General features: G+C 39.7%; 1 protein-coding gene across 8 annotated transcripts; it reads left to right on the plus strand.

Moving 5' to 3' along the window:
* The first annotated feature begins 5,141 nt into the window (after positions 1-5,141).
* Positions 5,142-146,139, plus strand: LOC127452922 (adhesion G protein-coupled receptor B1-like). 8 transcript variants are annotated; one of them, XM_051718802.1, is made up of 32 exons: positions 5,142-5,667; positions 39,644-40,579; positions 65,671-65,829; positions 69,007-69,081; positions 69,549-69,653; positions 74,825-74,992; positions 77,677-77,856; positions 79,408-79,737; positions 80,746-80,847; positions 81,380-81,486; positions 81,594-81,788; positions 81,875-81,943; positions 85,535-85,643; positions 95,427-95,570; positions 98,368-98,443; positions 103,376-103,478; positions 103,700-103,743; positions 108,731-108,857; positions 118,686-118,789; positions 124,984-125,086; positions 125,205-125,355; positions 125,724-125,793; positions 126,039-126,105; positions 128,024-128,109; positions 134,231-134,329; positions 137,737-137,908; positions 138,008-138,103; positions 138,700-138,739; positions 140,064-140,713; positions 143,612-143,647; positions 143,719-143,877; positions 144,300-146,139. In XM_051718802.1, exons 2-32 carry the CDS (start codon positions 39,862-39,864, stop codon positions 144,492-144,494), a joined length of 4,839 nt encoding a protein of 1,612 aa, XP_051574762.1. In that variant the 5' UTR covers positions 5,142-5,667; positions 39,644-39,861; the 3' UTR covers positions 144,495-146,139. The 8 variants fall into 8 exon arrangements, with proteins under 8 accessions (XP_051574762.1, XP_051574763.1, XP_051574766.1 ...); XM_051718803.1 differs by having other exon boundaries at positions 77,692-77,856; XM_051718806.1 differs by lacking the exon at positions 134,231-134,329.
* Positions 146,140-288,358: the final 142,219 nt, after the last annotated feature.

A 288,358-nucleotide genomic window follows, 5' to 3' on the forward strand; every position in this document is an offset into this window, starting at 1 on the left:
GAAAGAAGGCAGTCTATAGTGGAGATCTAAGCAATAGTGCCTGACAACATCAGTCTGTTCTAAAGCACGTGAATTCACATGGCCCGTGCACAATATATATATATATATATATATATATATATATATATATATATATATATATATATATATATATATATATATATTTTTTTTTTTTTTTTATTTTTTTTTTTTTTTATTGGTTCTCATCGTAAATGTGCGTGATCACACAGGAAATATACATGTTGCTTATGAAAGTTCATGTACCCTGAAATCAACCACATTGACAAGGGCAACTCCCCCATTTTTAATAAATTAAATTGTGAATACATTTCCCTCTAGCGCTACTAATAGCATGTTGAGCAAGCAACCTCCGAGACACAGGTTCTGGCCCCATTAGAACCAGGAAGTAATTACATTCACATAAACAATGGTGAGCATGATTCAGAGGTTGCATTTTCACTCTAAAATGTTTTTGTTTTTTTACACCACTCACGATTAGGGTTGGTGTTTAGGGGTGTAGTTAGTAAATATGCATTTCCGTTGGCTGTATTTCATCATTTACAACAAAAAATACGACTCACTTTTAGCGACACTCTGTGGACATTTCAACCAGATACTGGAGCTCACATACCGTTTTTCTACCAAAAATGCCACTGGATCTCGTGATGGAGCCTGTGTTCAGCTTGTTCTTTATTCAGGGGAATCTGGAGCCTATCGCAAAACGGCCCGCTTTTCCAATGACTTGAGAACAGTGACGTAACGTGTTTCGTGGCTACGTGGTTGTTTTACGTGATTTTTGCCATAGCGTATAATATTATGTTTACATCTTGATTGAGAATTTGACTGGTTTACTTAACAAATAGCCGTGATCTTCCCAGTAAAGTAGCTGGAAAAGTAGTGAGTAGCTGGAAAAAATAAAAATAATAATATATATATATATATATATATATATATATATATATATATATATATATATATATATATATATACACACACACACATAACATTAACAAACAAAAGCAATGCACAAAATAAGATGAGAAGAGTGTAAGGAAATAAAAAACTTGGCAATTGAAATAACTTACCGAGCTGTAGAGGATGTTGATGATTTGGTGTTTGTCTCAAGCGTGACTGTTGCTTAATTCAGTGCATTTCTTGCCATACTGTAGCTCCTCGTAGACTCTTTTTTTTTTTTTTTTGTCCTTTGCAAACTCTCTAATTAATCTAAGATCTCAGTAGAAGACCATATCGCAAGTAGAATGCTTGTTTCCTTTGTGGACCACTGCTAAATGCTTCAAAATTTTTGTGTTTTTGTTGTTGTTGTTACAGAGTGAAGAAGTACTCCTTGCTGCAGAAGCTAACTAGCCAGACTGTTGTTGTTTGAAAAACTTTACCTGGTGACAAATATTATAACACTCTTCGCCCCTGACACAATCGGTTACTGTTTAAAGACCAGCAAGCTTTTGGGGCTGATGTGGAACCAGTTTTTTTTTGTCCCAGAACAGCCTTTTCTGCTGTGGAAATGCACAATTTGAAAATCTGCACCAGCCCAGGACCCAGCCCTGGAACCACATTGGTAAAAGGTTTAAGACATGCCCTGACATTTAACTTCACTTTCAGCTTTGGCCACTGGGGGTAGTAATTCGAATTTCGGCAAGCACAGACTGATTTCAGCTGCAAAACTGTTGACCTACTGTTGCCGAATTCACAGTGTGATCTGTCTGCAATGTAATACAATAAATTATAGGTGTGCTTAGTAATATTTGAGTTTATGTTCACTGACACCTAGATGTGTATATGCAGCATCATGCTAAACAGATGTTCTCAGTAACCAATGTCACTGTAAAAACACGCTTTTCACAGTCAGCCATGATTCATGGACTCCATAAGTGAAAGTGTCAAATTACAGGCGATTACTGAGATAAAGCGAGTAAGGTGAGACAACGTTTAGCTATTATGCCACCCACAGCTGGAACCAGCTTCCAGAAAAGGTCAGATGTGCTCCAACAGTAGCCACATTCAAGTCCAGACTGAAAACACATCTGTTCATCTGTGTATTTCTTCACTGAGCACTGAGCTGCACTCACTGATTGCAATGTATCATTTTATTTCTGTATTATTTTTCTGTTTTCTTCATTATTAATAATTTTTACTTTTTAAAATGTATTTTATATCTTTTTATGCTTATTTTTTGTTCTTAACTAAATTTAAATGTGATTTTTTTTTTTAGATATATCTTGTATTTTCTTTATCCTTTTTATGTAAATCATTTTGAATTGCCATTGTGTATGAAATGTGCTATATAAATAAACTTGTCTTGCCTTGCCTTGCTTTGCCTAATATTGGGCTCTTCATATGATCACTCGTGAATGTGCTCCCAGCAACATATGTACAATAAAGCAGCTCATGTGAGTGTACATAATTTTAAATTATTATTATTTATTTTTTTCAAACATATGATTCCACTATTACTATTTATTTCTGTTTAAAAGTTTAGCAATTAGAAAAAATAAAAAAAAAAGTGCACCTTGAAATACCCACCCTATAGCTGTTTATATGTGTCACTACATTTGCTCTATAATAGAAGCATATCACTTGACGTCTGTATTTTATGTGGATACATGAGAAAGAAACAGGCAACCTTTACTGATGTTCCTGCAAGCCCCTTTTACACATCTCCGTCAAGTTCACATCAAAGGGTTTTTCAACTGTGATGTCTGAGCCAAGGGCAAAACTCAAATAAATAAAAAGAGTTATTTGAACATAAAGGCAGCACATATGTGCCTGACATCTGAATGTGCACTGGAAAAGAAGACAACAATGGTGTAAATCTAAACCTATTTATTCAAGATGTTTATGGTTCTTCTTTGTTCCTTTGGATACCTTTGTTGTCATGGAGGATGCACAGCTGCATCCATAAACCTGCAAACTGATACATTTCTGCAGTGGTTGACATACACACATCACACATCATTTGAATGAATATTGGGAAATTCTGATGTTATGCACATGATTTTGCCATTTTCAGAGTTCTATGCTTACCTACCCGAACAGGTTGCATGGTACCAGCTGATCCATTTGCTAGCTTTGCGCACATGAAAGCGGCGTCTGGCGACATGACGACATTTGATGGGCTTTTGCATAATTTTGCTCTGCTTGCTTCTGTTAGATCCCGATCGTTTCCATGAGCAGCAGCTTTAACATCAGAAGCCACCCACTCCCCACCCTTGAGCTGAAGATCCCAGAGTCATTGTGTACGGTGAGCAGGTGGCCGCCCGCGAGCCAAACGCTGGAGGAACTGCAGGAAACTGAAGCACATTTTCCAGGCGCACCACTGATAGATTGGTGCCAAATATCATTGTGCAAAATGTACACTGACATTGACGTTGCATGTTGCTGTGTATCACGTTTCCCATCTCCCATCTGACAATATCTGATGCTGTTTTGTAATTTGGCAACAAAATTGTGTGTCTCAGAAATTAAGTGTCTGATAAACCTGTAGACCTAATTTCATTTTTGATGGGAATGGAAATGAGGCTGTGAGGAAGAGACTTAACAGTTTTTTCAGTTAGCTGTATTGTTCTTCAAACTGTTGTTGATCATTCAGCTGCTGAAACATTGAAAAGACACTTAAAAAAATCAGTCCATAAAAAACTCTAGAAAGTACGAGTTGTGAAAATAAGATGTGATCTTTGACCTTTATACAGCTTTATAGTGCATCCAATTGAAAAGACTGTTGCTGCGCCTGAATATCCATACTTCCCTAATATACAGGATACCAAAAACAGTATGCCAATGGAGTAGTATGTCAAAAGCATCAGTATTCATAAAACAGTAAACGAGAAATACCTGGATGACTTGCTGTTTCCGGCAAGATTCTGTAGTGCGGATCGAATGGACACTTTACGATCATACAATACCTCTGGAGGTGAGGAGATGCCATGTTCAAAACGGCGGTGAACCACGATTCAGACTGCTCATTTCAACAATAAGTGATATACATATACATAAAAATAAAAAATAAAAAAGTTATTCCTTGTGCTTAAATGGTGCTTGTTTAACAAAACCAGAGTAGATTACTTTTGCGGTTGTTATTCTTACGTCATATATTCAGGTCACGGGTCAATTACCCATGTCAATGGATGAAGTATGTCTGGAATCAGGGCTGCATTAAAGTTGCAGGAGGGCCACCTTCTTCTCCTCTGTCGGCGTTCGTGCATGTAAACGCGATCAGCGGAAGATGGTGATATATGATGCTTCTCATTTATTAAATTGTGCATCCTCCTTTCCTTGCTTCCTTTCCTTGCTTCCTAGCTCTTCCCTTTTAGGAAAAGAGGAAAGGATCCATGGACAGGAAACGAGGACAGAGGAATCAAAGTAAGACGGATTCGTGAAATGAAATGTCATGCTCACTCAGGCGGCACTTCAGAGCGCCTTCTTTGCGCAGATGTATTATATCAGAGCGCTTGACGATATGTTGTTGAAGCAGCTTCATTTATTGATATTTTCATAATAAAACCTAATAATTCAAAATGCACAGTTAAAGTATGTGACAATTATGGTTAATGTCAAATGCAAAGGTGAAACATGAATTAAAACTGTTGTGTCAGATGTGAAGGGGGAGGAAAATGTAAGGGTGCGTCAGGTGCTTCCACCAAAAAGTCTTCCACATAGGATGCTCCTGTGCTTCCTCGCTCAAGCATCCTCTGTAAACTTCCTCCGTCCTCGCCTCCTCCCTCACCGTGTATTTAGAACTATTTTTTGTACGGACTACTATTGTTGGCTAAAGATACAAATATCACCACCAAAAAATAAATAAATACATAAAATAATGTCAACTTTTTGAAATCATCAGATTCCTAAAAACCCTTTCAATGAGGAAAAAATTTCATAAATCATCTATGTCAAATTGTCAATGCTTAGTTCTCTGAGGGTTAAAAAAAAAAAAAAAAACAAGTATCCGTGCTCTCTCTCTCTCTCTCTCTCTCTCTCTCTCTCTCTCTCTCTCTCTCTCTCTCTCTCTCTTTTCGTTTTCACTTTCCCATCGTTGTGTCTCCCTCGTTGTTTTGTGACTCACACAATGCTGTTGCTCCACCAGGGGGGGCTGCTGGATATATGCTTTTAGTGCCCAACTCCCCGCCTTCATACACTGAATCCCGTTTGTGTGGACAGAGCGGACGAGGACAGCCCCTGAACCGACAGGACGACTTTCACTGCCCCGATACACAGAGACAAAACAACCCGAGCTTGAGCCACCTCCCTGGTGCTTTCACGCCACTTGAGGACTTTCTTTCTTTCTTTTTTTCCTTCTTTTTTCTTTTTTTTTTTTTTTTTTTTTTTTTTTTTTTGTGGAAAACGGGAGGACCATAACGACTTGTTGGTTTAAGATTGGGAAACAGACTAACAGAAGTGACAGAACAGAAATACACGTTAACAGGATAAGCTGTGAATTTATGGATGCTTGTTGCTTTTTTCCGGACGTGTGAACACCTGTCTTCCAGTGGAGCAAACAGACCTCCTTTTGTGTCATTGTTCGAGCAGATATTGCCTGTTGAAAGAATGAACGCACCGAACTTATTCTAAACAAGTTGGAGGAATAGTCGTGGAGTCATTTTGCAAAGGCTTTATGTGCTGACAAAACAGATGAGACATGCCAACTTTTTGGAGGTAAACCCTCAATATGATTATTTAAATGGCTAGATTTGATTAGAGCATCTAATTTGCATTTGCAATTGCAGCACCATTCGTCATGCTAATTTAGTTAAACGTATTTGCCTACACAACACAAAATAAATACAGTTAGAATAGTCAGTGGTAGTACTAATCCTTGATAAGAATAATGAAGTGAAGTGATATCTCTCGTTTTAAGGTGGTGTTGAGTGGAGCCTAAATTGATTATTCTCCATAAGTGTTGCCAGGCGTTTGTCTTTTGTCTACACGTTGTAAGTGTTGCATCAAATATAGAAATTAATTAAATTTATTTCTAAAGAGCTCTCCAGCCTGCATGTATCTGTTATGGGTCTCCTCATGAAGCTTTCGCTGTCCATGGTACCTAACTGCGGAGCTGCAATCCCGAGTGGACAAGGCAGTTTTAGATATATCATTATTGTCTCCTTATTAAATAATTTAGTCATTTTTTATCGTCTTTTTGTTTGTTTTAAGGCAATTTAAAGCATTTGTTGTCATTGGTTTTACATTGTGCGCAATAGTTGCTGGTCATATCTTCCTTGTGCAGAACGTAAATTAGCAAATTTAACGTGAGTGATTTCACACAATAATTTTCAATTACTTAAACCTGGAACAAAGTTTTCCTCTTACCAGAAGTTTATGTTGTATTCTCGCAACTTTGGACTATTACGCAACATGTTAGTTTTTATTATTATTCTTATTGTTGTTGTTGCTACTGGTGTCGCGTATCGTAAATCGGACGTTTTATTTGTAATTGCAGTATTTATTTTGAAAGAACAGCTCATACTTTTTATTTTTTATTTTTTTTATTTATTTATTTATTTTTTTTTAGTTAGTTGCTTATTTGTCTGTATCTTTGATAAAGAGATGGGATCTTTCTCGTAGCGTATTATTTTGGTTTGCGTTTGGGACATTTTTAGGCATTTATGCCATTTTTATGCTTAAGTTCACATTAGCGGGAGCCTACTTTGAATCATTATTACAAAACCAGTATGTTCCTTTATGATTTATATAGCAGCAGTATCGTTAAAAACACTTCTATGATGAAGAGTCAAGTGCGTTATAACGCGTTTAACGGCATATTGAAAGAAAAGGCTGAGAGCTCCCGTGTTGGGTCCGGTTCAGTGATGATGTCTCTCTTTAACAATGAGAATAAAAGGCAATCTCTCTCGCTCTCTCTCTATTCCTCTCGATTGGGATATGTGTTTAACTGGTTTATTATATGCTGCTTGTAAAGTCTAAAGCTATACATACAATGAACACTTCTCGATTGGTAGTAATATATGTGGTTGTTTGCTGGTACTTGGCTGAGAGTTTGCTATGGTGAGGGAGTAGAAGTTCCGTCTTTGTACAGTAGGGGGGACTCTGCCAGCGCCCAATTCCCTCCGCGGGAATAAGGGAATAAACGGGGATCACTGAGCGGGAGATGCCTCACTGCGCACTATGAGCTTCTGCAGCACAGCAAAGGACCCGTCTGAGGCACAGTCTGTGAACAGCCCCCCCCCCCCCCCACACGTTATGATGATGCTCAACCTAAACCTAATGTACTTTGTTCTCAGTTAATTTTATGTACTCACACATTTCACTGAAAAATAAAATAAATACATAATACAAAATAAAATAAATGTAATTTTATCAGCATCACCAAAATAGCAGTAATAGTAGTAATAATTAAAATACAAATATATTTTTGCACTTTGATTTTCACTGAAAATAAATCATGATTCTGAATTATTTTGCTGACACATCCATGTCACAGTCTATGCATTATCTAAATGGCACTGCCATATCAGTGCTGCCCGACTGCCTCTTTTAAATACATTCTGCTCTGAGTCTCCGGGGAGTTTCGAGCTGAAGAGGCAAACATAGAACGAAGCACTTGCCCTGTGGCCACAGATATTCGGACGGCTGTGTTTTCTTCTTTATCTGAGGAAAGGAAAAGGGATGATACATTGAGAATAAAAATAGATCATGCCGGAGCAGGCTGACAGCATAGGTTTGAATGTGCATCCTTATCCCACTGTTTATTTCCTCTCCCTTGCTCATGCAGCTTTCGTTGCTGAGCATATATCGATTGCATGAATCAGAAGAGATGGCAAATATTTTCATTAAGATGTACACATATGTAAACGCATACACTCTTCGTCATATTCACTAGTCCATTCGTGACAGGTACCTGCTCCCACCCCATACCTGCAAAGACCCTCACAAGCCTTTTCCCTTTGTTCACAAGACACCTCTGGAAATAGCGCACACTGCTTTCACTGTCGAGGAACTTGGAAGGAAAATCACTTCGCAGTTTGATAACAGTCAATACATGATGAAGAAATGTGGTCATCTCTGTCTGGATCTTTCTTTAATACTAGACCAGATATGTAGTGGAGAGAGCGACAGGAAATTATTGGGTAAAATGACAAGGAATGGAATCTGACTACATTGCAGGCCAGACTCAAACCTGCATCAGCCATATTAGCACCTTGGCTCAATCTGGCTGAAGTATGTGTGCAAACTGTTGCACCCCAGCTCCGACAGTTTGTCGATGGCTGAGACTGTGTATCCAAGCAACATGTGGATCAGGCCAGACTTGAACCTGTGTCTCCCATGTGGGCACTCATATGGCTCAATGTGGCTGAAGCACATGTGCTTACCACTGACATCACTTGCTATCTTTGTGTGATACCTTAAACTGCATGTATGATTTGTCCTCCACATATGACTCCAATTAAAGCTGATGTTGTATAGATAGCTTAAAGTAGGGTGCCGACTGTTTTGACTTCCTGTGATGGAGTGGGTACAGAGAGGGAGGCAGGTGTTTTGAGAATGGAGTCGGTATGTTTGCAAGGTGTTAACCGATTAGTGGTGTGATTGTGCAGAGGGTGCTTGTGGCCCCTGGCCATCCTCACTGAACACAATGATCAGGGTTGGAACACACCACATTTGGACATTCCTGCTCTAATTAGGGTCTAAATCAGAGCCTGTGCTTCAGACTAATAAAGCTTAGTCAGAGAGCTTAGAGACAGGACAAGGTAGCTTGGAACAAAGTGGAAAGTAGGATACAGATAATTACATTTTGCCATTCCACCTTTGGTCCTGAATTCCATGTTGCCAAAAAAGTGAGTTAATGGTTGGCTCTTTGCTTTCTGCAAAAGCGCAGATGGCTTTTGTATCTTTGTGTGTGTCGCATGATGCAACTCTGGTCGCTTTATAGTAAACTTGTATGCATCACTTCTAAAATCAAAATTCACCCATGGCATCCCCCTGATATCCAACACATTATCCTCTCTTGTTATTTTGAGCAATCTGCTCAAACCACCACAAGGATGTACAACTCTTGATTCCACATGCTTGTTAACTCATTCACTGGCAGTTGCCCCTCACAGAGGAAAAGAATATGGAAAATTGATGAGGACTTCGCCGGAACTGTATGGCACCTTTGTCAGCTAATTATAGACGACAGAGTACGACTAGTGAGTGACGACAGAAAAGCAGTGTTCTTTGCTTATTCATAGTTTTGAATGTCAAATGCATGTGTGTGGAGGAGTTTCATTGTTTCTCTGGCATCTGTGTGGATGTCACAGGCAAATCACCCCCACAAAACGTACATTTTGTTTCTTCTCTCTTCTCCATTGAATAAGGCAAATGCCGATACCACACTCTCTGTTCTTACAGTATGTGACGATAACATAAAATGTTCCTCTTCTCCACATGCTAAGCCGATAAGCTGTGATAGCTTTCTCTTGCTATTTATGAGGTGAAAATGGTAGACATTTGCAAGATTGCACTTTGAGGTTTTATTGTTGATCAGATACACAGTTAAAATTAAGCAACTTAAATATTTGGGAGTATTTCTTTTAAGTATTTATTTAATGATAAATGAGCATGTAATGTTCAATTCAAATATGGTTTTGTTCTTTCGCTGATAACAATCAGTCCTGCTTAACCCTCTATAAAGAGTTTATAGGCCTGTTTTATATAGGTGATAAGGGTGGATCTTTCAAAACCAAGAAACTGTCCATGTCACATTTCGCCCCAGACATCAAAAGAAAGAAATACGAAATTAAAATGGAGCCTGTTTTAAAGACCATTAAAATTTTTACATTGTACCTTGATTTTAATGACAGTTAAGCACCTACACCTTCTATGCTAATTTTTGTAAAAAAAAAAAAAAAAAAAAAATCATTCTCATTACTGTAATGCAAAAGATAATGATATGCTGTATTATTTAAATATTTGGGAGTATTTCTTTTAAGTATTTATCTGTCATGGTTTTAGTATTTGTTGATTGTTATTTTAAATTTTTGCTGATTTAAATAAAATTATAAATCACTTTATTAAAGTATTATTATTTTTTTTATTTATGATTATTTTTATTTTTTTTATGTAATAATGAGAATTCTGAAGAAAAAAAAATGTCCATACTGCAAGCATTATAGTAATGAGAATTGGGGGAGGGTGGGTTCTTAATTTTCAATGGGACAGTACAAACATATTTATGATCCTTCATTTTGTTCACATATAATATAATTTTTATAATAGTTTTGTCTTTTGATTTTGGGGTGAAATGTAATCTAGACATGTTTTTGTGAGATTCAACCATATATTGAACAATAAACAATACAGATCTGGAGTAGACACATCAGTGCATTATATGGAGATTTATAATGCATTAAGATTGTCAATGCACTTACAACTGACTACAGCCTATAAACAGATATAAGACCAAAACAATGAGTCAGTAAAAGACAAGCAAAGAGAAAGAAAACTAGCAAGAATCAAGAACATTTGGAATAAGACAACAGAAGACTAAGCGACTCGCTTTTATCTATCTATATATATATTTCCCATTTAAGTCATTTGTCATTTGTTTTCTGAAAAGAAAGACTGTTATTCATGCTAAAACTGTTTACACAAAGGGAGACCCTGTCTACAGCAATGTGTGTGGGGCTGAATAGCTCCAAATCATTACATCCTGAATTGCCTACTCAATTTTGTACAAGAAATCTCTTTCAAAGACTTTTACAAAGCGTTGCCGGCTTTCTGCCTTGTCAGTTTAAGGCCGTTTTGTGTACAAACTTCAATCAAAGAGGTCTGTAACAGGGAATGAATGAATGTAGTCCCTCTTTTTCCACCTGTCTATGTTCCCTTGTGAGAACAAAGCTGTCTTTGATGTGAAGTGCATGTATAATCCTCACTATCTGACATCGCATCTCTGGCACATCTCGGTGCAAACCCCTCTCAAATATCAGAAGGCCTCTGTCTCCAGAGCCGTTTCGTTAACTCCCCTATTGTGCCGGTGTGTCACTCTTGGCACCGGTGTACAGCTTGAATGGCTGTCAACACTGCATGTTAGCTATTATGATATACTCGACTCCATCACTGTAACTGTTTGTTACCTGAAGACATATTTGTGACTTTATGTCACACTTTCTCAATGTTCTGAGGGTGCAATGTTCATATTTTTCTTGTGTTCTGTCACTTTTTGTTTTCAATTTTCAGTTTATAGTGGCTTTGCGGCAGCCGTTGTCTCTCTTGTTGCTTTTTTATGTCTGCGTGCCCTTAGACGAACAGATGAATCCCAGTGTTGCTCATCTGTAAGATTGTATAAGATGGTATAACCGAATCAGTCTTTTGAACAAAATTCATCTGCGAGTAATTAGACTTGCATTTCTCTCCCTGTTTATCATAAATGTGTTTTGTAATTGTTTCCCCTTCAATAAACAACTAGAGATGTTAGAAAAAGCAGAACAAAAGTGAAAACATCTGCTCTCGGAAGTACAGACTGTCCAATCTGGCCATATCAGCCTTTTTGGAGACTGTGAAGTGGAGCGTTTATCTGTTGCAATGCAACCTCTCTCTTTCCATCCCATTAATTTACAAACTCTGCACAAAAAGTCCTCGGGGCAAACTGCAGCTGTATTACTGTTTACAGTATATGATGCAGTGCATGTGTATACATGTGTGAAGAGTGGCTTTCTGCTAAAGGACTCATTCCCCACTTCACTCTGCAAATGTCAATCTGCCCTCATTGCACATAAAGATTCTTATAATGGTACTATATACCTCTTCTAATGAGAGAGAGAGAGAGAGAGAGAGAGAGAAAGTCATCTCATTCTATTTCCCACTCAGGTCGGGACAGTTTGATGGATGGAGCGGGTCATCTTTCAGGTGCTGACAGTGATAGCCTATGTCAACCCACAGATAGTGACATGGCTCAATTCTTTGATATATATACCATGGTACTGAGTTATTAAAATATTCATATATATGTTCATACACTGCCTAAAGAGGTTTGCTAGTCTTAATTTAGCTGACCACCATGCTGGTTTTCACTGGGCAGGCTGGTCTGGTGTGATGATTTTGGAAACGTTTGGGCACTTTTCAGCTGGTCAGTCTTGGGGATCAGCTGAATACCAGCTTGGTCAGGCTGGGAAACCAGCTAGAGCCGATGAGGACCAGCTTGGTCACCAGCTGGGAGACCAGATATACAAGCATAAACTAGCTATGACCATCAAATAACTTTAGACTGGTTTACATTGTTTTGTTGTTATTGTGTTGTTGTTGTTTTCAGTGAAGATATCTTAGTATTTACTCCAACTCCATTATATTACCACGATCAAAAAAAAAACAAAAAAACTTGGTATACATTTACCATTGTACATGTCCAAAATACCATGTTAATACCGTGGTACTTTTTTATGAGTTGGATTAAAGATGCACGAATATTCCTCCGGGTTCCATATAAACGTATGGATGTTCAGTGCCTTCAGAGACCCTGCTGCAAAGTGCCTGAATGGAGAGCTAATTGTTGACACTGGGTAATTGTGCCCTGAAGGTCTGTCGCATTTTATTTAATTTTGTGATGAGCAACCACGGCAGCCCTCGCAGTTTGTGTGAGGCAGAATGGAAACATATAGCAAAAGGGAGCACGAGAAAGACAAAGAAGGGGGCAATATTTACATTTTTATTGCTTTGATGGCATCGTGATCAACTGAGTGTAACTAGTCCTGCTCGACCCGCTCAGAATGAGATTTAAACCGGTGTCTCCAGTGTGGGGGGTGGGCAGCACGCTAACAAGGAGGCTAAAGGCTACAGCCCCTAACGTACCTCTTGAGGCCAGTGACTGAGGTTTACACACACTGCAAAGCACGTACCAGCTGGCTACCGTTACATTCACCCCCCTAAATCTCACTCCCACCCTGGTCACGGCACCACTGTAACCGGTCTTTTGAACCGGAGTCTCCGGTGTGGGAGGCGGGCATGCTAACAAGGAGGCTAAAGGCTACAGCCCCTAGCATCAGTCGCTTGTGTGCCTCTTGAGGCCAGGGGAGTGAGGTTTACACACACTGCACAGCACGTACCAGCTTGCTACCATTACATGAGCAAGCGATTAATGTAATTAGCAGTGAGCGTAATGCTAACACACTGATCAACTTATCTCAACTGATCAGTTGTTTGTAAAAAATCTGTGTGCCAGTGCCACTGACCACTGCAAGAGAGCTCAGTCTCCATATCCCATGTGATCTTATTTGTATTTGTAGGTATTTAAAGTATTTAAGTATAAGTTTGTAAATTGTCAGAGTTCCCATGGTCATGGAAAACCTGGAAATATTGTATCAGATAATTCTACAAAAGAGATTTCCAGGCCTGGAAAAGTAATGGAAATGAATTACTGTAAATGTAAGTCATGGAAAAGTCATAGAAATTTCTATAAATTTATTTATTTATTTATTTATTTTGTAGTTATGCTCTGCTCTAAATTATTTAATTGCAGAGAAATTGCTCTTCGTGAGTACAATCTCTATAAAATTATTAAAAAAAATCTTTATCCAGTAATCCATATGACTGGAAAAATCATGGTGATGTCATGGAAATAAATTGGTCAAAAAGTACAAATGTACAATATTAATGTATTTTTAATGACAGCATCTAAAACGTAAATCCTTCTACTTATGAACAACTTAAGAGACATACAAATCTTTATAAATTATTTAGGGTTCATAGAATTTTGAATGCACTAACCTACTTTCATGAGAGCTCTAATTCTAAAAGCAAAGCGCAAGTAGCCTTGGGTGGAAGTGTTTGCACTATCTGTGGGTGTATGCATGCAAACTATGGGTGTGCTATTGTAACCGGTGTAGTCTGCGTTGTGTTTTCTTTTTTGGAATGATCAGACAGACATCAGACCAACATTGCATTCAGAAATTTAAAGGGGAAGGTGCACACACAGAGACAGGCATATCAGGTACACGTTTGAACATTTTCTTTGTGTAATTCTACATATATGAACATAATACTTTCTATACCTGTTACATTCACCCCCCTAGAATTACACAAAATTATGAGAACATAGAAAAACTCTGTACACGGGTCATAAGAATTACATGGTCCACACTCTAAACAATCAGTGAAGACAGTCAGCATTAAAAGCTACCCAATAAAAGGATAAGAATGTTTTGAAATTGGCCAAATTTCATTACATTCTATAAACACACAAAGTGCCCATTACACTTTGAATAACTTAGACCTTTCATTTAAACAGAACACGAGAGAATACAGGAAATAACACTTAGTATCATCAAAGACAGTGCAGTACAATACGCAAACCTAAACATGAATAACAGGAGACCCAGCCTCCATACCAAGTAAGGTCTCAAGTTGAACCATTGACTCAATTAGTCTACGTACAGGTCTAATTACTCTACCAAACCTGGTAGTGTAGTGACTGCTGGAGCCATCATGAACCACAGAATCATGTGAATTGTTAGAAACAGGAACAGTAGATGAAGAGGCACTGGCTACAGTGTCAAAATCAACAACAGATACATCATCACGTGCCTCAGAAACAGTTTGAGAAGAATGGGATGAAACCCAAGCAGCAACAGGGTCATCATCACAAACAGCTACATGAGAAATGACAGACAGAGACCCTGCATGTGACAAATCATCAGTGACTGGCGTTGTTGATTCAGCCAGATCACATACAGACTGAGGTGTGGAAGATGGACCATTACCAACACTTTCATTGACAGCAAAATCAAACTCAGATGTGGGCAAAGGCAGAAAATTAACTGGCAACAAGAGATTCCGATGTACTACTTTCTCTCGACCAGATCTGTCACGGATCTTATAAATGTGCAAAGACGGGTTAAAAGAAACAACGGAACACATGGTGGGCTCCCATTTATCAGCAAGCTTCCGTTTACCTCTACAGCCTTTGTTAGCAACAAGAACGTGATCACCAACTGACAAAGGTAAACCCTTGACTCTCTTATTGTACTGATCAGACTGATGTTTCTGTTCTGCAGTAGAGTTCTCTTGAGCCAGCACCATAGCAGACTGCAGATCTTTGACAAGGGACTGAACGTACTCGTTGTAATCACAGATGGACTCATCACGAAGGACACTTTGAAACATAAGGTCAACAGGTAATCTCGGCACCCTCCCGAACATCAGGTAAAAGGGGGCAAACCCGGTTGTTTCATGGGCAGTGCAGTTATACACGAACGTCATTGTTTGCACTAACTGTGGCCACTTTTGTTTCGATCTAGGAGGAAGGGATCGTAGCATGTTACCCAACGTTCTGTTGAACCTTTCAGTTCCGCCATTTCCCATTGGATGGTACGGGGAAGTTCGTGACTTGTCTATGCCGGCGAGATCAAGTAGCTCTGCTATCAGCTCACTCTCAAAACTGGCTCCCTGGTCCGAATGAAGACGCTGAGGAAAGCCATAGATGCAGAAGAAGCCATCCCAAAGTTTCTTAGCAACATTCTTAGCAGATTGGTTTCGACAAGGAAAAGCATGTGCTAGCTTGGTGAAATGATCTGTGATTACCAAGACATCCACAGATTTATTGTGCTTATCCTCAGCGGCCCAGAAATCAATACAAACAAGCTCCAATGGTGCAGTAGTCTTGATGCTCTCCAAGGGTGCTCTTGCAGCTGGCTCTGGAGTTTTACTCAGGACACAACGGGTACAAGTCTTGACATAATCACGCACATCACGTTCCATCCCGGGCCAATAAAATCTCTGGCGAGCTAAGGACAAGGTACGTGGTTGACCTTGGTGACCGGCCAAATCATGAACACAAGAAAGAACTTGCTGTTTCAAGGAATCAGGCAGCACGAACTGAAACTTCTTATGCTTCGTGAGTGGATCTTTAACTGCTCTGTAGAGAATGTCATTAAGCAAAAACAGTTTGTCCCACTGCTTCAACAATCTCAAAACATGCAAATCCTCATTCGTCCGCTCACGCCTAGAAGGTCTGTGCTTTCTACTGACATAAAAGGCTACCCTCGAAATAACTGAATCATTGTGTTGTTGACTCTGCAATTCAGACAATGAAAAGGCATGGGTTACATCTTGACAGTTGGGAATCAACGAACTCAAGTGGTCAGCCAGGGATGTCGCTCTGGATACAGCTCCTGAATCCCAATCATCACAAGATGACAAGATAGACGACACATCCTCAGCAGTCATGGAAATATCCCTCTCAGAGCTTTGGTTGATTTCAGTGTCAAGTGTCTGTGGCTGGCATGTAAGACGGAAAGTTTTCTGCACAGAATCATCTTCCATACTGTGTACGTGCTTCAGCAGTTCAGAGTAAGGTTCGGACAGAAGACGTTGACTCACTGGCTTGACGAATGGGTCACGACTGAGCGCATCCGCCACAACATTCAACCTTCCTGGGACGTACTTGATTTTAAAATTGTACGGGGCAAGCTTTGAAACCCAGCGCTGCTCACATGCATCTAACTTAGGTTTGGTCATGATATATGTGAGTGGGTTGTTATCAGTCCATACAGTGAACTCATGGCCCTTAAGCCAGTGACTGAACTTGTCACATATGGACCACTTAAGAGCCAAGAACTCCAGTCTGTGTGCAGGGTAATTGGCTTGGCTGCGGCTCAAAGACTTACTGGCAAAGGCTATAGGACGTGCTTTATCCTCGCCAGTGGGTACTTGAGAAAGAACTGCACCTAGGCCATCCAACGACGCATCAGTGCAGAGAATAAAGGGGCGCTCAAAGTCAGGGTGAGCGAGCACGACACTCTGGACAAGGGCTCCTTTTAACGCCTCAAAGGCAACATCACAGGCAGGAGTCCAATCTTGGGGAGACAACTCCCGGAAAGTGCCAGCTCTCTTACGACTGCTTGTGCCTCTCGCCAAATGTTTTTGTCCAGCCGTCAAATTAAACAGTGGCTTTGCGATTCATGAACATTCAGGGATGAAGCTTTGGTAGTACAGAACCATGCCCAGAAACGATCTTATTTTCTTTGGCGAAGGTGTGAAACCATCCTCTTTCATGAGATCTTTCTTCTTAAAGGCAGAAATGAGTGCTACCTTGTCTTCATTCACAGAAACTCCAGAACTGCTGATCACATGGCCCAGAAACTTGATGGAGCGCCTGAGAAAGTGACATTTTTTTGGAGCCAACTTCAGATTGCTACTTCTCAACCTAGAAAACACCACTTCCAAGCGTCTCAAGGCCTCCTGTTCAGAACGGGCAAAAACCAACAAATCATCAAGATAACAAAGGAGGCTGGAAAAGTTGAGATCTCCAAAAATGCTGAGCATCATGCGCATAAAGGATGCCGGACTGTTACACAGGCCCTGGGGAAGGCGGTTATATTCATACAATCCCATGGGTGTTGTGAACGCTGTGTAATGCCGATCAGACACATGGAGTGGGACGTTGTAAAATCCTGATGTTAAGTCCATAGAGCTGAAAAGAAGATTGCCACCAAGAGCAGCCAGGCAATCTGCCTGATGTGGCAAAGGATGAGCATCCTTGATAGTCTTCGCATTAAGCCAGCGAAAGTCAGTACAGACTCTCAGAGATCCATCCTTCTTCCAAACCATTACCAAAGGAGATGCATATTCACTAATGGATTTACTAATAATGCCTTTCTCTTCCATTTCAGAAAGAACCTCTCTCAACTTTTGGTAATGGGCAGGAGGGATTCGGCGATAGGGCAGGCGGAACGGGCGCTCATCACATAGATGAATTCTGTGTACGAAGTCTTTTGCCTCACCACAATCAAGCCTGCCTCTGGAGAAAACATCGTGATAAGACACTATAAGTCTCGCCAACTCCTCCTTCCATGACTTGGAGACTTCACACCCATCGATTTCAATGTCCTCCAAACCATACTCGTGTAGCAGCCGCACAGGGTCAACAGACAGAATGGGCTTGGGGAGAGCAGAATCAGTGACATCAAGAGGTTTGCACACACTTTGCATGAGAGAAACATCTTCCACCGCCAAACAAGAGGATGCATCTGCCAGCTTGGTGTTACGTTGAAGAGTTATCGGAGACTGGGTAGGATTTAGAATCTTCATCGGTACCCATCGATCACCCCACATAGGAGACACCACACGTCCAACAAGAACATGACGTGGTGCTGAACGTGAAGTAGTGGGTTCAACAATGACGGTGCTACCTGGGGAAATATGAGTGTTAGCAGTAATTTTCCCCACACAAGGTGCTCACTCCTGGGAAGTAAAGTGACTGCTTGACAGAGCTTTACTGAGCCAAGTTTATCAGGTTGAAGGGAACCAGACCAACGAGAAACACAGCTCAAAAGCTCAAGAAACTCTTCACATTCTGGGTTGCTGTTTTGACAAGAAATGAGCTCCCAGTACTTCTTTTCAGTTTTCATCTTCTGAAGTACACATTTGATGACGTTACTACCGATAATGAACTCGTCCTTCTGTCCAGATACTAGTAAAGTAGGTACGATGAACTTAAATCCATAGACTTCGACTTCTAGGTCATATGTGCACTTAGGCTGAATAGTAAGACCACCACAGCCAACGAGGACCACGTTACCAGCAATCACTGAGGGTTGAGGGAGAACTCCATTGGCACGCAACTTGGATTCACCTTCTGTACTCAGGGTGCAAGCCATACTGCCAGAATCAAGCAAACCATTCAGTACGGACTGGCCACCAACAGTCACAGGGGCATAGAACAGATCACTAGCTCCATCAATCTTCTGAGACCCCACATACAACACTGTTTTGTCAGGTGGCAACAACTTGCAACTATTTATAAAAAATTCTTGTGGGTCTGACTCATCAATTAGGGGAAGTCCACCACTGCCCATGCTTACCCCCTCCACACATGGGCTTTTTAGTTTAACTGGGTGGTAGGAGAAAGCGGTTCGAGGCCTGCTGCCTCAGGGCAATTACTCTTAAAGTGTCCAGGTTGGAGGCAGTTACGACAAAGCCTATGGCGCATGCAGTGAGAATACGTGGTGTGCTCTGTAGACCGACACACTCTACATGTTGAACTCACACTGGACTTGGGATCTGAAGTCTTGACGGTTCTACCAGGATGAGACGAGGACAATGAGGCAGTGCATAGCGATAAAACTTTATCCATCATGCCAACCAACTGCTGCATACTAGCATTCGGAGTAAAAGGAGACGCGTTGGGGTTGAGCTGACCATTTGAACATGGTGACTGACCTGATGAGAATTCGGGCTGTTTGGGTGAATTGGGTACAGGATCGACACTGACCGTCACAGCGTTCTGATGGCAAATGGACACAGGTAAGTAGCGTGGAGTTCTAGCAGAAGCTCTTTTCAGGTTCCTGCAGTGACAATCCAGGCGCTCTTGAACCTCAGCAGCACTCCACTCTTCAGCAGGCTTGAACTGAAAGGATAAAGCAAGGCCAGGATCTGGACAGTGAGAGACAAACATCATAACAGCTTCAGCTGCAGGGTCCTCAACGCACTTATTGCGTCTGCGCAAACACTCATCAGCCACATCAACTGCCTTATTCAATCGTATCCAATAGTCCATTGGGCTCTCATCCATCTTAGGGAAAGTGTTGTAAAAGTCAGACATAGGCATGTTCGAATACGTCAACTCGCTGAAATTTCGTTTTAGAATGTCAAACACTGTGCTAGGGAGCACTGTAGCGGTCGGCCCTGGGAAACTGCGCAAAGACACTTTGACTACATCCCTTGCTTTTCCCGCTAATCTGCTCAAAATGATATCAGAGGCTTCAGTGTCATCGGTGCATTTCTTACTGTTCAAATAACTGTACATCATATCTCCCCATTCATGCACGGTAAATGAATCACTTTGATCACCTCTAAAGAAAGGTGGAGGTGTAACATCATGTTGGACAATGACTTTCAAATTAGAAGCATCAACACATTCACTTGAATGCTGCACAATTGACTTAGACTGCATTTGGCTGGGCTGTTGTGCTAAATTCAGACTGGCTGAAATGCTTTGACCAATTTTCTGTGCCAAATCAGAAATAATACCCCCTAAAGACTCAGCAGTAATAACATGATCAGCATTTGCATGTGTAAAAGGGGTAGAATAAGCAGCTGGGCTCTCTGAAGCACCAATAGCTGAATCAGACATGTGTACATGGTCAATTTCTGCATTAAAGAATGCCCTCCCTCTCCCAAAACATTGAGGTGAAACATCAGACCTTTTGTCAGTGTGCTGTATTCTAGCCCCACCACCCCTGCCTACTGGGAACATAGCACTGGGCCGTTGCACAGGACTAAGATTTTCCTGACTAACAGTGTCCTCAAACATGACTCAGCTTAAATAGTAAACACAGAAAAACGTAATAACTGCCTCAGAAAATGGAAATAAAAACACAAAATCACAAACTAGAATGCATATAATATATGCACGTTGAATAAACACACTTAATAAGACTCTTTCAAAACAGTTCAGAGTTCAGCATTAAGGATACGATGCTAGACGATCACTGAAACGTCCTGCGGTCCTTATCACAAAGTCTCTTCCGACTAACATGCTTTAACGATGAACTAAAGTCTTCCGGAGAGAGAGAGAGAGAGAGAGAGAGAGAGAGAGAGAAAAGTCGATCAGGAAGTCAGTGAACCTTTTTACCGTTCCTTTAAAAAAACAACAGTCTGTCCCGCGAAGTCAAGCACTGTTTGTGTCACACGCGCCCTCCTAGTGCGCGAGCACGGAGCTGCCACGAGCGATGGCGGTGAGGAAGACCGGGAGAGGAGATCGGCGAAGCCGGCAAGCCGTCACGCAACCACGGCGATCTGCGAAGCGCTGATCTGATGATCCGAAAGGGTCACGGGCACCACGTGTAACCGGTGTAGTCTGCGTTGTGTTTTCTTTTTTGGAATGATCAGACAGACATCAGACCAACATTGCATTCAGAAATTTAAAGGGGAAGGTGCACACACAGAGACAGGCATATCAGGTACACGTTTGAACATTTTCTTTGTGTAATTCTACATATATGAACATAATACTTTCTATACCTGTTACACTATATGTCAATGAAGTGGCGCAAAGTGCAATTTGCTATTTTCCTGAGAAAAAGGTAATTGGTAAAAAAAAAAAGGTAAATACGTGTCAGCAGCACCTCTATTCTCAGTGCAAAAGTCTAAATTGTTTGGTTGCTAGGGAGGGTAGAGTCACATGGGGTAACTTCCTCATGGTCGCTATAATGTGTGGTTCTTGCTCTCGGTGGGGCACGTGGTGAGTTGTGCATGGATGCCACGGAGAATAGCGTGAAGCCTCCACATGCGCTACATCTCCACGGTAATGCACTCAACAAGCCACGTGATAAGATGCGCGGATTGACAGTCTCAGACGTGGAGGCAACTGAGATTCGTCCTCCACCACCCGGATTGAGGCGAGTCACTATGCCACCACGAGGACTTAGAGCGCATTGGGAATTGGGCATTCCAAATTGGGGAGAAAAAATAAATAAAAAAATGTTTTTAAAAATGTCACACCATTACATTTATGGCATTTTACTTATATTTCAAACTTATTTAGATTTGAAGATACAAACATACAAAAGTGTACATGTTAATATTACATAAAAAAGTACTAGATAGACCCTGCCATATCTGCTGTTCTTTCCTCGATATCCATCTGCCTTATTTATGTATTCATTTATTCATGCGCGTGTAGTGAGATGTTAGGCGCCATTAGCCCGCAGGTAATGCTCGTAAATTTCCTGCCATTGATTTGTAGTTGAAATGGATTTTCTCTCTCTCTCTAAAGCGGTGGGGTGAAATAAGCTTTGTTTGGTGGGCCGGCCCTGTGTAAATCTGCCTGTGACATTTTGATAGCTGTAGATGTACTAGAGAAAAGCAAATATCATTAGAGGGGGGCCGGATTAAAAACTGTCACTCAAACTCTCGATTATCAACCAAACAAGTGTGCCACGCTCGGAATGGCTGTGGGACGAGTAGCTGAGTTATCCATTAAGATAAAGAGACACACAATGAGAAGGAGAAAGTGTGTGGAGGAGGAGAGAAAGCGAGGGATGAACTCGATGGCTTGTCAGTGCGAGAGTCTTTCAGTAAACAGCGAGTCGTAAATATTTCAGCCGTCACAGCAAAGTGTTGACAGCTGTTCCATCTGCATGTTAATGAAGGCAGAGGCGAGGGACCCGAGCTCAATAGGTCCCTTCAGTTCCCACAGTCTCTGTCACATGCACACACACTCCCACATTCCCACACCCAAGCTCTTTCTCTGTCTCTGTCTCTGTCTCTCGGGGTCTGCCACGGCTCTCCATCACTGGATGAGTATTGTACTGCTCGTGCACCCTTAGCTCCACACATCCATAAACACACTTGTGTACTTGTCTCTCTAGAGCAGCTGTGAGGTCAGTAAGCTATAGAAAACCCCTACTTTCTTAGACAGAGAGAGACCCAAAGCTACAGTATGAGATGGATGACAGGTGTAGTCAAGTGAGGTCAAGTGAAGGTGAGTTTATGATATACTTTCCTTGTTTTATATATATGAAAGTTTGTTTGTGTGTATGTTTGATATGTAGAGTTCTGATACATGTACTTAAAAGCCAGGGGAAAAAAGTTTAGAAGTAGAAATTCCAGATTTAATTAAGCAAAAGGTACAAAGGACCGTGCTGTACTTTGTCCTCTATAAATTGTCCCTAACAACACTCTTTAGCCATGACTACTTTATATTCACAGTATAGCACAAACTTGTGCCTGATTGTGCCTGATTGCTTAAAAAAAGGTAACTACTGTATACAATAAAAATATTTTGGACAAAATGTTTAATTTAAAGCATTATTTTATTAAGCAAATTCATTTAGTGTGTTCCTTCTGCTAAAATATATCCCTGGCTAGCAAACGAGAACGTTGCAGTGCATCGAAAATTACAATTAGCCTATGAGTGCAGTGCATTGTATGCACAGTTAGCAAGGTAAACAGTTGTTTTACAGCATAGCTATTGCTATATTGTGGAGTTTAGATTGACGTGTCAGCATGCAGAACTGAAAATATTCAGAAGCTTTGTGTCCCAGCTTTGTATCATGCCAAAAACACACCTTAAGTCATGGTCACACTACACTTCACATCTATTCATACACATCTGAACACAGAAGAAATTTTGCATTCCGCTGCACACGTAAGTTAAAGTTTTTTGAACTATGAACTGCGAATTCATATGATGAGATGTGTGGGCAACAGAAGATCAAAACTTAACACAATAACCTCTTGGCCCAATACAAAAAAAATAGGCCAGCGTATTTCAAAGCTGCATGTTTCACTTGTGGCAGGAAAGTGAGAAGATTGGATATTTTAACATTTTGAAAATAATGTTATTTGTGATATAGTATCTATTAAAACTATAAGCCGTCAAGCATGACATCCTACAGTATGTCTGAAATTAGTCTAGTGTGACACGGGCTTTAATCATGGTAAAGATTTGCACCCCAGTGTAAATAGCATCTGCCACACAGGGCAGCTATTTGCACTGCAATAGTCTGGTGGAACCACAGAAATATATGACAAACTAACCAATAGATGTTGCTGCAGTGGCGTGGGGTGTAAAGATGGTGTGTGAATGAATTCTGTTGTCCTAACGACTGCGGGTCTCACTCTTTTTCCCATTCGATTTCCTGTTTCCACTCTTAATGTTTCCCTTAATACTATTTAAAATAATAGATAAAAATTAATATAAATGTTGATTTCACCACAGTGATTTGGTCACTGGGAAGGTCGAAGAGTACAGAGAAGGGTTTGATCCGGAGGCGGGGTCTGTCGATCGCACTATTTCCTGCGTGAAACCATGGTTACGGTAGTAAAACCAAGGTTATTTTTTCTAATGTAAGGTTAAGGTTTGGTTTAGGGGTAGAGGTTGATGTCATGTAACTGTCGGGTTTCTAAATAAACACAATTAACACACTGCAGTAATGTTAGTATTTAAATATTGGTGCAAATAATATCTGCCTCTATTTGCACTGGGGTGTAAATAGCATATACCATTATTTGAACCAGGGTGCAAATAGCATCTACTTATATATATATATATATATATATATAACCCCCCAACCCGAAAAAAAAAAAAAACCTAATCAAAAGTGATCAAAATGTACAATATTAACAGCATTTTCTTTCATCTTCATTCACGTAAAAAAGTTTTATTTAAAAATACTATGAGAACCGAATGAAAAGTTACACTTCACTGAAATAGAATCTGAATGAATGAACATTTGTCACAATGCCAACATTGTTCTGATATTTTGTTTATACTTTCTGTATTACAAAAATATATGAAACAGTTTAATTATGCTTATACATTTTCAAACCATACAAAAACAGAAGGAAAAATAAATAAATAAAAAAAGTGATACTGCTGCACAAAAGCGAGTAGGACACTTCGAATGCAGCCTTAGAATGTGACCTTCTTTCACGGAAATTCAGAGGATGCATGAGGTGTATCCTTCGTGGGCACTCATAACCCAAAATACTTTGCTTCAACGGAAATGTCTAAAAAAAACAATTACGGCAATTTGCCCGGAAATATGATGTTCAAACTCAAGGATTGTTAAATCCCAAGTTGAAGTACCTCAGTAGATGGGTGCAGAGTATATAATATGTATAATTATATTAATATATAATTAAATAAAGTATTAGACTAAAAGTACACCTGTAAAATCTATTTTCTTTTCTCTTTACATCATTATAACTCTCCTAAAATGTACCTCATACATTCCCTTCTAAAGGGACTTTGTTCCCTTCTCACTCAAAGCGCTCCCGCTTGTTAAAGAGTGGCGTGCTGTCATAGCAACCATGTTACGTTCCGTTTCCGTTTGTCCTACGAAGGCCGTCTCGTTTAAATAAGGCTTGTTTAAAGGAGGACACTCGGTATACTGCAGCCTTCAAAGGACACGTCCTACCTAGCATACAGCCTTCCAAACGAGACACAGCCTATTACATGCTTTGTGAAGTTCGCGCTGCGCTGCCTGCCGAAATTTTAAACAAAGCATGAGAAAAAGCAGAGGTAAAGAAATTGCGCACATTGGCTCTTGCATATATTGTCACTATTTTTGCTGAATGTGTGAAAGTGATTTGAAAATGGTCAGTCGTCAGCACCCCCCTTAGAATATCTTCGCACCCTACGGGGTGCGTCCCACACTTTGAGAACCACTGCTCTACAGTATTATTCCTATGGTCATCCTTAGCCAAAAAAAATGTATAATCCTTCTTTTGTCTCCCGCCGAATGTGTATCCTTTAGTCATTGTGTAAGAACTGACGCATGTTTACAGAGTGGGATTGTTAGTGCTATTATTGAGCTCATGAGAGCCTGACAATGTCTGTGCATTTGTGTATAAGTAGAACCATGCAATATTGGCCTCAATGTCACCCCGAGGATGATGAAAGTTCATTCCTTTTCTCAGCTGCTGGGGTTCAAGTCCTTGACCTTCCATTCCTTATGTACCATTAAAGCTTTGCAAAATAACATTGACTAATTTGATGTTGGATGGATGGATGGATGGATGGAGTAGAGTTGTCTAGTTGTTAAAGATCTGGGGTGATAACCAAATTATTGCAGGTTCGAACCCTGAAAGGGCTGATCCTTGAGCACCTGAGCAATGCACTTAAATTAATAGTTCACCCAACAATTAACTTATAATATAACGCACACATGTAACGTAACACCATGCCATTCAATAGCTATGTTATGTGAGAGTCATGGAAACAAATTCCACTGGCCCTGCTCATGTTAAAATGAATAAAATAAAATAAAAAGATAGATAGATAATGAACATTAACCCATGAGATGTGGTCCCAGAAAAAAAAAAAAAAAAAAAAGTGAGTTCAACCTGGGAACACAAGGCCATTGGGTACTAATACTTTATTCCAGCTCTTAAGACCTAAAAGTTCTGTCTGGCTCATTTGCACTGGATGTGATATGGCTTGATTGGATTTGATATTCAGTACAATTCCCCCTCATATGTATCTGATTATGTTCAGGCACAAAGCACTCATTATCTGTGGGATTGATTCTGATGGAGAGAAAAGAGGACAGTCTCCATGCCATCTGCAACAGCCCCACTGTGAGATGTGTGAATTACGAGCGATTAGCCATTTTATCTCCTGAACTCTTCCAAACACTCTGCACACTGAAATGTGCACACACACTCACAAACACACAGAACCCTGTGTTTTACCCAGCCATGCTTGATTCATTTTGTCCCCCTGCTTCCGGAATTAAAGGGCCCCTTTTAAGCTAACTGGGCCTCTGATTGTAAATGTTTGTGATGAATCACTAAGGCAATGAATCTGTTTATCATTAACAGCCCATAAAAGTGTTTGTAAAGCAATTTCTGTAATTTTTGTTGTTTGGCACCACTATAATCTGAGTTACAGATGTCGTAAATTCTGCCGGCATGAAACCCAATTAAGGTAGTGTTCACGTTGTATCCTTTCCAAACCCCTGCTCATGTTGTATACAGGAGATAGTTGCTTTCTTTCATGTGAGGGGATGATGCCACTGGGCATCTTCTGGATGGATGGATAAAGCAGACCCAGATGTGGAAGCAGGATAAGGGGAGAAATATTGTTGGGATGGTAATGAAGGGTCTGGGTCATCAAATCTGCTCATGTTAGCCAGCTTTGAAAAAAGCTTTAAATAGATTCATTATAGAAGTGTTGGCAAGTTCCTGACTAAATTTAGAGATGCTTAACTACATTTTCAGTAGCGTAACAGTAGATAAGCTGTTTTCAAGACAATGTTGCTTTTCCAGTAACAAGCTACTTTTTACAGCGAGTTGCAGTGTACAAAAAGCTGTTTTTCTGCCCCATTCTATTTTGTACACAGCTATACGGCCGAGCGAGCTGAGGACATAATCAAACACACTCTCAAGTCTCGTATGTAATGCTGGGAAGTCCCGATTCATCATAATTGGGTAATTTGGTTTGGATTCATTTGAGTCCCTGCGCTATGTTTTTAACCAAGTATAATTTAGAGTGTTTTCTAGTATTATTACTTACATTTTGTGTTCATTTATCTGTTCAAGCTTAATGTTTTCAACATTTATGTTTGTGTGCCAAATAAATTCTGATCTGATTGCAAATAATAATAATAATAATAATAATAATAATAAAATAAATAAATCTCTATATCTGATACTGAAAATTTATTTAATAGGTTTTTCTAATAAAATAATATATATTTTAGTATTTTTTAAGATATTGGATGCCTAGAAAGAAAGAAAGAAAGAAAGACAGGAAGGAACAAAGAAAGAAAGAAAGAAAGAAAGAAAGAAAGAAAATGAGAGAGAAACAAAGAATAAAAAAGAAAGAAAGCTATATTGAATGAATGAGAGAGAGAACGAAAGAAAGATCGGACGAATGAATGAACGAGAGAGAGAGAGAGAGAGAGAGAGAGAGAAAGAGAAAGAAAGAAAGAAAGAAAGAAAGAAAGAAAGAAAGTTTGGTTGCACTTTATTGTACAGTATGTGTACTTTCAGTATACTTACAATGTATTTACCCAAGAAAGTACTGAGTAATATTAGGTAATTACATGTACTTAATATGGGTTACGGTTAGGGTTGGTGTTAGGTTTGGGGTTAGTACCTAGTAATTACTGTAGTTATTGTAATTATACAGTACGTAAATGAGGAACAGTACTGAAAAATAAAGTGCTACCGAGAATGGGTCCTCAAAAGTTTTTCTTTAGTACCCTTAACTGTTACTAAGTACTTGATGTCACTTTCCTCTAAATGGATGTGTCCATTTGTCTTAATTCTACTTTGTGTTTATGTTAACATTTTATCTGTCATATCTGTCTCTCTTGTTGTCTCTGCTGTGGCTCCTCAGTTCTATTCATTTCTTCAGACAGTTAGACGCCTAATTGAAATTAGCGTCAGGTAAGCGCTAGCCTGTGGTAGAGATGACAGAGAAAACAAACAGAGCCGGAGCAGGCGTGCCAGGGGAAAGAGAGCATGTAGACGCAGCCTGTTAGATCATCACACAAACAGATGTTCAGTTCTCTCTCTTCCCCCTTAACATTTGTCCTTTGAAAACTCTCTCTATCCCTCAAATGCCTGTCCATCTCTTCCTGTCTGCCTCTTCACATCACTCTATGATGTGTACATTCTCTCTGCCTCCCTCCTGTCTGAATATCTGTCTCTGAATGATGCCGGGACTGCTGTTTGGTGACTGTCTGTGCAATGCAGAATGTATAGGATCCATAGATTAGGTTTACGTCCAGCTGAGTTTTGCATTAGGTTAAGTTTTGGTTTAGGTGAATTGTAGAATTTTGTCTTTGTTGAGTACTTTCTCTATATCAGTGTATAGAGGCAACTATAAGTAAGCAATTCATAGGCTGATTCGCTGAAGAATGTGTATATATACTGTATATACCTGAACAAATTTTTTAATTTTAGACTTTAAGTTGATTTACATCATGCTCGGTCAATCTAACAGACAAGCTCTGATCCTATAGTTCCCAGAACTGGCTTGAGACATCAGAGATAAGTCTGCTTTGCACCGCTTTCTTTAAGAGAGACAAATTTGCTCTTATTTGTTTACCTAGCTTAGGGTTATCCCAGTAAGTTCGACACTTTGAAATTAAAGGGACACTTCATCAAAAAATTTAAATTCTGCAAAGTAATTCGAAAACGTGCTACTATAAATGAGTCATAATATTTGCATATCAGTCAAATATTTGCAGAACATATTGTATTATAAATGGCAGTCCATAAATGTGTGCCCTATAGTCCAAGTCTACTAAAGCCATACAATACCTTTGTTTGAGGAATGGAATGAAATTTAATAAGTTATTAAATAATGACTTCTCCTTGGCTGTAGCTCTCAAATCTCAGTCTATTTTCCATTTTCATTGGAAATGAGCAGCTTGGACTCAACAAATGATCTCCTTTGTGTTTATTTAAAGAACAAATCTTACAGCTTAAAATGACATGAAGGTGAGTAAATGATGACATAATTTTCATTTTTGGGTGAACTTTTAGTTACCTAGAAATGTAACTAAACCCCACCGTCTGCCTAAAGAAAAAAAACAAAGCGTATTATCTGCTATTGTCCAAAGCCCAAAGTGACTTAATAGGACTTTCTGGGAAAGAGAGCACCTCCATCTAACAAACCGTTGGCTAATGTAAAATCCATCCCCGTCCTGTACTTCACCTACATTTGTCTGGAAAATGGAGCGGTTTATAAGTTGATGAAAGAAGGCCTGGCATTTAGCATGATAAACACATTCATCACCAGAGACAGATAATTATCTCTTTAATTCCATAACCATGTGAGGCCTAGGACTTGTTGTCACAGACGCTGGAGCACAAATAGAGGAGAATGAGGCATGTCTTCAAAGAAGCAGCGATGCTTGTTGTCTTCTGTTTGTTCAAATAACCTTGCTCTCTTGGGGTGTCATTGTAGCTCTTTAATTTGGGAGGAATAAAAAAAAAATAAAAAATGGGCAGAGCTGGGGACAAGATGGCAACAAACAAGAGCTTGCATGAAAAATGACAGCTTGTCTCCCCTCCCTTCTCAATCTCTCTATCTCTCTCTTTATCCATTGTTTGCTCTCTCATGCCTGTTTGTCCTCTAACTCCTGCATTTTTCTGTCTGTCTCTCCCTATGCAAGGTTTTTATCATTGTTTTTTTTGACACAAAGCTAACAGTGATACTTTAAGCACCATTAGGGACAGTTCCAGTGACATGCAATGATTACATGCTGCCCCTGACAGATAGTGAAAAGGCTAATGAAACACCATATGGACAACTCCTTCGCTCCTAGGCACAATGCAACAGGGCAGCAGCCTGATTGTACAAAGGTGGTTCGCAATTCCAGAGAGGTGGGAGACAATACAATTATACTCAACCACATCTTGGTCTAATGAAAGTGGAAGACAGGCTCTATCATTGCCCCTCTAATCAGAATATAATCCTGCCATGAGAAATACTATTTCCATAGTCTCTCTCTTTTTTCTTTTTGCTCTTTCTTTTAGCCACACACCTTCCCACTAGAGCTGGGAAATATATAGAATATTCACAATATATTCACTGTGATTTTGCTGACAATATGAAAGTATGTACTGTACATTGCAAATTTTATGGTGATTTATTTGCACTTTATTTAGCCATTAAGCTTTCTACAGAGGGTGTCATTAAACAATTTTTGTGATCTTTTCTTATCTTGCAACGTGAAAATGTGACAGCGGTAATGCAGAGATGTTTTAATAGCAGCTTTGATTTAAACTTCAGTAGTAAAAGCAGCATTGGATTTACTAAATTCTATTCATTTATTTGACTCAGTTCAACATGATCACATGGGAACTTAACATGTCCCTTCAGAGTGTTCCAGTACCCTGACATCAATCCCACTCTGCTGAGTTACTGACAAGCGGCATTTCCCATCAGAAATTTTGGAATCAATTCAAATGTGTTTACCTTTTCCTGTGGTTGTGTCAGCAGCCTTAGAGAAAATGGCACCATTCGGAATAAATTCTAGAGCAGGGGTTGGCAACCTTTTTGACATGGAGTGCCATTTTTAATTTTCCTGGTCAATGGCTGTGCCGATGAACCCCCTTCAGTAATCATTTATTTTTCATTACATATGATGTTATCAGCATAACAGTTTGAGTGAAAAAATTGCACAAAACCGGATGATATCATGATCCTGCATGCAATTTTTCACAGAGCATCTTGTGAAAGTGCTTTAATGAAAGAAAACTTGTCCTTTTGTACAAAATGAATTAACACAGTTAATGTCACAGATTTGCTTATTTGATTACTGATCACGAAATTGTGTGAAATCTTAAATATTAATTTTATTATGCCATTGTAATCATGTAATCACTAGCGCGCAAGTAACAGCGAGAGAGGAGCAGGCTGTTTTATTTATATTATGTTTTTGCACCTGCATTCCAATCTTCACTTTGATGTAATCCTTCCTCGTGATCTCGCAGCATGTTTTCATCAGCTGAATGGGAGTGTGACGAGACTCGTGCTGCGCATGCAAGCCATTTGCACATCACAAGCCGATCAGCTATTTAGCCCTTTTCGGTGAATCGCACCTCCAGAATCCTAAAACTTTATTTCCAGGTTTCATTTATATTTTGAATAGAGTTTTTTTTTAACCGCACAATGTGGGTTTATGTTTTCTCTTTTAATCGTTTAATGTAATTTTGAGTGTGACCATGTTTTAAGGAGGGTGTACCTGTATGCTGGGTTGGAAACCTCAAGGATTAAAAGTGGTGTTTTCCTTATTACATCATGTGTTATTCTAAAAGCAAAAAAACAAAACAAATGAAACACGGAATGTAGGCTGTCATCCGTGCAAACTGACCGAAACAACCGGCACGTTGACTTGCATGATTAACCAAAATTGAAGCGCGAATGGTTTGCATGCTCTGCGCAAGTCTGTTGGGTATTCTGCAGTCTCCTCACATTTGAGCTTTTTGTTTAGCCTCCCATTCAGCTCATGAAAACACGCTGCATGATCATGAGGAAGAATTACATCAAGATGTAGATTGGCATACAGGGTGGAATTTATATAAATAAAATAGTTCACTCATCTCTCGTAATTGCTGGCGTGCCACTGATTACTCTCCGCATGCCAGTGCTGGCACGTGTGCCATAGGTTGACGACCCCTGTTCTAGAGACTGTTGTGTGTGAAAATCCCAGGAGATCAGCAGTTACAGAAATACTCAAACCAGCCCGTCTGACAACAACAATCATCCATGCGATTATCTAATCAGCCAATTGTGTGGCAGCAGTGCAGTGCATAAAATCATGCAGATATGGGTCAAGAGCTTCAGTTAATGTTCACATCAACCATCAGAATGGGGAAAAATGTGATCTCAGTGATTTGGACCATGGCATGATTGTTGGTGCCAGGAGGGCTGGTTTGAGTATTTCTATAAATGCTGATCTCCTGGGATTTTCATGCACAACAGTCTCTAGAATTTACTCCAAAAGGTGTAAACATCCAGTGAGCGGCAGTTCTGTGGACAGAAATGCCTTGTTGATGAGAGAGGTCAACAGAGAATGGCCAGACTGGTTTGAACTGACAAAGTCTACGGTAACTCAGATAACCGCTCTGTACAATTGTGGTTTGAGTCTCACTCCAACCCGAGAAAAGAGATGCTCTGTACCGGGGAGAGCTTGCTCCTTTCCCATTTGATGTGAAGCCCCAACCGGCTGAGGTGCCTGAGCACCAGGTCCCTGTGCACACACAACAAGTCTCGAGAGTGAGCTAGAATCAGCCAGTCATCGAGATAGTTGAGGATGCGGATGCCCACTTCCCTTAGTGGGGCAAGGGCTGCCTCTGCGACTTTCGTGAAGACACGAGGCGACAGGGACAGACCGAAGGGGAGGGCCTTGCACTGGTACGCCCGGCCCTCGAAGGTGAACCACAGAAAGGGCCTGTGCTGAGCTAAAACCGAGACGTGGAAGTACGCGTCCTTCAGGTCTACCGCCGTGAAACAATCTTGATGCCGGACACTTGCTAGAATGCGTTACTGTGTCAGCATCTTGAACAGGAGTCTGTGCAAGGCCCGGTTCAGTACTTGCAGGTCCAAAATTGTCTGCAACCCACCACCTTTCTTGGGCATGATGAAGTAGGGGTTGTAGAAACCCTTCTTAATCTCGGCTGGAGGGACAGGCTGTATCTCGTCCTTCCGCAGAAGGGTCGTGATCTCCGCATGCAGGGCAGCGGCATTCTCGCCCTTCACTGAGGTAAAACGGACACCACTGATCCCAGGTGGGCGCCTGGTGAACTGAACCGCATTGCCGAGTCGGACAGTCCTGGTCAGCCATCGTGACGGGTTGGGGAGTGAAAACCACGCCTCCAAGCTCCGGGTGAGGGGGACCAACGGAACAATTGCGTCAGACGTACCGGTGGGTGGGGACTCGCAGCGGGGCGTGTAGGGTGGAGGCGGCCTGTCCAGCAGCACTGTAAGACTTAATCGACGTAAGACTCAGTGACGACTTAAACCTACAGGCCCTGGACAGGAGTCTCGGACGGTTCTGCCAGGTGGCGGCATTTTGCGGGCACAGGTGCACCGCAACCACCTTATCCACCTGGGGAATCGCCGAGTACCCCCTGGCAGCCCCACCATCGAGGGTAGTGGGTAGTCCGGGCAGTGAAAGGTGCCCACCATGACCTCTTGAGCTCTTCATGCACCTCCAGAAAGAAAGGGACCGGGGCGGGGCGTGGCCGTGAGCGGCGCTCCGAGCCCATGAAGCAATCATCAAGCCACGAGGGTTCAGGGCGGGGCAGAGGGTTCCACTCCAGCCCGATGCTTGCAGCCGCCTGGGAAAGCATGGCCGCCAGCTCCGCATCAGCCTGCAACTGGGCGACTGCACCCAAAGGTGGGAGCCCAGTCAAGTCTTCGGCATCAGACTGGACCAGCCCGCTCATCCTCTTCGAACTCGCCCTGAGACGAGCAGGCGGTCTCATCCCAGAACTCGACCAGGGCGAACGAGCGTTCTGAGGAATGGGAGGTCTGTGTGGGGTTACCCGGCAGAGCGGCTCCCATTGGGGTCCCCAAATTGCCCCCAGTTCTAACCGATGCGGCCTCATACCCGTAGGTAGATGGACCGAGGCGGGGAGCCACTGGGGTGCACGAGGGGGAGAAACCGCTGTAATGCGCCATAAATACAACAGCTTCCTTAGAGATGAATGGATCGGCAGAGGAATTCAGCTCACTGAACACAACCACTCGGCTCCGAAGAAAAAATCTGAATGAATGGTTCCTGCCAGCTTTTATACCCGTATGTCCGGGGGAGTAGCATGCAAATTCCACTCGCCAACTCCCAATGGCCTTTTCTCAAAGATCGGAGGTGTTTGGGGCTCCCAAGGGTGACCCCTAGTGTCATTACATCGACACAACGTCGAGTAGGTGACAAATAGGGAACAGCCCGTGCTTTCATAATGTCATGACAGCATAAAACCAATCTCGTCACACTCTTCACGCACATGTGAGACTGACAGATTAGGAAATCGACTGAAAGATTTGAAACACCTTTGTATCTAACGGCATTTGATGATGAGTGCCAATGACTTAAAGCAAAAATCAATTAAACTATGCTGTGATTTTTGTTCAGATTGCAAGCACATTATTTTTTGCCCAGGATCTATTTTTTAGACCCTATTCTCTTCCAGAATGACAAAGTGCATAGAAGCGAGGGCTAAATTAACTGAATAGAAGTTTTGTGTACCACAGCTGAATAACTGCTGATCAATAAACACAACATGTCTATAATGAGCTGGCCTCTGAACAACATTCAGTGTATTCATTGGGGCAGAGGAGAATGGATGAGTGGAGGGCAAAAAGAGCTTTCCTTTGAGTTCCAGTCATCATCTCGGAATCTGTTGAGGTGTTTGATAGTGAGGATTTTATGGTTCAGCCTTAAGAATGTCTTTGTTTATGTTTCTTGTTGCCTTTGTAACTTTAAAGGTAAAGCGTGTAATTTTTTGGATGTTAAAATACTTTGTAGTCAACATGCTGGTGACCAACATCTAAAACACTACATATACTATGAGGCAACTTTCATACAGACATTTAGCACCCCCACCCAGTGCATGGGATAACAAATTTCATGGGGTCCCTTGTATTACAGTCATCGTCCCTGTATCAGTGAAGGTTTTGAGCAAGGGTTTTGAGATTTGGTTAACAAATTAAGACTTGAGCCAAAGGATTAGATGAATACACCCTCTGGCATCATTACTAAAACTGCAGTCATGAAAAGCAGTTTATTTTGTTTGAAACACCTACTCTTTCATTTATAGACTTCTGCTCTTAGCATCCTGAACACAACTTATCTGGGACCAAGCAGATATGTACCATTATGTGTAAGGCAATGTTTGAGTTCACGCTGAGATCAGTTGTAGTTTTTTTTTTTCATATTATCTGCTTTAATAGTGCTTTCAGGGAACATGAGTTCTACAAAAATAAACTACAGATAGTCTGTGCAGTCAGCCACCTCCACATTTTCTGGCCTGCTTTTCACCCCAAGTTGTGCCACTGGGATCGGTCTGGGCCTGGAACAGGCTCATGCATGACTTGGCTCAAAGCTGTATGATTCTGAGCCAATTTGATAATTCAGGGTAAACCATATACTAACCACAAACCTTTTCTTTTGGGTTTAGTTTAGTGGATATGCTAAAAGTGCTTAAGAGTTCACCCAAAAAATGAAAATTCTAGTAGGTGAATGGTCAATGTGGCTACAATTCTGCCTAATATCTTTTGTGTTCCATGGAAGAAAGAACGTTCTTTGGGTTTGGAACAACATGAAGTGAGTAAATCACAACAGAAGTCTCATTTTAGGGTGAAATCACAACAATAGCGCTATTCGGACAGCAATTATTTTACATGGGGATGTGAGGTAATTCCAGCATTTACAGGGGGTAGTCAGTGATTATATTGCCGTCCGTATCTGAAATGTCAGTGTTTTTCTCCCACCTTTCCCGAGAAAATTCCCAGCCAAATTACCTATTGTTTTTTGACAAACACCAAGGTCGTGTGGTAATTTAATTACCTTTCCAAATCCACATCTCTGAGGGGCTGTTTACACGACAACGTTTTCAACTAAAAACGGAACACTTTTTATGCGTTTTGGCTGTTCGTTCACACGACAACGGCATTTTGGGGCCTGAAAACGCAAACTTTTGTAAACGGGTTTCAAAGTGCAAGTTTTTGAAAATGATGCCGTTATCGTCTCATACAAAAACGATGATGTCATGTGCACACGTATTACGTGTTATATAAAGAATGATGGATTGATAGGCATCAATTTGAGATGTATAATCATCAATATGAATACTGGTGTCTGTGCAAATAACAATAATCAACAATTTATTCATTTGGAGTGTTTTGTATGGAGTGTGAACATTGTACAGTAGGCAGAACCTGCAATTTGAAAATCTTGAAATTAATGTATGGATTCAGATGGGAAAATTTATTTGTATTTTAAATGTTATTTATTTATTTACTTAATTGTATTTGATGTACCTTTACCCTGCAATTCATTCACCCACTGCTTATGTATATAGCCTATAGACAGAGATGTGATGCTATGTACAGTATTCAATGATATGCTTATAATATGAAAACATGAGGCAGTGAAAATGCATGTTAGATCCAATGTACACAAGACCTCTCTTTCCGTCAGAAGATATCCATATATCAGAGTTCTGTCTGATATCCAAAACCAGTCAACATCAACAGCTTATGTTAACTTACTCTCCTACCAGCCCAAGAGTCAGCAGTGGGAATACAGAAGGCAGGAGATGAAGTGATGGTAAAAATGAGCAGAGTTTATTGAATAATCTTGAGAGTTCAGTCTATAGGCATGCGCGCGAGTACTTCAAAACAACGCGCGAGACATTCAAAACTACAATGGCGGACAACAGGACTGTGTTTGTGCTGCTCAAGATTTTGAGTTTATTGACGCTTCTCCAGCAAAGTGTAGATTTACTGCATCACTACTACGACCAGCAATCGCCATCTTCATTGTTTGTATTCACTGCTCTGTGGAAGAATGCTTATGTGCGCAGGTGCGTAATGTTTCTTTACAAAGTGACATCGCCAACTACTGGCCTGGCGTGCATAATACAGCATTTTTGGTTGTTTTCGTGGATCCTTGTGCACGGGGATCGTTTTTGACAACGTTGTCGTCTGTACATGAAACTTTTCAAAAACGCAAAGGAAAAATGTTTCCGTTTTTAGTACGCCGTTTTGGAAATCAAATCAATCAAATCAAATCACTTTTATTGTCACACAACCATATACACAAGTGCAATAGTGTGTGAAATTCTTGGGTGCAGTTCCGAGCAACATAGCAGTTGTGAAAGTGATGAGACATATACCAATTTACAGTAAACATCAGATTAACACAACACAATTAAGTCTAATATACACATAATTACACATAACACAATATACAAATAACATACACTGTACAGTATACAATACACACAATACAATAAAAAAGTATATATAGTATATATAGAATGTTCAATAGGTTGTATTGTACTGTATTGATATTCAGGCTGTCGGTTGATAGTAAGAGTTAAGAGAGAATATAATATAATAATATAATTTATGACAGTCCGGTGTGAGATATAAGAGTAAAAGTAATAAAGTGCAGTGCTGATGTATTTTGATCGTGGGAGATCAAGAGTTCAAAAGTCTGACTGCTTGGGGGAAGAAGCTATCATGAAGTCGGCTGGTGCGGGTCCTGATGCTGTGATACCGCCTGCCTGATGGTAGCAGTGAGAACAGCCCATGGCTCGGGTGGCTGGAGTCTCTGATGATCCTCTGAGCTTTTTTCACACACTGCCTGGTATATATGTCCTGGAGGGAGGGAAGCTCACCTCCGATGATGTGTCTGGCAGTTCGCACCACCCTTTGCAGTGCTTTGCGGTTGTGGGTGGTGCTATTGCCGTACCAGGCGGAGATGCAGCCAGTCAGGATGCTCTCTACAGTGCAGGTGTAGAACCGTGTGAGGATGTGGCAGTTCATTCCAAACTTCCTCAGCCGTCTCAGGAAGAAGAGGCGCTGATGAGCCTTCTTCACAACAGCTTCAGTGTGGATGGACCATGTGAGTTCCTCAGTGATGTGGACACCCAGGAACTTGAAGCTGCTGACTCTCCCCACTGGTGCTCCATTGATGGTGATGGGACTGTGTTCTCTGTCTTTTCTTCTGAAGTCCACCACAAGCTCCTTTGTCTTACTGACGTTGAGGGAGAGGTTGTAAACCAGTGTGTCAGAGTGTGCACCTCCTCTCTGTAGGCTGTTTCATCATTGTCAGTGATCAGACCTACCACTGTTGTGTCATCAGCAAACTTAATGATGGCACTGGAGCTATGTGTTGCCACACAGTCATGTGTGTACAGAGAATACAAGAGTGGGCTGAGAACACAGCCCTGCGGGGCTCCAGTGTTGAGGGTCAGTGATGAGGAGATGTTGCTGCCTATTCTAACCACCTGGCGTCTGCTTGACAAGAAGTCCAGGATCCAGCTGCACAGTGAGCTGTTTAAGCCCAGAGCCCGGAGTTTCTCATCAAGCTTGGAGGGCACTATGGTGTTGAATGCTGAGCTGTAGTCTACAAACAGCATTCTCACATAAGTGTTCTTTTTTCCAGGTGGGAGAGAGCAGTGTGTATTGTAGATGCAATGGCATCATCAGTGGAGCTGTTGTTGCAGTAAGCAAACTGCAATGGGTCAAGTGAGAGAGGCAGCACAGAGCAGATGTAATCTCTGATTAGTCTCAAAGCATTTGCTGATGATGGGGGTCAGAGCAAAAATCCTTTTTGACCACTGTTAAGTGCCGTAAGTTTGCGCTGCGTGTGGTAACAGCTCTGGTGGTAATGAACAGTTGTGAAAGTTGGAGGATTGTGTAACAGAAATTTTGAAATAATTCACAATAATAAAATTACGTCGCCGCTCCACCGCAGTGAGTGGGAACTTTTAAGTAGAAGGGAAAGAAAAACAAGAGCCAGATCACATAAACTTTGGAAATGGTTCATTATTATGGCAGCAATGTAATAAAATTGTAATATATCAAATTTTAATGTAGAAACATTTTGTAAATACATTTATACATAAATATGCTTGCATGACTATTCGTTTATAACGGTCGAGTTGTCCCAGCAAAGTTGCCTGGTTAATGTCTATCTTATTTTAAAGGCTTAATTTCCACCTCCACTTTTTAAACACTGACAGATAATTCCAAATGATGTCTGTCATTTTGAAAACATAAGAAAACTATTTTTACCAACCATGTACCATATTGCAAGGAGGAAACATACTAAGTTTGATGAGAATATCCATTACCTGATTTTAAAAAGGAATGGTTGTAATATGATTGTGATTGTTATAAATAAGTGATTGTCATAAATATCGCATCACTTTAAGTGAAGTGTCTAATTTTTTAAGTGACTTTTTTGTATTTAAAACCATATGACTCAGTGCTCCCATTCTCCCCTGTCTGGATTATTTTTAGCATGTTAAATGTGGGGGAAAATCTAATGCTTTTCGACAAGAGTGATTAACCCCGAATAAAATCAGCATGGTGTCTTCCTGTATGGAATCAGGCTCTCAGGGTGCCCGGGTGCTCACTTTTTAGAGTGACTGATGGCACATGGAAATGTTGCAATGACATCAGAATGGTCTCCAAGATGTCTGTCTTCTTCTCTTCACTGTGACCTCACATATTTCTCATCATTAAGTGTTGTAAAAGTACACAAAATATTGAATTGTCATGGAAAAAAATGCCGCTCCTGTTTGAGCGATGATCCATCCACTTTTAGCCTAATGATTCGATAAGGACCCAGGCTATTGATCATTTTGGCATGAAGCAAATGCACTAGAAATAATGAATGACAGCAGGTGTTCATATTTGTGTAATTGATTGCCCCATAATTGGACCAATTATTGAGCTCACTGATGAAATACAGGATTGAGGGTGACGTTTTGCGTAAAGTAACTGCTTCACAGAGAACAAAAAAATGATTTTTGAATGTGAATCACAGGTGGAGCGCTTTTCAATCAATATGGCCCAGCATGGTAATTTTGTGTGCCAGAGTCAGTCATGTGTCTGCATTTTTGAAGTTATTATGTTCACACTTATCTGGTCAATGGATAATTGCTGTTGTTTTCCATCTGGCTCATGCAGCCTATTCTGTCTTCTCCGTTACTACAGATTTCTCTGATGCTGTGTGGCATTATGGACAACAAACTGGACCAGTGAGCCAATGTTCTCTCACACCCTGAGCTGTCAGTCTCAACAGTTCTGCAAACAACTGAGAATATCAACAGATCAACAATAAGAGGCTGTTGATCAACACAAGAAAAGGTGCAAATAGGAGAAATAAAGTTCAGCCTCTCCCTGTTCTGCACATACTTCTGTCATTTACAGCCATGATATCAAAATACTTACGGAACTGTTCGTCATTGGTCCTGCTGTTTACTCATCTCCAATTACTGCAGTTGGAAATGTTCAATGCTGCCCCCTCTGGCCCAGAGTCTGACACTTGCTCCACCCTGGTCCAGAGTCGTTTCTTTGGTTTCTTTCTCTCATCCTCTGTATTTGCCAGCACACCTTGCACCTGGACCCTGCAGAACCCTGACCCACGGCGCTACACCATCTTCATCAAGGTCACAAAGCCAACCAGAGACTGCGTTCCCCGACAGCACCGGACCTTCCAGTTTGACTCCTTCCTGGAGACAACACGAACCTTCCTTGGAATGGAGAGCTTTGATGAGGTAGTGAAGCTGTGTGATGCTTCCACACATGTTGCCTTCCTGGAGGCAGGGAAACAATTCCTGCAGATCCGGAAAGGGCTGCCCCGAGCAGGCACCAGGCCCAGGAATGGGGAAGGGGAGTTTAAGATGGAGTATCTTGTGGTTGGGAAGCGTAATCCAAGCATGGCTGCCTGTCAAATGTTGTGCCAGTGGTTAGAGGACTGCCTTACCTACAGTAACTCCAACCGACCCTGTGGAATCATGCAGACACCATGCCAATGCTGGGACCAGCCTCCACCTGACAAAGAGACTAATGGATGCTACAGAGAAGGAGTCTACTTGGACAACTGCATCCCTGTTGTTAAAGAGGGAATGACGGATATAGACACAAGTGGTGAGCTAACAGTTTTTGTCTTGTTATACCTCAGAATCTTGTTCTACCACTGTAAGTTAGGTAGATTGTAATATTAGAAGCAAAGCAATAGAGCGCATCAGTGCCCGCCCACTTTTTCATCCATCTTTGTTCCAAGTATTATTCCCATTAATTTTGTCCATAGGGTTAGGGTTAGGGTTAGGTTTGAGGTAAGGGTTAGGGTTAAACTTATGGCTTCAGCAGAAGCATATGCTATTGATTAACAACCTCCAGAGCTGACTAATCTGACTGACTAATCAACCAGAGATTCCAGTCTGTATTTTAAGATATTGTTAAAATTTAAATTTGTCTATGAATGGGATTTTTACTTCGGAGCCAGACTGTTGCGCTCTATAGAGCAAGATCAAAGATAAGAACAAGAGTTCAGAGAGAACTAATGGAGGTTAATAAAATAGAAAGAGAGGTGAGTTAAATTTCAGCTGATGTGTCCTAGCTGGCTGACCTTGGATTCTTGGCACAGTGTGTGATCCTGTGAGGGTTCAGAAAGGGATATCAGATCAGCCTGTGGGAGACTTAATGCGGCAGACATGCTCAGGGAGTGACACAGGATAACAATGATGTTGTGCTCAGAGATTGATTATTAGGAAGGGAAGGGGGCCGGTTACTGAGTTCAGAGGTATGAAATGATCTCTTATCAAAGAGTGGATGTGGTGCAGAAACTCAACCCCTAGGAGAGACTGAAGCCATGGGAGTGGAAGATCGCTCATCTCCTCACACTGTGACCTTCTACTCCTTCACCTTGTCAATGTCTGTTTTTTTCAGTGTCAGAAACTAAAGCCATTAAATGCCTCTAAAAAGGCATTTACAGGCTCACAGTGGAGAATATGTGTGGTGGTTATACAGTAGAACCAGGAGATAAAGAGTTTGACAGGCAAGGCAGATGGATAGATGAACAGAGGGCATGATAAAGAGAAAATATTTTATACAGTAGATTGATCATGATCACAGGAAGCGAGCCAGGAAGGTATGGCTGGGCGATCGGATGGAGCCCAGCCGGAATGGCAAATGAAAAATGACTTTTGAAAGACAAGTCGTGTATTATTACGATGTTTGGATGTCCCCATCACAGTATTAATAGCAGGCTGTCCGGTTTACGTGCGACCCATTTGGAGATGTGCCTCCTCCCAAACCCCTCTAGGAATAACCCCCTGCCTCCTTCCTGTTTCATAGGAGGGAAAGTAGTGTGTGAAAAAGATGAGATAGTGGGACACATGAGGGGGTGGGTGTGTGTTCCATCTTAAAATGCTAAAGGCATGTCTATTGTGTCAATGTGACCCATTGCTCAGAGGCAAGGCATCATGTGAGATGAGTAGATTCATCTCTTGTTGTGCTGAACAGAGAAAGATCACAGACTGGATTTGAGAGACAAAGTGGAAGAAGAGTGGAAGAAAGAATGAGACATAGGCTGTGTCTGAAACCTAAAAAGAACTGCCTTTTCAGGCAGTATATGGAGGCATGTTTGAACCCAGCATCACATCCTGTCTACTAAGATGCCTTATTTTTAAAATATAATTTTCTTTATCAGTATTCTTGTCTTGTTTTCCAGTAAAAATATCTACACATTCTTAAAGATAAATTACATAAGATATTAAGTCTTTTTTTCAGAGAATCTAACAAGCTGTGTCCCAAATGATGCACTATACATTATGCACTTCCACTATACACTATGCACTTGGCCATCTAGTGCATGAATTTTTAAAATATGGTACTGTGTTTATTGTTAAAAAAAAAAAAAAAAAAAATAAAAAAATACTGCACAGAAATATTCTCCCTTTTTCAGCTGAAGGAAGTGATGTTTCAATTGCATGCAATGTGTTTTAGCTAGCTTTAGCATGCTAGCCAACCTCAGTCCAACAAATATCTCAAATAATGTACATATTCACACGGCATAAGTGATGGTAAAGCATTCAACTCACATTTGCGAGGCGCTGTTTTCACAGAAGTTTTGCTAGTTTTCATATTCACCATTAATTACAATTGTTTTGTCAGGTCAGTATCAAGGCCAGGTAATTCCACCCCTTCCGCAACATAGGGCAAGTGACACCTGCTGATTGAATGAAGTGTCCAACATTCCACAAGAAGTACATCATCTGGGTAATCGTAGTACTCTTCTTTTCGTTGTGTTTGCAGTGTGAACACACTGCTCACATTACTTACACTTTGCTGTAGAATGCGAAGTATGCAATTTGGGGCACAGCTAATATTTTTAAAGGTTTATGATTAAAACAAGACAAAACTATTTTCCAGTGGGTTGTGACAAATAAACTTGTTTCTCCTTTTAATTACATTTATATTTTTTACCCCTTTGGCTAATTGTTTTAATTTTTTAGGCATAAACATCACTGAACTTTGTTATATTTCTCTGAAAACAAGACTTTACATCTTATACTGTAAGTATATGTAATTATGTTTTGAAGGATGTTTATTAAAAGTCAATTTTTAAATGGATTTATGACTGTATTTCTATTGATAAATAAGCATTTTAGTCATGAAATATTTCCATTGTTATGTTTAAAGCTCACTTGAATTTGTTGTAGATCATTAGACATGACATTATGGTGCCTAAAAAATAAAACAGTTGACTGTTAAGTCATGGAGTGACTGGGTAGCAAGGCAGCTGACTTCGGTTTCAGACAGAGACAGATAGAGAGGGACATTTAAAAGAGAAATGGAGGGAGGGGGGAGCGGGAAGAAATTTCCAGATGTCAAGTGATGATGAGAGTGGAGAGAAGAAAATATTGTCCTCAAGACTTGCACTTCTTCCCTATTCTGTCATGATGTGTCTCAGAGAGCTTTGGTTAAGTAAGATGAAAGTGTGTTCTTGTTATTTCTCAGCAAGGTGCTTTGAATTTCGAGTGGGCTGATAATAGCTGAGCTGTGATGTTTGCTAAGCGAATTGACCGCCCTCATAGTTCACAGTACTACGTCTTAAGGCACAATAATAAGCTTTAACTTATCACTCTTTCATCGTCTTTAACAGTTGCGCATGCACGCAAACTTGCGTTTGTGAGCCGTTTCATGCCGAGCAGTTTTGTTGTAGATGGTTGTGCTGGCAGCTCTCAGTCTGTGTGGGGGTGTGTGTTATGTGCATGTTTGCCCACCAGGGACACACTCAGTTTTAGCATGCAACTTAGAAAACGGCTTCCACTGCTCAAATAAGCACAGTCCTTATCTCTACTGGACGGATGGTCTCTCTTGCTCTCTCTCTCTTTCTCTCTATCTTTTTTGCTCAGTCTTTGTCTCCTGACGTTGCCAATTCAAGCTCATGGCCCTTCCACAGCACTTCAAAGCTTATAAAAAATGCATGTTTTAATTAAGCAGTTTTACTGCCTCTGTGCTTGATAATAAAAAAAAAAATCCCTCAGGTTGGTTGTGTGTTAGGGTGTTTATATGTGTTTTCAATATGTATGTTAGCCATGAGACTGTGACTAGTCCATGGTAAGCACTCACAGAAGAAGAGAGAAAAAAATACATTTGACAGACATCTGTCTTGCTGTAGGGGTTCAGTCTTATTTTGAGCACACTTTCATCAGTGGATTTGTTAGGGTATTTGTCCAAGACGATGTTACATCCTGTCAACAGGAGAATATAAGTATTTAATTGTTCATTTTATGACTGATGCTGTCTCATCCTATCTCTCTCATCAATAACTAAAACGACACTGCCTCGGGTTTGTCAATGTAATATGTATGGCTAATTGCTCATAGCTGGAAGAAAACTTCAAGGGTGAATCTTGTAAAACAAAGAATGTGTCTGGGTTACCGTTCACCCTGAAATTAAATTAAATTAAATTAAATTAATTAGAAAATTAAGTCTATTTTTAGGACCATTATGATTTTAATGGTTGAATTGTGATATTATTTTAAAGACGATTAATCACCACCCTCCCCCTTTATCATTCAATCAAACTCATTGTTATAACTATAATGCAAAAAAGATATTTTATTTAATTTGTTTTGTATTTATACATAAAGTTATTTGTTTCTCTGCCTTTAATGTATGCAGATTTAAATTTAAAATATTATTGAATTACAGTTATTTTTTAATAAATAATTACAGGAATAATAATAAAAAATAAAATAAATAAATAAAAACAACTCAAAAGTTACAGTAATGAGTAATGCATTACAGTAATGAGAATTTGGACAACAAATTTGGTTAAGTGTCATGAAAATAATGTCTCGATCCAAACAATCCTAATGGGTCTAAAAATAAACTTCTTTTTTTTAATTTTTTTATGCTAAAAATTTTTGTTTTCTTTAGATTTTGAGGTGACCTGTACGTGTTTTCGTGAGATTCATCCACAGTGTACAGTCATAAACGCACATCCTCAGAGTGGTTTCTGGAACCAATTGTGCTTTTAAAAGCCCTGGGGAGCTGCTTATTAGCGAATACATGCTCCTGTAGACTGACCTGTTGTGTTTGTGCGTGGGTGTGTGTGTGTGTGTTTTCTGTCTATGGAGGGAGAGAGACACCAGTGCCATATGAAATCGTATGATTACATCGTGTAACAAATGTTTTCTTTATTTTTTGTTTCCTGGGTAGTGTGTTATTTCCTAATTGCTTATGCCTCAAAAGTATAGAAAAATATTCCCCACAAACTTTGCTTTTGTGACCAGGATAGTGATATTTTGAAATTTACCTATTTTCCAGAACATTCCAGATAGATTCAGTGCTGAGTAAACTTGGAGTAACTTCTAGAACTTTCTAGAACTTTCCAGTAATATAAATAGTAGTATAAATATAGGGGCCTTAAGCCCACCAGTTCAGTTTATTTCCAGCTGCCTAAGTGGATACATATCTGCATTTTTCTGAGATGGCATCAAGAGGCTGCAAGCATCCGGCAGACTCCTTTTGATATGTCTACGGCCAATTTATCAAGATAAGACCGAAAAAGTACTCCGTGGAAGCATCTGCAAAGATGTGTGAGACCTACAAGGCATATTTCGGCATGACTGTCGGGGATAAAGACAAACCCTGGGCACCTCATTTCACCTGCGAGCACTGCAAAAAAAAAAAATTTCTGGAAGGTAAGATGGACAATTATTGCTCAGAATTTTATGTTATAAAATTTTGTAATTTTTAAAATTGTAAAAGTTTTTAATTTTAAAATGTATAACAATTTTCAATGTTACTGAAAAAATATATCATATATGAAAAATGTTGTGAGAATCTCTTCACATTAGTCATGGGTGATGGTACAGAGGGGAAAAGAGAGCCACGGGAACACACTGATCACTCAAGCAACTGTTACTTCTGCATGGTGGACCATTTCAAACGTCAGACTGGCAAGAATGCACCTGCTATCATGTATCCGGACCTTCCTTCATCCATCGCCCTGGTGCCACACTGCCATGAGCTCCCTGTACCACTCCTCCGGAGAGAGAGCAGCCATCTTTAGAAGAGAGCAGCAAGTCAGAGAGCGAGGAAGACGTTGTAGATCCAGATGACAATTTCAGACGTGGAGCTGAGGAGAGAAACCCATACTACCCCAACCAAAAAGACCTCAACGACTTGAGATCTTGGTCTCACCAAGTCCAATGCCGAGCTTTTGACATCTAGTCTCATGCAGTGGAACTTGTTGGATGAAAGTGTGCAAGTCGCAGATCAGAGGAAGCGTCACCAACCTTTTTCCAGCTTCTTCACCCATCAAGATGGGCTCTGCTTCTGCCACAATGTGACCAGTCTGTTTGAGACAATCGGAATCGCCTGTAACCAGAATGAGTGGCGCCTCTTCACTGACAGCTCATCCAGGAGCCTCAAAGCCGTGCTGCTCCATAATGGTAACAAGTACCCGTCTTTTCCCTTGGCTCACTCGGTGCACCTCAAAGAGGATTACAACAGCATCAAGACCTTGCTGGACACCTTGAATTATGATGAGTACATTTGGGGGCTGATTTGTGAAAGTGATTTACAGTATAATCGTAAATCTCACAAAACTACTCACTTCTAAATCTTTTGAAGTCATTTTTGTATTACTTTAGTTTAAATTCATATGTTGTTTTTTTCTGACTTTATGTGAACAAAAAGACACAAATGCGTTTTCTCATTGGATATAGGTACATTTCAAAATATCACTGTCCTGGTCACAAAAGCAAAGTTTGTGGGGAATAATAGCCATTTTCTATACTTTTGAGGCATAAGCAATTAGGAAATAACACTTACAATCCAGGAACAAAAATTGTGTTACATAGTGTTACCCTTCTCTCTAAGTCACATCTAACCCATAGTCCATTTAAAACAGAATCTATCTAAAATGGAAAATTTCTTCTAACATACTGAGATTGACCTAGTGCAAGCGAGTGAGAATGAGAGCGAGAGATGAATGGTTTGATTAGGGGGATTAGGGGTTATTTGTCTGATAAAGCCTCACACTCTTGAGAGATTACACAGATGGGCATGTAGGAATGCCTAATGCACCTAGGCCATGGAACATACATGTGGCGCCTAAGTGGTTACCATAGGAACATTAACTCAGGATGAGCCACTCAGGATGTACACTATCAAGTCACCAATCTACAGGCTGTTTTAATTAGGTGTACTACCATAAGGGGCGAAAGCACATTCTTTTATTATCTCTTGCTTTCTCTCTCTCTCTTGACCTCTCTAATGAGTTACAGAGTAACTCTTTGATGCAGTAAAAAGGCTAGTTTACAAGACATGTGGCCAGTGAAATTCACCAAGTGAAGCATTCGCAAGTAGCTGCAGGTGCAATGCTCAGTTTATCACAGTCTGCCGATGTTGCGTCATGTCAGAGACGGTCTACTCTGCACATCACCTCAAAATTTTTACTAACCATGAACCAATCAGCTGTAACTTGTGGATCAACTTCAGCCACAGTAACATGGGGTGGGTTGGAAACCGAAAACCTGTTGCAATTTTTATAAATACTAGAACCGAAAGATTTTCATGACTTTCGGTTCCATTAATGATTCTTCTGCTGTTACGGACGCAACACCGTGCTGAAAAACTCACAGTGCTGGGAAGATTACTTCAGAATTGCAATAAGGTACAGATTACAAATTACATGACTAATATTGCAATCAGTAATGGAATCTCTAAGATTATATTTTTAGGAAATCTAATCTGATTATTTTTGGATTACTTTTGGATTACCTCAAAACTCTTGTTTAATTGATATCACATGCATTTACATTGGAAAATCAAAAAAAAAAAAAAAAAAAATGTGTATAATGTTGCTTAAAGACAATTAAGAAAACTTAATTTATTAATCAAATTGTGAGAATTTATATGATTTTTATGTGTTTTAGGCTACGTCTACATTAATCCGGATACATTTGAAAACAGCATTTTTGTTTTCGAAACGCTCTCCATCCACACTGCCATTTTCAAGCATTTTCTAAAAGTTGCTCGTCCACACTGATACGTATGAAAACGCTTAAATCCCCTTACGACACATGCGAAAAATCGCCGTTGCATGTACGGTCTGAAACGCAACTGTCCACATGTTCTGTCGCCAAACAGCAATTCCGAGTAAACTTCCTGTCGCCTTTAAAGGAATGCAATGTGAATGTTGTACAAATTACAATTTTTCTTTAACAATGCTATCAAAGTGAATATCAGGCACAACAGCGCCGCTATAACACAGACCGCCATCTTAATTGTTTTGGTTGAATGGATCACAGGACTGCATCACATGACAACAAATACAGCATCGTTTTCAGATATATACGTTTTCCCAGTCCACACTACAATGTGAAGATGGCATTTTAAAATGTATCCACTTGGGAGAGCATTTTCAAAAAAGCTCAGTTTTCACTGACAAAAACACTGTCTCAGTGTGGACAGAAGGCCAAAACGTAGAGAAAAAGATATGATTTGGCCAAGAAGGCTGAAAAAGACGGTGTGAATTGTTCTTATTTATTTATTATTTTTTAATCTGATTATGCATTCCAGATTACATGTAATCTGTTTCTACCCAGCACTGAATAGCCTACTCACTAGTATTTTCTATGCTATACCATTCAGAAGCACTGCAACACCGCTAATCAGCACATTACTATTAGATATGCATTATGTGGTTTGTCTCATTTGTGGTATTTTATTAAAATTAAAGAATTATGAAAATATCTTAATTAAAAATTCTGTGTAAACACCATTTGCAAAAATCAATTAAAATATGAAATGAACTCATACAATAAGAATTGTATTTTGAATTTCCAAACATTTCTTACTCAAAAGTACTAAAAGGATCATTAATGGAACCGTTAAGGTACTGCATGAAATCATAAACCCCAAAATAAACCCAGACATGGGGATAGGTCTTGTATAACTCTGAAGGGGGTTATTTTATGATAACAACCAACTGAGTGTATATCCTGCTTATTACATGGCTACTTACCAAATAAATAAACATTGGACATATTGATTTGCATTGAAATTATGTAATTCTGGTTGAAGAAAGAAAACTGATGAACAGCTGAATTCATCGCTGAGATCTGTTGGTGTTTATTTTGAAAATAATGACTGCCTGACTGCTCATTATCTAGTTTATTAAAAGACTTACCAAATAAATAAATAAATGGACATGAAACATTGATTTGAGTAGAAATTATTTTATTAGCTTACTTGTAGAGATCGCACAGTTATCTGAGAAGCAGGAAAGATGACTCGCAATACCCGGATGACCGTTTTGATACGTCTTAATCTCTGGATGTGCAATTGTTACTCTGAAATATCTGGACAACTGGATGGCGCAATTGACCAATCAGAATAGAGTTTTCCAGAGACCTGTGTAATAAATGTATATAACGAATTAATTTACAATGTTTGTAAATTAAATAATTTTATTTCAGTAAGGCAAAGGGAATAAAGTGACTTAAGTAGCAGAGCAGAACATATAAAATTTTAATTGGACATCCTTGAAGACATTTACGTCAGGTGCTTGCAGTGTAGACAGCAGGGACTAAGAACGGTTCAAAGAAAATGAACAAAATGTTTCGCAGAACGTAACCGAAAATGGGAACAAATTTATTTTCAAATGTTTCCGGAGTGAAAACTTCATGGTTACTTTTGTAACCTCCGTTCCCTGATTGAGGGAACGAGACGTTGTGTCAATGTAGTGACACTAGGGGTCACTCTTGGGATCCCCAAACACTTTTTTGAAAAAAGGCCAATGAGAATTGGCGAGTGGAATTTGCATGCCACTCCCCCGGACATACGGGTATAAAAGGAACTGGTATGCAACCACTTAAGGTTTTGTGCTGAGGAGCCGAGACCTGGTCCCGGCCATTTCAGCGGGTAGTTCAGCATTGTGGCAAGAGGGACACAACGTCTCGTTCCCTCCATCAGGGAACGGAGGTTACAAAAGTAACCATGACATTCCCTATCTGTCACTCACTCGATGTTGTGTCGATATAGTGACACTAGGGGTCCCTATACAAAATGCCACAACTATCTGAACTGTGTTACGTGAACTGGCGGTGTATGACAGGCAGACCGCTGTGTGCCTCGTAGCCAGCGCACCAATCCGTCACATAACCTCCCCCAATGATCTTATGAGCATCGAATGGTCCATCAGGAACAAGTCGACTGCCCAACTATAGGGACAGGCTAGACCAGCCGAGGCCTCTTTCCCTCTCTTTTCTCCCCCAAAAGAGTGGAATTTGTTAACTGACTGGGAGCCATAAGTATCTGCATTGGGGGGTGTCCCTCCCAAGGGGAAGACACCGTGGAGACCACACGCCACCCAAAAAGAGGGGGGGTATTTTGAGTGGAATACGTCACATGGTCTTACCGAGTCTTGTCGGAAGTATGTCATGTGGAGAGGTCCCATGGTAGGTCTTACCCGAAGGGGGAGGAGTTTCTACAGAGTATGGCGACCAGGGGTAGAGGGGCCTCTGCCCAAGGAAGACGCAGTTTGCCGACAGGGAAACGATTTTGCGGAAGATATCACATGGGGTCGCCTTCGGGAAACCAGCACATGTGGAGCACTTACCTCAGTACAGGGGCTCATTAGCGCATGTACTGGACCGGTCAGCTGCCAGAGGGCTAAGGAGGAAAGTCATCCAGGGATCACAGTCTGTGAACACGACTGGGAGTTAAGAGCGCATGTCTTTACCTCAAGAGAGGGGAAAGGCGCTATGTGCAAGTGGTACACCCGGCCAGCTCTCCCGGAACTTACCTGCTCGTGCCTGCCAATACACGGGACAAGACCAGCTCAACCCGGAGATTGTAGAACCTCGCAAAGGTGTTGGGTGTTTCCCAGCCCGCTGCTTCTAAGGCTCTGTGTGCAATCCAAATAGATGTGTAAAGCTCGCACTGGACACAGCGACGCCAAGGCTGGGTCTGCCTCTTCCTGGGGCAGCACTTGCAGGTTCACCACCTGATCCCTAAAAGGGGTCGTGGGACCTTGGGCACATAGCCTGGTTGGGGTCTCAGGATCACAAGGGAGTAACCTGGACCGAACTCCAGGCATGATTTTCTGACAGAGAACGCCTGCATTTCCCCTACCCTTTTGATGGAAGTGAGCACAGTCAGGAGGGCAGTCTTCAAAGAGAGTGCCTTAAGCTCAGCTGACTCCAAGGGCTCAAAGGAGCTCCCTGTAGACCCTGAAGGACTACAGAGAGGTCCCACGAGGGGATGAGGTGCGGTCTGGAGGGATTCAACCTCCTAGCACCTCTCAGGAACCTGATGATCAAGTCATGCTTCCCCAAGTACTTACCATCTACTGCATCGTGATGAGCCGAAATAGCAGCTACATACACCTTCAAGGTGGAGGGGGACAGCCGCCCCTCCAGCCTCTTCTGCAGGAAGGAAAACACCGATTCGACTGCACATCTCTTGGTTTACTTGCAGGAGAGCCATGGCGTGCAGGGCGGGGGCGGCTTGTCCAGCGGCACCGCAGGTCACAGTCGTCAGGGACGACATAAACCTACAGGCCCTGGACGGGAGCTTCGGGCGCCCACGCCAGGTGGCGGCACTCTGCGGACACAAGTGCACCGCGAGTGCCTTATCCACCTGGGGGATCACCGAATACCCACTGGCCGCTCCACCATCAAGGGTAGTGAGAGCGGGGGAGCTGAAAGACCGGGACCGGGACTGGGCAGTAAAAGGTGCCTCCCACGATCTTGTCAGCTCCTCGTACACTTCCGGGAAGAAAGGAACAGGGGCGGGGCGAGCCCAGGAACCAATCATCTAGCCGCGAGGGTTCAGGGGAGAGTGGAGGTTTCCACTCTAGCCTGACGCTCGTGGCCGCCCGGGAAAGCATGTCCACCATTTCCGCGTTGACGTGAGACTGGGAGACCGTTCCCGAAGGAGGAAGCCCAGCCGAAGCCTCTACGTCAGACTGGACGAGCCCACTCTCCGAAGCTGCGCTCGATAACTCATCATCTTTCCGAGCTCCGAACGAGAAGTCGAACTCACGCTGAGATGAGCTGGCGGTCTCGTGCGAGAGCCTGATCAGGGCAAGCGAGCATGTTGGGGAATATGAGGTCCGTGGGGGGATTCCCGGCAGAGGTGGTCTCATTGATGTCCCCAAATTGCTCCCAGTGCTAACTGACGTGGCCTCAAACCCGGAGGTAGAAGGACCAGTGCGGGGAGCCGCTGGGGTGGCTTGCAAGCTGTGACCGCAACATTGCCATGGTCATGTTCTCGCAATGAGGACATTACTCATCCACGAACGATGTCTCCGCGTGAGCAGTGCCCAGACACGTAAGACAGCGATCGTGGCCGTCAGAAGCGGAGAGATAATGACCGCAACCAGGAATAACACACAAACGGAAGACGTTCCATGTGTGCCGCTCTTTTTGTGAATGAAAATATACTCTTTTAGAATATACTCTCTTATTTTCGCTCTGCCGAAGCACCCAGGGGCATTGTCTGCACTTCACGGGTGCAGAGGGGGAGAAGCCGCTGAAATGCGCCATAAATCCGGCAGTTTTGAGGTGCGTCTTTGGAGGGAATTGAATTCAGTGCACTGAATACAACCGCTCGGCTCCGAAGAGAAAATCTGAATGAGTGGTTGCATACCAGCTCCTTTTATACCCGTATTTCCAGGGGAGTCGCATGCAAATTCCACTCGCCAATTCTCATTGGCATTTAAAAAAAAAGCAGAGGTGTTTGGGGCTCCCAAGAGTGACCCCTAGTGTCACTACATCGCTACAACGTTGAGTGAGTGACAGATAGGGAACATTATTATTAAATGCTGGTAATTGGTTTTTAACTGGTTAATTTCGTTCCAATATTTTTTTATTTTATTTATTTATTTTTTTAATAAAAGGCCAAAGGGTTTATCACAGTAAATTTTTGGAACTACACCACTTCATGTTGCCCAAAAAAATTAATCCTGAGGGAAACTGTGGCACCACACATTTCTTTGCCTAATTGTTTGTTGTGGATTTTTAACAACTATGTATAATTACTACATATACTGTACATGCATGGCTAATCCAGATACAAGGAAAACATTATTAGAGGTAAAAATTTCTCAGTTGTTTCCAAGTCTTCACTGAATTATTGTTAGAAATGATGCATTAATACAGATTTGACTGAAAAGCAGATATGTAATTAAAATTATACTTGAATTAACTGTATGCTTGTTACAATTTCTATGCTGATAAAGCCACCACATAGGACAAAAAAATATTGTTTATTTTCGCTTATTTTGGTGAGGAAAGTGGCTTTTTTTGGGCTTGTTTTTCCATACCAGATTGCTTGTATCTCTTCCGAGATCTGGCAAGCAATTGGTATACGATAAAACAAAATAACGATAAAACTGTTTAAATAAACTTGAAAACTGTTAAAACATGCAAGCTTATTAATTATTCAAGCTTGGTGCATTCTGGGAACACCAGTTTCAAAACGTTAAAGGGATAGTTAACCCAAAAATGAAAATTCTTTTATCATTTACTCACCCTCATGCAATCCCAGATGTGGATGGTTTTTATTTTTATTTTTCTGCTGAACACAAACAAAAAGTTTTAGAAGAATATTTCAGCTCTGTTGGTCCTCACAATGCAAGTGAATGGGTACCAACATTTTTAAGCTAAAAAAAGAACATAAAGGCAGCATAAATGTAATCCATATGACTACAGTAGTTAAATCTATATCTACAGATGCGATATGATAGGTATGGGTGAGAAACAGATCAATATTTAAGTCCTTTTTAACTATAAATTCTCCTCCATGCCCAGTAGGTGGTGAAATGCACAAAGAATGTGAATGGCCAAAAACAAAAGAAGAAGAATGTTGAAGTGAAAGTGGAGATTTATAGTAAAAAAAAAATAAATAAATAAATAAAAAAAAGGAATTAAATATTGATCTGTTTCTTCATGCTTAAACTAACGTATTCAGTGTAGAAATAACTTAATATTTTCTGCTATATTTTTTTCACCATTAAATGATTATTTATTTATTTATTTATTTTTAATGTACTAAAAAGGCTTGCTTACAAGACATCTAACCACCAAAATTCAGCTTGTGGTGAAATACAGTTTTTCACCACTGCATGATTTGTCGGAAGCATTTTAATGATTTTGGAATGGCCACATTAATGAAATACAATACAATTTTGTAATTTGTCATAATCAGTTGGAATATTTAGTTTTAATTATGGTAAATAAATACCAATGTGAAGTTACAATTGTATATGTAGCCTTTACATCAATTCAGGACAGTACTCTTTCATGCATCACATTTAACATTAGATTAACTTTTTTCTTTTTAAATGTCACAGAGTTTCAAAGAGTTAGATGTAGTTTTGGGTAGTTCAGACAAAGTGTGACAATCCATTTTGCCAGTCACTGTTCCAAGAATAAAAGTGCATGAAAGTGGGTTTGTTTTTGTGTATGTTTGTGTGTGTGATCATACGTTCACCCACATCCTGTTGCTCTTATGAGCAGATGTTTCTCTGCCCAAGATTGATGTGCAAGAGGAAAATAAGAAAAGCCTGTTATTTTTCCACTCATCTGTGAGCCTGTGAAAAGTGGGAGGCCCATCTGATCCTTTTAGTGAAGGTGTTTTTGATTCGTGCTGGATTTTTCCCCTTTTGCTCCTGCTGAGGAGAGGCATCCATCTTCGGAATTGAAATGTCGACTTCTCTGACCTGCACCTGCAACCAAAGAACATTCAACCAAACCTCTATTCATATCTCTGTCTTACTTTTGATCGGTTTATCTTGCTCATCAGTGAACCATCCGGACCCGAACCGTCCGTCTGACACTGGCCACAAATGCACTCAGCCAAGAGGTCACAGATTTTGTCAATGTGTGACAAATGAAAGAAAAGGGATTATTCTCATCACCATCACAAGATCAGATTGTTTGAGTCTATGTGAAAGAAAAAGAGTTTGTCCCACTTTATATAAGGTGTCTTTAACTACTATGTACTTAAGCATTTGATACAATGTCCTTATTATGTACATATGTGTTGTTGCATTGTACTTACATTTAAAATACAGTACCTGCATGTAATTACATTTGTAGTAACACAGTTAACCTTACCCCTAAACCTAACCCTAACCCAACCCTTACCCTAACACCTTTCTCTGACCCCAAACCCTAAACCTACTACTACTCCAAAACATACCCGCACCTCAACCTCAGTAGCAGTAAATATGCATCTTGGGAATTTTGCAGAACAACAAGTAGTTACACAGTAAATACATTATATTGTATGTATTTTAATGTTACTACATAGTAATTAAAGACACCTAACATAAAGTGTAACCAAAGAGTTTTACAACTCACTTGCTCAATTAATTGCTCACCAATGAGCCAATGAGAGAGAATGTGATTGATCACATGTCACCAGCAATGAAAAAGCAGAGTAAACTGCTTAATTGTCTAAATGGTGTCTTAATGAACCTTTTATAAATATTGTAAATAACCATAAATTGTTTAAAAAAAAAAAAAAAAAAAAAACATTAAAAGAATGTTGCACAATTAGAGACAGTTTGAATCATAAAGAAGAATAAATTGCATTATTTGTCATTTGATATATGTGCGTTTTTAACAGAATATGTGGAATGCCAGATTTAATGGTGTAATTAGATATCTGAATGACTTCTTCATTTGTATACTTTTATGTGATTTAATAAAGAGACAAATACATTGTCTGCTGCCTGGAACATCTCAGATATGCTTATCAAACAGGAGCAAAAATATGGTTGCAGGAAAAATTTACTTGGATTTCTGTGTAATTTGGTCACAAAATATGATATTTCAGATCAAATGATTGCAGTTTGTTCAGTACAGATATGGATGGATATCATTGTGTGTGTCTTATTGTGTGTTATTAGTTTAAGCAGACTGAGTTTGATTAGTGTTGTTTCAAGACAAATTTATGCAGACATCCAGGTAAATCCAACAGGTTCATATACTTTTCTTTCAACTGCATGCCTATTTCACAGTTTAAGCCAACAAATATCTCAATTCCAAATTTTGCAAATAGAACTGGGATGTTGGCTAGTTTAATGCACCTCACGGTTCAGAACGAAACCATTTATACAGAGTCTAAACAGCTTAAAAATTCTGGGTTATGTCACTGGGATTGTTTAATTGAGTGTGGGTGTGCATAGGGAGTTTTGGGGGATGCGGCGTAATAAGGGAAAGATTATGGAGCAGTAAGGAAGCAGACCTGAGTTGTGTTTCCTGCCCCTGGAGTGAGGTTAATCAATGAGATGTGTAAACACAGCTGTTCAAATATTTATTCCAAGCAGGATGAGTGCAGTAATACACACACATGCACACTGAACAGTGGATTAGACCTGTGAGCTTTAGCCATCGGAGGGAGAGATAGAGACAGACAGAGGGAAAAAAAGAGTGAAATGATGGATGGTTCATTTCCTTTTGTTCAAATACTCCCAGAAAGCAATATTTTATCTGTTTCGTTTCTACATCAATAAGAAAAGACATCTAATTTCTTTGAACCTCTTCAAAGAGTACAATCAGATAGCAAGAGTTTTTTTTCCCCCTCAACCTTTTTAAATGTTACATTTTATAATCTATCTTCATTGTTACATCATTTGACCTCTAGCCACAAACAGTTATTAGTTTTAGATATAGATTTTTATTTTTATTTTATTATTATTATTTCATGTTTATTTTATTTTTATTTTCAATTGGCCCTATTTATTTTAATTTAGTTTAGTTTTCATTTTACTTTATGAACGTTAGCTTTTTTTTTTTTTTTTTTACTTTTTTATTTCAGTGTTTTCTAGTTTTAGTTTAGTGATAGTTATGAAGTATATTTACATGTAAATATTTTAGGGCTGCACAATTTTATGTATTAACTGATATAATTTAAATACATTTAAAAGTGTTAAAATTTTCTCATTTATTTCCATCTACTGGCATTGTTTTTTTGTTTTTTTTTAATATAGCCAGTTTTAAAATGTTAGAATATACTACTATGTATCAAAAAGAAAAATCATTTCAACAAATTAAATTATGTAATTAATCAGAAATGAATTGAATCAGAAATGAGTCATTTTTATTTTATTCTAATCTTTTGGGTCATGGAAATCTATTTTAGTTTAGTCTCAGTGTTTTTATATACATATACAGTATGTATATATATATATATATATATATACATTTATTATGTCAGTTTTCAAATAGTTTTGGATTATGATCATAACGCTGGCCAGAAACACACACTCTCTCTCTGTCTCTGTCCTTTGCATTCTATGTTGTCTGCATGGATGCCAATGATTAATAGCATCCTCTGGGTGTCAGCACTTACCGTGTTTCGCTTTCCACATTCTGTCCCCTGCAGACAACAATGCTTAATACACAAAAGCAGCAAGAAAAAAAAGAGTAATATTCCAAATGTCTAAATGAACTGAAGAGCTTTGTAAATCAAGTCAAATAATTTGTATTTGTATAGTGCTTTTCACAACACACATCGTTTCAAAGCAGCTTTACAGGAAATCATGCATTAACAAAAACAAAACAAAAAATGAAACTGTAATATTTATAATGTCTTACAGTGATCATTGTGTAGCTTGATTAAATATGATTATAAAATGTGTATAGAAATTAAATAATTAAATATTAATTGTATTTAGAACCCTTGTGAGCAAGCTGAAGGCGACTGTGGCAAGGAACACAAAACTCCATAAGATGTTGGTTAATGGAGAAAAATAACCTTGGGAGAAACCAGGCTCACTGCGGGGACCTGTTCCCCTCTGGCTAAACAACATGAATATAATGCCAATATTAGTTATTTGTGTGAAGTGCAAGTCATGGATTTAAATTTGTAAATTAAGCATTAAGGTCCAGTGTTTTAAAAATAAAAATAAAATATTTTTTATGAACTTTAAGATTAATGACTAATGTCTTTGAAGTCCATCCTGGATTAACTGCAGAAGTTTACATTGCATACAAGTTTACAAGATGCATTGTCCTTTGTTAGTTGGCTTTTGTTGGCAATTAAATGATAATCTATGTATTCAATTTCAAAAGTGTAGTCCATCAATAGACAAAGGTGATGCAGGCAGAGATAAATGATGAGGTGCATCGCAGTTCAACCGCAGGTCATTTCAGTGAGGTTCGATGGGGTCCATACTAAGTCCAAGGTTCAGGCAGTGGCATATGAAGTATCTGATTTCTTACAGTTTGAGTTGGCATCAGCTCATCCTCTGATATCAAAAAACTGAAGTGATGTCTGGCTAGCACTAGCTGTCATTTTCTCTCAGCGACACATTGCAGTGGAGTGCGACACCAAGCAGGAACGGAGCTGGATCTGGCAGGCTCTGATCAACTCGGGATATGAATCCCAATGTTGAGACATGGAAACATATAGAATAATTTTAGCATAGATGCCATTCAATTTTATGCAGAATTATAGATCATGATGGATATTTCTGGTTCCGGCAGACCTAACTAAAGCAGCCTAATTGTGAGTTGAAGGATAAATTAGGTGTATGCCTGGCTAAATAGATGAATCTTTAGTCTAGACTTAAACTGAGAGAGTGTGTCTGCATCCTGAACAGTGTTAGGGACACTCTTCCATAGTTTAGGAACCATTTATGAAAAGGAGCTACCTCTTTTTGTGGATTTTGATATTTTTAGAATTATTAACAAGCCAGAATTTTGTGATCGTAATGAATGTGACAAAATATAGCGTGTCAGAAGGTCACTTAAGTACTGTGGAGCTAGACCATTCAAAGCTTTGTATGTAGTTAACAGAATTTTAAAATTAATACGAAATTTATCAGGTAACCGATGTAACGATGATAAAATTGGGATAATATGATTATATTTCTTAGTTTTAGTCAGCACTCTGGCAGCTGCATTTTGAACCAACTGAAGTTTATTTATTGAACTTGCTGGACATCCTCCCAGTAATGCATTACAATAATCTAGTCTTGAGGTCATGAACGCATTAATTAATTTTTTGGCCTCAGCAACAGAGAGCATGTGTCGTAATTTAGCAATATTTCTCAGGTGGAAGAATGCTGTTCTACAAACATTGGAAATATGATTTTCAAAGGACAGATTGGTATCAAATAGAACACCTAAGTTCTTTGCTGAAGAAGATGACGTAAAAGTACACCCAACGAGAGTCAAATTATATTTTAGCGGCTTATTTTTAGAGGTTTTTGGTCCAATCATTAGTACCTCTGTTTTGTTGTAATTTAGTAGAAGGACATTTCTGGCCAACCAATCTTTGATTTCACTGATACAATCTGCTAATTTGGAGAATTGTGAATTTACGTTGGGTATCGTCGGCATAACAGTGGAAACTTATTTCATGATTCCTGATAATATCTACCAGGGGAAGCATGTATAAGGAGAAAAGCAGAGGTCCTAAAACTGATTTAGGACTGGTTGACTGCATAGTTCCAATTTTATTTCAGATTTGTTTTCAGTTTTATCAGTAAAGAAATTCATGAAGTCATTACTATTGTGTTGCGAAGAAATATCTGGTTCAGTCGATGCTTTATTCCTAACCAATTTAGCCACAGTACTGAATAAACATCTAGGATTGTTGTGGTTATTTTCTGTGAGTTTGCTAAAATATGCTGACCTGGCAACTTTTAGTGCCTGTCTGTAGCTACAGACACAATCCTTCCATGCACTGCGAAATACATCTAAATTTGTATTCTTCCACTTGCGCTCCATTTTCCGAGCTGCTCTCTTGAGAGCTGGCGGGGGGGGGGGGGGGGGGCGGGCACACTATCAAGAGTGCTAGAGAAGACTGTATTTATATTTTCTGTTATTTCATCAAGTTCTTCTAGACTTTTGACTTACTGAGTATGTGAGACAATTCTGGAAAATTATTAGTGAAGCTATATTTAGTGGTTGAAAGAATACTTCTGCCTGAACGATAGCATGGTGTAGATTGAGTGACATTAGCTGATCGCAACAAACAAGTGACAAGGTAATGATAGAACTTCTGCGGTAGAATTTCTATAGTATCAACATCAACTCCATATGACAGAATTAAATCTAGCGAATGATAATGGCGATGAGTTGGTCCTGACTCCAAGAGATTTGAGAATATCAATAAATGCTAATCCCAATGTGTCATTTTCATTATCTTTGTGAATGTTGAAGTCACCAACAATTAAAGCTCTATCTAAATTAACTACTAAATCAGATTTTCTAAATCACCAAGGAAACAAGAGTAAGGCCCGGGTGATCTATATACTGTAGCAAGTGAAAAATATTTTTTATTTATATCTGACGGTGTCATATTAAGCATTATTAGTTCAAAAGACAAACTTATATCCTGTCCTCTGAGTAACACCAAAAACTTCTTGTTTATAACAATAACCTGGGGGAGTAGATTCATTTAAACTAATATATTCATCTGGTTTAAGCCAGGTTTCAGTCAGAGCTCATCCAAATTATGATCTGTAATAATTTCATTTACAATAAGTGCTTTGGTAGACAGAGATCTAATGTTTAGTAGCCCTACCTTTATGAGTGGTTTATCTTTTTTTTTTTTTTTTTAAGTTTGACCTTAATCAATTTTTTTCTAAATGATTTAGTGAGAGTTGTGTGTTTGGTAGTTCGGGGATCAGACACAGTCTCCATATGATATCTAGGTGATACAGTCTCTATGTGTTGAAGTTTATGTGACCTATGTGACATCTCAAGGCAGCTAGCAGAAGTTTGATTTAACCAGTTTGTCTGCTTCCTGACCTGGGCCCCAGTTAGTCAAATACTATCATTATTAAGACTATGAGCCAAATTACTAGAGAGGAGAGCGGCACCTTCCCTGGATCTCTCTTTATCTGGTCAGGTCTACCCCAAAAACTCTTCCAATTGTCTATAAATCCTATGCTATTCTCCAGACACCACTCAGATATCCAGCCACTAATCTACCATAAACCTTGTCACCACAATGAGTAGGGAGGTGGCCCAATCATATTACAGTGTCTGACATTGTTTTTGCAAGTTCACACACTTCTTTAACATTATCTCTAATGATTTCCGACTGGCGAAGCCGGACATCATTAGTGCCAACATGAATAACAATTTTAGAAAATCTACATTTAACATTAGCCAGCACTTGTAAATTTGATCTGATGTCAGACGCCCGAGCCCCCGAAATGCATTTAACAATGTTGGCTGGAGTCTCTATTTCCACGTTCCTTACAATAGAATCACCAATTATTAGGGCTTTTTCAACATGATCCTCAGTGGGTGCATAACTGAGTGGGGAGAATCGATTGGAAACCCTAACAGGAACGGGAGAGTGGTGTCGCTTTGCTGAGCGAGTATGCCGCCGAGACATCATCCAATCGCCCAGCTGTGGGGGCTCTAGAGCCGGAACCAAAGTATGTGTGTTGCTCGCTGTTCTACCCACATCCGAAACAGTATCTACCGGCTTCTCTTTCTCACTAACCTCCACTAGTGTTTGGATGCATGCCTCTAGCTCATTAACCTTCTCCGTCAGCCTGACTATTTCCTTACATTTATTACATGTGAATCCCTCACTGCTGATGGAAGAAGCTATAGTAAACATGTGGCATGCAGGAAGCAATAACATGAGCAGATGCCATGACTTACCGCAATTGTTTGTTGTTGTTGTTATGGTTGTTCTTGAGTGGCGAGGGTTTGAGATCAATGTGGTTCCTAATCAGCAGATGTTTGAGACTGATGCAATAATCCGTGTAAAACACAGTGGAGAAAATGAATGCACGCAGTTGAGACACGAAATGTAGACAAAAAGAAAAAAAAAACAGAGAAACAGGTGCGCACGATATAATACACACAGATGAAACAGTAGAAAAGCGGAAAAACCCGAAGCATGCAGTAAAATAGCAAAGGACAAAATGATGAATGTATAAGAATGATAATAAACAATGCTAAGCAGGCTAGCAAGCTACAAACACCCGTGCAGCGTGCCATCAGCAACAGGAACAGGAACAGGACGTAAGTAGTACAATAGATGCTCCATTTGCTGCTGTAGGTGGGATAATGTGAAATCTTATATTGATCATTTCTGTAACTTGTGCTGAAATGGTTCTGCCTAACTACAGAAGGTAGTGAAGGTGAATTTGAGGGCTTCATAAGGTTTTCAGCTAGGTTACACTTACAAATGGGCAAAATTATATATATCCACACACAATCATCATGCCACAGCTGCAATGCAAAGATGGGGGAAAGATAGAAAGATAGAGGGAGAGTTGATGGACAGAAAAGCAGAGGACGAATGTGAGAATTTAAAGATGTAAAAAAGGACACAAACTTATCCGTTCTGGAGTGGAACTTCAATAAATTGCCCTTAGAAGGTCTCTGCATTGTTCTGTCTTTTCTGAGCGCTGAAGTAAAGCAATTATTGTTAATTTACACTTTACAAATTGATTCTGTTATTAATTTTATCTGACTCCAATTTATATATCTGACTCCAATTTAAGTTGACCTCTAATTTAAATTAAAGCTCTAATTAACTTCTGATTATTCTTTTAATTTGATCTTTTTAAGTTTTTGATTACTCTAAATCCTCTTCTATTCATTGTCCTTTCGATCTTTGGAGTCTTACGCCGGCCGTTATTAAATTACGTAAACCTCCCGAAAAAGATAGCCAGTTCCGTTCTTAGTCAGCGGTTGTAGGGTTAACTAATATCATCTGGTTTGGCTTGTCTCATAACCAGACGATATTGCCGCTTAGTCACGTACATACAACTTGCTAAGACGGGCGGTGAGCAGTATGGCTTTCTCCTACCCGGTTGTCCAGGGTGGTTTCTCCTATATTAAAGCTCCAGTATGGTCTACCCTGGTCTAATGAAATTCAAATCCTACACGGTTGTCCTAGGTGGTTTCTCCTACCTGGTTGTCCTGGGTGGTTTCTCACAGTGATTCCAGAGAAATTCAGAATAAATCAAATAATAACAATTTATTTGCCAGGTAGGATATAAAACATTGTTAAACAAACATTCCTAAAAATAAGATATAAGTCAGAGAAACATACTTGGCAAACAGAAACTACATACAGCGACAGTATGGGAGATCTGAATACAGACTCCCCAAGATTCTTGCCAACTTTCCTTAAATACCCAGACAGAATAAACACTGCGTACCAAATGGTATAATCCTTTGAACAATGAGAATTTGGGGGTGAATGGGTTCTTGACTTCCTGGGGTTTAACCTTGTTAACATACAGGAGATAATTTAAGTTGCAGGTCAAGGAGGGGGATAGACCTCCAGAATTATGCAGTATTTGGCAAAGACCTTATAACTTTGTTACCATTAGTTTTATCAACATGGGAAAGAGACCATTATACTAGTCCCACAGAGACCTCTTGTGATTTCAAACACATACAGTTGCATTCTTTGTTTTCATGGTATTTGTTATATTTTTACATATAAATCTTGTGTCTTTGTATTGGTCCTGAGCTGTTGAAGGGGAGAGAGAAGAGGGGGCAGCAAGGTGATTTGCAATTTATCACACTGTGGTGATATTCAGGTGAAGATTTCAGCTTTGTAAAACAATGCAAAGGTGATTTTCAAATTATCACACGTGGTGATATTCAGGTGTAGATTTCAGCTTTTGTGAGAGACTTCTATGACATTGATTCTCGCAGAGTTTTTTTTACTTTTACCGGAAATGGCGCCTTTTGGGTGTAGACATCCTGGTGCCAGCCTTACAAAGATGACATAGTGTGCGCTGCAGAGGGTCTCAATGTACGCAAGCTTTCACCGAAAAAGAGAAGCACACTAAATTATTGAATAAAATGTCCTTGGGGAGAGAGAAAGAAAACACTACATTATTCTTCCCCCATTTCTCCTCCAGCCTGTGATTATTGAGCCAAAAAAAAAAAAAAAAAAGAAAGGTTGTACTCTCCCATCATTGTTCACAGAGAGAGAAAACCTTATCTCCTAATGGAGTATTATTTTTTCCTATCAGGATTTTTGTTTTATTCTCTTTCTCAAGATTCTTTTACGAATATTCTCACCCTTCTCGTTTCTACCATAGCCATTTTCACTGTCTCTTCATATTCCCATTTGTTTTAAATAAGGTTGAAGTCATTCAGCACAGAAGCTAAGAAGTTTATGTATCTTATATAGTCTGATTTCACCACTTATTTTCCCCTTGGAGCAGGGATTGGCTATGCTGTTTATGTCACTTTTGATTGGTTGATGAAGCCATCTGACTTGAAGCGTGATTGGTGGATAGGATTAATCAAGGTAGCGTGCTAAAGGTACCCCAGTTCATTTTGCATGTGATTGTCACTTGCTGTGCAAGGATGACATTTGAATGTATATTCAAGGTTGAGGCATTGAAGATTAGAATCTGTTATGTTTATTAGGTGAATATGTCTCACACACTATGCGGCTAAGCCAATCTCAGCACCCCAAGTAAACAATTTGACATTAATCCCTCATCCTGCTGAAACAAATAGATATTGATTCTGCATTTCAGCACACGTCTGCCTTATCAGCTTTGTTCTTTCTTGCCTTTGTATGGTATAATGTTTTAACTCAGGCTTTGCATGAGGGCTGCTTAAAGTTTAACCGTCTATGCTGGGTTTATTTGATATTAACTGGTCTTTATATGGTCAGTGTGGGCCCTCTACATGAATAAATGCTACAATGTACTGATTTTTCACTGATTCTATCTTTCTCTTTTTCTTTTCAGTAAAATTGATTTGTGAGTAATTAAAAATGTCTGTAGCTGGACATGGTCCAGCTTCATGTTCTATTCATGCAGATTAATAAATATTTGTCAGGGCCTCCTGGATCAGACAGGCAGCAAAGTCTGTTATTAAACATTCATGAGGGAGAAGAACACAGGGACTCATATCCAACTGGTATTTATGGGTCCATTCCTACATCTTTGTGCCATCATGATGGATTACAAAATCAGGACGTTATTGCTTAGCACCAATGGAAATTTAATTTGTGTCATAGTTATGGGAATGTATTAACAAATCAGTTTTGCTTAGGCGTGATGTTCATAGGGAATGTGTATGTTTATGTTGTATGTGTGGGTTTAAAACAGTCAATGTCAATGTCAATGTCAACTTTATTTATAGAGCACAATTTATGCAACAGCCATTGACCAATGTGCTGTACAACCAGAGCTATAAAACAAAAATACACCATAGAATAAGACAAAAGAAAACAGCAAAACATGAAACCGACATTAGGCTTGATTAAAAGCCAAGGAGAAAAAACGTTTTTAGCAAAGATTTAAAAATGATAATGTCATAGCTGTTCTTATGTGTACAGGCAAACTGTTCCAAAGCTTGGGACCAGCTATGGCAAAGTACAATCACCACTTTGCTTAAGTCTAGACCTAGGTACAACAAGCAGTCTTTGAGCCCCAATCTAATGGCTCTAGAGGGGAATACGAAGTAGGTCAGAAAGATATGAAGGCACTATTCAGTGACATATAAACAAATAAAAGGATTTTAAAATCAACTCTGAAACGGACAGGTAACCAGTGAAGAGAGGCTAAGATAGGTGTAATATGTTCACGTTTCTGTATACCCTTCAAGAGTTTTGCAGCAGCATTCTGGACCATTTGTAGATGGGCCAGAGAAGAGGAGTTAATTCCGTAAAACAGGAAATTACAGTAGTCTAAACATGATGAAATGAAAGCATGGATCACTCTTTCAAAATCTTTTCAGGTGGCTGGAGTGGGTGGGGCAACTGGGCGGAGTGTAGCAGTGAATGTGGGGGAGGGGTCCAGACACGCACACGTACTTGTCAGTCACCTCCTGAGGAGGCGTACCTGTGTGAGGGAGTTCTGGAGGAGGGCCGGCCTTGCAACGCACAGCCCTGCATCGGTAAGTTCCAATTGTGCATGTATGCATGTGAACGCTCACCTGTCCACAACCACAAACATCTTTCTACCTCACATCCTCTCTCTTGTCTTCTCTTTTTCTCTCGTTCTATCTGACACCTCATTTTTACATTTTTCACATTTCACTGTAAAATAAGATGTCTGCTTCTTGTGTGACAGAATAACAGAGCAATACACTGCAAAAATTGTTTTTTTAATCAGTGTTTTTGTCTTACCTTCACTAAAAATATCTAAACACGCTTGAAACAAGATTCATTTACTTGAGAAGCAAATTTGTGTAAGATCATTAGGCTGGTTTTGAGAGAATATATTTTGAATTAGGCACTTATTTTCTAACGTCATTGGCATTTAAAAAAAAAAAAAAATTTATTTATTTATTTTATTGGTTGAACCATAAATCTTATTAAATTTAGTGAAGTTAACACAAAAAAGGGTGGGGGGGGGGGGGACTATTTGCCACTGGGGCAATACAATAATCATAATTTACATTTACATTTAATCATTTAGCAGACACTTTTATCCAAAGCGACTTAAAAATGAGGAACATAAGCAATTTGTCATATAAAAGTCAACAATATCTGTAGTATCACACTGGCAAGTTCTCACAGTGCCTGGAGTAGTAAAGATTACCCGACTGGAAAATATATACTGTATATTTTTACATGAGAAGTTAAATTGCATTTTATATATTTATATTTATAATGTATAAAATTGTATATAAAAACTGTATGTAAATAAGATTGAAACTACCAACATATTTTTTAATATAATTATGTAATATAATAAATACAATATATAGTGTATATTATTACAATATATAATGTATATTCAGGGTTGGGAGGGTTACACTACAGATTACAGAATACATGCTGTAAAATGTAATTTGTAACGTATTCAGTAAGATTACTCAAGGTCAGTTATGTATTCTAAATACTTTGGATTACTTCTTCAGCACTGGTCGATTTTTTCACTTGTTTTGACTATAAAAACTCTGCCAGTACAGTAAAAGACAAAATAGACATGTTAAAAATACATCCTCTGAAAAATCTAAATATCTTATGCAGTGTTTTTTCTAAAACACGAAAAATCTAATTGATCTTGTTTTAAGGATTTTTAGATATTTTTACAGGAAAACAATACAAAAATTATTATCAAGAATACGATTTTTGCCCTAATATCAAAGGTCTTACTAGAAAAAAGAAATTATGATCCAATGTGAATTTTCTTGATAAAAAAATATGATCGTGCCTGGTAACAAGAAATAGCATTTTAGCTTAGTGTAAAGCTGACAATTTACACAAGGTTTATTTCTATTTCTTCTGCTCCAAACTTAGTTCAAACTTTCTTCTCTGTCTGCTCGTATGAATGTAACACATCATTTAGAAAGTGTTTCACCGCTGTTCAAATGCACTTTGGATCGCATAATTTACATGTATAAATGTTTTCCATCTAAAAGGACTAAATATTAAATGAAACAAATGACAATAAAATGTAAAGTAATCTCTTCAATAATCAAAATAATTTTTGAATGTAACTGTATTCTAATTACCAATGATTTAAATTGTAACTGTAGTGGAATACAGTTACTTGTATTTTAAATACGTAATCCCGTTACATGTATTCCGTTACTCCCCAACCCTGTGTATATTATTATATACATAATATATTAATATTGCTAATATTTATATAAACTCAAACCTATAAATAAGATATATTCTCTTTTATAAATATAAATATATAAAATGCTATTTAGCTTATAAATATATGTGCCAGTCAGGAGAGAGAAAAAAAAAAAAAAAACTTTATTTAGAATATAATATAATATTGTCACAGAATGGGGTGTTTTAAGGACAGACCCATGCACACATGGCATCAGTGAGCTTTTTTAAAATAGAAAACAAACTTAACACAAACTCTCTCGAGGGAGAAAAGAACACAAACAAACCCAACTGAAATAAATACATGAAGAACTGAACCAACAGGAAAGGAAACCAACCAACAAATGAAACAATCCAGCACAGGACAGCAAACACGAGGAACTAATAAAGGGAGAGAAATCAAACAGGTTAACAGGGGGACAGGTGAAACCAATAAACTAATAATTAGCAGAAAAGGAGGCGGGGTGTGAAGCAAGACTGAGAGACATGTGGCAATACAGAAACTAAACAAAGTCATGCGCTCTCACAGACACAACACCCGAATGACACGAGCACATACCGCCAGAGACAAAGGCAACATGCACTCATGCCAAACGACAGACAAGACAGGACGTTTGTGTGAGGGTTCGTCCACAAATAAACAGGCACCAAGACTGAAGTGGCCGAACCCCAGCACAACATGACAATGGATCGCGACCCGGACACACAGCACAAGGTCGTGAGAGACAAACACAAAACAATTAACACGAGTGCATGCCGCAATAATGACATAAGAGCAATGCATTCGTGCCAATAACCAACAAGCCGAGAATGCATGACAGCACCAAAAGGACAAGCCATGCACGCTCACATAGACTGGACAAGACACTAAACAAGAGTGTCAGGGCTCAGCCACAATTGCTTAGCACCAATGTGTAACAAAACACAATCAACATGGCTGAACTCTGACATAATATAATATAATATAATATAATATAATATAATATAATATAATATAATATAATATAATAATAAAAACAATATTAAAACAATATAAATATAATATTAATTTAATTAATATGAAACTATATAATATTAATATTAATGTCAAGCTGTAAATAAAACATATTAGTTATTATTAATTATTTCATATTAGTCTAATGTAATATTATGCAATTTTGCCTTAAGTAAATTTATCTTGTTTTAAGGATATTTAGATATTTTTACTGGGAAACAGGACAAAAGTTTCAGTGAAACATTATACATACAACTATTCTCTAAAATATATATATATATATATATATATATATATATATATATATATATATATATATTAACATTATACAATTTTGCCTCTCAAGTTAACTTATCTTGTTTTAAGGATGTTTTGATCATTTTTTAGGAAAACAAGACAAAAATACAGATTATAAAACTATTCTTTGCAATGTAACATTTTACAATTATACAATTATAGACTGATGATAGAATGTGCCATTTTTGTGTGCTTTTTATTGGACCTATAGGATACAGGCAGTATTCCTCTAAAGGCAAGGGCTTAAGTCCAGTGAAATACAATGAAGTGCAAGAGGCCATGCTTGGTAAGGGCAACACTCAGTGTTAGTGTGAATGTGACTGTAGTGAGTAGATCTCCACTTCAGTTTGGATGGAGGCCATGAGTAAATAACCCACTCCATGGTCGACGCCATCAGCTGCAGATGTCTTCACCATGATTGTCTGTGTCTCCATTCTGCATGGTCTGCTTATTTTCATCTGCCATCCACTGCTCAATCCATCTCGCCCTCTTCCTGCACACTGCCATTCCTCAGGGTTCAAAGCACACGTTTCAAAGTCACACAACCTCTTTTGATCACACATAAGTGTCAAAACTCTCACTGAATTTCAAACCAGATTCAGAAGTTCACTTTTTGATTCCTCCTCAGTTTTGTAACATGTTAAACTTTACACAAAATCCCAAGCATGGCTGATGCTGGTTTAGGTGTTCAGATCACACAGCTCTGCCCAATTAGAAGTCGACTATAGTTGCTAACCCCAACCCATCCTGCAGGCAAAGGCCGACTTGGTACTCGTAGCCAATCCCTGCGCTCTGTGGACAGCCATAAACGGGAGGACTCAGATAAGACCCACAGCGGACAGCAGTCTTCCCAAACAGGTAAGAAGACATCAGCCTCCTCTGCTGCTTGGGGTTACACACATATACACAACCAAATAAATGCACACACTTGCAAACTTTGCAACTGATTGTAGAAGTACACATAAAGGGGAGTAGACTGGATGCGTTTGTGGCTATGGCTTGTGTTTTTTTTTGTTGTTGTTGTTGTTGACGGGATTTTGTTTACGTCTCGTCATGTTTATTATGGCATGGTTCATGGTGGTACATTGAGATGTCCATGAATCATGGACACCATTGCTTAATCTGAAGCTAAAAGAGTTTTGAAATGGTCTTGACCCTTTCGCCATACTATAAAAACAAACAAGAACATGACACAGCTTACTTTGGGTTGGTTGTGTTTGGTTGCATGCTTTAACACATATTTTAGGCTACCATATGATGTTATCCCTAATTTTTGTATTTGTCTATGGTTTATGTGAATACTGCATTAATTTGTTTCTTTCATTTCTACCATGGCTACAAAAATAAGTCTGTTAAAGAAATACATTTGACATTATTCACGCTAACGCCATCTTTGATTTTTAATGGGAATGACAACAACGCTGTGAGGGATATTCTCTTCAATTGGCTTTACTGCAGATGAAAGTGTTTTTGGATCGTTCTGCAGACAAAACATTGAAAAAATATCTGTCCAAGAACATTCAGTATACAAAGAACTCCAGACAACATGAGTTGTGGAAAATCAGACATGATCTAGGAGCTTTGTACAGCTTTATACCCTTCGTGCCATTGAAAAGATGGTAAGTCTATCCCTCACAGCCTCGTTTTCATTCCCATTAAAAATCAAATAAGGTCTATTGCTCCATGTAATTCCAATGTATCAAATATATAAATTTAACAATCAATGTGAATCTATAAATGGAGAGACTTAGAGCTCTGTTGTACAAGTTGCACACACACAGAATCCTTCCGATCTCATCAGAAACAATCAATTGAAAATCTGCTGTAATCCATGGTTTTACAATCTTTTTTTATTTTACTTTTGTAAGAATATGGGATGGTACCAAAATTTTAAACAAATTGGCATATATAAAGGGAATGGTGCAAATAAGATAATGTAGGTACAGTTTTTAGAATTCTGTGTGGATGCACTTTTAGAATGGATAATACTAACCAAGATTTATGCATGTAGCTCCTGAATGTTATTAAGATTAGGTTAAATCTTACCCTCTTTTATCAGTTTCCTTTTTTGAAAGTCAGTATAATTTAATTGGAAATTCTTGAGTATTCAGTTCCCTATCTGTCACTCACTCGACGTTGTGTCGATGTAGTGACACTAGGGGTCACTCTTGGGAGCCCAAAACACCTCTGGTCTTTGATAAAAGGCCAGTGAAAATGAAAATGTCACTCCCCAGGACATATGGGTATAAAAGGAGCTGGTATGCAACCACTCATTCAGATTTTCTCTTCGGAGCCAAACGGTCGATGTTCACTGAGCTGAATTCCACGACTGATTGCGAGAACATGACCATGGCAACGTTGCGGTCAAGAAAGCAAGCCACCCCAGTGGCTCCCTGCCTCGCTCCTTCTACCTACGGGTATGAGGCCAGGGTGGCTAGCACCCCAATGGAACCACCTCCGCCGAGTATCCCTCCACGGACCTCCCATTCGCCAGCACGCTCGTCTGCCCCGATTGGGCTTCCAGATGAGTCCGCCGGCTCGTCTCACGGTGAGTTCAACCTCTTGTTCGGAGCCCGCAAAGGTGATGAGCTCTTGATCGCAGCATTGGAGAGCGGGCACGTCCAGTCATGGGAGGCACCTTTTACTGCCCGGTTCCGATCTTTCAGCTCCCCCGCCCTCACTACCCTTGATGGTGGGGCGGCCAGGGGCTATTCAGCAATTCCCCCGGTGGATAAGGCACTCACGGTGCACCTATGTCCATGGGCCTGTAGGTTTACGTCGTCCCTGATGGCCAAAGCCTACAGTGCCGCTGGACAAGCCGCCTCCACCCTGCACACCATGGCTCTCCTGCAAGTCCACCAAGCCAAGGCGCTAAAGGAACTACACGAGGGTAGTTCCGCCCCGGGATTGATGCAGGAGCTGCGCACGGTGACCGACCTCGCTCTCCAGGCGACGAAGGTCACGGCGCGGTCTCTCGGGCGGGCGATGTCCACCTTGGTGGTCCAGGAGCACCACCTTTGGCTCAAACTGGTCAAGATGGGAGAAGCCAACAAGGCACTGTTCCTTGCTGCCCCCATTTCCCAGGTTGGCCTGTTCGGCGACACCGTCGAGGACTTTGCCCAGCAGTTCTCGGCGGTGAAGCAGCAGATGGAGGCTATCCGGCACATCCTGCCCCGGCGCAGCTCAAGATCTTGCACCTCGCCTGCTCGTTGCCAAGGGCATCCCCCTGTGGTGACTGCACTGGCTCCGCCGCAGCCCGCCCCTGTGGCCCAGCCCCGGCATGGAGCCCATCACAGGAAGCAGACGCCATCCGTCTCACGGCCAGCCACCAAGAACCCGTGAAAGGCTACGAAGCGCCCCTGAGACGGGCGACCCAGGGACGACAAAACCCACTGCTTTGGAGCTGGTAAGCAGACCACTCCATCCTCCGGTGGAGGGCCGGGAGGAGAATCTTTTGTTGCCTTTTCATTTAATTTCGCCGCATGCCCAAGTGGCTGCGGTACCCAAGAGTTCAGAAAAAGAGCGGTTTCCTTGTTCCCTGGGTCACATACCCAGTGTGCATGGCCGTCATCATGACCACCGTCCACCATTCCATTTTGGAAGGTTTGGTGCTCCAGCGGCGGTCTACCTGCCCCTGTGTGCCCAGCTGTGTCACAAATCCACCCCCAATGTGACAGTCTCCATGGGTCAAGAGGACAGGCCTCTTTCTCCCCCGTCCCAGTGTTTTCCGGGGGTGGTCACAAGGAGCCAGGTAAGTTCGATGTCCCTGAACTCAGCACAGCCACGACACGGCGTGGCACCTCAGGCTCCGCCCCGCTGTGAGGCCCCACCAACCGGTATGTCCAACGAGATTGCCCCCTTGGTCCCCCTCGCCCGGAGCTTGGACGTGTGGCTTGCGCTTTCAAACCCGTCGTGATGGCTAGTCCGGACTGTCCGACTCGGCTACGCAATTCAGTTCGCCAGGCGTCCACCCAGGTTCAGCGGCCTCCACTTCACCTGGGTGAAGGGCGAGAACGCCGCTACCTTGCACGCAGAGATCGCTACCCTGTTGGTAAACTGCATCTTCCTTGGTCTTCCAGTCACCATGTTTGTAGAAACTCCTCCCCCGTAGGGATGGACCAACCATGGGACTTCTCCACATGACATACTTCCGACAAAGCTCGGCAAGACCATGTGACGTATTTCCACTCAACCCCCCCCCCTCCCTGGGTGGGGTGTGGTCTCTGTGGTGTCTTCCCCTTGGGAGGGACACCCCCCCGACATAGACCTGGTGGCCCCAGTCAGTTAATTCCTTTTTTTGGGGAGAGGAAAAAAAGAGGATAAGAGGCCACGACTGGGCTAGCCTGTCTCTATCTTTTGGGCAGTCGACTTGTCCCCAAAGGGCCGTTCGACACTCATAACAGCGTTGGGGGAGGTTACGTGTCAGCCTGGTGCGCTGGCTACAAGGCACACAGTGGTCTGCTCGTCACACACCGTCAGTTCATGTAACACGGTTCAGCCATTTGTGGCGTTTCATATAGGAACCCCTAGTGTCACTACATCGACACAATGTCGAGTGAGTGACAGATAGGGAACGTCCTGGTTACTTGCGTAACCTCCATTCCCTGATGGAGGTAATGAGATGTTGTGTCCCTCCTGACACAATTTTGAACTACCCGCTGAAATGGCCGCGACCTTGTCTCAGCTCCTCAGCACAAAACCTGAATGAGTGGTTGCATACCAGCTCTTTTTATACCCGTATGTCAGGGGGAGTGGTATGCAAATACCACTCACCAATTTTCATTGGCCTTTTATCAAAGACCAGAGGTGTTTAGGGCTCCCAAGAGTGACCCCTAGTGTCACTACATCGACACAACGTCTCGTTCCCTCCATCAGGGAACGGAGGTTACTCAAATGACCAGGGCGTTCCTTCTGCTGGATGGCAATGATTGTTTAGCTAATGCTGCTGGACAGTTGTGACAGCCCTTTTCTTCTAGTTGGACAATCATAACAGGCCAGGTCTTCCTACTGGACAGTTATGACAGCCCATATTTTCTATTCTACTGCCTAGACAGCCAAATGCTTCCTACTGAGCACAACAAGATTAGCCTCAAGAAGTAAAAATCCTATTGAATTTTCCATACGGGAATTTATTTTTAATGACAACTAATACATCTGTAAAAACAGATCAACCGGTTGTTAATTGATGGTATATGTGCCTGTTGAAGCCATCAGTCCACGTTGTTTTAACTACACTACCCATTATCCTTCAGAGCAAGAGCCACCAACCAGAGAAATTTGGCTATGTAGCAACCATCCACATCCATGATGCACTGTGAATGATGTAATCTAGTCAGTTTTTCTACACATTATTTAAATTAATAGTTTTATATTTTTCATATATTTAAGTTTATGTCATTTGCAGTGCTTCATGGGAATGTAGTTCATTCCATAATTTAAGACATTTTTACACAGTCTTGTACCTTTTGTCTTTTTGTCTGATTTTCAAATACTTTTTTGCTTCAAATCAAAGTTTGTAATGTTGTGATTCACCTCAGAGCTGGTTGCTTTAGTTCATGGCTTACAACTTTTTTTGAAGGATATTGTGAAATCCCTATTGGAAAAAAAAAATGAATGGGAAAAATCTTTCTGGAACCAAGAGTACTGTAAAAAATGTTTTAACACTATTGTGCTCTATTGGACATTGAATATTTTCCTACAGTATTCCTGTGGGATTACACCATGATTTTAGGCCACTCCGGATGGACATCTGTGTAAGCCCAGTTGACAGATATTAAAGTCTAACTGATCTATTGGACAGCCTTGTTAAACCCTCATGTAGGCTTACATATCAAAACTGAAAGCATGAACTTCAAGTGTAAATGCTCAGGAAATAGAATCAGCCACAAAATGAATTAACCCTTTCCTGTCAGAGGAAGTGTCTAATCCTGCATGCTAATTAGTTTTGGCCCTTTTCCTACCCTTTCCACCACACCCTAAACCCCACTTCCCCATCCTATCCCTGCCCCTACCTCCCCCACCCCTCTCAGTGGATCCTCCGTCGGGTGAGGAGTGGTCTGCGTGGAGTGTGTGTTCGGCCACGTGCGGTGAGGGCTGGCAGAGCCGCACGCGCTTCTGCGTCTCCATGTCATACAGCACGCAGTGCAGCGGGCCACTGCGTGAACAGAGACCCTGCAATAACACTGCTGTGTGTCCAGGTAAGCACAGCCCACCTCAGACCTCTCCTCACCCCCACCATCTTCCTTATACACCTCCTTTCACCAGTCCCACGTTCACTTAGCTTCACTAGCTTTGCCCACTCACCATCTAGTCGCTGCCCACCTGAGGCTCACCATTTCTGGGCTTCAGTGCACAGCTGCTCTCCTCTCAACCCTGGACACTGGAGAGCAGTGGTAAGGTGTCATTGGGTTTAAGTGCAGAATGAGTCCCAATAGTTCCCACTGCATGTCAGATGGTGTGCTTTTCTCTCTGTTTTTTTTTCTCTGTCTCTCTTCATCCCACCATTTCAGCATATCAGGGGGCCAGATTGGATTTTAAAGGCATAGTTCACCTAAAAATTAAAAATATGTTATAATTTTCTCACCCTCATGTTGTTCTAAACATATATGACTTTCTTTCATCTCTTGAAAACAAAATAAGATATTAGGCGGAATGTTAGTTTCAGACACCCTTTACTTAGATTGCTTGAGAGAGAGAGAAAAAAGATGCAATTAAGGTGACTGAGGCTAATCTTCTTTTGTGTTCCATGGTAGAAACAAAGTAAAATGGGTTCAGAGCCACATTTTCCCCTCATTTTATGGGTGAACTACCCCATTAAATGCTAATAATTTAATGCAAAGAATTATTTCTCTTTAAAGAACCTTTGAATTTGACTGACAAACATAGTTGTCCTTCTTTTGTTGACAGTTCCTATGGAAACAGGGTTTTTGGGCAGGATATAAAGAAGGGCTCTTTTCTTTTTGCTTTTAAATAGGCTTTTGTTAAATCACAGCCATGAACAATAATTTTTTGCTGCATGGTTGTTGGTCGCAGGTGGTATTAGGGGCAGGTGCATTCTTATTCTTTAGAGCATTGGCTTAAATAAAAATCTGTGTAGTCATACATATTTTTGACTAATTTTCCTGGAAAAGAGAGAGAGAGAGAGAAGATTTCACATTCATTTATCTGCTAAAGGCCGTGATGTAGTCCTACCAAAAAAAGTGGTTTACTATTGCCCAGTCCCTGTTCATCTGTCTTGGGGTTTCTGTTACTATGTTGTACTTTACTGTTACTGTAGACTGCGTAATCTGCGTACAGAGAGAGGCAGGACTCAACTCTGTACATATCATAAATGGGTCATTACTACAATTTGGTGACATTCCAGCTTTGGAACTTTTGAAATATAAAATATACTTTTACAAGTTTCTTCATGTTTCATCATTACAGGGACATATTAAAGATTGTATTAGTCATAGTGGTCAAGCTAAATTACAAAAAAATTCAGATGTACATCCAGTTAAATGGGCAGCATCAGGGTGAACAATAACAGGGTGGACATTCAGTGGATAAATCAGCCACTACATTGTGTACATTGTACACTGTGATTGATATCTAGGAAACATATTTGTAAACTAATATTTATTATTTTATTTCTGTTAACATAAACACATGGATATGTTATGCTTGACCACGTTTGACTAACACCACAAATTAAAGGAAAACATGAATAAAACAATAGAGTTGTAAACTTTAAATAACTCAAAGTAATTTTGCAGAAATTGTCCACCTCCAGTGAGTGTGTGATGTCATTTCCTAACATATATCTTCAATGAAAGGTCATGGTATCATGATATAACAGGGTGCACAATAAATCAAGGATTACACATTTACACATTTACCACAAATGAATACATGTTAGTGAGAGAATGTAACACTAAACTCTAAACTGTATGTGGGGGAGGGGAAGTAGAAATCCAATGATTTAGCATTTATTTTTGTCAAATATGTTTGACGTGCAGTTTTTGGGACATGAGAAATGACAGGATGTCAGGATTTCATTTATTTAAAATTTTACTTTTAAGCCCAAAGAAGTGTGTAACATTATAAAAAGTCTTTATTCTTTTTAACAAGCCTATCAAAATTGTAATCAGGTGAAATTAAACAATATAAATACCACACACACTTGGAATGGGGACTTAAATGTCAAAGAATTGTAGGAATGACCCATATATACAGACATTCCTGTGCAAGACACTGCTTTACATTGAAAAACAGCTTGGACGGACACAAAAACACATTCAGTGCGAACGTCCCCTACTAAAATAAAAATTAAAAATGCTTTAATACAATGACCAGGAAGAAGACAGAAAGGGAGAGAAAAGACTTAACATGAAAATAGTGTATTTTTCCTTGGATTAGTGTTGTTGTTTTGGCAGTAAATAGTGTTTATCATTAAGGAAATGTAAGAAAATCTCGTTAAGTGTTTTAACTAAACCTGTACTACTGTACTTTTATTTTGAATTAATGCAGTAATGCAGTTTTTCTAACATCTCTCTCCCTCTTCCAGAACGAGCTCTGACATATGCAATAAAATGTAATGGCATGCCATGAATAGGTGTGTTTACTGGTGTTTTAAAATCCCAGTGGTGGGAAACAATTAACATGCATTCGAATGCTATATGATTTTGACTAAATTATCTTGCTTCTGACAGAAAACATACGCTGATTGTCACTGATCTTTTCCCAAAGCTCCTAGATCAGATTTGATTGTAGTTCAGTTTTTTTTTTACACACAAAGAGTTCCACTTGTACTTGTGCTTAACATTCCCTCATCAAGTTTTTCTTTAGTGCATGTGTGTGTGTTTGTAGAGGTGTGTCTTACTCTCTATAAATCATACCCTAGCCGCTCTGATTACAGTGCATGGGGCGTGGGATGAGTGGTCTCCATGGAGCTTGTGTTCTTCAACGTGTGGCCGTGGCTACAGGGACCGCACGCGCTCCTGCAAGCCACCACAGTTCGGAGGAAACCCCTGCGAAGGTCCAGAGAAGCAGACCAAATTCTGCAACATCGCTGTGTGCCCAGGTGATCTTTGGGTCTTTAAATACAGACTGTCTCATACAGATTTAATGACTTCCATCAAGTGGCACAATTAAAGCCTAATGCGAGGCAGTGTGGGAGAAGGAGATTGAAAGGAACTATTGTGAAGTTCACAGAGAGATGGTGATTAAGTGAGGCTTTAAATCACTGCAGATTGGACTGCTGTTTGGCAACCCAAAGCCCCTCCTCTCTTCATCTCCCTTGCAATATATCTTTCAACAATAGCTCCTTTTAATGCTCTCTCATTTCCTTTGTCTGTCCTGCTTTCACTTTCTATCTCTCTCTCTGACTCTGGGGCTGTGTGGTGTAATAGTTTAGTCTTAGGGCAGGTAATGGGAAGATTGCTGGTTCTCTTCCCGCAAGAAGCGAGCCATGAACCATCATCGTTGTACCACTGAGCCAAGCAATACATTACTGGCGGTGTTCCATCACAACATCACATGGAAGTCCTACACAGAAATTTAAGCTGCCTTGGTCATGTGATGATAAATTAAGATTGTTTATATTTTCTTCTTTCTCGTTTCATTGTAACCTCTATCCCTCACTTGGGCTGGATGAAATATTGAATGTCCATGATATTTTTGCAAAGATTTTTCTGATGATATTAGTTTAAGCAACAATAAAAATTGCAATGATTTTATAGTAAATTTCTTAAAGAGCATGTCACATGGCTCGTGAGAGTGTTGAGATTGAAATGTTGGTAACACTTTACAATAAGGTCCTATTCATTAATTTATCCAATAGGTCTCAAGAAAAAAACAATTAACAATAGATTTACAGCATTTATTAATCTTGGTTAATGTTAATTTATCAAAATATTCTTAATTGCTGGTTCAAGTAATTTTATAGTGCGTTATTAACAGACTTTGAATGAAAAAAAAATAGTGTATGCAAAAATTAACTCTAACCAAGATTAATAAATGCTGTAAATCTATTGTTAATTGTTAGTTCATGTTAACTATTCTGTTAACTAATGTTAAGGAATACAGCCTTATTGGAAACCAAAATATTTAACCTAGGTTCTCTGATTTAAACTTCAGCAAAAAAAAAAAAATAAAAAAAATAAAAAAAATAAAAATTGTAAGATTCATTTGCGTTATCACTTGAAAATGTTCACTGTAGTCCCTGCCTGACATTTTTCATATATTAAAATGTTTTCATTAAAATATGGGTAGATGAATATTGTTGTTTATTCATATGTATTGTAATATTGGTGCATATACATGAAAATGATTAAAAAGGATTATTGCATTAAACATTTTGAATCTACTTGGCAACAATGACTGTTAAGTTGAAATGATGATTCCTCTGTGCTTTTTATTTTAAACACACTTTTTAGTCATTTTAGACCAAATGCATAAGATATATTAAGAATTTGTATATATTAGATATTAAGATAGATATGAAGACTAAATGACAAAAGGCTGAAAAATATAGATCACCCAGCTATATTGCCTAGCCCTAATCCTAAAAAATATTTTCAAATTAATTATTTTGTTTCTCTTATGTAATAAGTCCACATCTCTTCCTCTGTAGTGGATGGCGTGTGGAATGAGTGGTCCAGCTGGAGTTCCTGTTCTTCAACCTGTTCTAATGGGACAATGCAGCGCACACGGGAGTGTAACGGGCCCTCGTATGGGGGCTTAGAGTGTCAGGGCGAGTGGCGGCAGACACGGGATTGCTTCCTCAGAGAGTGTCCTGTGGATGGTCAATGGCAGCTCTGGAGCTCTTGGGCTGGTTGTACCAAAACATGTGGTGGAGGGAGCCAACAAAGGCAAAGGGTGTGCTATGGGCCCTTCTTTGGTGGGGAGCCATGTCCAGGGGACAGAGAGGAAGTTCGGCGCTGCAATGAAAAGAGATGTCCAGGTAAGACGATCATGTGGTTTTAGCCAAAACTTCATAAAATTCATAATGCAGCACATCCTCAACGGTTTATGGACTTTTTGAGGTTTCATGTTGTATTCGTGAAATGGTTATCAATTGTGGTCCTGGATGGGTATCTGCACTGCACATTTTAGATATCTCATTTTGCATGTCCTTAATTAATACACCTGTTTCAACTCATCAGCTCATTGTAGAGGCTCCAAAACATAAAACAGAGCTCTTGAATTGAGTACTTTAAGGGAATTAGGACATTACTGTCTCAAATGTGGCCGCTTGGAACATGCCGTGGAACATACTGGAACACATATGTCACTATACTTTATTTTGAATTGGTCGTTACTTAGATAACGTAGTAGCAAAATGCATGCTTACAGCTGTTAAGATTGCAGTGGCACATAAGGCCTCCAATATTGCCTCTTCATGTCTTTTAATTCAAATTTATTTCAAACCGTAGTACTGACTCATGTGACATTTGGTAAGGAACCAACATGAAAACATGTATACATGTAAGAAATACTGTCAGCTAGTAGTCCTTGGGTGTATGAACTCAACTGTAGATTTACATATTTACCTTAGGTTTTAAAATGAATCACGAGAATGCACCAGCCAGGATCACATGATCATAAACTACAAAATCACTTCCTTGAAGTGACCATCACATGTGCTCTTCCCTAACTGCCTTGTGGAAGGGCCCTTCATGAAGGGATTCATTTGCTCACTTTCGTTTGGAGCGAGGCTTTGAGTAGAGTTCCCTTACCGCAGTTAGCACAAAAATGCTGTTTGGAATTCGCCCCTAAACTGGGTGTGTCAGATCAGGGAGACATACAAAATGACCAGGATTGAGAGCCTCAGTTTTAGTGGTCATCCTTCTCAAACTCCTTCAACTGTGTTGTGTTTGTTACTTTGTTCACATTTGATGGACCTCAAGCATTTTGCAGGATTGTTGCAGGTATTTTGTGTTTTCTCTCTGACGTCTGTGGTTTAATGCAGAGCTGCATGAGATCTGTGACGAAGAGAATTTCTCCAACGTAGTGTGGAAGAGAACTCCTGCAGGGGACACAGCGGCTGTCCGCTGCCCTCCGAATGCTGTGGGTAAGACATGACTCATACAAGTACAAACAGACACACACACACAGGGATTACTTTGTAAACAGTTATCACCCAAAGCTGCACGCAGACATTTTCAGCACCATGGACAGCTCCCGACTCTTTGTTTAAAGACGTTAAAGGGATCTTTCACCCAAAAATGAAATTTTGTCATCCTTTACTCACCCTCATCAATCCAAACCTGTATGACTTTATTTCTTACATGGGGCACAAAAGGAAATGTTATGCAGAATGTTAGCCTCAGTCATCATCACTTTCAGTACATGTTTGTCCATACAATGAAAGTGAATGGTGACTTAGGCTAACATTCTGCCAAAAGTCTCCTTTTGTGTTCTACAGAAGAAATAATGTTTTTGTAACTACATAAGGGGGAACAATATATGACAGAAACTACATTTTTGCTTGAACTATCCCTTTAAACGAAACCAGCAAGACCTTCATAAACATCATACAGCACATAGTTTATGATCAATTCATGTTCAAGCTCTTGTCATTATGGCCCATTTCTGTGGTGCAGGACTAATTCTCCGGCGATGTTCATTGGACGATGAGGGCATTGCATACTGGGAGAACCCTACTTATATGAAGTGTGTCTCAAATGATTACCGCAGTATTCAAACACTGGTAAGTGCAAAACAGATTTCCAAACTCAACCCTAGCCAAAAAATGATCATAGAAGCCAAACCTAATATATTATCTGTAAACCTGAGGTTGGTCTTTTTCTACTCCAGACCAGAGATCACCTGTCCAAGGCTCAGAGGGGTCTTGTGGGAGATGGGGTTTCTGAGGTGATGACCAAGCTGAGGGTGACCTCCAGTGATGGAACAAGCTACAGCGGAGACCTTCTGGCTATCATAGATGTACTAAAGAACATGACAGAGATCTTTAGGAGATCTTACTACAGCCCCAGTAATGCAGACATGAGGGTCAGTGAAAGATATTTAGCTTCAAGTGAAGGAAACCGTGTTGAAGTGAATTGACTTTGAATGTTTATCTGCCATGTGGTTTACAGAATTTTGTGCAGTCAGTGAGTAACTTACTGATGGAGGAAAATAGGGAGAAGTGGGAGGAGGCACAACTGGTGAGCCACCCTTCACTCCCATTCATTCTAAAATGATTACCACAAATGATTCACTCACCCACCAACTTATTGATTCATTTACACACTGTTTCTTCCAATCATTCTTACACTCACTCATTCATTTCACTCATTAATTCATACACTCTTAAAAAATACTGGGTTAAAAACAACCCAAATTGGGTTGTTTTAATATGGGAGAGAACACACGTTGGGCTAAACTAACCCAGCAAGTTGGGTTGTTCATTTTAACCCAGCAAATTGGTTATTTATTCAACCCAAATGCTGGTTCATTTTTACAGGCATTTTGGGTTAATTTGATCTCATAAGTGGGTTAATAAAAACATTAAACTCCCATTGTATTACTAAAAGAATAGTTCACCCAAAAATGAAAAATCTTTCATTTACACACCCTCATCCCAGATGTGTATGGCTTTATTCTGCTTCTAAAATTATTTGTTTTTGTTCAGAATATCTCAGCTCTGTTGGTCCATTCTATGCAAGTGAATAGTGGCCAGAAATTTGAAGCTTCAAAAAGTACATAAGGGCAGCAAGAAAGTAATCAATATGACTCCAGCGGATAAATCCATGCTTTCAAAAGTGATATGATAGATGTTGGTGAAAAACAGATCAGTATTTAAGTCGTTTCTTACTCTAAATCTCCACTTTCACATCTGAAAAGTGTGACTTGTGACTTTTAGATGTGAAAGTGAAGATTTATAGTAAAAAAAAAAAAAAAAAAGGTCTTAAATATTGATCTGTTTCTCACTTTTCTCGTTTTCACAGTCATTTAACCACTGGAATCGTATGGATTACTTTCATGCTGCATTTATGTGCTGTTTGTAGCTTCAAAAGTTTGGTCACCATTCAGTTGCATTGAATGGACCAACAGAGCTGAGATATTCTTCTAAAAATCTTCATTTGAGTTCTACAGAAGAGAGAAAGTCATACACATCTGGGATGGCATGAGGGTGAGTAAATGATGAGAGCATTTTCAATTTTGGGTGAACAATACCTTTAAATGTTACTTATAGTTCAAGTGTCTATTACTAGAAAACTATTTGAATGAATAAAATCCATAAAAATAATTACATTAAAATAAGAATTCAAAATTATCTAAGTGCATGCCTGTTTTGCTGAGTGTAGGATGTAGGGGAATGAGGCATTTACATACCATTTGATCCAACCTACAAAAAGACAATAAGAAAGAAAAGCAAAAAGGTTAAAGAAAAATATCAACCCATAACGTTAGCAATCTAACTGTCATCAGAATACAGGAAGCATGGTTAATAAATAATAAAAAAAATGTTTCTGTGCAATAACAGGTCGAAGTTTGCACCACCAGTTAGTGATTTTTCACACAAGTGTTTGCCTCACTGGTGATGGTTTTAAAGTACAAAGGAAAACTCAGATCGATATTCGATGGCTCATAATCTGTTTATTCATTAATAGTTACTTTATTTTTTCCCTGACTTTTTTTCTGCTCTAAACTCAAATACATTTTCAATGTTTCTGTGCACAGCAACGCTTTTCATGTGTTGGACAAAGCTCCGTATGATGCTTAAGCCGTGACGCGAGTGTTGTGAAATGGCCTTCATATCGGGGACACACCGAGTGTCATGATATAAATAGGACACAGACGCAGGAGTAAAAATATAACAATGTTTAATGAGAGAAAAGTTCAGGTATATGATGAAAAAATATGAAGTAGCACAAACAATGGAACAGTCCAGAGACGAGGTTGAAGAAGATGAAGGTGGAGAACTCTGATGGCGGCAGCTGCAGTGGGGAGAGAGAAGAGGTAATGTATATTCCAGGGTGTGAGATGGTGACGACTGGAGCAGAGAGAAACAGAGGTGAGAAATCCTGGTGAATGGAGCTGATGGTAATGGCTGGAGCACAGGAAAACAGGCAAAAATATCCAGACTAAAAAATACAGAGAACAGCGTGAGAACACGAGTAAGAAAGCACACAACAAGAGAACGATCCGATACTGAACTCACACAAAAGAGCTGCTTATAAGGGAGAGAGAAGATAGTGTGCAGGTGCCAAGCTAATCAAGCAGCGGCTGGTAATGAGCATTGCTGAGCAATGCTGCCACGTGATTAACTCCGCACCAGCAACAACATGAGGGAGACACACAGAAACAAACCAGCAGAATGAATCCTCCGATGACACCGAGACAGGGTGATACAGGGAATGAAATAAATGAATCACATAGGTGATATATTTTTTATTAAAAACGGCATTACTAAAAATAAATCAGAAAAAGTAAATAAACCTATACAGTGTCCAATGGGCATTACAGGCTAGCAAAGCCAAAGCTCACGAAGCTAGAGTGACATCTAATAACAGTTGACAAGTTCTGATTATGGAATGGTATCTTTGCATTTTCTTGTGTACAGTAATGATATAATAGATAAAATAATGACACAACCCTTATTTCACTGAATAAATCCTCCAATTTGTCCACGCTGTGAACCTCTCACTCCTGAAGATGATCCATAAAGCCAGCCTCAGGTAACTCATCAGCTGGGCTGTTCTGACGCCACCACAGGGTTGTCACATTTGGGTGGGGGAGGGGTGTATAGTTTCAACTACCGATGAGAATGACCCAGCCATTCACCCAGTGGCTGGGTTACACAAAAACTACCCAACACTGAGGAAATAACCCAATAAAATAACCCAACAGGCCCAACCCAGTGTTTGTGTTAAAAAAATAACCCAGCATATTTAGAGTGTACTATTGTTTCTTTCTTTCATTAATTAACTAATTCATTCATTCATTGTTTCTTTCGGTCATTCTTTCACTCACTCATTAATTTCACTTATTCATTAACTTATTCATTCTCAAAAGATTTCTGCATAATGATTTGTTCATTCATTCGTTTGCTTGTTTGATTGTTAGTTCATTAATTTACTTAATGATTCTTTCACTATTTCTTTCAGTCATTGTTTCACTCATTCATTTATTAATTTACTCATTTATTTACTGACTCATCCGTGTATTCATTCTCAAATAATTACCGCAAATTATTAATTTGTGCATTTGTTCCTTAATTCCTTCACTTATTAATTCATTCACTATGTATTTCAGTCATTCTTTCACTCATTCATTTATTCACTGACTTAACACACTCACTGTATCACTCACTCACTCACTCACTCATTCATTCAGTGTTATATTCACATTGTCTCACTCTCTCATTCACTCAGTAATTGTGCTAGTTTCAGCTGGTTTTAAAGGTGATTAATTGGCTAATTTTTTCCTCTTCGCTGCACGTCTTTCTTTCTGCTTTATGTCTCTCGCTGTTTACAAAGATCATTAGTTAGGCTGGAATTTGTCTTAACACAAGCTTCAGTTTACATTCTTAAAAAAATGGATGTCATTAAGCTTGTGCAAAGGAAAACTGCTTGAGTATCATGTAATTTTTTTGAAAAACTATTATTTATTTGTTAAAACATTTATCGTTACTGTAATACACAGAACCAGAATGACATAATGATATGAGAGCTAACAGAACTTTTGAGATTAAGTTATGGATTTTCTTTTCTTTTTTTCTTTTTTTTCTTTTTTTTTTTTTTGTTTTGCAGTTGGGCCCTAATGTTAAGGAGCTGTTTTGTCTAGTGGAGGACTTTGTGGATGTCATCAGTCTCCGCATGAAGGACTTTCAAGATACCTATGAGGTCACAGACAACTTGGGTCAGTTTCTGATGACATTCAGCTATGTTTACATATTTTTTTACTCTTTTCTGATGACATTAGAGGCTAGTAGTTGTGGTAGTGAAGTGGCTGAATGTCTGGGCAGACAACCTTGTTGCAACAAACCCAGAAGGGATTTATTTGTTAATTTATAATAATGACATTATAAAGAAAGTTGCAATGAAAAGTAATTAACATCACTTTTTGATGTGCTTTTGCTGGCACTAATACACATAACAAATTGCAATCACTCCATTACTATAACTGAAAAAAAAAAAAAAAAAAAAAAAAAAGCATTTTGACCAGTTTCACATTCATTCATTCGAAGGCGGTGATACACTATGTCCCTGAGCAATGAATGAGACTGTCCCTGAGATGCTGTTCACTCAGATATCTGAAAATATGTAGCTCCGGGTGTTCAGATGCTCTTGGAATCCCACTCTGAATCGTCCATGTCTCTCCAGCTCAATAAGGGCTGTGTTTTACTCGGCAGACAGGCTAATGAAAACAGCGGGAAGATGGGCTGGCTTGCCCATGCGTTGTGGGCCACAGCTGGGAGAGTTTAAAAAGGGTGTTTGAGGGTATGAGGGGCTGCAGCACTTTCTGTTTACCTCTGAATCACAGAGCTGTCTATGAACTTATAATTTACAATAGCAAATGACCTGTCAGTCCCACACATGGCATTAAGACATGCATGCACACATGTTTTCATGTAACAGCCATTTACAAGAACTTTGTTGGTTGGATGGTTGGTTGGTTGGTTGGTTGGTTTGTTAGTTAGTTAGGCACATAGCAATGTTACATACAAACAACAAATCAATTTAATGACAATATAGAGACCATTACATTCAAAAGACACAATAGCACAAAAATAACGTATACAGTATACAATATATATATATATATATATATATATATATATATATATATATATATATATATATATACAGGTACATCTCAATAAATTAGAATGTCGTGGAAAAGTTCATTTATTTCAGTAATTCAACTCAAATTGTGAAACTCGTGTATTAAATAAACTGAATGCACACAGACTGAAGTAGTTTAAGTCTTTGGTTCTTTTAATTGTGATGATTTTGGCTCACATTTAACAAAAACCCACCAATTCACTATCTCAAAAAATTAGAATACATCATAAGACCAATAAAAAAAACATTTTTAGTGAATTGTTGGCCTTCTGGAAAGTATGTTCATTTACTGTATATGTACTCAATACTTGGTAGGGGCTCCTTTTGCTTTAATTACTGCCTCAATTTGGCGTGGCATGGAGGTGATCAGTTTGTGGCACTGCTGAGGTGGTATGGAAGCCCAGGTTTCTTTGACAGTGGCCTTCAGCTCATCTGCATTTTTTGGTCTCTTGTTTCTCATTTTCCTCTTGACAATACCCCATAGATTCTCTATGGGGTTCAGGTCTGGTGAGTTTACTGGCCAGTCAAGCACACCAACACCATGGTCATTTAACTAACTTTTGGTGCTTTTGGCAGTGTGGGCAGGTGCCAAATCCTGCTGGAAAATGAAATCAGCATCTTTAAAAAGCTGGTCAGCAGAAGGAAGCATGAAGTGCTCCAAAATTTCTTGGTAAACAGGTGCAGTGACTTTGGTTTTCAAAAAACACAATGGACCTACACCAGCAGATGACATTGCACCCCAAATCATCACAGACTGTGGAAACTTAACACTGGACTTCAAGCAACTTGGGCTATGAGCTTCTCCACCCTTCCTCCAGACTCTAGGACCTTGGTTTCCAAATGAAATACAAAACTTGCTCTCATCTGAAAAGAGGACTTTGGACCACTGGGCAACAGTCTAGTTCTTCTTCTCCTTAGCCCAGGTAAGACGCCTTTGACGTTGTCTGTGGTTCAGGAGTGGCTTAACAAGAGGAATACGACAACTGTAGCCAAATTCCTTGACATGTCTGTGTGTGGTGGCTCTTGATGCCTTGACCCCAGCCTCAGTCCATTCCTTGTGAAGTTCACCCAAATTCTTGAATCGATTTTGCTTGACAATCATAAGGCTGCGGTTCTCTTGGTTGGTTGTGCATCTTTTTCTTCCACACTTTTTCCTTCCACTCAACTTTCTGTTAACATGCTTGGATACAGCACTCTGTGAACAGCCAGCTTCTTTGGCAATGAATGTTTGTGGCTTATCCTCCTTGTGAAGGGTGTCAATGATTGTCTTCTGGACAACTGTCAGATCAGCAGTCTTCCCCATGATTGTGTAGCCTAGTGAACCAAACTGAGAGACCATTTTGAAGGCTCAGGAAACCTTTGCAGGTGTTTTGAGTTGATTAGCTGATTGGCATGTCACCATATTCTAATTTTTTGAGATAGTGAATTGGTGGGTTTTTGTTAAATGTGAGCTAAAATCATCACAATTAAAAGAACCAAAGACTTAAACTACTTCAGTCTGTGTGCATTGAATTTATTTAATACACGAATTTCACAATTTGAGTTGAATTACTGAAATAAATGAACTTTTCCACAACATTCTAATTTATTGAGATGCACCTGTATATATATATATATATATATATATATACTGGCAGCCAAAAGTTTGGAATAATGTACAGATTTTGCTGTTTTGGAAGGAAATTGGTACTTTAATTCACCAAAGCGGCATTCAACTGATCTCACAAAGTATAGTCAGGACATTACTGATGTAAAAAACAGCACCATCGCTATTTGAATAAAAGTCATTTTTGATCAAATCTAGACAGGCCCCATTTCCAGCAGCCATCACTCCAACACCTTATCCTTGAGTAATTATGCTAAATTGCTTATTTATTACTAGAAAATCACTTGCCATTATATCAAACACAGTTGAAAGCTATTTGTTTCTTTAATGAAAGTCAAACTTTAATGTTTCTGTGAAGCTTAACATTGTCTTTGTGTTTGTTTTTGAGTTGCCACAGTATGCAATAGACTGGCATGTCTTAAGGTCAATATTAGGTCAAAAATGGCAAAAAAGAAACAGCTTTCTTTAGAAACTCATCAGTCAATCATTGTTTTGAGGAATGAAGGCTATACAATGCTTGAAATTGCCAAAAAACTGAAGATTTCATACAAAGGTGTACACTACAGTCTTCAAAGACAAAGGACAACTGGCTCTAACAAGGACAGAAAGAGATGTGGAAGGCCAAATGTACAACTAAACAAGAGGATAAGTACATCAGAGTCTCTAGTTTGAGAAATAGACACCTCACATGTCCTCAGCTGACAGCTTCATTGAATTCTACCCACTCAACACCAGTTTCATGTACAACAGAAAATGTTATAAAATTCCCATAAGGCCTGACTCAGGGGTGCAGGCCTTATGGGAAGAATTACAAAGAAAAAGCCATTTTTGAAACAGAAAAACAAAAAGAAAAGATTAGAGTGGGCAAAGAAACACAGACATTGGACAACAGATAACTGGAAAAGAGTGTTATGGATCTTATTTTTTTATATTTACATTTTTATCCCCTTTTCTCCTAATTTGGAATGCCCAATTTCCACTACTTAGTAGGTCCCTGTGGTGGTGCGGTTACTTACCTCATTCTGCGTGGCAGAGGAAAAGTCTCAGTTGCCTCCGCTTCTGAGACCGTCAATCCGCGCATCTTATCATGCGGCTCATTGTGCATGACACCGCTCATTCTACTCTCCGCAATCCACGCACAACTTACCACATGCCCCATTGAGAGCGAGAACCAGTAATCGTGACCACGAGGAGGTTACCCCATGTGACTGTACCCTCCCTAGCAAACGGGCCAATTTGGTTGCTTAGGAGACCTGGCTGGAGTCACTCAGCACTCCCTGGATTTTTTTTTATTTTTTTATTGTAATAGTAATTTTTCACGGTATTAATGTCCTGACTATACATTGTGATCAGTTGAATGCCACTTTGGTGAATAAAAGTACCAATTTCTTTCCATAAGAGCAAAATCTGTACATTATTTCAAACTTTTGGCTGCCAGTGTATATATACTAGACGAATTTCTAGAGAAAGCTGTTTCTTTTTTGCCATTTTTGACCTAATATTGACCTTAAGACATGCCAGTCTATTGCAAAATGTGGCAGCTCAAAAACAAACACAATGTTAAGCTTCATTTAATGAACAAAATAGCTTTCAACTGTGTTTGACATAATGGCAAGTGAATTTCTAGTACCAAATTAGCAATTTAGCATGATTACTCAAGGGTAAGGTGTTGGAGTGATGGCTGATCGAAATGTGGCCTGTCTAGATTTGATCAAAAATGACTTTTATTCAAATAGTGATGGTGCTGTTTTTTACATCAGTAATGTCCTGACTATACTTTGTGATCAGTTGAATGCCACCTTGGTGAATTAAAGTACCAATTTCCTTCTGAAACAGCAAAATCTGTACATTATTCCAATCTTTTGGCCGCCATATATATACAGTTTGCAATAAATAAATTAAAACAAAAGCAATTGACAGAACTGTATACAATATCTCAGATATTTTAGGATAAAAAAATCCAACAGAACTGCACTCAAGATCTTTTATAAGTACTATGGATTCATTTAATGATGAAAGTGTGGTCAGTTTGACATTGTATATAGAATATTTCCAAAGCAAGCTACCAAAGACAGGATAAAAGGGTAACACTTTAGAATACTTTTCCTTCATTAATAGGTAACTATGCAGGATTAATGCAGGACAAATGAGTAGTACTACATTAACACTTAAGTCACTACTATTAACTAATATGGAAACATGATTAACGAATCAGTAAGTAATTACAAACTGATGACTATGGTAATTTACTATTAGCTAATCAATAATTACTTAATTTTATTTGCCTCATTGAGAACTAATAACTAACTATGGCTAAATTAAAATAACTACTAATTAATTACTCATCACCACATTAACTAAATTATATTTCTATTGTCAAAATGCATCTTCAGAGAAGCATGATTGTGCCACTGTTTTCTTCAGGACAGAACTGTATCAACTTTTGAATGTAACATAAAAAAATGTCTGGTTTCTGGATGGGTCAATGACAAATAAGGATATCAGAGATGTTATATAGAAACATCTTTTAAAAATCTAGTTTAAAGATTTCAAAAATATTTTTTGGAGGAAAAAATATTTTTACAATAAATTTTTGAGCCAAAGAATTTGTTTGAATATGTTTGTCATAGAGTAGGTGTATTCCAGTCATTTTTATTTTTAGCAGTTTTATGTATTATTGTTAACAAATCTAGTTGAATAGAATAATAAAAATCATAAAACTGTACGTCTATACAGTCTCTATTACAATCATCATTCATGTTACTGGATGCTGGAGCTGAAAAGGTGGGCGGGGCTGAAAAGAGGAAAAGAGCACGGTTCCCTTTTGTGGAACTCGAGCTGCGTATGATGTACATTGAAATAACCTTGGGGAAATAGCCCAAACGAGGTCTGAACACAACCCTTGAACACCCTGGCTCAAAATCCATTCACAAGGGATTGATTGACAGGGCATGCGAATCACAGACTCTCTTTTTATTATGACAATGCAACTAGCAGGGCCGTTTTAAGATACAAAAACTTTTCAATAACTTTTGTCAAGGGCTCGAACGGGGCTCCCTAGAGTGCCTCTAACACAACAGATAAGTCCCATAAAGGGACATGGACAGGACGAAAAGGTCTAAACCTGCATACCCCGCCCATAAAACAAGAGACAAAGAATGACTACCAACAGAAAGTCCAATTATATAGCGGCAACATAGATTTTAAGCGTTGCCAGGGTAACCCCAGCCCCGAAATGCTCCTGCAAAAAATTCCAGCACTGTACCAACAGGGCAGTGAACTGGATTTTCACTTTGCGCTGTACACCAAGAAGTGAAAATACACCACTTAAATGTATATATCCTCCTTGTTGATGGAGCTCTAGCATTTAGAATGGTATCAACCACAGCAGGGGATAAACCATCATTCAAAAGAGTGCCCCGTTAAGAGGAAACACCCATGACTTCCATAAATGTGCATAAATGCCCAGCAGTGCCATGGGCAAGAGAGAAAACCAGAGGGGACAGTGTGACATCTCGCTCGAAGTGAACAGGTCCACTTCCGCTCTGCTGAACTTCCTCCAGATTTGTTCCACAATCTGAGGATGTAATGTCCATTTTCCGGGTCACAGACCCTGTCTTGACGGGAGATCTGCCCCTAAATTCAACCGGCCCGGAACATGTAAAGCTTGTAAAGATGGTACATTGTTCTGTGCCCACAGAAGGAATGTGATGTGCCAGTCTCAGCATGGCACAAGCATCACCGTGAACATCTCCAGACAGTGTATGTGTCACTCCCCAGCGCAAGCTGCAGGGGGTAACTGAACTATATTCTGGTTGTCGGGCTTTCGAGGCATGTACAACGGTGAACTCATCCCGATACTGACCGAAGGACAAACAAGGGAGAAACGGATACATTTATACAGCCCAATTTTGATCACTGAATGAGAGCTCACCATTCGTTACACAGCAAGCCCGTCAGGCTTGTGTGTAGACCTATTGTTATTGTACATTGAGTTATATTACGTATGCCCTGAGACCCTTGGTCATAGAGGCAAAGGTAAAACTCAAGCTGAAAATATTCAATTCTCGTTCGCCAGCAGGGGGTGGAGGGGGGCAGACATAGCTTTGAGCATTTGAGCTTTGAGCATTCGAACTTGACTCGATAGTGAAATCCGCTTCATCAATAAATAGTTTAGCAGGTTTCGGCTAGTCAGAAGGCTGCGGTCCTCAGAACGGTGCCGATACGAAGCCCAAGCACTCGTCTGTGAGATACAATACATGTGGGTAGGGGGAGTGTTTGCTAACCTCGATTTATAGAAGGATACACAAAGACTGTTGTCTATCACCCTCGCAAGCAAAAGCATCGCCTTGACCAACTCGTTCCCCAGCGCGAGCCACGGGGGAAATCGAGGGAAAGTCCAAACAGAGCTGGTAAACTCAAAAAGGCATTCTTTAATGTGATGTGCTTGGTTGGATTGCAAAACCATTTTGTGTAGATCCAACAGTTGTCTGAAAAGAGTGTCATCCATGCCGCCATCGAAAAATCGAGCGGAGATAGCAGTGCGCATCTCTTTTTTCACCAAAACGCCTGCATAATCCACGAAACAGCGAAACAAAAAACAAATTAAAATACCTTGCATCTCCTCATAGAATCCCAAGAGAATAATGGCACCGACGAAGCACTCTGCGCGTTGGTTCGCCATCACTCAGTTGGGGAATATTCTCTTATTCCAGCTCCCTCATTCTACGGCCGGGCTCACCATTCCATGCATGATCTCCTCCGCTGCAAGCAGCACTTCGAACGGGGAGGGAAGAGAGAGAGGCCGAGGCCACTCCTCCATTGCCTTATTCATGTGCATTCTACCAGAATGACACAGAAAAAATTTCCTTACTGTCCAACGAAGAATTCTCTAATACAGAGTTTTTTAATGGCGACAGCTCACAACGCACATGGTCTCACGAACAAGTGGGTATAACACCTTGTGGTGAGAAATTGCGAGCCTCGACGATGCACTGTTGTCCTCGTCGGTCCCTTGTAATGTTTGGAAAAACCACATTGAAATTGCTCTGAAATTTATGCTGTGTCAACGACGTTCTTACGTGTTTGCCACTCAAAAGGGAGAAAAATAATCCTTGCTTCGACGTGAGCCGCTAGAAACAAACATGGGCTTAGACAACTCGTGCACTGAAGAACAGAAAATCTGACTCGATGGCGCAAAAGCGAGCGCCTTTATGGAGCGCGTGACGTAGCTCCCTAGGAGGCATTGCTTAAGTGCCATCAGCCAATAAATTGTTGTGATTGTATAAGGGCTTCATACCACAAGACACTCGGACGGTGCCCCACAGCGAACATATGCAGCGTCTCATTCCCTTCTGGGAACCAAGGTTACATACGTAACCGAGACATTTTTCTGTGTTGATCTGAGCTCACGCCGCTCCGCCCGAACACATGCTGCGATGAACACATACAAGCAGTTAAGATATGTTTAGTTCTGTTCAGATCAAAAATAGTCAAAGGACACATGGAAAATATATATTTTAGAAGAATTTTAGTTGAAGGACACAGACAGTTGGAGTCAGCCTCGGAGAAGAGTCATTATCCGGTGAGTTTTGGAGATCACCACACTTTCTGTAGACACTTTATTTTCCATTCATCTTGATTTTTTTATTTGCTTTGAAAGGTAATGCTTTGAAAGACGATTGTGAAGTTAATGTTTACACTAACTGCCATTTATTAAACTTGTGGAAGGCCTCCAGTACTCAATCACAGCACACAGCCTGTGTAGTAGGCTGCAATTGTGAGAACCTTTAAAAGCATTATATCCTGCTATAGGTTTGACAAAATAGTAAAGTGTTTATTATGCATTTTATGTTCAGTGAATTTAATGTCATAGAAAGATGTTTTGAATGTTTGTACATGTTTATGTAACTGATTTATGTATCTGATTAAATTAATACATTGTAGAACCAAATAATTCAGTATTAAATATTAATTGACAAGTAACACCTCAGTTAATTTTATTGGTTTATAAAGTGTTTTCACTTTAGAATACTGTTCAAGATCATTAGTAATTCCTACAGAAGGATGTGGTAACACTTCAGTCATTACTAGTGGGTTACCATGATCTTCATTTTAGAAAACTGTTCAAGATCATTAGTAATTCCTTTTGAAGGATGTGTTAACAATTGAGTCATTACTATCAGGTTACCATGATCTTCACTTTAGAATACTGGTCCAAATGGTCAATAACTCCTTTAGAAGGTTGTGTAACACTTTAGTCATTACTAGGGGGTTACTATGATCTTCACTTTAGAATACTATACCAAATGGCCAGTAACTTCTTTACAAGGATATAGTAACACTTGAAGCATCATTCTCATTTTTAATGGTTAAGAGAGATATCCAGAAAAACCATATATTTCTGTGAGGTAAGTTGGCTAGTAATGATATTCTACCAGGCAATGTAGTAATTTAGAGGAGTTATTTCTTTCAGTTCATTTCTGGTTAAAGAGCACAGTACTGGAATTGGTGACATCATGAAGACTTTGCCCCCACTCCCTGAAAAAAATTAAATAAAACTGAAAATAAATCACTGTAGGTTACAATTTATATGGCATTTGTGGTAATGATGGCTGATGAGTCCTTTTGGTCCAGTATTCCTCCTTAACCCTCCAGTGATTACAAGTGCTGACCTAGCCTGTGTTATCTTTTTTAAATTTACAGTATGTACAAATAATAATAATTAACAGGGCCATGCCCTGTTTATTGACAGTTAATTAATTCACAAGTTCATATAATATAATCCATGAGTGAAATGAAGGTAAACATATTTGACTTGCTGTTCATATAGACTCCAGTATGAGACTCGGCTTAAGCTTCTAGTCATTTGTCCTGCATTAGTTCTTGATTAGTTTCACATTAATTATGAAACAGTATAGTTACTTAGAAGTTCTCCAGGAGGTATGGAAAAAATTTTTTAGTTATTGATTAGCTAATAGTGATTTTATCTGTGTGCTATTACTTAGTAATTAGTTAATCGCAGTTTCTTGTTAGCTAATAGTAGTAATTAAAATGTTAATGTTGTGCTACTCATTTGTTCCTGTGTAGTTACCCATTAATGAAGGAACAGTATTCTAAAGTGTTACCAATAAAAGAATTTGAGCTGAGAGATTGTGTTGTAGAGTCTTCTTACATCTTGACACATCCTCTAGTTGAGAGGTAAGTCAGTATATTTATGTTCTCACAATTCCCTGTGGATTTTCCCTACAGTGTTAAGTATTCACAAGCGGCCTGTTGCGGGAAATGCAGATATCACTTTCCCCATGAAGGGATGGAGGGGGATGGTGGATTGGGCTCGCAACTCTGAGGACAAAGTTAGAGTGGCCAAAAACATCCTGGTCATTGGAAAACCAGGTAAGAAATAAGTACAATCACACACAACACTACACACATACACATACACATACTTTGACTTAGTAGTAAACACACTCTGGCATTAATTGCACACAAAAATGTGCTGGCTTGCCATAACTGTGGCTCAGTGGTTAGCTCATTTGATCCAGACACATTACGTCTTGGTGCTTATGTGGGAGACACAGATTCGAATTTCACCTGCATCGCATGCCAGTTCCATTGCTAAATAATTTTCTGTCTTCCCTGGTTTGTTCTGGTATTATCAGAGCCATGGCCTAATGGTTAGCACATGTGCTCTAGACACATTGAGCCTTGTTGCTCATGTGGGAAGCACAGATTCTAATCCCACCTACGTAGCATGCAGAATCTGTTCCCTAATAATTCCCTGTCTCCCCTCTACTGTCTCTCACAAAAACAGTAGCAAAAAGCCCTATATATATATATATATATATATATATGTACTAGCTCTAGACCAAACTCTGTTCATATACAAATCTTCCAGACAGATTTGTTTTCCTTTGCATTTTTTCCAGGCTAGAGGGTAGACAGCTGTAGGCTGTGTAATGTATGCTACATCCAATGTTACAGGTCATTAAGGAAGCTCCTTCCCCCTTGACTATGCTAATAGGGTAGTTGCTAGTTAATCAAGAGTTGGCAGGAGCCAATCTAGAGCAATTAGGTTTAATTCCCCCTACCAATGGGAGATCTGTTGCCATGCCACCAGTGGCGGATTGACAGGTTGTCAAGCTTAGGTCATGCTGAGACGAGCGATTACCAATGGTTTTGGATGAGGCAAATGGCCTCTGGTGAATATGAAGAAAGACTGACTCAATCCAACAGAACACACTCCCACAGATCAGACTAAACTATGTCACCCTAGTCTTGCATAGCCAGACCTTTTGCAACAAAAGTGTTGCAGCTTATCCTGAAAAAGAACCACCCACTTAGACAGCAAGAGCCGTCTGATGGACATGTAAAGTGATTTGTTACAGTTCGTATTGTCCCTTCGCGCAGTTTAGGTGGTTATCTGAGATATACAATACCATAATAATAGAACAGCAAGGAAAAATTATGCAAATAAGGCATAGAGAGTCTAAGTACAGTACAGAAAATAAGTACTAACTGTTTCACAATCATAACTGAGTAAACAAAGCATTATATACAGTTCTGCTCATGGATATCTAGTTTACTTGCTACTACACACCTCAAACAAAACTTTAAATATCTTTCAAAGATTAATGCCACTAAATTTGCAAACTTTGGCAAATCCAGTTATTGTTTCATCCTTTAAAGTGTTTGTCCAATCAACCCAGTACCTTGTAAATGTGACTTTGTTTCCAGCAAATTGATATAAACAGCCTATGTTTCCTTGCCCATGGAAGTTGTACCAAACCAGCCAATCAGATTAGCACAGCTAGATAGATAAAGGGTTTTCCAGTTTTGTGTGAAACTCCCTCATCCCCTAAATAGCATGTACATTCCTCCAGTGCACTGTGTTGCAGATAAATGCCCCCTCACGTCTCGTCTGTTCCCATTAATATGGCTGTGGCCATGGTATATTGAAAGACATGCTTGGGAAAACTGGCCAAAACTGTCACACACACGCACGCACGCACGCGCGCACGCACACACACACACACACACACACACACACACACACACACACACACACACACATGTTGGTACTCCTATCATTACGAGGACTCTCCATAGACATAATGATTTTTATACTGTACAAACTATATATTCTATCCCCTAAACCTACATCACAGAAAGCTTTTGGCATTTTTACATAAAAAAAGAAAAAAAAAAAAAAAAAAGAAAGTAAAAACACTTGTTTTGAATGTTTTTAAAGCCATTTGAATTACAGGGACACTAGGGGTGTCCTCATTAACCACATTTATAGCATAATACCCTCGTAATTACTAGTGTGTAACTTAAAAATGTCCTTGTAAACCACAAAAACCAGCTCTCTCTCACACACACACACACCTGCCCCATCGCTCTGTGTTCTTTCCCATGGGAGCTCAGCTGTAGCCCTGGAGCTGTGGCCTCTGACCACTGCCTGGCACATCCCCACCATCTCTCTCTCTTTCTCTCTCTCACCCTACAGTGTATGCCAGTCTGCCAGGCTTTAGTCCACATGTTTTTACATGAGCCTTAGCAATGTAGCTTGATGACCAGATGGACTTTATGTGTGTGTGTGTGTGTGTGTGTGTGTGTGTGTGCATTGTTTTAAGTGGTTCTGTTGCCCACTGTCCTCTGACAGTGAAGCAGTGTGAGTGTGACAAAGGCTGGACCACTGCCCTTTCCTCTCACACATACATTTTCAGCTGTTTCAGTTTCTTCATTATTGCTGGAAATATGGCCTTGTCATTGCCAACCAACAGGTGATACCAATATGTGCCACCACACGTAGTATCTGTGCATGTATGGGTGAACGTTTAATGTTCCCTGTATGGTGTGCCTGGGAAGATCCTACATCCAAGTTGGCCAGTCGTTATTACAACATGTCACAAATTCAACTTGGAGACAAAATACATAAATAGCTGAGCAACAACCTAGCAATGCCCTAGCAAACGTAGTAACCTGCAATCTCGCCTACAGTTACATTACAGGTCTCCAAATGAAGGGTTTCATTACTCGACACTGCTCTTTCACAAACATAAAATGCACACCAATCAAGTGATCTCCTTTATAGCTTTTCCTCAACCCAGTGCTTTATGGCTCATTTCTTTAAGAGGACAGTGAGGAATGTGACCTGTCTTTTTCTGTTATATGTTTGTGTGTGTTACAGATGAAGATGACGCCTCAGCTTTTGTGACTGGTATTGTACTCTACAGAAACCTGGGCAGTATTCTCTCTCCACAGAGGTGAGACTTTAAATCAGAGATGCCCAAATTAGGGCCCGCGGGACAACTTTGCCGCCTTGACATATATGACAAGAGTGGGAAATAAAAAATTAAAAAAAATGTTATTGATGCAGCTTTCATTGCATTTATTTAGCAGATTGCAAAGTAATTTTTTATTTATTTTTTGTATAATGAAATTATAAAGGAGGGAACAAAGGAAACTTTAATATTTTAATATAATACAGTTTGTAGAGCCTGAAATTTGGCTTGGAATGCAGGTATGTGCACAATTTTAATAATTCTCGCAATTTCCACAGAAGTGTAAGCGCGCGCAGTGAGAAAGTGCTTTGTCACATAGTTACTGAACTTAAGATGTTACAGATGTATAAACCTTTCTAAACCTGTTAATTCCACATGCAAATGACGTTATACCGCGTCTCCGTAAGCAAACGACGCGATAAAACTATATCGTTCCGGTTTATAATCAACAAAGCTGTTAACATTGCAAGCGCATGCACCTTTCATATCTTGGCACTCCCTCATTATTCATAATGCAGCACATTTGCAAGAAAAGCAGAAATAGCAAAAATGCTTTGTGTAATTGATAGTTAAATTATCAGAAATTAACAGAGGCTCTGGGCAAAAAAAAAATAAAAATAAATAAAAATCCCTTGCAATCTTCATTTGATTTTTCACTGAACATTATTTGTTTCGTGCCGTCCGTTGTGCAGATGTTGCAGAGTCAGTGGCGGATGCTCATGCCATAAACACGCACAGACGGTCACTACGCTAAACTGAGTTTGTTATAATGCAGTGCTCTGTTTTGGCCCATGGCCCTTAATCAAGTTAGATTTCGTAGGAAACATTTGGGCACCTCTGCTTTAAATGGAAACACCCATAGTAAAACTATGCTTTATTTAAATCAATGCTAAAGTACGACTATTCAACATAGAAAAATTTGCTGAATATTTGACAAATCTGTTTGTCCAAACAAAGGCGGATGGGGCTGTAGGACTGTTTGGGAAATTTGTTTCGAAATAATCATTATTTTTGCAGTTCCATTTGGTGCCGCTAATGGCGCAAAATTCCACACTTTTCCATTCAAATTATTAATATGCCTGTGAGATTAAGAGGCAGAGTATACCCCATCATCCTTTGCAGAATTGATGGTAGTTTTTCTTTTTGTTTATTTCTGCTCGTCACCCTTCATTTTTTGGTTTTTTTTTTTATTTTTTTTTATTTCTTGGAATGTGTTGATTTTGAAATACAGGTGCATCTCAATAAATTAGAATGTTGTGGAAAAGTTCATTTATTTCAGTAATTCAACTCAAATTGTGAAACTCGTGTATTAAATAAATTCAATGCACACAGACTGAAGTAGTTTAAGTCTTTGGTTCTTTGGCTCACATTTAACAAAAACCCACCAATTCACTATCTCAACAAATTAGAATACATCATAAGACCAATAAAAAAACATTTTTTAGTGAATTGTTGGCCTTCTAAGTATGTTCATTTACTGTATATGTACTCAATACTTGGTAGGGGCTCCTTTTGCTTCAATTACTGCCTCAATTCGGCATGGCATGGAGGTGATCAGTTTGTGGCACTGCTGAGGTGGTATGGAAGCCCAGGTTTCTTTGACAGTGGCCTTCAGCTCATCTGCATTTTTTGGTCTCTTGTTTCTCATTTTCCTCTTGACAATACCCCATAGATTCTCTATGGGGTTCAGGTCTGGTGAGTTTGCTGGCCAGTCAAGCACACCAACACAATGGTCATTTAACCAACTTTTGGTGCTTTTGGCAGTGTGGGCAGGTGCCAAATCCTGCTGGAAAATGAAATCAGCATCTTTAAAAAGCTGGTCAGCAGAAGGAAGCATGAAGTGCTCCAAAATGTATTGGTAAACGGGTGCAATGACTTTGGTTTTCAAAAAGCACAATGGACCAACACCAGCAGATGACATTGCACCCCAAATCATCACAGGCTGTGGAAACTTAACACTGGACTTCAAGCAACTTGGGCTATGAGCTTCTCCACCCTTCCTCCAGACTCTAGGACCTTGGTTTCCAAATGAAATACAAAACTTGCTCTCATCTGAAAAGAGGACTTTGGACCACTGGGCAACAGTCCAGTTCTTCTTCTCCTTAGCCCAGGTAAGACGCCTCTGACGTTGTCTGTGGTTCAGGAGTGGCTTAACAAGAGGAATACGACAACTGTAGCCAAATTCCTTGACACGTCTGTGTGGTGGCTCTTGATGCCTTGACCCCAGCCTCAGTCCATTCCTTGTGAAATTCACCCAAATTCTTGAATCGATTTTGCTTGACAATCCTCATAAGGCTGCGATTCTCTCGGTTGGTTGTGCATCTTTTTCTTCCACACTTTTTCCTTCCACTCAACTTTCTGTTAACATGCTTGGATACAGCACTCTGTGAACAGCCAGCTTCTTTGGCAATGAATGTTTGTGGCTTACCCTCCTTGTGAAGGGTGTCAATGATTGTCTTCTGGACAACTGTCAGATCAGCAGTCTTCCCCATGATTGTGTAGCCTAGTGAACCAAACTGAGAGACCATTTTGAAGGCTCAGGAAACCTTTGCAGGTGTTTTGAGTTGATTAGCTGATTGGCATGTCACCATATTCTAATTTTTTGAGATAGTGAATTGGTGGGTTTTTGTTAAATGTGAGCCAAAACCATCACAATTAAAAGAACCAAAGACTTAAACTACTTCAGTCTGTGTGCATTGAATTTATTTAATACACGAGTTTCACAATTTGAGTTGAATTACTGAAATAAATGAACTTTTCCACAACATTCTAATTTATTGAGATGCACCTGTATATGACACACTTTTCAAACACTTTTGTTGACTGTTTCTTGGAAAGGCAAATTCAATGAGTGCAGGGGCGTAGCAGTCATTTTAACAATGGGGGGACACAGAATTTACAGTGCAGTATTCATATATTACAGTATATATTAATATAGTATTATTTACTTTTAATATTTGTAGTGTTTTAAAGAGTCAAGTATTGCAAAACAATTGCATAATTTTGCAAAATTAGCTGCAAAAATAAAGTACATATTGTGAAGCACTTGCTTCTGTTTCACACATGACAATAAAAGACTGAGCACAAGCTGGTCCTGAATGAATTATTTAATCAGTTACAATAATAACAATTGTGCATGTGCACAATATAATTTTTTACTCTGTGCTTGCGCATTGTGGGATTTAAATTTATCCAAGTGGCTCGAGTGTTTTGATTACGTTCACCACATAAACAGTAAAATCTTCCTCTGAAGCGTGTATTCTATCAGCCAGTATCAAAACTTCAGTATTAGATTCACAAAGCAGGCGATCCAGTCCATTTAAACTGTCAGGAGATTTCTGATATGAATATCTGCATGAAACAGAATTTTCATTTGTCTGTGCATGCTAACAACATTATTCTGAAGGCAGGATATGTCAAGCAAAATGTGCACATTTTACAAATTCAAACAATAAAATCAATATAGCCTACAAACAGGTGAAAGTCCCGTAAATCTATCAGGAATTTTTACGATAAGACGCCATTATTTAGTTAAATTATAATAATAATAATAATGTTAAATTTATATAGCGCCTTAACAGAGGTAGCACAGTTTAATGAAGAAGAAAAAAAAATGATGGAGCATGTTTCAGTTTCTTCGTTTTACGTAAGGAGGAATATTCCTAATAGATGAATACTCTATGGAGCATTTAAACCTTTATGGAGCATTTTAACTTTTTTCAGAATAAAGTCTTAACCAGATAATTAGCTTAAACGCTGATGTGAATATAAATGTGGTCAACTTTAAGAGACAAACAGACGAGCTCCGACGTGAAATCATCACTTTAGTTCAGGACATTGCGCTCAGGTTTAGGCTATAAATAAATACATGAGAATCATGTGTGAATCATTTGATACATTAACATAGACATTTCAAGAAGTGGAAAGTGTATATGATGTCATATCTTAATGTTACACTTGATAAACTCCAGACATGCACAATTAACCAGGGACCACAAACAGAGTCGAGACCGCGCCTGTCCGATCTGAAATCACAGAATTTTTTTTTATATTATTTGGATTAATCTGTTATTCGTTTTGAAGTCATTATTCGTGCCTTTCCGAATAAGGTATTTGACTTCGGGCACATCCCTAGTATCGGCCTATTGGCCATCCTGCTCTCTGGATATCGGCAATGGGCATTAAAAAAACAATATCGGTCGATCACTAATAAGCTTCACTTACAATGTGTGCTTTAAAGAAGGATTGTCCTTTGTTTTTTGTTTTATGCAGTGCATTTCACGTAATGCTGCCAATCAAGAATGATATGCCAATAAATAACTCTCGTTTGTGTGTTCCTCATCTCTAGATTATTCATTAAGATCAACATCAATGCCAATAAAAAACATGGATAAATGAGCATTGTTGAAAGCAACTTTATAGAAATTAACGGAGCCGTGTTGATTAGACTGTCTTACTGACGGCCTTTTACATAAGGTTTGTTTTGCTCATGAAACTCACTGTGATTGGCTGGATGGTCGCTAAATCAGCCCAAAGTAACAAAACACAAAGAATACTGTATACAAATCCACCATTTGGACTCGGTATGGGTTTAGCTTGGAAAAGTGCGGGGGACAAAAATCACCATTTTAAAGGTTGCGGGGGACGTGTCCCCTACGTCCCCTGTGGCTGCTATGCCCTTGAGTGAGTGGAGAGAGAAAGGACAATGTTGTGAATTTGTAGATGGGTGAATATGCGTGTCTGACATGAATGTTTACCAAACCACAGATTGTAGAGAATGGTCTTTTGAAACACTGTGTGTTACATGGGAAATTATCTAGTTTGATTGTCAAGGTCATGACCTCATCTCTTTTTTCTTCCTGTGATTTTTGCTGGTCTCCTCATTTTCTCTCATGCTTCTCTATGATTTCAAAGAAATAGCACAGTGCTAAACTCCAAGGTGATCTCTGTGACAATCAAACCCACCCCAAGCTCCCTTTCAACTCCACTAGAAGTTGAGTTCTCCCACCTTTACAACGTAAGTAAGCCTGACATTTAAACCGACCTGAACGGGGATATGTTAACAGCTGCATTCCATTATTATTCACATCATGACTACAAAACTGTGTCACTCTGAAACATTGATGTTAATTCATAAAGACAACACCATCTGATTGTATTTTCATTTAAATATTTGCAAGGCGCCATTGCAAGTTGGTACGTCCTTCCCTGTCTCTCACCCTCTGACTCTCTCCACAGGGTACCACAAACCAAACCTGCATTTCCTGGGATGAGAATGACAGGTGAGAACCCATTTATTCGATTTTAAAAAAGTTTTCGCTGTATGCAGAGTTTTTGGGATGAATCTTGAGTCACGCAGTGACACAGCAGGGTGTATTTTCTCAGGCTTTAGGAGGAGAATGTATAATATGTTGATAAAGTGTTTGTGACAACATGCTGCAGAATGTTAAAACATTGATGGAACATCAGTGACAGAGCATGCCAGAGGATGTTGAATGCTGCAGATACTGCTGCATGGATCTTGAGTTGACCCAGCATTGACTCCACTTAGACACTAGAAGACTACTACATTATATACACATAAACCAAAAGTTGGTGTTTCTCCAACTTAGGACACTTTTATGTTCCAAACAGATTTTGTTTTCATGAAGATCTAATTAAAACTCTCTTTAATTTTTTTTTCCCATGCCTTACTCATGTATATTTGTTGCTTTCAGATGCCTCTTATATATAGATTTTTTTGCAATCTTAACATATACAAAATATGAATTATTCCATTTCAACAAGATTAAAACCATTTTAATATACAGTTTGTGAAAATTATTTATATCATTATATAATCATTGGTCACCAAGGAGAACAGTGTCAGTGAAGAAAAAGCAGATGAAAAATTAGACATGAAACAAATAAAAATTAAGGTAAATAACTTGTGAACAGAATGTTGTTATTGTGTGTCATTTCCACTCAAACTGTAATCTTGTGAGATTATGCATAGTTTAAAAAGTTTCTTAAGCACTTTCAAATTTGAAAATATTATTTAAATGTATGTATTTAGGCTATATTAAATGCTTGCTTTGAAATAAGCCTTAGCAAAACAAATTATTGTGAATTTTTATTCCAAAAAACATTCTTTCCATCTGTTTCCATCACAGAATGCTATTAAACACAGCACATCATTTCAGATGTGATGGAAATAACACATTGGCAGAAATTTTCATGATATTTAGAAACAAGGTTTCTGACAAAATAATTAAAAAAGACAGAATTCTCCTGTTATGTATTTCCACTGTTGGACATTGTTAGAACACAAATTATATAAACAACTTGTAAGAGTGTAAAATGTGTGTTTTAAGGGAGTTTTTTTCATTTATTTAAGGAAGTTTAAGTCCACAGGATCAAAAGTGACTATAGTTAGATATCGAAAATGCTCTTGCATTTAAAACAGATAAAAGAAACACAAGCATGGATTCAGGAGAAGCAATGAGGAAGAAAGTTAAAAAGAGTGACAGAAAGATGATGATGGATAGAGAGATAAGTGCATGAAAGACAGACAGAAAGTCAGACAGAGAGGCACCAGAAAAGCAAAGAATCATGCTGTACTTGTGGAAAAATCCCTGGGTCTCATGGTCATGGTTTAATATGAACCCCAATACACATCCATCTGCTTATGCACTCTGTGTGTTTTAAAACCGAGAAGAACTATACTGTGCCTACAGCACTTAATGCAGTGTGGGTGGAACATTTGCATTTAGATGGATGCATATAGATAATATGAGACATAAAAAGTTGTCTGCCTTTTTCCTGAAGAAAAAAAAAAAAAAAGAGTAAGAAGAATAAAAATAAAATCTAAAAAATAACTAGGTTTTTGACATTTTCAAAAGAAAATGGGAGTGGTGTATGCTAAACTTGCCTTGGTGCTGGGGTATGATTGTTTGCCAGGGCATTGCTATATAGTTACTAAGGTGTCCTTAGTGTTTTTTTTTTTTTTTTGCATTGCGTCTCAGTTGCTAGTGTCTTTTGGTTGGTTGCTTGAATGTTGCTACGAGGTTACTAAGGTGATCTGGGTGGTTACTAGGTTGCTTGCTGGCTGGTCCTTTCCCGATCTCATAATTTTCCTCTCTCCCTCTCCACTGTGATATCTAATAAAGGAGAAAAATGCCCAAAAAGAGACCACCCCCAAGTCTCTATATTATTCTGGTCCCCTAGAAATGGCTCAGGTCCCTCCTTCAATGCCTAAGGGATTTTTTGCACAAACTTTTCATCCGCCAGTCTAATCCGGAAGCACATATCCATAATAGTACAACTCTCTTCAATAAGCCACATGATCTGAGGTATCGTTCATGTCCATAACACAAACCAAGATTAATACTTGGGGTTAGGGGTTTGTTTAAACCCCTAAACCTTAGTGTGAGCAATAATTGATGATTGCCTTAGCAAGTAGCACTAATAACATAAGACTATAAAACGTTGATGCAGAGAAATGAGAAAAAGACAATGAGAGACAAAGAGATTGGAGACAGGGTGGAAGAAGGAATTAGACAGGAGTCAGATAAAGGGAGCGAATGAGAGAGGGTGAGAGACGGAAAGAGGACAGTGAAATTTAATCTGCCTGCATTGAGCGAAGGGGGAAACGGGATGGTGTGTGTTTGGCTCAAAATTAAAATCCATCTTGGACAGCTGCTATGATTAATGACTTCATATTTGGGAGAGAAATTGGAATGTGTGGATGTGTTTTTTACTTAACAGCTTTAAGAATTGTGGGCTTACTTTTGACTCACACCTCAATCACGAACCAGCGACACAAGCTGATATGTTGCCAGTTCATACATGATCCTTCTCATTTGTGTCTGTGCTAAAGGCACTGAGCGTGCATTAATATTTTCAAAACTGACATGGCGTGTATATTTTTTTTCATAATTGTTTACGTGATGCAGATTTGGATTGTTTTATCGCTGGCACTTTTCTCACTCATCTAGACTTGGCTTGTTCTCTGCAAACACGCACACACACATGCTATGGCTGGACTGCGAGCCCAGTGATCCAATTACACAGCCGCGCTGTGCTGTCTTTATATTTGTGTGGTTGACACAAAGTCTTAATCGTATCATGCGCAGTATCTGTGCAGTGGGTGATAATATATTGGGTTTTAAGTTTATGTGCTAATGTTACCACTGAGCCCTCCCCTGGGGCTGCAACATGCTGTTCTTTTAGCGCTAGATGCTTTGACCCTTAGCACTCTTTCTAGCCCCAGTGCATTACGGGTTGCCCAGTCTGAGGCACTGCAGAGATCTACTGCACAGTGGGTTTGGATTGGTTCTGTTTAGCCCTGGGTTTGTGTGGAAAACAGCAGAGTGTGTGTTTTTTGTGAGTATATTGACTCCATATTGCATGATTGATGGCTTGCTTTAAGGATCAGTTGAGGGTGGAGCTGGTATGTTTGCCTTTCCATATGACTTTCATATCACTTTCATTTATGTCATTATGAGGTCTTTGTTACAATTATTTGAGAGTCATATCAGACGCAGACGAATCACACTGTCAAGAGGGGTCCCCATCAAGATTATGAGATTCAAATGTGTGTAGGTGGTGGAATGGACTAATTACAGTGTGGCTCTGGGCGGCAGCAAAATGTACTCCCTAACAGTTGTCTTTAGCTGTATTTGTGATATTTATAGGCTGTTGTTTTCATCTGCTTTATTGCAAATATACTTGGAAGCAAAAAACTGAGACTACATTTTTGTTTTGGAAGATTACAAATTAATTTTGCCTTTGGGTCTGCTGCAGAGTTATGAAAGCTATAAACAGACAGCTTGAGAATAAAATGGCTAATAATGTTTTGTTTTAGTGTATATTTAGACTGTGGTTGTGCAGTCTTTACACCCACTCTTCAATTGAAGATTGTAATATTTAGTGATATAACATTGTATGTCATGTGTAACTTATGAAAATAACTGTTAAATGGGAAAAGCATTAATTTGGGGCATGAAAGGTCAGATCCCAGTCAGACAAGCCCTGATTGAAAAGGTATTCATTCCTGTCTGCATGTTATAAATAACTAGTTTATGTTCATAATATTCTACTAGATATGAGCATGGCAAACACTCCTATGACTATGTTAGGGAATTTTTCACATGCTGTGCTCCAGGTGTCAGCAGCCCAGTGTTATATCAGTTCGCTGCTCCACTGCACTTCTCCACCACACTTTATAAACTTACAAAGTTTTGACAGGTAAAAGAGACTGTGCTTTACTCCTTTTGTAAGCCTGGCTGCAGGCTAAACATCTAAAATCTAAATCCAAACTGTCCTTTGGGAACTTCCATCTGAAAGGGAAGATAATGTGTACATTTGAGATTTTTGCTTTTGGCAATGCCTCAAGCTGCATAATAATAATAATAATAATAATAATAATAATAATAATAATAATAATAATAATATAATAACAATGTGCATTCAGATAATGTATTTATATATTTTTGCTTTATTATTATAATTATTATTATCCAGCTTGTTATTTTACAAAACTGCAAAGACTCCAAAGCACACGTCTTCACTTTAAGATGGAAGTTGACAAGTTTGGTTTTAGACTTTTCACACTGTGTTTAGCCTGCAGCCAGGCTAACAAGAAGAGAAAAGCACTCTCTTATATAATAATAATAATAATAATAATAATAATAATAATAATATGAATTTAAATAATACATATTTAATTATTATTATTATTATTATTATTATTATTATATTTATTACTATAATTATTATTGTCATATGAAACAATATGAATTATATATTTTAATAATATTTAATCAGTTTATTATTATTATTATTATTATTATTATTATTATTATTATGCAGCTTTAATTATTAATATTAGCCTATCCTTATATTAAATAAATAAATAAAAAATAATACTACTAATAATAAAATATATAAAGGTGTTATTTGAAAGCATATTATTTATTTATTTATTTATTATTATTATTACAGCTACTACTATGCAACTATGTCATGATACTTACTATAACGGGAGTTTGTTATTTTATTATTTTCATCATTTTCTAACTGTTTTTTGCATCTGCCATCTCGGCCATGCAGAAAGCAGAGGTGCGCGCTGCATCACATCGGCCATTCATCTGTTTTCCACTGTCTTTTCTGGCGCTCCGGCTCTCATATACGGCGGGCTCGGTGCGCGCTGGATTAAAGTGGAAAAATTCGTTTTATCGCGCAGGGATTTGATCTCACTGAGCGCTTGTTTCTCTCTCCGCTCCGCAGCTCGTCGTTGCTGGGCTCCTGGTCTGCGCGCGGCTGTAGAGCCGTCCCCGTCGACTCCAGCACAACCAAATGCTTGTGTGACAGACTCTCCACCTTCGCCATTTTAGCACGCCTCAATCCCGATGTGGTAAGTCGAGCCATTTCTTTCGTTTTCTCGGATGCTGAAGAATGTAAAAATACGCATTTCTGTGGGATCGTGTGAATTAAGATTTTTTTTTTTTTTTTTTTTTTTTTTTTGGTTATAGGCGTCATTGTCATTATGTATCAACAGATCCCTCTCTCTCACTGCCCCCTCTCTTCCTCTCCTCTCCGAGACATGCCACAGCCATACAGAAGATTCAATGCAAACAATTTAAGACATATTTCAGTCTTTAATGTGAGACGTGTGTGTATTTGTAACATTAAATAGTGTTTAGCTATGTTTGTGTATCAGTATCACTATGTCATGTATGCTGGATTATATGTGCATTGAATTTGTATGCATTACAATCAATGCATGTTTGTACAGAAAATTGTATTTTACTAAACAATATGGGGTTTAAAATATGTTCATCAGCCTATAGACGGTTTACTACTGCCTACCGTTTTTTTTCTTTTCAATGCAGTCTAATTATGAGAAGAAAAAAAAATGCCTATACTGTATATATCATTCATTCTTTCTTTTGCATTTTATGCTATGCACACAGACACACACACACACACACACACACACACACACACACACACACACAAATACATATTCAGAGAGCCCTCTAATGTTGATAGGGTCTTTTCATAGGTGTCAATTGTATAGCTATCATAATGACACACCATTGGTTTACTTGGGCCTTACAGGGATGTCGTTGTCTATAGCTAGACAGTATGTGTATCTTTAAAGCAGGATGTTTCTTCAAAATGCTGGCTTGGTTTAATGCAGGAAAGGGCTGTGTCTTTGTGTGGAATTTCATTCAGTGTGATTAGTTATTATTAGACTGGAAACTGCCTCTGAAGCAGTTTATTCACCAGTTGCCCTGGAAACAGCATGGGCAGTGGAAGTTCTTAAAGCTGTAGAAGACGCAATAATGCTCTCTTTGTGCAGCCTGGCCCTGATATGAGCCACAGAGCCAAAAAAAAAAAAAAAAAAAAAAAACCAATTTGGAAGAGGAAGCTTTACACCCCACTGGCCAAAAACAATGGTCACATCTTCTCACATTTACTAAGCTAAGATGGTTAAAATTGGCTTTTTCAAGTAAGTCTCTGTTGTGAAACAGTTTTGATTTGGAAAGCCAAGAAAAAAGGTCATCATAACCAAAGAGATTATGACTGCTCTGTTTCAAATTGTGTTTTTAAAGTCAATATGAATTAAAACTGACCCTATTTACTTTCGTAATATGCATTCACAATTAGAATGTGTATTATTCCAGAGGAAAACATCTTTGTCTTCGTAATCTTTTATTACAGTGTAATAGTTTGCTTCACCTCTAAAACGACTTTCCTTTTTGGCTGACATCATTGAGCCCTCTTATTTTTCAACCCCACCCCTTCAACAACCTGGTTCTATGCTATGAAGGTAAATCAGTTGCAAAACTCGAGAGCTAGTAGATTTGAATTTGAGAACTTCTTTCGTAAGTTGAAATTTACACTCACAGCAACGATGTGAATACTTGAAGTTGAATGTTGCAATCTGCACTCACAGACAATAATCCAAAACCTGTGTTTCGAATTAAAAAAGTTTAAACTTAACAAAGACTGGTATCATGTTGTTGTTTAAGTGCTTGGACAGAAAGAGTTTTGATTGTTTTGAAGTGTAAAACACACAGCAACTTGAGTGTTATTCTTTCCAAAAAATTCTCCTCGTTTTCACATGAATGGGTAACTATATTAATCATGCTTGCTGACTATCTGTAGAAGTTTCAAAATCACGCCTTATTATTTCATTATTATTATTTCAGTTAGTCATTTCCCTTATACGTATTTCTACTTCAATGCTGTAATATTGCATTGTTGCAAATTAGCAAGCAAATGCTAAATCTAAATAAGCCTTACTGTTCTTGCTTAGATGAACTGTAATGGTACTGTAATTATTGTAAGAAACCCACTTGTGAAATAAAGATAATATTGTACACAGTGTGCATTCTTGTTTGAAATGATACTCTTCGTATATTTATCCATTCAAAATAAAACTAAGGTATTTTTTAAATGTCTTTTACATGACAGTAATTAATTTCTTAGTTCTAGTTAAAAGTCTGTTTAAACTGTTTTATCAGCCCATCCATGCTAATCAATCCTTAAAATCAAGCAGTAAGAAAGTACACCCTGATGCCTTAAGAATAAGATATATAATTTAGAACTTATTAAAATACGAAATTGCTTGACTGTGATGACTTGCTTTAATCATAATTATTTGAGATTACACATGCACTTTTAATTTAAATCACATATTGACATCAAAATTAGGGAAATTATCTAATCCTAAAAACACCAGAAAATGCACATTTCTATATATCTAGTTCAGATGCAGCGGGAGAATAGATTCAGCCATTAAGTAAGTACTATGATCCGTTTTGATTGGTCCAGCTCTTGTGATTGTTCACAACTTCGTTGGCCACTCCCAGCACCGGTAGTCTGCTCTCTCGTTTCGCATCTGGGTTTACAAGTGCACAAGTGAGTTTTGCTACAGGTTTATTGCAAAAGTAGTTGCAAAAGTAAGATTTTAAGTTGCAGTATCAGATTTGAGAGGTTGTAACTGCCGATTTGTGGTTGTACTGTGAAAGTGAATTAAACTACACAAGTAAATATGTATTACAAGTTTGTGTCTGTCGTTGTATTTATGTGAATGTCATTTTACACATTTGTGACTATTTGTCTACAACTTAGAATTCAAAACAGGCTTTGGATTATTGTCTGTGAGTGCAGATTGCAACATTCAGTTTAAGATTTGTATTTTACAAGTATTCATATCATTGCTGTGAGTGTAAATTTCAACTTACAAATACAAATATTTATTGTACAAGTTCTCAAATTCAAATCTACAAGCTCTTGAGTATTGCAACTGATTTACCTTCATACATTCTGGTATGTTACACCTACTTAGTACAATTCAATCAATTCCTGATTGATAAAATCAGACCCGCCCTGCATTATTTTCATTCCTTTCCTGCTTCGCACTGAAATACATTGCTTTATGGAAGTAAAATGGGTTGCAAATGCCGTTTCACATTGACTTTAAAGCTAACTTTCAACCATTTACATTTTAAGCACTTGTGTTTTAGGACAGATTGGGTTTGTGCCATCTTAAAGCAAGATGTATACGTTTATATTCTATTATATTCTCGCATAATCCAATATCTGGTTTTAGAAGGCTCCCTTGTGCATTAATGCATGAGATGTGGCTATTGGTATTTGCATTCATGGTTGCCCATGTGAATACCGCATGATCTGCATGTGTCTTTACTGTGGACCAGAGCTTTAGCGGTATGCTAATTTCTCACCTTGTGGTGGCTGCACGTCCTGCTCTACCTGGTCAGATGGAAGTGGAATCAGGCATTGTCGCAGTTAGCTCTTTACATGCCTCATGGGAAGCATATTGTGGGGATTTCATTTGTGCCATGTGCCAGCAGAAGGGAGGGCTGCTCCTCCCCTTGGCTCCTCTCCCTGTCTGTCTCTCTCTTTCTCTCCCTTGCTCCAGAGCCCCACCGCTACACCGCTAATTATTCCTGCAGCTCCACTTGCCACCTCAAAATGGCCCATCCAACAGCCCCTCCACTGGCAATTTGCATCCCACTGCTTCAGAATGACAAAGAGACAGAAAAACACTTCTCCTTCTCTCTCTTTCTCGTTCTGTCTCTTTTACCTTGTTTCCCTACTATATTTTGAGAATGATGTGTAAAATACAGCTCAGCTGCAATGCTAAGAAAGATAGTGCACTGCAGCCATTCTAACCACACTCAGGGTCTGTTCCAAAACCTAGTGAGCATCCTCCAGTATTTTAAGTCATCATAGGCGCGCTCTCGATGCGAAGGCTCAGCAGAAAAATTAATCCAAGATGGCGGACAAAACGAGAGAAATGTAGATTATAAATATACATACAATCCATTCAATACTCAAAAGTATTGATAAATAACAGCTTAATATGATACAAAACTGACTGTTTTACCGAAAATGTATGTGTGTGCTTGCTTATTTTTGCTCATTAGAGGATCGTGTTGTTTCCCTTGCGTCACCTGTATTGAAATCAGTTGCGAGTCAAGTGTCCCATGAACTGCATATGTGGAGCGCTATTTGAATGATGCGTGGTGCTGCCGCCTATGTAGAGTATTCCAAATCACTCTCATATGAGGCATAATTTCATTAAGGATGCTGCCATAGAAAACAGCTGCCTATGTAGACAGGAGACAGCGAGGCAGCTCACTAAGTTTTGGAACAGACCCTCAGTCTGTTAGCAGTTTTTCTACAGATGTTGCCAGTTTGGAGCCCCGCTCTGGTTTACATGGGTCAGCTGGTCTTACGGTTTATAAACAGTAAGATAAGAGGAAATTGCTCTCTCTTTTTTTTTTTTTTTTTTGGCAAACTAAATATTTATGAGCTTGAGCTTGTATTCACCTTATGCGCCAGAGAAACTAGCACGCAGCCATTTTGAAAATGTTGTCTCGGAACTTCCGTTCTAGCGGTTCTATATAGATATCTGTGGTGTTGATGTCAAAGTGTAATTAGCTAGTGAAGTGGATTTAGGAGATATAGAGTTGTTAAAAGCTGTCATGAGTATTTTAAAGTGTTCAGGGGGTGTCATTACAACTGGAAGTAGATCAGGGATGTTTAAACAAACAAAAAAAAGAGTACTTCATTCACAAATACTCAAGATCCTACCTTCGCGCTGTGGACGTACTGATGTGACTCTGTGCTCATTAAACTACAAGAGACAACACAAAGTCATTAAAAATATCTCGTATGACACCTCTGACCATCTTCTCATGTCATTCACCCATCGCATTATAGCTAAGGTAAGCAGACATTTACACACATACGGGTGCAACTATATTTACACACACACACACTCATACACACACACACACACACACACACACATGTTGGTGTGGCTATCCTTATGAGGACTCTCCATAGACATAATGATTTTTATACTGTACAAACTATAGATTCTATCCCCTAACCCTACCCCTAAACCTATCCCTCACCAAAAACTTTCTGTATTTTTACATTTTCAAACAAACATCATTTAGTATGTTTTTTAAGTGATTTGAATTATTGGAACACTAGAAATATCCTCATAAACAACATTTATAGCATAATATCCTTGTAATTACCAGTTTGTAACCTAAAATGTTTTCCTCATAAACCACCCAAACCCGACCACACACACACACACACACATACACAAGTGAAAGTTTTATTTTATATTCCGTCTTCAACAGTCTTAATCACATTTAAGCCTGTAAAAAATTTATGGTGACAAATAAATTTTAAAAAGTACAATTGTAATTTTCTTTAATGTTGAACTTACATTGTAATAAAATGAGCTGTCACTGTTGGAATTTTCCTATAAACTACACATTTTAACACAAATTATTAACAAGTTGATACCTAAAAATTAAGGAGAATTACACGTATAACAATTAAACACTTGTATTATGAAAAAGTGCAGTGTCATAGCTGTCCGAACGTGATCTGCCAGGTCCAATTTCCTCCGCGGGTGTGGGAAAAAACTAACATTTAGAGTGTCAGAAAAAACACCTCACTAGCATTTTCACAGTAAAGGGGTGCTGTAGACTCACACCATCAACTCTTGGTGAAAAATACTTTCTGTGCTCCCACACGTAGTCCATTTTGATCGACTATTTTTAGTAGCTTCAGGTCAAACAGGAAGGTAGATGACAAAATTCGGAAGAGCGAAGCGCAGAAAAGGGGCAGAGCTGAATAAGGTGAATAGAAATGCACAGTTATGCTGCAGTTGCCTTTGGATGAAGCACTGAATGCATCATTCCCAAATTTGGGTCAATGAAGATGGTTAGAAAAAGAAAAGAAAAAAAAACTGCAGTTGATTATGCACGTCGAGACATTTAATGTTAGTCCATTTTGTAAGTGGGGCAGTTGTCTTAAATGAAATAAAGTATAATTAGCTTTTTAGCTATCCCTTCTTTAATATTCAGTGTTGCCTTTTCAAGACTAATACTAATATTGCTCAATGTTCTTGAGAAATGTGGGTGCCTGTCTACATTTGCATGCAATTTGGCAAGTTTATATGTTAGCAAATGCCCTCTTATTGGACTCTGTGTCCTATGGCAACAGATTGTCCTAAATTATTATGCAAACTGACCAGGTTTTATGAATATGAAGTACCCACTTTGATATCACAGAAGAACTGGCTGCTGTATACCTCAAACCATTTTACAAATAGAGATGTGCAAAACTATGTATTTTTGAAATGACTAGTCAGTGGGTCGCATAAACAACCATTCGATTAATCTGTATTAAGGAATCATTGTGTACATAAATTGGAAAATAAAACAAAAATAAAATGGAACAGGATACAGGGGTCTTATGAGCTGTTTCTAAAAATGTGACTGTTTTTAACTTGACACGGCATTTTAAAAATCAAATCCATGGTTAGTGGCTGGATACTCAAAAGATTTGCAAGATGTCTTCCAGCGGTCAAAGACATCCATCAGAATGTGTTTGGTTGTAGCTGCGGTGCTTTAAAGGGATAGTTCACCCAAAAATGAAAATTCTCATGCCATCCAAGATGTGTATGACTTTCTTTCTTCAGCAGAACACACAAACATTTTTAGAAGAATATTTAAGCTTTGTAGGTCCATACAATGCAAGTGAACGGTGCTCAGACATTTGTAGCTCCAAAAATCGCATAAAGGATACATATAATAGGTGTGGGTGACAAACAGAACAATATTTAAGTCCTTTTTTACTCTAAATCTCTGCTTTCACTTTCAGATGTGAAAGTGAAACTAAAGAGGCAGCACGTGATTTTCAGATGTAAAAGTGAAAGTGGATATTTAGAGTAAAAAAAAAAAAAAAAGGTCTTAAATTGTAATCTGTTACTCACTCACATCTATTATACCGCTTCTGAAGATATGGATATAAACACTGGAGTCTTATGGATTACTTTTATTTTTCTTATATGTGATTTTTGGAGCTGCAACAGTCTGATCACCATTCACTTGCATTATATGGACTTATAGATATAAGATATTCTTCTAAAAATATTCTTTGTGTCTGCTGAAGAAAGAAAGTCATACACATCTGGGATGGCATGAGGGTGAGAAAATTAGAGAATTTTCATTTTTGGGTGAACTATCCCTCTAAAGGAAATAGATTTAAAAAATCAACATCTTTTCAAAAGAGTTTTATCATACAAATTGTCTAACAGCTAAAGCACAGAAGAACTCTGTCAGCTAGGGCTGCATCGATGCAATCAAATATCAATATATCGTGATACATTTTTCTCACACTATTGTATCAATACTTTACTATTTTTGCATTCACATCATGTCCAGCATTTCAACAAAGGAGAAGCAGGTTGTCAGTGCAGTCAGAGACACGTCTATGACGTGTGAGAGAGCCTCAAGCTGAGCCATTTCTCTCACGGACACGCTTGGACTCTCTCACGCGATTGAGTCAGAGCTCTTGGGGGGTCCCCTTATACCCACTCCTCCAAACCCCATCCGAATAATTACGTCAGACGCACGCATGACTCCCCAAGAATAACTATGTGAATCCCTACCAAACATTCACCAAATAAGTTGATATGTTGATTAAAATGAGTAATTTTGATATTTTAATAAGTTGTAAGACAAGAGTAAGATGTTAGGTTCAATAATAGACTATACTCTTTAGAATTTAAATAGTGGTCAACCTGGCTGAGATGCATAGTGTATATTGGAGTTATAAATAAGAAGAAGCTCATCAACATACAGTAATAAATGCCATTTTAAATAGTTTTCTCTGTTGTCGCTATCGTTCATGAGCATGGCTTGCATATTTAAAGATATCGAGTGAGGGTTGCTTGTCACAGGGGCAGCATAATAAATGGACAAAGATATTGTTCCTCATTGCATGAGTGTAATAACTTTACAACTGTTTGATTATGAGCTAACATGTAGTGCATGTCTACGAGCATATTAACTGCGTGCATATTAATGAACCTGTACCGACAGTTTAGTTTTAAGATAAAAGATGATTTAATGTTAGTAATTTAGGAGTACCAACAATCATATATCAAAAAAGAATTGTGTTTTACCATTATTGTGAGGTGAAAATGAGGACACACTCTGCCAGGGTCACTCAGTCACCATCTGTATGTTCCTTCAGAAAACAGCGCGTGGTGCTTTCGGGCATGTTTGACTTTTCCGATGTAAAAAATCTGGTTTAGGTTATTCATGAAAACTGGGACAGATAATGGACAATGTTGCATTCTGTCACTGCAAACATTTGAAAAAAAAAAAAAAAAAAAAAAATAATAATAATACTTTTAAGTTTCTAGTATTCTATTTTTTATGAAACACCAGGGACCCCAAAGATACATTATTTTGGTCTTATGGGGGTCCCACATAATGGTGACAGCCCTACATCTCACTAATTGACTAGACGGTTGTTGTATGACTAGTTGATCATCGTGACCCATACTTACAGTCAACTATCTTATCACTTCACCTGATGGTTCCACTCCCAACTCAGTTTTAATGCGGGTGTCGGTTTGCACTGAGGGACTAAATTATTCCCTTGGTTTGATAGAGGTTGCTATGGGAAATAGCTGTCTTCCGCAGTTTAGGCTTAGTCAAATGTTTGATTGGCTAGGAGAAGACAAACTTTTTCTCAGAGGATACATTTCTTTCTTGATTGTCAGTGGGGACCTCACTGCAGTGCAGATTAATCAGAGGGATTTAATTAACTCGGCCCTGTGCGCACATTAAACCCGAAGACAAGACTATAAGGCTATAAACTCAACCAATTATCTTTGTTTGTGCCTGTATGTCTGTGTTTTTGAGTTAAGTTGAGAAGTTCACACCTATGAGAATGCCTAGTACCAGTGGAAATTCTTACTTATGTAACATTAAGCATCAAACCATTTTAAATGTAGCTAAAATGTTAAACTAAAAGTTCACCCAAAAATGAAAACTCACCCTGATGTTGTTCCAAACTTGTATGGCTGTTTTTTTTTCCATGGAACAAAAAAAGGAGATTTGGGCACAATGACAGCCTCAGTAAGCATTCACTGTCATTTTATGGAGAAAAGATGTAATGAAAGTGAATTGTGACTGAGGTTAACATTCTGCCTAACATCTCCTTTTGTGTTCCACAGAAGAAAGAAAGTCATTTGGATTTGGAACATGAGGGAAAGTAAAAGATGACATATTCACATTTTTGGGTGAACTATCCCTTTAAGCACCATTGGCTAGTGTTTCTAGACATTGATTAGCAGTGACAACTATCATGTAGTATACTAGCTTAAACCATCTTAATCTGTCAAGCTCTTCAAGGAATGCAGATATTCACAAACAGGCAAACACTACTCACACCTATGGTATGGTTAATGCTGCGTACACCACTGCAGTGGCCGCTGTTTCTCAACCAGATCGCCATGGCAACCAAGACAGTGGTTGCGCCAGCCTGCAAATGTGTTATATTTGAAGGATTGTTTCAGAATCTCAGTATGAGTAATTCACGATTCTCTTCTGGTTTTCTGTATGTAATCAGTCATGCTCACACTGATCGGTTGCTCTAGTGAGCTTTTTAGCTGTGCCCTCTGGATCTCAAAGCCCTCTGTATTCAGCCCTTTAATGCTTGACCTTTATCTCACCTTGCTCCTGAGCTGGAGCCTCACTGACAGCAGCTCACTTTCACCTGCTCTCTTCAGCATAGAATTACAAGGAGGACAGCAGGCAGTTAGCCTGGTGCACCATTAGCATCTCAGAGAGCTAACTCAGACCATTTCTTGTGTTGACAGAACATGGATAAGACCCAGCTTCCATCAGTGACTCTGATTGTGGGCTGCGGGGTCTCGTCCCTTACCCTGCTGCTACTCATCATCATCTATGTGTCCGTTTGGAGGTAAGCTAAAGATCTTAAACTGCTGAAACATCATTTAACTGTTTACAACCAAGGGAAACTCATAGACATGGATGAGAAGCCACATGTGTTTCAGCACCATGGACAGCAATTTATATCTATATAGAGGGCTTTAGAGTGCTTTGGTGATTGTGATCACAGTATAGAACACAGTTTGGTTCCGGAAGTGAAAATCCCATTTATTTTTTCCATTGGGGAACAGATTTTTAACCATAACATATAAACCCTTTCAGACAGACCTACTGTGAGCTCCAGTATTATTAATCAATTGTATGTACTTCTGTTGAAGCCACCAGTTTGTGTTATTTTAAACTTTTTGTTATTTTTCTGTTTTGTTTTTTGTTTTTTTTAAATCATGCTGAATACCAGAATTTATAGTTACGAACTGCACTACCCATGATACAGCAGTGGAAGATCCACTTATCAGAGAATCGAGGCAAACAAAGCACACCAAAAGAGCTCTGCAGTGACAGCTTACTTCCATGTCTAGCTGTGAATGACACAATCGAGTTGGTCTCTCTTCACTCTCACACTACTCATATATTTGTACTGTATATATCTGAATATTTTGCAATAAACTTAACCCTTGTGTTTTCTTCATTTTGTGCTAACACATTTTGTGTTGCCGATCAAAAATGACCGGCCCACTAAGATTGTTTATAAATCTCTCATATTGCATATTATTTTCATAAGATATTGCATTAGATCTTTTTATTAACTTCTTTTTTAGTAATTATGACAGGTTTTGTACTCCTTTTTTGAATATATATATATATATATATATATATATATAAATAAAAAAATCTATTTATATTGATAGAAGGATTCATTGAACTGAGCTCATACCGGGCTAGTGGGGGGCACTCCCTGTGGAAAAAAAAAACCAAAAAACAAATAAATAATAATAATAATAATAATTACATTATAAATTAATAACCACTTGCTTGATCTGAACAAAATAGGTGTAATTTTAAAGCTTAGAATCTGCACTTTACAATGCATATAGCTGATCTTACCAATTCTTAAATTATGCTTTTTAATTTGCTGACAAATAAGAACTGTTTATTTCTTATCATTTGCAAATTTGTTAACACAACAATTATATTTAGAGTTGGTAAAACCATAAAAAAGATGAGATAGCCATGTGTTATATATCGTTGGAAAGGTTTCAGTTTGTAGAATGCAATGAGATAACTTGTTTCACTCAGAGGCCAAACTGCAGTGAGTTTTAGTGTATGAAATTCCCACAGACACACATAAACAGGGGCGGACTGGCCATAGGGAGAACCAGGACTTTCCCAGTGGGCCGGCCATGAAACAGGGCCAAACTCCAACCCCCTCCCTGGTTTTTATTACAAATCCATAGCCGAATTCTATTCCCAATCCACCCCCTGCACATAAATATAATAAACAGGAGTGTCTTTTTGTCAAGTTTTTCCTTAATGCTTCTTGAAACATACATATAACATACAAAATAACATATCGTAACTTACAGCAGACTATCCCAATTCAAACGAGCCCAAACACAACATAGTATGATACTTAGACCTTGAAATCAAATCAAATCAAATCCTATCACTTTTATTGTCACACAACCATATACACAAGTGCAATAGTGGGTGAAATTCTTGGGTGCAGTTCCGAGCATCATAGCAGTCATGACAGTAATGAGACATTTACCAATTTACAATAAACATCAGATTTACACAACACAATTTACATATCTAATATACACAGAATTACACACAACACAATATACAAATAATAATATACAATGTACAGTATACAATACACACAATATAAAATATACATACAGACAATATAGAATACACATTATACAATAAAAATAGTATATAAAGTATGTATAAAATATACAGTAGGTTGTATTGTACTGTATTGACATTCAGGCTGTCGGTTGATAGTCAGTTGCCAGTGTGTTGTTAAGAGAGAATATAATTTATAATTTATGACAGTCCAGTGTGAGATAATAAGATTAATAAAGTGCAGTGCTGATGTATATTGATCGTGAGAGATCAAGAGTTCAGAAGTCTGATTGGGAAGAATCTGTCATGAAGTTGGCTGGTGCGGGTCCTGATGCTGCGACACCGCCTGCCTGATGGTAGCAGTGATAGCAGTCCATGGCTCGGGTGGCTGGAGTCTCTGATGATCCTCCGAGCTTTTTTCACACACCGCCTGGTATATATGTCCTGGAGGGAGGGAAGCTCACCTCCGATGATGTGTCTGGCAGTTCGCACCACCCTTTGCAGGGCTTTGCAGTTGTGGGCGGTGCTATTGCCGTACCAGGCAGTGATGCAGCCACTCAGGATGCTCTCTACAGTGCTGGTGTAGAACTGTGTGAGGATGTGGCGGTTCATTCCAAACTTCCTCAGCCATCTCAGGAAGAAGAGGCGCTGATGAGCTTTCTTCACAACGGCCTCAGTGTGGACGGACCATGGGAGTTCCTCAGTAATGTGGACACCCAGGAACTTGAAGCTGCTGACTCTCTCCACCGGTGCTCCATTGATGGTGATGGGACTGTGTTCTCTGTCTTTTCTCCTGAAGTCCACCACAAGCTCCTTTGTCTTGCTGACATTGAGGAAGAAGTTGTGCTCCTGACACCAGTGTGTCAGAGTGTGCACCTCCTCTCTGTTTCATCATTGTCAGTGATCAGACCTACCACCGTCGTGTCATCAGCAAACTTAATGATGGCATTGGAGCTATGTGTTGCCACACAGTCATGTGTGTACAGGGAATACAGGAGTGGGATGATAACACAGTCCTGTGGGGCTCCAGTGTTGAGGGTCAGTGATGAGGAGATGTTGCTGCCTATTCTAACCACCTGGCATCTGCTTGACAGGAAGTCCAGGATCCAGCTGCACAGCGAGCTGTTTAAGCCCAGAGCCCGGAGTTTCACATCAAGCTTGGAGGGCACTGTGGTGTTGAATGCTGAGCTGTAGCCTACAAACAGCATTCTCACATATGTGTTCCTTTTTTCCAGGTGGGAGAGAGCAGTGTGTAGTGTAGATACAATGGCATCATCAGTGGAGCGGTTGTTGCGGTAAGCAAACTGCAATGGGTCCAGTGAGGGAGGCAGCACAGAGCAGATGTAATCTCTGATTAGTCTCTCAAAGCATTTGCTGATGATGGGGGTCAGAGCAACAGGATGCCAGTCATTTATGCAAGTGATTTTGGATTGCTTTGGTACAGGCACAATGGTGGACGTTTTAAAGCATGTGGGGACCACAGACAAGGAGAGGGAAAGATTGAAAATGTCTGTAAGAACACCAGCCAGTTGGTTCACGCACGCTCTGATGACATGGCCCAGAATGCCGTCTGGACCCGCGGCTTTACGGATATTCACCCGTCGGAAGGGTCGTGTTACATCCGCTACAGAGACGGAGAGTGAACTAACCTCTGTAGCTTCGGCCGCGAGAGCTCTTTCTGTGAGGGCGGTGTTATTTCCCTCAAAACGAGCATAAAAAAGTATTAAGCTCATCCGGGAGAGAGGCAGCGGTGTTCACGGCGGAGTTTTTATTCCCTTTAAAGTCCGTGATGATATTAATTCCCTGCCAAATGCTTCTAGAGTTGGTGGTGTTAAACTGTCCTTCAATCTTGTCCCTGTACTGGCGTTTGGCTGCTCTGATAGTTTTGCGGAGTGCATAACTGGCTTGTTTATGCTCCTCCGCATTCCCGGAATTAAAAGCGGAGGTCCGCGCATCAAGTGCCACGTGAACATCGCTATTTATCCATGGCTTCTGGTTGGGGTAGATCCGTATTTTTTTAGTCGGAACAACATCCTCTATGCACTTTCTGATGAAACACGTTACGCTATCAGCGTAAATCTCGATGTCGTCATCAGAGGTGGACCGGAACATCTCCCATTCCATGTGATCAAAACAGTCTTGTAGCATAGAATCTGATTGGTCCGACCAGCACTGGATCATTCTGAGGGCGGGTGCTTCCTGTTTCAGTTTCTGTCTGTAAGTGGGCGGAAGCAGAATGGAAGAGTGGTCAGATTTGGCGCCATCCCAGAAGGGAGAGTAGCAGTGGTCCAAAACCCAGTCCCCTCGTGTGTTGAAACTGATGTGTTGGTGGTATTTTGGTGTGATTGATTTGAAATTGGCTTTGTTAAAGTCCCCGGTCACAATGAACGCAGCCTCAGGGTGCACGGTTTCCTGCTCACTTATACTCCCATACAGTTCCTTGAGTGCCCGGTCTGTATCGGCTTGTGGCGGGATGTACACTGCTGTAATAATGACTGCTGTGAATTCCCTTGGTAGCCAGAATGGTCGAAACAGAAGCATGAGAAATTCCAGATCAGGAGAGCAGAAAGACTTGATAGAATGTATGTTCCTCTGATCACATCAGGATTTGTTGATCATAAACCATACACCACCACCACTGCTTTTACCTGAGAGTTCTTTTGCTCTGTACGCTTGGTGCACGGAGAACCCTGTGAGTTCTCAGCAGACATCCAAGTTTCTGTAAGGCAGATAATGCAGCAGTCCCTCATCTCTCGTTGGAAAGAGATCCACGCTTGCAGCTCGCAGAGCTTGTTGTCCAGAGACTGAACATTTGCCAGTAGAATGCTGGGTAGTGGGGGTCAATTTGCACGATGTCTTACTCTGATGAGAGTGCCAGCTCTCCTTCCCCTTTTCCTTCTGCGTTTCCACGGCCGGGCTGCCAAGACAAAGGGTTCCGCTGCCATGTTTGTAAACAGCAGGCCGGCATTGAGGAATTTAAAGTCCGGTTTACGGTGTGCAATTGCAGAACCAATGTCCAAAAGTGTTTGTCTGTCCTAGACAATAAGGCAGACAGCATCCAAGACAAAAAACATAAGAACTGTAAACAAAACAAACAAAAAACTGCAATGTTGGGTCGGAGCTCGCAACGCAGCAGCCATACTTGGCTCCATCTTGAGTCCGTATTCCTCAAAGAGTGTACATTGAAAGACAATGCACAAAAGGGCGCTCAACACACATTGTGTGTGTGTGTGTGTGTGTGTGTGTGTGTGTGCACATGTCCGAGGACTTTGTGTGTGCAAACACACATCCACATATGTGCTCATCTAAAGGATTGGGATGCTCCTGAACACTTAATATTTCTGTATTTTGTAGTCTAATCCATTCATTTCAAATGGCCTGTCATTTTTGACCAGGAACACAAGTATAACAAAGTGACATTTTTGTGTTTTCAGATACCATTTGTGAACAAAGTCATGTAATTTTATTTAATTATATAAAGTAAAAAAAGAAAAGAAAAAATAAATAAAAAATACAATAATAAAATCATAAGAAAAAAAGTTTTCCAGGTCAAAATGACCAGAACACAACATAAGGGTAAAAATGTATTTTTTTTTTCTATACAATACTCATAATTAACAACTTTTAATCAACAGCTTTATATTTTTCCTTCATTTTTTTCATTCAGTCATGTCATTACAGTGCTTCATCGAATTGTAGTTCATTCCCTCATCAAAGATGTTAAGCACACAGTCTTGTACTTTTGTCTTTTTGTCTTATTTTCTAATACTTTTCAGCTTCAAATCAAAGTTTTTAATGTTGTGATTCACCTCGGAGCTGGTTGTTTTGGTTAATGGCTTAGAATTATTTATTTGTTTTAAGGATTTTATGAAATCCCTGTAGAAGAAATGAATGGGGAAAATACCTCTGGATCCAAGATGGCTAAAAAAGTCAATCATTAAATCAGATTGTTGATGTGATGGAATTCGTAACAAGTCCTAAACATGTTCATCGTATGATGCAATTCCTATATTCATTGGGGTGCAAAAGTCTCAGACCATAGTAAAAATGCCTTGTAACCTTTTGTCTAAAGTAGTTAACATGGTCTGTCTCAAATTTGCTTATTTGATTAGTGACTTTGAAATAGTGCCCAATCTTAAATATTTCTTTTTTAATTTAATGTCAAAACGTTTCTTTGTTTAAACTTTTTCATAATTCTAAACTTTTTATTCCCAGGTTTAAATTAAATGTTGAATCCCAGATTTTCAATGTGGTCTCAGACTTTTGGACCCCACTGTAATCATGTCTGGTCAGGTTCAACTGATCCGTTGAAAGCTCGTATGAACAAGGAGAATATATAAGTGCAGTTTTTTGTGGAAGCAATTGACACCATCCAAGTGTCTTGGCTAATTGTGTCAGTGTGTTCTTCAACAGGTACATCCGCTCAGAACGCTCTGTCATCCTCATAAACTTCTGTCTGTCCATCATCTCCTCCAACGCTCTCATCCTCATCGGACAAACTCAGACACGGAACAAGGTATGTCAATATTTTAATATAACTTGATCCATAACAGAATCTGCTTCTTAACCTTTCTCATTTCTGCTTTTTACATACCATTCTTATCTTTGCTGATCTCTCTTTCTCTCTGTCTCAGGTTGTTTGTACTCTTGTGGCTGCTTTTCTGCACTTCTTCTTCCTCTCCTCTTTCTGCTGGGTTCTGACGGAGGCGTGGCAATCTTACATGGCTGTGACTGGCCGTCTTAGAAACCGCATCATACGCAAGCGTTTCCTCTGCCTTGGTTGGGGTGAGGGCTGTCTCTCTGCCTTACTGTCAGTCCTTATTGATTTCTTCATTTGCATTTTTTTTTTTTCTCCAGTTTTCCAATTCACATAACACATGCAGTTTTATGACCACATTTTAATTGAGCCACTACATGGAATATTTGTACTTTTAAAGATTCATTTTGAACACTGCAGGACCTTTTTAAAATGAACTAGTGAAAGCAAAAATTTATTAAAAGTTGTAAAAAAATATATGGTGACCAGTTACAGGACCTGTTTAATCAAAATTTTGTTTAATCAAAATAAATAAATAAATAAATATCTTGTATCAAAAAGTTCATGTTATGTCATGTCAACTACCCACCTACTAATTTCAGTTTTCCTCTTGTAGGCTTACCTGCTCTCGTTGTAGCAATTTCTGTTGGTTTCACTAAGGCAAAGGGTTATGGCACTGTTCACTAGTAAGTATAACCATGATAACATTTGATCAACCCTTCTATTTTTTGCCTATATTGATTTCATACTTCAGCACTACATTGATGTGGTTACATGACTTTTAAATCAGCAACATGACTGGGACATTTACAATCCTCGTGATTTCTTTGATCTTTTTCCTGTTTGGTCTCTTAATTCTTCTCTTTCTATCATTCTGTCTCTCTTTGTCTTATCTCTTCTTTCTGATTTATTTTCTTGTGTTTTGTGTTAGTTGCTGGCTGTCTCTGGAAGGTGGACTGTTGTACGCATTTGTTGGTCCAGCCGCTGCTGTCGTCTTGGTACGGTCTTTCTCTCTGCTTAATTTATTCATAGAAATCTGCTGTTTTTCATATCCAGATTCAGTGCTACACATTATTTGCATCCGTGCACCCAAACATTTTTTTATATTTTACCAAAAAATAAGCCACTGCTTTAACGGCAAGCACTTAGAGTGGTAGTGAATGGAGATGCTGGCAATTTTTTATTTGACCTTCATAACCCCATAACGCAATCTCCAACAAATACGTGTTTGAGCTGGTCTGTTTAAACACAGCTAATACTAAATGTGCTTAATTTGGCTCATTACACCACTGCAGATTAATTAAACCTGATCTGGTGTCAAACTCTTTTACTGTTTATTATAGCAGGAGCCATTTTGTTGAATAACAGATTTCCATTTGGCAGACGTTGATATAATGGTGGTTTTGATTTCTGTCTCACAAGGAAACGTCACTCTAGCAACATTTTCCTATGTACCGCCCAAACTTGTTTTTCCGCCCCCTTTTAATTGACAGAAAACAGAGAGGTTTTCTCATTAAGAATAAAAGAAATCACAAGAAATCCATAGTCGTCAAAAATCAAATGTCAATTAATTCTCATGACAAGTCATAATAATAGTGCAAAATGGCAAAATCGTAAGAAATCAGAGGAGTTGGCTCATACAAAAACATACAAACTTTTACTCCCATAGAGAAAAATAAACAATACAGCGAAAGATGTTCTTACAGTTTTTTTCTAAGTTTAACCTCTAACCTAAAACTAAGCATAAATTCTAATACCTTACCCAAACCTTATACCTAACCAATAGCTTTAAACTATTTGTGTACTGCACAATAAAGAAAACATCAGGGTATGAAACGAGACAATGGAAGCATATTACAGGTTATTGACATAGTCATCAGTATATTGTATTGCATAAATATGGAATTGTAACACAGTTTCCAAAACATACACAGCAGCTGCTTATGGCTCTCTCTCTCCTGAACTGCCACATCCGGCTTGGCCTTATCCCTCTCCTCGGCTGATTAGCCCGATTGGGGGCCGGCCATGCGGACTCACGGCCCAGTCCCGCCCTCCTCATCACACTCCTTTCTCCTTTGCCTCAGGCCGGGGAACCCCCGGCATGACGTACACCCCCCCCCCCAGACAAATTGCTTGCCGGTTCCCCGATACGCCGTCGCCTGGTCCTCGACCTCTCCTCCACCCTCTGGCGGGCGACAGCCGCTCCTCCGCAGGTGGACCGGAGCGAGTCCTCCGACCCCTGGTGGATGGAACGCCCCTCCGCGTTCTGGCGGCTGGTAGTGAGCCCCTCCTCCCCTCACGGATGGTGGGGTCCAGGCAGCCAGCAGTGGCGAGGACTCCACGACAGCACACCCCTCCTCCTTCCCGGGCTTCAGCACCAATGTAACAAGGTTTAAAATCAGCAAGGAGGAGGCGGGAACCAGTCAAAATAATATTTAAAGAAACAAAAAGACACAAACACACATGGCAGCTGCGAATGGCTCTCTCTCCCGAACTGCCGCATCCGGCTCGGTCTTATCCCTCTCCTTGGCTGATTAGCCCGATTGGGGGCTGGCCATGCTGACTCACGGCCCAGCCCCACCCTCCTCGTCACAGGAATCAGTAAGCAAATTTTTCCACAGATGTTTCCTCTCTTAAAATAAAGTATTGGAGAGGAGACTGGATAAAATTTGATGCCTGTATTGTATCGATTTTAAATTATGTTTGTTGATTGGTTTCTTTGTCTCCGTGGGAACAAAAATCATACCTTTTTGTCATATGATATCTTGGGATTTCGTCATTGCATGCAATTTATTATGAATTGTCATGAGACTGTTAAAAATGTCACTAGTATAACTCTAGGACTGTTCCATTGTGAGAATGGACTGAATTATGAGATGCACATTTGTGTTCACCTCTTTCCTCTCTCTTCACCAGGTTAACATGGTTATCGGGATTTTGGTTTTTAACAAACTGGTGTCCAAAGATGGCATAACTGATATGAAACTCAAGGAGAGGGCTGGGTATGCCTCAAAGCACACATTCATCTCACTCGCTGAACCCTGGGAAAAAAAGATTCAGTGGCCAGACCTTTCATAACATCTCTCCTCCCTCGAGCAAGGCACAAATTAGCACAAATTAATTAGAAAAATGACTTTATGAAAGACAAGAATTGACAAGAAGAATGACAAGAAATAATGAAGTGATGGAATATAATTTAAAAGAAGATAAATAGAGAATCAGTCATAAGCAGTAAAAAATAAAAGATTGAGGAAAAAAATCACATTAATGGCATTTTAAATGTAAAATATTTAACTTTAAAACTGAAATGTGGCCTATAATTCTGTGCCACTAGCATCAACAAATGGAATTGCAAAAATAATGTTTTGTTTTTTCAAACAGGTTTCCTGAACACACTCCCTATTTTCCATTGGTCAGAAAAACAGATTGTCCTGCTCCCAAACTCACAGCATTGGTTAAACCAGTTTTGATAGGTTGGGGCACATCAGAATACTCAAACAAACTGAGCAATGTTTTGATACAGCGCAAAAGTATTAAGAGTTTCTGGGGGAATCAAACTACAAATGGTTTACTTGTAGTTGTCTTCACATATTTAGCAGGGATTAAGTAGGGAAACATTGAATAAAATGACACACTTCAGCTCCAGGAAAGACTCCAAGAGGGCAGAAGTGAACAGCAGATCATCCAGAGAAAAACAAAGGGGGGAGAGATCATAAAGGACTGGTTATTGATCCCATCAAACGCAAGATGACACCTCTGCCCACCTCATTGCATTTCTTTTACATTTCTTTTGATGATTTGCCATGTGTTCTTAATCATCTCTCCAGCTTCTCTAGATTTCAAGGTGTTGCTGTGCATCTTGATACGAAGCTGTTTAAATCCATGTGTGTCTTGTCTTTGTGCAAATGTTTATTTGAGGGGCAGACACAAGACCCAGGAAAGGAAATCTCACATAAGACATTGGATTCATGTGTCTGATTGATAGCATTCAGGCTGAGCGAATTCTCATTTTATAACCATTGATTTTGACAAGTTTTTACTCTCGTGAGTAAAATGTCATTGGAGTAGAAGTATGAGCCGAGAATTGTTATTATAGACCTCATTATAAGGGTTCCACAATCTTATGATGTCCATCTAGGTGCTATGATTACTCAGTCGATTGTTAATCATCCAAGAATCGCATGCTTTCTACCAAATTAAAGCTCTAATCTGGCATTAGAGCAGAAATTTGGCCTGGGATTTATGACCAAAAGAAGAATATTACTCATGTTATGTCTCATGATTGACTGTCTGTGTTTCCTTTTCTGGGCTGTGCTCCTCTGCCTGCAGGCTGTCGTGTCCCCTTACTAGCATTGTTTCTGCATCCAAATGTTTTCTTACCCTTGTGCTTATCTTTCTTTTTGTTTTTGGATTCTTTTATTTGAACAACAGTGTGTTTGTCTCTGCTATGATTCTCTCTGATCGGTTGTGTTTTCTGCTGTTGTATTAGAGTTACCACAGCATCCCCTCGCTCACACTCAGGGCTCTTCTCTCTGCCCCACCCACCACCTCACTGATTGGTTGAGGTGCAGGTCTGCCCACCATGTCTCTGGTGACCACAACCTTTGCTCCTCCCATAATTCGGCAACTTTGAAACTTCAGTTAGGTTCAGTTTTAGAAGAAAGGATATCTGATTTGAAAAAGTCTATATTCAGCCTTGCAAGTCTCTGATTGTTTTGGATGGATGTACGCAGGTTAAATTAAAAGTTTTGCTTTAGATTAAGTTTTCAGATTCCTGTTCAGATGAGTAAAGTATTTCCATGAGGAAAATAGCTTAATAAACATACCTAATAATGTATTAATAAAAATTTCAAAATGCAAAAAACAAACAAAAACAGTGTCTGTGAGGGTAAGGATTAGAGGTAAGTGTAGAATATACAGGTGCATCTCAATAAATTAGAATGTCATGGAAAAGTTCATTTATTTCAGTAATTCAACTCAAATTGTGAAACTCGTGTATTAAATAAATTCAATGCACACAGACTGAAGTAGTTTAAGTCTTTGGTTCTTTTAATTGTGATGATTTTGGCTCACATTTAACAAAAACCCACCAATTCACTATCTCAAAAAATTAGAATATGGTGACATGCCAATCAGCTAATCAACTCAAAACACGTGCAAAGGTTTCCTGAGCCTTCAAAATGGTCTCTCAGTTTGGTTCACTAGGCTACACAATCATGGGGAAGACTGCTGATCTGACAGTTGTCCAGAAGACAATCATTGACACCCTTCACAAGGAGGGTAAACCACAAACATTCATTGCCAAAGAAGCTGGCTGTTCACAGAGTGCTGTATCCAAGCATGTTAACAGAAAGTTGAGTGGAAGGAAAAAGTGTGGAAGAAAAAGATGCACAACCAACCGAGAGAACCGCAGCCTTATGAGGATTGTCAAGCAAAATCGATTCAAGAATTTGGGTGAACTTCACAAGGAATGGACTGAGGCTGGGGTCAAGGCATCAAGAGCCACCACACACAGACATGTCAAGGAATTTGGCTACAGTTGTTGTATTCCTCTTGTTAAGCCACTCCTGAACCACAGACAACGTCAGAGGCGTCTTACCTGGGCTAAGGAGAAGAAGAACTGGACTGTTGCCCAGTGGTCCAAAGTCCTCTTTTCAGATGAGAGCAAGTTTTATATTTCATTTGGAAACCAAGGTCCTAGAGTCTGGAGGAAGGGTGGAGAAGCTCATAGCCCAAGTTGCTTGAAGTCCAGTGTTAAGTTTCCACAGTCTGTGATGATTTGGGGTGCAATGTCATCTGCTGGTGTTGGTCCATTGTGTTTTTTGAAAACCAAAGTCACTGCACCCGTTTACCAAGAAAGTTTGGAGCACTTCATGCTTCCTTCTGCTGACCAGCTTTTTAAAGATGCTGATTTCATTTTCCAGCAGGATTTGGCACTTGCCCACACTGCCAAAAGCACCAAAAGTTGGTTAAATGACCATGGTGTTGGTGTGCTTGACTGGCCAGCAAACTCACCAGACCTGAACCCAACAGAGAATCTATGGGGTATTGTCAAGAGGAAAATGAGAAACAAGAGACCAAAAAATGCAGATGAGCAGAAGGCCACTGTCAAAGAAACCTGGGCTTCCATACCACCTCAGCAGTGCCACAAACTGATCACCTCCATGCCACGCTGAATTGAGGCAGTAATTAAAGCAAAAGGAGCCCCTACCAAGTATTGAGTACATATACAGTAAATGAACATACTTTCCAGAAGGCTAACAATTCACTAAAAATGTTTTTTTTTATTGGTCTTATGATGTATTTTAATTTTTTGAGATAATGAATTGGTGGGTTTTTGTTAAATGTGAGCCAAAATCATCACAATTAAAAGAACCAAAGACTTAAACTACTTCAGTCTGTGTGCACTGAATTTATTTAATACACGAGTTTCACAATTTGAGTTGAATTATTGAAATAAATGAACTTTTCCACGACATTCTAATTTATTGAGATGCACCTGTATATCATTATAGAACACAGACCATTAGCTCAGTATAAAAACAACAGATGTCAATGGTAAAGTCTCTAACAAGAAAAATACAGAACAAAACAAGTATTTCTGTGTGTGTGTGTGTGTGTGTGTGTGTGTGTGTGTGTGTGTGTGTGATTGTGTGATTGTGTAATAGAATGCTTATGTTGTTATTTCAAGTTTGGAGATATCATTGTTTGGGCATTTTTGTTTTTCTGTTTGTGTAAGAATGGAAAATAGTTTTGTAATTCTAAATTTGCAAACTCTTATTAACATGTTTGCTCCAGTATTTTGCAGCAGTCGATTAATGTGCAGCACTGCATTCTCTGTGGTAACTCAAGGCTGACTGCTGTTGTTCAGGCTGTGAATTAGATTTTTTTTATTTTTATTCTTTCTTCCTCGCTCCGTTACACTCATTCATAAACACAGCATTGTTCATTAGCCTAATTAATAAGTGCTGCTGTTAATTACACACAATGCAGGAACAGCACTTTTATAGTCTCCGTACACCTGTGAATCATGGCATTTTCGTCAGTTTAAGATGTGCATTTTGACAAATTGCTGTCAGCATCTTGAAGCAAGAACTTTCGTATTTTTTACCACCTGCAGCAAGAAAAACTGAAAGATGAACTTTGTCAAAAGGGTAAAAAAAAAAAAAATAAGAAAAGTTGTTTTAATATTTGTTTGGATCCCATCAGCTCTGTCTTTGAAGTCCCTCTCACCTTCTTAAAGACTAGCAAGATAATCTTGTAATTCAAAAAATGCTGATTGTTTTTTAATATCACTGCCTCCAGTGAGGTTTTATTGGTCATATTGGCCTTTTGCTTGAAATTGAATTTCTGATATTATGTGGGTTTTAATCTACATGTCTGCCAGAAGCAGAATTGACTTCCTGTCCATTATTGCAGCCATGCCAAGCTGATGGCTTTAATTGTTTTTTTTTTTCCAGGTGGCCATTTTGTGTAAGCGAACAGTTGCATTTGATATTTTAGGACGTTAAATAATTAATTCAGCTTTTATTGCATTCAAACTGGACCGTGACATTTATACTAAAAAAGGGAAAGCATATTCTGCATATTTGTTTCTGATTTCATCAGCTATCTGCAAATATTAAAATGTTCTTGAGATCCTCAATAAAAGCATATTTAAGATGTTTTTGTCTCTTAGGTGACATTACAATAATGCATAGCTGAAAAAATGACCACAGACTGAAAAACTTTATTTCTGCTGCAAAACATCACAGGAATAACATGAAATGTAAAAACAAATATTGCATACTGTGTGATTCAAAAAATTAAAATAAATAAATAAATAAAAAAAACAGCAATAAATCTTGCAGCCACAGAGATATATGAAAAGTTCGGACATGTACACACAGAATTTTGGCAGTTATGGTTGTGAATGACTTAGGATATGTGTCCTAAAATAACTGTGATTTAGCTAGAGTTTGTGAATGCATGATCTTCGGCTGTCAACACGAATGATTGTTTGTGTGTATGTTTCTCAGACAGCTTTTTTGAGTTGCCATGTCTCTCTCCAGGGCCCAAAGACAGATGCAGAGTGGGATGGATAAACTACTCGCAGCTTAAATCAAACAAATTCCATATGGCATACTAATGCAAAAGAAGACTTTGATGTCATTGATCTTACCATGTAGTTTCACATAGGCTGTCAGTGGAAATAAATGATGATAATCCATACATACATGCATTGAATATATACCTCTTTGTCCCACATGCTCAATCAGGCCTGTTAAGAAATAAAACTAATGTGACAGCACGTTTTCCATCATTCCCACACTTTTCCCAAAGCCCTGGCAGAGATCAGCCCTGAGTAAGAGCTGGATAGGGGATTCTGTGGCAGCTAGATCTTTGTATCTACGTGTGTACAGGTGTATATAGTTGTGTTTCCATTCACAAATTTTAATGCAAATTTTGGGATATTGCATAAATAATGTTGGATGGAAACACCAAGATGCGAACACAATTTCCTAAATGCGCATAAAATGGTGTTTTAATGGGTTTTCTTTTTAATTCAATAAGAAGACGTGCATAAACTACGATGGAAACACTTTATGATTAATTTCCTATAGGTGCATCAAAAAAGTCATGTGACTGAATAATTTGCTTAAAACTGGACTAACCAGTGGACCAATATTATCGCATAGCATTGTAAATGTTGCCCTGGTCATTCTGAAATGCCAGAGCCAAAGCCTGTCATCAAAATGATTGGCTAATACAGTATTACCTCCTAGAACTGTCTAACACAACTCTGATCACTAGCAAACACGACATCCTTAAGAGTGTTTTGTCTGCAACCTCTTAACCACAGGAATTTTATAACATTTAATAAAAGAGCCAAAATGGCTTCCCCAGTGGCTACAACTTCCAATTCCATTTTGCATCAAATTCGCTTTTGTTCTTTTAAACTCATGGATTGGAAATGCTGCTTTATTTGTGAATTGTTTTAACGATATTATGTATTTTCACATAAATTAAATTCGCAACTTGAATGGAAACCTGAATACTGCCTTTGTATGTGGGTGAGAGTGTATGTGTGTATTTATATGTCAGCATAAATGTGTATCTCAGTGTGTTAATTTGACTTTGCAGTCAGATGGCAGTGCCACTGTACAATATGACGCTCAAATGTGCCAAGTGCGGAGTTATCTCGTCGGCTGACGTTTCCACCACAGCTACCAGTAACGCCATGTTAGTCCCGCTAATTATTTACCAAGTCTTTGATGCTCTGCCTTCGGTTCTGTTTTCGTTTCTTTTTGCATTTTTCTACTTCACACCTTCTTTTTCTTTTCTGGTTTCCTCTCCCCATTCATTTCCCTCACCCTGCTGTTGCTCCTGGCTGTTATGAAATGAATAACAAAGACAGAGCTTTAATGCTGACACTGTGCTAAATCACACAGATTGCAATAGGAGCTAATCCTTGGATTACTACGTACAGTATGTTTAAGTGTGCATACTGTATGTCATTGCAGTGTGCAGTTGATCAGACAGCCTTAAAAGGCCATAAAATGTACCATGGTAACTGCCAAAATACCTTTGTTTATATAGTTAAGGCCTAAAAATGCTCTACGCAAGTACTTGAACGCAGATGCCTCTAGCTATGCAAGCTTGACTGCAATTCATATCACAACGCAAGTATGAGTTGCATTCTCAATGTTGCCACAAGGGGCACTCTAGCTTGTAAATTGTCCACTTCTATGGTGAGGTTTCTAACCATTTTCAACTACTGTCATGGCAGAGCAATATTTTGAAAAGAATATTGCTGAGCAAGGAAGAGAAAGTCAATATATTTATAGCAACTTACCAGAATAATAACACATCCAGTGTAATGGCACAGACTTTTGAAGTTTGTTCCCGCCATGGTAATGCAAGAACACACGTTAAAGGAGTATTCCGTTTTCAATACAAGTTAAGCTGAATCAGCAGCAAATTACTAATTTACTAATTACCACAAAAACTAATTTCGACTCGCCCCTCCTTTTCTTTAAAAATAAAAAAAAAAAAGCTAAAATTGAGGTTACAGTGAGACACTTACAGTGGAAGTGAATGTGGTCAATTTTTGGAGGGTTTAAAGGCAGAAATGTAATGCTTATAATTTTATAAAAGCACACATTAATTATTCTGTTAAAACTAATGTTTTATTTGAGCTGTTAAGTTGTTTAAATTGACATTTTTACAGTCATTTTAGGGTTCTGGGGGTTGTTGAAATTACATCGTCATGGCAACAAAGTTGTATACTTGGCTATAACTTTACACAGAAAATGTTAGTAAGTGAAACTAAAATCATTTTAACATGCAATTTTTTTTATTTTTTTTTTATTTATTTTTTTACATTTTGTGGATATAGTTTAGAAAAACTGAGTATTTTAAAGTTCAGAAATTGGCCCCCATTCACTTCCATTGTAAGTGCCTCACTGTAACCCAGATTTTTGCTTTTTTTAAGAAAAGGAGAAATGAGACAAAATAATTTCTGTGGTAATCAACATTATGCCACAAATGTTGTCAATTGAGTTAACTTGTATTAAAACTGGAATTTCCCTTTAAGCATGTTCAGTGGCAATTTGGTGGCCAAGCGCTCACATCTGATAACGCATATTTGCGTAAAGTATGTTTCTAGCCTTATTGTTACTATTGGGAAAGTTATGATATATTAAACTGGGGTCTCCTTCAAAAAGCTTCTTTCAAGAAGCTTTCAAAATCTTTCTGTCGTTTTATTTAAGTTCATTGTTTTATGACAGTGGTGGCTAGTACCACAGTTTTCTTTTAAGACTGTATAACTATGGTATTTTGGTGGAAACTATGCTGCCATGCAGAGTTTGAGTTATAACTGAAATTAGGTCTTTTAGTCTACAATCTGTTCTGTGGCAGACAAGTTTGGCTCAGCTATGGTCAGATTCAGAGGAAAAAATTCAGTGTTTCAGAAAATTCAGAAAATGTGAAAATGCTCATTTGGCTTGACAACTGGTCTATTAAAAAGAAGCCTTTTTTGTCAGTTTCAGTGTTGCTTGGCTACCATGGCATATCTAAAGCAATCTTAAGAATTGACTGTGAGACTGAAATGAGCGACGCTGGTCTGGCCTCCATCATTATCCTGTTGCTGGTTAGTTGGTGTTCTAACCTTATTATCTGAGATGATGTAGACCAATCATTTGATAATATATGTGTGTCTGCATGTGTTTTTGTGAAGGATTAGTCCATATGCATTTGTGTGTGGCGGCAGCATAGTAACGAAGAGGGAGCGAAGTTTAATATTGTTCTTGACAAATCTTGCAATATATTCATATATATTTATTTTGCAGACAATAGGGTGTAAGGTCGAGGAGGTTTACATATACTGTATGTTATATATACAGTATATATATGTTTTGATGTCTGGGGTTGGCTACATTTGTATTTAGAATTGCTTGCAGAGTGCTACAGTATATCCCCTCTTCAGACAACAAGGTCTTTTTTGAGACTGTGTATATTAGGGATGCACAATAAATCTGCAACCATATCGGCATTGCCCGTAAATGTTTTCTTTTTTCCTTTAGTTATTAAAATCTGTCTGATTCGGTCGATATTGGAAGGATTTCGTATCATGGTTTGTGTTCCTAGTCAAACTGTACCGTAGACTCTCTATGCCAGGTTTCGAAAGTATCTACCCTGAAAGTACATGTACATCACCCAGACATCTATTTGATGTGTGTTAACATCTGGAAGACATATTTTTTTACATTGTTTGCTTATCTGCAATACGTCTATAAGACATCTGTCAATAAGCTTGTCTCGGATGTCAAGAAGACATTAAGCAGATGTCTTTGAGACGTGTATCATTTAGATTGTTTGTAAAAGTGAAGCCAATAAACAGTTAAGTGAAGCTGGTCTATAAGTATATAAGGCATTTATCGGACTGTTTGTGTCTGTATGGGAGAATATACAGTATATATGTTTTTGTGTGTTATATAGACATAAATGCAGAACACCAAATCAGATCAAGAATAAAATAAAGGGAGGAATAAAAAATAATGCTGAGCTTGCTGGCCCTTACCTCCAAATCGACAAGCAATTGAGAGTTTTTCTCTAAAGACCACTGGTGTGTCTTCATGCCTTCATCTCTCACCCTGACATTTGTCCCTCTCTTCTTCCGTCTTCCATTGCTTCTTTTTTCTTGGCTTCTTTTGGCTTTTATTTACCTGTTGCAACTGTTTTCATATGTTGTGAACTGTGATCAACCTACCTGTTTTAAGTATATTGATATCTTTCAGAGTATAATCAACAAAAAGGGCAACTTTAGCTCATGTATAGAACTGTATTGAACAAACATATTGATCTATGTAATTGTGTGGATTCAGATATTAATGCTTTTATTGAAATACCAGATTCATACCTTTGAAAAACTCATCAGACCTCCAGGAAATCAGTAATATGGATTATAGATATTAAGTGGTTCTCTAACTGAGACATTTCTAAATATCAACTAAAGTCACTTTACAGAAAGAGAAGCATTTATACTTTAGTTTTGCCCTCTTTGTCATTTTGAATGTCATTGGTGATACAGTATACTATACTGTGAGCACTAAGCACCTACTAACGATAAATCTGCTCCTATCCTGTAGGGCATCACTGTGGAGCTCCTGCGTTGTACTGCCACTGCTGGCCCTCACTTGGATGTCTGCGGTTTTGGCCATTACTGACCGCCGCTCGGCCCTGTTTCAGATCCTCTTTGCTGTTTTTGATTCCCTTGAGGGCTTCGTCATTGTGATGGTGCATTGCATTCTACGGAGAGAGGTGGGCGAACGTGTCCAAAAACCTGGTGTTACAGTTTTGAATGGTAGATTTTCCCATTTTATATGAAGATATTTAGACATGATTTTGACATCTGTTTAGGTCCAAGAGGCAGTGAAGTGCCGAGTTGTTGATCGCCAAGAAGATGGAAATGGTGACTCTGGTGGATCTTTCCAGAACGGCCACGCTCAGTTGATGGTGACTTGCTGCTACATAACAATAAACTTAAGCAGACAATACTTAAAACATTAAAGTATCAGGTTGATACTTCTTTCTTTTTTATAATCTAAAGAGAAGTGATTATAAAAAATAAAAAATAAAAAAAACTTTTAACTTGATTACATGCTTCAAATGTCATCCATACTACTGTTTGGGGTCTCAAAGAACTTGGGAATTAAATATGAATGACTTTCACATCCTAAGATTTTTTGATTGGTGCACACAGTAGCATTTTGTTCTTGCCGATTGCCGATTATGTTTTTAAGGATTTTTGCTCGGGTCAAATTGACCCCAGTCAGAAGCAAAGTTAATAAAGTTCCTGCCTATTTTTGTGATACAGTTGAGGATTAAAGTTAAAATTTTATTTGAAGGGAAAATAAGAGGTTAATTTCGAAATTACAGTGATTATTTTTACTTGTACATCATTGGGGTCTCTGGAACCCCAATCATAAACACAGGAATGTCTATCTAAACAGAACATGAAGGTTAAATTCATGTTTCTATTACACACAAATCATAATTGGCTACTTTCTGTCTTGGTACAACTCCCTGTTTTCTATCCCTGTTTTCTCCAGACTGACTTTGAAAAGGATGTGGACATAGCTTGCCGATCAGGTGAGTTTCAACATAATTTAGAGTCACTGATTGACTGAGGGGACATGGTTCTTCCAAAAGAGCTCCACTCACTTAGTGGCATCCCCTTGAGATCTCCAGCCTGCTGTTTTGACAAGAGAAGTGCCACATTACAGGGTCCATAATGCATTTTCTTCAAGGAGATACAGAATGTGATCTGCTAGCTGGCAAGCAGCAAAATGCAGATAAATAGACTTGTCTGTTCCCTTACTGTGCCTCAGATCTGCCATCCTGTCCTAATTAAGTCCCTCCCGACATTTCATTATCAGATAGCAGCTTTCTTCTCTGATATCTATCGGAAATGGGATTCTGATTATGTGTCCAAAAGACATATCAAGCCAGCATCTGGAAATAGAGACTTGGATGTGATGACAAAGTGATATTTTTGCACACTTTGAAGTGTGAAGGAATAAGGATGAAGCTTTACATCAGACTGTTTATTTAGTTACTCTAAAGGCCTATTCACAAATCTAGCATCTATGCTTCCCAATGCATTGAAATCTATGGAGCGAAGCATCAAGCTAAAGTGTTGCACTAAGATAAAAGGTTGTAACGTGACTCTTTGAGTTGAAACAATTTCAACTTTGCCTTTGTTTGCTGCTGACCTTTCAAAGTGCAGCAAATGATTACGACCAATGGACCCTTGGGTTTAAAACATTGAAGTACGTTGTAAACTATAGTGGGGTAAACTTTTATAGCGGAGAATGGAAGACCACAGTAAATATATATATATATATATATATATATATATATATATATATATATATATATATATATATATGGCATTCAGAAGAGAGAAAGAAGCTAAATTTACTGTCAGTGTCTTAGCAGCTGTATTAGGAACCCATAACAGCAGTGGTGACTGTTTTTTTTTTTTTTTTTTATTAATGCAGGGTAATATGACACAAAAACTAATGTTATAAATGTACCCTAAATAAAAAAAATAAAAATAAAAAAAAAGTGATAGCTCACCCAAAAATTTCTTTTTTTCTTCCTTAGAACATAAAAGGAGATGTTAGGCCTAATGAGAGTCTCAGTCACCATTCACCTTCATTGTATGGGCAAAAGATGAACTGAAAGTGAAGAGCTGATCATTTTTGTACATCAAAAGCATCCATTGGTCTTATTTTGTTTTGTTCTGGAATGTGTTTGAGTTTCATGATTCAGCAAAGTTTTATTAAGACAGATTATGTTGAAATTTGAGCTCATGGGGGAAGGTGAAAAGGCAATGAAATATAGCACTGCCCCTATCAATCAGCCCGCCTTCTCCTTTCACTTAATAAGGATTTATCTCTCTGATTTGCAGGCACCCTGAAACGTTCCTCCTTACAAGGTGAGGAGAAAGTAGCTTCACAGCAAATCACAGTACAGAAAGGCTCCAACTTCAATACTCTTCCGGCCAGCTTGGCAAAGGTCCACCTGCAGAACATTGCCGACTATGCCAGCCACACGCTCACCATGCGGCGTGAGAAGGGATCCATCACTGGGGTCAGCACCGAACTGCCTGGAGCCAAATCGATCTATATCTGTGACGGAGAGCTCTTCAAGCAGCTGGATGGAGCTCCAGGAGACAGTGGTGGACCCGAAGGAGCAGGATCAAGTCAGGGTTATGTCCTCTTACCCAACAACAATAACACCCTGAGACCTGCAAAGGGCAGCAAGGAGGACCAAGCCACCAAGTACAACATCAGCATTGAACAGTTACCCCAGACCAGGCTCATTCACCTGGCCAACACTGCTGGTGCAGATCCCGTATCAGGCTTTGGGCTGAAGAGCCTTCCCACAGAGCGAGTTAGCATTTCCTGCTCAGAGAGGGACTCCCCTGTGCAGACAGTGCAGAACATTTCCAGTGAGTCCCAGATGAACAACAACACATGCGAGCCAGGGGACTCTGGCAACTCGGGCATGATGTCTAAGAGTGAAACCATCTCCACACTGTCTATGAGCTCTCTGGAGGTAAGACATGATGATCAGCATGTGATCACAAACCATAAGGTACTCAGCACCACCATAATAGTACGCACCTGTTTCCACATTGTAGATAAGCTTGTTTGACTTCATGTCTTCTAAATAATGTAGACCACAGATTACTGTTTTTTATGGTAGGATTCACAGCTTAAATTAATCAAAGCCCCACTGACAGAGCTGCTTTCTAAATGACTATCCATTAACATTTGATGGCTAACAGTGCTAAGAGGGTAAGTGCATGTGGAGTGCATCTAACAGCTCCGTGGACATTGCTCAAAATTGAGGTTTCTCTCCTCTCTTTTAAATCACGATTTCTTTTTGTGCCATTCTTTCTTAAATAGTTGTCTTGCACACTCTCTTTTCTCAGCCATGATTATTCCTAATTACTGATGGTACACTTTGGTTTTTGGTCCAAGGATACATGCTGTAGACCCATCTGCCTTCAAGGCAGTGAATTCACATCAATGTTTGTTGTATTTGCCACAAGGGAGTGAGTGTCCTAATTTATGTGCAGAGGGGAAAATGCATGTTTGTGGAGAGTGGAGTGTCTGCGTAGAGTCATAACAAGCTGACATCAAGCAATACACATGCACTTAGTTTCAACAAAATCTGACACCACATCAAAACACTTAATGGCATGAAAAAATGGCATGAAAAAATAAAAGGACTTTAAATGCATTAAAAGAAGGAATGAATGAAAGTTACACAATCTATGCCTGTTTGCATTTGCAATGGAAAGGGACAGTCTCGGCAAAGGTCAGATTTTGCTCATGTTTTAAAATGGAGCAGATGACAAGCGTGGATTCCTCCTCACCTCAGGCCATGCTCCCGGAATGCATTGCAGGTCCACAGCTGCAGCCGTGCACAGCTCAGCTAGAATGTCAGAATGCCCTCAGATGCTCACAGACAGGCTAAAAGAAAGGCCATGAGGTCACAAGCTGTTTAATGCATACTCATGCCAGGGGCTCAGTCGAAACATGCAATATAGAAGCAATACAATGCATTTACATTTATGCATTTGGCAGACGCTTTTATCCAAAGCGACTTACAGTGCGCTTATTACAGGGACAATCCACCCAGAGCAACCTGGAGTTAAGTGCCTTGTTCAAGGACACAATGGTGGTGGCAGTGGGGATCGACCTTCTGCTTACCAGTTCTGTGCTTTAGCCCATTGCGCCACCACCACTCATGCCTTCTCAATGTCTGCCTTAAAGGGTTAGTTCACACAAAAATGAAAATTCTCTCATAATTTACTCACCCTCATGCCATCCCAGATGTGTTTGACTTTCTTTCATCTGCTGAACACAAAGAAAGATTTTTAGAAGAATATCTCAGCTCTGTAGGTCCATACAATGCAAATGAATGGGTGCCAACATTTTGAAGCTCCAAAATCCACATAAGGGCAACATAAAAGTACTCTAGACAACTCCAGTGTTTTAATCCATGTCTTCTGAAGCGATATGATACATTTGGGTGAGAAACAGTTCAATATTTAAGTCCTTTTTCCTTAATTTTCACTCTCTCCTTCTGTCTTTGGTGATTCACATTCTTCTTGCATATCGCCCCCTACTGGACTGGGAGGAGAATTTATGATTAAAAATGACTTAAATATTGCTCTGTTTCTCACACACACACACACACACACACACCTCACTTATCATAGCGTGATGAACACATAGATTAAACCACTGGAGTCATATGGATTACTTTTATGAGCTTCAGAATTTTGGCACCTATTCACTTGCATTGTGAGGACCTATAGAGTTGAAATATGCTTCTAAAAATCTTAACTTGTTTTCTGCAGAAGAAAGAAAGTCATACACATCTGGGATGCCAGGAGGGTAAGTAAATCATGAGATAATTTTCATTTTTGGGTGAACTATCCCTTTAAGTGTCAAAATGATATGACTTATGTCTATCTCTCTGCATGTCTGTCTGTATGCCTGTCTATCTGTCTATCCATCTTTCTATCTACCCATCCATCCATCTAGAGGTCTGCATGCAACTGTTTTTTTCCACTCCGCACCCGAACATTCCCGCTGAATTTTACTCCATGTTTACCCGCTCTCTGCCCGCAATGATTTTCTTCCCGAACGCTCCCGTTCCTGCAACCCTGCATTTGTTTTCCACATAGAGCAAAAGTTATACAAATAGAAAACAAGTGTACACAAAGAAGAAGAAAAAAATTATGTTATTAATATTATCAGATGATTATCAGATGAAATTATGCCCATCTGACTTGCCTGAGGTGGGTTTCTTAACACTAAATTGACCATTTTACAAATCCCAGTTTCACATCCTTTGATGACACATTGGCTGAGTTCTGAATTGCATATACTATTTCTGCCATAGACACATACAGTATGGTAGAAGTAGTAAGAGCAATATGGGTAGTATGCCATTCCAAACTCTGCCAGAATGTCCACGCTTTGCTCTGCTATTCTTCCAAAGCCCCGTTGACTACTTGCATAGCCTGCTCTAAATATTGAATAATTTGATGCACGTGCTACTGTATATGCACATTTTTACGTCGTATTTTCAGTTTGTTATCAAAAATAAATTTGTTGTAAAACAAAACAATTATTATTGTATTTTGCAATAAAAAAGATATCCACATCGCTATTCTCTGACCACACGCTCCCGTCAGCATCTCATGGAAGTACCGCCCGTTCCCACTTTCAACTCAAGAATTTAGTCCCACGCCACAAGAAATCTAATCGGGTCCTGCGGGACTTCCGTGGGAATGCAGACCTCCATCCATCCATCCATCCATCCAAACCCTTAATGCTGACATTCAAGCTTTGTCAAAGTTGACAGTTTTTCCTGTATCGTTACAAATTGGAAACTTTATAATAATAATCTCATTCTTCATATTTTTTCTTTTAGAGACGAAAATCACGCTATGCAGAGCTGGACTTTGAGGTGAGTGTAATCTCATATAATGGTGAAAAAAAAAGGAATTCCACTATTTTTAGTCCTGTTGTATCTTACAGAAGATCATGCATACACGGAAGCGCCATCAGGACATGTTCCAGGACTTAAACAGGAAGCTGCATCATGCAGAGAAGGACAGAGACTCTCCTCCAGTGGATGGGAAGGCTGGGAAGAGATGGAGTGTGTCCTCAGGAGGCAGTGATAAAACCAACCTTAGTGTATGATTCTCCATTTATTATTCCTCACACTTCCCTTTTTCTATTCCTGTATTTACTGTTAACTCGCAAAAAATGTTTAAAATGTAAAAAGAACCATTTCAGAATAATTCAGAAAAGCACATTTTGAAATGAAAATTCAAAATTCAAAATCTGGAAAAAAAAATAAGAAACTATATTTTACATAAAGAAAGTGAAAACTGTTTTTTTTTTACTGACAGTTGGGATGGGGGATTACCACCAGTATAATGTCATAATGCTAAAATAAAAAATACAAAACTTAATGGACCTAAAAAAGGGTCTTCAATATCCTTATGTAAAATATAATTTCTTACTTTTACTTTTGATTTGGGTAAATTATAACACAGACATTTCTTCACAGTTTGTATGAGATTCACCCTAGCATCCTCCTCTCATTAATCCAGGACAAGCAACAGACCCCCAGTAAGCGAGCATGGGAGGGCATCAGGAAGACCCACTCACCACCATCATGGGTGCGTAAGGAGCTAGAACCTCTGCAGGCCTCCCCCCTTGAGATGCAGACGGTGGAATGGGAGAAGGCCAGCGCTACTATCCCTCTGGTGGGCCAGGAGATCATGGACCTGCAGACGGAGGTCTGAGAGACCACCAGCACTACTCTGAGGAACAGACTCTACTTGCAAGGAAAAGGGATAAAGAGAAGGAATCATGTGTATGCAAAAGTGTGTGAAACAAAACAGGACAACAAATAGAAAGTATGTCTGAAAGACACTGAAAGAGTGAGAGAAACAAAGAGAAAGAGAGAGTCACAAAGAGAAAGCAACATGGAAAATGTGGCTGTGCAATTTGTTTTTTGTTTTTATCCTGAATGGCCTTTTCCTTAATGTCAAAGCAAATCATACTCTTTTGAAAAAGCAGGTCTGAGCCTGTTGCCATGGTAATAAGCTGGCATGGCCAAGAATGGCTGAACTGGGCAAGTCGAGTGGTGACCCTCTTTGGAATTCCGGGATGTTGCCGTGGGAACGTTGGGAGTGAGTGACTGAAGGGTAGGACCGAAATTCAGGCAATGAGCAGATGAGCCTTAGCGAGTGGCCTTCAATTTCTTACACCTTTGGATACACACAAACACACACATATTTTAGTTATTCTGCCATCAAAGGTTACAAAGACTACATTATGGAAAGCTTTGAAACTGCCTGGCAGGAATCAGGAGAAACATATAATTCAAATGAAAAAAAAAATCTAATAATAAATATTATTATTATTATTCTCTTTGTTGTTGTTGTTAGTGTGACACAACACATGCATACACTTAGGGTTTGTGGAGCGATGTGATCAGTGAGTTGTCCTCCACCCACAATGCAGTGCCCAAAGCCATCTGCATATGACTGTTAATCTGTATCAAATGCCCTCCCATCATGGCAAGAAGACCCCTCCAAGCCAGGATCGCCCACAGCAGTGCCACTCACGCCCACAACTTAGCCACTGTGCTGTTCCGTGCACCACACCGACCCTTGGACGCTTTAAAGACGGTAGTTAAGGTTGCCAGTTCTGTTGGTCAATGTCTCAGTGACACCAACGTGAGACTTGTCAAGTAATCTTCTTACCAGTGCATTCCTGTGCAACGAAGTTGACAGGAAGTTAACAGGACAAGAGTTGGTGGTCAGGTTTGGTGGATTTGTGCATTCGTTGTGCAAAACCAACACGATTTCATTTGCTTGAAGTTTAAGCCTTGGTGTTTTCATCAGAATCACTGGAAAGAATCGTACTGAATCATGTTTGGAAAAGAAAAAGGAAAAATTTATAAATATATAATATTATAAATAGTCTTATATGTGAAACTGCAGAGGGGTGATATTCTCTGGTCAGGTTGTGGTTGCATACACAGAAAGCACAAGACTCACTCCTCAAGAGTCCTGTTGTACAGCATTGTAATTATTTCCAAAAGAGTTCTACAAAAATGAATTTTAGCCTATAAATATCTTTCTTACTGTGCTTGGGGAATATCGTTATCATTATTCTAGATATTATTGCGATTCTGAGATCCCCAAATCTCATCGGGTTACTGGACTATATCAGTGTTCTGTAACTTCATGTAACAGTGTGTATTTTCGGTATCACTGACTGTCACTCCAGATGATACGTTCTTGCCTGAATTCTCCACCATTGCCCCTCTTTTACCCTCCCCTCCCTGCCTTTCCACACTCCCTTTTTTTAAATTCACTGGGGTTTCTTTGTTATTGTACAGTTTTCAGAGCACAAAATGAATGTGTCATATTTCTAATAAAAAATATATCTATATAATGGTAAGGTGTCGTATTTATGGCTCTTTGAAACTCAGTTAAAAGCCTAATGGCAACACAATGTCGATGGACGGATGGACGGATGGACAGATAGATAGACTCTGTGACCTGCAATTTCAACCAAGGAGCACACAATCCTCTGGTAAAAATGTATTCAGTTGTTAATGCAGGTGAAAATAAGTGTGTGCTATTATTTGATTAAGATAATACATCAGGATTGCAGTAACGGGAATTTGGTTGGAGGAATAATGTGTCCATGCTACAAATGGAGGAAATTAATTTAATGTCAGCACAGGGCAGGCCAGTGCCCCGAACCTAATTATGTCATTATTTACCCAATATATATATATATATATATATATATATATATATATATATATATATATATATATATATATATATATATATGTATATATAGATAGATATATAATTTTTTTTTTTTTTTTTTTTCCAGTAATCAGAGAGTGCAATCAAATGTTCAGTTCTTTTGGTTTGTGATCCAGTTACAAAGTCATTCTAGTTCAATGTTGTAAAAAAACTTGAGGACAAACCGCCATGTCATACAGTATAAACACACACACAGCTAAGAGGGGAAAAACAGCAGAGAAATGTCAAAGTAATAATTAAATGAACATAACCCACTGGCTTTGTTTCATTTGTATTGGTTACATTTTTATAATCAGTTCATTAATTCATGAGGACATCTATTTTCAAAGTTGTCCCTTTACAAAATGAAATGTAGTAATCATGACAAGTTCAGATTGTGAATCTTTTCAGACCAACAACCAAGCCCACATTAAAGCCTTTTATTTATTTTTTTTAAAGCAACATATATTTGAAGTTACAGCTAAATAGATATTTAAAACATCTGTGAGGATGAAAGGAAAGGCTGGTGAGATGTGCTAGGAAACATTTGGTGAATCACTGCACCACCTTGAGCTAATGAGGCATGCAAAGATGAGCAGAGACTGACTGAAAAAAATAAAAAATACTGCTGGATGTTTATCTTGAATGTGGGAAAAAAGGAATGTATGTATTATATTGGGATCATTGTGCATTTACCACAGATCGATTGATCTATCTATCTATCTGTCTGTCTGTCTGTCTGTCTGTCTTGAGATAAAGAGATTATTCAGTCACCTCCAGGCATTTACTTGCATGATTTCCATTGTTCCATAAATATCCAACAGGCCTATAGTACAAAATGTGGAACAAAATATGAGTACTTGTGGCACGTGCAGTACTAAGGAAGGTCAGATAAAAGATAACAGCTTTTCACATAAAAAAAATAAAAAAAAATCAACATACAGTAACATTACTGTAAGTCATAATGTAATGTAATGTGTGTGTTCCACAGATACGCTTTTAGTCAAAACATATGAAGCCTAATTAAAAGTAATTTGATGATGTAAATCATCCCTCACACTACTTCTACCATGCAATTTTCTCCATATGTGTTTGTTCATCAGGTAAAATTACTTGCAAAGCACTCACCCCTATCATCCTGATTAATGCTCATCTGATGCAGCCATATCAATAAATCAATGAAACCCTATTGTCACAGTCAACATGTTTCCTAGGACTCTTATTTTGAAATGGTTTTCGTCCTCTGTCTCCTGTTTTCCCTGGACTATGTTTCCCAGCATTCACTTCTCTCATCACTGCCATCTGTTCCCCATCATTGTCACCTGTTCCCGATTCTGTCATCAGCCCTCCTGTGTATAAATACCCACTAGTTTAGTCCCATTGTTGTTGGTTCTTTTTTGTTGTTAGAAGTTACATTTGTTAACCACAATGACACATGCTGTATAGTTAAAGACATCGTCTTCTGTGTATCTGCACCTTCTTGTCATTGTCAAAGTCTCATCTTTACAACACTACCTGTGACACCTATATTGCACATTTCATAGTACAAAAAAAACAAGGTAAATAATAGATTAATTGAAAGGAGTATTCCGGGATCAATACAAGTTAAGCTCAGTTGACAGCATTTGTGGCACAATGTTGATTACCACGATAATTCATTTTGACTTGCCCCTTCTTATTAGGGGCTGTTTACATGACAACGTTTTCAACTAAAAATGGAAAACTTTTTGTGTTTTGGCTGTTCGTTTACATGACAACGACATTTTGGGGCCTGAAAACGCAAACTTTTGAAAACGGGTTTCAAAGTGCAAGTTTTTGAAAACGATGCCCTTATCTCCATGTAAACATACAAAATGCAAATTTGTGAAAACGATGACGTCATGCGCACGCGTATTATGTGTTCAGTCTATAGGCATGCGCGCGAGTACTTTAAAACAACGCGCGAGACATTCAAAACTACAATGGCGGACTACAGGACTTTGTTTGTGCTGCTCAAGACTTGTAGTAATAAAGCAACCTCATCGTCCGTCCAGACAGAATTGCTCAATGCTTTCACCATTTTCATTGTTTGTATTCACTGCTCTGTGGAAAAATGCTTACGTGCGCAGGCGTGTAGCATTTCTTTACAAAGTGACATCGTCAACTACTGGCCTGGCATGCATAATACAGCATTTTTAGTTGTTGTCGCGGATCCGTGTGAACGGGGAACATTTTGACAACGTTGTCGTCTGTACGCAAAACTTTTCAAAAACGCTTTTAAGTACATCGTTGTGGTGTAAACGTACCTTTAGAACACCAACTAACCAGCAACAGCGTAATGATGGAGACCAGACCAGTGTCGCTCATTTCAATCTCACAGTTAGCCATTCTTTAGATTGCTGCTATTATGAAAGCTTTACTAAAATATACCATGGTAACCATGGTTGCCTTACAAAGGCAAAACACAATAATAAAGCAACACTGAAAATGAGAAAAAGGCTTCTTTTTTTAGCAGTCCAGTTTTCAAGCCAAATATGCATTTTCAAATTCTCTGAATTGTCTGAAACACTTAATCGTTTCCTCTGAATCTGAGCATAGATGAGCCAAACTTGTCTGCCGCACAACAGATTGTAGACTAAAAGACCTAATTTCAGTTATAACTCAACCTTTGCATGGCAGCATAGTTTCCACCGAAATACCATAGTTATACAGTCTTAAAAGAAAACTGTGGTAACTTCATATTAGCCACAACTGTCATAAAACAATGAACTTAAATAAAAATGAAAAAGATTTTGAAAGTGTCTTGAAAGAAGCTTTTTGGAGGAGACCCCATTTTAATATATCATAACTTTACAATAGTAACAATAAGGCCAGACGCATACTTTATGCAAATATGCGTTATCAGATGTGAGCGCTTGGCCACCAAATTGCCATTGAACATGCTTAAAGGAATATTCTGGGTTTGATACAAATTAAGATCAGCATTTGTGGTATAATGTTGATTACCACAAAAATGCATTTTGACTAATCCCTCCATTTCATTAAAAGCACAAATCTGGGTTACAGTAAGGCACTTACAATGGAAGTGAATGGGGCCAATCAATGCTGGGTACATTACTTCGGAATTGTAATCTGGTACTGATTATAAATTACATACTTAAAAGTGTAATTAATAATGTAATTTCTTAGATTACATTTTTAGGTAATTATTCTGATTCCTTTTGGATTACTGTTGGATTACCTCTGATATTACTTTTGTTTATTTGATGTCACATGCATTTGAGAAAGATAACCTTGTACCATTTTTACAAAATGTTGCTAAAATGCATTTAAGAAAACGTATTTATTGAAACAAAATATGAGAATTGATATCATTTTTGTTTTTTCACTCATTAATTGTCTGTTAATGTGTTAAATAAAAAGTTACTTAAAAAATTAAATTAACTCATAAATACAAAAACATATTGTAACTGATAGGAATAATTCACACCATCAACAAACATATTTAGAAGAAGATTAACGCATTTCTCATGTGAGAGTTACTAGAATTATAGACAGTTTATCCAGGACATGTTTAACAAATGTGGTCTTACTCTAGCAATTTCGGCTTTACATACACCACACCATCCGTGTGAGATAACAAATCAGACCTGTTCTATTTGTGAATCAATGTAAAAAAAAAAGAAGAAAAAAAAAAAAGAAAGTAAATTACAAATATATTTGTCTCAAAAGTTAGCGCAAAAGCACATTCATGTACAATTTTGAAGCTGAGTACAAAAACTATTTGCGAAACTAGAACTAACTTTAATCCACATTTATGTGTGGATTATATTGTGAATGCGAAATGACATGTATTTGGGCAGCTTGATAAATTTGATGTACAAACCTTTCCAAAAACACAGTGACACATGGTTCTATGACAACGGATAATTCAAATAACATTTAAAATTTGTTTGTCAGATGATGGTTAGATATGCAATGTAAAGTTGAGAAAACATGCAAGCACACCAAATGCTTTAGTAGATCTGACACAGAAGTGGACAGGATATTAACTTTTGGAAGTCAGAGATTACATTGCACAGTATTGTTTTCCCCCGTATCTCCTTAAAAGTGAAATGATTGTTGTAAATTCAGTGGTCAACTGCTGAGTGAGATGCTCCATCTTTAGTGCAATTATAGTTACCTGGTCAGTGGCTAGTATCAGGCCTGTGTGTGAAATTCATCAACACTCACCTTCTCTTCTGACGACACTCAAAGACTTTAAGAAAGTATATTAGCAGTAGGTTGATTTAGAAACATAAAAAATTAAGGGAATCAGCAAATTATAAACTACAGTATTTACTGCCATTGTCTGATTAACATGTAATCACATAATCCATACAAAAGTAACTGTAATCTGATTTGAACATTAGAATCAGAATCAGAATGAGCTTTACTGCCAAGTATGCTTACAAAAACAGGGATTTTTTCTTGGACACAGAAGCTTCTAGTGCACAAACAATACAGCAACAAGACAGAGATGATAATAATAATAATAATAAAAAATAAAAAAGCCAATAGAAAATATAAATATATATAGAAATACACAATAAGACAAAAAATGTTTATATATATATATATACATATATATATATATATATATATATACAGTTGCAATCAAAATTATTCAACCCCCCTGACCAGCATAACATTCTGGTGATGTGAATTAAAACACATCAACTAAAATCTCAGTAAACAGTCAAAGTAAGTTTTTAATACACATTTGAGTGATTTTGAGAACAAAGAGTTCAGTTTACCCAGATTTAAAAATAAAAAATAACTAATTCTCTCCAAAAATGTCATGTCAAAAATATTCAACCCCCAAAGTCAATCATTTGTGGAGCATCCTTTATCCTTAATAACAGCAAATAAATGTTTCAGGTAAGTGTTCTTAGGCTTCGGACACCTCTCTATTAGAATTTTTACACATTTCTCATGAGCAAAAGCTTCGAGCTCATTGACATTGTTTGGTTTCTGTGCTGCCACTGCTTCCTTGAAATCCCAACAAAGGTTTGCAATGGGATTTTAATGATGGACTGAAAGGGCCATTTAAGGACATTCCATGACCTATCTCTGAACCAGATTTTGGACAACTTGGATGTATCCTTGGTGTTATTGTCTTGCAGGGAAGTCCAGTGATCACCGAACTTCAATTTACATACTGAAGGCATCACATTTTTCATGCCAAAATGGCCTGATACCTAAAAGAATCCATGGTTTCAGTCACATAGTCAGGATAGTCATTTCCTGCAGCCGCAAAATACCTCCATAACAGGACTGACCCACCTCCATGCTTGACTGTGCGGATGGTGTCGTTCTTGTCATCACCTTGTCATCTTACTCCAGACATACTGCTGACCCATGGGTCTAATACTCATTTTCAGCTTAGTGTCATACGTCTATAAAACCTTCTTCCAGGACTCCACAGGTCTTTCCTACTTCTTTCCTATTACTTCTTGAATATTCAAGTCAACATTTCCCTTGGTGAAGTGTTGCTTTCTTCCACACCCCAAGAAGGTTGCTGTTGTACCATATTTAAAAAATTTATGAATGGTGCTGCCAACTTTGTCTATTGGAAATTGATGTGCCTTGGAAATGTACTTTTAGCCATGACCTTTCTTGTGTAATGAAATAATCTCCTCTATAAGCTTTTGAGACAGCTTATTTTTAATTGTATTTTTTGCATAGAAATAAATTTTTGCTTACAACGCTAAACTTAAATTGTAAAACTTAAATAAGTGCCATTGCAGATTGATGACTTAATTTTGTTTTAAAACAATTACTTGTGTAGCCTTACATATTTAAGAAACAGCTATATGCAATAGGGGTTGAATAATTATGACATGGCTGTATTTTTAAAAAATCCTGCTATTTACAAATATTAGGTTATATATTCACACTATGACTTTGAATGTGTCACTCAACTATATATATATATATAATGTACGTACAAATACAAATTTGTTATATCCAGTGCAAGGGAATGTAATGCAGAAGAGGTACGACATGTTAAATATAATTGACTAAGCTGTGTATTGCACGTAATTATTGCACAATTCTTGTGACTGACAGGTGTTCAGAGCTCTGTAGCGCCAGCCAGAAGGCAACAGTTCAAAAAGGTAGTGGGCAGGTTGAGTGGGGTCCAGAGTGATTTTTACAGCCCTTTTCATCACTCTGGAAGTGTACAGTTCTTGAAGGGAGGCACCCAATAATCCACTCAGCAGTCCGAACTGACCTTTGTATACTTCTGATGTCTGATTTTGTAGCTGAACCAAACCAGACAGTTATTGAAGTGCAGAGGACAGAGTCAATGACTGCTGAGTATAACTGGATTAGCAGCGCCTGTGGCAGGTTGAACTTCCTCAACTGACAAAAGAAGTACAAACTCTGCTGGACCTTTTTCACAATGGAGACAATGTGGGTCTCCCACTTCAGGTCCTGTGAGATGGTAGAGCCCAGAAACCTGAATGACTTCACTGCTGCCACAGTGCTGTTTAGAATGGTGAGTGGGGTCAATGTTGGGGTGTTCCTCCTAAAGCCCACAATCATCTCCACTGTTTTGAGCGTGTTGAGCTACAGGTTGTTATGACTGCACCAGTGAGCCAGTCGTTAAACCTCCCTTCTGTATGCAGACTTACCATCATCTTGGATGAGGCCGATGACAGTAGTGTCATCTGCAAACTTCAGGAGCTTGACAGAGGGGTCCTTGGCAGTGCAGTCGTTGGTATGCAGGGAGAAGAGTAGTGGGGAGAGCACACATCCCTGGGGGACACCAGTGCTGATCATACATGTGCTGGAAGTGAATTTCCCCAGTCTCACTAACTGCTGCCTACCTGTCAGAAAGCTGGTGATCCACTGACAGATAGAGTTGGGAACAGAGAGTTGGTTTAATTTAGTGCAGAGAATAGCTGGGATGATGGTGATGAAAGCCGAACTGAAGTCCACAAAAAGGATCCTTGCTTATGTCCCTGGTCTGTCCAGATGTGGCAGGAGATGTTGCAGTCTGATGTTGACTGCATCATCCACAGACCTGTTTGATCGATAAGCAAATTGAAGGGGATCTAGAAAGGGTCCAGTGATGTCCTTCAGCTATGTCAACACCAGTATCTCAAATGACTTCATGACCACAGACATCAGAATGATGGGTCTGTAGTCATTAAGTCCTGTGATTTTGTGTTTCTTTGGGACAGGGATGATGGTGGAGCGTTTGAAGCAGTAGGGAACTTCACACTGCTCTAGTTATCTGTTGAAGATCTGTGTGAAGATGGGGGCCAGCTGGTCAGCAGAGGATTTTAGTCAAGTGGATGAAACACCGTATTGTGAGAAAATACTTTCAAAAGTATAGCCACAAGTCACAAACAATATGTGTATAAACATGATTTTAGTGTAATAAAATCACTAACTAACCTTTTCTGTATAAAGCTATAGCCAATTTTACAACTTCGTTGCCATGATGATGTAATGTCAACAAACCCAAAAACCCTAAAATGTCTGTAAAAATAACAATTTAAACAACTTAACAGCTCAAATAATACATGAGTTTTAACAGTAGAATAAATGTAAGTGCTTTATAAAATTAAAAGCTTCACAATTCCTCCAAAAAATAGCCACATTTACTACCATTTAAGTGTCACTGTAACCTTGATTTGTTTTTTTTTATTTTTGTTTTTTTTTTAAAGAAAAGAAAAAAAATTATGGAAGAATGAGTCGAAATATATTTTTGTGGTAATCAACATTTTGCCACAAATGCTGTTGTTTGACCTTAACTTGTATTGAACCCTGAAATGAATAGGTGATTAAAAAAAAAAAAAAAAAATATTTGAAAATTATAAAGAACAAAAATAGAAATAGAAATAAAAGACAAATGATAATGACCTTAATAGTAAACATTTAATTTAATTCAATTTATTTTACTAAAAAAACAAAAAAAAAAAACAAAAAAAAATCTAGACATGAGTGCCAAGTTTGTGTCCTCATGACCTTTACTCTTGGTCTTTGGAACAGACAAACGGTTGGATATTTGAAGCATTTATTTATTTATTTTTAATTATGAAGGCATTTAACCCCACAAAATAGCTTTGAGGTAGGGGCTGTAATTTGGTAGATTAAGGATTTCAACTTCTGGAAATATTCTGTCTCTAGAAATTAGGGACTGAATACAAGGTCCAAACAGAATTAATATCCTTAGTGTATATGGATCAACACCATTAAAATAACTACAATGGCAAATGACACAGTAACGTCTCCAGTGAATCATTTTGAAATGCTCTGCTTAGATCTGACTTAATTGTCAATACCTTTTTTCAGAGGAACACTGCCAATTTATCACATTTAAAGCCTAATATTATGTCACTGTGTCTTCTAAGAGAAGGATTTAGGAGACGGTCGATGGTCCAGAATAGCATCCATGGGCAGTTTTGGTACTCGATGGCCATTCTTTTTTTTTTAAAATGAGCATGTCAGCCTGTCTGAGCGGTCCAACATGCCAACTTCTGGCTCAACCAATGGTGTGAGCAGTGTTGTAGTCAAGACCAGCTCATCCGAGTCCAAGTCAAGTCCAAGACCAAGTAGGTCAAGTTCAAGTCAAGACCGAGACCAGATTAGGTTAGAGTCCAAGTCAAGACTGAGACCAGAAAAGGCAGAGTCTGAGACGAGACTGTTTTATGTATTAAATGTATAGTTTAAACAACTATTGACTCTAGGCTCAAATATCAAATACACCTCATTCATTATTTGCTTAAGCTTATGTTGTTAAATAATATTACCTGTCGAGAATAAATCGAATTGGACTGAATAGCGAATCAATGCAGACCTTTTTGTTTACCCGTTTGACCAATTAGCTGAAAAGAACCAACTCAATAGAATGATTTATTCGTGAATATCTATCATCACTACATCTGATTCGACACATCTGACTGAAGTATGGGATACATGTCATAATCGCTGATATTGTTAGTCAGAGAAATATTTGTTAGATATGTCAAAGCTTTTACGGTATACAGAGGTGGGTAGAGTTGCCAAAAACTGTACTGAAGTAAAAGTACAATTACTTAAATAATAATAATAATAATAATAATCAAGTAGAAGTAAAAGTGCTAACATAATTACTTGAGTAAGAGTAAGAAAGTATACAATTGAAAGAATACTCAAGTAGTGAGTAACTCGTTACTTTCAAAAATGACATAATGGACATTAACTCCCTACATTCCATTACATAATACACATTTAACATGTATTACAGAATTATTATTATTATTATTAATGGGAATTCTGTCATCATTCACCATCATGTTGTTCCAAACCCATATGACTTTCTTTCTTCCATGCAACAGAATAAGGAGATTTTAGACACAATGTTAGCCATGGTCACCATTTACTTTCAGTGAATGTGTTTTTGTTTTCTCTATATATTATGAAAGTGATTATTATTAGAGACAAAATGTACCTCTGTGTGCTGTCTTAAGTTGGAGCTGCAATTTTAATCTTGAAATATCCGCTTGTCTTGGTGTTAAATGAAGGCATTGCATGACGAATCCCATTGTAATGAAGTAAAAAAATCATTAGAAATTTACTTGAGTTAGAGTAAAAAGTACCCACTTTTAAACCCACTCTAAAAGTTTTTTTATTTTTTTATTATTATTTGTCAAAAGTAAATGTAACAGTGTAAATGTAGCACGTTACTACCCACCTCTTATGGTATATTTTTTGAAAAGGGACTCGACTGGACTCACTCAGGGTCTGGGATAAGTCAGAGTCCACACCTGTTTGAGTCCGAGTCAAGATCAAGTCCAAATTCTCATGAAACCATGACAAGACTAAGACCATGAAAATACCCAAGTCTGGTTTCGAGCGCTACAACATATGTGAGTTTTCTGCAGGGTTATTTTGCCTGCCAATGGCAGATGGAGGAATTGTTCGAGAAACCTGTTTGAAAACAGCCATTTGTTGCAATTCCATTTAGTGACACAATTGGTGCCAAAATTGCACACTTCAATGTAAAGTTTTATTAATATTTTAATTCCTTTGTTGCCGTTATCTCTGTTTGATTGGGTAGGAAGTAGGAACAACAGAACTGTATGTACTGCAGGCCCGCATCTAGAAATGTAACATTAGGGGGTGCACGAGTGTTGTTGGTGGTGTTACGCGAGTGTGTCTTCCGTCGATGGGGGGTGTGCACATGACCTTTGTTCCAGCGCATTTTGTTAGGGTGACAATACAATTAGATCCTTTTCTTCATTTGCGCTTGGTGGGCATTGGTATAATTACAGTACTGTAAGATGCATTAGTAAATTTAATCTTCAGAGGAAAATGCTCATTTTTAACAACCCAATCTATATTAAAACAAGATTGTGAGCTAGATGCAGAAATAAAGATTAATAAGTAATAAATCAGTGCAGTAACAATTGAGCAAAAAAAAGTGTGCAGTGCTCCATACATAGCTACACTGAATATTCACAATGGACGAGGAAATCATTTTAGCTGCAAGTTTAATTATTACTCACTCTCCCGGAGTATAATGTGCAGCATTATAAAAGGCTGCTTGGCACATGCGGCAGCTTTGCGGGTTTCACACTCGCTCAACATGCGCTCATGCCTTATTTCGCAAATTCTTCTGTGCAAAGATAAATGTGACAGAGCCTTCAGGAAAGCATCATACATCCATTTACACCCACTTGTACAGGTTAGCAGGGTTTAGCATGCTCACTGATTCTCGTTTGTTAAAGAGTCTGTTTTCAACCCCCCAAATCTTTCCAAAGGGAGGAAAAAAGGCTTTCAAAAGCCTTTTTATTTCACCCTGGGGATTTCTCCCTCTGTCTCACTCAGCATTTTTGTCTGCTTACTGACCTCCCTTCAGCCTCCTGGTCCGCTCCGGTGGTAAATCTGTCTCGAATCCATCTGCTGTGACATCCACAGACAGCCGCTGATTTAAAGCCTGTCAGTCTCAATCTCAGACACTGAGGCCTGCCAGAGACGCCCAGCCACGGCCCATCCAAACTGATCTGTGTCTGCTTTAGTCAGTGATGAATGTTACCCTATTTTTAATACCTTCCTCAAAAAACACACACGCGTTCATTCATGCACACTTGTTGACAGACGTACTGAAAAACTCGAAAAGACAAGCATTGTTGGTCACCATGCGTCGTATGTTGTGTTATGCTGGTGTGCTAGTGTCCTATCAAGGTGTCTTAAAGGAATTGTCACCCAAAATGTAACGAATGAGACTGGTATCCATTCAGCCAACCACCAGAGGGAGCCCTCTCCCGAATACTAGCCATGAACTGTTCTTCTACCTTTACTTCCTGTTTGCACTGTATAAATAGCCATGCCTTCCATAGATACCTTGCAAAGTATTGCCAGTTATTTCACTGCCTGACCGAGTGTTTTTCCATTGCCTGTTTCATTGCCTTCTTGTTATGACCATTGTGCCTCTCTTATTGGATTACCGATTGTTTGATTACTGTTTTGCTTTGTTTGCCTGGTTGGACTGATTACTTGTCACTACTACTTTGCCTGCTTCATCGACTATGTCTCTGCCTCGTGTATTGGATTTTTCTGCTGAGTTTATTAAACTTCCTGCATTCTACCTTCTATGTCGAGTCCCTCACACAAAAATTACATTTCTGTCATAATTGACACACCCTTTTGTTGTTCTAAACCCGTAAAACGTACTTTCTTATGTGGAACACAAAAGAAGATGATTTTATAAAGATACTTCTATCTTTGCAATACAGTGGACTCACTTTAAAGCTTAAAAAAGGACCCAAACGCATCAAAGGCATTCCATGAAACTCGTGCAACATATTTCAAGTCTTCTGAAAGCATATTATAGGTTTTGGTGAAAACTCTATGTTATAGATCATTTTTCTATTAAAAACTTCACAAATGTTGCATGTTAATGAGCGCTATAAGAGAACTTGCGTTTTTAGCGCTAAAACAAATGCAAGTTCTTGTGTGAACTATTCCTTTAACTAGCTTAACCTGCCAGACTTCTGTAGTGAGCAAGCTTCACCAGAAACACATGCTGGACCAGCAATGACCAGCATAAATCATGGTTATTCATGCTTTTCAGCAGGTCCAATTGAGACACGAGACAAAAAATGTACAATAATAAAGCCTAAAAAGCCAGATTGTGAACAAATTCAATTCATTATCTAGGGATTTTAGTCTAGCTGAAAAGAGTGTGACAGTGCCAAACATTAGTAAACTACTTTGGTTTTTGATCTATAGGGAGTGTGTGTTTAAAAATAATGATCTAATGTTTGCAGAAGTGGAGTGGCTAATTTATTCTGGGATTTCCCATGAGTTGCGTCTGTGCTATTGTGTACATGAATTGTTACCCCCCTAATTTTACTCATTAAGATTAGAGGCCAAGCATTTGTTTAGGGAGAGAAAGGTAATGACTTGAACATATAACAAAAAAATCCAAATAAAAACTATACAGGATTGTTAAGAAAAAAAATGTGTTGAGTAATAAAATATATTTTTGTGCTATAATTGTCTGAGAATAGATTGGCTCGTCTTGGCTGAAATAAAAAAAATAAAATAAAAAAAAGTCTAATTATACCAGTATGAATTGTGAATATTGAACTTCCAACACAATTAAATATATTGATTGACATGTATATTATATCACATTGGATTGGAACTATAGGAAGGGCCATTAAGAACTGTTTCAGATTTTATTGCAAGTCCTTAAAGGGATAGGTCACCCTAAAAGTAAAAATTATCTCATTATTTACTTATCCTCAAGCCATCCAGGATGTGTATGACTTTCTTCTGAACACAAACAAAGATTTTTAGTAGAATGTTGCAACTCTGTAGGTCCTCACAATGCAAGTGAATAGGTACTAACATTTTGAAGCTCCAAAAGCACACAAAGGTAGCATAAAAGTAATCCATACAACTCCAGTGCTTAAATCCACATCTTCAGAAGTGATATGATAAGTATAAGTGAAAAACAGATCAATTTTTAAGTCCTTTTTACTATCAGTCTCCAATTTCACATTCTTTTTCTTCTTTTGTTTTTCACGATTCACATTCTTTGTTCATATCGCCACCTATTGGGCAGGATGGAGAATTTACTTGGTCACCATTCTCTTGCATTGTGAGAAGCTACAGAGCTGAAATATTATTCTAAAAATCTTTGTTTGTGTTCTGCAGAAGAAATAAATTCATTCACATCTGGGACAGCATGAGAGTGGTTAAAGGATAATAGAGTTCTCATTTTGGGGTGAACGATCTCTTTAACTTGAACAATTCTTTAAGAAGAAAAGTATCTTGTTCTTTTAGTCATTTGAGGAATAAAGAAGTTGAGAACGTCATGGTTACTTGCGTAGCCTCCATTCCCTGATGGAGGTAACGAGACATTGTGTCGATGTAGTGACACTAGGGGTCACTCTTGGGAGCCCGAGACACCTCTGGTCTTTGATAAAAGGCCAATGAAAATTGGCGAGTGGTATTTGCATGCCACTCCCCTGGACATACGGGTATAAAAGGAGCTGGTATGCAACCACTCATTCAGGTTTTGTGCTGAGGAGCCGAGACAAGGTCCAGCCATTTCAGCAGGTAGTTCAGCGTTGTGGCAGGAGGGACACAACGTCTCGTTCCCTCCATCAGGGAACGGAGGTTACGCAAGTAACCATGACGTTCCCTGTCTATCACTCACTCGAAGTTGTGTCGATGTAGTGACACTAGGGGTCCCTATACTAAATGCCACAACTGGCTGAACTGTGTTATGTGAACTGGGGTGTGTGACGGGCAGACCACTGTGCCTCGTAGCCAGCGCACCAGGCCGACTCATAACATCCCCCAATATAGTCATAAGTGTTGAACGGCCCTTTGGGGACAAGTTGACAACCCAAAAGATAGAGACAGGCTAACCCAGTCGTGGCCTCTTTTCCCTTTCTTTTTTTCAACTCCCTAAAAAAGAAGGGGGATTATCCGACTGGGCCGCCAGGTCTAGTTGGGGGGTGTCCCTCCCAAGGGGAGGACACCGTGGAGACCACACCTCGCCCAAAGAGAGGGGGGGATGTTTAAATGGAAAAAATACGTCACGTGGTCTTGACGACCAAGCGGAGAGTCTCAAGGTAGATCCTACCCAACGGGGGAGGAGTTACTACAAACATGGAGACTGGGGCAGAGGGGCTCTGCCCAAGGAAGACACAGTTTGCCAACAGGAAAACGATTTAGCGGAAGATATACATCGCATGGGGTTACCTTACAGAGAACCGCCACATGCGTAGCACCTACCCCAGAACAGGGCTCTTAGTTAGCACGTGTATTGGGCCGGCAGCGAGTCTCTCCGAAAACTCGACTGCCACAGGGCTCGGAGGAAGTCAACCAGGGAACATAGTTTGTGAACAATACTGGAAATTAATGGCGCATGTCTTCAGCTGTCGTGAGGAGCTTGAGGTCCGAGAACCATGTCTGGGTGGGCCAGTAGGGTGCTACCAGGATGACCTGCTCCTCATCCTCCCTGACCTTGCACAGGGTCTGTGCAAGTAGGCTCACTGGGGGAAAGCATATTTGTGCAGGCCAAGGGGCCAGCTGTGTGCCAGCATGTCTATGCTGAGGGGGGCCTCAGTCAGGGCATACCAGAGCGGGCAGTGGGAGGATTCTTGGGAGGTGAACAGGTCAACCTGTGCCTGTCCGAATTGACTCCAAATCAGCTGAACCACCTGAGGGTGGAGTCTCCACTCTCCCCTGAGGGTAACCTTCTGTGACAACGCATCTGCTGTAGTGTTGAGGTTGCCAGGAATGTGAGTGGCTCGCAGTGACTTGAAGTGCTGCTGACTCCAGAGGAGGAGATGGCAGGTGAGTTGTGACATACAACGAGAGCGCAGACCGCATTGGTGGTTGACATATGCTACCGTTGCTGTGTTGTCTGTCCGAACTAACACGTACTTGCCCTGGATCAATGGCCGAAACCTCCACAGGGTGAGCAGAATTGCCAACAACTCGAGGCAGTTGATGTGCCAATGCAGTCACGGGCCCGTCCACAAGCCGACGGCTGCGTGCCTGTTGCAAACAGCACCCCAGCCCGTTTTAGAGGCGTCTGTCATGACCACGATGCGCCTGGAGACCAGTTCTAGGGGAACACCTGCCTGTAGAAATGAGAGGTCGGTCCAAGGGCTGAAAATTTGGTGGCAGACTGGCGTGATGACCACGCGATGTGTCCCGCGGTGCCATGCCCATCTCGGGACTCGAGTCTGAAGCCAGTGCTGAAGCAGTCTCATATGCATCAACCCGAGTGGGGTGGCTACCGCTGAGGATGCCATATGCCCCAGGATCCTCTGAAAAAGTTTCAGTGGAACCGCTGTTTTCTGTTTGAACGCCTTCAAACAGGCCAGCACCAACTGGGCATGCTCGTTTTTGAGGCGCGCTGTCAAAGAGACTGAGTCCAGCTCCAAACCAAGGAAAGAGATGCTCTGAACCGGGAGGAGCTTGCTCTTTTCCCAGTTGACCCAAAGCCCTAGTTGGCTGAGGTGAGAGAGCACCAAGTACCTGTGTGTGCACAACATGTCCCGAGAGTGAGCTAGGATTAGCCAGTCGTCGAGATAGTTGAGAATGCGAATGCCCACTTCCCTTAACGGGGCAAGGGCTGCCTCTGCGACCTTCGTGAAGATACGAGGAGACAGGGACAGGCTGAAAGGGAGGACCTTGTACTGATACGCCTGACCCTCGAATGCAAACCGCAGGAAGGGTGTGTCGAGGTAGGATTGAGACGTGGAAGTACGCATCCTTCAGGTCTACCGCCACAAACCAATCTTGATGCCGGACACTCGCCAGAATGCGTTTTTGCGTCAGCATCTTGAACGGGAGTCTGTGTAAAGCCCGGTTCAGTACTCGCAGGTCCAAGATTGGCCGCAACCCACCGCCTTTTTTTCGGTATGATGAAGTAGGGGCTGTAAAACCCCTTCTTCATCTCGGCCGGAGGGACAGGTTCTATCGCGCCCTTCCGTAGGAGGGTAGCAATCTCCACGCGCATGGTAGCAGCGTTTTCGTCCTTCACCAAGGTGAAGTGGATACCGCTGAACCTGGGCGGGTGCCTGGCGAACTGAAACGCATAGCCGAGTCGGACGGTCCGGACCAGCCATTGCGACGGATTGGAAAGCGCAAGCCACACATCCAAGTTCCGCGCAAGGGGGACCAAGGGGACAACGTCCTCGGACATACCGGCAGGTATACCGGTAATCCTGCAAGGAAAAATCCATGGACAGTAGTCGTGATGACGACCGTGCACACTGGGTATGTGACCCAGGGAAGAAGGAAACCGCTCTTTTGCTGAACTGTTGGGTACCGCAGCCACTTGGGCATGTAGCGAAATCAAACAAAAAGGCAACAAAAGATTCTCCACCCGGCCCTCCACCAGGGGATGGAGGGTTTTCTTACCAGCTCCAGGTGAGTGGGTTTCTTCGACCCTGGGTCTCCCGTCTCAGAGGCACTTTGATGACCTCCATGGGTTCTTAGTGGCCGACTGTGAGACGGGTGGCATCTGCTTCCTGTGGTGGGCTCCACGCCGGGGCTGGGCTGAAGGGGCGTGCTGCGGCGGTACTGGTGCAGTCACCACAGGGGGACGCCCTTGGCGATGAGCAGACGGGGTGCAGGATCTTGAGCCGTGCTGGGGCAGTATATGCCGGATAGCCTCCATCTGCTGCTTCACCATCGAGAACTGCTGGGCAAAGTCCTCGACTGTGTTGCCGAATAGGCCAGCCTGGGAAATGGGGGCAGCAAGGAACCATGTCTTGTCGGCCTCACCCATTTCGACCAGGTTGAGCCAAAGGTGACGCTCCTGGACCACTAATGTGGCCATCGTCCGCCCGAGAGACCGCGCCATGACCTTCTTCGTTCAGAGAGTGAGGTTGGTCACCAAGCGCAGTTCCTGCATCAGATCTAGGGCGGAACTACCCTCGTGCAGTTCTTTTTGCGCCTTGTCTTGGTGGACCTGCAGGAGAGCCATGGCATGCAAGGCAGAGGCGGCTTGTCCAGCAGCTCTGTAGGCTTTAGCCGTCAGGGACGACATGAACCTACAGGGCTTGGACAGGAGCTTTGGGTGTCCGCGCCAGGTGGCGGCGCTCTGCGGGCATAGGTGCACCGCGAGCGCCTTATCCAACGGGGGACTCGCTGTATAGCCCCTGGCTACCCCACCATCGAGGGTAATGAGGGCGGGGGAACTGAGGAATCAGGGCCGGGCAGTAAAAGGTGCCCCCCACGTTTTCGTCAGCTCCTCGTGCACTTCCGGGAAGAAAGGAACGGGGGTGGGGCATGGCTGCTTTGAGTGGCACCGCAAGTCCATGAACCAATCATTGAGCTGCGATGGTTCAGCGGAGAGCGGAGGGTTCCACTCTAGCCCGATGCTGGCGGCTACCTGGGAACGCATGTCTGTTATCTCTGCATCAGCCTGTGACTTTGCAATCATCACCCCGAGGGGAGGACCCCAGCTGAGACTTCTGCGTCCGACTGGACAAGCCCGCTCCCGATGCTGCGCTAAGGAGCTCATCATCTTCGCGGGCTCCGAACAAGAGGCCAGACTTGCCGTGAGATGAGCCAGCGGACTCATCCGGAAGCCCGTTCGGGGCAGACGAGCATGCTGGGGAATGGGAGGTCCGCGGGGGATACCTGGCAGAGGCGATCCCATTGAGGTCCACAAATCAGATGGGGAGCTGCTGGGGTGGCTTGCTTTCTTACGAAAGCAAGCCGCGACTGCAGTGTTACCAAGGTCATGTTCTCGCAGTGAGAACGTGAACCATCCACAAAAGCTGCCTCCGTGTGGGTCGCGCCCAGACACGAAAGACAGCAATCATGACCATCTGAAATTGAGAGGTAACGACCACAACCAGGAATAACACACAATCGGAAAGGCATCTTTAAAAAGACGTTCCTTGTGTGCCGCTCTTTTAGAGAAATATACTCTTTTAGAGAATTAAACTCTTTTTAATAATTCTCTTTTTTCTGCCGAAGCGCCCAGGGGCGTCCTCTGCAGTGCACCAGTGCAGAGGAGGGAGAAGCCGCTGAAATGCGCCGTCAGATCCAGCAGAGGTGAATGAACAGTAGAAATTCAGCTCAATGAGCATGACTGTTCGGCTCCGAAGAGAAAATCTGAATGAGTGGTTGCATACCAGCTCCTTTTATACCCGTATGTCCAGGGGACTGGCATGCAAATACCACTCGCCAATTTTCATTGGCCTTTTATCAAAGACCAGAGGTGTCTTGGGCTCCCAAGGGTGACCCCTAGTGTCACTACATCGACACAACATTGAGTGAGTGACAGATAGGGAATGTTCTTTTCACTTGTTTCGCTCCATGAAAAATGTCTATATTGTTATTTTTTTCAGTTTCTACCTTGAAAGGAATGAGGGAATACGCTTATGCATTTTTTCATGCTGTAAAAATAAAACTTGCAAAACGTTTTCCCAAAAAATATAAATTAGCAGCTTAAACAAAGATTGAGGGAAGTTGTGGGGGAAGTGAGGGATTTTCAGATTTGAACATTTGAAATTTGTTTCATTGTTTGAGGTAGGACAGCTGAATTTAAGTAAAAAAAGTAAAAAAAAAAAAAGTGAATGCAATCAGCTGCCTATTTTTTAAGTTAGCACAACTACAGGTGCATCTCAATAAATTAGAATGTCGTGGAAAAGTTCATTTATTTCAGTAATTCAACTCAAATTGTGAAACTCGTGTATTAAATAAATTCAATGCACACAGACTGAAGTAGTTTAAGTCTTTGGTTCTTTTAATTGTGATGATTTTGGCTCACATTTAACAAAAACTCACCAATTCACTATCTCAAAAAATTTGAATATGGTGACATGCCAATCAGCTAATCAACTCAAAACACATGCAAAGGTTTCCTGAGCCTTCAAAATGGTCTCTCAGTTTGGTTCACTAGGCTACACAATCATGGGGAAGACTGCTGATCTGACAGTTGTCCAGAAGACAATCATTGACACCCTTCACAAGGAGGGTAAGCCACAAACATTCATTGCCAAAGAAGCTGGCTGTTCACAGAGTGCTGTATCCAAGCATGTTAACAGAAAGTTGAGTGGAAGGAAAAAGTGTGGAAGAAAAAGATGCACAACCAACCGAGAGAACCGCAGCCTTATGAGGATTGTCCAGCAAAATCGATTCAAGAATTTGGGTGAACTTCACAAGGAATGGACTGAGGCTGGGGTCAAGGCACCAAGAGCCACCACACACAGACATGTCAAGGAATTTGGCTACAGTTGTCGTATTCCTCTTGTTATGCCACTCCTGAACCACAGACAACATCAGAGGCGTCTTACCTGGGCTAAGGAGAAGAAGAACTGGACTGTTGCCCAGTGGTCCAAAGTCCTCTTTTCAGATGAGAGCAAATTTTGTATTTCATTTGGAAACCAAGGTCCTAGAGTCTGGAGGAAGGGTGGAGAAGCTCATAGCCCAAGTTGCTTGAAGTCCAGTGTTAAGTTTCCACAGTCTGTGATGATTTGGGGTGCAGTGTCATCTGCTGGTGTTGGTCCATTGTGTTTTTTGAAAGTCACTGCACCCATTTACCAAGAAATTGTGGAACACTTCATGCTTCCTTCTGCTGACCAGCTTTTTAAAGATGCTGATTTCATTTTCCAGCAGGATTTGGCACCTGCCCACACTGCCAAAAGCACCAAAAGTTGGTTAAATGACCACGGTGTTGGTGTGGCCAGCAAACTCACCAGACCTGAACCCCATAGAGAATCTATAGGGTATTGTCAAGAGGAAAATGAGAAACAAGAGACCAAAAAATGCAGATGAGCTGAAGGCCACTGTCAAAGAAACCTGGGCTTCCATACCACCTCAGCAGTGCCACAAACTGATCACCTCCATGCCACGCTGAATTGAGGCAGTAATTAAAGCAAAAGGAGCCCCTACCAAGTATTGAGTACATATACAGTAAATGAACATACTTTCCAGAAGGCCAACAATTCACTAAAAATGTTTTTTTTTATTGGTCTTATGATGTATTCTAATTTTTTGAGATAGTGAATTGGTGGGTTTTTGTTAAATGTGAGCCAAAATCATCACAATTAAAAGAACCAAAGACTTAAACTACTTCAGTCTGTGTGCATTGAATTTATTTAATACACGAGTTTCACAATTTGAGTTGAATTACTGAAATAAATGAACTTTTCCACGACATTCTAATTTATTGAGATGCACCTGTATTTTTTAAAGTGCAATATTTATTTTTTAATGAAATGTACTAAATTATTTGTGTGCAGCTTTTCACTTTGACATTAAATATCATTCACACAGTTAATAAATATTTAAACAAAATTGTAATCATGTAATGTTATTTGAATGTATGATTTTTTTTCCAGATGATGTAGTCACACCCTTCATCCTAAAACTGGTTTGAGCTCAGGTAGAACATATAAACAAGTGCTATATGACAAAAAGCATGTAGAGTTCTTAATAAATATTGTTTTAAAATGGCCTTGTTATATGTGATTATAGAAAATGTTAGTAAAAAAGGCTTCAGAAATTATTTACATAAACTTGACTCCAAATTAACAGAACAAACTGTTGGTAGAGCAATTCAATGAATTATTCAAATTTGTGCATGCGATGCCCGACTAGATACAAGTACACTGTCTTTCCAAACCAATGTTTTTGTTCAGCTTACACTAACTCTACAAAATAAAAATAAAATGCACAGCATGAGCAGTCAATTACTAGTAATGACGTCTCTACCTTCCCAAGGTGTTTGAATAATGGAGTCACTAAAGCTATAAATGGATGCTTTTGCGTGGAAGCTCTTCAGAGTGCACAATCTGCCAGAAAAGCTTTCATGTTAATAAAGGAGAGTGGAGTGGTGTTCACTGTAGAAATGAGTCACAGACCTGCGCTTGGGCTAGTCAGCCAGGCTCTGGTGGTAATGAGGAGCAGCAGTGCCAGCCTAAGCCCAATTTTTACCTGGAAAATGGAAGCGAACTTAAAAGGGACTTCATAAAGATACAATATTCCATTACCGTACATCGTTAGTCAACAGAGTGGAAATGTAACCAATAATCAGCCGTGCATGTCTGTGAAAACTGTTTACATGGGGAACAAGGGTCCCTCTTATTGCTTTTAGAAACCTACGTGGACACTGTATAGAAAATACGAAGGTTGAAACATAATCTTTGAGGGTACATTTTTCATTTTTGTGTTCTGAGTTTTTCATTTCCTGTAAAATATAATATCCTGTCCAAAGGGCAATTATTCAACCTCCCTCATGTCTACACTCAGCATTCTGTAAACTTAGATGTAAGGCAACATTTTGAGGTTTTAGTGGCCAAATAATCTATCTAATGTAGCTTAGAAAAGATGTTCAAATCTGAAAATGCACACAGAAATAATAATGAATTATTACAAGCTTGATGTTTTATATGTAGGCCTAGTTTGAAGCACAATTATGATGTCTTTGGAGATGTATTCTAGAGAGAAAAATCTTTCATGGTGAGCATTAACATCCAGTGTTTTAAAAGACTGACTATGATTACATGGACACCAGAAAGCGGCTTATTGCAAGAAAGCGGGTTATTGCTAGAAAACAGCGTTCCCATTTACATGCACAGTTTAAGTGCCGTACTCTTTATTCCCATACATGTGGCTTGGTCAGTAAATGTCATGTAAACAAGAACACTGATTTCCGTGGTCTGTCTTACGTTCATTTCATCACAATCTTTTTTTTATTTATTTTTTTTTTTTTTTGCAACAAAACCGAACTGAAGTGCAGCAGTTATAGATGATTGTTAGTGAGATTATCATTAATTTTAATAAATACTTTATAGTATTTTTCATCTAAGAACTAAGCATAAGTTCAGTAAATGGTACTGTATATGGTAATATAAGTTGAAGATTTGTTTAATCAAATTCTGTTTATTTCAGTATTCAGTAATATATTAGTATTCATTATCAATCATCTTGAGAGTCTTTAAATTTTTTCTTGTATTTTTTTTCTTAAGTTTCAAAAGCATAGCAGCATTCCTTCAAATGCACTCTTAAAGGCTTCAACAAATTGATTAGCATGTGTTCCTCTGTTTAAGTGTGCATACGATTACAGTTGTCGTTGCTCATATTAAATAGATTTAAACTTTCAGACTCAAGTGAAGGCATTTGTCATATAACAACAGACATTTTAATTGTGTTTCAAATGTATTAATGGTATGTTGAAAGGTATTCTAAAGAGCAGTCTTGCGTGAAGCAAGTCTTTTAACAGTCTGGTCATTGGCTGTAATCTTCCCCAACACAGGAAAATGCATTTGCAGCATTCTTTTTATATAGTGAAAGCACTTTTTATTGTGCTCTAACAGATTCCCTGTACCTGCCATCTCACTGCATTTGTACATGTGGTAAGACAGACTTTAAAGGGAATTTCACAGAAAATATCAGACTGAAGATTCACTGCCCCTGTATTTTAAGATATACTGTCATGGCTCTCTGAAAGGCATTTCCATCATTCTACCTTCATCCTCTTCTTCTATTTTGTTATCTCTTTCCTCTGCCATGTTTTCCAAAGAACCTTAAAATAAGAGGAACATCTTGTAAAATTAAAGCTACTGGTATTTTGTTTGGAATTATTGAAATAAGTTAACTTCATATATAATTCACATGATGTAATTATTTTCAAAGTTTTATGCTATTACATGTAATTGTGTCATTAATTATTAACACATTTTAATAAATAAATGCATATGTGCTAAATCTATTTCATTCCACTGGCGAAACTTATCATTGTGGATAAAACCTCAAATGCTTTTGAAGTAAGAAACACTATTGTCCATGCAGAATTAGAGTTTTGGCCTACTTTGCGTATCATTTTGCTGATACAGTCTAATTCACAATTGTTATAAATAACAATTAGAATAAGCATCATTATATTCACATTATCTTGTATTAAGTACAGAAATATGTTTTCATCAGTGATGTCTGTTCTAGTAGCAACTAAAACTAGAATAAGCAATTTATTATGTGATCATGCTTTTTCTAAATACCACCTGAATTAGGGCCTGGGTAGCTCAGTGGTAAAAGACGCTGGCTACCACCCCTGGAGTTCGCTAGTTCAAATCCCAGGGCATGCTGAGTGACTCCAGCAAGGCTCATAAGCAACCAAATTGGCCTGGTTGCTAGGGAGGGTAGAGTCACTTGGGGTAACCTCCTTGTGGTCATTATAATGTGGTTTGTTCTCGGTTGGGTGTGTGGTGAGTTGAGCGTGGATGTCGTGGTGGATGGTGTGAAGCCTCCACACTTGCTGTGTCTACGTGGCATCGCGTTCAACAAGCCATGTGATAAGATGCACAGGTTGACGGTCTCAGACGTGGAGGCAGCTGGGATTCATCCTCCACCACCCGGATTGAAGCAAATCACTACATGACCACGAGGACTTAAAAGTGCATTGGGAATTGGACATTCCAAATTGGGTGAAAAGGGGGAAAAATCCATAAAAAAAAAAAAAATAACAGTAACACTTTACAAATATAGCTGCAAGCAGTGATGATGGGCCCAAGCACCATGGGTCCATTTCCACCCACTGGCTTTCGGAAAACAATGCAAGGTGGATATATGCATTTTGCATTTGACATTGAAGATATGAGACACTTACTGTTTCCCATTTTTTGCCATTAGTTTAATGCCTTTGCCATGGCAACACCATTCGATATATAAAAAATATGTAGAGTATATAAAAGTTCAGAGACTGCAATATATAAAAAAAATGGCTGACTTCCTGTTGGGCGGAGCTAATTACTATAACTATGAAAGTTGTCCAGCTTGATGAGAACTATATATGTACGCCCATTTTTATGGGGGCACTACAGAGCCCCCCCCCCCACCTATGTGTTAACTTTTGCCCAGGCCAACAACTCTGATTTCATGACATTTTAAGCATGCCAGGTGCCTCAAAACCACACATATATACGAAGAAAGGAATTATAACATTTAATGCATTGCCATGGCAACAATATTTAAGATATCAAGAATCCCTTCATTATTTGACACCAGCAGTGTCTTGACATTATTCAAAACAATTTTGAAGCAATTTGAGTAAATATAAGAGGACTATTTTAAAGTCTGTCTGTAAGTGGCATACTTCCTGTTGCCAGTTGGTGGCGCAATGACTGTAACCCATAATAGCCACATCAATGTGATCAGCCCTCATTACCAAACATACAACTTCATTTTGATCTAAATCACACATTGCACACTTGACTGTTTCACATTTTTCGCCATTAATTTAATGCTACACCATGGCAACACCGTTCAAAATATAAAAAATCAGTTTGTAATTTAGCATCTTTGATGTCTTGGCATGATGTCGCACAAATTTGGTGCCAGTCACATGAATTCCCTAGGAGGAGAATTTAAAAATTTAAAGCTTGCGGTTTTCAGAAAATCCAAAATGGCCGACTTCCTGTTGGGCAGACCTAATGACTATAATTATGAAAGTTGTCCGGCTTGATGAGAACTATATATGTACCAATTTTGGTGACTGTAGGTGAAAACGGGGGTGTTACAGAGTTCCCCTTACATGCAAATTTTCAAGGGTGCGCTACAGAGCTCAAGAGATTTCACACATGTAAAGTACCCCAAAAGTACTGAAAACCTTGGAATAATAATAATAATAATAATAATAATAATAATAATAATAATAATAATAATAAATATAGCTGTGAACAGCAATGATGGGCCCAAGCACCATGGGTCCATTTCCACCCACTGGCTTTCAGAAAACAATGCAAGGTGGACACAGCAACAACACAACATTAATGTAAACTTGGACCCTAATCATACAATGAGTAATAGATATATGCCACCATTCCAGTTTGACTACAACTTCACAAAATTTTCCATCAGCAGTGTCTAAACAATTTAAGCAATTTGGGTAAATCTAAGAGAACTTTTTCAAAGTCTGTTGTAAGTTCCACACTTCATGCTGCCAGTTGGTGGCGCTATGACCGGTGACCCACAATAGCCACATCCATGTGATTAGCCCCCAAGAAAAAACATACAACTCAATTTTAATCTAAATCACACAATGCACGCAGAAGATATGAGACACTTCCTGTTTGCCTATTTTTGCCATTAATTTAGTGAATTGCCATGGCAACACCATTCGATATATATTGCAATTTAGCATCTTCAATGTCTTGGCATGATGTTTTCTAAATGTGGTGACAGTCTCATGAATCACCATTAAGAGAATCTATCTATCATTCTATCTATCTATCTATATATCTATCTATCTATCTATATATCAATTTTTAATTGTAATTTTACGTTTTTTCTAACTGATTAATTTGCCTTTTTTCTATAATTTTATATAATAATTTATTGAAAAAATATGTAGATCTAAAGATTATATTGTAATGAAGTTAAAGTTATTTACCTTTTTTTTTTTATCCATAAACCAGCATTAAATTAAATTAACAAATGTAATTCATGGCATTATGTGTTAAGATAGTCTAAGTAGATTTTAATATGAGCACAGAAGTCATTTAGGCTTGTATTTAGTTGCAATTCTGTTGTTGCATTTTATTTCTCTGTTCACTGTCAAAATAAATGAAGTGCATTAGCTTTGAGTCATTCGTTATTCATACGTACAACTGTTTAAATAGCCTCTAAATTAATATTGGGCAAATGAGGACATAAATTAGTTTAGAATACTGCATGTTCGCCCATAGAATAATTATTCAAAGCATAAATTACCAACTGGGTACAAACAAACAACTATTTGTCATGGTTCCGGCATTTGTGAAGGCTCATACTGTTGTTTGTTTTTCTCTCCCCCTCGTGTCTCACAGGTGGAGCCAGCACGCGATCTGCGTTTCCATGGGAATGGTGATTGATCTCGGGGAGATGCTGATCACAGCAATGATTTACTCGCCTGTTACCATCTGCTTCAGATTATGATAAGCAACTTATCTAAGTTTAAAATAGACATACAATAAATCTGTAAGCTAAAAGCACAAATGAGGATTCAATAATTAGGCCTGTTGCCATTATAACATTGTCTGATATTTAAATCTGGTATATGGCCATATACAGCCGTGGCCCGTGCTTTTTAAATCTAGGCCTTCAGTGCGATTCATGCCATTAAGAAAACACATTTTCGCAATGAATAAGATGCCATATGCCCATCGTACATTACGTGGCAGTCAACTAATAATACCAAATTACATTTTAAAAACACGTCCATGCACGAAAGCCAGAACCAATTAGGTCTAATACCAAGAAAAAGCTCTCTAATAATATTTGTGATTTATATTTTGCTTGCAATACATTTTGTTTCGTCAGGGTACACAGTTACTTTTCAAAACTTGATCCGACACTGAATACTCAAGCAGCCTAATTTACACTTAGAAAATGTCCTGGTTACTTTCGTAACCTCCATTCCCTGATGGAGGGAACGAGACGTTGTGTCGATATAGTGACACTAGGGGTCAAACACCTCTGATCTTTGAGAAAAGGCCAATGGGAATTGGCGAGTGGAATTTGCATGCCACTCCCCCGGACATACGGGTATAAAAGGAGCTGGCTCGCAACCACTCATTCAGGTGGTCCCGGCCATTTCAGCGGGTTGTTCCATCAGGGAATGGAGGTTACGAAAGTAACCAGGATGTTCCATGTCTGTCACTCACTCTACGTTGTGTCGATGTAGTGACACTAGGGGTCCCTATACAAAACGCCACAACTAGCTGAACTGTGTTACGTGGACTGACAGTGCGGGATGGGCAAACCATTGCGTGCCTCGTAGCCAGCGCACCTGGCTGTCACGTAACCTCCCCAATGCTCCAACGAGTGCCGTACGGTCCCCCGCACCTCGGGGACAAGTCGACTGCAAAAAATGGGGACAGGCCGCCCCAGCCGTGGCCTCTTCTCTTCTTTTTTTCTCCCCAAAAAAGAATGGAAATCGTTCAGCTGGGGGCCATAAGTGTCCGCATCAGGTGGGTGTCCATTCCCAAGGGGAAGACACCACGGAGACCACACCCTGTCCGAAGGGGAGGCAATTGTGTGGAAATACATCACATGTTCTTACCGAGTCTTGTCGGCAGTGTCGCATGTGGAGAAGTCCCCATGGTAGGTCCTACCCAAAGGGGATGGAGCTCTACAAACACAGCAACCGGTGGCAAAGGGGAACTCTGACCAAGGAAGATGCGGGTTTACCAACGTGGAAACCGTCTCACAGAAGATACATCACACGGGGTTACAAACAGGCAACCAGCGCATGTGGAGCACCTACGCCAGTACAGGGCCTAATAGCACACGTACTAGGCCGGCATGGAATTTCTCAGCGAATTTGCCTGCCACAGGGCTAAGAAGGATGGACATCCAGGGCCCACGGTCTCGTGAACACTGCTGGGGGGTAAAAAGCGCATGTCTCCCCTCCAGGTGGGGAAAGGCCCTGTACACAAGGGGTACACCCGGCCAGTTTTCCCTCCAACTTACCTGTTCGTACCTGACAACACACGGGACGGACCGGCTCAACCCGGAGATTGTGGAACCTCACAAAGGTATTGGGTGTTGCCCAACCCACTGCTCTACAGATGTCTGCTAAAGAGGCACCACTGGTCGGTGCCCAGGAGGCCACCACACTTGTGGTGGAGTGTGCCTGAAGCCCCAAGGGGGCGGAACGTCCTGGGCATCGTATTCCAAAGCGATGGTGTCAACGATCCAGTGGGCGATCCTCTGTTCGGAGACAGCGCTCCCATTCCGCTGTCCTCCAAAGCAGACAAAGAGCTGCTCAGAGCGTCTAAAGCTCTGCATGTGGTCCAAGTAGATGTACAAAGCACACCTCGGACACAGCAATGAAAAGGCTGAGTCTGCCTCCTCCTTGTGCAGCTTCGCTTGCAGGTTCACCACCTGATCCCTAAACGGGATCGTGGGAAACTTGGGCATATAGCTTGGTCGGGGCCTCAGGAGCACATGAGAGTATTTCAGACCGAATTCTCGGTTGCTTACAGAGAATGCTTGCAGGTCCCCTACCCTCTTGATGGACGTGAGCACAGTAAGGAGGGCAGTCTTCAAGAGACTACACATCTCTGGGGGTCTTCGCATCAGGAAGAACACCACTTAGCAAACAGACACCACTGCAAGGCATACAGGCGCCTCATAGAGGGAGCCCTAGCCTGAGTGATCGTGTCTACCACTGCAGGTGGCCACTTAGGTCTTCTGCGTCCCATCCAAGGGCCAGACATGGACATTCCAGAGGTCTGGTCGTGGGTGCCTGATGGCCCATCCCTAAGAGAGGAGAACCCTCCTCAGGGTAATTCGCCAGGAGGGGCTGTCAAGAGGCGTGTGAGGTCCGATACCCAAGTCTGGGTGGGCCAGTAGGGTGCCACTAGAATGACCTGCTCCTCGTCCTCCCTGACCTTGCAAAGGGTCTGTGCAAGTAGGCTCACTGGGGGAACGCATACTAGAGCATCTGTGGGGAAGCAAGTAGGCTCACTGGGGCCAGCTATGTGCCAGCGCATCTGTGGGGAAGCCTCGGTCAGGGCATACCAGAGTGGGCAGTGGGAGGATTCCCGGTAAGTGAACAGGCCTACCTGCACTTGACCGAATCAACTCCAAACCAGCTGGGACCACCTGGGGGTGAAGTCTATACTCTTCCCTGAGCGTGACCTGTCACGACAGCGTGTCTGCCACGCTGTCGGTGTCGCCTGGGATGTGAGTGGCTCGCAATGACTTGAGTCGCTGCTGACTCCAGAGGAGGAGGCGGCGGGCGAGTTGTGACATGCGACATGAGCACAAGCTGCCTTGGCAGCTGATGTACGCTACCATGGTGTCCGTCTGGACCAACACGTGCTTGCCCTGGATCAATGGCCAATGCCTCCACAGGGCGAGCAACACTGCCAGCAACTCAAGGCAGTTGATATGCCAATGCAGTTGCACATGGCGCCCCAGCCACGCTCGGAGGCGTCTGTCATAACCACGATGCGCCTGGGGTACTTGCACTCAGGGAACTCCTGCCTACAGGAATGCAAGGCCTGTCCAAGGGCTGAACAAGTAGCGGCAGATCGGCATGATGACCACACGATGTGTGCCACAGCGCCATGCCCATCTTGTGACTCAAGTCTGACACCAGTGCTGAAGCGGTCTCAAATGCATCGACCCGAGTGGCGTGACCACCGTCGAGGATGCCATATGTCCCAGGAGCCTCTGAAAATGCTTCAGTGGGACCACAGTGCTCCGCCCGAGCAAGCATGGCCGTCAGCTTGGCATCAGCCTCAGACTGGGTGACCACACCCGAAGGCAGAAGCCCAGCCGAGTGCTCCGCATCGGACTGAAGCAGCCTGCTCTCTGATGCTGCTATCGAGATCTCATCCTCCTCCTGAGCGCCAAATGAGAGGTCGAACCCACTGTGAGGCAGGCTGCCTGACTCATCCCAGAACTCAACCGGGGCACACAAGCGTGCTGGGGAGTGGGAGGTCAGTGGGGATTCACCCGGCGAATTTACACCCATTGAAGTCCCCAAATCGGCCCCAGCGCTAACCGTCGCGGTCATGTGCCCATGGGCAGAAGAACTGGGGTGGGTAGCTGCTGGAGTGGCTTTCCCTCTAAGGAAGGAAAGCCGCAATCACAACATGGCCATGGTCATGCTCTCGCAGTGCGGACATGAACCATCCACGAATGCTGTCTCAGCGTGTCTGGAGCCCAGACACCAAAGGCAGCGAACGTGACCATCAGAAGCAGAGAGATAATGACCGCAACCAGGAACTGCACATTACCGGAGAGGCATCTTTAAAAAGACGCTTTCCGTCGGTGCCCACTCTTTTAGGGAATATATACACTTTTAGGGAGAAATATACTCTTTTAGCGCTCAACGCGCGCTGTCGAAGCGCCCAGGGGCATTCTCCGCACTTATCTGTGCGAGAGGGGGAGAAACCGCAGTGATGCGCCGTGAAATCCAACAGCCGTGGAGATCGCTTGCTTTCTACAGAGGCGAATGGATTGGCAGTGGAATACATCAACACCGCTCGGCTCAGAAGAAAAAACAGAATGAGTGGTTGCGAGCCAGCTCCTTTTATACCCGTATGTCTGGGGAGTGGCATGCAAATTCCACTCTCCAATTCCCATTGGACTTTTCTCAAAGATCAGAGGTGTTTGGGGCTCCCAAGGGCGACCCCTAGTGTCACTACATCAACACAATGTCGAGTGAGTGACAGATAGGGAACTATAATTTGCACTGCATATTTATTTCCCTGCTAAACATAAATATATGTATATGCATTTAAATTTAACTTATGCAGTTAAACTTTGTGAAAATGCTGCATGTTATTGCACCCCTGATAGTTTTTGATTCTCTTTTTTTTTCTTTTTATTTAGCCTTTTACTGCTGTCAGTGGTGCCTTTTTCTCGTGATATCAGATAAATTACATTTATATTTCTAAGCAGGAAAACAATTTCACTCTATACAGAAAAGCAAATAATAGTACACAAATAAAAAAATAACCATACATTTTTATGTCAGCTATATACAGTATGGTAACACAAGATAACGTGTTAACGTGAACATTACTGCTCATATTAGCTACGATGCTTAACAGTTTATTGCATATTATGAATTAGTTTATTAGTTAGAATAATAATAAAGTATTAACAGTTTTCATAGTAGCCTAATAAAAGGAACATTAATGACACATATTAATTTAAATACATATTTAACATGAAGTTACCATACCATTGTTCTTAGCAGTGTACTCAACACCATGCCAGCAAGAAACTTACCCTGATATACAATACCGGTCAAAAGTTTTGAAACACTTGACTGAAATGTTTCTCATGATCTTAAAAATCTTTTGATCTGAAGGCGTATGCTTAAATATTTGAAATTAGTTTTGTAGACAAAAATATAATTGTGCCACCATATTAATTTATTTCATTATAAAACAAAACATTAATAATAATAATAATAATAAAAAAAAAACGTTTTTAAATTGATGACTTGGACCAAATAATAAAGAAAATCAGCCAATACTGTTTAAAAAGCATCCCAGGGTGATACCTCAAGGAGTTGGTTGAGAAAATGTTAAGAGTACATGTCTGCAAATTCTAGGCAAAGGGTGACTACTTTGAAGATGTCACATCTTCCCTATCTGTTAACACAAGATCTCCTTCCCCTGAGTAGTAACCCAGAACCCCCTTCTTACCGCCATTGACTCTCACACCTGATTGCCATTCATTCATCAAACTCTCTGTGTATACAATCCCTGCTCAAACTTCACTTCATTGCGAAGTCTTGCCAATTCACCAGTTGTCTTAATTTCTGAGCGTTATCTTTATCTACTGCCTGTGTTTGATTACTGCCTGTTCCTTGGATTACCCCTTTGTTTACCGAATTTGATTTGTTACTTTGTTTGGATTGCTTACCTGGTTTTGACCTCTGCCTATTTAACTACAAATGCATTAAACTCTGCACATGGATCTTCACTTGGTAGTCTGCCTCTGGCTCGTTACAGAAGACTTTGCCTATGTCAGATACAGCGGAGTTTCCTTCTCTCCAAGCCGCTTTCAAGTTTCAAGCTGAATAGAGGTGTTAAGTTATTTGCACACCACTTCCCCAGCCAGGTCTCCAGCACCAACTACAAATCCAGCCCTCACACCATCGTTAACCACTCCCTCGGAAACCTCTTCACGTCAGCCGAATCTCCGAGCCCCTCATCTCGCTCTCCCGGAGAGATTCAATGGCACGCCAGGTCAGTGTGATGTTTTTTTGCTACAATGTAGCATCTACTGTATATCGTTCAAGCTTCCTCCTGTTTCCCCACTCAGGAGTCCAAGGTGGCCTTTATCACCTCCATACTCACAGGTCGGGCACTGGACTGGGCTATGGCAGTATGGAATCGGAATAGCGAGATACATAACTCTCTTGAAGCTTTCTTTTCCCATTTCAAGAGTGTTTTCCAGAATCCTGTGGGTGGGGAAGACATGTGTGATTGCATCATTCACTTTACACAAGGGAATTCAATGGCAGCTGACTATGCACTCACATTCCGTACTCTTGCAGCGCAAACCGGATGGGCTGATGCACCACTCAAAACCATCTACCGCAACGGACTCGCACATCAACTTCAGGTAGAGATGGCCAACCGAGACAACCTCTCTCTCAACATGTTTATTACCCTCTCCAACAAACTGGACAATTTGAAGCGGAACCGCATTCCAGCTACAATGTCTTCACCTCCTCTACTACCTGCCATAACATCACCTCAACACGAGCCTATGCAGTTGGGTCACTCTCGTCTGTCGTGAGAGGAACGTCAGAGACACATCCATTACAAACTGTGCCTGTACTGTGGAGAACCCGGCCATTTCCTCTCCTCCTGCCCCTCACGTTCCTCCCTACCCACTAATACTTCGGTGAGTACTGACGAGCCTTATTTATTGGAAAATAGAAATTTACTAGTTGAGGTAAAACTCTGTTCCAGTCAGAATTCCATTTCTGTCAAAGCTCTTATCAACTCTGGGGCTGCAGGCAATTTTATTTACTCTGATCTCTGCAATCTGTTATCTCTAGATACTGCCCCTTGTGTGCCTTCTCTCTCTGTTACAGTGCTAGATGGTCGCCCTCTTCATGCTGGCACAGAGCTTCATGTCACTCAACCCGTCTCTGTGCAAGTTGGAGCTCTTCATCATGAAACATTACAACTACTCGTCACCAACACTCCCAAGAACCCTCTCATCCTTGGGTACCCCTGGCTCGCTAAACACAATCCTCACATTTCTTGGACTGACAGAGAGATCATCCAGTGGGGGACCTCTTGTTTTACCTCCTGCCTATGTTCGGTGGAACCCGTTTCCCTTCAGACCACTCACATCAACCCCGCTGAGTCCTCTGTGCAACCCACCATCCCGACAGTCTACCAAGACTTCCTGCCCGTGTTTAGGAAATCTAAGGCCACTCAGTTACCTCCTCACTGCTCTACTGATTGCGCTATCGACCTCTTTCCAGGCACACAACCCCCTAAGAGCCACATCTATCCCCGTCAATCCCCGAGACACAGGCCATGGAGGATTACATCGAAGAAGCACTTCAGATGGGTTTCATCCAACCTTATACTTCTCCTGCAGTAGCTGGCTTCTTCTTTGTGGCTAAGAAAGATGGCGGACTCCGTCCCTGTATAGACTATAAAGGCTTAAACGCCATCACCTTCAAGTTTCCCTATCCTCTTCCACTAGTGCCTGCGGCACTCGAACAGCTACGGGATGCCAAGGTCTTTACCAAACTTGATTTGCGGCATGCTTACAATTTCATTCGCATCAAGGAGGGGGACGAGTGGAAGACTGCATTCATCACTCATTTGGGGCACTACGGTACTAAGGGAAGGAAGCCCAACAGGGGGTATTTGAACAGCCTAAAGTGCAGTCTGTGGACGCACTTTGTGGACGCTGCGCGACGCCCCCTAGATGATTTTTCCCGAAGCGCCGGACAGCCCCGAGGCCTTCAGGGTGGCCCTCCGACCTGGCCTGAGGCGCCACCGGCCTCTGGGGCCCCCGGGGGCGGGGCTAAAAATCGCCAACGTTTGCCTTTCTAAAGCCTGTTTCCTCACAGTTCATTGGCTTTCCACAGGATGGTGTCTACCTACCCGGACAGCCTACCCTTCACCCTGCCACCTATTTGATGCCCCCAATGTTGGGGGGCAGCCCCCCAGTGTCCACAGACCCCCTTTGATGCCCCCTGACTGCCTATTTTTGGGATTGGCCACCCCTCCAAGGACTTAGATTGGCTGGCCACGGGGGCGGGTCCAGGTGGGGGCGGGGCTGTCCTTGAACAGCCTACTCTGCCCCCTTACCACCTAAGTGACACCAATGCCCCCCGAGGTCAGAGGACCACCCCCGACCACCCCCCCCATCCACGGACAGCCTACGATGCCCCCTTACTGCCTATTTTTGGGATTAGCCACCCAATCCGGGATTTCGATTGGCTGACCATGTGGGAGTGTCCGGGAGGGGGTGGGTATGTCCATGAACAGCCTACTCTGCCCCCTTACCACCTAAGTGACACCAATGCCCCCGAGGTCAGAGGACCACCCCTGACCACCCCCCGCATCCACTGATACCCTAAGACGCCCCCTTACAGCCTATTTTTATAACATATTTTAAATAAAATAACACATCTATATGACTCTACGAGTCCCCCTGAACAATATGCAACCTTTTTTTAACCTCAAAATTCCTCTGTCCATTAACAGCCTAAATTTTTGAATGGGATAGGTTGTACATGGGATGTCCAGATCTCAGTTTCTAGATGACATTGGAAGCTGAAACTCACAGTCATCTGCTTGTCTTGGTGTTCCCATTCCATGGTGTGAATTTCGAAAAGATTGGAGAAACTTGAAAATTCAGCTAAAAAAAACTCAAAAGGAGATTTTTGGCCAAAATTTTTGACTTTCTCTAATCTTCTTCATATTTGCACCATGAAAAGTGGACGCTGAGACAAGCATAGAAATACAAGTTTCAGCCTCCTATGTTATCCAGAAGCTGAGATCTGGACATCCCATGTACATCCTATCACATTAAAAAATGTAGGCTGTTCATGGACAGAGGAATTTTGAAGTTCCGAAGGTTTCATATAGTTCAGTGGGACTCATAGATTCATGTAAATATGTTATTTTATACATACCTTGATCTTTGACTGTAGTAAACTGATGTCCATAAACTACCTAAATTAGACACATTAAATCAGTTGGAATTGGGATGATCCCAACTGTAACTCATTTCATAAGCTCTAAATAGGTGGTTTTTATTTTTTATAATTATATAATTATATAACAATTATATAATAATTTTTTTAATGCTAGAGTGTTATACAAATGGTTTTATTTAAAAATATGCACCTAAATAATAAACATGTCTTGAAAATAGATTGTCCAGAGACCACCTATCTGAGGCCCATCAAATAAGTTGTACTTGGGAGACCATAGCTAAAAAAATCTGTCCAAACAGCATCCCAACTGCAACTTATTTGACAAGCTCCACACAGGCTGTCTGTTGACGGAGGTTTTTATGCAAGTTGTAGGTGTTTTTGACATTAAAGATATTGCAAAATGTTCTATGGTGTGTCCAGAGTGTTATACAAATGGTTTTATTAAAAAAAAATATGCCCCTAAATAATAAATATGTCTTGAAAATGGGCATCAGACAGGTGGTCTCTGGACAGTCCATCAAATAAGTTGTACTTGGGAGACCATAGCTAAACAATCTGTCCAAACAGCATCCCAACTGCAACTTATTTGACAGGCTCCACGTAAGCTGTGTATTTTTTAATGTTTTTTTAAGCTCCATAATCATTTAATCTAATAAAAAAACCTATTTAGGTGGCTCTGCACTTTCTCTAATCTTCTTCATATTTGCACCATGAATAGTGGACACTGAGACAAGCATAGAAATACAAGTTTCAGCCTATTATGTTATTCAGAAGCTGAGATTTGGACATCCCATGTACAATCTATCCTATTAAAAAAAATTAGGCTGTTCATGGACAGAGGAATTTTGAGGTTTTGATTGATAAACATGCAGCTGGATGAAGTGCAGAGCCACCTAAATAGGTTTTTTATTAGATTAAATGATAATGGAGCTTAAAAAACATCTGTCCATGGACAGCCTATGTGGAGCCTGTCAAATAAGTTGCAGGTGGGATGCTGTTTTGGACAGAGATTCTTTTAGCTATGGTCTCCCAAGTACAACTTATTTGATGGGCCACAGATAGGTGGTCTCTGGACAATCCATTTTCAAGACATACTTGTTTAGGTGCATATTTTTAAATAAAACCATTTGTATTACACTCTAGCATTAAAAATAATTGTCTAGACACCACCTATTCAGAGCTTAAGAAATGAGTTACAGGTGGGATCATCCCAATTCCAACCGATTTAATGTGTCTAATTTAGGTAGTTTATGGACATCAGTTTACTACAGTCAATGATCAAGGTATGTATAAAATAACATTTACATGACTCTACGAGCCTCACTGAACAATATGCAGCCTTCAGAACTTCAAAATTCCTCTGTCCATGAACAGCCTAAATTTTTTAATGTGATAGGTTGTACATGGGATATCCAGGTCTCAGTTTCTGGATAACATTGGAAGCTGAAACAGTCTTCTGCTTGTCTTGGTGTCCCCAGTCCATGGTGTGAATTTCAAAAAGATTGGAAAAACTTCAAAATTCAGCTAAAAAAAAACCTTGTACCCCTTTGAGTTTTTTTAGCTCAAAATTTGACTCTCTAATCTTCTTCATATGACACTGAGACAAGCATAGAAATACTCAGCCTCCTATGTTATTCAGAAGCTGAGATTTGGACATCCCATGTACAACTTATATAATGAACTGGCCATAGAGACGGTGTTAGGATCCATGTGCTGGAAGTTTATTAGAACACAAGCAAACAATCCAAATCGGCAGGCAAATAGAGATAGTCGTTATGCAGGCGGTATAATCCAATAAACCAAGAAACAGTCCAGCAAGGCAAACAAAACAAAGGGGTATCCAAAAAGCAGAAAATCCAGGAATCAGGCATAGATCATAACAAATAAACAATCGGCAATGGAAAAACACTTGGTAAGGCAGGGTAAGCTGGCAATACTTCACAACGTGACAGTTAGTATTCGGGAGAGGGCTCCCTCTGGTGGTTGGTAGGAGGGGTTACAACCTTGGATGTTACAACCTATCCTATTAAAACATTTTGGCTGTTCATCGACAGAGGAAGTTTGAAGTTTTGATGGATGAACATGCAGCAGAATGAAGTGCAGAGCCACCTAAATAGTTTTTTTTCATTATTACATTAAATGATTATGGAGCTAAAAAACGTCTGTCCACAGACAGTCTACGTGGAGCCTGTCAAATAAGTTGCAGGTGGGATGCTGTTTTGGACAATGTTTTTTAGCTATGGTCTCCTAAGTACAACTTATTTGATGGGCCTCAAATAGGTGGTCTCTGGACAATCAATTTATTGTTTAGGTGCATATTTTTAAATACAAACATTTGTATAATACTCTGGACACAAAATTTAACATATGTATGCAATTTAAAACTCATAAAAATGCATATTATTGCATAAAATGTCTGTCCACAGACAGCCTACGTGGAGCCTGTCAAATAAGATGCAGATAGACACTTCCTGTATGACTAAGCAATAACAAAGGAAGTGCCCACCTGTAACTTATTCAATGGGCCCCAGTTAGGTATTATGTGGACAATGCATTAACAAGTGAGATTTCATTCATTTATTCATATTTATTGACAAAACCACATTTATATTGCTCAGGACACACCATTGAACAAATGTATACAATTTAAAACTTATAAAAATGCATATTTTTCCATAAAAAACATCTGTCCACAGACAGCTTACGTGGAGCCTGTCAAATAAGTTGCAGGTAGGCACTTCATGTATGACCTGGTGAAAATAACCTTACATTTTATGCTAAGACCTAGGGGCTTCGAATACTTCATCTTTGGGGAGGTAGGTTCTAGAGACACCATAATCGAGGATCTAAAATTTCAAGGTCCTGTGACCTTTGGAACCCCCTTTTCTAGATGTCCCACTTGCAACTTAAACAATGCAAAATCTGTAAGCAGACCGTGGATGCTGTCCAATTTTTGGGCCAATTAAGTATTTAAAAAGGTCGTAGGGCTGCAGAACTCTGGACACTAACACAGGGCACCGTGACGAGACATATATGTCAATTTTGGGATGATCGGACTTCTCTAAGTGCTGTACATGAAAAGCCTATGGAAATGAATGGAACAAGTTGCACATGGGATGCACTGTAGCATCACTCCTTGAGGTTCTACGGACCCCAAGTTGCACATGCTGACACGTCGAGTGCCCCTTATCGACATACTAAGAGGACTAAGGCCTAGGAGGCAAAAAAGACAGACTGCCTAAATGCACCAGTACATTTATCAGACAATTTATAGTTATTTAGATGAGTTTTGGGATTACAACACATGCAAGGTGCTCAGGGCTTCCCATTGAACACGTTTATATAACCCACAAGTCTTGAAAATGTTGATTTTGCATGAAAAATGACTGTCCACGGACCACCTATTTGGCGGCCTTGAAATAGATTGCACGTGGGCACTTCCTGTGTGACCTGGTGAAAAAAAAAAATTACATTTGATGCTAAGACCTAGGGGCTTCGAATGATTCATCTTTGTGCCCTCATAAACAAAGTATTAAAAAGCAGTGTCCCTCAGAGTTTGGGAAGTACTTTTAAAAAAATCAGGAAAAATATTCAGGAAAAATAACTGTCACTTTAGGTGCACAAGTCAGCCAATTAAGCACTTATCGAACTCCTTCAGACTTCAAACTTTGCACACTGTCTAAGGTGCCCCTGAGAAACTATAGATTTCAAATTGGAGTCACTTGGAGCTTTCTGAGGGGTGTCCACAAATTACCTATAGAAATGAATGGAATAAGTTGCTCATGTCAAGATACGCCCTGGCAGAGTGCCCAGCGGTCCCACGGTCCCCAAATTTCACATGCTGACACGTCGAGTGCCCCTTATCGACATACTAAGAGGACTAAAGCCTAGGAGGCAAAAAAGTATTTTTCATTATTTTCGATAGATCTCTCTGCCTGTCATAGAAGTCTATGAGACAGACTGCCTGAGAGGCCTATAATGCACCAATACATTCACCAGATAATTTATAGTTATTTGGATGGGTTTTGGGATTACACCACATGCAAGGCACTCAGGGCTTCCCGTTGAAAACGTTTATGCAATTTACAATTCATAAACATTTATATTTTGTATAAAAACATCTGTCCATGGACAGCCTACGTGGAGCTTGTCAGTTATGTTGCAGGTGGGCACTTACGGCAAAAACACAGGAAGTGCCCTCTTCTGAGCTAACTAGCTGACTTTTCTCAACTAAACCACTTGTTTTACACCCAGAACAGTCAAATAGTGGTATTTATCAAACTTGCAGTTCAATAAAGTGCATAATTTGCAAACAAAACCACTCTGTCCACAGAAAGCTTATTTGAATTAAAAATAGATTGCATGTGGGATGTACCCTGGGATCGCATCCGGGGGGTCATACAGACCCCAAATTTGACACGGTGACACCTCGAGAGCCCCTCGTCAACATACTAAGGGGGTTGGCCTTTTCGGTGCCGTTTTGGACGAAAGTCAATGAAATGGGTTTAAAGGGCACTGGGCGGGCACAGCAGGCACCCACTGTGTGGTCTGGGGCAAAACTAAGTGAAAACCAGCCAAAAAATATGAAGTTCCATAAACGACCAAAAACACACTTATAACGGCTCTGTCATGCAAAAGTGTTATTTAGTAGGTAATGGGACAAATAGGCATTCTGTGGACATGAGGAAGACTATGGTGAAGTTTAGGTGGCAAGGGGGCACCGTAGACACTTCATGGATGTGATGAAGACCATTGGGAAGACTAGTAGGTAAGGGGACAAAATGACACTCTGTAGACACTTTAAATGGAGCTTATGGGGAGTGGACACTAGGAGACTGGGAGACAACCCCCCGTATGCCCGTTCTAACCCCAGAGCACCTCTAGCGGTGTCCATACAATGCCTTTGATCTCTTGGCCCTGCCTTCCAAGAGTAAGGGGTAAGATGCCAACTCATAACTTATATAGCATGTATGGGGGATCCGAATTCAACCTACAATCCATCGCACCTACTATTCGACCAATGGCAGCTTAAACGAATGGGAAAATTCCCACGAACCACCTAGGTTCCCTTACGAATACCGGGTCATGCCTTATGGCCTTGCCAACTTGCCTTCCATCTTCCAATCCCTCAAGAATGAGATCTTTCGGGACCTTCCGCACCAAAGCGTTGTAGTTTACATCGATGACATCTTGGTTTTCTCGGCTTCCTTTGAAGCTCACGTTTAGCATGTACACCAAGTTATCCAATGCCTCCAAGATAATCACCTTTTCGTAAAAGCTGAGAAGTGTGAGTTCCATGTCTCCACCACATCTTTTCTGGGTTATGTGATCAGCCCTGCGGGGGCCCACATGGACAGTCTCAAAGTTGATGCTGTCAAGAACTGGCCTTGACTGGATTCAACCAAAGAACTCCAACATTTCCTGTTGGGACATCATGAAGGACATTGAACAAGCCACGTTGACAGAACAACCCCCACCCAATTTCCCTAGAGACCGTGTCTACGTTCCTACCAAGCTCTGTCCTCAAATCATGCAATGGGTCCATACCTCCTTAAGCTCTGGTCACCCAGGTGAGAACCACACCACACAACTAGTTCAGACCAAGTTCTGGAGGCCTTCCCTATCCTGAGATGTTGCCCAGCATGTAAAGGGGTGGTCTATCTGTGCCCAAGCTAAATCCTGCAGACTACTTCCAGCAGGACTCCTCCATCCCTTACCCATCCCACAATGTCCCTGGTCTCACATTGCCATATATTTCCTCACTGACTTACCTGTGTCTCAGGGTAACACCACTATCATGGTGGTGGTTAGGTTCTCCAAAGCCTGCCGTCTCATCCCACTTAAGAAACTGCCTTCCGCTCTAGAGACAGCTGAGACAATCTTCCAAGTATTTCGGCTCTACAGTTTGCCAGATGACATCATCTCAGACAGAGGACCTCAATTCACCTCACAGATCTGGAGAGAATTCTGCAAGCTTCTGAATGTCAACGTCAGCCTGATTTCCGGTTCTCATCCTCAGTTGAATGGCCAGACTGAACGCATCAACCAAGAAGTAGGTCGCTATTTCGGCACCTTCTGTCTCTCTAACCAGTATGATTGGTGTCGATTTCTCCCTTGGGAAGAGTATGCAAGAAACTCCCTTCGCAGTTCCTCTACTGGTTTGACCCCTTTCCAGTGTATCCTGGGATATCAACCTCCGCTCTTTCCCTGGTAGGGAGAACCATCAGAGTTCCCTGTGGTTAATCACTGGATGCAGTGTAGCAACCTAGTCTGGGAGTCTGCCCATGTTCAACTTCAGAGAGCCGTCCAGCAACAGAAGATACATGCTGACCGACATCATCGACCCTTCCCCACTCTCCGTCCAGGCCAACGAGTGTGGCTGTCCACCCGAGACCTCTGCCTGCGGCTACCCTGCAAAAAACTCTCCCCAAGGTATGTTGGCCCATTCAAGATCATCAAATAAATAAATCCAGTATGTTACAAACTTCAACTGCCTTCTCACTACCGCATCTCTCCTACTTTCCATGTGTCTCTCCTCAAACCTGTGGCCGAGTCTGCCAGTACCCTCACTGACAACCTTCCCCCTCCTCCTCTTGACCTCGACGGGGAGATCACCTACCAAGTCAACACTCTCCTTGACTCTCGATGCCGGGGCAGAGCCCAACAATATCTGGTAGACTGGGAGGGCTATGGACCTGAGGAACAGTCTCGGGTCTCTTCGGAAGACATTCTGGACCCCTCCCTCATCTCTGAATTTCACCTAGCCCATTCTGACCCCCCAGACGCTCTAAAGGGAGTCCTCAAAGGGGGAATACTGTCACATCTTCCCAATCTGTTAACACAAGATCTCCTTCCCCTGAGTATTAACCCATAACTGGAGTACATTTCCCAGAACCCCCTTCCTGCCATTGACTCTCACACCTGATTGCCATTCATTCATAAAACTGTGTATATAATCCCCGCTCAAACTTCACTTCATTGCGAAGTCTTGCCAATTCACCCGTTGTCTTGCATTTCTGAGCGTTATCTTTATCTGCTGCCTGCCTGTGTTTGATTATTGCCTGTTCCTTGGATTACCCCTTTGTTTACCAACTTTGATTTGTTACTTTGTTTGGATTGCTTACCTGGTTTTGACCTCTGCCTGTTTAACTACGATTGCATTAAACTCTGCACATGGATCTTCTCTCAGTGTCTGCCTCTGACGCATTACAGAAAATGCTAAAATATAACAGTTTTGATTTATTTTGGATTGTTTAATCACAACATAATTCCCATAGTTCCATTTATGTTATTCCATAGTTTTGATGACTTTTACTATTATTCTAAAATGTAAAAAATAAAAATTATTATAATAAAGTGTTTCAAAACTTTTGACCAGTAGTGTATATATTGTACATTCATGTGGGACTATATTTACAACAGTCCCAATTTTAATGAAAAAAATAAAATAATTCTCACACATTTTACATGAACTGTATATAAAGGTAAATTAATTTAAAGATCGGGTGCATGCGCTTTTCATAAATTCACAGTATGCCCACCTCTTCAGACACTACTACACCACTGCTACTTGAGTAAATTCACACTAAAATAACAACATATCTAAAGGTGACATTTCTTCTTATAGTTGTGTGTAATTGTTAAAAGTAATAAAACAAATAGTTAACCATGGTTTTCCTAAAGTAATATTGTAACTATGTTTTTCTCTTTTTTTTCCTTTTTCTTTTGGGGCTGAACCCATTGTTTTACTACAGTAATATTGTAGTAGTAACCATGGTTAATTGTGTGGAAACTAAATACCATGGTTAAACTATAGTTACTGTTGTGAAATAATACATTTTTGTTAGGGTAAACAAAACAAAAGTCTAAAAACTTTATGTTTAGGCAAATAAAATAATAAAAAAATGACGATTTATGTCTAAAAATATTATATAATTTACCCAAGTAAATTGGGTAATTTATATCAAATATTATATAAATTACCCAAGTAATCGCAAAAAAATAAATGTAATAGAAGTATCGGTATTGGTATCGGTATCGACGATATTGGACTTGAAATTATTAGTATCGGATTGAAAAGAAAATAAGTGGTATCGCCCATCCCTAGTGCAGAGCTGGAATAGATGAAAGGCTACACTGAAGAAGTTCAAATAGAAGATGGTTCTGATTTAATATGTTTTGGTCACTGCATAATTTCCATACTTTTGTGTTACTTCTTAGTTTTGATGATGTAATACTTTAAAATCTAAAATGTGCATTAACAAATAATAAAGAATAGACAAGTGTGATCAAACTTTTCTATAGAGTTCGAGTCTTACACTGAGGGGCCATTCACATTGAGCACGCTTGTCTGCGCTGTTTTATAAATGATTTCAATGTAAACGTGTGCTACATAGATGTATTTGATGGCTTGTTTGTGTTTTTAGATGCCGTGTCAAGTTAAAAAGAACTTAAACTGTTAAATGTCTTGAGATGAGACACATACCTTTTGCTCTTTTGTGGTGCTGCATATGATTTGAGTGCAAAAACAAATGCATTCAAGCATGTGAATGGCATGTGACATGATTTCGAACACTGCGCTGAAATTTCAAATAAATATTTGGAATATTAGCTAATATATAGGACTATGCAATTACATAAACATCGTCAATACAAGTCGCGCCAGCTTCTAGCAGAATTAAAACTAATAAACTTATTCAGAGCTGAATACTGTGGCTGTTCACTTGCAAAAAAACTTGGAATAATTTCACGGCTCCCAAAAGCTATCTTGTTAAATACAAAGAAAGGAATATGTTATGATGTTTCTTTTAACAGCACAAATCAGCACAAACGAATGACACCGGTTCGGAGCGATTTGGAGTGACCTCACTGCTCCCAAAAAGTTTCATGCTATTTCTAAGGAAGATAAATATTTACAGTGTTTCTTTTAATGACAAAAATCAGCACAAAGGAACGACACACCGGTTCGGAGCGATTTGCACCAAATGGGGTGGAGAGTGACATTATTGCTCCCAAATACAAGCTGTTATTTCTAAGATACAGATATTGTTATTTTCCTAGCCATCTTAAACGGATATTTAACTTGATGTTTTTTTTTTCTTTTGATAAACATAGTTGTCTGAAGAACGTAGTTACACATACTTAGACATACATAACAGACTGCGCATGTGCGAGAAGTTGACGAAAGAGGCATCCCTTCGAAGTCCGAAAGGGACTTTGAGTTGGGAATCATTCAACAATGGAGCTTGGCTGCCCTCTATTGGACATTTCTTGTAATTGCCACTCGGGACTGGGTTAGACGTAGACAATAGACAATACATGTTTTTCTAGTATTTTTACATTTCAGTTGATATTTTTATTATATGTTATTTATATTTATTATATTTGGTTTCCTTTTGCTGTAACTTCCGTTTTCTTTCACCCTCTCGCCATTCCACTGCTGTCTCTACCTCTGTTCCCACACAAAATTTATTTTCCACCCTTGATGTAAATACTGCCACAGACAAACTAAGCTCTACTTTAACAACCTGTCTAGACAACATCTGTCCTCTCTCCTCAAGGCCAGCACGTACTACACCACCCAGCCTCTGGCTCTCTGACGTCCTTCGTGAACATCGGACTGACCTCAGGGCAGCTGAGAGGAGATAGCGGAAATCTAAAGATCCAGCAGATCTAGGTAAGTATCAGTCTCTGCTTGCAACTTTTTCAGATAACGTTAAATTTGCAAAAACTTCCTACTACCATACTTCCTACACACTTCTCTGTCCTCCCCCTCCACCACCTGACACATCACTGACAGCAGATGTCTTCGCCACATTTTTTACTAATAAGGTTACAGCCATCAGCAATACATTCTCAGCACCTCACCCTGTCAAACACCCATCTCCTGTATGCAACTCTTCTGTCTCAATGTTCTCTCCTCTGACTGACACTGAGGTCTCTAAACTCCTCCTCTCCAACCACCCCACCACCTGTTCCCTTGACCCCATTCCTTCTCACCTTCTCCAGGCCATCACTCCATCCATCTTACCTGCACTCACTCACATAATTAACACATCTCTACTTACAGGCACTTTTCCAACTACATTTAAGCAGGCTCGAGTAACCCCGCTGCTGAAGAATCCTGCACTTAATCCCACACAAATTGAACACTACACACCAGTCTCTCTCAGCCCATTCATGGCAAAAACACTTGAAAGGGCAGTTTCCAATCAAACCTCCGCCTATCTCTCACAGAACAAGCTGCTGGATGACAATCAGTCAGGCTTCAAAAGTGGACACTCCACCGAAACTGCCCTGCTGTCTGTCACTGAGTCGCTGAGACAGGCGAAAGCTGAATCCAGATCATCCATCCTGATTCTACTGGACCTTTCTGCAGCCTTCGACACAGTCAACAATCAGATCTTACACTCCACCTTCTCTTCGCTGGGCATCACAGGAACTGTGCTTGACTGGTTTAATTCCTATCTCTCAGGTAGGTCCTTCAAGGTAGCCTGGAGAGGTGAGGTGTCCAAGTCACATCAGCTACTTACTGGGGTACCTCAGGGCTCAGTGCTTGGGCCACTTTTCTTCTCTATATACACAACATCACTGGGACCCATCATTCAGGCACATGGTTTCTCTTACCACTGCTACGCTGATGACACACAACTCTACTTGTCTTTCCAGCCCAATGACACCACAGTGACTGCTCGAATCTCTGCCTGCCTGCCAGACATCTCAGCCTGGATGAAGGAACACCACCTGCAACTTAACCAAGCCAAGACCGAACTCCTTGTCTTTCCAACCAACCCTGCTGTTGAACACAACAACACCATGCAGCTGGGTGCAAGTACAGTAACAACTTCCAAAACGGTCAGAAATCTAGGGGTAACCATCAATAACAAACTAAATTTCACAGACCACATCTCAAAGACCACAAGATCATGTAGATTTACGCTCTACAATATAAGACCCTTCCTCTCTGAACATGCCACACAACTTCTTGTTCAGTCACTTGTCATAACTAGACTGGACTACTGTAATACACTCATTGCAGGCCTCCCTGCATGTGCAATTAGACCCCTGCAAATGATCCAGAATGCAGCAGCATGTCTGGTCTTTAATCGACCAAAGTGAGCATGTTACACCACTCTTGTCTCTCTGCACTGGCTGCCGGTTGATGCACGTATCAAGTTCAAGGCTCTGATGCTGGCATACAAAACAGTCACTGGTTCTGCTCCAGCATACCTTAAATAATTTCTGCAGAGCTACGCGCCCACTAGAAGCCTGCAGTCGGCTAAGGAATGTCGCCTTGTTGTACCAACACAAAGAGGCACCAAAACACTTTCCCGGACTTTCAGCTTCGTCATACCACATTGGTGGAATGACCTTCCCAACTCCATCCATGAAGCTGACTCACTTTCTGTCTTCAAAAAACGACTAAAAACACATCTTTTCCATGAGCACTTAACCAGTAACTAAAAAAAAAAAAAATTAATTAAAAAAAACATTTCCTTGTTGCACTTTAATCTGTTTTGAATGCTATTCTGATGCTAGTGAAACTTTGTAATATGGCACTTTTCATACCACTGTCTCTTTAAGATGATTTGCTTATGTGTTCCTCTTTTGTAAGTTGCTTTGGATAAAAGTGTCTGCCAAATGAATAAATGTAAATGTAAATTTATATAAAAAATTAAGAAATATGTTTGTTAACAATAAACATGAAAATTCAAGCATGCCAAATACATCAAAACATGTGAATATACACAAAAAGGAATGATGACATTTAATGCATTGCCATGGCAACAGTATTTAAGATATCAAGAATCCCTTCAAAATTTAAATCTGCACTGTTTTGACATTATTCTAAATTTTTTAAGCAATTCAGGTTAACATAATAGGGATATTTCAGAGTCGGTTAAAAGTGAAACACTTCCTTATGCCAGTTGGTGGTGCTACGACCGTGACCCACAATATCCACATCAATGTGATGAGCCTGCAAGGACAAACATTTGGCTCAATTTTGTTGTAAATCTCACCATGCACGCAGAAGATATGAGACATTTCCTTATTACAATTTTTTTACATTAATTTATCACATTGCCAAGGCAACACCATTCAATATATCAAAAATCCTTTCACAATTTAGCATCGTCAATGTCTTGGCATGATATCGCCCACATTTGGTACCTGTAACATGAAATCCCTGGGAAGAGTATTTCAAATTCCAGAGCATGCATTTTTCAAACAATCGAGAAACAACTTCCTTTTGGGCAGAGCTCATGACTGTCAGCACGAGAGTTGTCCGGATTGATGAGATCTATATGTGTACAAAGTTTGGTGACTGTAGATCAAAAGGGATGTGCTAGAGAGCCCCCCGAAAATGTCCATGTTTTAGCCTGTGCTACGGAGCACCACCCCCCCCCCCCCCCGCCCCGCCCCAACTTTGCCAAGCCCCAATGGCCAATGACTCTGATGTGTTTGCAAACTTTCAAGAGTTTTCATGTATGTTATGTACCCCAAAAGTACCGAAAACCTTGAAAAGTGGAATAATAATAATAATAATAATAATCCTTAGAAGAACAATAGGGCTCTTGCACTTTCAGTGCTTGGGCCCTAATAATAATCTTTAGAAGAACAATAGGGTCTTCACACTTTCAGTGCTTGGGCCCTAATAATCTTTAGAAGAACAATAGGGCTCCGCACTTTCAGTGCTTGGTCCCTAAAAATAATAATAATCTTTAGAAGAACAGTAGGGCTCCGCACTTTCAGTGCTTGGGCCCTAATAATACTCCTTAGAAGAACAATAGGGCTCAAGCACTGAAAGTAAATAAATAATAATCCTTAGAAGAACAATAGGGCTCTCGCACTTTCAGTGCTTGGCCCTAATCATAATAATCCTTAGAAGAACAATAGGGTCTCCGTACTTTCAGTGCTTAAGCCCCAAATAATCCTTAGAAGGACAATAGGGTCTCCGCACATTCAGTGCTTGGGACATAATAAGGTTCCATTCTTTAACATTAGTTAATGACTTAAGTATCATGAACAAACAATGAAAAATATCGTTTTTTACAGCATTTGTTAATCTTAGATTATGTTAGTTAATAAAAATACAACTGTTCATTGTCAATTCATGTTAAGTGTAAGAGCATTAACTAATGTTAACAAACATGTATCAAAAAATGTTTTAGTATATGTTTAAATTGATATAAGCCTAGATTAATAAATTATGTATTGAAAAAGGTTAAAAAGTATAAAATAGTATTGTTAATTCTTAGTTCATGATTTTGGAATGACATGAGGGTGAAATAATAACAATTTTTATTTTGGGGTGCACTATTCCATTAAGGTATTAAGATTTTTTACTGGGGAAATTCTTTATCAGTTTATTGTGGTCTGTAGTCAAGATTATTTCTACCAATTTAAATGTAGGCAATGTGTCTTGGAGCCTGTGATTACTGTTCATATGGTTGATTTCTGGGAGATTCCTTAGAGGTCAGAATTATTTGACTATGTGCTGGAAAACCTTGGGGCAAACAAATGAAACTCTGTCGTTCCCCTGTTGACAACAGGAAAGTTTTCACTGTCAAAATCTACTTGTTTTAACCTTAAAGGTGCTGTAAGCAATTTTTTCATGAAAAAGTATACAAAAAAGGTTATGCAGTCTGCAGAAAATTAGATAATCATACACTGGTAATATACACTAATGCCAAGGTCTCAGGAAATAATTTTGGATGGTTATACTTACATTCCGCTTGATTGCATGATAAGCTTGGATATGGTAACATGTCCCACTGGTTATTCTGGTCTGTGATGCAGTGGGAAAGGAGCTGAATTCCATTTCAAATAGCCTTGAACACAAAGTGCTGAGGAATGCTGATCTCCTGGAACACTGAGAGGGTCCTTCCAACCTGGAACACGTTTAGAAAGGGTTTGCTCACAAGAGCTTCACTTTGTTGCTGGTTGTGTCAGTTATTGTCTCTCTGAAGCAGAGACACAGAACATGGTGTGGCGTATTCTGTTAGTGTCTCTGTGAACAGTATACACATAACATGGTCAATCTTTTTCTGTCTCCTACCTTGCCGGCCGGAGACTCAGAACCTTGTGTATCTGTTGCTCTCTCTCTCATAGAGGGAGACTCAGAACATTGGAGTGTTTCTGTTACTGTCTCCTACCTCTCAGAACAGGGTGTGTCTGTTGAAAGGATACTTTTGTCCCTTTCTCATGAGGAGGAGATTGCAGTTTGGCACCTTTATGTTCCAGTGTTCCGATTAGCTGTTCACCCCAGAGGTGGTCCACACAGTGTGGCTTACCTTTTCTTCGCAGTGTGGTACACATTTGCATAGTCTAAAGTTCACAGTTAAAACAGTGTCTTTAAGGTTTTACCTATGCATTGTTCACTTTCTAAACCACTTCCAAAATACTCTTGGCATTGTGTTGAATGTAAAGAGTCCAAATATGAGTAGCTCACAATTTGTGCAAACTACTGTGTTGATCAGAAAACAGCAATTAACATAAACAATTCTGTGACCAAACATGGGGTTGATGTTTTGTAGATGGTGTTCAATTTAAGGATTTCAAGCATGTGTATGGATGCATTTGTATTTCTTTGTGGCTTCTCTTTGTTTACGCCACTGCTACCACATAGGCAGTTCGTTAACAGGTACTAAGGAAATTTAAGGCCATTGTAGCTTAAACCTTAGGATAGGAGTCAAGATGTGCCAAAGGATTTTGGCACTAAGAAACCATCAGTAGCCCAATGAGAAGTCTCTTCCAATGTGGAGGTGGATCCATGGCCTTTCAACCTGCCCTGTAAGCAGGGTTGGGGAGTAACGGAATACAGGTAATGGGATTACGTATTTAAAATACAAAATATAAGTAACTGTATTCCATTAATAATTTAAATCATTGGTAATTAGAATACAGTTACATTCAAAAAGTATTTTGATTACTGAAGAGATTTCTTTTCATTTTATTGTCATTTGTTTCATTGAATATTTAATCCTTTCAGATGGAAAACATTTTTACATATAAATGATGCGATCCAAAGTGCATTTGAACAGCGGTGAAACGCTTTCTTATTGTGTGTTACATTCATACGAGCAGACAGAGAAGTATGTTTGAAGTAAGTTTGGAGCAGAAGAAATAGAAATAAACCTTGTGTAAATTGTCAGCTTTACGCTAAGCTAAAATGCTATTTCTAGCCATTTTACATGCACGTTACCAGGCACGATCATATTTTTTTTTTTTATCAAGAAACTTCACGTTGGATGATAATTTCTTTTTTTCTAGTAAGACTTTTGATATTAGGGAAAAAATCATATTCTTGATAATAATTTTTGTATTGTTTTCCTGTAAAAATATCAAAACATTCTTAAAACAATATCAATTTGATTTATTTTGTTTTAGAAACAACACTGCATAAGATATTTAGGTTTTTCAGAGAATGCATTTTTAATACTTGTGTTTTGTCTTACTGTACTGGCAGAGTTTTTATAGTCAAAACAAGTGAAAAAATCTATCAGTGTCGAAGAAGTAATCCAAAGTATTTAGAATATGTTACTGACCTTGAGTAATCTATCGGAATACGTTACAAATTACAATTTACAGCATGTATTCTGTAATCTGTAGTGGAATACATTTCAAACTGTAAGAGGTGTCTGGCTGTTGTCTGAGAAGCCTTAACTGATGGCTGCTTGGCATTTGTTTGTGTTGGTCCAACATGATCCTATGAAAATGTAGCAACTTGTCTTCCTTATGACAGTTAGAGAGGAGCCCTGCCATAAACTGGGACCCCTGGAATGCCATCTTGTTCGTTGTTAATTACACATTATAGATGATTATTTTACATATTATATCATTTAGACCAGTCTACTGGACTACTTCAACTTGGCTACTTCAACTTGGCAAAATTAACATTACTTGCATTTAAAAATCATATCTTTGGGCAGCACTACAGGAAAAGGTAAATACATTTGAACTGATGCAAAGATGTCTGATGGGAGATGACGTGTCAGTAATTCCGCAGATTGGGTTCATGCAACATGTTCATTCTAGTGTGATTATGTTGAACTGTATGATTTTCTTTGGTAAAACACAACAGGAAATGTTAGATAGAATGTCAGGGACTGACAGACTCAGTCACCATTCACTTACACTGCAGCTTTTTCTATGCTGTAAAAAGTGAATGGTGTCTAAGGCTGACAATTCCTAACTGTCTCCCTCACCTCTCCCTTCCATGTAAGAAAGTCATACGGGTTTGGAACAATATGAGGATGAGTAAATGATGACAGAATTTTAATTTTAGGTTAGAGTGACCTGACGTCCTCGTTTTCCAGGGACAGTCCCGGATTTTGACGGTCTGTCCCCGACTGGAGCTGTCCCCGGAAATGTCCCTGTTTTTACTGCACATTCAAAACAGTCCGCAAAGTGAAAATACGTGGCAAGAAAGCTGCTATTGAAGCCTACCGGCAACAAGGTTTAACGTGTGCTGTCTATTTTGACCAAAAGAGGGGGCTGCTCGCTATAGCAGCTTTACGTCATTCATCTTCCTTTCCTGATTACTTGTTCGCTTTGCCATTAAGAACTGGACCAGAGAGCAAGCACAATTGAAAAGAATCATATTCATCGTTATCAGCTTCGAAGTAAGGCACATACTATGTTATAATGAAGATATAATACATAGTGTAAGTGTTACATATGATTTCAGTTGTAATACTGAGGGAAATGGTAGTCAAGTGAGCTAATTTCTTTTGAAATTCCTCTACCAGTTTGCCAGCAAGCAAGTTAGTAGCCTACCATCTTACATTTAGGAAAGTGCCATGTAAAGGTCAAGGAAAAGAGGAGAAGAGAAGGAACATTAGAAGAGAGTAAGAAGAGTGATGTAAAGAGTGTGATCAAGGACAGGTGTCCCTGTACTGTGGAGTCAGCTGCAACAGTTCCTATATTCAGTCATCCTTTATATATGTTTGTTTTGTTGACCTTTATGCCACAATGTCATCTACTGTATACAGTGTAGAAAAGAATGAACTCATATGTAACAGAAGACAATTAAAATTGATCAACTTTCAGAATTTCATTGAGATATATTCAACAGAGTATGATATACTATAGTTCATGACATTACTACATTCACCATAGTCAAAATACATAACATCCGAATTGTCCCCGTTTTTTAATTCATAGATAAGTAATGTGAAATTTCAATGACATATTTACCACTGAACTAGAAATGTCCCCATTTTTCATTTCAGAAATCTGGTTACCTTATTTTAGGTGAACTAAAGTAAAAGTGAGTCGATTTTAGCAGTGTGTAACATGCAAGTTTCTAAATCACTGCACATAGACCCAAAAGCTCCATGTGGAGATCAACTGTCACAGATGAGCACTACCTCTGTGCTTTTAAACCTCCCTGTGTACACCCCTTTGTGTTCCATCTAGATCAGAACTGGCAAAATTCTACTTCAAGGCCTCACTGTACAAAAGCAATTTTTGTGATCACTTTCAGTCTCAACTAACAGCTACAAGAACTGCAAAAGAGTTATCACACATTCAATAATCGCTTTACTTATTCCTTACTTTCTAAGTTCTCTGTGAGCTTGGCTCAATGTTTTGACAGCGGTGCTGAAATAAAAGTAAGTGTTGCACACTCTTTATCAGAGGAAGGTCTCACGCTGATGCTGAGGGTGACTGACAGTCTGGGGTGGTTGGATGTTCTTGCGTAAAAGCTGTGCTAGTGAGCGCCGTTTCGGCTAGGTGTTTTCTGCAGATCACTAATTAAGCCTGTTTAATCGCTACAGCACCTCCCACTCAACAGATGGCTACAGTTCAGGAAATCACGTTATTTCCAAGAATAACACTGATGCTGCTCTTGCATTACGTTATATCTTTATTAACTTTTTGTGGAGACAGTTAGCAATTACACAAAACAGCTAAAGAAAAAGAAAGAAACTGATCAGGTTTTACAGTCGTACCACCCTTTACTTAACCCTAACAGCATAATAAATAGACAAAGATATTTCTCCACATAGCACCCATGTATTAACTTTAGAGCTGTTTGATCGTTGCTAGCATGGTGTTAGCTAAATACCAGCAAAACTATGTATATATTAACTGTGTGCAATTAATTAATAATTAACCTTTAAGGACGGTTGAGTTCTAAGATAAAAGATGATTTAATGTTAGCAATTTAGGAGTACCAACAATCAAATATCAAAGAATAATTATATTTTACCATTATCGTGAGGCAGTGGCGAATTTTCAGGGCCAGCAAAGCCTTCTCTGTTGGCCTAACATGCCAAATAAATACATATTTTTCATTCTTTCATTCTCAGTCACTTTTTTGCCTATGCATTTTTAATCGCTTTCCACTCTTAAATAATCTACAAACAAATAGAGAAAAACGAAAAGTTTATCCAGTCAGAATTTATTCCTTGATGCTTACAAGCAAAGTGTGACAACTGTTTCACAAATTGCATGCCCAAAGCCAAAGCAGTGCGTGAGTTTGAGCTCCACCCCACCAGGCTTTCAGAATTTCTTCAGAATCCCTCAACAGTGCAAATGAATGGGCAACTAAAGTCAGATTGTCAGATTCATCAGCCAATCAGATTGATTTAGTTGTTCTTGGTGGGTGTGATTTTTAGGATATGTCCCGGTCGAGGTCTTCTAGCTGGCCTTGAGTGACGAAATCACGCTTTAAGTGATGTAATTTGAAAGAGAAGAGTGCGAGATCTTGTTAACAGATGGCTGTCATCACTGCTGCTATCGCCGTTGAGAAAAAGATTCTTATGGATTTACAAACATGAGATGTTCTGCATGACCGTGTGATTGCTTAATTTATTAAACAGGAAAGGAGGACTAATTTTCACTTCAAGTAAATTGGTAAGTGCTTTTTGCATTGTTATAGCAACATCAGGAATTTTCTAAGTGTAAATTAGGTTGCTTGAGCATTCAGTGTCAGATCAAGTTCTGATTTGGAAAGCTGGATTTGACTACTTCCTACTAGGAAAAGTGCAATGAAATACATCTTGAAGTCAGAATTACAACTTGTAGACTCGTGCAGAAATTCTCAACTCATGCAGGGGCATGATATCACACAAACATGTCGACACTCAGGCAGATATACAAAGTGATAAACATTCACTTTATTAAGTAATATTGATAAATGAGTTCATTTCCACATTACATGATATTAAAGCTTTTTTAACAAATGCCTGCAGAAACAGGTGTATAAAATGTTATAATCTCTTTTGATAATCATACACCTGAAGAACAAATGCTAGTGCTGCAGCAATGTTTATCAGTTGGGTTGCTAGGAGACATCTTTTTTTATTTATTTTTATACATTTGCATATATACAGTGAAATTCCTTTTTTTTTCACATATTAGTGCACAGGGTCAGCCATGATACAACATCCCTGGAGCAGATAGGGTCAAGGGCCCCAACAGTGGCATCTTGGCAGCACTGGGGCTTGAACTCCTAACCTTCTGATCAGTAACCCAGAGCCTTAACTGCTGAGCCACCACTGCCCCTTTGACTCTCTAATGAGAGTCAAACCCCTGCTAAGCTAATGGGAGCAATGCAGTTTTGAATATCGGGGAATGGAATTTATGATCGGAGATATCAAGTATGAATATCCCTTATCCAACTTGAATGAACGCAGCATAACCGTGTACCCTGACGAAACAAAATTTATTGCAAGCAACATTTAAATCGCAAATATTATTAGATTTTTCCAGGTATTATAAACCTCCTTGGTAAATTCATATGAAAATTTATGATTTTTGAATGTCTGATCATTTCAGAGATGTTCATTTCACAAAACAGTCATGCTACAGTTAAAATTAGGGTTGCTTGAGCATTAAGTGTCATTTCAAGTTCTGGCTTTCATGCGTAGACGTGTTTTTAGGCTTTGTAGACAAATATAAATGTCTGCTGATATGAATTTCTGTGGCATGTCCCGGCCCCCCACAAGAGCTAAGGCCAAAAAAAAAGTGACACATGTTTGCAGTGACACAACAAAAGATTGTCCATTATCTATCCCAATTTACATAAATAATCCAAACCAGATTTTCTTTTTTTGTTTATGTCGGAAAATTCTAAACACGCCCGAGTGCGCAGCGCGCTGTTCCCTATCTGTCACTCACTCGACGTTGTGTCGATGTAGTGACACTAGACGACACTAGGGGTCGCTCTTGGGAGCCCCAAATGCTGTCTCAGCGTGTCTGTAGCCCAGACACGTGAGGCAGCGATTGTGGCCGTCAGAGGCGGAGAGGTAACAACCACAACCAGGAAATATACACAGACGGAAAGGCATCTTTAAAAAGATGCTCTCCGTCAGTGCCACTCTTTTAGAGAAAAATATACTCTTTTATTATTAGAATATAGTGCATCTGGAAAGCATTCACAGCACTTCACTTTTTCCACATTTTGTTATGTTACAGCCTTATTCCAAAATGGATTAAATTAATTATTTTCCTCAAAATTCTACAAACAATACCCCATAATGACAATGTGAAAGAAGTTTGTTTGAAATCTTTGTAAATTTATTAAAAATAAAAAACGAAAAAAAAAAAAAAAAAATCACATGTACATAAGTATTCACAGCCTTTGTTCAATACTTTGTTGAAACACCTTTGGCACCAATTACAGCCTCAAGTCTTTTTGAGTATGATGCTATAAGCTTGGCACACCTATTTTTGGGCAGTTTCTCCCATTCTTCTTTGCAAGACCTCTCAAGCTCCATCAGGTTGGATGGGGAGTGTTGGTGCACAGCCATTTTCAGATCTCTCCAGAGATGTTCAATCGGTTTCAAGTCTGGGCTCTGGCTGGGCCACTCAAGGACATTCACAGAGTTGTCCCAGAGCCACTCCTTTGTTATCTTGGCTGTGTGCTTAGGGTCGTTGTCTTGTTGGAAGATTAACCTTCGCCCCAGTCTGAGGTCCAGAGCGCTCTGGAGCAGGTTTTCATCAAGGATGTCTCTGAACATTGCTGCATTCATCTTTCCCTCGATCCACATGTCTGTGGCATGGGCTGGGAGATGCCACAGAAATTCATATCAGCAGACATTTATATTTGTCTACAAAGCCTTTTTTGGCAAACACCAGTGTGCTGGAACAAATTTGATGTAACAGATTCCATATCTTGTGTTTAATTTGATTAAAGAATTACAGACTTTAAACAATTAAATCTGTTATGTTATTCATGGCACTAATTCTTCTGTTTATTTTATTTATGGTTTAGGGCTCCATCTAGTGGCAAGTTTGACGTCGCTTTAATTCTGTGATTTTCCGGTATTCATGTGAATCAGGAACTAGAGAGTGCTCCATGTGGGCAGCGGTAATGATGGCTCTCTTTAATCGTCATGTATTTCTGTAATCTTTAACCTTGCAACAGCATTGCTTGTAAGTATTTATTTGATTTAGATGGATGTTCATTATACTTGCATATAAATGTGAACTGTTACGGTTAAAGAGAATTATTAATTATTTTCCATCAGGCTATTGCATTAGCCACATTGTGCTTTAGCGTCATATTGCTGTATTCATTATTTACATTACAAAATGACATGTTTATTTGCAAGCATCATCAGAATATTACATTAATGTGGATGTTTTTATGATGTTGTAATTGTTGTTAATTCCAGGCCATTATTATTATTATTGAAATATGTTTATTGTTTATTTGTAGTTTCACTACATACCCAAGACCATTAAACCTGTGGGCAAACAAACTTCTTGTCTTCAGAGTCATGTGAGTGAAGGGAGTTTATGTGACTGTCAAAACACTAAAACTATGTTGAGGACAGTATAGTGAAAAAGCAGCTGCAGGAACAGTTACAGCAGCAGTTTGTGAAGATTCAAGTAAAGTGAACGAGTATTGTGTGCGCAATGGAGTCCACACCCTCACTCAAAACCAGATTGTTTTAGTCATGTTCAGCTCCTCTACAAATGCTGCAGCTGCAATGGCCAGAGCAAAAGCTGAAGCAGCCAAGGCACGTTTAATGTATGCAGATGAGGAGGAAAGAATAAAGGTGGAGAAAGCCAAATTGGAGGCAAAAATTGATAAAATGGTGTTAGAGAGAGAAACTGCTGCAGCTGTAGCCGAAGCAGAAGCTCTAGAAGCAGCTGTTGACACCAGTGTCCATAGTAAACATGATCCTCCACTGGAAACAGCTCCTGTTGATGTTATGCAGTGGACATGTGAATATGTTGAACAGATTAATCTATATGCAGTCACAGAATCAGCAACAAAAGCAGAGCCACTCCCTCCAGAATTGACCATACAGCCTCACACAGATTTACCTGTCAGAAATTCTGTTCCCGCTACACGTTTCAAGGCAGAGAGTTGCTCAGATGATGCTGAATTGTATCACATGCAACCAAGAAAAGATTCTGCTCAACCATCACAATTCTCACCAGTCATGAATCATCATTCTGGTAACACTATAGATAATAACCAGCGCAGAAGACACATAAGTTTCATCCAAAGCAGCACACCACCTTTCCCAATGGCAAGTCCAACACCTCAACCTTCCCAACAAGACAAGACAGACATTTCAGACTTTGTCAGATATTGTGCTCGCCGTGAACTTGTTAACACTGGTTTAATGCAGTTCAATGACCAACCGGAAAGCTTCAGAGCCTGGCAGTGGTCCTTTCAAAATGCTGTATGTGGTTTGAACTTGACACCTAGTGAAGAAATGGACTTGTTAGTCAAATGGTTGGGAAAAGAATCAGCAGAACACACTAAACTCATGAGGTCAGTACACATTAATCAGACATTGTAGGGTCTTGACATGATATGGACTAGACTGGAAGAGTGTTACGGTGCTCCAGAGGTAATCAAAAGAGCACTTTTCAAGCATGTTGAAAATTTTCTGAGAATTTCAAGCAAAGATTACTCAAAGCTTCACGAATTGAGTGATCTTCTTATGGAAATAGAGTCAGCTAAAGCTGATGAATACCTTCCAGGAGTGTCATACCTGGACACAGCTAGGGGCATCAATCCCATAGTTCAGAAGCTGCCATTTAATCTACAAGAAAAGTGGCTGTCACATGGATATGGGTACAAAGAGAGGTATGGTGTTTCATTTCCCCCCTTTGAGGTCTTGGTTGACTTTATAAGTCAGCAAGCTAGAATAAGGAATGACCCAGGGTTCAACTTTTCTACTCAAACAGATTCACTGCATAAAGCAGACAAGGCTAGCTGGAAGCAAATCAAGAGAAGTCTCAGTTAACAAGATAAGTGTATCTTACCCTGTTCATTATGACGCAGATAAAGATGAACGGAAAATTGAGGATGCTCAGAGACTCTGTCCCATTCACAAAAGACCTCACTTACTAAGGAAATGCCGTTCCTTCCATGAGAAGCCTTTGGAGGAACGTTTTACATTTTTGAAAGAAAAGAGAATCTGTTTCAAGTGTTGCTTAGCTACAACATACACAGCTAAGAACTGCAGATTTTTGACCAAATGTTCTGAGTTTGGAAGTGAGAAACACATTTCTGCACTACACCCAGGCCCAACTCCAAAAGCTCAAGAAGTAGCCTCCTCATCACAGCATGGCGGGGAGGAAGTTTCCATGCCACCAACGGAAGTGGAAGCTCATTGCACTGAAGTTTGCAGAGGTGACCTTAGTAATAAATCATGTTCAAAAATCAGCTTGGTGAAAGTCTATCCCAAAGGCCAGCCTGAGAAAGCACTGAAAGTCAACGTGATCCTTGATGAGCAGAGCAATAGGTCATTAGCTCCTTCTGAATTCTTTGATGCCTTCAAAGAAAATGGCCCAGCTTCTCCGTATACCCTTAGAACTTGTTCTGGAGTGACAGAGACCATTGGTCGAAAAGCATCTGGCTACCAAATCGAGTCTGTTGATGGAAAAGTAATCCTCTTCCTACCAAGAGTGTAACAACATTCTTGACAATAGAGCAGAGATTCCCACACCCAGTGCTGCTCTCTATCACTCTCACCTGAAGCCTGGAGCTCCATTCATATCAGAGTTAGACCCAGATGCTCCTATCATGATTCTTCTATGTCGTGACATTATCAGAGTCCATAAGGTTCGCAGACAGGTAAATGGTCCTCATGACGCTCCTTATACACAGAAACTTGACCTAGGATGGGTGATAGTTGGCAATGTTTGTCTGAACGGCATTCACAAGTCTACTACTGTGAGTACATTCTTCATTAACACAAAAGAAAAATGCCCACCCATCTTTGATCCCTGTCCAAATGTTTTTCATGTGAAAGAGAGAAAAGGTAATGATTGGAGAAATTACAATAGAATGTGTTCTATGGAGCAACTTGTCTACAATCACAAAGGTGTTCAGTTTGGCCAAGAAGTGTTTAAGGTTACCTGTGATGACAGCAAAGTGGCCCCATCTATCAATGACCTGTCGTTCCTTCACATTATGGAACAAGAGCTGGAGAAAGACGAAAGCAACAGCTGGGTAGCGCCATTGCCTTTTAAATCTCCAAGGTGCAGACTCCCTAACAACAGATTTCAAGCCATGAAAAGGTTGTCAACCTTGAGACGTAATCTAGAGAGAAACCCAAAGATGAAACAGCATTTCTTTACTTTTATGGGCAAAAATTTTAGCAACAACCATACTGAAGAAGCTCCACCTCTCATGGAAGGAGAAGAGTGCTGGTATTTGCCCCTCTTTGGCGTATATTACCCTAAAAAACCCGGGAATATATGAGTTGTCTTTGATTCCAGTGCTCGTCATGAGGATGTCTCGCTGAACGATGTTCTTTTATCTGGACCAGACCTGAACAACACCCTTCTTGGGGTGCTCATGCGATTTCGCAAAGAAGCTGTGGCCATAACAGCTGACATTGAACAAATGTTCTACTGTTTCTTAGTAAGAGAGGATGACTGCAATTTCCTAAGGTTGATGTGGTTCCGTAATAATGACCCATCAGAAGACATCACTGAGTACCGCATGCAGGTCCATGTTTTTGGCAACAGTCCATCTCCTGCTGTGGCCATCTATTGTCTCAGGTAGTCAGTCAAAGATGGTGACCCTGAGGTCAAGAACTTTGTGAACCGTGACTTCTATGTGGACGATGGTTTGAAGTCTCTTCCTACAGTCAAGGCAGTGGTGGACCTGCTCAAAAACACACAGAGTACTCTTGCTGATTCCAGTTTAAGGCTTCACAAGATAGTTTCAAACAGCAAAGAGGTTCTAAAGGTCTTCCCACCTCAGGATCATGCCAGTGATCTCAAAGATTTTTATATTGGATCTGACATGCTTCCTACGCAGCGCAGTTTGGGATTGAATTGGAGTCTGAAATAGGGCACTTTTACTTTCGAAATAGCTACTGAAGCAAAACCTTTTACTAGTCGAGGTGTCCTATCCACCATTAATAGCATCTTTGACCCCCTTGGCTTGGTTGCTCCAGTTACAATCCATGGCAAATCAATTATGAGAGAGCTTAATATCCATAATGATGACTGGGATTCCCCTCTTCCCAAAGAAATGGAGGAAAAATGGGACATGTGGCGACTTTCACTTAAGGATTTAAGTGAGCTCCACATTCCAAGATGCTACACAAACATATCACCTTCTACAGGTACATGAAGGGAGTTATTTGTCTTCTCTGATGCATCAACAAAAGCAATAGCTGCAGTGGTCTACCTCAGATTGACAGATTCATGTGGAATCAACCATGTCGGTTTCATCATGGGTAAGGCAAAACTCAGCCCTGAACAAACAGTTCCCCATTTTGAGTTGTGTGCTGCGGTTCTGGCAGTAGAACTGGCAGAGTTCATCACTTTAGAAATTGACATACCCTTGGATGACACTACTTACTTTACAGATAGTAAGGTAGTGCTAGGCTACATATATAATGAGTCTCAATGCTTCTATGTATATGTCAGCAATCGTGTCCTCCAGATTCACAAGTCTTCACATCCAAATCAGTGGAAGTATGTGCACACAGATGAGAACCCAGCAGACATTGCAACAAGGTCTGTCACTGCTGCTCATCTCCAAGACACCAATTGGCTTCATGGACCAAAGTTTCTGATAAACAACCCCGAGACTCTACCTGAAGAGAACATATATGAGCTTGTGAATCCTTCTTCAGATGCAGAGGTACGTTCTCAAGTCTCCACATTGAAGACCACGATGAGTAAGCCTTGGAGCACAGCGCTTCTCCAAATTTTCCACTTGGAAGTCTATCACTCATGCCATTGCAAGTCTTCTTCATATATCTCGTCAGTTCCATAAAGGTTCTACAACAGAAACATCAAGTTGCAAGGGCTGGCATTACTGTTCCAATGCTCCAACAGTTTAAGAACTCTTATGTGCTGAAAAAAAATTATCATCAAAGCAGTCCAACAGGAGACATATGCCCAAGAGTATAAGAGCTTGGAAATAGGGGGCAAGCTTTCCAGAAAAAGCCTCCTTAAAGGATTAGACCCGTTAATAGATGCAGACGTCCTGCTAAGAGTAGGAGGATGATTAACAGAAGCACAGATTGAGCTTGACGTAAAAAAAGCCCCTTATCATCCCTGGGAAACATCACATTGCAACAATTTTAGTCAAACATCATCATGAGAAAGTGCAACACCAGGGACGACATTATACAGAGGGTGCAGTGCGTGTTGCTGGCTATTGGATAGTTGGTGGCAAGAGACACATTTGCAGTGTCATTCATGAATGTGTTACATGCAGAAGACTAAGAAGAGAACCACAGACTCAAAAAATGGCTGACCTTCCAGCAGATCGAGTATCTACTGACCCTCCATTTACGAATGTGGGACTAGATGTTTTCGGCCCATGGAGTGTGGCAGCATGACGTACCAGAGGTGGTCATGCACAGAGCAAAAGGTGGGCAGTAATATTCACCTGCATGAGTGTAAGAGCTGTGCATATTGAGCTTATTGAGTCTTTAGATACATCTAGCTTCATTAATGCCCTGCGGCGTTTTCTTGCCATTCGAGGGCCTGTGAAGCTCAACCACTCGGACAAAGGAACAAATTTCGTAGGTGCTTGCAGGGAGCTTAACATTTCTTCTAATGTTTACAATACCTCTTTTAAAAAAATTCTCGTGGACCAGGGCTGCATCTGGCAGTTTAACCCACCTCATGCATCTCATATGGGTGGGTCCTGTGAGAGGATGATTAGACTTGCTAGAAGGATACTAGATGCAATGTTCCAACAGCTTGGACCTTCAGCACTAACACATGAGACACTCTCCACTTTAATGGAAGAAGTTGCTGCTATAATCAATGCCCGACCTCTTGTCCCAGTGTCAACTGACCCAGATGACACGTTCATACTCACCCAATGCACTCCTATCTCCAAAGGTCACAGTTGCTCCTGTCCCAGCTGGTGATTGGGTCAAAGACCTTCATAATCGGCAGTGGCGCCGGGTACAACACTTGGCACAAACTTTGTGGGATAAATGGAAAAAGCAGTACCTAACTCTTTTGCAACCAAAAAGTAAGTGGCCCTCTAATAAGCCTGACCTTGAACTAGGAAGTACTGTGCTCTTGTAGGATGAACAGCAAAAAAGGAATGAATGGCCTATGGGACTTGTTACCCAAGTCTTCCCAAGCAAAGACAACAAAGTCCGTAAGGTGGAAGTTAAGGTCTTTAAAAAGGAAGGCCCAAAGGTCTTCATATGACCTATCACTAAGACAATTCTTCTCCTTACTCCTGAGAAACTTGATTAGGTCAATTCAAATGACTTGTGGGTAGGGGCATGTTGTCCACGCCAGACAGGGAGTGTGCTGTAACAAATTTGATGTAACAGATTCCATATTTTGTGTTTAATTTTATAACAGATTTAATTGTTTAATGTCTGTAATTATTTAATGTTATTCATGGCACTAATTCTTCTGTTTATTTATTTATGGTTTAGAGCTCCATCTAGTGGCAAGTTTGACATTGCTTTAATTCTGTGATTTCCCAGTATTCATGTGAATCAGGAACTAGAGAGTGCTCCATGTGGGCAGCGGTAACGATGACTCTCTTTAATCGCCATGTATTTGTGTAATCTTTAACCTTGCAACAGCATCGCTTGTAAGTATTTATTTGATTTAGATGGATGTTCATTATACCTGCATATAAATGTGAACTGTTACAGTTAAAGAGAATTATTAATTATTTTCCATCAGGCTATTGCATTAGCCACATTGTGCTTTAGCGTCATATTGCTGTATTCATTATTTACATTACAAAATGACATGTTTATTTGCAAGCATCGTCAGAATATTACATTAATGTGGATGTTGATATGATGCTGTAATTGTTGTTAATTCCTGGCCATTATTATTATTATTGAAATATGTTTATTGGTAGTTTCACTACATACCCAAGACCATTAAACCTGTGGGCAAATGAACTTCTTGTCTTCAGAGTCATGTGAGGGAAGGGAGTTTGTATCTGACTGTCAAAACACTAAAACTATGTTGAGGACAGTATAACCAGATTAAAGGGTCTTTAAGATCATGAGGAACATACATTCAGATGGGTCTAAACATTTGGTACTGTACTTAATTTGACACAAAAGAATAATCCTGGGATATGAGTTATTCTTTGGTTTGAAACAGCATCCTTTGGTTGGCTTGCCCAAATCCTTCACTACTGCATCACCAAAGAAGAGCAGCATGATATATTGTCACAATATTGATCCCATATGGATTTACGTGATCATTTACCATGATTTCTATATTTGCACTTACAGTATCACCTTTCTAAAATGGGGGTCAACAGGTCATTTCATTATGTCAAAGTAAGTTTGTCTTTGAAATAAATTGCATGGGAATTCAGATTCTTACTTGGGGAGATTCTCTTTCAGAGCAGGTAATGTAGGAATCTTAGACTGGAATAGACTGAATAAATGGAATAATTATATCGACAAAGTGGAAAAGAAACCAAGCAAAGGAAAATGACAAGGTTAAAGTGTTTCTACCATTCAATACACAAGAGTCTCTCTCACAAACAGATAGGACACATTACTGCCAGCTAAAGTCTGTGTGTTGGACACAAAGTCAGTCTATGAAATCCCCCTGTTTAGAGTAAATCTCATGAATGGCCCAGCTCTCTTGGGTTTATGCACTTTTCTTTTGGTGTGTCCTGCGCAAATTAAGAGATTGAGAAAGTCTATCAGTTTTCAATATGTCATTCCATGCCTGCTGTGTTGGCATGAATGGGTATAAATATCATGAAACCTGTCAAGAACATGTCATATTTCTTCTCAAAAGAATCAGTAAGTTATATTTTCTTCTGGAAAATGAAGCCTATTTTGGGATTTGTATGCATTACTGTAATGTGATTTTTTATTAAAGTATTTATAAATTATGGAAGTATATGTTGTACTACATTTAATTAATACAAATGTAAATAATATATTTATTATTAAGATATATATAGGTATAGATATATATACAGTATATACCAGTGGCGGGCCGTGCATTTAAAGTCTAGGCCTTCAGTGTGATTCATGCCATTAACACAGTTTCACAATGACTAAGACACCCTATGCCTTTGGGCATCATACATTATGTCGCAGCTAACTAATAATACCAACTGACATTTTAAAAACACATCCACGCATGAAAGCCAGAACTTGAAACGACACTTAATGCTCAAGCAAGACTAATTTTAACTGCAGCATGACTGTTTGTGAAATGAACGTCTTCCGAACAGACATTCAAAAATCATAATTTTTCATATGAATCTACCAAGGAGGTCTATAATACCTGGAAAAAACCTATCTAATAATATTTGCAATTTAAATGTTGCTTGCAATAAATTCTTGAATTTATTGAATACTTGAAGTGAGTCCTCCTTTCCTTTATAATAAATTAAACAATCACACAGTCATGCAGAACATCTCGTGTTTTTAAATCCATAAAGATCTCTTTCTCAACGGCAATAGCGGCATGGTACTCGCACTCTTCGCTTTCAAATTATGTACATCACTTAAAGTGTGATTGCGTCACTCAAGGCCAGCTACAAGGCCTCGACCGGGACATATCCTAAAGGTCACACCCACCAAGAACAAATAAATCAATCTGATTGGCTGATGAATCTGACAATCTGACATTAGTCGCTCATTCATTTGCACTGTTGAGGGATTCTGTGGAAATTCTAAAGGCCTGAGGGGGTGGAGCTCAAACTCACGTGCTGCTTCGGGCATGCAATTTGTGAAACAGTTGTCACACTTTGCTTTTAAGAATCAAGGAATAAATTCTGACTGGATAAACTTTTCATTTTTCTCTATTTGTTTGTAGATGAATTAAGAGTGGAAAGCGATTAAAAATGCATAGGCAAAAAGGTGATTGAGAATGAAAGGATGAAAACTATTTATTTATTTGGCATGTTAGGCCAACAGAGAAGGCTTTGCTGGCCCTGAGAATTTGCCACTGGTATATACAAATTAAATGCAAATGATATCTATATAGTGTATAGATATAAAATAGTGATCATAGTAAACAAAAACAAAACAACAAAAACAAAACAACATTACAGAAACAAGAATCTAAAGAGAATTACCATTAAGAATAATAGGAATTACAAACACGAACACACACACACACACACAAAATTAAAACATCAGAACACACTGCTATATTGAAAATGTGGGGTGGGAAATGTGCTTAATTTTCATGAAATAACGTCATATTGCAAAAAATGGTCTTTAAACATTTTTTTTTTATTCTATATAATTTATAAGCAATTAAGTTCCTTAATTAAAAAAATAAAATGTTATATATATATATATATATATATATATATATATATATATTATTATTATTATTATTATTATTATTATTATTATTAATTAATTTTATTTTATTTTATTTTATTTGTTTTGCTTTTGGGGTGAAATGTGTCTTGGACATGTTTTCATCAGATTAACCCCAATGCAAATAGCCAATTATCTCAAGGGTAATCTTAACACTTTGCATTAGGGTTAAATGGGCAAATTTCCAATGTCATTACTCAGTACAGACTGTACATGGTAGTCAATATAAAGGACATCATTTTCTCATCTCTTATTTAGACCCTGTGGTAATCTCATTCTGGCCATGATACTTTGCCTCTCAGAAACCACAAAAGGTCACGGTGTTCAGTGTTAAATGCAAATGGGAGTGCCACTGACCTATCAGCACTGCCCATATAGGAACCTCTCCTTGTACAACAGTGAATATTTCACTGGGACTTGCAATATGGTGCCAGAGAAAATGCATCTAGAGTGAACATACGCTAACATTCATCTCCAGCAATCACAGGATTCTGGGTTCATATCTTATTGAAACAACATTATGTCTGACAGAATTTGTGAGGATTCCATGCAGTACTATTGCATGGCTGGAAAAGAATTACAAGGAGGATACAAACCTCAGCAGTCAGCACCCAGTTGGTTATATGAAGTCTTCATGTCAGACTATTGATATGTTTACAGTGTTAAGCATAAATGCAAGCAGACATTACTGACATGGCATGCAGCTGAATTGAACAGAGACAGTGTGGACAGTTGAAAGGGAAATGTCAAAGCTGAACAAGGAAGAAAAAAGTTCAATTCACAGTAAAGAGTCCCAGCCAGACTGAAGGAGTGGTGTATTGATCAAGTCTATTGTCTGCAGCCAACTTATAAAGAAAAATCATTTCTAATTTAGCCCACCTAAAGTAGAGACATTGTCAAGTGGAAGAGGACTGAAACCAGCATTTCACCATGACAACCATGATGGTTTAGTCAATGAGTCAAATGACTGTCCAAGTGGACAAAAAACTGTCCAATATTTAAACAAATATTTATAAAATCAAGCACTATCAAAGGTCAGATTTCACCCACATTTAGTGTAGGCGAGGCAATCACACATTTGTGAAAAAATGGAAGAAGCAGCCAAACACAGATGAATACCTTGATACATTAACTTATTTTCATATTTTCAGCCTGTTTTGTCTCCGTATTCAAGAACAGTGCTCTGAGTCTGTTACACCCAAACAGAGCTGATTTGCGTTGGTTTAGTTTCAGTGACCTGTGAGTCGTAAGAGATGAGGCATTCTTTAATGTCCTCAGCATTCTCCTCTTCAGAACATTAACATACAGGAGAGGTGTTCACATATGTGCCCCCACCATCATGGTGCTAAGCATCTGAAATGATGCTACTGTGAATGACTCTTAGCCAGGCTCGCCACACAGCCCACTAAGGTGACTCCCCCAGAGGCTTCAACTTCCCATTCCCTCCTCCTATGTTTAGCAGGATGTGTCGAAGTACAATGTTCTCAAGGGCTATTAACTCGACAGGCGTCATTTGTTAACATGTTTTATGGATCTGTAGGCCAGCCTTGAGTAGTTCTCAAGACTTTTATGGAAGGATATTTTTATTTCAGATTCAAAACCTTTATTGGCATGGTTGAAAAAAGCTGTGCATTGCCAAAGCATTAATGTGACATTTATGAACAGTATATGCCAAAACAAAAGTAAACAGAGTAAAGCAAAGCAAAGCAAAACAAAGAAAAAGGCAAAAAACAAAACAAAAAAAAAGCAAAACAAAATACTATTACAATTATTTATTAATTTTTTTCAAAACATAAAGTGCAATAACCAAATATTTCATTATGTTTACAAAATATAGGGTATTTATGTAATGCAGCTAGGCTTTTGTTAAAATAAGTAAACATTTTTTGATATTTGATATTTTTTGATAATTTTTTCTATAAAATTATCCATTTACCATTTTTTCAGGAATTTTTCTCCTCGGCTATTTCGCTGTTTTCGCACTGGCTGTTGATGATGGCATTTCAGCAGTGCTGCATGAGGTGGATAGGACATTGTAGCTGCCTCAGGCTCTGTCAAATAAATAATGTTGTAGCAATTAAACTGCCTTCGTCTTCCACGGGTACCTGGAGTGGCTCAGTGCACTTTTAGCTTAGGAAACACCCTGGAAAGGAAATCACAAAGCCAGCATAAAGGTAATCCATATGGCACTAGTGGTTAAATTAAATTAAGTGTGGGTGAGAAACATATTTAAAGGTGCTGTAAGTGATTTTAGTGTTCTGAAGCGTTCACGTGACTGAGCCATTGAATTAGCCACGCCCTCTCATTCCAAAACCCCGCCCTCCATATTTTGAGACCAAAACTAAGCAAAAGAGCAGCATTTTTTGTTCCTGTGGCTGTCAAATTCAACAGTGGCACAATAGCACCCTCAACTGACAAACATTATGAATTATAGCTTCAGTGATCCGCTTCAATTACAACATTATGAGAACGAGCAAAATTATTGACAGGTGAAAAGCGTCAATGTCCGCGGTCCGCGAACACATTTTTGTTTGCTGTTTACAAAGTTTACAGCTGTCACAGAGTGATGTGAGACATCTCAGGACACTTATTTTATTAATATCTTTAAGGGAGTTGGAATGTTTTTTTTGCATACTTTTCCATGAAAAAAACAGGACCTTTAAGTCCTTTTTTACTATAAATCTCCACCTTTGACCAGCCCCGACCAGTAGCTGGCGGTATGCACAAAGAATGCGAATTGCCAGAAAACAAAAGAAGAATATGGAAGTGAAAGTGAAAATGGAGATTTATAGCAAAAAAGCACTTAAATATTAATCTGTTTCTTACCCACACCTATATCATATAGCTTCAGAAGATATGGATTTAACCACTGGAGTTTTATGGATTAATTGTAATCTGACTTTATGTACTTTTTGGAGCTTCAAAGTTCTGGCCACCATTCACTTGCATTGTATGGACCTACAGAGCTGAGATATTTGTGTTCTGCAGAAGAAAGAAAGTCATATACATGAGAGTGAGTTAAGTATGAGAAAGTTTTAATTTTGGGGTGAAATATGCCTTTAAGGATTATTTGCCCAACACTGCAGGCAAGGTCTCTGATACTATCTGACACTTTCCCAAAGTCAATCTGTCATGAAGTACCACAGAAGCACTTCCTAAGAACTGAATAAAAGATTTATAAAGGCTGTCACAGTATCTAATGACGCTAGTTAACATAAAACCCTCAATCCAGTGATGGTCCCCAGAGATGCATTCTGGACTGTCTGCTGTGTAGTTGCACTATAAACCTGACATGGCATCAGAGAGCAGCTAAGTTCAGTCTCAATCAAAAGGGTCAGATCAAAGCTGGTTTGACTGCTCAGATCTACCAAAGGCTGTGACATTTGTATGGACCTTTCTATGACTTTCATACCCCTTAATGAATTCATTTACAAAAGCTTCAAAGAGCCCCAAGGCACAATACTGAAACAAGTATGCTATTCTTTTATTTTCCTGTTTGGTCATCCAGCAAACAGTTTTTCTTTTTGTCCTTGATTAATATAGTAATTTTTTATTTAATTGTCAGAATCAGAGTTTCAGCTTTATGACATTGTAACACATCAATGGAAAGGAGGAGGCCATCCCCGTCTACCTGGATCAGGGGAGGGAAACAAAAACAAAGGTGGCACCTACACGCCGTAATGGTGATCGTGCCAAATTAACAAAACATTTAAAAAGAGAGGGAAAAGGCCAACATGGAGCGGCAGCGGGAGAGAGAGAGGAGAGAGAGAGAAAAAAATAATAATTTACTTGCCGGTTCTCCGATACGCCATAGTCTGGTCCTCGGCCACTCCTCCACCCTCTAGTGGATGACAGCCATGCCTCCCTGGGTGGATTGGAGGCAGTCCTCCGGCCCCTGGCAGATGGAACACCCGCCGCGTTTTTGGTGGACGGTAGGGGTAACTGCTCCAGGTGGTTGGATGGGAGCCCCTCCTCCCCTCGCAGTCGGCGGCCATTCCTCCGCTTCCAGGCGGGGTGGATGGTAGCGGCGAGAACTCTACTACGGCGCATCCCTCCTCCTTCCCGGATTTCGGCACCAGTGTAACACATCAATGGAAAGGAGGCGGCAAGAACCGGCTTGACAATATAAATAATATTTAATGAGAAACTGAACCAAAAAGATGAACACACACACAGGTGTCGGACAGCTGTCCGTAACACTCTCTCTCTCTGCTGCACTGCTGTCTCCAGTCTGCCTTTATCCCTCTCGAGCTAATCAACCCAATTAGGGGCCAGGTGTGCGGAATCACAACCCGGCCCTGCCTTCCGCCCTGCCACAGACATCATCAGCTATCCAGTCTAGAGCAGAGCAGAATTAGATGTGTCTAGATATTAATAGATACACAGTCATTACATGTCATAATATAAAAATTAGAACTTTACAAGGTCACAAGAGCCAGCATGTGACTTCTTTGAAGTGCTTGCATTTGATTTGTGGAAAACTATTAAACAATTATTAACAGTTACAATTATTGTACCCAACTCACAAATCAGCAGCTTCATATAAAAACACTCGCAGACAGACCATGCGTATCATAGCGGCTGCCAGTGAGAATACACAAGACAATAATAAAAGGCGCAGAGCTGACAGAAACAGAATAAAGTCAACATGCACTAAAAATTGGATTGTTGGATAAACATTTGCTTCACTTTATTATAGATGCATTTGGAAATTGAATGCTGTTATTCATTTTTCATTTTATATTAACTCTGAGATCTGGTTGCTCATTGAGGCCTTATTAACTGTACGAGTAAACACTAGGATGTTTGTGCAACATGATATGAGTGCTGTTCCCACAGTTCAACTGATAGAGCATGGTGCTTGCAATGCCAAGGTCACAGGTTCAATTCCCAAGGAACACTTGTATTGATAAAATGTACTGTAAAGCTTGAATGAGTTGTAAATTGCTTTAGATTAAAAAGTCTGCCAAATGCATATGTAATTGACTAATTGTGTTACTCACATGTTTGGCATTGGATGTGAGTTTGGATCAGCCCTTTTCAGCCTTCAGAATGCAACTTGCTCAGAGTTTTATTTTTATTTTTTATGTTGATAACTTTGTAGGATGTCAAGTGCCATGTAATCATTGGTCACTTTAGTTTGGTAGGGTGAATAAGGGCAGTCTGTGACACTAAATATCTGATCACAGTAAATTAAAGAAGTCAATTTACTGTGAAAGAAGTCACTGAAGACAAGAAATTTAAAAAAAATATCCCAGTTTGCAAAAATCTATAATTAATTCATCCTATATTAGGTAGAGCTGTGCTGGGTTGAGATGTCAGAGGACCACACTCTGATTAGGGGTGTCCCGATACCGGTATCGGGTCCGAGACCTCACTCATGTACTGGTACTCTTACCAGTACCAAAAAAAAAAAAAAAAACGATACCATCTGTTGAGAACAGGGTTGCCCCGTTCTGTGTCATCCCTTATTTAAAGATAAAATTATGCGTCCCCTGTCGAATCAATACGGGATGTGATTTGTCCCGTATTTAAGCTGGCCAGATGGCATTACGGTGAAATCGTTCCAGATTGCTAATTTAACATTGATATAAGTTGGAAAATGTGCCAATTGTGGGTAAAGGACCGTTCGAAAAGTCCACAAATGGTGCTAAAACTGTGGATTTTTTCTATATAAATGTTCAATAAGATCAAACAATGTATGAATACAATCACTGAGTCATAAAGATAAGTACAAGTGAAGAAAAAACAAACAAACATATAAACCAACCAAAATGTATACATATTGTAAATAAGATAAAGAAGACAAATAATCAAAAAGATAAAAAGAAATGTATTTGTAACATATAAAAGATGTATTTTTATTTTTTTTTAATAAGTCAGGGGTCAGGAAAGTTATAATTTCAGCATATAAGAAAGGGTATACAATTTTTATTAATAACGCATAGTAACAACACATTTATCGCTAAAACTGTGGAGGATGTGGTTAGGGGCCCCCCCTTTCATTTAAGTGTCCCTTATTTTAAAACATCAATAGTGGCAACCCAAGATGAGAATGTCATTACATAAACATTCAGCCCACAAATTAAAATCACGTTATGTCCTAGTGAGATTATTTAACTGCAAAAGCTGCGATTTAATGAGATAAATGTATAGTTTGCATGTAATTCAAATGTGAGCGCTTGTGAATATGTGGAGACAGTGTTGTTGCTGACGTCGGCTGCTCATACCTTTTAAAGCTCCTCCTTGGCTCATACAGAGAAAACACTTCATGATTATCATGTGCTCTCTTTGTAGCAGATGACAGTAAACAGAGTGCAAATTCACATTGTAGTGCAAGGCACATACAGAGTACATACTTATTTAATTAAATAGCAGCCTTTTGTGGTTTAATAAATCACTAAGTCATGTATGGACATGCTTTTCCAGAGTGGGAAGCTGCCGTCATAACATCAGAGCTCCTTGGTCAAAACAACACAGAAACACTTCAAAAAAGCTCCATCAAAATTAAAGGTAAATTTACTGGAAAAAAGTATTACAGAAATATATCATTACTGTAAAATTATGTAATATTCACTGTAATACAACTACTACTACTACTACTAATAATAATAATAATGATAAATCAGTAGTAATTGTATTCTACTTAAGCAGTATCTAACATCTGTGATGCTCTGTTATGCAGCACTTTATTTGACAAAATATAACTCCAATATCGTATTTTGGATTGTGCTGTGAGGTTCTGTATATAAGCACTTCATTTGCTAAAATACAATATTATGTTGAAAATGAATTGTTATATTTTCATTTGATTAAAGTTATAATTAATTTATTTAAACTTCATTTTGATGATACAATTTAAAGAAACTGTTGATATGGAGTTTAGAAATCAAACATTTTGGATATGGAAAGTTGTCGTCGCCATTTTTGTTCAATTACATTTTTTTGTTCTGTCACATTAAACAGACACATTATGGGACTTACAGTAACCCAGACTCAAAGATGGTGGTGAACCCAAAAGCAGGTAATTATTTGAACAAACACAGACAGCAAATGGCAGGTGAGTGGTGAATGAGAAGATTGGTTCTGGAACAGACAACAGTACTTGATAGAGGTTATTGTATTTGCAGGTAGAAGTATTACTTGGGTTGGAGGATAACACCAAGGGAAGGAGACGCAGGAGAGGAGACTTGGAGCAAACTACGGAATAGCGCTGGAGAGGAATCGTCGAGGGAGCATGCTGGAATGGTGTCTGACATGTCAGGTAAGTAGAAGGTAAGTGAGTCTGTATACTGCTTTGATACCAGACGAAGACCGAAGGGAGAGTGGAGTGTTATATAGAGGAGCTGATTGATACAGTGATTGGAGACAGGTGCGGGTGATCAGTATTCGGGGGAGCAGGTAGATTGAGTGTTTGTGGCAGGAAGGTCAGGTGGATCTGTGACAGGGACAAAGCATCAAACGAATGGCAGTAATTTGATTGTTCTTTTGTACTTACTATTGTTTGGTGATATTCACCCTTGTCCTGGCCCTTTTGATGAAATGGAGACCAAATGTATTAAAGAAATGGAGGAAGCTTTGTCTGTGCAAGTCCATATTTTAAATAGAGATCTTATGAACTGTATCAATGAAGGTGCTCTTAACTATTCTACAACTATTTGTCAGGACCTGTTGAGTTTGAGGAACTGTGATATGGCATGCGAACTCAACTCAAACTACAAGAATGATGATGATGGCGGGAGTGAAGTTACCTCTGTGCAGGTATGCAAATGTCATGGAAATGCTATAGAGAGCACAGATATGCATCTTTTTTAATCTTCTCCTGTGTCTCTGAGCTTCATGATGGGCAGAGAATCTGGGGTCATGGTGAACCAGGAGAGCAGAGAGGTGGTTGCGGATGATTGTTCCAGCGAAGATCATGATCTTACTTTATTACAAACACTTAATCACGCAAAAATTGGATGGGACCCGCGATCAAAACCTATAGGTTTATTAGGTGGTAATTTAGATGTACGTAGTATTTTATCTAAAACTGATCAAACTGAAAAACTTCTTTGTGATTAAAATCTTCATTTTCTTTGCTTGTCAGAAACGTGGTTGAAAGAAACATCTCCACAGACTGCTTACATGAATCCTGGATATAAAATATTTAGGAAAGATAGAAACATGGGAAAAGGAGGTGGATTATTGATGTATGTGAAAGATCATTTTAAGTGTTCTCAGTTTGTGAGAACTTGTGCAGATGTTAATACATCAATTAATAACTCAAAGGCTCAAGATATATTTGGGATTTATTCTAATTTAATTAAGAGAAATGCTATGTCTCTTTGTGCTTCTATCACAAGGTTGATAAATAGATATATTAGAGAAAGTATTGTTCCTAATTGTTTAGAAATAGCAGTTATTTCTCCAATTTATAAATCTGGTGATATTTGTGAACTAGTAAACTATACTTTTACCCATCAGTATACTCGCAATGTTATCCAAAATATTAGAGAAGGTGGTCGCAAATCAATTAATTACACACCTAAATGCGGGTCAGCATCCTCTTTACCCTATGCAGTTTGGTTTTCGTGAAAACCATTCCACAGAATCAGCTAATTGTTATTTATGGACGAAATTAAAAGCATCTTTGACAAGGGTGGAGTGGCTGGTGCTGTATTTATAGATTTAAAGAAAGCATTTGATACAGTTAATTATGATATTGTATTGTCTAAATTGTCAACACATAATATACAGGTGCATCTCAATAAATTAGAATGTCGTGGAAAAGTTCATTTATTTCAGTAATTCAACTCAAATTGTGAAACTCGTGTATTAAATAAATTCAATGCACACAGACTGAAGTAGTTTAAGTCTTTGGTTCTTTTAATTGTGATGATTTTGGCTCACATTTAACAAAAACCCACCAATTCACTATCTCAAAAAATTAGAATACATCATAAGACCAATAAAAAAAATATTTTTAGTGAATTGTTGGCCTTCTGGAAAGTATGTTCATTTACTGTATATGTACTCAATACTTGGTAGGGGCTCCTTTTGCTTTAATTACTGCCTCAATTCGGCGTGGCATGGAGGTGATCAGTTTGTGGCACTGCTGAGGTGGTATGGAAGCCCAGGTTTCTTTGACAGTGGCCTTCAGCTCATCTGCATTTTTTGGTCTCTTGTTTCTCATTTTCCTCTTGACAATACCCTATAGATTCTCTATGGGGTTCAGGTCTGGTGAGTTTGCTGGCCACACCAACACCGTGGTCATTTAACCAACTTTTGGTGCTTTTGGCAGTGTGGGCAGGTGCCAAATCCTGCTGGAAAATGAAATCAGCATCTTTAAAAAGCTGGTCAGCAGAAGGAAGCATGAAGTGCTCCAAAATGTCTTGGTAAACGGGTGCAGTGACTTTGGGTTTCAAAAAACACAATGGACCAACACCAGCAGATGACATTGCAACCCAAATCATCACAGACTGTGGAAACTTAACACTGGACTTCAAGCAACTTGGGCTATGAGCTTCTCCACCCTTCCTCCAGACTCTAGGACCTTGGTTTCCAAATGAAATACAAAACTTGCTCTCATCTGAAAAGAGGACTTTGGACCACTGGGCAACAGTCCAGTTTTTCTTCTCCTTAGCCCAGGTAAGACGCCTCTGACATTGTCTGTGGTTCAGGAGTGGCTTAACAAGAGGAATACGACAACTGTAGCCAAATTCCTTGACACGTCTGTGTGTGGTGGCTCTTGATGCCTTGACCCCAGCCTCAGTCCATTCCTTGTGAAGTTCACCCAAATTCTTGAATCGATTTTGCTTGACAATCCTCAAAAGGCTGCGGTTCTCTCGGTTGGTTGTGCAACTTTTTCTTCCACACTTTTTCCTTCCATTCAACTTTCTGTTAACATGCTTGGATACAGCACTCTGTGAACAGCCAGCTTCTTTGGCAATGAATGTTTGTGGCTTACCCTCCTTGTGAAGGGTGTCAATGATTGTCTTCTGGACAACTGTCAGATCAGCAGTCTTCCCCATGATTTTGTAGCCTAGTGAACCAAACTGAGAGACCATTTTGAAGGCTCAGGAAACCTTTGCAGGTGTTTTGAGTTGATTAGCTGATTGGCATGTCACCATATTCTAATTTTTTGAGATAGTGAATTGGTGGGTTTTTGTTAAATGTGAGCCAAAATCATCACAGTTAAAAGAACCAAAGACTTAAACTAGTTCAGTCTGTGTGCATTGAATTTATTTAATACACGAGTTTCACAATTTGTGTTGAATTACTGAAATAAATGAACTTTTCCACGACATTCTAATTTATTGAGATGCACCTGTATATGCAAACACAATACGATGGATGTCCTCTTATTTGGATAATAGACAACACTGTACTAGAATGAATGGATATTTGTTATCGTTTTTAGATTGTACTATAGGGGTTCCTCAAAGGTCCATTTTAGGCCCCTTTTTCATATATATATTAATGACTTACCGTCAGTTGCTCCAGGAGTTAAAATGCAGCTGAATGCAAATGATACAGTCATCTACGTCAGGGGCGGCTTATGACTAGCAAGGGCCCCGGGGCCAATTTTCTTTTAGGGCCCCCTGGTCCAATTGATTTAAGTCTCTTTTAATACCTGTTCTGTTAGTTACAGTCAGGTTAATTCAAACACACAGCATGGATGTGGTAAAGAAACCGCTCAACCGAAACATGTTTGCTGAACAGCCACTGTTCTTAAAGAGACAGTACCATTTTAATGTTTGTTATACACAAGGGCGTAGATTTGTCTTAAACATTGTGGGGGTTGCAGCGTGAAGTACCTACATTTTTCCTGGTTATACATCATGTAAACTCAATGTAAATACTACAGATTATGCATACACTATGCATATTTTTAAAGGGGCCATAATAAATTATTACACATTTTAACTTCATCAAACACTTTAAATATTGATGAATTTAACAAATACAGTAGGCTACTGTAGTATCTATGCAAGGGTTTGGTGAAATTTGGCAAAGAGTTCAAGCAGTTCTGGCTCACGCTGCTATATCTTTTCTAACTCATCTGAATGATGGGGTGTGTTCCATTCAGAAGTGATTATTCCTACACCCTATTTCCTTCAAAGACTTTACCCTCCATTCTGAGAGCTCTGAATGGTCATCTGGTCATTTTTGGGGAAATTCTGTTTGGAACGACCCTACAGCTTGGCTACCATTATTATTCTTCCATCAAAAAGCCCTGCTAAGGCATCATTTAAGGCTTTTCAAAGTGTCCAAAAATCCTCTAGACTACATTACATTGACAGAATATTTAAATGAGCTACAAGTCTGTTTTGGAATGTTCATAATTTCAAACTTCAGCTGTCAAAACTTACACACAAGCCCTTTAATCTGCTTTAAGATGCTCTTGTCTTTCTTTCTTTCTTACTGTAAAACCTGTAAAAATTTAACCATTTAAACCATAACCATGTAAACCATTTAAAAGTATTTTAAACTTTCTGACAAGATTTTGTCAGACTAACATTACAATGTGTCTCAAACTTATCGTACGTATCTAGTTCAATCAATGCTTTTGAACCACACAAAGTAAAAATCAATATTTTCTATATCCCAACCACCTAAGCCAAGTTATTTTTTGTAATGTAGGGCAAACATGCAGTTATAGCAATGAATAATAATAAATGTTTTTGTTCAACAGCCCTTTTATACAAAAAAATCTTAACCATATAAAGCCTATATGAAGTAACAGTCAGAAAATTATATTTTTTAAACCTGCTTAAACCTATTTTTCTATAAAATTATTAAATTTTATGCAAATGTTGCTTGAATTCAATAAATACTAATTCTGAAATATCAGTAACAAGATAAACGTTATTGTTCGTTTTACTTTATCAAAATCAGCAAAGATTTCAAATAAAAAGATGGGTACATCAAAATATGAAGGTAGCTATTTTGGAAATTATTTACAAGGTCTTCTACTTCCAGAAGAACATGGAAACTTTCACCAGGCAGCGATATAAGATTAGGCTCAATATAAAGAGTGGCTCAACAAAATGTAATTAGAAACAGGAAGGCAAAAGGGTCCAATAAGAGGGCTGGGGGCCTTCATAGTCACAGGGCCCTGTTGAGGGTCCCTTGTATAAGCTGTAGCGCCCAAATATTTAAGCATATACAAACATTTGTTTTCAAAGTTACATTGATGCATTTGGCAGACACTTTTATCCAAAGCAACTTACAGTGCCCTTACAACAAGGACAATCCCCCTGGAGCAACCTGGAGTTAAGTGCCTTGTTCAAGGACACAATGGTGGTGGCTGTGGGGATTGAACCAACAACCTTCTGCTTACCAGTTCAGTGCTTTAGTCCACTATGCCACCACCACTCCACAAAGTTGATGGGCCACGAGACCTTGCAGTTTAAATTAATCAGGAATCAAATGATCAAATCACTGATGCAGCGAAATTGTATATGCATTCTATGATACTGTCACACTTTTCGTACTGTTACAACTTGGTGTCAGGCTAGTGCTACAACTATGAAACCTCTGTATAGACTTTATAAAACAGACACTTAAGGTATTGGATAAGAAAATTAATTCATAACATCACTGTAATATTCAAAAATATAATATATATATATATATTTTTTATCTTGACTAATGTAACGTTGTTATATAAGATTTTAAATGGCTTTGCCCCACCACCTCTAAAACAATTTGTAACACATGATACAACAGCTACAATTTTGACTAGGTCTTCTTCAAGAGGTGACTGTTACATTAAATATAGATCAACAAAATATGGTAGATCAGCTTTTTCAATTAAAGCGGTAGAATATTGGAGAGTGAAGTACTTTAAAACATTTTAAATTAGGTGTTAAAACATGGCTGAAAGAAAAAGTTGCTCACTAAATAAAGTTGGTATGATTGGTGTATTAATGTTTATTTATTGTGATTTAAAATGTATGTAGTTTGAGTTATGCTGTAGATGCTTGTGTATTTTTTTATTTTTTTATTTATTTATTTATTTATTGTTTTATGATGTAATGTTTTATTTTAAGTAGGGTAATTGTTGTTATTATTTTTATGTTTATTTGTGAGTACACACTGCTTTTCTAGGACAGTACTGTAACTGCCGCTCAGGGACCACAGTTGAAATTTAGCTTCAAGCTAATACGGTTACAATTCATATATTGTGAATTGTCCCTGAACAAATAAATAAACAAATAAAATTAAAAAAAAAATTAAAAAAGAAAAAAAACACGCACAAGAAAAAAAAAAAAAAACAGGTATCGGACTCAGTATCGATGAGTACCAAAAATTAAATATCGGCACTCGCACGCATTCTCAAAAACAAAATGGGATCAGGACATCCTTAATTACGATTATTCAGAAACTGGCCTTTTTAATGCACATTTAATTTAACTTTTTATTTAATAAAATTTAATTTAATTAAAAACTTATTTGTGTTTACAAAAACCTCCCACATGGAGGTGGAAATTAGAAAAGAAAATAGCTTGAGGTTTAAGAAAAGGAAGTGTGACATTAAAATAAAGATGTTAATTAAAGACAAATTAAAGACTAAACACACACACAAACAAAAAAGTTCAAAATATTAAATTCCAGTTCACCCCTTTGCCATATATATATATATATATATATTTAACCTCTTACAGTAATTACTTAACTTCCACATTTTTAGCTGTGTATTTAGGTTCAAAAAGAGGCCCCGTTGCAAGAGATCTCACATACATTGCCCAATGAAGACTCATCAACAGGCATCTATCTTTATTTTATTTTTATTTTTATTTATTTTTTCACAAAAACAATTCAAATGTATTTGTCTCACCTGTGCTTATAAATTAAAATATTCATATTAGAACTACATGGCCACAATTCATCATTTATCTCTTGTTTTAGCTAAACATATGATTCTGGTTCATGCATGCAATTTATTTAGTTTATTTAGTAAAACTATAATTCTATTTTAATATTTTAGGTTCAGAAAATGAATGGAATATTCACATTTGAATAAAAAAATAAAAAATAAAATAAAAACAAAATCAGTTATTGCATCTAAATGAGTCCACAGAGAGTCATTAGCTATCCTAATAACCCTAATATCAAAGCAGTATCTTAATCCATTTCTGGTTTCTAATGAATTTACAACATTGCAGGGCAATATCTAAATTCTTGAATGTTTATAAGGTGACTCTTCAGATTTTTGTGCACATAAAAACCCTATGTCACTTGTATTCCCTTTACTGGGTTCACCCTGCCTGCATATGAGCACATATCAGGCCTTAATTGCCCTCACTAAAATGTGCATAACATTGTCTGGTGTAAAATACAGCCTAAAATGGCATAGTAATTTAGCCAGGGGGAGCAATATAGCTCTCTGTTTCCATGGTACTGATGTGATTTTAATCACCACCCCTCAGTCTATCGTGGCCAAGTGTTCTAGAGGCTTCTCTGCCCTGGAAAAGCCCTTTCCATCATCAATGACTGAGACCAAATTGCCTCGCCCTGCCAGCAAGTTATGAGCAGAGCAGGTGCAGGGTGTAAAGCCTGACTTGTTAAGTTTCACAGTTTATACAGCACTTGTGTAGAGGTTGTTGGTCAAGGTCAGTTGATTGTGTTGTGTAGGTTTGACTCATAGTAACTGATGTTGGTTGAAAATTAACCTTGTATATGCAAGGATGTGTGAAGTTAGTTTTATTATCAGGGATATCTGTATAGATGTTTACACAGAATTACAGAACTGGATCTAAATAATGTGCATATTCCTAAATAAAAGGCTATTGACAAATAATCATTCTTTAAAGATGGATTAAAAATAAATGAGTAGTAGCCTACTTTTTGAAAGTATATGTAAAATAATGTACAGCATAAGTTGAAGACTCCAGTCATTTCAGTGGACTAGAAAAATATGTTTTATTCTATATAAGGCAGGCCATCCCCTCATATTGAGATTAGAATTGTTTAGTAAGCTAACTTCAGATGAAATTACCTAAATCATTGAACTTGTTGAACAGTATCAAAAACTAAAACAAAAATTAATTTGTGCTCATTTTTATGAAAATGTATTTTAGTTGTTTACTTTTAAAAATTATGTTAGTTTTTTCAGTTATGAAAACATTTTCATTTAGTTTTCATTTAGTTAACAATAATAACACTGATTAGAAAATCATACAGTGCACCCACCCACAAGAAATTAAACTCAATTACGTATGCTTTTTTTCTGAGTCAGCAGGGGCTGATCTACCGGGGTGGCAAACGGTGGCAAATTCCACCCTAAAAAAAGGCATTGCCACCCCATCTGTCTCCCCAATATATGTATACAAATGTATAAAATATAAATGTAAGATGCTGAAATTGTGTAGGGGTTTATTCATGTCGAACTGCCTCAAATCTCACCGGACGCACAAATGACTACACACACTGATTGTGTGATTGATTACAGTGGCAACCAATCACGTGAAAGTATATCAGTGGTCAATTGCATGAATGGTTAAAGAAGCGGCCAATGGCGTGATGGGTTACAGAAGCAGCCAATCACGTACTTGCTGCTGCAGCGAATTTGCAGTGTTTGGGAACTCGCGGGTTTAGGTTTTTTGAGCTTATTTCCTCAGCCACAACAACAATATGACAATGTGTAAAAATACATGGAGAAAAAAGAGGTAAGATATTAATTTCACTGAACGATTATTTGATATATCACCGTCAGTTGAGACATTTCCTCAGCACTTTCTGAAATAGCTTTCATCAGGTATGTGTATAATCCATGTGTATGTGTTTTTTTGGGCTTGTTTTAAAAATTATAGTTGCTTGGAAAATTTGATCCTTTTTTTTTTACATTTATGGTCACTGTTTTCTCCAATGCATTGACTGACACTATCTGCTCACAGCCTCACAATAATATCAGTGCTGTAGTGTAATTTGCCCTCCTACAAATCCCCATGTGGACCTATCCCTCCCCCTGAAAGGAGCCGTTCATTCAGGTACGAGGGAACCATCTGAACACGTTTAACCACTGATCAAACTTAATTTGTTTTTAAGCAGGCAATGTTTTAACTGTGTCAAACATTAACATAATGTATTATAATGTATATGTGGGGATACCTTGTTTACTTGTTACTATATGTCTAAAACAAGCTTTTTATATACCTTAGAAAGATTCAGTGCCAATAGTGTCAGAAATTAGCGGGGACTCACAGCAAAAATGGCAGCAAAATTGACAAAAATATCCCCAAAATTCAAAATAGGGGGGCAAAAAATGTCCACGCAACGAGTTCCCATGTTTTATTAATAATATCTCATGTAGTTACAGTTACATACATTGCGAAATTTTTTGACTTTTCACTGAAAATTATTTTTTTTCCCACTGTTTGGTTCCTCACACCATCACGTGCAAAGACTGGGTCTCCCTTCTATCAATCCGCATCAGTTCGGGATTGTACTCCTGCGTTAAATCCCAAAATTTGATCCTCTTGTGCAAAATAAACTGTCCTAGTGGGTAACATTCTCGCTCACCGTGCTGTACTGTACTTCCCTGCCCAGTGCTGCTAGAGGCCAAAAGTGCACAAGGGATGGATGTTATATAAGGAATGTATGAGAAATCCTGTGGTTAGAGATTATTTTTTCAAAACAGTAATGCATGGAATAGCCTTTATCTCTCTAAAACAATAGACTTTATGAGAAAATAGAATTTCAGGAGAAATGTTTCTTTTTGCCTATTTTTAAAACCAAAATATAATAATCCTGGCATTGTTTTTGGTTTGTTTTTGAAACTGCGGATGCTTATTTGGCTTGCGAGAGTTTGCAACACTGCTCTTAATCGCTCTCAGGTGTGGGGTAACCAGGTGAGATGATTGTTAATGGGGAGCACCGGCACACAGTGTATTTCCTTCCTATATAAACTGAGTGTTCCATGGCTGGGTTGTGCGATGGGAGACAGGTGTTCGTGAGCTGTGCCATCTTGGTCACCTATGCTCTCACACAGATTCCTGCAGCTGGAGCAGAGAGTTTGTGGTTGTCGCTGTCTAAATTTTGGAGTTAGCTGGTTTTTTCTTTTTCCAAATACAGAACAGTCAATAAATGTGTCTGTGTTTCCACTGCTTTCGTCTCCCTGCATCTTTTATTGCATTTTATTTTTAAAGTGTAACACCCATCCACTGACATACAGATGCAATATTGGTTTATTACAATAAAAAGTTATATTTGGATGAATTAGAAAACAGAACCTCTAAAAACTAGATGCAAAAAGTAATGACTAGACCAGTCAGTCATGTTCTTGATTAATTTGCTGATCTATGTGTTCATCTACTGACTAACAAAATCCCAAGACTGATAGTGGCAGATGTAGAGATGAAATTACCATATTATGTGAAATATCTATTTGAGTGCTTGAATTGGCCATTAAGAATGACTGTTTATCAAAATAGGTGATTTAAAAGAATCTTTTATTGTGCTTAAAATAATTCATATTCATGAGTTTCGCAGCACTGCCACCCAAAGTACAGTTTTCCTAGAGTTTGTTTAGAACTAACTTTGTGTTAATGTTCACATTCAAATGGCTTATTCCTGCTTTTACAAAGATGATATGTCTACAGGACTTTATAAGCAGAATAACATGGGATATGCTTGCACTCTCCATCCATGGGTACACTTAAAAGAAAACAATTTGGCCTGCATAATCTGGTGAAGTTTATTCCAGATTGCCAGTTTTATGTCAAGCTAAGGAACATTTGAATTTGTCGATGTGTTTAATAGACAATGTCTTGGTACTTTGGAGATTTGTTATTTTTTATGTTGGCAAATCAGTAGCAACAAGGTTACTATGTTGTTCCTGTGGAAATGCAGTTGTATTGCAAATTCATGGATATTTATAATTTGATAATGACTCCAGTTAATGAACTAGTACTTGTTGTAATGAAATAGAGGTCTGCACAGGCCTTAAAATGAAACCCGACCAATACCCGAGACCATATGGCTTGACCCTACCTGGCCCAAACGATACCGTCAGATTTTAAGCCCGAACCTGACCCAAACTCAAAATGTCCTACTATCTAATTTCTTCTTCTAGTAAGTTCTCTTGCAATAGGCTATATTTTATTTAAGCATATAGGCAAAGTTTGTAACAGTACTGAAATTGTAAACATACACAGTTTTAACAAAGCACAGCAGCCCCTTAGTACATTAGAGCAGAAGGGGCAAAAGCATTGCTGGTGCAGAACAATCTGGAATAATATGAAACAATGCAACAGTCCCCTCTAAGCAGCCTGAACTTGTTTAGAATGTTGAATCTTTGTGACAATGGGAAAACAGAACAGACGCATGCAAAAACATATTAGGTGTGAACGGCCCCTAACTCATCCATTCGCACGAGACTGTGAGTGAGAGCACAAAACAAGTTCAGTAAGCCTGTTTATTTTTTCATTAATTACAAACCCGAACTCAAAGTCCTACTTGAAATCTGACCCGTCCTGTTGGTCCCAGGTCGGGTTGCAGACCTCTACAGTGAAGCATGGTACCTTGATCCATAAGAACTATGCATGGGCACTTGCTTTGGTGTTGCCACCCCTCATAGTCTGCATGCCACCCCATGAAAACATTTCTAGTTCTGCCCCTGTGAGTCAGAGACAAAGGTTAAGTTTGTCAGTTTCCTTGGTGTGGCAGCAATAACAAGCATTTCAGCATTTTACAAGGTCAGGCCCTCACTGTGTAAAGAATTGCAAAAATATTCACTATTATGTGCCCTTGTGCATGTAATGTCAGTCTAATCTTTCAGCCTTGTCAATGCGTGAATTCCTGGCAAACATCAGTACGCTCTGTTTTAGGCCACTGTGACACAGAATGCTCTTTGAAATTCTTGCTGGTGATCAGAGTGAGCAAACTGTTGCCCTTTTCTCTCTCCTTTGGCAGGAGGCTGTCTGAGAGATTGCCCACTAGTTTCTCTTGAGCCTTTGTGCTCAGTCTGAGCGGCGCTCATTACCACGGTCTCGGGTTCACTTATAGTCTTTTAGATTCAATTAGCTCCAGCGCCCAGAAAACTGTTGAAAGCCATTTTGATCAACCGAGGCTTTGGGGGAGCTGGAAATGTCAGCAAAGAGTTCTCTTCAAACACACGTTGAAATTCACGAAAACAAATCACATGTAGGTCTGTAAATGCATTATGTGTTCTGCAAACCAAATATCAAAGTTTCTGTACTGTACATTTTAGAATGTAAATTTTGTTTCTACGAGGGGTGAGAATCTTTAATTGATTCAGTTGATTCAATCAACTCCCATAATCAATTAAATTTGAATCCATTTCAAACCAATCCATGATGCAACTACATTTTTCACCAACAGCATTGTTGTGTAAATCTTGTCACCACACCCCTAATTGCTACAGCATGCTCCAAAGTAGAGTCTGAAGTTTTATCATGTGTTTACATTTATTTTGGCAAGCTAATTCGAATTGTATCATTTCTATTCTAATTTGAATGAATCATGTTCGTAACACAAACAACAGTAATAAAAGAGCCACTATTTATTTACCAGTGCTTATACATTATTTAGGTTAATTGTGATTTGCTGTTGTTTCTCTCTGTTGTGTTCATGCTTCCTATGAGGATGACCTTGGTGGGCATTAGGTGTCAGTGAGAAGGAAATAATATGCCTGAAATCACCTGCAGGGGACATAAAATTCCTAATTAAACCTCACAATGCCTGGATGCATGCAGGAAACTCTGCACATGCTGAGAATAACTGTCTAAGAAAACAGAAGTATTAACTCAGTGAATGCAAAAAGGCAGCCTGAACAAAATAATTACATCTAAGTGTGGTGTAACCCACATGTAATTTTAATGTAAGTACTACATACAGTTGTGCTCAAAAGTTTGCACACCCAATTGTGAAATTTTGGCATTGATTTTGAAAATAGGACTGATCATGCAATGTCTTTTATTTAAGGATAGTAATCATATGAAGCCATTTATTATCACACAGTTGTTTGGCTCCTTTTTAAATCATAATGATCACAGAAATCACCCAAATGGCCCTGATCAAAAGTTTACATACCCTTGAATGTTTGGCCTTGTTAAAGACACTCAAGGTGACACACACAGGTTTAAATGGCAATTAAAGGTTAATTTCCCACACCTGTGGCTTTTTAAATTGCAATTAGTGTCTGTGTTTAAATAGTCAATGAGTTTGTTAGCTCTCACGTGGATGCACTGAGCAGGCTAGATACTGAGCCATGGGGAACAGAAAAGAACTGTCAAAAGACCTGCTTAACAAGGTAATAGAACTTTATAAAGATGGAAAAGAATATAAAAAGATATCCAAAGCCTTGAAAATACCAGTCAGTACTGTTCAATCATTTATTAAGAAGTGGAAAATTCAGGGATCTCTTGATACCAAGCCAAGGTCAGGTAGACCAAGACAGATTTCAGCCAAAACTGCCAGAAGAATTGTTCGGGATACAAAGAAAAACCCACAGGTAACCTCAGGAGAAATACAGGCTGCTCTGGAAAAAGATGGTGTGGTTGTTTCAAGGAGCACAATATGACAATACTTGAACAAAAAATGAGCTGCATGGTCGAGTTGCCAGAAAGAAGCCTTTACTGCGCCAATGCCACAAAAACGCCCGGTTACAATATGACGACAACACCTTGACATGCCTCACAGCTTCTGGCACACTGTAATTTGGAGTCCTTTTGTAGTTTCATTTTATGATTTGGTTTTCCCCTGATTGTTTCCACAGGTGTTCCTCGTTCCCTTGTTTGCCCCTGTGTATTTAAGCCCTTGTTTTCCCTTTTTCCTTTGTCAGTCTTCACATGTATTGTCATGTTCTGTACCTGGTTCCCTGTGTTTTGTTCATTTTATTCTGAGTTACCATGTTCATCTTTTGTTTACATTAAAATCTGCATTTAGATCCTCATTTCTCATCTGCCTCATTACAGTTACTTCTCTGTCTTCTCGTATGAATGTGAGTTTGGAGCACAAGAAATAGAAATAAACCTTGTGTAAATTTTCAGCTTTATGCTAAGCTAAAATGCTAAAAAAAAAAAAAATTCTCAATCAAGAAAATTCACGTTGGATCATAATTTCTTTTCTTTTTTTTTCTAGTAAGATCTTTGATATAAAGGCAAAAATCATTTTCTTGATAATTTTTGTATTGTTTTCCTGTAAAAATATCTAGAAATCCTTAAAACAAGATCAATTTGATCTTGTTTTAGAAACACTGCATAAGATATTTAGGTTGTTCAGAGAATGTATTTTTAACATGTATTTTGTCTTTAGTTTTTATAGTCAAAACAAGTGAAAAAATATACCAGTGCTGAAGTAATCCAAAGTATTTAGAATATGTTACTGACCTTGAGTAATCTAATGGAATATGTTACAAGTTACATTTTACAGCATGTAATCTGTAGTGGAATACATTTTAAAAGTAACCCTCACAACCCTGCATGTACTTTATCTAAGAACATTGACATTAATGAGACAAAAATTCTAATGGACAATAATGGTGTCACCTTTATATCCCTCATACATAATTTCCAAATCCATGCATATACAAAGCTGATATAGCCAGTCAAAATTAATGGACACACTTGACTGAACTGAGTTTATATTTCTGTTTTTCTGTTTTATATTTTCTATTTTAAGTCTAAAAATTATTTTTATCTGTAGGCTCATGCTTAAATCCTTGAAATTAGTTATGTAGACATACATTTTGGTATAAATGGCCTTTTTATGAATTTTGGTAGCACTTTATTTTTAATTACTGTTCTACATTTACTATACTATTTAATTACAAAAGCTACATTAATTATTATGTACTAACCCTAACCTTAACCTATTTTAAGTATAAAAAGTATAAATGTAGTTACCAAAAGACTGAATTTCTTTACAAAACTAACATTTTAATGTTTTTTGTTTGTTTTTGTTTTTTAATGGATGGGTGGGGATCTGCAGGGAGGAGTGAGTATGCAGGTGACAGTAACAAAATTAATGTTTAAAAGCTGTGATAGGAAAAAACGTTGAGAGTATCTGGATTTTTTAAATATATTATTCACATTTATTTCTTCAGAACTGTACTCTTTGACTTTTGGTCTATCCTGGACATTTATTATTCAAGTTTTACAGATTATTTGGGACTGTTTTCCTAATTACAGTGGGGCCTGAGATTGCTGCTTCTTCATTATATTGAAGTGCAATTTATAACTTAAAGTGCATGCCAACCACACACGAACTGTAATTCTGTGTATTGATAGTTCCAGAACAACTTGACTTCAAAATTGCATCATCATAGTGAGGTACTACTGACCATGGATCGTTAGGCCTAGAAAAGGTGCAGGTGCATTGACTCAAAGCTCGATGGAGGACCGCAAGGAACTTTCCCCTACAACACTTCCTGTTTTGGCCACTGGGGGCAGTGTTTTAAATTTTGGTTAGCATGTACTCTTTCAGATTTCAGGCAGGCACTGTATTTCTGCATTGTTCGCTTTCATGTTCATCATTTTCACCAGAGTTGCAAATGCCTGTTCTGGATTGTGACAGACTTCTGACTGCATCACTCACAAAGCTTGCATTGGGTTTAATTTGTTTTGTTTAATATTCTTCTCTAGGGTGTATGTAAAGTGCACCTAACAGTGGCATCAGAGTCTGGGGCAAAACGAAACCCGAGTGCCCAACACATCACACACAAAACTCTGAAACTTCAACCAAAATTCGTGGATCTCAGCACACCACCAAAAAACAAGGGCCATGTCTCCATCCTCTGATTGACATCGCCAGCAGGTGGGTGTGTCTTTAAGACCAAGCCTATACAATCTAGAGGGGGTCCAACAGAATCTATGTAAATCTTGAATTGCATAAGGCACACCCTTGCATCTCTAGATACAGACTTGCCGTTTTTTTAGAATCCTAGCCCACACTCTCTCCTCCAATACCAAGTTAAAATCCGTCCCCAAGACTCTGAATTAGCAGAGAATAATACACTGATGCCTCATGACCTTTTCCAAAAGCAGTAATCACCACTTCCAGAGTATATGCCGCTTTAGGGGGGTGTATGCTACTCCCAAAAATAATTGAGATCTTGGAATCCCAAAATGTTGAACCAAATTTTGAAAGGATCTCAACACTCCACTCTCATATAGGTCACCGAATGTAGCAAGCCCCCTCACAATCCACTCTGACCAACAGAAAGGGAACTTATTAATACATAATTTTGGGTTCAGCCATATGCTTGAGGCAACATTTAAATAAATGTCAGAATTAAACACTCTGGACACTTTTGTCAATCCCAAGTGCAAATGCGATATAACAGGGTATAACTTAACTTCTCCAGTTAGTTTGATAGAAAGGCTTTGCAATGGCAAAGTAGGGGCAAGAACTTCCTGTTCAATACAAAACCAGGGATGGGCTCTCTCAGATGGAATGGACCAATGAGCCAAATGTCTGAGACCGAATGCATGATAATAAAACAAAATCTTGGGTAGGCCTAGCCCACCTTTGTCAATCGGCCTGTGTGACTTATTGAAATGTAATCTGGGACACTTACCATTCCAAATGAAGGACTTCACTATGCTATCAAATTGCTTGAAATAAGAGAGGGGGACATCTACAGGAAGAGACTGTAGCAGGTAGTTGAATTTTGGAATACAATTCATTTTAATAACATTAACCTTCCCTTTCATAGATAAATGTAATGAAGCCCACCTGCCCACATCGTTCAAAAACCTTTTTATTAAGGGGTCAAAATTAACCCTGTTTGGGCCACTGGAAGATGCCCGGCTGAAAAGCCATCACTGGGCAGTACATAGATCTAGTGGGGTGGGGGACAAATAATAAAATATCATCTGCGTAAAGCAAAAGCTTATGTGCCCTATCTCCCACCACCACCCCTGAAAATCATCATTCTTTCTTATCGCAGCTGCTAATGGTTCCAGGGCAAGACAGAACAATAATGGGGAAAGAGGGCAACCCTGCCGGGTGCCCCTATCCAGAGTAAAATTGTCTGAAATTAAATCCCTTTGTTTGTAACGCTATAAAGTAACTTAATCCAGCCAATAAAAGTATTCCCGAACACGTATATTTCCAAAATCTTAAAAAGATAATCCCATTCAACCATATCAAACGCCTTTTTGGCGTCAAGTGAAATGGCAGTGACCAGAGTCTGATCATTCAACACAGACCACATAATATTGATGAAACGTCTAATGTTATCAGAAGAGCTCCAGCCTCGAATAAACCCCACCTGATCTATATGTATAAGAGATGTCATAACTTTAATTAATCGGTTAGCCAAAATTTTTGACAATATTTTTACGTCTAGCTGGATCAAGGAAATTGGACGATAACTATAACACACTCACTTGGATCTTTGTCCTTTTTAAGAATCAGACTGATCCGGAAGCTTTCCATTATATAATGATTCAGAATAAACTTCTAACAAAAGTGGAGCCAGTTCTGTAGCATAAGATCTAAAAAATTCAGCAGCAAAGCCGTCTGGCCCCAGAGCCTTGTGTGTAGGCAAGGCCTTAATTACCTCGCCAAGCTCCTCCAAGGTTATCTCAGAATCAAGAGAATTTATTTGCTCAGTCGTCAGTTTAGGGAGTTCTAATGGTTCCACAAAATTTCTAATATCTTCATCGGTAGACGAAGACATGGAGCTATAGAGATCAAGATAGAATTCTTTAAAAGCATTATCAATATCAATGGCCAAGGTAAAAATTTCACCACCAGCAAATTTCACTGAGGGAATGGTAGAAAAAGACTCTCTCTGCTTTATATGTCTAGCCAGAAGTTTTCCTGCTTTGTTCCCCTACTCAAAGTATGACTGTCTTGCCCTGAACAGCCAAAATTCCACCTTCTGTGACAAAATAGTGTTATATCTGTATTTCAATCGGGTCAATTATCTGAGGCCATCAGATGACATTCAGAGCTTCAGCTCTGCCTCAGCACTTTTAATGTTCCCTTCCAACTCCATGAGTTCTCGTGCTTTGGATTTTTTGATGAATGAGGCATATAGTATGATCAGACCCCTAAGAACTGCCTTTGTGCCTCCCAAGCCACACCCACAGAGGATACTGAGGACCAGTTGGTCTCCATATAAACATTGATTTCGGCCTTTAACATTTGTTGAAATTCAGGATTTTGCAAAAGGGATACATTAAAGTTCCAACTCTATGATTTCTTTTTCTCTGTATGTGGCAATACCTCTAAACTCATGTAGGGCTTTACTGGTTCTAGATCAGTGTTACTATCAGAAATAACTAATAATTATTTCTTTAGTTATTAATTAATATTTAAATTAATTAATTGAATCTAACTCATTAAATCCTCACACAGGGCTCCAGTAAATGTAGTGCGCTACGTTTAGGAAAGGGTTTGGTTATTAGCAATAATTAATATTTATCAAAGATAATTATTAATTATTAAAATCAATAGAACATTGATGAGAATCAATGTTAGCTTTTTTAATCCTTTAAATCAACAATTATCAAAGATAATCATTAATTGTTAACATTGATGAAACACTAATTAAAATTAACACAAGCTTATTGATCATTCAAATTCAACAATCATCAAAGATAATTATCAAAAATCAACAGAATATTAATAAGGATTAACACTGACGGGGCACCACCCTGGAATCAGGGACTAATAACCAGATAGTATAACAGTCTCAATATTAGATTGTTTTCTTAGGAAAATCGACATCCGAAGAATATCGATTTTCGGGAAAAAGAACAATGAATGAAGGCTTGAATTCGAGCACTGACATCCCGTCAGCATGACACAGGTGTATGCAAAACAAACCAAAACACTTCTCTTTGTAATATAAACAAAGTTTATTTATGCAGTAATATCAATTAATAATTAATACAATGCAGTCAATAAACTTCCGACTTGCAACTACAAACTAAACAGTAATATGATTAGATATGCAAATCAAAATAATCCTATAACACGAGGGTGTGTGTGTGTGTGTGTGTGTGTGTAAGGAGGGACGCGCACAGAATGGATGAAATGACTCTTGTGGAGAGTATGTCACGCGAGACTTCCGGCCAGGGAATATGACCGCGAATGTGGGCAGAGAGAAACCAGTCAATGGCGTCTACCAGTTACCGCGTGTATCCGCTTGTACGATAGCTTAGGGACAAAGCTGAGCTTTATCACGAAGCTATCTACGAGCCAAAAAAGTGTGCCAGAATGTTTGTGAGGGGTCATGTGTGTGTGTGTGTGTGTGTGTGTGTGTGTGTGTGTGTGTGTGGTTAGTACGAGAGAGAGAGAATTAAGTGATGGCCCCAAAGCCGATTTCGTGATTGTGGGAGAGAAAGCAGCTGTTAGTTTATCACTCAGAGATGCGGTGGACGGCTCATAAACAGTCCCGCGTTCTTCGATTCTTTAATGGATAAACTCAAATTCGTGATAATTAATACCCTGAGTATTAATAATGAGCGGACATGGCGGTCCGTAAACTGTACAAGCAAAAACCTTGAAACACAAGAATAACACACTATAATATTCTATCTCTGCCCAGACATAAACCTCTTACTTGAATCGCATGAAGATGCAGGTGGAATGTGTGTTCATCCGTCCTTTAACACAGACTTGGTTCCTCGAGGCTTGGGTGATGATGGGAGGCCGCTTCCTCGCTCTGTCGGCGGGCGGTACGGCTGCTGATTCTCGGCGGGCTGGCGGCGAAATCAGAAACGTTGACTTCATTGAAGATGTAAGAGAAATCTTTAATCTCTTCACTTCTGCAGGCAAACGGATGAAGATGCGGATTGCTCGGCGGTCTCCTTCGGATCCGTTAGAGTGTTCGGTTGAACACAGAGTAATCTCAGCTCGTCCAGCGAGATGGAGATTGTATGGCCACGGTTTCAAGTCGGACGTTACTTCCTTCTGCCATGAGACTGCACCTGAGAGCAGCAATGAGCTACGTCTATACACGGCGAGCAAAGTTGCTGGAAGCAAATCCCGGAAGCATTTCAGAGGTATTTCTACTCCTGATGATGTCATGGTTGAGGTGTGTTCTGTTGTGTGCCTCATCCAATAGGAGTTGAGAGCTCGATCCTTTAGTGAGCAAGGCTTCATGGGATTTGTAGTCTGTTTGGGACTCCCTTTGTTTGATTTTGGCGTGGTTTTTATCAGTAAGATTTACTTCTTGGTATGTGGGGGGCTGAGTTAGGTTTTACGACTGTGTTAGGCCTGCCTTTGTCTTCTATCTGAATACATGAGGCCCAACACTCACCAGGGCGTGGTCTGAGACTAAAATGTTTCCAATTGAGCAATCAAAAACAGATGAAATGAGGGACTTAGGTATATAAAAAAAATCTATTCTAGAATAAATCTTATGGACTGATGAAAAAAATGTATAGTCCCTACCAGATGGGTTCAAAAGTCTCCAAATATCTGTAAGACCAAGATTTTTACACACCCTGTGAAGCGTCACTGGGGCTTACACAATTTTGCTTCACTGTGATCAAGGATTGAGTCCATCAAAAGATTAAAGTCTCCTCCCAATATTATATTATGAGGGGTGCCAGCGGCCTGCAACATCCCTTCAAGATCTATAAAAAAAGCCCTGATCATCAGTGTTAGGTGCGTATATATTAGCCAAAATCAACCTTTGCCCCTGAATTTCTGCTAAAACAATAATGACTCTTCCTAATTTATCTTTAATCTGTTTGAGACATTTGAATTGTAGATGCTTATCAATGTAATGACTCCCCTGCTCTTACTTGAGCCAGCACTAAAGAAAACATGTCCACTCTGTATCTTCCCAAATTTTTCAGCTTCCTGTGGGGAAAGATGCGTTTCTTGGAGAAACACTATATCATATTTCTTACGTTTAAGAAAATAAATAACCTTCCTTCTTTTTATGTGGTGCCCCAACCCATTCACATTCCACGTGGAGAGAGACAATCCGCTCATATTAACATTTGACATTTTGACATATTAGAAAAAATATATTGTGTCAAAAATAAAATTATAACGACTACATTCCAACATTAGTGCAACAATCAAACCCCATACATCCCCCTGAACAAAAACAAAACAACAGAAAAAAGAAAAACGTTGCATTAACCCCACGCATGACAGCACCAACTGGCGTCCATCCCTCTAAACTCAAACAGTACATGTATGCCTACGAGAGCCCCCACAACAAATTTGCCATCAGATTGCTCAAGACCGGTGCTTCTATACAAATTTTGTGAGACAAAATTACACAACAGAAAATAATCTATAAAACAAACTCCAGCCAAAAGGAGGCATAAGTACAAAGAGCATGTAGATTCATCCACATAACTGTCCCTAAGGTGTGTTCCTCCACAAAACAAGCTCCAGCCGCTAGTGGAACCAGCACAAAAAAAAAAGCTGTTCAGTTTCCTCAGACAGTCAAACAAATGTTCAGTGAGCCGGCCCATTCGGCTGTTACCTGAGTGGAACAGATGCCCTAATCACTCTAGTGATTTGCAAGAAATATTCCACAAAACAAACTCCATCCAAATAGGAGGCATAAGTACAAAGAATGTGCAGATACCTCCACAAACTTTCCTAAAGGAGTGATATTCCACAAAACAAACTCCATCCGCTAGGCGGAACCAACACAAAAAGAAACAAAGAAGGCGCTCAGCTTCCTCGGACAGTCAAGTGAATGTTCAGCGAGTCAGGTCAACTCGGCTGTATCAAGAGCATCACACAATAACTTACTCATTCCATTGACTTTATGAAGGACAATGCTTGTTGTGGGCATGTAAATGTTTTTCGGACATCCTTAGTATCTATTCTCAATTTTGCCGGGAAAATCAGTGCAAAAGCGACCTTCTATTGATGTAAGAGTTTCTTGCATTCCTTGAATCGATCATGTTTCTCTCTTGTCAAATTCGCAACATCTGGGAATAAGAAAATGCTGTGGTTCTTCCAAGAAATCCTTCATTTACTCCTTGCCTCGGGTAACACGAGATCTTTATCGGATGATCTCAGAAATTTGGCCAGAATTGATCGGGGTCTGTCTCCCCTCGTGGATCTCCGAGCCTGAACTCTGTGAGCTCGCTCGATTTCCAGCTTATGGCCTGTTATGTCGAGCAGACTCGGGAAGAGCCCATCTAGGAATTTCACCATATCTCAGCCTTCTTCATCCTCAAGAATTCCAACAATTCGGATGTTGTTTCACCGGTTATGATTCTCCAAGTCTTCCAACTTTTCCTAGACGCGCTCCAGATCTGCCTTGGTCGCAGCTAATTCCCTCTCCAATGACTCCAGATAATCTATCCTTTCTCGACATAGCCCACACTTGTAACCATCTCAGTGAATTTCGTCTCCATGGCAGCGATCGATCGACGTATTACAGCAAGATCCTCCGAGTCAGCAATGACCTTCATCAACATTGCTGACACGTTCATCAATTGACACCGAATTTCCTTCACCATCCTTCACCGGTCTGCTGCTCAGTGGCTTCAGCTTGAGCATGTAAGTGTCTTTTAATATCTCCAGAGCCCGAGGATTTTGAATTCTTTGACATATTGTCTTCCTAGAACAGTTAAAAATCAGGGTGTACCGAATCTTACCCATTTATGACACGAAAAGTATTAAAACTAGCAAAGTGCGCAGAGCTCGCGTTCACACATCTGAACCTTGCATGGTGCCACGCGACTCCCCTAGAATTGCTCTCTTAAAGTCCACCCCCACTTTTCTCAAGTATGCGCATTATAGCGCACCACTTGAATCATCAGCAGTGCTTGTAAGAGGAGCGTTGTGAACTTGACAACTACAAAACCAGCTCTTGGACAAAACAACCAAGTAAGCATTTGCTTTCCCTTGTAAAAGAGAGATATTTTCCCCAGCTGAACCAAAAGTCACTGTACGCACTGTAAAGACTCACTGTAACTGTCAATTTGAACAGTTTCAAAGAGGAAAAGGACCATCCAATCTGTTATCACTGTCAGGTCCAAAAGCCAGTGTCTGTATGGGCCAGGGGTGTGTCAGTGCCCATGGCATGGGTAACTCGCACATTTGTGAGGGCACCATTAATGCAGACAGATATGTACAAATTTTGGAGCAGCATATACTGCCACCCAGCACAGTCTTTTTCAGGGACATGCCAGAATTTTCAGCAGGACAACTTCAAACCACATAGTGGCCGAATAAGCAGAGAGTGCGGGTGCTAGTTTGGCCTGGCTGCAGTCCTGACCATCTCCAATTGAGAATGTGTGGTGCATTATGAAGCGCACAATATGGCAACGAAGACCCCATACAATTGTGCAGCTGAAGACGTGCGTAATTGATGAATGGGGGAAATTCCACTTTTTAAACTTAACAAACTTGTGTCTTCAGTGCCAAAATGATTAATAAGTGTTATTAGAAGAAATGGTGATGTTTCACAGTGGTTAACACTCGACTGTCCCAACATTTTTTGAGTGTGTTGCAATCATCTGATTTGAAATTACTGTACATTAAAAAAAGCAACATCAACAACAAAAAATGAAATTCACAAGGTAAAACATTATATAATGTTTGTTGTAGTGCTTTCAATATAGCAAGGGGTGAATATAATTTACAAATCATTCCTTTTTGTTTTTATTGTCATTTTGCATACTGTCCAAACTTTTTCAGAATTGGGGTTGTATTTATTATTATTTAACCGACTCAAATGCAAGCATAGCCTATGCCTGATTTATTGTGTCTCTGCATAGCAGGCAACACATGTAATAAATAATAAATACCTACATGCTACATACTTTGATGATCACGTTTTTAATGCTACAGTAATTTAATAAATACTTTTGAAATCACAAAATACATTGCCTTTATTTATGAAATGTACAGTTATTTCAGAAATTAAGACATTTTTTCTAAATACAATAGTATTTTAGCTGTTTCTCACAGAATGACACAGACACACCAACATAGAATTATAAATGCAAACCATCACGTTGGCCACAAGGAATTAGGGACTCCCCATGAGAAATGCAAAATAGATTTAGGGGGGTCCCCCAAATATTTTTATTTAAGTAAAGATACTAATGACAAGTACGATTTAATAAAAATGTAAATGGCCCTACATCACAAGACCATTTAGCTTTTGCATCAGGTCAAGAGGACCATGAATGCATGGGTGCTTTTTTAACATAGTAATCCACAATGTTGCCAGTATTTCTTTTAGCAGGATTTTTATGAATAATGATTGTTATTTCACAGTGTGGTTGACTGTCATGAACTCAGTTTCCCAGCAAGCAATGCAGCCTCCAAACATGGCCGCCCCGGACTCCAACTGCCACAACACAATGCACTACCTCGATCCCAGTCACCTGAACTCTGATCAGCCTCACCTGCACCTCATCACCACAGTTATGACTGCACTCTTTATAATAAACCCTGTCACGTTTTGTCAGTGTGAAGTATACGCTCTATTCCTTGTGTCGAAGATGTTACCAAGCCTTCATAGTCTGCCTGATCTCTTGTTATAGTACTTTTGCCTGTTTTGACCACGAGTTTGCCTCTAGCCCTATTACCTCTGTTTGCCAATCACCTGACCTTCTGCCTGTACTGATTATTGGATTTTGCCTGCTGTTTGAAATGTACTGTTGCCTGGTTCACATTAAACTGCCCTTACTGCACTTGCATCCTACTCTCCTGGCGTATTTCCTGACAGAATACTTTGCTGATTCTCATGGATGCAGCAGACAACATGGAGTGGAAACAAGCTTTTACTCATCATGGACAGTTAATAGAACAACAACAACAATACCTTACTGGTCTCAATGCTAAGGTTGATCTCATCACACAAGCTATCTCTGCATCACCTCCTCCTACACGGACTATCGCTATTAACTCACCTGACAGCAGAAAATGGGCGAGAAACTTTTAGACCTCACTCAAGGAAATTGCCGTGTGTCTGGAAGTGGCTTTAATGACACTGCACACAAGTCCATATTTCGTCAAGGTTTAAACCCAGAGAACTCAACCGAGCTGGCATACATGGATAAACATCTTAACCTCAACTCATTCATTGATCTATCAATCCATCTTCAGCTTCTGCTTTTATATCGTTCTTTGCCTATTGTCGAGAAAACACTGCAACCCCCTAACGAAACCATGGATCCCTTGAAAATAGGATATGCAAGACTAAATACATTTTGGGGGGGTTAACACTAGCCAAGCTCCAGTGGTCTATTCCCCATCGCAGTCAGCGGTAATGACCACGGAGCGTACCTCGTGGTTTTCAGCACTATCTTCCAAAGTGAATGATCCCCCACTGATGTCGGTGCGTTTGGCCATGAAGGCCATTCCTCACGGGGTATCAGCGCCCATGCCTGCCACGGTAAATGAGCCAGCACCCATACCTGCCACGGTCAATGAGCCAGCGCCTTTCGCCTCGACCGTCCCAGAGCCAGCGCCTGTCGCCTCAATCATTCACCAGTCTCTGCCCATGCTCATGACCACAGAGGTCATTCCCCTGTCACTGCCAATGCTCATGACCACGGAGGTTGTTCCCCTGTCACTGCCAAAGCTCACGACCACGGAGGTCGTTCCCCAGCCAGTGCCAGTACTCACAACCACAGAGGTCGTTACCTTGTCACTGCCAATGCTCACGACCACAGAAGTCATTCCCCAGTCGCTGCCGCCATTCCTGACCATGACGACTCCACCCTCGGAGTTTTCCACGGCTTCGCCCCTCGAGCCTTCCATGGCTCCGCCTTCCATGGTTCTGCTCCTCGAGCCTCCCACGGCTCCCTGCTCCAAGCCCTCCACGGCTCCGCCCCTCGAGCCTCCCAGAACTCCGCCTTCCCTGGCTCCACTCCTCGAATCTCCCGTGGCTCCGCCAACCTTGGCTCCACCCCTTGGGCATCTCCTGGCTCTGCCTCCCATGGCTCTGCCCGTCAAACCTCTCCTGGCTCCGCCTGCCTTCATCAAGCATCTTTCAGCTCCGCCCTCTGAGTCTTCCTCGGCTCTGCCCTCAACCCCAGAAACTCCACCTCCTACTCCTGTTGTTCTGCCTCCTGACCCTGTTCCTGCCCTGTGGCCGCCCTCCAGGCCTCCTGAACCTGTCCCTGCCCTGTGGTCACCTCCTGAATGCCCCGGTCCTCACCCTTGGGGGAGACCTAAGAGAAATAGTGCTCCCGGAGTGATCCCTTTGGGGGAGGGTTCTGTCATGAACTCAGTTTCCCAGCAAGCAATGAGGCCTCCAAACATGGCTGCCCCGGATTCCAATTCCCACAACACAATGCACTACCTCTATCCCAATCACCTGAACTCTGATCAGCCTCACCTGCACCTTGTCACCACAGTTATGACTGCACCCTTTATAAGAAACCCTGTCACGTTTTGTCAGTGTGAAGTATACGCTCTATTCCTTGTGTCTAAGACGTTGCCAAACCTTCATAGTCTGCCTGATCTCTTGTTATAGTACCTTTGCCTGTTTTGACCGAGTTTGCCTCTAGCCCTGTTTCCTCTGTTTGCCATTCGCCTGACCTTCTGCCTGTACTGATTATTGGATTTTGCCTGCTGTTTGAACTGTACTGTTGCCTGATTCACATTAAACTGCCCTTACTGCACTTGCATCCTACTCTCCTGGTGTATTTCCTGACATTGACTTGCTGGAGTTCCCAATCTTGACCCATTCTTATGCTACATGGAAACAGCATAGTGGCCGTGAATACATAACTGCATTCAGTTAAATGACTCAAATTCCCTCTTGAATCTATCTCTACCAAATTACTCTGTTCTAATTCTTGTAAAATATTATTTTTTCTTAGTGGCTGTGCTGTTATCTAGTGCTTGTCATCTTTTGTTATCTCAGAAGCAGTATAGGGACATAAATGAGAAATAATTATGTTTTAGCTGTGAGGAAGAATCTGTCTGGAGGAATTAATGAATCAAATTGACAATCTCTTTCAATCCCATCGTAACTATACCAATGGTAGATGCATTACAAATCACATGAATTAACTTGCACATGAAACGTATGCGAAAGACCCAGGTCCATGTTTCTATAGTTTATGGCTTTGTTACAAAATCACAAAATTTACACAACAGCAAAAATCAATGATAATCAGATGTGTTTCTACTATAAAATTTTTCTTAGGCTCAGTACTGTACTTGACAATTAACTGCATTTTTTTAGTAAATGTAGCAGTATTCATATGTAAATTTATATATAGCTGACATATGTAAATTTAGTGGTCCAGATTGCATATATTTTTCTGTTTTAATACAGATGCATTGAGCGTGGGCACACAGCATAACACTGTTACCATATAACATGTTCATTATGCTCTTAAAAAATGTGCAGCACTCATATTTTAAGAAAACAAAAGGAACTATCATTTGAAGAAAACATGTGAATATTACCACACCACTGGGTGTGCCATTTATTTCAAAGGTCATTGTGAATGTACAGACAACTGGTATTTGTGTGCAGTGTAAATGGCAGAATTTATCTTAAAGGTTAGCATACAATATATTCTACACCTGAAAATGTAGAGATATTTTGAAAAAGATTAGGTTTTTGCTAAACTAATAATAAAACGAAATGTTTCATTTTAAGTGTGAAGACCTTAACTGTATGAAATATATCCACTTTTATATACATTTGGGATGCAAATTTTAAGACTTCTTAATCAACAATCGTTAAATTTAATGAATTAAAATCGATTGATCATTAACAATAACAATAATAAGCAGTGTAGAGTTCAAAAAAAAAAAAAAAATACAAGATGCATATTTTTTATTTATACAAAGTTTGATTTTGACTGATCAACCATTCTAATCCAAATTTATGCAAGTACTGATATTTTCCTCTTATCTTGTTTTAAGTAAGTATTTTTAATAGGGCTGCACAATTAATCATATTTTTAACCGCGATCACGATTTCCACCTCTTGTGGTTAATTAAGCATAACCATCTGCGATACTAGTGAGCTAGCAAACAGAAACTATCAGGCAGGTAAAGTTACAAATTATTGTTTATTTTCATTATAGGCTGTGTATCCCAGAACGGATGACAGACAAAATCATAAGCTCTTTTTCATAGTCCATTTTCAACTCACTTGATCAATCATGCTCTCTCAATCACTGTTTCACTTTCGAGCACACGCTTAAACACAGAACCACAGATGTTTATGAGTACTGTATACGCATGTTTACACAGTAGCAGAATGCGGTTGTCAGTCCTGTTACCTATCTGTCACTCACTCGACGTTGTGTCGATGTAGTGACACTAGGGGTCACTCTTGGGAGCCCGAAACACCTCTGGTCTTTGATAAAAGGCCATTGAAAATTATTTCCATACCATACCATATTTGCATACCACTCCCCCGAATATCTGGGTATAAAAGGAGCTGGTATGCAACCACTCAGTCAGATTTTCTCTTCGGAGCCGAACAGTCGATGCTCACTGAACTGAATTCCCATGGCTGTTCATTCACCTCTGCTGGATCTGACGGCGCATTTCAGCGGCTTCTCCCCCCTCTGCACTGGTGCACTGCAGAGAACGCCCCTGGGCACTTCGGCAGAAATAAAAGGGTATATTCTAAAAAAGAGTATATTTCTCTAAAAGAGCCACACACACGGAACGTCTTTTCAAAGATGCCCTTCCGTTTGTGTGTTATTCCTGGTTGCAGTCATTATCTCTTGCCTTCTGATGGTCACGATCGCTGTCTTTCATGTCTGGGCACTGCCCACATGGAGACAGCATTTGTGGATGGGTCATGTACTCATTGCGAGAACATGTCCATGGCAACGATGCGGTTGCGGCTTGCCTTCGTAAGAAAGCAAGCCACGCCAGCGGCTCGCCGCCCTGGTCCTTCTACCTACGGGTATGAGCACTGGGGGCGATTTGGGGACCCCAATGGGACTGCCTCTGCCGGATATCCCCCCACGGACCTCCCATTCCCCAGCATGCTCGTCTGCCCCGATCGGGCTTCCGGATGAGTCCTCACGGCGAGTTCAACCTCTTGTTCGGAGCCCGCGAAGGTGATGAGCTCCGAGAGCAGCATCGGAGAGCAGGCTCGTCCAGTCGGACGCGGAAGCCTCAGCTGGGCTCCTCCCCTCGGGTACGGTCGCCCAGTCACAGGTTGACGCAAAGATGACAGACATGCTTTCCCGGGCAACCGCGAACGTCGGGCAAGGGTGGAACCCTCCGCTCTCCCCTGAACCCTTGCGGCTCGATGATTAGTTCCTGGGCTCGCGGCGCCGCTCACAGCCACGCCCCGCCCCAGTTTCTTTCTTCTCGGAAGTGCACGAGGAGCTGACAAGGTCATGGGAGGCACCTTTTACTGCCCGGTCCTGATCTTTCAGCTCCCCCGCCCTCACTACCCTCGATGGTGGGGCGGCCAAGGGCTATTCGGCGATCCCCCGTGTGGATAAGGCGCTCGCGGTGCACTTATGTCCGCAGAGCACCACCATCTGGCGTGGGCACCCAAAGCTCCCGTCCAAGGCCTGTAGGTTTACGTCATCCCTGACGGCCAAGGCCTACAGTGCCGCTGGACAAGCCGCCTCCACCCTGCATGCCATGGCTCTCCTGCAAGTCCACTAAGCCAAGGCGCTAAAGGAACTTCACGAGGGTAGTTCCGCCCCGGGATTGATGCAGGAGCTGCACTCAGCGACTGACCTTGACCTCCGGGCAACGAAGGTCACGGCGCGGTCTCTGTGGCAGGCGATATCCACCTTGGTGGTCCAGGAGCTCCACCTTTGGCTCAACATGGTCGAGATGGGAGAGGCCGACAAGGCACGGTTCCTTGGCACCCCATTTCCCAGTTTGGCCTGTTCGGTGACACCGTTGAGGACTTTGCCCAGCAGTTCTCGGCAGTGAAGCAGCAGACGGAAGCTATCTGCACATCCTGCCCCGGCGCGGCTCAAGATCCCGCACCCCGTCTGTTCGTTGCCAAGGGCATCCTCCTGCAGTGACTGCACCGGCTCCACTGCAGCCCACCCCCACGGCCCGGCCCCGGCATGAAGCCCACCGCATGAAGCAGACGCCACCCGTCTCACGGCCGGCCGGCAAGAACCCGAGAAAGGCTTCGAAGCACCCTTGAGACGGGTGACCCAAGGACGAGGAAACCTGCTGCTCTGGAGCTGGTAAGCAGACCACTCCATCCCCCGGTGGAGGGCCGGGAGGAGAATCTTTTTTTTACCTTTTCATTTAATTTCGCCGCATGCCCAAGTGGCTGCGGTACCCAAGAGTTCAGCAAAAAGAGCGGTTTCCTTGTTCCCTGGGTCACATACCCGTTACGCACGTCCGTCATCACGACCACCGTCCACCATTCCATTTCAGCAGGTTTGGCGCTCCAGCGGCGGTCTCCCCGCCCCTGTGTGCCCAGCTGTTGCACAAATCCACCCCCGATGTGACGGTCTCCACGGGTCATGAGGACAGGCCTCTTCCTCCCCCATCCAAGGCTGTTCTGGGGGTGGTCACAAGGAGCCAGGTAAGTGCTTCAATGTCCCTGAACTCAGCACGACCACGGCACAATGTGGCACCCAAGGCTCTGCCCTGCCGCGAGGCCCCACCCGCCGGTCCGAAGAGATTGTCCCCTTGGTCCCCCTCGCCCGGAGCTTGCACGCGTGGCTTGAGCTTTCCAACCCGTCGTGATGGCTGGTCCGGACCGTCCGACTCCGGTACGCGATTCAGTTTGCCAGGCGTCCGCCCAGGTTCAGCAGTGTCCTCTTCACCTCAGTGAAGGGCGAGAACGCCGCTACCTTGCAGGCGGAAATCGCTACCCTCCTACGGAAGGGTGCGATAGAGCCTGTCCCTCTGGCCGAGATGAATACGGGATTTTACAGCCCCTACTTCATTGTAACGAAGAAAGTCAGTGGGTTGTGGCCAATCTTGGACCTGCGAGTGCTGCGAGACTCCTGTTCAAGATGCTGACGCAAAAACGCATATTAGCGAGCGTCCGGCATCAAGATTGGTTAGCGGCGGTAGACCTGAAGGACGCGTACTTCCACGTCTCGACACAGACCCTTCCTGTGGTTTGCACTCGAGGGTCGGGTGTATCAGTACAAGGTCCTACCTTTCAGCCTGTCCTTGTCCCCTCGCGTCTTCACAAAGGTTGCAGAGGCAGCCCTTGCCCCGTTAAGGGAAGTGGGCATTCGCATCCTCAACTATCTCGACGACTGGCTAATCGTAGCTCACTCACGGGATCTGTTATGTGCGCACAGGGACCTGGTGCTCTTGCACTTCAGCTGATTAGGGCTTTGGGTCAACTGAGAAAAGAGCAAGCTCCTCCCGGTTCAGAGCATCTCTTTCTCAGCTTGGAGTTAGACTCAGTCTCAATGACAGCGCGCCTCACGAACGAGTGCACACAGTCGTGCTGACCTGTTTGAAGGCATTCAGACAGAAGACAGCGGTTCCACTGAAACTGTTTCAGAGGCTCCTGGGGCATATGGCATCCTCAGCTGTGGCCACTCCGCTCGGGTTGATGCGTATGAGACCGCTTCAGCACTGGCTCCAGACTCGAGTCCTGAGATGGGCATGGCACCGCGATACACATTGTGTGGACATCACGCCGGTCTGTTGCTGCCTCTTCAGCCCTTGGACTGACCTCACATTTCTACGGGCAGGCGTTCCCCTAGAGCTGGTCTCCAGGCACGTCGTGGTTACGACAGACACCTCCAAAATGGGCTGGGGTGCTGTATGCAACAGGCACGCAGCTGCCGGCTCCTGGACGGGCCTGCGGCTATGTTGGCACATCAACTGCCTCGAGTTGTTGGCAATTCTGCTCACCCTGCGGAGGTTTCACCATTGATCCAGGGACAGCATGTGTTAGTTCGGACAGACAACATGGCAACGGTGGCATACATCAACCTTCAAGGTGGTTTATGCTCCCGTTGTATGTCACAACTCGCCCGCCAACTCCTCCTCTGGAGTCAGCAGCACCTCAAGTCACTGCGAGCCGCTCACATCCCGGGCGACCTCAACACTGCAGTGGACACGCTGTCACAACAGGTTACCCTCAGGGGAGAGTGGAGACTCCACCCTCAGGTGGTCCAGCTGATTTGGAGTCGATTCGGGCAGGCACAGGTAGACCTGTTCGCTTTCTGAGAATCCTCCCATTGCCCGCTCTGGTACGCCCTGACCGAGGCACCTCTCGGTATAGATGCGCAGGCACACAACTGGCCCCCTGGACTACGCAAATATGCGTTTCCACCAGTGAGCCTACTTGCACAGACCCTGTGCAAGGTCAGGGAGGATGAGGAGCAGGTCATCCTGGTAGCACCCTACTGGCCCACCCAGACATGGTTCTCAGACCTCACACACCTCACGTTTCCCCGTCCCTGAGAAAGAAGGAAGGACCTTCTTTCTCAGGGACGGGGCACCATCTGGCACCCACGACCAGACCTCTGGAATCTCCATGTCTGGCCCCTGGACGGGACACGGAAGACACCCGCTGTGGTAGAGATGATCACTCAGGCTAGGGCCCCCTCTACGAGGTGCCTGTATGCCTTGAAGTGGCATCTGTTCCCTAAGTGGTGTTCTTCCCAACGCGAAGACCCCCAGAGATGCACAGTCTGATCAGTGCTTTCCTTCCTGCAGGAGAGGTTTGAAGGGTGGCTGTACCCCTCCACCTTGAAGGTGTATGTAGCCGCTATAGCAGCACACCATGACATAGTGGACAGTAAGTCCTTAGGGAAGCATGACCTGATCATCAGGTTCCTGAGAGGCGCCAGGAGGTTGAATCCCTTCAGACCGTGCCTCATTCCCTCATGGGACCTCTCTGTAGTTCTTCAGGGTCTACGGGGAGCCCCCTTTGAGCCCCTGCAGTCATCTAAGCTTAAGGCACTCTCTTTAAAGACTGCCCTCCTGACTGTGCTCACTTCCATCAAGAGGGTAGGAGACATGCAGGCGTTCTCTGTCAGAGAAACATGCCTGGAGTTCGGTACGGCTGCTCTCACGTGATCCTGAGACCCCGACCGGGCTATGTGCCCAAGGTTCCCACGACCCCGTTTAGGGATCAGGTGGTGAACCTGCAAGCGCTGCCCCAGGAGGAGGCAGACCCAGCCCTGACGTTGCTGTGTCCGGTGCACGCTTTACGCATCTATTTGGATCGCATGCAGAGCTTTAGAGTCTCAGTGGACAGCGGAAAGGAAGCGCTGTCTCCAAGCAGAGGATCGCCCATTGGGTCATTGACACCATAGCAATGGCATATCACCGTCAGGACATGCCGTCCCCGGCAGGGCTACGAGCCCATTCTACCAGGAGTGTGGTGGCCTCCTGGGCCTTGACCAGTGGCGCTTCTCTAACAGACATTTGCAGAGCAGCAGGCTGGGCAACACCCAACACCTTTTCAAGGTTCTACAATCTCCGGGTGGAACCGGTTTTGTCCCGTGTAGTGGCAGGCACAAGCAGGTAAGTCTGGGACAGCTGGCCTGGTGTATCGCTTGCACATAGCAAATTTCACTCTTTTTTTGGGGAGAGAAAAAAAAGAAAGGATAAGAGGCAACAACTGGGCTAGCCTGTCTCTATCTTTTGGGCAGTCGACTTGTCCCCGAAGGGTCGTTTGACACTCATAACAGCGTTGGGGGAGGTTACGTGTCACCCTGGTGCGCTGGCTATGAGGCACACAGTGGTCTGCCCATCACACACTGCCAGTTCACGTAACACAGTTCAGCCAGTTGTGGCGTTTCGTATAGGGACCCCTAGTGTCATTACATCGACACAACGTCGAGTAACGTCCTGGTTACTTGCATAACCTCCGTTCCCTGATGAAGGGAACGAGACGTTGTGTCCCTCCTACCACAACGCTGGACTACCCGCTGAAATGGCCGGGACCTTGTCTTGGCTCCTCAGCACAAAACCTGAATGAGTGGTTGAATACCAGCTCCTTTTATACCCGTATGTTTGGGGGAGTGGTATGCAAATACCACTCGCCAATTTTCTTTGGCCTTTTTTCAAAGACCAGAGGTGTTTTGGGCTCCCAAGAGTGACCCCTAGTGTCACTACATCGACACAACATCTCGTTCCCTCCATCAGAGAATGGAGGTTACACAGGTAACCAGGATGTTTTGAGTGCTTACTATGGTTACATTCACACACAGTTTGGTTATTTATGAGAGTGACAACTGCAAATTTTCAGGTCTTTAAACCACATTCTCGGCAAACTGTGCTGTGTGAACGGAACCATACTGGACAACTAGTTGTTATTACATTATGTAGAGTGAGAGCCATGCTGCACTGTACAAGAGTGCATCTCGTGTGTTTTATGTGTGGTTTCTTTAACTCACGGAAATGGAGAAATGAGCTGCGAATCATATGAAGATTCAGCCACTGTTTTCCACCGGCAGCTCATGGGTATGAGCCGCGCGACACAAAAGCTGTACTTTGCATGCAGTTAAAAAGCATTAAAAGCCGCTGTCGGTTAATTATGATCTGATGGATGAACTCGTGCCTCAGATGGACTTATTTATTAAATAACATGGTGTAAATTGTGATAAGACATGCCAGTGTTATGGACATCACCATCTTCACATAATCACTGTCACTACGGTTACAGGTTTTATAATACAGTTGTTACTTCGGTTGTTCATTCATAAAGACAGTATTCAAACTGGTACTGTAAGCTGTTGTATGAACAGGACACTTCAAGACTCATACCTGTAAGTAAATACGGTTGTCAATCCCAAACACTGACTGTGTGAACATAGCCTATATGTGTGCCACACTGATCTGTAATATTACACATACTCAAAACACACGAGGATAATGATACAGTGTTATTGCGTTCTCAAAGCTGTTCTGTGCTCAATGCACATAAAATGAACTCCATCTTGTGCTCTGATTATGTCTGTTATACAGAACTGCTGTGCTCTTGAGTTCAGTCTGTTTCAAGCATGTTGCTAACGTGTGCTGACAGTGTTATGTATAAAGTGCTTCAAATTTACTTCAGTTGCACATTCGCGTATTTCCAAATATGTTTGGTCATTACAAGTGTGTAAACCAGTCTAAAGTAAAGGTGCACTAGGATTTTTTGTTTCACTGGCTCTATAGTATTCCTAAACAACCAGTCTTTGACTTAACACTGACACCTATTGGCGTGGATGCAGTTTGTTTTTGCTCAAAAAATTCAAAATAATATCTATATTTCCTATTATTCCTTCAGCTGTGAGAAAAGCACATACAGATGTATTTCAGGTTTTCAGATTTCAGGTTATTCAGGTTTTAAATACAGTTTGTTCTACAGACATATTTTTTTAGAAATGTGTGTAAACTAAATGTACTGAAAAGTAATTAACTTAATTTAGAGTCAGTGACTATAAGCTGATAAAAATTATTTTTATAAATATAATGATCTTTTTTACAATTTTAATTGTAATGTGTTTTGCTACTTTTTGACCAAAAATATAATTACAGTAGCAAATAACTTTTTAATCATACAGTATTGCACCCAACATTGCCAATAATACACCAATATAATATATGCAAAAATTTTACTTTTTAGACATTGCTTTTTTCTCCATGAATTACTATAGCAGGGGTAACCAATCCTGTATCACTCATCAACACTAAAGTCCAAGCCTGAGAGAACCATTTGTATTTTAATGGCGTACACTCCATCTGCTTAAACAGTTGTTTTCACCGAAACAAACCTGTAAATAGAAACACATTAAATAGCTGTGCTCATAACCTGGCACTGGCCTGGTTCTGCTGTGAAATGGCGCTCAGGGGTGTTTCTGAGACAGTGGAAACATGCTCCTCTAAAGGTCTCCAGCATTTGTCTTGTCAGAGCAAGTGTGTCTTTGATGCTGGCAAAAATGGCTGAGCATCTTTCATGAGGACAGCTGGATATCTCTCAAAAAAAATCTACCTTTGTCAGCTGGCTGAAGACCAATTGGTATTTCAGATGTGCTACAGTGAACAAAGACCTCCCTTGGTACACAGAGGGCCGATCACCCACTGATCAAAATTCTTGTATCTGAACGGGGTCTTTCAGAGTGGAGACGACTGCAATGGTTGGCCTTACACCAATAGGCCACGTAGGTGGTCTGCAGTTAGGCTCTGAATGGAGAGATGAAAAATAATAATAATCAATTAAAATCTCCAAACATTTGACCAAGTGTTTTCCTTGACATTTAGCTTGTGATGAGCGTTTGCCAAGGTTGAATACAGTTCTCTTAGCAGGTGTTTGTGGTTGTGGAGCAGAATGGTATTCGATAGATTTGCTTTATGTATGGCTCATAGTCTTTATTCAGTTATTCATTAACAATGTATTCCAATAGTTTCATGACCAGCACTTTTCTCACTCTCTGCATGTTGCTTGAATATGATCTGTCAGTATGCCATTAGAATCCACATGTTTTTTTTTGTTGTTGTTTTTTTTGGCACAGCAGGATAAAGCAGATATTGAATAAAATGTCTAAGTTTATTACCAGTCACCAAGAGTGCGTATTATAAATTTAAAGCAGAGGAAGCATTAATGAATATCCATTAGTGTACCTCAGAACATGATCACTTGGAGTATTTGAACGTTATGTTTGGTTTAAAGTTCACTGCATAACCCATAAAAACACACTAGTAGTTGACCGATTTATCGCCGAGGCTGAATTTTTTCATTATCGGCATTGGCCAATGAGGGGGACCTACACACACACACATATATATATATATATATATATATATATATATATATATATATATATATATATATATATATATATATATATACAGGTGCATCTCAATAAATTAGAATGTCGTGGAAAAGTTCATTTATTTCAGTAATTCAACTCAAATTGTGAAACTTGTGTATTAAATGAATTCAATGCACACATACTGAAGTAGTTTAAGTCTTTGGTTCTTTTAATTGTGATGATTTTGGCTCACATTTAACAAAAACCCACCAATTCACTATCTCAAAAAATTAGAATATTTTGACATGCCAATCAGCTAATCAACTCAAAACACCTGCAAAGGTTTCCTGAGCCTTCAAAATGGTCTCTCAGTTTGGTTCACTAGGCTACACAATCATGGGGAAGACTGCTGATCTGACAGTTGTCCAGAAGACAATCATTGACACCCTTCACAAGGAGGGTAAGCCACAAACATTCATTGCCAAAGAAGCTGGCTGTTCACAGAGTGCTGTATCCAAGCATGTTAACAGAAAATTGAGTGGAAGGAAAAAGTGTGGAAGAAAAAGATGCACAACCAACCGAGAGAACCGCAGCCTTATGATTGTCCAGCAAAATCGATTCAAGAATTTGGGTGAACTTCACAAGGAATGGACTGAGGCTAGGGTCAAGGCATCAAGAGCCACCACACACAGACATGTCAAGGAATTTGGCTACAGTTGTCGTATTCCTCTTGTTAAGCCACTCCTGAACCACAGACAACGTCAAAGGCGTCTTACCTGGGCTAAGGAGAAGAAGAACTGGACTGTTGCCCAGTGTTCCAAAGTCCTCTTTTCAGATGAGAGCAAGTTTTGTATTTCATTTGGAAACCAAGGTCCTAGAGTCTGGAGGAAGGGTGGAGAAGCTCATAGCCCAAGTTGCTTGAAGTCCAGTGTTAAGTTTCCACAGTCTGTGATGATTTGGGGTGCAATGTCATCTGCTGGTGTTGGTCCATTGTGTTTTTTGAAAACCAAAGTCACTGCACCCGTTTACCAAGAAATTTTGGAGCACTTCATGCTTCCTTCTGCTGACCAGCTTTTTAAAGATGCTGATTTCATTTTCCAGCAGGATTTGGCACCTGCCCACACTGCCAAAAGCACCAAAAGTTGGTTAAATGACCATGGTGTTGGTGTGCTTGACTGGCCAGCAAACTCACCAGACCTGAACCCCATAGAGAATCTATGGGGTATTGTCAAGAGGAAAATGAGAAACAAGAGACCAAAAAATGCAGATGAGCTGAAGGCCACTGTCAAAGAAACCTGGGCTTCCATACCACCTCAGCAGTGCCACAAACTGATCACCTCCATGCCACGCCGAATTGAGGCAGTAATTAAAGCAAAAGGAGCCCCTACCAAGTATTGAGTACATATACAGTAAATGAACATACTTTCCAGAAGGCCAACAATTCACTAAAAATGTTTTTTTTATTGGTCTTATGATGTATTCTAATTTGTTGAGATAGTGAATTGGTGGGTTTTTGTTAAATGTGAGCCAAAGAACCAAAGACTTAAACTACTTCAGTCTGTGTGCATTGAATTTATTTAATACACGAGTTTCACAATTTGAGTTGAATTACTGAAATAAATGAACTTTTCCACGACATTCTAATTTATTGAGATGCACCTGTATATATATATATATATATATATATATATATATATATATATATATATATATATATTCACTGGCAGCCAAAAGTTTGGAATACTGTACAGATTTTGCTGTTTCGGAAGGAAATTGGTACTTTAATTCACCAAAGTGGCATTCAACTGATCTCACAAAGTATAGTCAGGACATTACTGATGTTAAAAACAGCACCATCACTATTTGAAAATAAGTAATTTTTCATCAAATCTGGACAGGCCCCATTTCCAGCAGCCATCACTCCAACACCTTATCCTTGAGTAATCATGCTAAATTGCTAATTTGGTAAGAAATCACTTGCCATTATACCATACACAGTTGAAAGCTATTTGGTACATTAAATGAAGCTTAACATTGTCTTTGTGTTGCCACAGTATGCAATAAACTTGCTTAAGGTCAATATTATGTCAACAATGGCAAAAAAGAAACTGCTTTATCTAGAAACTCATCAGTCAGTCACTGTTTTGAGGAATGAAGGCTATACAATGCTTGAAATTGCCAAAGAAAAAACTGAAGATTTCATACAAAGGTATACACTACAGTCTTCAAAGACAAAGGACAACTGGCTCTAACAAGGACAGAAAGAGATGTGGGAGGCCAGATGTACAACTAAACAAGAGGATAAGTACATCAGAGTCTCTAGTTTGAGAAATAGACGCCTCACATATCCTCAGCTGACAGCTTCATTGAATTCTACCCACTCAACACCAGTTTCATGTACAACAGTAAAGAGAAGACTCAGGGATGCAGGCCTTATGAGAAGAATTGCAAAGAAAAGCCACTTTTGAAACAGAAAAATAAAGAAACACAGACACTGGACAACAGATAATTGGAAAAGAGTGTTACGTATCTTAACCCCATTGTGGTTTTGTGGGATCAGCTAGACTGTAAGGTGCATGATAAGTGCCCGACAAGACAGCCACATCTATGGCAAGAGCTACAGGAAGCGTGGGGGGAAATGTCACCTGAGTATCTGGACAAACTGACAGCTAGAATGCCAAGGATTTGCAAAGCTGTCATTGCTGCACGTGGAAGATTTTTTGATGAGAACTTGATGAGAACTCTTTGAAGTAGTTCTGAAAAAAAAAAAAAATGTATTATTTTTTTCAAATTGCAATAGTAATTTTTCACGTTATTAATGTCCTGACTATACATTGTGATCAGCTGAATGCCACTTTGGTGAATAAAAGTACCAATTTCTTTCCATAAGAGCAAAATCTGTACATTATTCCAAACTTTTGGCTGCCAGTGTATATATATATATATAATATATATATATATATATATATATATATATATATATATATATATATATATATTTATAATATAAAATATATTTTATATTGTTTATTACTATTCTTAAATGTTGCAACCTGTACTTCACTGATCCATTTCAAAATTCAGCAATGTCAATTTGCGCTTCAAACAGGCAGGCATTCAACAGGATTTATTTTGTCAATGTAGAGCCCTCCAGCTTTCTTAAAGCATTTTAGTCTCCACTCATTGTCTCGGTAACAATATTGATGCGCCAGCTCACTCTTTTGTATCTGCTTTGACCTTTTGTTTCTAGGCTTTGTGGTTGCCTGGATACACTCTTTCCCCTGGCAACATATAAATCAGAAGAAATAAGCCATTAACAGATGCAGTAATTTAACTGTCACCCTCTAAAGAGACATGTCCATAAAGTGAGCTTTAGCCGTACATGAAAACTGATTAGATGTGAGATACAGGCAGATTATTCCTGCATACGGAGTGTGGATCTGGGTATGGCTCTGCAGTTCTCTTGTGTTAAGATGGTGAACTATGCAAAGAGGGAAAAAGTGGGCTGTTTATGTAATGGCATTTTACAGTGGAGGAGGTGAAAGAAAAAAAGACATGGACTAGTCCACGTGTTTTTTTATTATAATTATTTATGTTTTCCTTCACCTGTACTTCTTTTCTTTATGACTCAGTGGTTGAATTCATGCATTGTTGGATCTGTGTAATTTTGAACATTTATTGAACCTTCTGTTCTTAAAAATCCACAGTTTTAGCATAATGTTTGGACTTTTAAGATAGTCCCTTACCACATTCTTCAAAGTATTAGCACATTTCAGCACAATGTGTAGACTTTTCAGACAACCCCTTACTCACCTTATGAAAAACTTCCAACATGCATCAGTGTTAAATTAACAATCTGGAACGACTTTGCCGTGATGCCGTCTGACCAGCTTATGGGACAAATTGCATCCCGTAGGCTATTGATTCGATTCAGGATGCATCATTTCATATTTAAAAATTGTACGATCCCGTATTTTACGTGACAGGTGGCAACGCTGTCTAGAGGTCTAATACATTCACATAAGTGTGGATGCGGTTTTTGGGAGAAATTGTAAATTGGGAGTACAGCGGGAGGAGGGGTGGAAAAATGGGAGAAACCCGGTAAAATCGGGAGTGTTGGCAGGTATGCATATATCATTGAAAATATCTTTGTATGTGTTCTACAGACGAAAGAAAGTCAAATGAGTTTGAGATAGCATAAGGATAAGTAAATGATGAGCTCATTTTTATTTTTGGGTGAACTATTCCTTTAAAGACATCTCATTTGTTATTTTCCTTCTTTTTTTTTTTTTATCTTCTTTTAGATGATAATTTTTTTAAGGCGTGTGTTCAACTCATTTTTAGGGAAACAAGCAACACATTCTTACACCAAACTCTTAATATTAGTAAGTTTGCCAGTCTACAAAATTGTTAAATATCAAATGACTGCAGTCTCATATGACTTTTACTCTAATGGCCAAATTGTACAACAAGATATGATCGAACAAAATGCATAGGAAGCTAACAAAAAAATGAAAAAAATCAAAATACAAAAAATGAGATCTGGTAATGTGTGGAGTGTGTGCAATGTTGCCATCAGGCCAGAGACTTTGACCAAGTGTGCCAATCAATGAGATCAGTGACTCCCCTCTTCCTCTCAGGGTCTCAGGAAAGCAGAGACCTGAGTATCAGCCAGTCTCTTATTGCATTGCACTTTCAATTCTGCCTAATGAAATCCACTATGCAGGACAATGGGCCGAAATTACATTTGAGCAATGGATGAGCAGCCTTTAGATTGCGGCCTTCTGCCGTGGCCCCCCTGCCTCTTAACTCGCTCTATGTACTCACAAAGGCACAGCAAGAACATCTGTAAAGATGGAATTTGCTTTACAGATAATTTTCCTAATTAACCAACACACGATTTAATTAAAATCGGGTCTGGTTTAATTACAGTGATTTTCTCTCTCGCACACTCTGTGGCCGAACAATGAACAACATTGTGCTGATGTGGAGAGCAGAGGTGTGGAGGGACCACGTTTTCCATGGGGCCAGTGCAATATAACCTGATTGATGGGCTGTGTGTCCCATCAGCATGGTTTTGATGTAGCTGAAGTATGAGTTCCAGCAATGCCACTTTGCCTTCTTTTCACTGTCTTTTTTTGCACAGTCTCTCCAGTGTAGGGGGTATTCAATTAAAGTTCCAAGAGGTCCGGTCTCTAGATTTCCTTCCCAGCAAAGGTCCGGACAATAACTTACATGGTATTAGTAGTCAGTATAGATATAAAATGACATAGAGAATGCAAAAAACAAAAACAAACAATTAATAGTAGGCCTAATTGTACATTTCCAAGTTGCCAATAATAGTACTTTGTAAAAGAAGAAAACAAAACATCAAAGTCAAAACAGTGTCTTTAAAACTGGGCAAGGATTAGGACATTGGGGCTCCAGAGAAAAAGCCAAAAATAGTGGGGTTTGGGGGATCTTCTACCAAAAGATTAAAATATTTCATCAATCGAGAGCACTTTGTTATAAATATTAAAAGATAAAATTGACTGTTCATTTTGAAGCTGAATGACAACAGTAGAGTATTTGTGTTTGAATATTTTTAGATATTCAAGGGGCATTGGAGGCCTTGTGACTATTAAGGAACTATATTTTGATTTTATTTTGAAAATGTAAAAGTCTGAATGGACCATTTTTATATTTTCCTTAAAATGAAAATCTACCAACAACAAACAATGTACAGCACAATAGTGAAGCTTAAAAATACTGTTAGCTAAAGTTAAGTAGGCCTATAAATGGTCAGACTTTCAAATAATGGAAACGTTCTCATGAGAACTCCACTATGCTACTAGTAAAGTCACATTGTTGGTTATTTTTCCTTGCCATTTATGCGAGAGATGATCTTTGATTAATTTTCACAAAAATAATCTGTTTGTGAAAGGCTCGAAACATGCTGATTAATAAAGCTAATTTTAGATAGAATAAAAATGTTATAGCTTGAAGGCGCTCTGGAAGCACATTGTCCTGTCAAAAACCTGGTTTAGCTGAACGGTCGGATTCATTTCAGACACATGAATTTGAATTAACTTCGCTTTATTCTCGTTTTCTGCAGTGTGTTTTACGAAAGATGCCAGTATCCATCTTGCTGCTCACTGTATTTCTCTGCTGTGGTCTACTGTCTTTAAAATAACACGTCTGCAACTCTGTGTGCAGCGCGCGAAAGGGTATAAATGAAGCGTGTCTTGTAAAAGAGAACAGTATTCAAGGATACAGCGCTGAAAGATCAGTGCTATCTGCGCATGAGCGCTTGCGCTGTACACAGCTCTGTTGTTTTGTCGCACTGAACATTTGAAGTATAGAAACGGTGAGATGGGGCAGCAAATGTCTAGATGTCTTGCAGTCCAGATTGAACCAAACCAAGGTCTGGACCTGGACCACAGTCCGCTATTTGGTGACTGCTGCTCTAGTGCTTTGTTCCTAAACCTTGTGAGCTGCCTATGGAGGCAGTATTTTAAGGCATCGTCGGCGCACTCTTGATGCAACACTCATTCCAAAAGGTAGACAACTTAATTATACTGCCTTTTAGCCAAATACTATGACAGCATTGCATGTATCCTTCCCAAAAAATGCAGTCCCTAAAAGCACTGTGAGAAGAAGCTCAGCAAAAAAACAACTCAGTTGTAAATTAATGTGTATTTCATTCACTGCAATTCACCATTTTTTATCATTATCAACCCATTAGCTTAGCAACATGCTAACACTGAAGCATACTGAAATCAGTTACAAGTACTATTTGTGATGCAAGTTGCTATCTATATAGAGCATTCTAAATTGTTTACTTAAGAGGTTCCATGATGGTAAGAATACTCCTTTGAAGGCAACTGCCTATATAGGCAATAGGCAGCGAGGCATCTCACTGGCTTTTGGAGCAGAGCTAATATCTCTATTCCTGTGGAAGTGCTGACAGTTCATGTAACTTACTTTCCCGGACGTGGGTCTAGGTGTTGGCATGAGTCCTAAAGGAGAAATTGTGCTAATCACAGTAAGATGCAAAGTCAAAATTGATCTTTTTATAGAAGTGCAGAAAGAGGTGGTGGCCTCCTGTTCATGCAGTCAGGGTTATCTGTTGACTAAGCACCTGCCGTGTTGGTCTCACATCAGCCACTGCAGTGCTGATGTGTTTCTCCATACTTGCTGCAGGTTTGCTCACATATACCGGTTCATATTGCTGTGTGTATCAGGGAGCGAGAGAGTGGCGGTGGCAATAAGCAAAGGCAGATATGAAGTTAATTAAGCTCTTATCCCTCTGAAGACACAAGCAGACTCAGCGAAGCTTCTTTATAAATCAGATACACACTTCAAATGGAGAGAGCTTATCACAAACCCCAGAATCTCTGGGATTTTACTAACTTTTTTGTAAAGTTTGGTCAGATACCTTCTCGCTGACTTAGATTAATAGGTCAGGCTGTCACTGCTAACGGTGTACCCTTTGCTGAAGTGTTGGCCACATCTTTGGCTGTGATGATATACAGTACCAGTCAAAAGTTTGGACACACTTAACTGCATTTATGTTTCTCATGATCTAATAAACCTGTTGATAAAATGTTTTAGGCTTAAATGCTCAAAATGTACAGCATTTTGTATTCAAATATAAATTATGCCTACTAGGGGTGGGTAAAAATACAGATTTTCTGATGCATTGCTATCTTTATTTGAACGATCCCGATATTGATTCTTAAATCCCAAGATTGATGCACGATGCGTATATGCATATGCGACCAAATTTTGCACTATGCAACTATCTATGATGAGACACTGGCTGGTAAATGTTCAGATTTCACACACCAGTGACTGAGTAGCATAGTGGCTAAGAAGTTCAGTTCACTGCCTGTTGAGAGTAATGTTTGGTTTGGTTTGTTTCATGTCATTTGTATACAAAGATGAGATCAAGGCAATCCATTTGTTGTTGAATAATGTCTCTATTAATTCCATTCCTATTTTTTTTACAATCAGTTGTTGTTCAAAAACAAGAAAAATATAAACTTTTCATTCTAATCACACAAAGCACAGATGCGATAAAGAAACCTTGTGACTGACTCTCGTTAATTTGCACAGATGCTCACTGAAGCGCCGGTATTTTTAAATGGTATGAAACACTAAAACATGTTTATTCAGGTGTTAACAGGTTTGTATGTGTTGTCCATTATGCAAGACAATGCAATAAGCATTAATTTTAATTTCAAGGGAAATTGGTTAACTTAGAGATTTTTGGGCCATTTTCTAGTTCCTGGTTTGAAATCAATGTTGAGAAAATTTCACATGGATATGACATGTATAGTTTAGATTTAAACAAGATTTGAACATATACAAGTAAATTCTCTTTCAATGTTATTCATGAGATGACACTTTCTCAGCCAGTGACAAATGTTGGTCGTGAATATGCAATTGCATGATCCAAAAGTACGAAAGAATTGCATGTTTTCCACTCCAAAGTGTGACAAGTGGTTTAACAGGAGAGCTTAGATTTGTGAAGAGCTGGACAGATCGGCTCTTGTTTGAAAGACGTGGTCTGACCTGACGCGGCACCATCACAAATACCTTTGATCCTTATAAACTGATCCAACCACTTATATATTTTTAATCAACTCTGCAGATTCTAACAGTCTCAAAAGTTATTAAATTATCACATATTATTAAATAGCACAAATGTCTCGTCATTTATGTTCCATAAGTCACAGATAAAAATCATCTGTGTGGATTGTGTTTTGAGAATTTAAAATGGTGTATAATATACAGTATTTGTGCATGTTGTTGTGTATATTTGTAAAGTACAGTGTGCATTTGTGGGAAACTTTGAAACTGTTACCTCAATTATAGCTAAATAAAATTGACTGGATGAAAAAATGTGTGCTCTCCCCCCCTTCCCTTCAATGTGCTTCTTACCACGCCCACTTAATTCTGCATTTTTCAAAACTGTGGTGAGCTGTGTTGAAACGGGGCTTCATGACCCTGTAAAGACACATTTTTAGCACTTGTTCTATAAGTCAATGTAAATATTAGCACATTATGCTTTATGATTGTTTTTTTTTTTTTTTTTTACAAATGTAATATTTATTTACACTAAGTGCAAATAGCCCATCTTGCTGGCAGAGGCTATTTACACTAACTCCATCCACCACTGCTCAGACCAAACTCTTTTTATTTGGGGTCAACTGCTGATCAAATGAAGGCGGGCATATTTGAATTTTTCGCGATGGGGCAGAGACATTAAACTAATGAACAGGTTAGACATTTAGTGGATTAAGAGATTGGATAACTAAGTGATTATTTGTGCTCCAATAGTCTGGTGAATACACAGGATTTTATGACAAACTGCACCCCCCATATGCAGCTGTAGTAGCTCTGGGTGTTATGACGGTATGTGTATGTGTTGTCATGCTGGAGATCTGGTTTTGAATTCCACCCTTAACACACTTTTTCCCATGTCTCTACTCTTAATATTTCCTATAATACTACTTATAATAATAAATAAAAGAGATTCCACGCAGTTATTTTGTCACAGTGAAGGTATGGGAGTTGAGAGAAGGATTTAATCCGGATAAAATTAACCATGGTTTTACTGTAGTAATATTGTAGTAACCATGTGTTTTGGTGGAAACTATATAGTTCTGATATACTAACCATGGTGTTACTACAATAACTAATAGTTAATAGTAACCATGTTTACTTTTGTGGTTACTATGATTTTATTAGAAAAATATCATGGTGATACTATGGTTACTGTAGTAAAACCATTGTTAATTTTTGTAAGGTAGGGTTAGGGGTAGGGGTAGGGGTTGGTGTAGTGTGTCTGTGGGACTCCAAATAAACAATAAAAATGCTGCAGTGATGCCACTATACTGTATGTTAGTATTTAAACAGGGGTGTAAGAGTATCTGCCACTATTTGCACTACAGTTCAAATGGCTTCTAACGCGATTTGCACTTAGTGCAAAGAAGATGCTTTTTGTTGCTTTTTACACTTACTGTAAACAGCATCTGTCACCATTTTCACTTAGTGTGTAAATAGCATCTATCGCTAAAATTATTAACAAAGCTAAAATATAAAATACAAAATAGATCTAGATAAAATATAAGCATTTATATATGTAATTTGCTTAATTCTTTACTTCCATTTAGTGTTATTTAATAGTTTTGATTGCTTTACTATAATTGTAAATTATGAGAATGTGTGTCCAAACTTTTGGTTGTAGTGTAGTTTAACATTATTAAGGAATGTTTATTCTGTCAATAGTTGTTGTTGTTGTTATTATTAACTTAATGACTGAGAACAATAGCCTTATTATTATTGCTAAAAACCTTAACATTAAGCATCTTTTAATCTTAACTGTAAGCATAACCCGTATTATCTTTACCTAAACCTAAGAAAAGAACTGTACTGATATTTATGTTAATGTATACACATCAAAGCTCTTGGGATAGTGCACACAAAAATGAATATAGACTGTCTATAGACAGAGAAAATCCTCTTGTTTACTGGGAAATAGACATTTTCTCTGCTTCCACATCTCCCTTGAGGACAGGCAGAGGGGACAACCAAAAATCAATGACAATAAAAGAGCTGTGAAAAGAGGCATACAAATTAGGGCACTCCATCAAGACACAGCAGTTCAAACCGTAACTCATCCACCCCTCTCAAAGGTCTAACAGACTCTTTCAACCATAAAGCAATACACATGAGGCAGAGATCCTCTAGTTTATTGAAAACTGCTGGGATGCTGATTGTGAAAAAAGGGGCTCACTTGTTGTCACAAGATATGCAGACTGCGAATAAATACTACATTTGAATAAACAATATAGCTGCAGAAGAATAAATTGCCAAAAATGTTCTCTTGACTCCTGATAATTGAAGCAGATAATAGTTGTCTCGTTTGTGTTCCCGTGAAGGAGCTTTCATTCACTTGCTGATAATTGAAACCATTTTCAGCTCATAAATAGTTTTTTTTTTTTTTTTTTTGCTCCAGATGACTCAAGGCTGAAATTTAAAAACATGTGTTTAAACGTACAAAGTTAGTGATTTTAGAAAATTTATTTTTTGTCTTCCTGCTATCTTAGAACGAAAATCAGTACTGAGACCAAGAATGCCATGTGCCACATTTTCATGCAAGAAAGTAATTGATAAATAATTCAAATCCTTTCTCCAAGATTAAATGACTGTACACAATAGCACAGGTCATGCTCTATCAAAACAAATCCCTCGGTAAACATTTTCTTAATTTCTGGCAGGTTGCCCCTGCGTGCCTTTCGTATTTTGATATATTAACTAGTTTAGAGCCTTTGAGGAGATGAAATATTGATTCTCATCTCTGAATAAAAGCGTTTCAGCAGAGAGTTTAATAAAGAGTTCTTTACACGCTGCGTAGTGCTCAATGACTCCCTAAGGCCTTACACTCAACCATTTGCCTCTTAAATTTGACCACACTTACAGTATCTAGGGTGTGTAACTCTTGTTAGATTTTGCTCTTAATTCAGAAAATAAAGGTTTCCTTGATCACAGCAAAATTCACTTAAATTTCATTTGCACGCTACTCCAGACTGCAGGCTAATTTCATTTGAAGCACTGATTAACTGATATGTTTGATGTCTAATTAAAGATTGTGCTTAGTATTGGGCAGCAAAACTCAGTGAAAAATTCTTATTTCCATACCAGTTTAAACCATTTGATCTTGGTAGGTGAACAAACTTTCCTCAATGCCTACATAAGCATAGCATTATTGAGAAAATATTGTTTCCTCAGTATAGCCTACTCTTGAGGTGTTACTCTAGCTCAACTGGCAAGGTTGTGGGTTCCATTCCCAGTGAATGCACAGACTGACTAAATGTATAACGTTTAGGTTACTTTGGATAAAAGTGTCTGCCAAATTCGTAAACGTTCTTACTCGTATGACCTTGTCTTCTTCTAAAGTCTCCATCCTGAAGTTTGCATACCAATCACCTCCGATATTTACCTGTGCATCAAAGTAAGCCAGACTGATGAAAACAACAGACACGATCATCTCTGCTCGGTAGGATTATGCTAATTGTCTCCGCCCCCCCCTCCCTTGACTCCACACCCAGCTCTCCCCAGAAATGTGCATCGCTCCGGGGAAGAGTTGAATGTAGCTGCCACTCCCACTCTCTCCATATTCACACACTCCTGTCAGCCAGCCGGAGAAAGAGAGAGACTGAGAGAGAGGGATTTAATAGGATTTGAGGCCGCAGGCAGGCCGCAGTGTTTTTACAAAGGTGAACCGTTTGTTTGAAGATGATACACACGCAGCCCCCAGGGAGAGTAAAAGCCAACACTGAAGCCATTTGGAAAGTTGAAGCTGATTTGATTCTGTCATGGCACATAGAGAAAAGGTTACATTCATTCAGTATTTCACAATTTCACCACTCTCAATTTTTCAGAAACATTTTCTGGAAACATATTTTATTTTAGTGCAACACTATAGAGTCACCCAATCATTGTGATTTAGATAAACTTCATGACATCCTGCATCTCACAACTAAGTTGATAGCACAGCTTTTTTATTCATTGTGTTGTTTTAGCGTCTGACTCTTTAGAAGAATTGGCACATCAGTTTTACGGTGCAAAAACTGCCACAAAATTAGTGCTGGATGCATTTTGCATTTTGCAATTCCCAATCTTGTGGGTCAGTTTTGAGTTCTAGGTTATATAGGATGTCATTATTTCAAATGTCATCATTTGATATACTGTAACTGCTGCCATGACCAATAGAAAATGTATGTAAACATCTTTTTTAAATTAAGTTGTTTGACATGATATTAGTTGCGGCAGGCAAATAGCACCATGTAAATAGGGCGCAATCTATAATATGTATTTTTAATTTTTTTTTTTAGAAAGGAGACATGTTTTCCCTGAAAAGAGTGACAATCATTTAATGCAGTGCTATTTCAGCACGTTTAGCACCTGGTTAAACAAGATTGCAGGTGGTAAGTGAATAAGATGGAGGTTTTTGCACTGAAAGACCCTGCACAAAAGTGGCTGTTTAGTGAATTCTCACCCCTGAAGACCAAAACATACTCCACGCAAGTACGTGAATGCAGATGCAAGCACTTGGCTACCGTATTGCCAATGCGTGGTCTGGTTAAACATGCTTAAGGAGCTTTCTTGCGTTACTATGGCAGGAACAATGGGAGAGGGTTACCTTCAAATGTCTGTGCAAATAAACTGGATGTGTTAATATTCTTGTAAGTTGCTATAAAAATATTGACTTTAACTTACATGCTCAGCAATATTCTCTTCAAACTGTTGACACATTTGGGAACGCATCAGACTCAAATCTGAGTTTGCGTATAGCATAAAAAAATAGAGTTTGCATAGCTAGAAGCATCTGCGTTCATGTACTTGCATAGAGAATGCTTCAGCCATTAGTTTAAAAAAGTTAGTACTAGTTTTATAAAAAAAAAAAAATAAAAAAAAAGGTATAACTAATATTGATAGTGTTGAGTAATATTTCAACAACTTGGAGAGTTGCTGGAAATTTGAATGTTGCTAAAGTTGCTCTGTCAGCGCAATTACATGTAATGAGTGTTTTCAATGTTGAGACACTGCTGTCATAGTAACCTATGGTGATATGGCACTCTATGCTTGATATTTGTGCCTGTTATTTTAAATATGGAAAACGACTGCCAACAAACAATAGCAATATTGTCGTGCTGAGGAGATATTGCATTTGATACAGTGTCATGTCTGGCACTCTTTGTGCATTGATAAGACTAAATACTACCAGTCCATCAGATACACTTAAAGTAAGCAATACCATATGGGCAAGAGCGTATAGTTTAATATTTTTCTGATCAGCTTTATAAACATGAAGTTAACAGAAAGTAACTGACATTTTAGACACTATATGGCCAGTTATTTTGTATATTTTGCTCTGAGAATGGTTTCAAAGGAAGTCTCTGAATGTTCCTATTTCACATTTGACACACACACACACACACACACACCCACCCACACCCACACACACGCCCTCCCTAAAATATGCAGAGTCAATTATATGGACCCATCCTCATTTATGCATTCAGACAAGTTTCAAAAACTCCGCCACTTTCTGACTGACATGTCACAGTTTGGACGCAACGGCCCTGTGATTATGCATGATTATAAGCTGATTTCCCACTCATTTTCAGTGCATCAGCACATTTCAAGGTCAATTTGATTTATTCCAACATTATATGCTTTTATTTCTGTAAGAGATGCAAGGTTACAAAATCTTATCCTGGGGCATAAGGGGTTAACAGAAGACAAATAACCTCCTGCAGATCTTGCCTTCACAATGAGCGTGCTGTCCCGCTTTGTAACCCCAGTCCCTGAAATTTCACTGGGCTGTCACTTTGCCTCTAATACTACCTATTTGAGAGGGAACATCTTGCATATTTCTGTATATTGATATGGACTGGTTTATCAGTGTACATTTGTGGCGGCGAGCTTGCGCACCTGCATGCTAATCATTGTGGGCGCACTTTGTGTGTATTTCTGTGCGAGTATGTCCATAAGTGTAATGTTTGGTTGCAATCCACACACAGGTGTGCTTTTAGGCTTTTGGCTGATAATGCAGTGCCACCAGTTGTTAGCTGATGGGAACTACACATTCTTGTGTGCAGCAATTGCTCTCTATCCTCTATGGTATGTTAGACTGGGACAAATAGATATTGGCACTGGCTGGTGCACTGTAACTCTGCGTTGGGGAGCTTGAAGGGAGCATCCTTTGTTCTGTCTGTAACTCCATCCTGCAGATGCAATTTCTTTCCTTCTGGCAACTCTACCAACCCCATCAGTCTACATGAATGCACAGTGTGTTTCAGATAGCATGCATACTATCTAGCATGCAATAAAGTGCATCAAAATGTATGAACTGCATATGCAAGGACATGGGCATGTCCAAAGCACACATGTAGTCTGAAGTTGTATTATTAGGGCAAATGTGGACATTCCCATTACCAAAACTCCACTATAGTGACTTATCTGTGCACCATCAAAATGTTATTTTCTTACCTCTCAGGGGTTTCTATCAAAGCCTCCGTAATCTTAGGATATAATTTGTTTGAGTAACACAAAATACAGAAGTGGCTTAGTATAATTATTTTATAATAAGATATTTTTGAGCACCTAACTCCACCCCTAAAATTTATAAACATTTAATTACAGTATTTAACATGTATCAAACATGTTAAAGAACAACATAAACTACATGATAAAACTATTTAAAACCTGAGCTTCTGAAATAATTTAGTACTTAGTAATAAATACTTTAGTAATTTAATAATGAAGTATTAGCTACCTTATGGAAGTGTCGTTAATTCTTCACGCTTAAGGATGTTGTATAATATTGACATCTCACTAGTCGAGTGTGTCACACCTACATGCTGCTTTGCTGAAATCTCACTCTCTTCAGTCGGAGGTCTGTCGTGTAGCGCATAATACGTAATCAGATCTTTCAGCTCACGCAGCTCAAACATTGAAATCCCCAACAAACTACCATTGGATTATTTGAATAAATTCTTTCTAGATTTTTTTTTTCTTTAAAATCATTTAATTATTGTCATGATGTATCTTTTTCATCTTTTCCTTGTTATAGTTGATAAAATAAAAACCTTCATCAACAAATATTGTCATCAGTAATTTAGTTGATGAGATTACCACTGGTAGCAATCAGTCAGACATACTTGAGCCAATGGCATTTCATATTATAGATTAGGGATGTCCCAAAATTGATATTGGTATCGGAATCGAGTCCGATACTGTGCTCAAGTACTTGCACTCGTGCTTGTAAAAATTATCTAATACCAAAAACCTATACCATCTGATGTACGAATGTCATTAACGATCAATTAACGATCAAGATGGCCAATTCTTTTGTTGTTTTTGTTTGTTTGTCCTGTGTTTAGTAATTTGTTTTCCAATCAGTTTTACCAGGGACGAACTGCTGAACATTTGGCAGCACATACCAGAGAATCGTTTCCCGGTTTTTGACTATTCGGACATTTTGCTGGACATTTTAGTCAGAGGCGCAGCTGTGTTGTTTAAACGTGCTATGAGACGCAGGTGAGGGAAACGAGTCGGCTGGTCAAGCTCCGACAGCGTGGCTTTCTAACAGCACTGCCGAGTATTCATCTAGTGAATCTCCGCTCTCTTCCTAACAAAACGGACAAACTACATCTCCTCACCAATACAAACAAGGACTTTTCAGACTCTGCTGCCTTGTGCTTCACAGAAACCTGGCTGAGTGAAGCCATACCGGACAGCGCGTTACATCTGCCAGACTTTCAGCAGTACAGAGTGGATCGCATTGTGGAGTTAATGGGGAAAACGAGAGGCGGTGGAACATGCTTTTACATCAATGAAAGTTGGTGTACAGATGTAACAACATTAAAGAAGATGTGCTGTCCTAATTTGGAAGCGCTCTTCATCAACTGTAAGCCTTTCTACTCACCGCGGGTGTTTTCCTTGTTTATTCTGGTGAGTGTTTATATTCCTGCACAATCGTGCGTGAACACCGTGCTGCAACAGTTGGCTGATCACATCACAGACACGGAACAACAATACCCGGACTCAGTTATTATTATTCTGGGAGATTTTAATAAAGCTAACCTCACCCGTGAACTGCCAAAATACAAACATCACATTACATGCCCCACCAGAGACAGAAATATACTGGATCATTGCTACACAACAATAAATGATGCATATCGCTCTGTCCCATGTGCAGCTTTAGGACTCTCTGATCACTGTCTAGTTCATCCTTTTCCAACCTACAGGCAGAAAATAAAATCAGCTAAACCTGTAGTAAAGACTGTAAAAAGATGGACCAATGAAGCAGAGCTGGAACTACAAGCCTGCTTTGACTTCACTGATTGAGTGTATTTGAGGCTGCAGACACCAGTCTGGATCACAGATACTGTGACATCATATATAAGTTTCTGTGAGGATATGTGCATTCATACTAGGACTTATTTAACATACAGCAATGACAAACCATGGTTTACAGCAGAACTCAGGCAGCTTCGACAGGCCAAAGAGGATGAGAGAAAGAAAAAAAAAGAGGATCAGACCAGGAACACACTGAATAAGGAAATCAGAGTAGCTAAAAGAAGCTATTCTAATAAGCTGAAAAAAAGAGTTATCAGCTAATGACCCTGCATCAGTGTGGAGCGGCCTGAAAGACACGAGACCTTCCCCCAACACTGTAGGGAACCAACAACTGGCTGACGACTTGAATGTGTTCTACTGTAGATTTGAAAATTTGAACCTTCACTTCACACAAACATCAACACCTCCTGCAACCCTCCTCCCCCCTCCTGCTACTCAACCTGCAATTAAGATCTGTGAAGAGAAGGTGTGCCGTGTCTTCCGAAAACAAAAGACAAGGAAAACACAGGGCCCAGATGGTGTTTCACCCACTTGTCTAAACTCCTGTGCTGACCAGCTGGCCCCCATCTTCACACAGATCTTCAATAGATCACAGGAGCAGTGTGAAGTTCCCTGCTTTTTCAAATGCTCCACCATCATATCTGTTCCAAAGAAACCCAAAATCACAGGACTCAATGACTACAGGCCCGTCGCTCTGACGTCTGTGGTCATGAAGTCATTTGAAAGACTGGTGTTGGCCCATCTGAAGGACATCACTGGACCCTTTCTAGATCCTTTTCAATTTGCAAGCAAACATGGATGTTGGATACATTTTTTGCTTCAATAAAAAAATAATAATATATAAATAAATAAATTTTATATATATATATATATATATATATATATATATATATATATATATATATATATATATATATATAATTTATTTATTTATTTATGCAACCAAACGCTTCTGATAACTGGAGATCGGTCTTTCACAACGCTGTGATGGAATTTTGGCCTACTCTTCTTTGCAGAACTGCTTTAGTTCAGCCACATTTGAGGGTTTTTGAGCATGAACTGCCCGTTTAAGTTCCTGCCACAGCATCTCAATTGGGTTCAAGTGAGGACTTTGACTAGGCCACTCCAAAACTTAAATTTTGCTTCTTTTGAGCCATTCAAAGGTGGACTTACTCCTATGCTTTGGATCATTGTATTGCTGCATAATCCAGTTGCGCTTGAGCTTCAACTCAGGGACTGATGACTGGACATTCTCCTGTAGGATTTTCTGGTAGAGAGCAGAATTCATGTTTCCCTCAATTATTGCAAGTTGCCCTGGCCCTGAAGCAGCAAAGCATCCCCACACCATAACACTTCCACCATCATACTTGACCATAGGTATGATGTTCTTTTTGTAGAATTCTGTGTTTGATTTATGCCAGATGTATGTCACAGTCTGTTTCCCTCATTCTCTTCAAGGACTCTTATTTTGAAGTTTTCCCCCGGACTTAATTTCCCATAGTGCACTGCCCTCATCACTTCCACTTGTTTCTTATTATCCTCACCTGTATTCAATTCCCTCATTAGTTCCTTTTGTATATATGTCCTCTAGTTTTATCCACTCCTTTGTCAGTCCTTGAAGTGTTTCGTGAAGTGTTTCGTTGAGTTAATGAAGTGCTACTTTGTGTTTAAGGATTGTTACGTTTAATAGTTCCACTCCAGCATTTGTTTCCACTCCAGCGAATGTTCAACTCCAACGATTATAATTAAAGGATCGAATGAATCTACTCCTGCGTCTCCTCTCTTCGTCTTCCACTCCTAGACACCCAACATTACAGAAGGACTGACCCACTACAAAAAATACGGATTTACTTAGCTGTTCCTCCTAACGTCTTCCTCTATTCCAGCGATCCCTCTAATCCTTCTCTTCCACTCATCTTGACCAACATGAGCATGGAGCCAACAAAGTTATTCTTGGAGCTTTTCAAGCAGGATCTCCCCCTCCTGGAATATTCAACAATATTATACCAACTCGCTGCTACAACCTCCATATCTGATATATACCTAAAGTCAATTTACGATATGGGTTTAAATTTTCACCGACCTACAGCACTTCCGGAGGCAGAGAATATTTCCCTAGCAGATTAAATTGTAGCTACACTTCTCATCCATCACCCCTCAATATCTTCCATTCCCAAGCAATGTCTTCCATGGCCCCTGTCTCCACGCCTTCAATCTCCAAGGTAACTCCTCTCCATTCTATTCCCCTGAATAATTTTTTGGGGGGGCTCATCCTTTCCATGTTCCAGTGGTCGATTCCCTGCTGCAGTCAGTGGTAGTGACAATGGTTAGCGAACCAGTGCCTGTAGCCTCGACCATCCCAGAGCCAGTGCCTTTAGCCTCGACCATCCACATTTCTATGCTCCCTGCTGGCCGGAAGAGGAGAAGAAGGAAAAGGACTCCTCCTCCCCAGTCTCTGCCCATGCTCACGACCACGGAGGTTGTTCCCCAATCTCTGCCCATGCTCACGACCACAGAGGTTATTTCCCAGTCTCTGCCCATGCTCAGGACCATGGAGGTCGTTCCCCAGTCTCTGCCCATGCTCACGACCACGGAGGTTGATCCCCAGTCTCAGCCTGTACTTTCTTCCATGGCTCTCAGCCCCGAGCCTTCCACGGCTCTCAGCCCCGAGCCTCCCATGGCTCCGCCTTCCACGGCTCATGACTCCACCTTCCACGGCTTTGCCCCTCGAGCCTCTCACGGCTCCGCCTTCCACGGCTTTGCCTCTCGAGCCTCTCATGGCTTCGTCATCCATGGCTTCGCTTCTCGAGCCTTCCACGGCTCCACCTTCCACGGCTCCGCCCTCAGAGTCTTCCGCGGCTCCTCCAGCGGTTCCACCTCCTGACCCAGTCCTTGCCCTGTGGCCACCTCCCTGGCCTCCTGACCCAGTCCCTGCCCTGTGGCCGCCTCCCAGGCCTCCGGACCCAGTCCCTGCCCTGTGGCCGCCCCCCAGGCCTCCGGATCCATTCCCAGCCCTGAAGCCACCCCCCAGTCCTCCAGCTCAAATCCCAGCCCTGAAGCCACCCCCCAGGCCTCTGGATCCTTTCCCAGCCCTGAAGCCACCCCCTAGGCCTCCAAATCATCATCCTTGGATCCTTCATCTTCTGCGTCATCATACCCTCCTCATCCATCATTGGGCGCCAGGAGTCACCCTTTAAGGGGGGGATATTCTGCCCTCATTCTCTTCAAGGACTCTTATTTTGAAGTTTTCCCCCAGACTTAATTTCCCATAGTGCACTGCCCTCATCACTTCCATCTGTTTCTTATTATCCTCACCTTTATTCTATTCCCTCATTAGTTCCTTTTGTATATATGTCCTCTAGTTTTATCCACTCCTTTGTCAGTCCTTGAAGTGTTTTGTTGAGTTAATGAAGTGCTACTTTGTGTTTAAGGATTGTTACATTTAATAGTTTGTTTCCACTCCAGCGTTTGTTTCCACTCCAGCAAATGTTCAACTCCAACAATTATAATTAAAGGATTGAATGAATCTACTCATGCGTCTCCTCTCTTCCTCTTCCACTCCTAGACACCCAACGTTACAATGTAACAGGACCTCTGTCTTCTAAACAGTTCCACTTTCAACTCATCAGTCTACAGAACATTCTCCCAAAAGCTTTGAGGATCATCAAGGTGTATTTTGGCAAAATTCAGATGAGCCTTAATGTTCTTCTGGGTTAGCAGTGGTTTTGCCTCAACACTCTTCCATGGATGCCATTTTTGCCCAGTGTCTTCTGATAGTGGAGTCATGAACAGTGACCTTTATTGATGCGAGAGAGGCCTGCAGTTCCTTGGATGTTGTCCTTGGCTTTTTTGTGACTTCCTGAATGAGTCATCGCTGTGCTCTTGGAGGAATTTTGGAAGGTCGGCCACTTCTGGGAAGGTTCACTACTGTGCCAAGTTTTCTCCATTTGGAGATACTGGCTCTCACTGTGGTTCTTTGGAGTCCCAGAGCCTTTCAAATAGCTTTGTAACCCTTACCAGACTGATGTATTTCAATCACCTTTTTCCACATAATTTCTGGAATTTCTTTCGACCTTGGCATAGTGTGCTGCTGGGTGAGACATTTTAGCCAACTTCATGTTTCTGAAAATGTTCTATTTAGGAATTGATTTGATTGAACAGGGCTGGCACTAATCAGGCCTGGGTGTGTCTAGTCCAGCTGAACACCATTATGAATGCAGTTTCATAGATTTGTTACTTTCACACAGGCCCAGTTGGTACTGGATAACTTTTTTGCTTCAATAAATAACATTATCATTTAAAAACTGTATTTTGTGTTTACTCAGATTGCCTTTGTTTTATGTTAGATTTTGTTTTGTTGAAACAATTTAGTTTGCGATATACACAATGTTAAATCCAGGCCGCAACACAAAACTGAAATACAAAGTAAATGTCTATTTACAATTTTATTTACAAACACCACAGTGGAAGCAGTAACTTCAGGGGTGAGCATAAGCCAAAACAACAAACCAAATTCCCACTTCCCACACTAACTCCTGACAAACCGCTAAATCTAACAAAGAAAAGAGAAATAAAATACAATAAACACCCTTACTTCCTGACTAACGCTAAACAAGATAAAAAGGATATATACAAAAGAAAATGGCACCCACTCCCTACAGCTTCCCACAGGTGAATGAGCTATTTACAATATTTACACAAATAAGTAAAATAAATAAGGTCGATCAACTATCAACACAAACAACGTTATTTTAACAGGCACAACAATAGGCAAGCAACAAGCAATCAAGCAAACAACAGCACACTACAACAAAAACTCTTAGCACAACAAGGTTTCTCTACAACAATGGCAAAAGAAAACCATGAGTTCAACAGAGCTCCCCCTGTAGATGTGGTGGTCTCTTTTATTCTCCTGTCTCTTGGGCCACACCAATTATAGGTGGAGTTCAATCCTGGCTGGTACAATCCTGTGGAAAGTGGAGAAAGGAGAAAGAGAGATGGAGAGAACAATAAAGGGAGAGAAAGAAACAAAAAGGACAACACTGCAACATGTATAAACAACAATACGTCACCGGACATAACAACAAAAACAGAAGAAATCAGGATGGGGGCAAATACTTTTCACAGCACTGAAGTCACAACACCTTTTAATCTCTATACTAGTCTATTTTTGATGGACAATAACATAAATGATGAATTATGACATTTCATGATTTTGATTAAAATATGTACAAGTACCTTTATTAAGCATTTATAACATGTGAGTTACAATTGGCTCACTATTTGGCAGGTATCGCATGAAAGTCACACTTTTTATTAATGTTGTTATAACTGCATATAAATGATATATAATGCATTTGTAGATGAGTTATTGATAAATAAACCCATTTATAAACCCTTTATAAACGGAATGTTAATGTAAAGTTTTACCAACATTTTCCATGTTGAAATATGTTCTCCTAGCCCAGCTTAATATGCAGAGACGATTAGAATAAACCATATGTAGGTTGACCTAAAACCAAAAAAAAAAAAAAAAAAAAAAAAAATGTTTAAACGCTGTGACATTATTCGTGTTCGATGAAATATGGGTTAAATCTGTAGTGTAAAAGACTCTGTCCTCTCTCTCTCTGTTTTGAGGAAGCCAGATCAAGAATGAGAGAGACCGAGAATGAGAGTAGACAGAAACCGAGAAGAACTGATAAGAATCGGTGTAAGCACAGGTGATATTACAGCTCCACAGTCCTGCATTTGCTAGGAGGGATACATTTCCTCAACACCAACTATAAATACATCCCCCAACCACCCCCCTCCCACACCCACCCACCAATCCAGAACCATTTCCTGTCTGATAAAAATCTATATTCCTGACTGAACAGGGAGAAAGGATGTAGAATAATTAAATTCTGTATTTGAGAGAAACGAGGTGTAAACACAGTGTGTTCTTATACTTAGAGACGTATTTCTCATCATTTTGTCCTCTGCAAACAAGGACAAGACCTGTTACCCCATAAAGTAGAATGAGAAGCAGCAATGAGGAAGAAGAGTAAGAAGAGAGAGAGAGAGAGAGAGAGAGAGAGAGAGAGAGAGAGAGAGAGAGAGATTTAAGCGATTGTAACCTTGTTTTTGTCCTTAGGGAAACCAAGAGATGGAAGCTCGAACTTATTAAAGGTCAGTCACCATAAGGAATACCTTCTGTAGACAAGACAGAGTGCACGTCAGTGCTCTCTGTTTGAAATGTCAGTTGACATGAGCGGCTACTGTTGAGACAATTCATGAAGATATTTCTTTATCTTTGTGATGAAGGATATGCCTTCCCTCAAATAATTTCTTCCTTCTTGAAGTAAATGACATAGAAGTAAATGGCAAATTCTTTCATCATGCGCTGACCCTCAACATTTTCCAAACCACTATGACTTATTTTCTTCCACAGAACACAATACAAGATGTTAGGCAGAATGTTAGCCTCAGTCAACATTCAGTTTTTTTTTATGGAAAAAGATGCAATGAAAGTGAGTGGTGACTGAGGATGTCAGTCCCTTGAGCGGTGACTGAGGATGTCAGTCCCTCTGCATAACATCTCCTTTGGTGTTTTATGGGAGAAAGATAGTCATACTGTTTTGGAACAACTTGAGGGTTTTCTTGTATTTTTGTGTGTTAACAATTCCTTTAAAATATAATCACCACAGATCCCTATGAGTGCCATGTTGCATTCTCAATAACAATCTTTGGATTGCAAAATATAATGTGATGAGTATCATTCTACTAAGGCAGCCTCTTGACAATTTTACCCTGTCCTGCTACTTTAAAGTCTATAGATAATTTTTAAATGAGAAAGAATTTAGCGTTGTTCATAAAAGTGGCCAGGTGTGTGCAGTGCTCGAATTGGGGTGGGGGGCATTAGGGATCCCCCCATAAGAAGTCAAAAAAAGACTTAGGAGGGTCCCCAAATATTTGTATTTTATTAAAGATAATATTGACAAATACTATGTATAAGTATTTACTTAAATACTTAATTTACACTGTTAGGAGACTGTAAATTTCATGAATTATTTACAATAATCAGGGCTCTAGAGTGCCAGCGTTTTACTCGCATTAGCGAGTGAAAATTACTGCTTGCGAATGCAGAAAATTATTTGGCCGCATGGCGCGAGTAACAACTGATCTAACGCCCAAAGTAATTAACTTATTATTGCAGCCTACCATCAGAATTAAAACTCCCTAATGTATCTCCCCTCATATACCAAATACTTTTAAAAGAGGCGCGTTAGTTATTTTTGCATTAAAAGCACCTTTTTTCACTCTCACATGACTGCGAGCGCTGTCCACTCCCTCTCTCTTTCTTTCACACCATGCAGAGACTGGGGGAGATATATACCACATGAAGATGGTTTAAGCTGAGTTTCTTGATTGTTTTTTATGTGTCAAAATTACAGACAGCATTTTAAACAATGACGGATTCTGAGAAAAATAGCCACAAGAGTGTCCATAATATGCGCAATAACAGTAAACAGCATGTCAGCATCCTCACCTAACTCAACGTGATAAACAAAATCTCAAACATTAAAAAAAATAAATAAAACAAAATCATGAAATGTCACTCTACCAATAACAGACTCTCTGCACAACTGCGTGAGGATGACGCGCACCAAATGTACAGTATTCTGCTTCTAACACAGGTGCGCTGGCTGTCACGTGGACAAGTGTTTGTGGGTTTGTTTTTCTTGGATCTTCAATTGTCATGAAAAGTCTATAACATCATAACCATGCACAGGGTTGGGGAGTAACGAAATACATGTAACGGGATTACGAATATAAAATACAAAATATAAGTTACTGTATTCCACTGCAGTTACAATTTAAATCATTAGTATTTAGAATACAGTTACATTCAAAAAGTATTTTGATTACTGAAGAGATTACTTTGCATTTTATTGTCATTTATTTCATTTAATATTTAGTCCTTTCAGATGGAAAACATTTATACATATAAATGATGCGATCAAAAGTGCATTTGAACAGCGGTGAAACACTTTCTTATGATGTTACATTCATACGAGCAGACAGAGAAGTTTGAAGTAAGTTTGAGCACAAGAAACAAAAATAAACCTTGTGTAAATTGCCAGCTTTACGCTAAGCTAAAATGCTATTTCTAGCCATTTTACATGCACATGTTACCAGGCACGATCATATATATATATATATATATATATATATATATATATATATATATATATATATATATATATAAAGAAATTTCACATTGGATCATAATTTCTTTTTTCTAGTAAGACCTTTAATTTTAGGGCAAAAATCGTATTCTTGATAATAATTTTTGTATTGTTTTCCTGTAAAAATATCTAAAAATCCTTAAAACAAGATCAATTTGATTGATCTTGTTTTAGAAACAACACTGCATAAGATATTTATGTTTTTCAGAGAACGTATTTTTAACGTGTATTTTGTCTTACTGTACTGGCAGAGTTTTTATAGTCAAAACAAGTGAAAAAAATCTACCAGTGCTGAAGAAGTAATCCAAAGTATTTAAAATACGTTACTGACCTTGAGTAATCTAACGGAATATGTTACAAATTACATTTTACAGCATGTATTCTGTAATCTGTAGTGGAAAACATTTCAAAATTAACCCTCCCAACCCTGACCATGCACTGCAACACTGTAAAAACCTCTTTAAACGGCATACCTTGTTGGTGTAATGAGACCATCAAGCAGCTGCATGGCTCTGCGTCAATGTGTAATAGACCAGTAGAAATGTCAACTGCTAGAAACGTATCAAGTATCATGTCTATCGCGGTTATGCAAAATCCGTGGCAAAGCACATTCCCAAATATCATTGTATAATAATCATCATTTTGCATTTCTCATGGCCATCGAAGACAGTGCTCTCTCTCTCTCGCACACACACAAGCAAACACATAGAGTGCGAGGAGAGAGAGTGCACATCCATGGTGTGAGAAATGCAAAATTATGATATAATACAATGATTTTTGGGAACGTGCATTGCATAACCTTTGCATATGCTGTATGTGTAGACATACAGTATATAAGTAGAGGGGGCTTCAAGGTAAAAAGGTTGGGAACCACTGGTCTGGCTCATAATGTCATAGAAAAACAATTTAAAAAACAGCATATACAGATGCAGAATTGCTTCTTTGTGGTAATTTATGTCATATAAAATATATTAACATTATATAACTTTCATGAATAACCAATTAAGCATTATTGCATTATACAATGCTTAATAGACAGTTAAAACTGAAAATACATTAATGTAGTTATAAATGTCCTGAAAGTTTGATTTGAATTATTTAAATGTTGATGAACTAGCTACTAATCTGTTAAGAATTAGGCCTACCTACAGTATATGTTTGTTAATGGCAAATGGAAGTATAAAGTGTCATCAATATATTATTAGTTTATTAGTGGCTTAAGGAGATCTGTCAGGACTGATGTAGTTTGGTTCTACCTGTAAGGTTCATTTAAGAAATAATAATTTGAAAAAGGTTTATCAGAGAATACATCCTTTGTCATGTATGAAGAATCTTTTGTTAATGAATTCTGTAGTAATTTTTAATGCATGCATGCTCTGTTGTGATACATTATCAGTTGTATTAACCTGAACACTGACTGTGCCCCTAACTACTGCTAAGCGCAACGCCCCCAATCAAAGACCAGGTGTGTTGAACAGGTGTTTTAACACATCCAGTGCTAACAAGCCCATTTTAATTCAGATACCTATCCAAGCTGGAAAAAATACAGCTTAAATCAGACCTGCTCTCTGGTCTGGTTCAAGTTCAGAAATTTAGGGGGACTCAGGGCAGAATTGGCATGAAAAATTACAAAAATTCCCATGAAATTCAAAATGTGGAGACAAAAAAATGCCCTTGTAACTTTTATTTTATTTCTTTTTTTCTAAAGTTCATAATATTCTATTATAGTCCAAATTTCACATATTATTGCATAAATATTAATAAATGTTGATTTTATTCTTAGGGTAAGAGGTAAATATATTTTCAACCTTGAACAGATGAAACATGAGAACAGATGAGACATCATTTATGTTTTAAAAGGTTAATTCGTAATATATATATATATGTATATTACGAATTAACCTTTTAAAACGTGTCTGTTTTTATTTTTTCTATTGCATGAATATATATATATATATATATATATATATATATATATATATATATATATATATATATATATATATAATTTTATTATGGAATGTTTACTTGATTAATTAGGCCTACTTAAAAACTTGAAACAATGTTTACTCAAATTTGTTAGCATTTTGTTGTGGTACTGGTATTGAGAATTGCTTAAATTGCTTTCATATGTATGTAAAATGGACAGTATAACTGAAATATACCTAAATTAATCAGATTAAAATAAAATCTATTTGAAATTAAATCAAAATCAAATTGAATAGAATCAAACTGAATCAATTGAAACTGAGAGCCTGTGAATCAGAACAAAGACCAGCTTTGCCAGGTTGGGAGACCAATAGGTTCTAGGGTCAGTGAATATTCGGGGCTTAGCCCAGATCTTTGTGGATATATATGGGGCCATCCTTTGATGAAATATCAGAATATAATACACTTTATAATAAAAGTTCAGATGTTACATATGTGAGGTGTCATTTATGTCAACACTAATACATTTTCATTTGAAAACACATCTTTTTCCCTACGTTTGAACCTTCCGTCCACACTGAGACTGCGTTTTGGTCAGCAAAAACTGAGCTTTTTGAAAATGCTCTCCCAAGTGGATAAATTTAAAAACACCATCTTCATTTTTGTAGTGTGGACTGGGAAAATGGATATATCTAAAAACTATTACGTATTTGTCAATTTTTCGCATGTGCAGTAAGTGGATTTAAGTGTTTTTATATGTTTCAAAGTGGACGAGCAACTTCTATAAAACCCTTGAAAATGCAAGTGTAGACGGAGAGCGTTTCGAAAACGAGAACGCCATTTTCAAATATATCCGGATTACTGTAGATGTAGCCTAAGATCAGCAAAGCAGCTTAGGCAGTTTTTTCAGCAGGGATTTTATACTGTTCGAATCATTTGTGGAATCATTCATGGTGGGCTGTATCACACCGATTGTATCACATCTGTCACATTAATAAAACATATCAGTGATCACAGTGCCACATCTCATATGACTAAACAGTAAATATTTCATTATTTCACTCCTCACAAAATGACCTGTACAGCAATCGGGCATTTGGCCACTATCACATTTAGATGACAGAAAATCAATAATTTTGGTCCTGCGTCAAAAGTTATGGAAAATGAAGCTTATTTGAGCAGACGTGTGAGACGCTAAGGGATTCATTCATCTCCCTCTGGGGTCAGTGGTCTCGTGCGCCCACTTTATGTCTTCTACTGATGGTGGATCTGCAAACATTGGTGATTGGAGGGCTGACTCACCGCCTCATTGCACTGAATGGCCTCTTATGGGTTTAATTGAACATGAACGGGAGCTGTTCAAAATGCGGTCTGCAAGTGTAAGAGTGTGAATAGGTATGCATAACAGGGCCCAATTTAGCTGTCATCCATTAAAGATTGCATGTAATGGCTCATCCCTTTAGAAGAGGAGAGGGTGCAATCACCATCATCAATGACTGCAAGCTGACAATTGGGCCAACAGACAGGGTTTTAATATCTTACCTTCAGATAAAAATCTGTTACTGATCAGGGGACTGTCAGAGGAAGGAAAGCATGTACTGCTGTCATAAGTGTTGGGGGTGCTACTTTGAAACTGTAGGCTGCCAAACCACAAGCTACTTTAAATAAAAAGGCATAGATAACCCAAAAATAAACATTCTTTTATCATTTACTAACCCTCATGTTTTTCCAAACCTGTTTGACTTTCTTTTTTCTGCAGGAGATGCTAGGCAGAATGTCAGGGACTGACAGCGTCAGTCACCATTCACTTTAACTGCATCTTATTTTACAGTACATACATTGAAAGTGAATGATGACTGAGTCTCCTGTTCCAAGGTAGAAAGTCATACAAGATTAGAGCAACATGAGTGTGCATGCATTTTATTTACTTAATGTTATCCCTTCAAAGTAGTCAAGCTACCATAAAGCTAGCCTTTAAAAAAAAAGTACACTACAGGTTTCTAACCAAAGATAGCTAACTGCATTGAAGCTAAGGGGACATTATCTTTCTTTTATAAACATATACATATCAGATGATACTGTATATGTGTACTGTATATACAGTGTATATATACAGGTGCATCTCAATAAATTAGAATGTCATGGAAAAGTTCATTTATTTCAGCAATTCAACTCAAATTGTGAAACTCGTGTATTAAATAAATTCAATGCACACAGACTGAAGTAGTTTAAGTCTTTGGTTCTTTTAATTGTGATGATTTTGGCTCACATTTAACAAAAACCCACCAATTCACTATCTCAAAAAATTAGAATATGGTGACATGCCAATCAGCTAATCAACTCAACACCTGCAAAGGTTTCCTGAGCCTTCAAAATGGTCTCTCAGTTTGGTTCACTAGGCTACAAAATCATGGGGAAGACTGCTGATCTGACAGTTGTCCAGAAGACAATCATTGACACCCTTCACAAGGAGGGTAAGCCACAAACATTCATTGCCAAAGAAGCTGGCTGTTCACAGAGTGCTGTATCCAAGCATGTTAACAGAAAATTGAGTGGAAGGAAAAAGTGTGGAAGAAAAAGATGCACAACCAACCGAGAGAACCGCAGCCTTATGACTGTCAAGCAAAATCGATTCAAGAATTTGGGTGAACTTCACAAGGAATGGACTGAGGCTGGGGTCAAGGCATCAAGAGCCACCACACACAGACGTGTCAAGGAATTTGGCTACAGTTGTCGTATTCCTCTTGTTAAGCCACTCCTGAACCACAGACAACGTCAGAGGCGTCTTACCTGGGCTAAGGAGAAGAAGAACTGGACTGTTGCCCAGTGGTCCAAAGTCCTCTTTTCAGATGAGAGCAAGTTTTGTATTTCATTTGGAAACCAAGGTCCTAGAGTCTGGAGGAAGGGTGGAGAAGTTCATAGTCCAAGTTGCTTGAAGTTCAGTGTTAAGTTTCCACAGTCTGTGACGATTTGGGGTGCAATGTCATCTGCTGGTGTTGGTCCATTGTGTTTTTTGAAAACCAAAGTCACTGCACCCGTTTACCAAGAAATTTTGGAGCACTTCATGCTTCCTTCTGCTGACCAGCTTTTTAAAGATGCTGATTTCATTTTCCAGCAGGATTTGGCACCTGCCCAAAAGCACCAAAAGTTGGTTAAATGACCATGGTGTTGGTGTGCTTGACTGGCCAGCAAACTCACCAGACCTGAACCCCATAGAGAATCTATGGGGTATTGTCAAGAGGAAAATGAGAAACAAGAGACCAAAAAATGCAGATGAGCTGAAGGCCACTGTCAAAGAAACCTGGGCTTCCAAACCACATCGGCAGTGCCACAAACTGTTCACCTCCATGCCACGCCAAATTGAGGCAGTAATTAAAGCAAAAGGAGCCCCTACCAAGTATTGAGTACATATACAGTAAATGAACATACTTTCCAGAAGGCCAACAATTCACTAAAAATGTTTTTTTTTAATGGTCTTATGATGTATTCTAATTTTTTGAGATAGTGAATTGGTGGGTTTTTGTTAAATGTGAGCCAAAATCATCACAATTAAAAGAACCAAAGACTTAAACTACTTCAGTCTGTGTGCACTGAATTTATTTAATACACGAGTTTCACAATTTGAGTTGAATTACTGAAATAAATGAACTTTTCCACGATATTCTAATTTATTGAGATGCACCTGTATATATATATATATATATATATATATATATATATATATATATATATATATATATATTACACACTGGCGGCCAAAAGTTTGGAATAATGTACAGATTTTGCTTTTATGGAAAGAAATTGGTACTTTTATTCACCAAAGTGGCATTCAACTGATCACAATGTATAGTCAGGACATTAATAACATGAAAAATTACTATTACAAATAATAAAAACTAAAAAAATAATAAAAAAAAACTTAAACTACGTCGAAGAGTTCTCATCAAAAAATTCACCATGTGCAGCAATGACAGCTTTGCAGATCCTTGGCATTCTAGCTGTCAGTTTGCCCAGATACTCAGGTGACATTTCCCCCCACGCTTCCTGTAGCACTTGCCATAGATGTGGCTGTCTTGTCAGGCACTTCTCACGCACCTTACAGTCTAGCTTATCCCACAAAAGCTCAATGGGGTTAAGATCCATAACACTCTTTTCCAATTCTCTGTTGTCCAATGTCTGTGTTTCTTTGCCCACTCTAACCTTTTCTTTTTGTTTTTCTGTTTCAAAAGTGGCTTTTTCTAGCAATTCTTCCCATTAGGCCTGCACCCCTGAGTCTTCTCTTTACTGTTGACATGAAACTGGTGTTGAGCGGGTAGAATTCAATGAAGCTGTCAGCTGAGGACATGTCTATTTCTCAAACTAGAGACTGATGTACTTATCTTCTTGTTTATTTGTACATCTGGCCTTCCACATCTCTTTCTGTCCTTGTTAGAGCCAGTTGTCCTTTGTCTTTGAAGACTGTAGTGAACACCTTTGTATAAAATCTTCAGTTTTTTGGCAATGTCAAGCATCGTATAGCTTTCATTCCTCAAAACAATGATTGACTGACAAGTTTCTAGAGAAAGCTGTTTCTTTTTTGCCATTTTTGACCTAATATTGACCATAAGACATATGGCAATGGCAACTCAAGCATATGGCAACTCAAAAACAAACACAAAGACAATGTTAAGCTTAATTTTACTAACCAAATAGCTTTCAACTTTGTTTGATATAATGGCAAGTGATTTTCTAGTACCAAATTAGCAGTTTAGCATGATTACTCAAGGATAAGTGATGGCTGCTGGAAATGGGGCCTGTCTTGATTTTATCAAAAATGACTTTTTTCAAATTGTGATGGTGCTGTTTTTTACATCACTAATGTCCTGATTATACTTTGTGATAGTTGAATGCCACTTTGGTGAATTAAAGTACCAATTTCCTTCTGAAACAGCAAAATCTGTACAGTTTGAAATAAATTGCATTATTGTAGCAGATGAATAAAGCATTAATAAGACAATACAAACATCATAACACCATATTTACGGGCAAATTGGCGTCATTTCCGTTGAAGCAAAGTATTGTGGGTTGTTAGTGCCTATGAAGGATACACCTCAAGCATTCTCCGTATTCCAGCGAAAGAAGGTTGCATTTGAAGGCTGCATTCAAAGTGTCCTACTTGCTTTTCTGAAATGAGACAGCCTCGATGACATATGCGGCCGAAAAATGCGGCCGAGAAATGCGACCTCTGGAGGATGCATCCTTCCAAACGAGACACAGCCTGCGTTTGTCAGAGAGCTCGCATTTTAAGAACGTGCGCGCACTGATCCTGTCACTGGTCTGGATCTCGCGTTTCGCCGGAAGCCCGGTTGATGCGAGCGCACGGATAGCAGAGCGGAATTTGGCTTCACAGACCCCGTGCACATCCTTGTCCCACATGAAAAGCGTATTTAGTGCTCATAAAGTGAAATGAATATAATAAGGTTGCTTCATAGACTGACGGAAATGCGTACGGACGTGGATTACATGAGAGTATTAAAATAAAGGTGCATCTTTAAAAAAAAAAAAAAAAAATCTATATTGAAATTTACGCGTTGTATCGATAACAATGGATCGTTGGTTATTGGATCGATGTATCGTTACACCCCTAATATATATATATATATATATATATATATATATATATATATATAGATAGATAGATAGATAGATAGATAGATAGATAGGTCTTCTAAAACTCCTTATTTGTGTTCTGCAGAAGAAAGAAAGTCATACACATCTGGGATGTCATGAGGATAAATGATGAGATAATTTTCATTTTTGTTTGAACTATCCCTTAAAAAAC

Source organism: Myxocyprinus asiaticus, chromosome 15 (assembly GCF_019703515.2).
Source record: "Myxocyprinus asiaticus isolate MX2 ecotype Aquarium Trade chromosome 15, UBuf_Myxa_2, whole genome shotgun sequence".
Lineage (NCBI taxonomy): Eukaryota > Metazoa > Chordata > Actinopteri > Cypriniformes > Catostomidae > Myxocyprinus > Myxocyprinus asiaticus.

What these genes read in the sequence shown, in the direction of transcription:
- LOC127452922 (XM_051718802.1), top strand. Translation starts at nt 39,862, where the DNA reads ATGATATCAAAATACTTACGGAACTGTTCGTCATTGGTCCTGCTGTTT. An exon ending in GGTTATGGCACTGTTCACTA is followed by an intron (nt 125,794 to 126,038) that starts GTAAGTATAACC and finishes GTTTTGTGTTAG; the next exon opens with TTGCTGGCTGTCTCTGGAAG. An exon ending in CAGCCGCTGCTGTCGTCTTG is followed by an intron (nt 126,106 to 128,023) that starts GTACGGTCTTTC and finishes TCTCTTCACCAG; the next exon opens with GTTAACATGGTTATCGGGAT.